The sequence below is a fragment of the Euleptes europaea genome, chromosome 5 (assembly GCF_029931775.1).
Source record: "Euleptes europaea isolate rEulEur1 chromosome 5, rEulEur1.hap1, whole genome shotgun sequence".
NCBI lineage: Eukaryota > Metazoa > Chordata > Lepidosauria > Squamata > Sphaerodactylidae > Euleptes > Euleptes europaea.
The window spans coordinates 73,251,640-73,539,997 of NC_079316.1; the positions used below are offsets into that span (position 1 = coordinate 73,251,640).

Genomic DNA, 288,358 nt, shown 5'->3' on the forward strand with positions numbered 1-288,358 from the left:
AGTTCCAGGTGTAGGCCCCGACAGGCCCTAAAAAAGTCTGATAGGGATTGCTGACAGCATTGTAGCAGGTAAACCCTGCACTCAAGAAGGAGCTGAGCAAGCTGAGAACTAGAAGAAAGATAACCACGATGTTGAAACTCTTCACTGTGCCATTGTCCAGCAGGTCTGCAACTAAAAAATAATAATAACAATACTGCATGATTAATACTGAAGATACAGAGATTAATGTTTTACTGGCAAAAATGGTAGGGTTGCCAGGTACCTTATACCTCTTAGTTTGAGTGGCAAAGCGGCCCTTTACCTTTGAGTAATATAAGGCCCCTCGTGTGCACGTTTGCCCGCCGACCCTCAGGTGGTCGGCGGGCAGAGGGGCAAATTGCCAGGGGGGTTGCCCGCCACCACTGGGCATCTGGCAACCCTATACTTCAATGCCATAGAGTCCAATTGCCAAAGTGGCCATTTTCACCAGGAGAACTGATCTCTTATCGGCTGGAGATCAGTTGTAATAGCAGGAGATATCCAGCTAGTACCTGGAGGTTGGCAACCCTATTTCCGGTGTGCACTGAAGTGTCGTCATTGCGTTGCTGATGACCTGTGGGGATGCTCTGGAATCTTGGCGAAACTCTATGGTAGAAGCAGCTTTGCCCATAGAGTTTTGCCCAAATACCCGAGTGCCCCCACGGTAATCAGCAAAGCAATGACATAACTTCCAGGGCAAGCTGAAAATGTTGTCAACACATTGCAGATGCCAGAGGATTTAGCCTAAGTTTACTGCTGGTAAGTTCTCCTGCTGGCTGGCTGAATGGCAGGGGGTGGGCTGTGTGTCAAAGCGGGAGATTCCCTCGCTACCAGTGGGGGTCTGGCAACCCTTGAAAGTGGCCTTGTGTGAATTAAGTTCTAAGACAATGTTAGCTACAGCAAGCATGTTGCTGAGATTCAGCGCATTAGCATGAAGGCCTCCATTATATTCATTTGTAAAAAATGGGACCCCCTCTGCAGGGGCACTCTGGAATGCATTCAAATGCATAGTGACTCAATTTTATGCTTGATTTTTATATCCCCATAAATGTTGCGCTCATTTAATGTATCCTTAGGCCCTTATGATGATTTGTCAAACTTCTTTTTCATCCTTGATTTTTGCACATATTGAACACCATGGAATATAGGGAAGTAATCAGAGAATGGCACAAAGTATGGCTTCTTAAAGTATTTGGAATTAATGTCCTGAGATAGCACAATATCTAGAGGTACTAATACTAATATTTTACAATCTGTGAAGCTGCATGGTGGGTTTTTTTGAAAAGGGACAGACAATTGGTGCAGGATAAATATGGTTGCCAACCTCCAGGTGGGACCTGGAGATCTTCTGTTATTACAATTGATCTCCAGATAACAGTGATCAGTTCCCCTGGAGAAAATGGCTGTTTTGGAGGGTGGACTCTATGGAATTGTATCTTGCTGAGGTCCTTCCCTTCTCTAAACCCCACCCTCCCCAGGATTCACCCCGCAAATCTCCAAGCATTTCCCAAACCAGAGCTGGCAACCCTAACTATTCTCACTTGCTGATTATTTTACTGATCATGTCTTGATCTATAGTCATGGAAATGCTTGACTTAAAAGCAGAAACATGCCTAAGAATTAAATTTCAGATCTAAGCATGATATGACAAGCAATGAATTTAGGATTGCCAGCTCTGGATTGTGAAATTTCTGGAGATTTTGGGGTGGAGCCTGAGGAGGGTAGGTGTGGGGAGGAGAGAGACTCGGTGGGATATAATGCCACAGAGTCCACCTTCCAAAGCAGCCATTTTCTCCAGGGGAACTGATTTATTTTATCTGGAGACCCATCATAATTCCTGGTGATCTGCAGTCACCGGTGTGTTGTGTAGGGCTTGGAAATTTCTGGAGATTTGGGACTGGACCCTGGGAGGGCGAGGTTTGAGGAGTGGAGGGAAACCAACAAGGTATAATGCCATAGAGTCCACCATCCAAAGCAGCCATTTTCTCCAGCAGATCTTTGTAGTCTGAGATCAGCTGTGATTCCAGTAGATCTCCAGGCCCCATCTGGAGGGGTGGTTAAAGAAGTCTTCATTCTGATTTGAAGCTAACTGAGTGCTATTTTTCTGCCTAGTTTACCCCAAAGGGCTGTTGTGCAGATAAAAGCGAGGGGGGGGACTATCTATGTGACCTTGAGCTCTATGAAGGCAGAATGGTATTAAGATTATTCTCTGTAGTCTAGAGATGAGCTGTAATTCTAGATCAGTGGTCAGCAAACCGCGGCTCCCGAGCCGCATGCGTCTCTTTGGCCCCTTGAGTGTGGCTCCCCACCCCCTGTCCGTTGGCTGAGCGGCTCCTCCGCATCCCCGCGCCCAGCCAGGCAGAGGCGGCGCGCTCCCGCTGGGCTCCAGCAGGAGCCAGCAGGCGAGCGGGAGGCGGCGCCCCCTCCCCCGGCCTCCCCTCCTCTCTCTCTCTCTCTCTCTCTCTGGCGGGGAGGGATCAGAGGCTGCGGGGAGAGGCGGTGGCTGGCCGCCCAGGCTGCTGCTGCAAGGTGGGGGGAGAGGCAGGCTCTGCCTCGCGCTGGGCAGCAGCGGGCTGCGCGCCCCGTGCGCTCCCGCCGCCGCCTCGCCCAGCCAGCCCGGGAAGGAGGGAAGGGCGGCGGCAGTGGGGCATGGGGGGGGAATCCCTCCCAGAGTGCAGAGCATTGGGTGGGTTTGGGGGGAGATAGCGGCGGCAATGGGGTGCGATTTGCACGAGATCACTCCGGAGGCATAGAGTCGGTGGCTGCTGTGTAAAGGCTGAATGGGAGATACAGCATTTGTTGAGGGCAGGCAGACACTGGGGCTCCTTCCACCCCCTTCCCATTGCTAACCTAGTAGCAAAATCTCAGTTGCAGGATTTGGGCGACCCTAATGGTGTTATTTATGTTGATGGGACTTAATAAAAGCGAGCTGAAGGCTCCATAAATAACTGCAGGGTGGGGGAAATGATGGGGAAAGCAAGCTGATTTCCTGCCCCCTCTTTCTTCTCCCTTTATTTGTTTAGGTGGCTCTCAAAAGAAATCTCAATCGTTGTACTGTTGATATTTGGCTCTGTTGACTAATGAGTTTGCCGACCACTGTTCTAGACTAAAATAAGTCTAAAATAAGACTTTTAACAATGGTTAGAGGTAGGGTTGCCAGCTCTGGGTTGGGAAATACCTGGAGAATTTGGGGGTGGAGCCTGAGTAGGGTTGCCAACCTCCAAGTGGTGGCTGAAGATCTCCTGCTTTTACAACTGATCTCCAGCCAATAGAGATCAGTTCCCCTGGAGAAAATGGCAACTTTGGCAATTGGACTATATGGCATTGAAGTCCCTCCCGAAACCCCGTCCTCCTCAAGCTACAGCCCCAAAACGTCCCGCCGGTGGTGAAGAAGGACCTGACAACGCTAAGCCTGAGGAAGGTGGGGTTTGGGAAGGGGAGGGACTTCAACGCCATAGAGTCCAATTGCCAACGTGGCCATTTTCCTCAGGGGAACTGATCTCTGTTGCCTGGAGATCAGTTGTAATAGCAGGAGATCTCCAGCCACCACCTGAAGGTGAGTTGGTGCGTTCTGCCTCTCTTCTGAAAGTCCAAGAAGCTACCCTTGTGTGCTTTGCACTATATAAATGGTTAGTTGCAGCCTTTTAATGCTCTGCTACTTTGATTGAGCTTTATGCACTCTGCATTGTTAACTTAGAAAATATAAAACAGAAGATCAGATTTATTGTTCAGCAGAGCAGCAGTCACAATAAATTTGTGGGATAATATCTGAGGTCTTCGTCAGTTTGCAGTTAGGCTACTAATTAACTGACCTTTTAACGTACAAGCAAATTGCTCTTGCCAGCAAATTCCTTGCAGCCCCAGAGCAGCTTGGTAATGGCAAAAGTCACCGATCTCATTCGCACTGCAGTTTTACAGCACATTCAAGTGCCCGGTGGTGGTGGGCAAACCCCCACCAATCCACTTTGCTGCCCACTGACCAGCTGAGGGTCGGCGGGCAAATGTGCATGCACACCTGCGTACTGCGGGACGTACGCATACCGCGGGACATTTGCCCCTGGAAGCGCCGCATCATGAGGGGCCTTTTACTCCCAGTATGTGGTAAAAGGCCCCTCGTGATGTGGCACTTCCGGGTGTAAGCCGGAAGTGACGTGAGCGCATTGGTGCAGCCATATGCGCATGATCCCCTCAGCTCTGCCCCAAAAGCCTCCCACCAGAGGAGAGGGGGGACATTCTGCTCCTCTGCAGGAATTCTGTGTCCACAGAAGTTATGTTGTACAGTGACCAATGCTGTACAGATGTGTGTGTGTGGCATTGAGAAATGTGGTGGGTAATTTACAACTTTCTTAAAGCTTTTGTGTTGCGTACAAAAGTTAAATCATGCCACATTCGAATTGTCGTGCTGGATCGGACCCCTCTCGTCCAACATTTTGCTTTTGAACAGTGGCCAGCCAGATGTGTCTTTACCCTCATAACAGAGCAGGAAGAGAATGGCCTTCTCCTGTTTTGTCTTCCTAATGTGTAGAGTTACACTGCCCTTGACTTGGAGGCTCAACTTGGCGGTAATGGTTAATATCCATTCATAGACCCATGAAGTTCTTACCTTTTGGTATACTATGTATTAACAGTTCACTAGGCTTTGAAACTGTGTTGTTACTTTTAATCAGTACAGGTTGAGTATTCCTTATCCAGACTGCTTGGGACCAGAAGTGGTCCATATTTCAGATCTTTCTGTATTTTGGAATATTTTGTAATTTTTGCATATACATAATAAGATATCTTGGGGATAGGACCCAAGTCTAAACATGAAATTCATTTATGTTTTATATATATTGTACATATACTTTATACACATAGCCTGAATGTAATTTTAAACCATATTTTAAATAATTGTGTGTACATCAAACCATAAGTGGCACTGATGAGGACCTGTGAGTAATGCCTGCATGCCAGCTCAAAATGTCCGGTTTTCAAATCAGTCTAGATATCGGATGTCCGGTTAAGGGATACTCAACTTGCAGTTCCTTAGTGTTTACTTACACTGCAATCTCCACTGCAAATTTTTGAATACCTAGTACAGGGATGTCAAACTCAATTTTTATGAGGGCCGGATGTGACATAAATGTCACTTGTTGGGCCAGGCCATTCCTCGCCAGCCCAGATTCAGAGTGTGTGTGTGTGGGGGGCAGCTCTCTCGGCTGGCTTGGGGGCCGGATAAGAGTGCTGAAGGGGCCAGATCCGGCCCTCAGGCCTTATGTTTGACACCCCTGACCTAGTATTAAAGAATTACTTTCTTCATTGGGTGACTGGAACTCAGAGTTTACAAATGTAAGTTTGGGGGTCTGTAAAACTAGATTTGCATGGGGGTACTGAAATCTTGCTGAATGCCATATGAAGTCCTAAACTCCATTAAATCTGATGGTATGAATTTTAGGAATGTTCAGATTATTATAATGGGTAGGTAATTTGATAAAACTCTTCATAATATAAAGGTATAATATAATAGCAAGAGCTCTAACCACTTTTTCTAGCATCTGTTGGGTCAACGGTGGGCACACACATCTTGTTATTTGCCAGGGTCACCCCATTCAAGCCTGAACTGACCCTAGAAGCTAAAATGACTAAACTGAGGCTGTCGTATTTTGGTCACGTCATGAGACGACAAGAGTCACTGGAAAAGACCGTCATGTTAGGAAAAGTAGAGGGCAGCAGGAAAAGAGGAAGACCCAACAAGAGATGGATTGACTCAATAAAGGAAGCCACAGCCTTCAATTTGCAAGATCTGAGCAAGGCTGTCAAAGATAGGACATTTTGGAGGACTTTCATTCATAGGGTCGCCATGAGTCGGAAGCGACTTGACGGCACTTAACACACACACACCCCATTCACACAAGGGCAGAACAGCTCTGAAAACATGGGGTCTATACTATGTAGTGAATGGGGTTCTTGTTTACATTACATAATTTTGTATGTAACAGTGTATACTTGCTTCAAACAATTTATGGCATCTTCCACAAAGATACTGTTAAAATATAGGTTTCAACACAAAATGTTGCATTGTATCACTGCTTTATCAATAACTTGCTTCTGTTCAGAGCATAGCAATGATCATTTGAACTGTTGTTATACCATACAGTTCTCTCTCTCTCTCTCTCTCTCTCTCTCTCTCTCTCAGTTATTCACTTGGGTGCATTTAGTGTGCATCCATTCATGCTTGTAGAAGCTCTGCCCTTCAGAACTATGGAACGATGACCATGTGATCAATTCAGAGACGACTCCGTACAAATTTTCCATGGAGACAATAAACACAGAACCCCTGCTTTGATTTCACTGGGATTTTTGAAGCCTAAATATGCATTGAATGGCACACAGGAGAGGAGACAGAATTTTTAAAAAATCAAATGGTTACCCAGAGCCAGTTCTAACTAGCTCACACGCACAAATAACAGATCACACGATCGGTCTATTTGGATGAGCAACATCACACTGAAAGAATGAACTCATACAAGGCTGCAGCTCCTTTAAGAGAATGGGCAATCCTGCATGACTTTGCTTTTCTGTAGAAAAGAGCAAGAGTCCAGTAGCACCTTAAAGACTAACAAAATTTCTGGAAGGGTATGAGCTTGCGTGAGCTGCAGCTCACTTCTTCAGATACAGCTAGAATGTGATTCCATCTATCCTGAAGTAGAGAAGAGTGAATCAGACACACAAAGGCAATGTAAATGTCAAAAGCAAGTAAATATACTACTTATACTACAATACAGATTGCAGTGCAAACAAATAGCATAACATACCAAGATGAGGAGCAATATATAACAAAGGAAAATCCTTGTTAACAAGTATCCAAATGTATCTTTTACTTATAATACACTTTTTCTTCATACTACAGACAGCATTTCATCAGGTAAAGTAGAAAAGGCATGTAAACCACATCAGGCTGCCATATATTGTAGACAAACCAAGCAGTACTTCAACACGTATAGAATAGCATAATTGCTGACTACACAAAATTGCAAATGTCAATTCTTGCAAAAATCTTCATGACTTCTTGTTATATGAATAGACAGGTACGGGTGTCTGGAAACAGTCTGTTTCATATCAAAACTTCATCAGCTTGTTTTATAGCATTAGCTCAAATCTGAGGACCATAATTTTGGAGTCCTTCTAAGGTAAGCTGCTAGTTCATAACTTATCCTTATGGGGAGTTAAACTGCAGAACAAGCTGCTAGTACATGTTGAGTTATTATCACTGGTAATATTTGTGTGGGTTGCCTGAAACGTCACCTGTTTCATGTTCAGAATATGGAGAACATTATGACATTTCTTGAATTTCAAATAGAAGCATTTCTCAGTGAAGTGTCTGAATTTCAATAATGCGGTTACATGATGAAATACGACAGCAATCTCTGTTACTGATCTTCCTAAATTACCATTTTGCTTGCCCCATATACTAAAATGAATTAATGAGTTTGTTGATAATTTCTGAAGACCTGATGCTAAAACTTTGCTACTGTGTTTTTACTTTACAACTCTTTGCTTTCCAATGATAGTCTAGACTTCAATAAAAGTAACAATATAAACTAATTAAATCAGAATCAGTCTACATAAAATACATCAAGCCAAACCACTCCAATAAAACTGTTTACATTAACCATAGTAGTTAGTTACCTTGGAAACTGGACTCTGGTATAGAAATTCCATGAACCACAGTTGCTGACCAATGTCCTTCAAAAAGCCCATATGTGTACAACATTGTCATATTGGCCGTTCCAGAAGTAAAGCTAATCGTACTTGAAACCCAGTTTTTGGTTGCGAGAACAAGGCAAATGATCACAAAGGAGAAAATGCTGGTGAAAGAAGCAGAGGCAAACATCAGGGATTTTCTTTTGGATGGCATTTCAGAGATTCAAAGATTTTTTCTTTCGGTGAGAAATTCAGTGAGTGAAGAATTCACTTCTGCTCCTAGAGAATGGAAACGTTTATTGATGTCTCAGCTGGCATAGATTTATAACAATAAACTTTGAACTAACAGCAGCAGTAACAAAGTTGTAAAATAACTGAACTTTGGTCTCCAGTAAGGGGTTGCTATAGTGACAAAGAAAGTCACATCTGCTGTGAAGGACAAAGATCTGCAGGCTTTCCATAATCAAATAACTTATTGTTGAATTGTGTCTGGATAAGAAATCACACACAAAAAATTGTAATTTCCTAGAAACTTTTAATCTTACTCTGTATATCATTTCCCCTACCTTAAATGATCCCACAGATGCTATTTAGTCCATTAGGAAAACCTGGGGAGGACTTGGGATTCCCCGATAGGCTGAACATTGCCTCCATAGAAACCACTTCAGGTCAGCTCCATGATGTCACCTTCCCTCTGAACAAAAGGGAAGGAGCAAAGGAAATATTAAATATATGGAGGACTGTGCCATGTACGGGTCCTATGCCTACCACACTACTTGGATCTCTACAGATAGGATTCAGATCTTCTCCTGCAAATACATTCCATTATCACAGACAGATACATTGGGAAGAAAACATGGCCAGCCCAGATATATAACCCGGACATCTCCCTAGTTGACTTGGGAGATGAAAACCCTATGGGAGGTTAGCATCCTATTCCAGGTAAGGTTTCAGGTCCCAGGGGAAAAATTAGGCTCCTAGGTGTGGCTTCAAAATCCGACATGCTTCTGTAATAGTCAACTGTGGATACTCCCAAACTAGAGGCCAATTCAAGGGAGAAAGGCTGGGAAACTACTCATCTATTCTTTTCCTTGCCCCCTTCAATAGCCAGGATATTGGAAGCACATGGAAGTTTGCATAGTTCTGGTTGCCATAGCTGGAATATTTAAATACAGTTTGGCTTACATTGATACAAGTTTTTCATTTTTTTATTTTTATTTCTCTCCAATACACACTTTTGCTTCAAGAAACTACAGGTTGAGGGTTGGATCCCATTCAAGATTTTGGTGTGTGTAAAAGTGGAAGCACTAATAAGGATGAACAGATTTTTTTTTTAATGATTAATTTCAGATCTGAATTTGGGGAAGGCATGTTTTTTCCTTATCCCATATTTCTAGGAATCTCTTACCATTTTGGGATTTTTTTCAAGGATTTATTTTTTGATCAAGAACATTTGGATCATTTTAGCAAACCCCCCTCCATTTTCCTGCCCCCTAGAGGGCACCAGAATCAGGGCAGGACAATTTCAATGAACACATTTTTAAATTATTGCTACCATAAAACCTAATCTCAAACTATTCACAGTTACTTATTCAAGTTATGAAAAAAATATTGTTGCATATAAATAAACTTGGCCCTGGTTGTCATCACAACAAAAAATTAACCTCTAACCCTAATGTAACTTTTCATCAATTCTCATAATCTCATTATTGCTTTATAAAGCTTAGTTTAATTGAATATTTGAACACTAGTTTAGAAATGAAGAAGTAGGAACCAGCAAGGTCTGTGGGAGGCATCTCATTTTCCACTCCCACACTATTTCCTCTTTCCCTTTTCTGAAAGCCCCTATAGCCTCTCCCCTTTTCCTGCTTCCTTGTCTCCTTCCCACCCAAAAGCCAACCTACATTTATCTGCCCTCTGTCTTCAGTTTTTCCTCTCCCCTCCCTATCAGCCTCTACCCAGGAAAACTATGGCTGAGTTGTGTGGTACCAGTCACTGGGTAAGGGCCACTTGCATGGTAGGAAGCCCTCAAGGACTTGGGAAGGGCACCTCACTTCCCCCTGTATCCTGCTCCCTACACTATTTCATCTTTCCTTTCTCCTGGCAATCCCCATAACCTCTCCCCTTTCCCTGCCTCATTTCCCCCTTCTCAGCCATTCACAAACCCTACCTATGGCATTATATCTGGCAGAGGGCCCTCTGTTCCCCCAACCTGGCCTTCTCTAGATTCCACCCCAAAAGCTCCAGGAATTTCCTAACCTGGAGCTGGCAACCCTAGCCCCAGGCCTTGTCAGCATTTGTAGTTAGTTTAGTTGCCACCCCAGCTTCCAAGTGAATACAGCAGAGTCAGCACAGTTTATATTGGTGCTATTTATTTTGTACAGTGTCTTGCTGATTTTTTTATTGTTTTCTAATTTAATTACATATATTTCCATCATTCATTTAATGTAATTATACAATACATATGATATATATCTAATCAATGTGAATATTCTATCTATTCGACTCCCCCTCTCCCCTCCTCTATCCATTTAATATCTCTGTTCCTCCCTTTGTATCTAACTTCTAATTCATTATAGTAATTCATATGTACATTTAATCACATATCCCATCTAGGTTTTAACATTAGTATTACTTCTACTTTGGTCGATTGAATTAGATCAAAGCATAGCCTTTAACATACCCCAAGTTAAATTCATTAACACAATATGTTGTCCATGCCTCCCATTCTCCCACAAATTCCGCATTCTCCTTTTGATTTATTAATGCAGTGAGTTTGGCCATTTCTGCTAGTTCCAACATTTTATTAATCCAGTCAGTCTTATCCGGTATCTCAGGTAGTTTCCATTTTGCTGCATAAACCAATCTTGCGGAGGTGGTGGCATATATCAAAAAAGATCTCTGAATTATAATAGAGTCTGGTATAATACTTAACAACATCATTTTGGGTGTTTTAGGGATGTTTTGTTGTAATATCAATCGTAATTCATTATCAATCATATCCCAAAAGTTCTTGGCTTTTTCACAGGGCCACCAAGCATGATGAAAGGAACCAATCTCATCTTGACATTTCCAACAGTTTGGTGACATTGTTCTGTGCATCTTAGCTAATTTTTAGGAGTCAGATACCACCTATAGATCATCTTGTAAATATTTTCTCTTAACGATTGTGAGAGTATATTTTTCATGTCTCTTGACCAAAGTCTTTCCCATCTATTCAAAGGAATATTATATCCCAATGTCTGTGCCCAAGTTATCATCGTAGGTTTTATTTGTTCTTGCTCTGTATATAATATCAACAGAACCTTGTACATCTTTGAAATTAAATGCTCGTTATTCTCCAATAACATTTGTTGTAAAGTTGATTTATCTTTATTAAAACCTACTTTCATATCCTGTAGATATACAGATTTTATTTGATGATATTGAAACCAAGTCAAATGTTCTTTTAAATCGTCACGTTCTTTCAGGGCACATTTATTGTCTTGCCATGTCAAATGTTCTTGGTATGTTACCAACTGGGATGGTCTCAATGGACGTTAACATTTCTTGTGTAGAGATCCATAGAGGTGTTCTGGTTTCTAAAAGAAGCTTGTACCTTAACCAAGTTTTTATCAAAGCAGATTTTACAATATGATGTTGAAAAGCCATATGGTTTTTAAGTTGATCATACCATAAGTAACTGTGCCACCCAAATCTATTATCAAAACCTTCTAAATCCAATAAACGTGTGTTCTTTAGTTGTATCCAGTCCTTTAGCCATACCAAAGCTGATGCTTCCGCATACAGTTTAAAATTAGATAGAGCAAATCCTCCTCTTTCTTTGGAGTCAATCAGATATTTATAGGCTATTCTAGGTTTTTTCCCTTGCCATATAAAATTCAACAAGTCTTTCCTCTCCACATCAAAATATTTTGTTTGTATAACTATTGGTAAATTCTGAAACAAAAACAACAGTCTTGGTAAAATATTCATTTGTATTACTGAAATACGAACCAGAAAAGAAATACTATTATTGGACCACGATATCAAATCTTTTTTAACTAATTCCCATAGCTTAACATAATTGTTAACTAAGAGGTCTTTACTTTTATTTGTAATCCAAATACCTAGATATTTCACTTTATTTGTTTTCTCCCATCTTGAAATATTTATAAAGTCATTTTGTTCTTCTTTTGAAAGATTCTTAAACAGTATCTGAGTCTTATCCTGGTTAATCTTGAATCCTGAGACCATATTGCTTTAATACATCTAACAAATCCTTTATAGATTGATTCAGATCATTCAAGATAAGTAATAAATCATCTGCAAAAGCTCTCATTTTAAATTCTTGTTTGTTTACTTTAAGACTGTGAATTGCATCTGTATCACGTATCATACAACATAAAGTTTCCAGAGTCAGAATAAAAAGCAAAGGAGAAAGCAGGCATCCTTGTCTAGTTCCTTTTTGTATTTCACAATTATCTGATATGGATTCATTCACTAATATTTTAGCTTTTTGCTTACTATAAATAGCATCAATACCTGACCGAAATCGTACACCAAAATTCATTTTTTCCAAAACCTTTTTCATATAATCCCAAGAGACCATGTCAAAAGCTTTCTCAGCATCCAAAAAAATAAAAGCAGCTTTATATTGATTATTTTGTTCATAATATTCCATTGCATCTAATAGGATCCTCATGTTGTCTTTCATTTGTCTTCCAGGAACAAAGCCCGCTTGGTCTTCATAAATCAAACTTGTGATGATTTGCTTTAAATGATTCGATAATATAGAAGCATATATTTTGTAATCCACATTCAGTAAAGAAATTGGTCTATAATTGGTTACTTTTTCCGGGTCTTTCCCAGATTTATGTATTAAAGATATGAAAGCATGAGACCACGTCTCGGGAGAAAGTCCCGTATCTAAAATCGTATTACATACCTTCAAGAAGGGATTCTTTAAGTCATCTTTAAACAACTTAAAAAACAAAGCTGTAATTCCATCTGGGCCAGGTGTTTTATCTATCTTTTGTTTAGATATTGCTTCCTCTATTTCTGTTGTTGTAATTGAGGCATCCATAGCTTTATGTTGCTCGGAGGATAACTTGTTGACATTTACCATTTTCAAATATTTGTCCTTTTATTTCTGAGATGAGATCTTTATGGTACAGTCTAGTATAAAATGATACAAATTCTTTCTGTATGTCTGTTGTAGTGTAAACCGGTCCTTTGTCAGTCTGTATTTTGCTGATTATCTTCTTCTGCTTGGAGACTCTCAGTTGATTGGCCAAGAGTTTACCTGGGCGGTTTGCACGTTCAAAGTATCTTTGCTTCGCATACTTCATATTTTTGTTCATTTCTTCCATAACCACCAAGTTAAGTTGATGCTTAACAACCTTAATTTTTGTCAGAATATCTTTCCTTTGATCTTATTTAGAGTCCAAAATAAGTTGTTGTTCTAGATTTTGTAATTCCCAAAGTATGTCATTTGTTTGTTGTAGTTGTTTTTTCCTCCACGCAGGATTCTTCTGAATCATAAATCCTCTCAACACAGCTTTAAAAGCATCCCAAATTATATTTAAGCTGGTTTCTCCATTCACATTAATCTCAAAAAAGTCCTTAATAAGAGTATGGATTTTTTTTTTCATATTATCCTCTTGTAAAAGTTTATCATTTAATCTCCATCTGAATGCTTGTCTATTATTCCATTCAAAGGAAACCGGATTATTATCTGAGAAAGTTCTAGGTACTACTTGCACCTTACATAATTGTGTAAATATAGTTCTACTTGCCCATATCATATCAATGCGGGAGTGTGAATCGTGTCTTGCAAAATAGAAGGTATATTCTTTTCTTTTTTTTATAAATTTTTATTGATTTTTTAAAGCTATAAATTCTCCATAATTTTGACAACAGCGTAAAAATAATATCACAATCGCAATTATATTGATTGTTGTCTTAATTACCATTAAACATAAAAAATATGACAACTTCCCCATCACCTCCATCTACCTCTTAATAAAGTATTATTAGCCTTCGTTAACATATACTGATCCTAGCATTAATTTCATTCTAAAGTTTCATGTTTTATAAAGTTTTACATTCTGGATCAAAATAAAAAGTAGCCTTCCATTATTCCCAGATCTTGTACATTATCACAATGATTCCTTCAATACTCCCCTTTTCCCCAGTTTCTCCAACTCCACCAGTTCTAGCGTTAAAATGATTTAATCCCTTTATTCTGAAACCTTTGTCCCTTTCCATTTAACATAAATTTAAAATAGCCATGCCACCCGTCCACACTGTCAAAGCCTTCCAATCCAGCAATCATATTTAAGTCAATCCTTTAACCATGGTCTAATACTTCCTTCTGTAACTGAAATAAGTCAGTCAGGTATGGGAACAAGATTTCTTTGTTTTCTCTCATTTCCTCAGGCAAGGTGCATATCCAAAAATAATTCTTTCTGGGCTTAATCCCCATCGTGGCTTCAATCTGTGTTCCTTGATCTGCTCTCTTCTTCCTTGTATCCACACGTCCTTCCATGTCTTTTTTAAATGAAAAGTCCATTTCTTGTATGTCTGGTCTCTTTGTCACCGGCTGGTTACTTTCTTGAACTTCTGTCTTCTTCTTTATATCCTGATATTCTTCCGTGACTTTTTGGGCAGAAGAATCCATTGCTTGTATGTCCATATTTGTAGTCATCATTTGAATTTTCAAGACTTTTATGTCTTCTGTAACCAGATTCAACTTCTGATTACATACCAGTGATGATTGGTCAAGAGTCATCATCACTGAAATCAATTGAGCCATCTGTGTAGAAATCTGTTTTAATTGTTTAATTGTCGCCTCAGAATATTTAGCAAACATGTCCTGTACTTTTTTTTCCATGATTGAATTCAGTAGAATTCCCTTTGATTTCATAAGAGCAGGGCTATGTATTTAGCCAGATCAGGGAGAGGCTCCAGAGTATGTAACTTTATTAAAAATTTGATGGTCATCTAGCAGGAGTCCAGCATGTAGTTAATAGAGAATACTTTATTGTCCAACTTAATATCTTTTTCGGGTTGAAAAAATAAGTATTTAAACTTAAAAAAACTTTTTAAAGTTAAAAATACCAACGAGTTTTACCAGACGCTCTAGATCGGCTGAGCCAGGAAGTATTCCAGGGATTACCTAATCGTAGACCTTCTATCGTCTCTTCTCTATGGTTATTACCTTCAGGAGTGGTTTTGGTGTAACACGAGTAAGACGAATTTCCGGTCTTACGACCTTCTTCCTGTTAATTTGTAGAGCAGTGGAGAGGTAAAGCACAGAGTCTTCCGGTCAAAGGATCCTCTTTGTTGTACACGTGGCTGGAGGACCTTTTTTTCCTCATGTAACTTCTCAAAAGTTCCTCCCTCCCCTTCCTTTAAGAACGCGTCGGATTGGCAGATCTTACATCAATCATTCAAGCTCGTTGTTTTAATTTAAGTTGATCAGTTTGATAAGGCTCCTGCTGCTTTATCTGATGGATCTCATACAACAAAATCATCCAGTTCAATTAAGGGAGAAAAACGGTTACCAGGAATATTTTCTTCAACCCCCTGTTATTCGATGACGCCAGTGAAAGACGAAGGATTCTTATCTACTCACTTGGGCGCCCGGAGGTGAGGCTTTAATCTTAATGTAGTCCTTATGATGTTTATAGGGTGCTGGAGGGTAGAGTCTAAAGCCGAAGTTGCGCGCTGGCGATTTCAATCCCTTCGTGCCCACGGGACCAAACGTCTGAAACTCCGGGGGGCTTATTAAAGCTACCTCAGAGTATTCAGGAGGTCAAACCGCATATATGGCTGCAGGGAATTCCTGCCTCTCAGCCCACTTGCAAGGGCTGGGTTGGGGTGCAATAAAACACCCCAAATCACACGCAAACTTGGATACTCCCCAGGAGCCCCTGGGAAGACGCAGCACTCAGCCCAGCTCAGCACCGGAAGTTTTCAGAAGGTATATTCTTTCGATGACGTGTTCATTGTTCTCCAAATGTCTTGTATTTTAAATTCCTCAATAAGTTGAAAAAAAGTCTTAGGAAGGCAGCCTTCCTTGTCATCTTTGGCCTTTGATTTTTTGTCCATCGCACAATCTATAACTCCATTAAAATCACCCATTAATAGTATTTGTTCTTCAGCATGTTGCAATAGAATGTCATGAAGCTGCTTATAGAATTGTGCTTTACCTTCATTAGGTCCGTAGATCCCTACCACCAATGTTTTTTGGCCTAATATTTTAGCTCTGATTACAAGTATTCTGCTTCATCTTTATATACAAGTTCTGGGACAAATGAAGCATGTGTATAAATAGCTACTCCTTTAGTTTTTGTATTTGATGAAGAGATGAAGATTTGCCCCAGAGAATTTCATTCTAGGTACTTCTTATCTTTCCTGACAATGTGAGTTTCTTGCAAGCATATTAAAGAGTATTTTTGTTTTTGTAAAAATTTAAAAATCTGTCCTCTTTTCACCTTTTCATTTAGACCATTTACATTCCAGGAAATAACTTTAGCCATACTGTCAGAGTGTTAAAATATAAATTTTATAGTCCGCCCACTGCTCCTTTTTTGAATCATCATCTTCTTGACTTGAGTCTTGTTTCTGGTCTGGTGTAAGGCCTGTAAGTTCTTTTCTATATTTCCTCAGAAATTCCCCAACATCTTCCATTGTGGTGATAGTGTATTTCACTTCTTTAAAGGTGAATGTTAATCCTTGTGGTAACAGCCATCTGTATCTTATTCCACTTTTCCTCAAAGATGCTGTGAAGTCTTTAAACATGTTCCTTTTTGTCATCAGATGTCTTGGTATGTCCTTGAGTAGTATTAATGCATTACCTTCCAGAACAATTGGATCTTTGTAGTGTTGTTGCATTATTATATCTTTCATCCTGACATCATAAAAGGATATCATGACATCTCTTGCCTTTGCTCTCTTCAATTTAAGGGGCAAAGGCATTCTGTAAATTTTATTGATTGCATGGTCTAATTCTTGTTCTTCAATGTGGAATAGGTCAGCTAATGTCTTCACCAGTGGTTCTCTCGTTACACCACAATCTTCAGGTAGATTTCTCAGGCATAGGTTAGATTCTCTGACTTTCAAGTCCATCATAGCAAGTTGGTCTTTTGTGGTTTCCTCCTGTGTTTGCAGTTTTTCCAGTTGTTTTTCATGTCCTTCCACTTTTTTCCTCACTTCTTTATGATCTTCAGTCATTTTCTTTAAAGAGGCATCCATTGTCTTCATATCAGTCTGCAGTGAAGTAACCTGTGTCTTCACCTCCATCACTTTTTTTGTAACAGTATCCAGTTTTCCAGCTAACATTTCTGTTAGCTGGTTCATTTGCTTTTCTTGTTGTTTAGACATTTGTTCCATTTGTTTGGTAAAGGCATCAGTTTGTTTGGCTAAAAGATCTTGCATCTTTTTATCTTGTTTCTCCATTGTAGTATCTGTAGAAGGTTTTGGTATTGCAGGGCTATGCAGTGAACCAGAACATTGCCATGGAGCAGACATATAATCTAGCAGTAATCTCAGTAAAAAGGCAGGTCTCCAATCTTTTATTCCTTAAATATGCTAGTTCTAATAAAGTCTCCCAGCTAATTCGCCATATTTTCTTATATTTTGGCCTTCCAATTTAAGGTAAAAAGCAGATCTTAGATATTAAGGCACCATAGAGAATAAGGACACTCTAGGTCGGCTTCTAGGACAGCAAATAGGAAGTACCGTGGACTTTCTGTTGTCTCCTTTCTATGATCAGGCAGGATGATTTTACCTGTTACACAGGGAAATGCACTTCCAGTCCTACTGTGTCGCTTTGCAGCCGGTTTTTCTCTGTCCCCGCCAATTGCAGGGTGCCTCTATCTTGCAACGTATCCAAAAGTCTTTGCCTTGGAGGCCATTAATTGGAGGTGGGACTTCTTACACTTCCTCCTTCTTCCCCCGATATCCCAGCATTTTATTGGAGGTTAGTGTGTCATTTCAAAAGTTCGTTTGTTTAGTCTATGTCCAGATGATGTTGATAAGCTTCCTGCCGTTTTATTCAGTTGTTTTGACAAAGTCCAATATTATTATGTTTTAGGGTGGGAGACAAGGAATCCAAATCAGTTTGTTGCTTTAGTTCCGTTTATTTATTTTCAGAGATAAACAAAGGGATTCTTGGCATTCACTCAGATTTCGGAGGGTGAGGCTTTCGTTCCTTAGATGTTGTTGCTTGGATGGTATTGGGTAGGGGAGAGCGAAGCCTTAATCCGAAGAGACATCTGCGGTAGTGTAAATCCCCTCAATCCGGCGGGACAGCATCTGAATCTCTGGGAGTCTTAAAAAAGCACTCTCGGAGAATTCAGGAGTCAAAACGCTCTTCGTCGGCAGCAGGAGCAATCCTGTCACCCGTTCCACTATTTAGGAATCAGGGGGGGGCACAGGGCCCCCCGGTTATAGACGTTTCTTGGTTCTCCACTGGGAGCTCCCAGGAAGACACAGTGCTTCGGTCAGCAACCCTACCGGAAGTTCTATTTTGTACAGTGTCAAAGTGCTTCGACAGCACTCTCCTTTTTCATGACCCACACTGTATACAGGTCTCATACAGTTATATACATTTCTGGCTCAGACTACCAGCCAATCAACTGATAGCTGCCCAGTCACCAAGTCATACTTGTTCAGACCTGTTTTTCTGCTCAGTCATTGTCCTGTCATGTGACCATAGCTGTCACCTAGCTTATAGATTATTACAATCTGTTTACAGTCTGCAGTCTTATATATGCCAACAGGCCTAGCCCCAATAAGGTCTCCCTCAAAGGCCAAAACAGCCCATGGAAAGGGCCCTGTCCCCTCCCCCTGCCTTTTACTGGCATAAACTCCAAGCCTGGAGTGCTGTGGCTGGACTGAGGGGATCTGTTTCTTAAAGCCACAGGTACTCCTTTTATCATTTTGGGATTTTCCAAACCCCCTAATGTTTAGTTTTGGTTTTTTAGATTTCACATTTGGACTATATGGCCTGTATGGCCCCTTCCAACTCTATGATTCTATTAAATTAATAGTGAAAACCCTAGGGATCATCATCATGATGTTTATTGCTGTCAAATGACCAGTTCCATATAAAATTCCTAGGGATCAGAATTACATTTTTAGGGACTGTGGTGACCTAGCAGCTGAGATTTGTTGGGCCCTGTATTAAAATGTTGCATTACTGCAGCTGTTGTGCTACTGCTTGCACAATCAGGACTTTATTAAGTACATTTTCCTTTATGGTCATGCACTGCTGGATCCAACTCTCTGGATGATAACATTACAGGAATTCTATTATATTGAGGTATTTACTTTAAAAATATGTTTGGAAAGACTAATTGATGCTGAATACATGATTCTTAGACCATAGTTTTACAAGTCCTTTTGAAATCACTGTTGGTGCCTTTGCATATTTTACCACATTAATGCTTTAAAAGAATTTGACCTACTAGCATCAACGATAACACCTACTTACATGTGAAGAACAGAATAAAGCTATTTGTGCTATTTGCACTGCCTACTGTGAACCGTCTTTCCCTTCTGATTTATTATGTTAAATTAATTCCCAGTGTAAGTCACTTGAAGGCAATTGAGTTTCACTGGGGATAGAATTACTGCATCATTTGAATTGCTTAGTTGTTCAAGGGAATTATATCTAGCTGCTCTGATAAATAAGAAAAACCGAGACATGTTTATCCCAATGACCAAATGACACAACAGGCATCAACGAAATTAATGAGTGATTCTGAGGATTTATTAGGATCACAGCGAGAGAGAAAATTTCTGCTGTTAGTTTATATATGAAATCTTGCAGAATTGTGCAGCCTATAAAAACTAGTGCCACTGTATGGTGCTTTTAATATTTTGGTATTTCAAAGTGTGGAGACCAAAAGAGAAAAAGATGAAGAGAGAAGACTAAACAATGTGTCACATAATGCTTGTTGTGGTTCTATTTTAAAATTAGCTTTTTGTTGTATATGTGTTGTAAATGAAATTGCACAGTATTAATTAGCCACTATTTATATATTTATCTATGTGATTAATTAACTTAAGCTTATATCCTGCGCTCCCCAGCAAAACAGCTGGACTCAGGCAGCTCACACAAGTACAAATTGTACAATAAAACACAGTAAAATCAATAAAGCCATGATTAAAAACCTGCCCCATAAATCAATAAATAAAGAAGTATATTATATAACAGAGGGTGCATTTAATTTGTGATCTATCCGCCCTAGTAGGGCTGCCATATTCCAACCCCCATAAGATAACAATTTCGAGAAAGGGGGGTAGAGCAGGGTAGGGAGGACAGCATGTGATGGGAAAGGAACTGTAGCGGGCCTCAACCGTAGGCCTGGTGGAATAGCTGTGTCTTGCAGGCCCTGTGGAAACCCGTAAGGTCCCGCAGGGCCCTGGTCTCATTAGAGAGACTATTCCACCAGACAGGAGCCAGGGCAGAGAAAACCCTGACCCTGACTGAGGCCAGCCGGACACTCTTTGGGCTGGGAACCAGCAGTAGATTAGCATTTGACAATCTTAACGTTATCTGGGGAGCATACCAGGAAAGGCAGTCCCGCAGACACGAAGGTACCAGACCATGTCCAACACAAAGCTTAAACATGTTTTAAAAACTCACTTAAACCTGTCCTGTAAAGTAAGTCTGCATTATTATCCCCATATTGAAGATGGAAGGAGAAGGTTGGGGCTGAGAGAGATAGTGGCTTGCCTGGACCCATCTAGTAAATCCATGGCAGAGGGGTAAATTGCACAGTCATTTGGTTTTCAATCTTAGCCACTGCACTTACCCATAAAAACATCCGGCTATATGATAACAGCTAGAATTAATGGAGTACTGTTTCAAAGTATAATGCTATAAAGCTGCTGCATTTCTGTGATGCAGAAAAGAATGCCATATATATGCATACTAAGTAAGGCTGCTCACAGGATATGTGTGGGTGTGGACATCATGCATATGGAGAGAGGAATACCTTGCATTCTATCAAGATCTTATTGGCATGGCAACAAATGGTCTATTCAACTCATCCCACAGCCATCATAATAGAAAGTCATAAACACACCACATCATCACATATTCTATATATGACGTACTACTCATGAAAAACTGTTTGGGGAATGTCTTGAAATGTCCTGGGACACTGTCCGTCTTCTGCAACAGAACAATATATTTGCCTGTTGTTGTTAGACGTGTTGCTATTTGTTAACTATTATACAGAGAATGCCTGAAATGCTGTAGATGACACTGAAGTTTCATGTTCATAGAGGTATGAAGGAGCTAGAGGGAAAGAGCAAGAAATCATTGTAGCCCAGTGGTGGAGTAATTATTTGTGCAAATTAATTGTGTTGCTACAAGCTTTCTCATTTGTCAGAAGGATGATCCAGAGTAGTTGTTCTCTCCTCACCCCACTCGACCATACATACTTTACCCCTTCTGGCTGGCCCTGTTGCAGATGAAAGCAGGGGAAACTGTTTCATTTTAGGAAGGGCTGACATTTATGGTGATGAACTGGAGGGATGGAGACAGGTAGGTTGGGAAGGTCTTATTGGCCCCAGATCAATATGTTTTTGCATCCTGGGCCCGGAGTGAAAATAATGAATCCCTCTGAAGTAAGTAACATCAGTCTATTGGCTGTTTAATTTTGGCAGGATCCCTGAACCAGGATTCTAAAGCCCAGACCAACTAGGCACTTTCAACACAGCTGGAGAAGAGAAATGGAAAAGGAGCTGTTCTCTGCTTGTTTGTGTGATTGAGAAAGCTGGGGAGCTTCATCCACACACACACCCATTTGCTCTAGCCCATGATGATGGGGTGGAGGGAAAAGCAAATGCCAGGTAACTGCAGTTTTCAGCTTAGGTTAGAAATCATTCCCTGTTTTCCTTTATTTCTGAGAACTTGCACCCTAATTCCGGAGCTTGTATACTTTCAAGAGCTATTGATACTAGAATAAAGCTTTGTTTTCTTTAAGAAATAACAATTTTGCATTGATTCCTGCTAACGAGCCTTGCTGTGCCCATGTTACCAAACAGCCCTGATTGATGCTCCTCCTGGCATCAAACCGGTGAGAAGGCTTGACTGAGGAGGTGGTGGCAGCTTGCTGGCAGTTGCAGGTGCAGGGAGAGAGAGAGTAACCTGAGAGCAGCTGAGGCAGGATTGTTACAGGCCCAACCCCTCCTATTTGTGTTGCCCGTAATCTTTGCATGGACTGACCAAGTTCAAGCCCAGTGTGTACAATATGCATGACATAGGTAAAGTGATTACTTGTGAATATATCCTTGCCCATGCTAGGTTCTGTTTAAATGTTGGCTGGTTTGTATATGGCAAATTCAGCAATTGGTGGCCGAGGTGGACCGGCTGCTGGCTTGCCAGTACTGTAAGCCTGTATACTACTAGCACATATGGGAAGTGTGCTTAGGGAGCTGGAATATGCAACTGGACTGACATATATGGTAAATGCATTTGTTAATTATAGGGTGTATATGGAGAATTTACACTGGTGAGCGCTTCGACTGTGGCCCACATCACTTATAAACCAGGTCACAGAAACAGGATATAGATTTAATTGCATATCCAATGGATTAAGTCTCAAAGCTTCCCTACCCCTTAAAATGTTTTCTCCAGAAAGCTATACATTTTGTAGAAGTAACTAGGTTGCTTCCATCTTTTTCTTGAGCGTTCAAGACAAGAGGTTTATTTTTAAACTAGCAGATAATCGTCCTGGTACATTTTATGCACTGATAGACCTAATATGCTAATTTCTTTGAACATATTCAGCTGTCCTTTTTATATTGCTTGACTGAGCATCAATTTAAATTATGTAACGTCATTTGCAAGTGATTATACCTGTAAGGAGTGTTCTGAGTTGCTTGTGTTTATATGTGACTTGTACATATGTGTGTATAACACATTCAAATTAAATACTTGACTTATTTTTTTTACTGATATTTGTTGGCATAGTCTGGAATTGCGTGTTGTGTGATATATTTGTATCCAACTATTCAATCTAAAATTCCCAAGGCACCCTAAATTGGCGCCCCAAATAGTGTATATGGATAAAACATTTAATGCAAATGGCATTACATAAATACAAATGTTCCATTGGGAGGCAATTCTCAGCAAACCTGGATGCAGGTTCATGATGAAAGGTTATTCTGGTTAGCAACTAGTGCAATGTGTGTGCACTTTTCCAATGTTCCCCTTCTCCTACCAGTCCTTTTAGGTCCTTGCTAAGATGAAGGCTGGAGTCATGAGACCCACATATTAAAAAGCCATGTGGGTTGGGGGAGCTGAAATAAAGAGTGGGAATCAGAAAAAAATATTTTCCTTCCTTTTCCACTCATAGGCCTACACTTGCTTTTTGTCCATAAGGGTTGGACTATGGTAGGGTTGCCAACCTCCAGGTAGTAGATGGAGATCTCCAGCTATTACCACTGATCTTCAAACAATTGAGATCAGTTCACCTGGAGAAAATGGCCGCTTTGGCAATTGGACTCTATGGCATTAAGTCCCTCCCCAAACCCTGCCCTCCTCAGGCTCCACCCCAAAAACCTCCCACTGGTGGCAAAGACGGACCTGGCAACCCTAGACTATGGGGAGCCAGGGGTTGTGTGGCTCCCCTGGAATCCTAAATGTACTGATTTTTGAAAATGTACCTTGACACATCGCATACTAGCCAGCAAGAGATTTAGGGCACTTTCACACATGCCAAATAATGCATTTTCAATCCACTTTCAATGCACTTTGAAGCTGGTTTTTACTGTGTGAACTGGCAAAATCCACTTGCAAACGATCGTTAAAGTGTACTGAAAGTGGATTGAACACAGATTTTCTACACATGTGGTGGAGCTGCAGTAGAGCCCAAACATATTGGATGAAAGTGATTGAAATCATACCCAGTGGCCTTGAAATTGCTATTCCAGTAAGACCAGAAACAATTTTATTAAATTATTTTCCAGATAAACCAAAGATTACTCAAGTTATGTTTTTCCATACACTAACAGTTGCAAGAACAAATCTCGTGAGATATTGGAAAAGCAAAAAACTCCCTGATTTAAATAATTGGCTTGATAAGGTTAAAGAAACATATGCTTTATTTAAGTTGACATAATAATGACAAAAATACAGAAGAACTGGATGCTCGCTGAAATGTAACAATTTTCTGATATCCTTTGGTGGGTTGGTGGAATTCTTGATGAAGTTCTTTCTACAGATCTTTATTTGTAAGTAGGACTCTCCAATGTAATACAGCAAGTTAAACCTAATTGTGGAATGTTCCTCTTAATATACCATACTTCAAAGGAATGTTAAATGACTACACAAGATCAAGGCATAAAGCTAAAATGTATTCAAATGTGGTTCTTACAGGTTGAGAGGGAACTTTCATGTATATAATATATTGTGATCATGGAATCATTAGCATCCTTCAGTTATTTGACATTTTAAAAAATTCTATATGGACTATTTTGAATGTTAATGCCATTAAGATGTTGAAAGTTGAATTTAAATATCTGGACATAAAAACATACAAAGAGGATCAGGCTAAGACTGAATTCTTCAAGGGGAGCCAAAGCTCCTTAAGAGTCGGCATGACCCCACGCTGGCATAGATGCCACCTTATCACAGAATAAAGTAGTACCTATGCTGGAGAGGGGGCAAACACACTAGCATCGGGGAGCCCTGGAGCTGTCTCTTTTCTGTACAGGCACTACTAGTTCAGATCACATCAATGTATATATGGAGTAAATCATGTAGTCTAATAATACCTTTAAATTACCGTTTGCTTTAAATTTCTCCTTGTCTTATTCTTTTCAGTTGCTATAGAGTAAGCTCTGTCTGTGCTTCTTTATTTCTACCCTCCTTTTCCTCCCATATTTCATCCACTATTCCCCCCTTCCCAGACATCAGCTTTTCAATAGTAAGTTTGATGTTGTTTCATCTGTTGTAGTCCTTTAGCCACAGCAACTTACACTGATTTGGCTTGTACAGCTCTGCTTCCAATATTTTTGACAGCCCATCATAATTGCAAATATGATAGAACCTTTGTTACTTCCAACTATACTTATTTATTCACTGTGTATGTGGAATTTATAATGAACACTGTGTGCGCGTGTGTGTGCCATCAAGTCACAGCTGACCTATGGCGACCCCGTAGGGTTTTCAAGGTAAGAGACATTTATAGGTGGTTTGCCATTGCTAGCCTCTGTGTCATGACCTTGGTAGTCTTTGGAGGTCGCCCATCCAAATTGTAACCAGGGCTGACCCTGCTTAGCTTCTGATATCTGACAAGTTCAGGCTGTGTGTGTGAGTGTGTGTGTGAAGTGCCGTCAAGTCGCTTACGACTCATGGCGACCCTATGAATCAAAGTCCTTCAAAATGTCCTATCTTTGACAGCCTTGCTCAGGTCTTGCAAATTGAGGGCTGTGGCTTCCTTTACTGAGTCAATCCATCTCTTGTTGGGTCTTCCTCTTTTCCTGCTGCCCTCAACTTTTCCTAGCATGGCTGTCTTTTCTAGTGACTCTTGCCTTCTCATAATGTGACCAAAATACAATAGCCTCAGTTTAGTCATTTTAGCTTCTAGGGTCAGTTCAGGCTTGATTTGATCTATAACCCACTGATTTGTTGTGGTTTTTTGCAGTCCATGGTATCCGTAACACTCTCCTCAAACACAGGAATCTACTTTCTTCCTATCAGCTTTCTTCAATGTCCAGCTTTCATACCCATACATAGTAATAGGGAATACGATGGCATGAATTAACTTAATCTTGGTGGCCAGTGACACATCCTTACACTTCAGAATCTTTTCTAGCTCCTTCATGGCTGCCATGAAGGGCTATCCAGGTCAGAGCATAACAAGCACTAGATTTTATTTATTTATTTATAGTATGTGTTTCTCATTAAGATTTAAGGTGAATTTAAAAAATAGCAACGCAGTAGTACGGTATAAGACATATAATAAACATTGTAATAAGATTTCAAATACCAAGTTAGAAAACAATGCAATAAAATGTATAAGACATGACATAAGAAATTAGAAAAAATGCAGCAAAACCCAGAAATGCATACAATAAACAGTAAGATAAACTACAGCCGTTGTCCCCTATAACAATGTCCTCATGAACAATTCCATTTTACACATTATGTGGAATGACAGAAGTGTGGTGTGGGAGCCTTTTTGATTCCCTGAGGTAGGCCATTCTACAAACTGGAAACCATAACAGTGAACACATGGACATGGGCAGGATAAAAATGTGCTTGATTAATTTTTTTAAAAAATCCATACACAAAGAGGTACAGGAAAAAGGACCAAGTCTACAGTTAAAAATCCCATACTCTTCTAGCCAACTAAGATAGAGCTTAAAAATAAGGGGCATTTGCTGAAAATGTTATCTGGGATACTCCCCTCTCACCTGCATCTCTCTAAGATCATTTGGCTTCTTCCACCTCCAATGGTGGTGGGGGGGGAGACAAATTGACACACAGGAGTTACAACACGAACATTTTTAGGTGTAAAATGCTACTTTAAGGGCCATTTTATATGCTAACTTTCTTCTACATTGCAATATAGCGACAACCGTATGCAAAGGAATTGGGGTTGGGTGTGAGGCTGAAGGCAATTTTGACTTCCTACTGCATATACATATGCTGAAAACTCCCTGTTTGTGATAGCTACATGTTGCAATCTATAAGTGAACTTCCTACTACTTCCTACAGGAAGAATTTTGGGATGTTATGAAGCAGCCCTAATTGTTATGGCACTTGCAGCAAAAAAACACTTTCATCACTGCCTGCTGGCCTCCTTGTTCTTAGCTTTACTCATCCTTTCTTCTTTGCAGTTTCTCTCTCCTTCAGTCCCTGTGCTCCTGGGAAGAATCTGCATCCTTAGACCTTTGGTCTTCAACTGGTGGGTCACATTCCAAACTAAGAAAGGGCTGGTCTGATGCCATATAAAATATACACACACCATTTATTTATTTATATTATTTATAGTCCGCTTTTCTCACCGGAACTCAAGGCTGATTACACATAGTGAGTCAGTACAATCAACAAAATGAGACATCACTGCATTAGGATTGGAGTAGTCTGGAACCAACCAACATCACATTAAGTGGTGCAAAAATTACATACGTAATAGCACCCTACTTACAGTAATCTTAAGATTCTCAAGTGTGAGGATGTATCGCTAGTGACAAAGATCAGGGTAATTCATACCATAGTATTCCCCGTTACTATTTATGGGTGTGAAAGTTGGACATTGAAGAAAGCAGGCAGGAAGAAAGTTGCTTCATTTGCAATGTGGTATTGGAGGAGAGTTTATGGATACCATGGACCACCAAAAAGACAAATAAGTAGACAGATAAAATCAAGCCTGAACTCTCCCTAGAAGCTAAAATTACCAAACTGAGGCTATCATACTTTGGTCACATTAAGACAAGAGTCACTGGAAAAGGCAATTAATGCTAGGAGAAGTTGAAGGCAGCAGGAAAAGAGGAAGACTCAACATGAGATGGATAGACTCAAGGATGGCAAAGCTGCTAACGATAGGACATATTGGAGGACATTAATTCATAGGATTGCCATGGTTTGGAAGCGACTTGAGGGCACTTAACACACACACACATATAGAGGAGGACTAGGGTTGCCAGCTCTGGGTTGGGAAATACCTGGAGATTTTTGGGACGGAGTAGGGTTGGTTTTGCAAAGGGGAGGGACTTCAATGCCAGAGTCCAATTGCCAAAGCGGCCATTTTCTCCAGAACTTATTGGCCGGCGATCAGTTGGAATAGTGGGAGATCTCCAGCCATCACCTGGAGGCTGGCCACCCTAAGGAGGGCATTTCAGAATTGTCTTTTCCTCCCTCATTCCTACACCTGGTCATGACTCTCCATCTGGTAGCCACCTTTCAGAAAGAACCGGAAAAAAGGACATGTTCAGAAAAAAAATATCAATAGCGAGAGCCCCTGTTACAAGTGTAGGGTTGCCAACCTCTAGGTACTAGCTAGAGATCTCCCTCTTGGGGAGGTGTCATGGCTCAGTGGTAGAGCATCTGCTTGGCACGCAGAAGGTCCCAGGTTCAATCCCTGGCATCTCCAGTTAAAGGGACTAGGCAGGTAGGTGATGTGAAAGACCCCTGCGTGAGACCCTGGAGAGCCGCTGCTGGTCTGAGTAGACAATACTGACTTTGATGGACCGAGGGTCTGATTCAGTCGAAGGCTGCTTCGTGTGTTCTTGTGTATTACAACTGATCTCCAACTGACAGAGATCAGTTCCCCTGGAGAAAATGGCTGCTTTGGCGATTGGACTGTACGGCATTGGAGCCCCTCCCCTCGCCAAACCCCGCCCTCCTCAGGCTCTGCCCCCAAAACTTCCCGCTGGTGGTGAAGTAGAGCCTGGCAACCCTATGGGGCAGTGCCGGATTTACGTATAAGCTAAACAAGCTATAGCTTAGGGCCCCACTCTTTGGGCCCCCAAAATTTTTTTAAAGGAAAAACAAACTGGATGTACATTTCCAAAATATAAGATAAAAAACAAATAAAATAAAACCTACATACAGCAACAGTGTTTTGTGTTGTGTAGGCTCCTTTAGATACCTATTAGGTCCATAAATTACCATACAGCATATGTGTGTGTGTGTGTGTGCTGCCGTCAAGTCGCTTCCGACTCATGGCGACCCTATGAATGAAAGTCCTCCAAAATGTCCTATCTTTGACAGCCTTGTTCGGATCTTGCAAATGGAAGGCCGTGGCTTCCTTTATTGAGTCAATCCATCTCTTGTTGGGTCTTCCCCTTTTCCCGCTGCCCTCATCTTTTCCTAGCATGACTGTCTTTTCCAGCGACTCTTGCCGTCTCATGACGTGACCAAAATACGACAGCCTCACCAAGACCACGGTTACACAGCCCGGATCACCCACAAGAACCAGCGACAGCCTCCGTTTAGTCACTTTAGCTTCTAGGGTCAGTTCAGGCTTGACTTGATCTACAACCCACGGATCTGTTTTTTGGGGCAGCATATATTCAACACACCAACAGCGGCCCTTTGTGGTTGGCCAAGGACAGCTGGACAGAGAAAGGGCCCCGTGACCTTCAAGAGCTTAGGGCCTCGTCAGACCTCAATCCGGCCCTGCTGTGGGGGGGTGGGGGGTGGGGAGCTGAAGCCCGCCGCCTTTCCCGCCACCCCCTCGCCGGAGCAGGTGGGGTACCTGCAGCTGCCATTCCCCTGTCGGGCTGCAGGTGGCTCCCTCGCTCGGGCTGGCGGCGCCTCCTCCTCCTCCTCCGACGGACCGACGGAGCGGTGCCTGCCGCGCACGCAGGGCGAGGGGAGGCGGCGGAGGGGAGCGGCTGCCGGGCTGGGCTGGGCTGGGCTGGGCTGGGCTGCCCGCGACCCGGGTCCCTCGCCGCCGCCGCCGCCGCCGTGGGGTGCATGCCAGGGCGTCCCCGGCTCAGGGAGGGCATGAGGAGCCGGCGCGCCTGGAGGAGCCGAGCTGGGCGAGACCCCCGCAGGTAAGCCGGGCCGGCCGGGCGCGGGGAGGCGGCCGCTGCTTCAGTCCCCCCCTCGCTGCCCGGGGACCGAGGCGCGCGCGGGGCGGGCTTCCCCTGGGCGGCGAGGGGACCCCGGCTTGCTTTTTTTTGGGGAGGGGGGGAATCTCCCGCGAGAAAAAGAAAGGGCCGAGCAACGTCTGGAGGGAAGCTGCCCTCGCCCCCCCCCCCGTTGCCTTGGCTAGCGGTGGGGTGGCGAGAGGCGGAAATGGCACTTCCTTTTCCCCAAAGAGGGGAGGGTGGCGAGCCAGGCCGTTCCCCTGCAGGTGGCCATCGGGGGATGGGGGGGAGGGAGTCGTGTGCTGGAATGGAGTCCTATGCAAGGCTAATCCCGGTTGGGTGGCCAGCTGCCTGGAAAAGGGGGTGGGGATGTGTAGGTGGCCATGCTGGTCCCTTCCACTGCACTGGGCATAGGGCAGAAGCGGCAGGCTTGGTTCTGTACCACCCCTCCGCTTTCAGTGCACGTAAGAACATAAGGAAAGCCACGCTGGGTCAGACCGAGGCCCATCAAGTCCAGCAGGCTGTTCACACCGTGGCCAACCAGGGGCCCCTAGGAACCCCCCAAACAGGACGGCTGCAGCAGCATCTTGCCTGTGTTCCACAGCACCCACGATGATAGGGGTGCTCCTCTGTTCTTGGAGAGAATAGGTATGCATCATGACTAGTATCCATTTTAACTAGTAGCCATGAATACCCCTTTCCTCCCTGAATATGTCCACTCCCCTCTTAAAGCCTTCCAAGTTGGCAGCCGTCACCCCATTTTGGGGCAGGGAGTTCCACAGTTTGACTATGCGTTGTGTGAAAAAATACTTCCTTTTACCTCTTTTGAATACACACACTTAAGCATGCGGTTATGGGTGCTAGTGCCCTGACCTGGATGGCCCAGGCTAGCCTGATCTCCTCAGATCTCAGAAGCTAAGCAGGGTCAGCCCTGCTTAGTATTTGGATGGGAGGACCACCGAGGAATACCAGGGTTGCTGTGCAGAGGAAGGCACCGGCAAACCACCTCTGTTAGTGTTAGTCTCTTGCCATGAAAACCCCAAAAAGGGGTCGCCATAAGTCGGCTGCGACTTGATGGCACTTTACACACACACACATATGGGTCCTAGCAGGGTGTAACTCTGTTGAGGGCTGCTCTGGTAGTCCCTTTAAAATTGGGGGACCCTGCTAATTTCAGAAAGAACCTATTCACGTATAGGTCTGGTTACAGCTGGGGAGATTTTTTATTGGGGTGTGTGTGTGTGTTCGTTTTGCACTTGCTGCATTCAGGTCAAAAGCAGCATTGCGAAACAGTTTTGATACAATCTCACGCATTCCTCTTCTTACCAGCCTCTGCATCTGTAGCTATGAGATCAGGATTTTTTATTTTACAAAATACAGCCAAATTTGCATTCGGTATACGATTTTTTAAAAATATACATAACTGCAGCCAAGAACTCTTATTACTATATAGCATTCATATAGCATAGTCTTCCAGATACTTCACATACATTATTTCAGTAATCACTACAATAATCTTGTAAATGTGAGTATTGCCCCATAGTACAGAAGAGGGAGGAGAACATAAGAAAAGCCCTGCTGGATCAGACCAAGGTCCATCAAGTCCAGCAGTTTGTTCACATAGTGGCCAACCAGGCGCCTCTAGGAAGCCCACAAACAAGGAGACAGATTTAAGGCCACCTAGTAAGATATGAACCTGTGACTTCTGACTTAATGTTGACACTCATTAGCCCTATTTACATGCTTAAGTGTGTGTGTTGAAAGTGGAGGAGTGGTGCAGAATCATGCTTGCTGTCTCTGCCCTGTATGTATGTTAAGTTGAAGGTATCAGCATAGCCACATACACAGAAAGCTGTGCTCATAAACAGTAGAATCCTAAGCAGTCACACCCTTCTAAGACCATTGACTTCAAAGGATTTAGAAGGGTGTAACTCTGTTTAGGGCTGCTCTGGTAGTCCCTTTAAAACTGGGGAACTCTGCTTCTTTCAGGAAGAGCATATGCACATATAGGTCTGGTCACCGCTCTTTTCACAGATTTAGTGGACGCATGTTCCATTTATGGCAACTGCATATGTGCAGACTGTATGTTTATGCATGGAGAGCTATTCTCACAATCACACAGCCACTCGTTCAGTAGGTCAATATGACTTGGACCCTGTATTTTTCATTCTGCTGGTCCCCAGTTATATTCAGATATTTACACAAGCCAGTTGTGTGCTACACTAATGTAGAAGCCTACAGAGTGATGTTGAAGCACTTCAGCTGAGCCTGTGGGATTTAGGAATGGGGACGGTGAACACCCCTTAATCCTGAACAGACTGAATGTGTGAGTTAGTCACTACAGTACCCCAGCTTTAGATTTATGATCTAAAGAATCTGGCGTGAATGCCATCCCCAATGTGACATCTTTTTTAAAAAAAACACCTAGTATGTATATAGTGTTTTGCTGGAAGACTTCTTAATCCCTGGTGGTTTGATAAGAATAAAACAGTATCACAGCCATTTCATCAGATATTGGTCATGGTAGCATCTTTTGCTAAGTGGAAGGGGTGGATTTAGAAAACTAATTAATCAAAGAGATCTGTAGAAAGGCTTTTTGGTGCATTCTTTCCAGCAGTAAGTTTTTAAAAATTTTTAAACTGATTAACTTAGTTATACATCTTTTACATAGCAAGAGGCTTTGTTATGTAAATTATGTGGAGTTTGGTTGTGGCTGTGATAGGGTCTCCAATAAACAAGCGCATGGTATGCTTTCTCTCATTTTTGTTTTAGGTGATTTTGAGTGAAAAGGTGTCATGATCTTTGCATTGGTTGTGTAGAATAACAGCAGTGTTCTGTTGGCTGGTTTGAGAAACCTGAGGTGTAGGCGAGTGATGGCTGGAATGGGGATTTAGTACTGCATAGTGCGGCTAAATCTCTACTCATCCAGGGAGACAATCGTTTAAATCATTTACAATAGTTTAGTTGCTTTGGTGGGTCATTCCCCTCCCCCAGTGGTTTAGTATAGAATGTTAAAATGCATATTCTTTATATTTCTTATTTTCTTCATCTTGGAAGTAGTCCTCTAAACTTGGTCATCTTTGTTTAAAAATATTTATATCCTGTTTTTCCCCCCAATCGATGGAATTCAAAGCAGCTTACGTCATTACAACCAGCTAAAAGTTCACAGAAGTGCAGTACAAATAAAAAGATGAGAAAGACAATTTCCATGTTGGGAACTAATTGAGCATGGGAGTATCCCAAAACTAAGGCCAACTGGTAGGTTTGATTTCCAAGGTGGTGCTTAGACCTGTGGCTTCCACATCTATATCCAGTGCTGTCCTTAAGGCAGAACAAATTTGGTTTTTTAGCTTACCACATGAATGCAAAACTGATGTTTGGATCATTTTATTAATTTTCTGCCTTCAGATTCATGTGTATGGGGACTGCTAAGGCAGAACTGTATATTCTGTGTTTGTTACATAGAGCTTCTGTCAAAAATGGCATCTCTATGTTATTATCTCCTTCTACGCTGTATAGTAAAACTGATCCTGTGTCCTAATGTTATCCCATTATAAATCTTCTTGTTCTAGCAGCAGCTAGTTATGTGGAACTGAAGCACGGGTTATTACTACTCATTGGAATGGGGGACCGTTAGCATGGAGGGGCGCTCTTTTTTGCAGCAACCCTGTATTTCTCATAGAGCCTTTAGGGTTGTATCAGACATCAGTAAATTGCTTCACCTAGAGTGTCTCCAGGGTAGCAACTAGTAATTTTAAATCAAAATTTATCTAATGATTTCTGAGTCTGAAACGTGGAGTCGTATCAGTGAATGGTTTATGGGACTCTACTTTCTTTTTACATTCTTACATTGCAGAACAGAGTTAAGGCTATCGAGCTGGCTGGTGAATACAGAGATTGCTTGGTTTGGAATTCCATTGCTTTCTGGTGTTTAAGTAGCCTTAACTCTATACTTAATGATTCCCCCACCCTGTTGATCAGTATATGGCGTTTAGGGGCATCAAAGTGAAACATTAATTTAATTAAAGTCTTACAATATCCCTGCTGGGTTGATACAGTGCATGAGTAATTATTTGTTTTTATGGTCCAATAGGGTTGGCAAATTACTTTTTGTACACATGCGACTGGATTGTAGAAGGGCAAAATCTTGTCAAATAAATAGATTTGCACAGGTTCGCATAAGATTTTATATTCTTGGAAGTTTGTATCTTTCAATGAACCATTACCATGCAATTCAGCAATGAGGAGGCAAGGGGACTATTTCAGAATAAGTATACTGTAAGGCGGACTTAGAGAGGAGTCCATCTTCTCTTTGCAGTACTATTGTGCAGGATGAGAAGAAGATGTGATGGAGATTATGTGCAAAGAGAAGTCATCTTGAGAACATCTTGGTAGGAGGAGGACATTTAAAATCGCAGTCAGAAAATCTGGGGAATCTCTTAATATCAATTTCATAGCCCAGTCCTAATAAAAGCTTCCAGTCATAGTATTTGGTACTGTGACTACCACAGTTCTGTTTTGAATTTGTGGCAGTATTCCTGATCTTTGTGTAATGATTGTGTTATTTGTAATACTAACAATCTTGATCCCCTTCTTTGGAAAGTTTTTTAAAAAAAACTTTTAGGAGAAAGTTTAAGAAAACTAAAATATTTTTTGTAAATTTATAATTTATTTGGTATGAAAACATGCAGGTACTGATGAAAATCCATTTGCAACAACAATTTCCTGAATCTTTAGGAGGAACATCCCCATTTTTTGGAAAATAAATATTTTTTCTAGGCTGTATTTAAAAAGGTAAAGGTCCCCTGTGCAAACACCGGGTCATTCCTGACCCACGGGGTGACGTCCCATCCTGACGTTTACTAGGCAGACTTTGTTTGCGGGGTGGTTTGCCAGTGCCTTCCCCAGTCATCTCCGCTTTACCCCCAGCAAGCTGGGTACTCATTTTACCGACCTCGGAAGGATGGAAGGCTGAGTCAACCTTGAACCGGCTACCTGAAACCAACTTCCGTCGGGATCGAACTCAGGTCGTGATCAGAGCTTGGGACTGCAGTACTGCAGCTTATCACTCTGTGCCACGGGGCTCTAGGCTGTATTTACTGGATGCAAATTTAGGTAAAAATCCATGATGGATACCGGTAACAGCATTTGATCAAGGATTAGGAGGGAGGAAGACAGCATTTAGTTTCCTGAAAGTTAAAACTCCTTTTAAAAAATCCCATTATTAGCTTCTGGGGAAAAAACAACAGTGATTACCTTTGAACAGAAGGTGGTTAGAATATAGTATCATACGTAGAAAAAAGGACCAGTTGGGTAGCCATGTTAGTCTATAGCAACAAATTAAAATTGGCACCTTAGAGACTAACAGTGTATTCCAGCACAAGCTTTTGTAAGTCAGAGTTCATTTCATCCGATGAGGTGAGTTCTGACTTGTGGCTCTGTTGCCCCAGAACACTTGCATGGATTATCAGTCGTTTACAGCAGACTTGTGTGTACAACTTGTGATCTAGCAAGGTGGATGCAACCATGAATTGTGGCCCTCAGGTACTTGACAGGTTTCTGTTTTGTCCCAGGTGGGCAGAAAAAAAGAAAAGGTGGACTGCCATTCACGGTTTGTGTGCAGAGCTCAGTATGGTCAAAACTTGTACAGGCTTATTCTTAGGCTGGTACCCTAGAGCAGGAAGGTGACATGTCAACTAATGAAACACCAGTAGTATTTTATCCTCATTAGGTTCGATACTAGTGATAGATGATATTTTCTGCTTACTTGTGTTCTAGTGACACGTTTAATATTGTTCTTTTAAAGTCAAGGCTTTGTGGTCTATTGATTTGAATTATAATGACTCAAGTTAAAAGCATTGTGGGATATGGTGCTTGGCTCATATTTGTTTTGTGGTATGCTTGTTTGCGCTGCTTTGCATTTGAACATTTGTGTATGCGTCTTTCTCTTGTTACTTCTCCTTCACTGGATTACTCAGCTGATGCATATTTAAAATTTGCATGTTGTGTTGAATTTAGGAAGACAACAGTATTAAAATTATGCCTGTTTGTGCAGAAAGTATCCTGTAGACACTGCTCCAGATGAGGCTAGATGTATCTGATGTTGTCATTGTAATGGACAGGAGGCTGTTCTGCCCCTGAGAGGGGTCACTCAGCTGTTCTACACCTGAGCCTATGAGAGTGCTGTTGCAGCATCCAGCCACTTTTCATAGGGGTGTGTATGTGGGATCATAGAATTATAGAATGATAGAGTTGGAAGGGACCACCAGGGTCATCTAGTCCAACCCCCTGCACAATGCAGGAAACTCACAACTGCCTCCCCCACCCCACCCCCCAGTGACCCCCTACTCCATGCCCAGAAGATGGCCAAGATGCCCTCCCTCCCATGAACTACCCAAGGTCATAGAATCAGCATTGCTGACAGATGGCCTCTGCTTTAAAACCTCCAGGGAAGGAGCACTTAGCATCTCTCGAGGAAGTCTGTTCCACTGAGGAACCGCTCTGTTAGAAAATTCTTCCTAATGTCTAGACGGAAACTCTTTTGATTTAATTTCATCCCATTGTTTCTGGTCCGACCTTCTGGGGCAACAGAAAACAACTCGGCACCATCCTCCATATGACAGCCCTCCGAGTACTTGAAGATGGTTATCATATCCCCTCTCAGTCTTCTCCTCTCCAGGATAAACATACCCAGCTCCTTCAACCTTTCCTCATAGGACTTGGTCTCCAGACCCCTCACCATCTTTGTTACCCTCCACTGGACACGTTCCAGCTTGTCTACACCCTTCTTAAATTGTGGTGCCCCAAACTGAACACAGTACTCTAGGTGAGGTCTAACCAGAGCAGAGTAAAGTGATACTATCACTTAGTGTGATCTGGACACTATACTTCTGTTGATGCAGCCAAGATTGCATTTGCCTGTTTAGCTACTACATCACACTGTTGTAAGGGAAGCTCCGCAGCAGTCAGTTTTTAGATCTGCAACCTCATTCCAGCAGGACAAACAAAGATCTCTCTCAAAATCCTTTACAAACCCAGTAGAGAAGGACATTTTTTAAAATGTACGTCTCTGATTTTATACAGTTTTATCAAATTAAAAGAGTTATTGAAGGAGTCAATTGAGTACTTTGTTTGCCCAAACTTTTTCTGCCCTCTGTGTCCTCACCCTGTCAGTTCTACTTGTACAGTCTAGTTTTTACATATCCTTAATAAGTTGAAAAATGCAGAGAAAAAAGAACCTGATCTGTATTTAAGGCTGAGGCTTTTGTGATTCAAGTGCAATTAAAACAAACAAACAAACAAACAGGCATTTGCATTTAAAAGAATATGCTGAATTCCACTTACTCCGCATGTTTTAGTAGTAACTTATAGTTATGTGATCAGCAATTATAGTTTCTTGGCACCATCATAAGGTAACGCATATAAACATTACTGTACTTTGGCAGTTCCTTTGTCACACTTATTCTCAAGGCATCAGCTTTAGCTAACACAGGCATGCATAGTGCCCGGGGGAGCGGGCGGGGGGTGGGGGTGGGGAAGCTGCTGCCTTTATTGCATAGTGGGATCAGAAAATCCTGACTGTCTTGGCTTAAAACCAGATAGTTGGAGCATAAGAATACATGAATACAAGTATTGTGAGTATGTGTGTGTGTTTCCATATTTTCACAATGTGCAAATATACTAGCGAAGCGGCTAGCTCCAAGTGCTAGCAGTACAGGTGCAGCTGATGGTTTAGCATAGCATTAGGGACAAATTCACTGCAAATCAGCAACGGGAATGAGAAAGCAGACACTATGCCTGTGAAATGACTACTGTCTGCAGCTGGACAAAATGAGAATTGGTTCTTGTAGGTTATCCGGGCTGTGTAACCGTGGTCTTGGAATTTTCTTTCCTGACGTTTCGCCAGCAGCTGTGGCAGGCATCTTTAGAGTAGTAACACTGAAGGACAGTGTCTCTCAGTGTCAAGTGTGTAGGAAGATATAGTCAGAAAGGGGTTGGGTTTGAGCTGAGTCATTGTCCTGCAAAAGTAATGTGCTAATCATTGTCCTGTAAGTATCAAGATAATGTGCTAATGACGGTGTGGTATGTTAATATGGAATCATTGTATCCTGAAGTGATCTGTTAATGTGTGAAGTCCAAAGCTAATCTCCATGGCTATTGTTGACTATTATCTTGAAACTTACAGGACAATGATTAGCACATTACTTTTGCAGGACAATGACTCAGCTCAAACCCAACCCCTTTCTGACTATATCTTCCTACACACTTGACACTAAGAGACACTGTCCTTCAGTGTTACTCCTCTGAAGATGCCTGCCACAGCTGCTGGCGAAACGTCAGGAAAGAAAATTCCAAGACCACGGTTACACAGCCCGGATAACCTACAAGAACCAATCAACTCTGACCGTGAAAGCCTTCGACAATAAAATGAGAATTGGTTCATAAATTGGTAGCGTTGCTTGAAGGAGTATCCTTTGAGAAATAAATATGGGGGGGGGAGTTTAAAATCTATTGTGTTGAAGTATTTAACAATTATATGTCTTCTCAATTCACTACCCACACTGGCTACATATTGACACGAGACAGCTTGCTTATGGATTCTTACACTGACTGTAAAATATGGCCTGTGAGGAATATGGCTGTTGCATATGCCTGTAGGTTGTTGTTCTAGTACACAAAGGGCCTTTTGAGGAACAACTGTAGCTAAATGTGAAATGTGTTCCTTGGTCACAGTTCTGCTATTGAGTTTGAAAATCATTTCTTCATCCTGGACTGAAATTGTCTACCCCTTTAGTCTAAAGCCTCATAAATGAAAGATACTATTTAAAAGCACAGTTTTACATTCTTTGTATAATAGAAGTGGGTTTTTTTTTGGTATAAGGATAGTTTTATTGTGCTTGTTGTCTTTCTGGGTTAAGCTGATTTTTCTGTGGCAAAATGCAATGAATGTGAAATGACCCAGTTTGTCTACTTGTAATAAGAATGCCTTTTTAGCTCATTTTAAATGAAACGTTATTAACCTGTTGTCCCCATATCTTATATGAAGGATGTATTAGGCTGTATTTGCTGTAAAATCTAATTGCTGCAAAATACATTCTGCAGAGAAAAAATATGAAACAACAGACTGAAACATATGGTAGCTTTTGTTCCTGGAAAAACAACAAAAATGTTGCAAATAAAGATTAAAATATGATGATGTGAATTATGGGACAAAACACAATGGTTGCATTTTACTGATAAAACAGTGCAAACTTGTTCATCCTTTAGAAGGGTTCGTTTTGTTTGCAGTATTGAAATACTGAAATGCACATAAAATAGACAAACCTGGGGACTCCTCAGGTTTGCAGGGGGGGGGGGATGAAAACTTATAAAAAGAAGAGGGCTCCCTCCAAACAGAGGAACCTGGCCTGGCAACATTCACCCTCAGTTGTGTGGGAGACATTGGAGGAGGAGGGGAAGCAGCAGATTGAGCAGCTGATTCCAGAAGAGAAATGCCCGCTGAGATCTCAGTGGCTATTTGAAAGGCTGCTAGGCACCCACAACAATATTGTTCAGCTTTCTAAGCCTTGTTTTCTGTAACTTGGAGGTCAGAAGATCTATGGAAAAGGTTCTGTCTCCCTCTCATGTCTTAATGGAAGTGGACTTGCTGGGGACAGGCATGGTGGCAGCTACCAGAGACTCACTATTGACATAGCTGGGACTGGCCTGCTGGTGGCTATTCAACTCAGCCACTCTTTTCCCAAGGAGAGGCTGCCAGGGGGAGGGGAGGAGGGAAAGCTGAAGATGGGGGGCAGATAAAGGTAGTGTGGCAAGTGGATGGGAAGGAGAGAAAAACCAGGGAAAGGGGACAGATTATGGGTGTTACCAGAAGAAGGAAGAGAGAAGAAGTGAGGGAGGGGGATTTAGGGGGAGTTAGATGTTTTTCCCAAAAGCCCTTGTGGGTCTCTGCTTTATGTAAAGTTTGTCTCCTAACTATAAGTGTTCTTAGATTGTAGTACAGATGCTCATGGGGCATGAATTAAGTGGCACAAGATAGCAGTATTGTATTTTGCGGCATCTCATTGTTTCAGTGGGAAGCTAATGGTCAGGGCATTGTAGACACAAAACCAAAAGGAAGAAGTACATTGGATTATGAAGTATCTCGCAGTTTCATTAAAAATATTGTTTCTGACAACCAGAATGCTGTTAAATTAAAACATCTGTCACTGTAAAGTGAACAGACTTTATAAGCATACAAATGCATTTTTGACACCATAACAGGCCTCAGTCCCCTGCCATTGCTTGATAGGGTGGTGGTAGGGAAAAGGGGGGCAAAATGGCATCTGGCATCACCATGATGTCACTTCTGGCTGCATGACCAGAAATGGCGTCACTGTGTTGTGTGGTGCTCTAGAATCCCTCTGAAACTGTAGGGCTTGTACCACAGAGTTTGGGGGGAGGTTCTAGACTCTAAAGTGTCCTGCATTAGTGTGACGTCATATCTGGTCGTGCAGCCGGAAGTGTCTTCATGACGTCCCAGGATACCATTTTGGTAAGTTTCTGCCTCCCCCAGTCCCTACACCTTGATGTAATGGTTAATGTGTCACACTAGAATGGGTTTATATCCCCACTCAGCCATGAAACGCCCTGTGTGATTGGGGTCACTCATTTTCTCTCGGCCTAACTCATCTCATTATAGTGGGGGTAACATGGCGAAAAAGAGCTGTGTATGCTGGCTGGCATGAGGTTCTTGGGGGAAGAGTGCCATAAAAATATAATAGAATTTTGGAAATGATTGTAGCTATTTCGCATTGAGAAGCAATCTTTTTTTACCTGTTCTTGACACTTTCCCAGGAAGTGATTTGGACCGCTGTTTTTTGTTTTATCTTCCTTTCTTATTATTGAATAATACTGCCTTTGTGTTTAAAACCATGCTTAGTGTTTTTGGAAGAAAGGTATGTTTGACCTTATATCGGAAATTGGTTGAAGAAATTGCCCACTCAGGGACCGACTGTCGTTAAATAAAATCATTTCTGGTAATACAATGTGTTTGAAGGAATATGAAAGTAATCATAGGGAAGATGAGAATAATCTTCATGTCTGACTGTATTCAAGATGTCAGTTTTGTTGAGAGCAGATATGTGAGGGACAAAAGAATCATGAGTGAGGGGCTAGTAATTTGTATGCAAATGTAATGGCAATTTAAAAAAATGGTCTTCAAGGCCTGCAAAATGTTTTGTGCCATTATTTGTCCTTTGTTTGCCATTGTTTGTTCTTATGTCAACTGCTATGCTTAAAATATAATCCCCACTCACCTCCTTGAAAAGTAAGTTTTTAGAGCTGCAGTCCACTAGCATTTATTTTACTTAGGGCCAATGAACATCCGCATTGTTAAAATAATGATTTGAATGAATTCATTCGTGTCTTACCGAAACAATTAATTTCTGTTTCTGATGCTGCATTTAAATATCATGACAAGCCACAATCAAATTCCAGTCAGTCAGGAACACAGTTTGTTGCAGATTTTTAAAAATATTGCTTTGGCAGCGGCTGCCACCACAGCACACGGATCTTCACTACGTCACGTGATAAAATTGAATTAGAAAATCATTAAAATCAATACACCTCCCAAACATGTATCATTAAAACAATTTTTAAAAGAGTTAAAATACATACAAAATAGTTAACACCCATGCAAAACATACAAACATTGGTTGGGAAGGGGGGGTTATTGAGGGAATTGTGGTGGTAGGCTTTATTCTCAACCTCAAATCTCCAATAGTTTCTCAGCAACCTTGCTGGGCAAAAGCCTACCTGGCCCCACCTACTTTCTAAACACAGTGCAGGTACCAGGAAAGGTGTTGGCAAGCACCATGGTGCTCACAAGCAACACATTGAGGACCCCTGGACTATCCAGTTGTATGTGCATAGATGTGCACACCTTTATTTGAATGCATAAAGGTTAATGAGTGTGGACAGTGGCAATAGTCCCATTCTGTGGGGTGAGTAGGGCTACTGTAAATGTGTTGGTTTCATGTTGTATTGTGTGTATTGAGTGTATTATATGGAATAACAATAGGCATAATTACTGTATATTGCATATACCTCTGTTGTAATATCTTTTAGAACATTCCGTAAAAAGGCAAGATATAAAACTGATATTCTAACTATTTGAATACTATATTCTTGTTTTTATCACCAACTGGTAAGTCTGTCTTGTTGCTGGACCTTTCCCCAAGTGGCCAGTTGGTAAAACAGTTGAGCTGGCTTCTTGGACAAAAACCTAATGCCTAATAAGTCATTAATCTGAGTTATTTCACATTACCCTCTCGTTCTGAGTGTTGCGGTTTTTTTAAAGTCATTTAAACTAGAAATACATCAAGACATTGAGAGTTAAGATTTTCTCGATTCCTTTAATACAGTGGTTCCCAGAGTGGGCAGTATCACCCCCTGGGGGCAGTGGGATTACCTAGAGGGGCACTAAGAGGTAAGGGGGCAGCAGGGGGACACTAGAGATGGGCCCCTTCAACTGTGTTGTTGGATAGGGTAGGGGGCGCTGAGGTTGAGTTTGTGGAACCAAGGGGGCGAAGGCCCAAAAAGTTTGGGAACCACTGCTTTAATAGAATTCGGGAAAGTATCTCTTCACTCATTGAAACTGCAGTGTTTTTATTCCTGTTTTATAATTTGCATATTTTACCCTTTGCATTGCTATATAGTTTGCTTCTATAATCCTTTGGAAATTTCTTTTGGGAAACCATTTGGAATAGAGCTGTATAAGGGAAAAAGAATGTGATCCTATGGGAAACACTTATCCTTCCAACACAGGAGACTAGCCTTATGTTTAATGAGATCTGTGTCTTTGGGAAGTTTATTATGGCTAAGTTTGATACACTTCCAGTTAGAGCATATAATGTCACTGCTCAAATCACCTGTAGGTGGGTGGTCTTAACAATGCTAAAAAATTTTAATCACTGTTATATAGAGGAATCAGTTTTAAATTAAGTTGCCATTTATATGCAGCTTTAAAATTATCATGAATAACATCTGACTTGCTTTTAGTTCCAGATTTCTTTTCAGAATTTCATGTATGAAGATGAAAATCATATCTGAACACTGTGAATATAATGCTTCAGGCTAAGCATGTGACCTTTTCTCACTTTAAAAACAGTTTTCAAGCATTGCCATAGAAATTGGAGTGAGGGAGAGATAGAGATTTGTGTAATTTAAAAGTCCTATTTTCCTGTCCAAAAGTAGATGTGATGGCCCTGTTCTTTTATCAGTTGTATTGCTCATAGTATGAATTTTTAAAATCTCCTTTCTGTGGTTCTTTTGCAAACTTCTGTTCTGAGTGAAAGCTTTTTCATGCTGTTAATATGAAATATTCAGCAAATACTCAATTTAAACTACTGGGGATGGGAAAAGGTTGTTTCTTCCAATAGTAGAAGTATTTGCTCCTGGGCAACTGGTATCCTTACACCTACGTAGTTTTTCAATGTGCAAAGGGTTTATAATAATGATTTCATTTATTCCTGCCCTGTAGGATGGGATATTAATTTTACATATGTACTCTGAGAACCCCGTGGTGCAGTGGTAAGCTGCAGTCCAAGCTCTGCTCACGACCTGAGTTCGTTCCCGACGGAAGTCGGTTTCAGGTAGCCAGCTCAGGGTTGACTCAGCCTTCCATCCTTCCGAGGTCGGTGAAATGAGTACCCAGCTTGCTGGGGGTAAAGGGAAGATGACCGAGAAGGCACTGGCAAACCACCTTGTAAACAAAGTGTGCCTAGTCAGTGTCGGGATGTGACATCACCCCATGGGGCAGGAATGACCCGGTGCTTGCACAGGGGACCTTTACTCTGAGAGAACCTGGTTTTTCAAGTTCACAGGAGTACAGGTTTCTGCAGGGACTTGGATGTAGGGGCCATTCCAACACTTGGTTCACTACATCACATGGACTACAATGCAGCCAATGGAGGAAGGAAGAATAATTATACTTTTAAGTAGAAAAGAGCAAGAGTCCAATAGCACCTTGAAGACTAACAAAATTCCTAGTGTATGAGCTTTTGTGGGCCATAGCTCACTTCTTCAGAACTTTTAAGCTAATTTTAGCAGAAACAGAAACATTAGAAGAACATTCTGACGAAGGGTGCTTTGATGCTCAACAGCTCATACTCCAAAAACCTTGTTGGTCTCTAAGCTGCTACTGTACTCGAATCTAGGTTTACTTCCATCAGATCACTAGAAAGAATAAGGGGAAAATGAAAGGCACTTCTGTTAAGTGCAGTGGAAGCTTAGTTTTCTGATAGGGGCTTGTATCATGAGCCGTTCTAATGGAGAAGTCATACACAGTTTCTGCCCATTGTTTTCATTTGGTTTAGCCTGGAATAACTCTGCATAGGATTGCACTGTAAGCGACGTGTAAGGAATTGGCCAACCCTGGCAAATTGCCTGCAGTTCTACCAGAACCTTATCCTGGTCAAGTTGGCTGGGCTTAGAATTAGGGGCTCAGATCCTATACCTTTGTTCCACGTGCACTTTTCTGTGTCTCACTGGCTACTGAAACTACTGTTTTGTTTAAAGGAGAGTGATTCTGGACTGCTGTATGTGCAGCATCCTCAATGTTTCTGTTAGGTGAATGTCTGAACAGCCAGATGGCTGTTTCATTGAATTCAAAAGCAGCATTTCTATTTACTTCTGTGGCAAAAGTTGAAAGATGTTACATCTTAATTTCAGCTTCATTATATTTTACTTAGTGAACATTCATGCTGACGAATTAACATATAAATTAAATGCATATTCAGACTGTAGTTCTTCAGCCGAAATTACTATTCATAATAATCAGAATGGAACATTGATAATCAGACGGGATACTTGTGTGAATAGATTCATCAATCTTATGCATATGCGGCTGATTAAAACTGCTGTAAAGACTATGGAACCGTTATCTTTTACTTAGCGTCACTTTAAATTAAGAAACCTGATATGCCAGCATTATACAAAATTTATTGTAGAGAGTGACATGACCAACTTTAATATTGATTAGGGAAATTTTAAAAACTGGGAGAAACTGAATTACTTTTCTCCACATTTAAAGTGTCAACAGAAAAATCACACATTATGGAATATTTTCTAGTTGTTACACTATTTTCCTATACACCGGGGATATTGATCTTTTGGGACTACCTGCAGCATGAAATTGTATGACATAGAAAAACCTATACTGCTTGATATAGCTGATTGTATGAAGTGGCCCCGTTTTTGTTCTCTGTAAAGTACATTATTGGGCGAAAACGCACGGTCGCTTTATCCCCCTTTAATCCCTGTTTCAGCCAGGATTCGTCCAGGATCAAACCCATGCGTTTCGCCTAATGTGCGTTCGATCCTGGCTAAAACAGGGATTAAAGGAGGATAAAGCGACCATGCGTTCTCGCCCAAAGTTTCTCTATTTATGCTCGTTTCCTGGACTTATGCCCCCTTGTAAGGCGTTAACCCCTTATGACAGCTGGGAAGCTAAAACAGACCTGGAAAAAAAAGCACCAAGGAGGTCTATGTACTCGTGATCAGGTTGAAGGAAGTAACTGGCTTGAATCCTGCAACCTTTTCTATAACAGCATTTTCATAGATGCAGCAGTGACTCGAGAGGAGGCCTGCACCTTCTCTCAATGTCTGATGCCTTGGATCCATCCAAAATGGGCTGCAGAGGATGACATCCCACCTTGGATCTTGCTGGGGAGGTGGCTTGGGAGGGCTGTGGTCAGTGCGGCTCAGAGGACTTGAAGCAACCATGCGGAGTCCACGCTTCTCTAGCCATCCAAGTTCTCTAATGCAGCGGTTCCCAAACCTTTTAAATCATGGGGCACTTTTCAGAAGAAAAATTCATCACGGAGCACTAATTTTCACCTAGCACCTATATACTAAACTGAATGACGTTAGTATTTATTGGGTTTTATATATTTGGTGACTGTGGCAGGGGATAGAAGGTAGTCCCCAGGTTCAGTCAAAGAGGAACATCCCATTCAAGAGCTAACAACAAATTTAGAGTAAATTAGTGCGCGCCCCCCAATGTCTAGGCATGCTGAGTCACTCTTAACATTCCCTCTCAACTCTGTATGCCGTTGAAGTTCACAACATTCCGGTTGTCACGCAGGCCTTGGTACTTGTCTCTTGGTAGCAGTTTGGTAAATATGTCCGCTATCATTTTCTCAGTGGGAAAGTAGTGTAGCTTGACGACCCCTTGTCCCTGCAAGGCCCTTACGTACTGGTTCTTTATTCCAAAATGCTTTGTTCGTGCACTGTTCTTTTCTGAAAGAGAGAGGGTTATATGACTCTGATTTATTTTCTAGCATTTGAACTGGCAAAGGTTCTTTAATTCCAAAGTCCTCCAGTAACAATATAAGCCACTCTAATTGTCTGCACGCTTCAGAAGCGAATACAGATTCGGCTTCAGTAGATGAGAGGGCAACAATTTCTTGTTTACAACTTGCCCAACTAATGGCATCACCCACATAGAAAAATACACAGCCACTAGTAGATCTTAGGTCTGATCTTTCTCCAGCCCAGTCTGCATCAGCATATCCCAATAGTGTGGGGTTATTAGTTGCTGGCAGCCTCAGTTTAAAGTGTGCAGTACCCGTTAAGTGCCTCATCACCCTTTTAACTGCAGTCCAAAAAAGATTTTATTTTCCTTATAGATAACAAAAACATTTAAAAGAAACATATAACAACATAATACATCAAAAGAGAATAAAAATAAAGTATATATTGATATGATGAACAGTAAGTGATAAAATAATAGTAATAGATCTAAGCATAAATTTCTACAAATAGTTTTCAAATACTGGGGGATGAATCCATATATAGTTGTCACTTACCTATTCATACAGATGGTTTCTCCTGCTCCTTAAGCGGAAGTGCAATCCCACCAGGATTGGCTGAGTTACTGACTATGTAAAACCTGGGGAGGCCCCCAACTTGTCTGCAGATGGACATCTTTTATTGCTTTATTGATAGTCACGGAACCATGAAGTTCTCTATGAAAACAAATGGGCATTTCTTGAGAAATCATGTGTGTGTGTGTGTGTTGAATGCTGTCACCATGTGGGGAAAACTAGTCACTGTCTTGTCCTCCTTTTTCGCCGCCAGCACCCTGGGTAAAAATTTAGCCCCCCTATGTCATCCCTCTCTCTTGTGAGGTCACCCAAGGCCAATGCCACGGGGGTGTATTATTTTGGCATGCCAAGTGTCAAGGTGGATAGGTAAGGAAATGTGCACACTCTAATTAAACAACTTTATTTCTACAAGGCACAAACTCAGGATACTACAAGACAGATCTAGGTGTACTATGCAAAATAAACATAAGGAAAGTTACTAACAAGGTACTTACAATTCATGGCATATCTGGTCTTTGTTATTACATGATGCCTTCTCCCTAGGCACATATGCAAAGTTTATTAGCATCATTCCACCCTGTCATCTTTCGTGACAAAATGCACACAGGAGAGGCAGCCCCCCAAAAGGACCAACCAACAACTCCCTCAAAACAAAGGGATAGCTCCCCTTTTCGGACGCCTCCCCACATGGACTCCCGGTGCCTTAGCCAATCTGGCAGGTGGCAGGTGCTGGTGCTCAAGCCCGCCAGAGCATGGAGGTTTTAACACATCAAAGAGCTTGTGTGTTTCCCTGTCAGAAGTAAAGGATGGTCTGTATCCAGAGAAGAGCACCTTTCCCACATTCTCCCAGTTACAGAGACACCAGTGTGCCTCTCCATCACTATAACTGCCACAGCATCTCTTGCCCATCTGCCTCTCATCCACAAAAGGGGTTATCCTCCTATCATTCTCTTCCATCCCGTTCTCACTTCTGCCGTCATCCTTCTCCATCTTGAGTTGGGAAGAGACCTTGGTATCCATCCAGATTGCTTGTAGCACCCACCTAGTATTTTAACAGATTTGGTAAGAAACTATGAATTAATTTTTGCAAGTAAAAGGATGTTTTAAGTTGTGATTTTAACATTAATACCATTATAATGGTAAATACCAAAAGTTGCAATCTGCTTTTTGTTTCTTCTAAATTACACAGAAGTCCGGTGGGACCTTTCATAACTAACAGAATTTATTCCAGCATGAGCTTGCATGGTTCAGAATTAGTTTCTTTAGATCAGTGGTTCCCAACCTTTTTTTGACCAGGGACCACTAGGACTTTTTTTTGTTCGGTGCAGGGACCCCAAGGTTCAAAATAAAAATTCAGAGATTTTGAAAATAAACTTTAATCATAACTGTTAAACATTAAACTTAGAATAATATTTGAATATGTTTTTTATAATAGAGAACTTTTAATTGAAAAGATTAATTTATTATGGTTTTATAACTTTGTTCGCGGACCTTAATTTAGTTCTCGCGGACCCCTGGGGGTCCGTGGACCCCAGGTTGGGAACCAGTGCTTTAGATGGTACAGTATTTTCTAGAGTGTTGTAGAATAAAAGTGATCCATTCATTTTAATTATAAGAGAAATATAAATTGGGTTACACCTGTTACTTGCTCTGTGTTCTTTGGAGGAACCCTGTTGTGATTATGCAGCCTGTATCATGCTCTGTGATGCCGTAAAAATATGTCATTGACCTGACACCTATATTGAGCATCTGTACCTCCCACACAAAGCAATAAGAAGATGGCATCTCTGAAATTAGACCATATATCTTGAGGATTTGTTCTTCATCTAGATGAAATAGCTTTTGTAGTCTTAAGAACTGATCTATTTTCCAGTGATCCAGGCAGAATGCGTTTCAGGACATAAGGAAACAAACACTTTAGGCTAATTGGTTCTTGTAGGTTATCCGGGCTGTGTAACCGTGTAACAGCCCGGATAACCTACAAGAACCAATGAACTCTGACCGTGAAAGCCTTCGACAATACTTTAGGCTAAGTTTAGATTTTAAGGAAGGTGGTTCATAGCACAGCAGAGTACTGTTTTGTTTTTTAAATTATCCTGTTAAGGGATGCTGCTGATTTCCTCCTTAAAGATGAACTTTGAGTATAATGGGTATTTATATATTCATATATATTCATATTGGAGATTGTGTGGAGCAGTGATAGGAATTATGAAAGTGAATGTGAGAGATATAGGCTCAAATCTTCAATGAGCTCAGGTCTTGCAAACAGAGGGCTGTGGCTTCCTTGATTGAGGCAATCCATCTCATATTGGATCTTCCTGTTTCCCTGCTGTCTTCAGCTTTTCCTAGCACAACTGTAGAAAAATAATAGTTGAGCAATATATCTGTGCCCTCACCTGGCTGGCAACCCTAATAATGTCGCAAGTCATTCTGAGTTCCCAAGAAAAGCAGGCTGCAAGTATCAAAATGAATGAATGAAGCAGATGTTCCAAAGAGCAAGCATTCATTACTGGTGCTGGAGCAATTGCATGCTTTGTATGACAAAACAAGGAGCAACAAGTAAAAAAGGACAAAACCCTGAGGCTATGGTGGCTGATCTCTATAGGCTGGAGATCAGTTGTAGTCTCCCAGATCCTAGGCTTACTCTCTAAGCGTTATACCATGCTGCCTGTCTTTTTGTTATGTGTACTTAGTCATGTTCACTGGAACAGCTATTCATTTTAGTTGTTTCACTTCAGTTCAGCCAGTCGCTGTGTATACCTTTTGTTTTGATGTTTCTAGTATTTTGATCACTTGATCTGCTTCTGTATTTATGTTGGTCTTTTGTTCATTCAGAGGCTGCCATGCTCATGTGCTCTAGCATTAAAAATGCTCCCTGGCTGGTTTTGGGTGTGAAGAAAGTAAATAGAGGCTATTTTTTCCTCCCTAAAGGCAAATAGAAGCAGTTGGTGTTTCCTGTACACACTGGAACTGTTTAACATCACCCGTCTATCATTACAAAAATGATAACACAGAACAGGAGCCTGATAACAGTTGGCCAGATATTGTCGAAGGCTTTCACGGTCAGAGTTCATTGATGGTTGTAGGTTATCCAGGCTGTGTAACCGTGGTCTTTTCTTTCCTGACGTTTCGCCAGCAGCTGTGGCAGGCATCTTCAGAGGAGTCCTTCAGTGTTACTACTCTGAAGATGCCTGCCACAGCTGCTGGTGAAACGTCAGGAAAGAAAATACCAAGACCACAGTTACACAGCCCGGATAACCTACAAGAACCAATATGGCCAGTTGTTTCATAAATAAAATATGTTTGCTTTTTAAGCACGTAGTGTGACAAAAGTAATTCGCAAAGCTTCCTATTTCAATATAAAAGACCAATAGTGTGCTTGCAGTGTATTACCTAGTAAATTTTAGCTTTGCATATACACTGTACTTCTGCCTGGAAAACCTGAATATGTCCAAAGAATTTGGCTGTTGGCATAAGAGTTCTCTTAAAATTTGCTTGCACCAATTTATGTTCATGCTGAATCATGTTCATTTCACTCAAGATTAATTGCTTCATTCTTTTGTACAGCTAAGTGGTTTAAGAATTCAAAGTGGATGGGTCGAAATTAGTTCCTCCGAACCTTAACATCACAAAAGCATTTGTTATATTGCAATAGCTTATTTGATGGTGAGAGTGGCTTTCTTCAATAAAATGAAACTGCTCCTACTCTGTGCTGTGATTAGATCTATATTATTACTTCCTTGCAGGTATGTTCTTGTGTCAGGTTCCAAGAAAATGCAGTTCAGTATACTGGGAATAACTACTATTTCTTTTCTAATTTTTGCAAAGGAACTGGATTAGAATCAGTGGTTCTCAACCTTTTTCCAACCATGGCCCCCTTCCGACCTTGTTTCCTTCCTGTGGCCCCCCTGTCCTACCGGTAGAAAGGTAGCTATTTAAATGTTTTGTTTGTAAATAGCCAAGGAACAAAGAAGCATAAACAACCACACAAAATGCACACAGCAATTTTCACCTGTGGCCCCCTTGGAATATCCTGGGGCCCCCCGGGGGGCCATATAGCCCCAGGTTGAGAACCACTGGATTAGATGATCTCTGCTAGTATTGATACGTCAGCCCTGTGAGTAAACAAGCTCTGTGTGAAGACAGGAAAGGGATAAAATCTATACGAGTACCTAGTGTAGAAGCTGAAATCCAAAGGAGATGTTTTTGTTGGATTTTTTTTTAAGGCCTCCATGGAGGAAAGAGGAGCTAAGATGGTTACCTTCATTATCACGGCTACTGGTATTATAGAGTTGTTTCATCACGCCTGGCTTTGTTAATTCACTGTTTGTTTGTTTGTTTGTTTGTTTATTTATTACAACTTTTATCCTGCCATCAATCCCCGGCCGAAGCCAGACTCAGGACGGCAAACAACACAATATTATTGTGCTATAATGTCAGAACACATTTTCATCCCTCTCCAATCTCATAAAGTGGGGAGTTTTTATACTTTTGCAGAAATATGGTTCAAGGCCTGAACTTCGCCTTTAGATTTAGTGCGCCTCAGTAACATGGATGAGAAATGGTAATATCTATTGTCAGCTTTGTGTGCTACTGGAGATTGTTTACTTTCCTTAGGTACTAAAGTTATAATGACATCAGGTATTGGCACTGTTAGGTATTGGCACTCCAGTTACCTATGGGACACAAAATGGCTAAATAGAAAAAATTGTCATGGAAAGCTATTGGAGGGAGAAAGCCTGTATTGTACATAGGCAACATGATACAAAATAAGGTGGATCTCAGGCATCGGAGAGATGCTTTTACAATTAGCAAGCTAATTTTATATTTATTCCTTGAATTTTTGTTCTGTAGTTAAGACTTTGTCTTTTGTTTATTCATTTAATCAAATTACTAGTTATGGTCTGTTTTAGGTATTTAAAATATTTGAGTTGCCTTTCCAATTGGAAGTTGGTATGGAAGATGACATGTAACAAAAAGGTTTGTGTAGTGAAACAAATAACCTAAATTGAAGAAATTAGAACAAAAAAGCTAGACTATCCATTTTGAAAATACAGCCTGGGTGAGTTTTAAACCCTAGAGAAAATGAGTCAGTAATAGAAATGCTGATAAAATTAACCTGTCTTAGCATGGATGGCATCTCTATTATAAGAAGTCAATATCATCCTGCATTGATGCTTCTAATGAACTTGCAGTTATCTATAGATGTGTAATTAGTTTAAGAATTAGATAATTAATGTTATGATATGCTATTTCACGAATTTCACACGCTGAGACCAAGGGCATCTGGAAGGCACTCTTTCAATTTAGATCTCCCCTGGTTATTTGCAACCTGTCATTTCTACCCATCAGAACTATCATGTCTTCCCATCTCTTGCTGTTTTTAAAGCTTGATAAAAAAAAAAAACCCACTTCGATTCTCAGTGTAATGAGAGAAATCAGGCTACAGACTACCTGAACTAAAAACATGGACAAAGGAATCCATGAAGAATACATCAATACTAATTTTTTATGAGGGTAAGGCAAGGATGCTCGTAATTGAGAGGTTAAGTAAATTTAAGTAAATTTATTAATACGGTTGACTGACCAATCACGTGCCAAGACATCAAAAATTCTAGACTCAATAGTTTTGCACCACAGAATCACAGACTGCCTGCACATATAAAGGTATAAGATCAATAAAAGCAACCCCTGGTTAAAATTATCATCTTAAAATTTATAAAATTGTAAAATATTCTAACAATCATTTTCTAATAAAGTTCTGCTTATTTTAATAGCAAAGGTGCAGAACTTGGCAGTTTGGACCATGAGCTGAGGGTCTTCTAATAGGAGCTTCTTTGCCAAAAGCTCAATTGACTCTTCAGGGAATTTGCCAAGTAGGGGGGAAATAAGCTTTGATCAAACTTCATGGTAGAATGGGCAACATATCAGTGCATGTTCGATGGTTTCAATGTCCCCTGTTCCACATGGAAATAACCTCTCTGATCTAGGGATCTTCTTATATTTCCCTTCTTAAACAACCGATGGTAGGGCCTGGCATCTGGCAAGATAATTGAGAGGTTTATTTCAATTTAAATAGAATCTTGCATTGTTCGAGGATATTAGCAGGACATGGTAGGTGAGAAATCAGTGTATTTGTGTAATTGATGACAATGTGATACCTGGAGAATCAGAGTCATCAGTTACAGAAATATTGTAGAGAGTATAGAAAATGTATGTGATCAATCCCCTTTTGGCTGTTTGGTTTACTAAACAACTCACAAATGCTCGAGAAGAAGCTTGACATTGAAATATTTAGAAGTGTAAAAAACTGCTTTGTTCAAAGGCAATTATAAAAAGAAATTGTGAAGAAAACTTGCATGATTATTTCACCAAGAAGCAGAAGGATGTGCTCTGTGATGGTAGTGTGCTGTGCTGATGCAACCCTCCTTCTCCATTGCAAGCAACCAAGCCCTTGTATTATATATTGCTTATATTACAGGAAGGCTGCAGTTGAACTGAAAGCGAATCTTTTGGCAAGGTGTCCCAAGTCAACCAAATATGAGAAAGTATTATACTTGCGTGAATTAGAGTATGTTTTCATCCTGGACCCTGGATGTGGTTTTGCTTCCAGCCTACTAAACTAGGGAGCAGATTCCAAGGACCTTCATGGAACAAAAGCTGAACGTGGGACTGCAAGTCTGACTCTATGCTACGGCCAGGTCCGAGACCCCTGGTATGTCATACATTACAGTGTGTCTGGTGCTAAAGGTTGACCTTCTGTGTGCTATTGCCTTTGAATTGGGAGTTGCAGGACAATCCAGCACAGGTGATAAATACAATAGGTGCAATCTTTGAACTTATTGAGTTGGTAAAGTCGAAGCTTCACTGAATGTAGAAAGTAAACAAATTCGGTATGCTGTCAGGTTTTTTTATAAGAAGCAAAATCAGGCACCCTCCTGCCATTTAGTATTGTTTTTAAACTGAGGTTTTAAAATACTATATTATTGTGGTAGTTTCATTTCATATAATACCAACATTTGGGGGTAAGCATCGGTTTGCCCCACATGGAGGTTTTACTCTGGTTTGGCATCTAAAATAAAATGGGTTTTTTTTGGGGGGGTGCATCCCCAAGACATTGTCACCTAATCATCCACCATCTGGTGGGGGGTTTCCCCTCTATTTTATTCTGATCTTTCCTAAGCCTGGCTTGATATGATCTTAAGAGAAAGATTGCAATGTGTCAGGACCCCTCCTGAGTCAGACTTGGACTCAGGAACAGACACCTCAGAGGATGAACAGGAGGAGCTAGGGACCACTCTGAATGAAGATCAGGGGGCTCAGATGATGTCCAGCATCACAGGACTGGACCTAGAAGCCCTGGACTCTGAGGTGTCTTCTCCCAAACTTCAGCTTAAAAAGAAGATGCCAACTCGCTAGACCCTGGAGCTGCTGCACCTCTTCCCTGTAGGGCTAGACCCCAGACCACCAGTCCTCCAGGTTCTCCACCCACCTGTCAGGAATGGCAAAGTCACTGGGGTGTGAAGAGGCACAACAGTGGTGAAGAAGTGCCAGGTTTGCGGCCTATGCTCCTGCAACGGAGACTGATCACTGCTCTGGTGTATGTAGTTCCTTCCTGGATTGGTTCTCAAGGCAGCTCCAGCTCCCTTTCATGGTATTTGAGCCCTAAGTGGATAAGAGGGCCTTGCTGGTTCAACCAGTCCATGGAGACCAGGGTGTCCCTGTTTAACTGCAAACCTGGACCTAGTAAACCCCAGATCATGACCTAGACCAGGGGTGGGGATCGTCAGGCCCGGGGGCCGTTTAAGGCCCATGAAATCATTTGGTCTGGCCCTTTGTGGGTCCTGGCAGATCTCTAGCTCAGAAGGATCTAAGGCTGGTGATCCTCCCCGTCCCGTGGACAGGAATAGCCTCTATTCAAGGCAGATGTGAGTTTGTTTTGCCAAGAAAAGGAACCTTTTTCCCCCCTTGCAGAAGAGTTGTTAGCTATGGAGCTGCTAGGACTGCCCAAGAAACTGTGTTAACCCTTTCCCACCAGGGCCATGGACAAACGTATTGGTCAGCTAATTTTTAAGTTGATAATTTTGTATGGCCCGCAAATCATGTTATAAATATCTAACTGGCCCTTGGCAGAAAAAAGGTTGCCCACTCCTGACCTAGACCTTAGCGCTGCCCTGAAGGGCAGACCACAGCCTCATGCTACTAAGTAGGTCCATGCTCTGGAGGAGATCTTAGCCAGCTTGAGGACCCAGCTGCTAAGACAGAACACATTTGGATTCTATGTGTCGGAGAATGTTCACGTTTTTGCAGGTCCCATCCACATCAGTGCCATTTTCTTTTCTGCAGCCCCTTGTAGCTGCCATTCTCCCCCCGCCCCCCCACATACGCACACCAAAAGAGAGTTTTTTTCCAGGTTTTAAAAAATAAATAATTGTTTTATTGCTATAGTGTGTTGACACTATCACGATTTTTAACAACTCCCAAAAGCCCTCTGGTGGTATGGATGGGGGAACAGTGGCTTTGGGGGCTGAGTCAAGGAACAAACTCGGGGAAACTGTGTGGACACCCGGTTGTGCGTCTTCTGCACTGAGTTATGTGAGCTGCACAGAGAATTATTGCCATGTTGAAGCAGCCATGATGGGAATTAATTTGCATGATGTTTCCTGGGTCCAGCAATTTATTTAGCAGTGTGATGGTTTCTCTTAAGTGTTGCAAAGTTTGAGCATGAGGTTGCAGGAAGAACTCTGTAATATCACGCTGGATGACCCAACCACTTTGTTACAGGTTGAAAAAGCAGGAAAGTAACAGTTTTGAAAAACAGAAGGGCATATCCTCTGGAAACTATCTTCAGTGTTGACAAAGAACAACTGTAATTTCTGTTTCTTAAGACTGTGCAAGAAAGCTCACAGGGGTGCCAGAAATATAGGCCATTTATGCAGGGGAAAGTTGTACTGGGTTTGCTGCTCTGCAGACGCAGTTTTCTGATCTGCTTTTCAAAACTCTGTGCATGGGGGCTTTTTGCCTCGAAGATATTCTTGGAGTACCTTGCACTCATTTATTCACCCCCAGCAAAATACGGATCTCCCAAGATCTTCCCTTTAAAAATGCTGCTTTGTTGCAGTTTATTTTTGAAATACATCACTAGCCCTGCCAGCCCAGCAGTGGGATTCTTGCATTTTAACTGAGCCAAGTGGCCGCAGTGTCTGTATACTCCTGCTGTGAATCTGACCAAGAAGAGGGGGGGAGGGGGAGCATTTTACCACCAGCCACGGATATCCTGCTCCCGCAGTGCTTACTCCCAAGTAAGCATGCACAGAATTGCAATGTCAGAAAGCACCCCCACCTTTTTGGGGGGTTCAATAGTGGAATTTTAGCAATAAAATGCTAAATTAGAAAATATAAATGAAGAGTATCTGAGAGAAAGACTTAGCACTCCCCCAAACAGGTGATTTACCAACAAATAGACCGAATGCTGGGGAGCAGGGAACACGGAGTCTTCCCCTCGGCTTCTCTTCATGTATATTTGCTAATTCAGCATTTTATCTCTGAAATCCCACTGAAAAACAAAAAAAGGTGGGGGGGATAGGGATCCCTGGGTCACCAGCCCCCGGCACCCCTGCCGTGGGATTCTTTAATTTGATTTGCACCTACTGGCCATTTTTCAGCCAAAGCGGAGAACCACATTCACAAGCACCTGGGTAGATGGAGTGCAGCCTACCAAGAACACACAGCCTGATCAGCCGGGGAGAGGCCACAGGGCTGGCCCAGGAGGGGAGGGAGGCAGGCGAGGCCAGAGGGGAAGGTACGGCATTCCAGCTGCACTTGACCCCCACTGCCTTGAGTTGGAATGGAGGGAGGAAAGGGCTATTTATTAGTATACTCCTGAAACTCACCCAAATGGTGTCTAGGGAAGAGGCTGGATGAGGGAGTGACAAGTGAGAATGGGCAGGCGAAGAGAAACCCGAACTCAGACTATTCACAGAAATTGCCCTGATTAGCTTCACATTGGGATCCAGGCAAAATTTAAATTAGTGATAAAACAGGTTCCTGAAAACCCAAAGTGACTTCTGAAGGTCGGAAAAATCATGAAAATCCAAACAACGCCCCGAAGCAGTCCCGCAGGGATTGCAAGGCTAAGTAACCAATCATAAATGTCCATAGAGTTCTATCCAATCTACCACAAACTTAAATGGGTAAAAGAGGAAAACCTCATTTGCAGGTTTTTACCATTTCTGTGGTGTCCCTTTATGAGGGAAGAATGTAAATCTGCTCTTCCTGAACATGGTTTTCACTGACTGTTTGCATGCCTATGTATGTTTAATAGTTTTGTTAACTAAAGTTTGCTTTGTCTGTTTAGCTAGTTCCCACCTCAGGGCTAATTCCGGCTCACAACACATTGCTGCGGTCTCTTCCTTAGTTTGCAGTAATATGCCATCCTGGTAATGTTAGTGTATTGCATAGGACTCTGGGACTGAGAAAGAAACTAATTAAAAGGAAACTCTTTTAGAGATGCATGAGAGAACAATGCAAGAAGTTTTTGACCTTTCTAGATAGCCTAAACAGCATGCCTTCCAGTTTTAACATTAGCCTTTTGTTGGCCTGATAACACTCCAGAATGGAGAGTAGCATATTTTGCTACAGTGCTGTTTTTGTTTTATAAATGAATACAGCTATGTTATTTTGTGTGGAGGAAGTATTCATGATGAGTTCACAGAACTTTCTAAGAAGACAACAGGCTGTGGCAGGGTGTGTGTGGGGGAATAGATGCTTATATTGAGCTGCTGACATGAAAATAAAGTTATTTGGGCTTTGGAACTTGTGCTGCTTCCAGAGGCACTTGGATATCGAGAGAAGTTTTTTTTTATCACTAAAAAACCCCCAAAACATCATTGTTAAAGTATACTTCTAGCCATACTTTTAAGACCATGTAAAATGATTTTAAGAATCAAAGCAAAATTGAAGTTCAAATGTAATAATCAAAAGTTATCCAGTATTTTTATATAAAATAGATATAAATTAGATCACAAATTATCTTACTTAATTTGGATCAGATGGCTTCCATTATCATGTATGTCATTTTCACAGATGATGTTTAAACTGATTCTTGCATTATCTAACTGCATCTGTTATTTTGAATGTAGAGCTAGTAGTAGGGTTGCCAGGTTCCTCTTTGCCACCAGCGAGAGGTTTTTGGAGCGGAGCCTGAGGAGGGTGGGTTTTGGGGAGGGACTTCAATGCCACAGAGTCCAATTGCCAAAGCAGCCATTTTCTCCAGGTGAACTGATCTCTATCGGTTGGAGATCAATTGTAATAGGAGATCTCCAGCTAGTACCTGGAGGTTGTTAACCATAGCTAGTAGTGTAAGCTATTAGCTGGCAGTTGGTGCCTACGAGTTTAGAGATTTGTATGTCCACAGAGCTGCATTAGAATCCCAGAACCCTGGGGCTGTGCCTGTGTCAAAAACCACAGGGACAAATTATTCCTTCTATAGTTCTGTAATAAGTGAGTGTTGCTTAATGACTGGCAACATGGTTGTGTTTCAGCATGTTCCTATGGTTTTGCACTAGGTATATTTTGTGTTTTTATTTATGAAATGTTATGTTCAATACTAGACTGATGTTGCTGGAGTTTCTGGTGTTTCTCCAAACCGGGCAAACTAGAATGCTGTTCCTTTTTGTTTCTTTTCTTCCTCTTCTGTGCAAAAAAGCTTTTCAAAACAAAGTGGTTTTGCCATTTGATTTTGCTTCCTCTCAAACCTCCTCTATGCCAATAGAATCTAGACTAGCTTTTGCAGTCTTTGTATTCAAAGACATATGTTTCCTGATTTCCTTGTCTTCTCATCCAGCGCCTGAAGATGCACTGAAAAAGTACTTCTGGACTAATCCACTCCGAGTTAATATTGTTGGGCTTATGCTTCTTAGGGCCTTTCTCATAGTAAGATAACAAGCAGGGTACCAGCAAGGCCTTGTGTAGGTCATCTCATTTTCATCTCCCCCACTATTTTCTCTTCCTCTTTCCTGAAAGCCCCCATAAAAGCCTCTCATTTTCCTGCTTGTCACTAGAAGCTCTCTAATGTGCATTGTTTATATGGTCACTTATTAATGAGGTTATAAAAGTGAAAGAATTGTTAAGTCAATACCAAATTGTTATCCTTTTTGGTGTGATGTAATTTTGGGGAGAAAGGTGGGATACAATCAGATTGATGAGTTTGTTCATTGTGCCTACCACGCATGCCATGGCTGGTAGTTGACTCCATTGGAAGGCACTGCATTTGTAATGATGATGGATATGAAAATTATATAGTGTTATGTCTGTGAAGACTTATTCACATGTGTAAGATATCATTTGCCCTGACCTGGATGCCCCAGGCTAGCCTGATCTCGTCAGATTTCAGATGCTAAGCAGGGTCAGCCCTGGTTAGTATTTGGATGGGAGACCACCAAGGAATACCAGGGTTGCTGTGCAGAGGAAGGCACTGGCAAACCACGTCTGTTAGTCTCTTGCCATGAAAACCCCGACAAAGGGGTCGCCATAAGTCGGCTGTGACTTGACGGCACTTTACACACACACAAAATATCATTTGAGTTGGAACCCTGCTGGAACAGAGTGAAGGTCCAGCTAGTTCACCTTTCTGTTTCCAGTAAAGCCAGCTGGATGCTTCTGGGAAACATCTCTTCATCTTGCTGAACTGTTGGCTCAGCCTTGCATGGTCTGCTGGGGAACAGATTAATAGAAGTTGATCAAGCGAATCACTTTTCAGCCCCAGTTCTCCTTCTGCAAAATGGAAGTATAAATTACCCACATCACAGATGAGTTATAAAGATGAATGATAAGTGTTTTGATATACTTTTACACAGTTACAAGTGTGTTATAGGATTACTGTTTATAAACATGTAGACAATTAAAATAGATTTTAATAGGCATAGGCAGAGAACTATTTCCTGTTAATAAAAATGTTCAGCACAGATTGAATTGTGTTAAACTGCCATGCCTTTCTTTCTTCAAGCTATGTACTTGAAAATTTATTTTTTTCCTCAACAGTGTATTATTATCTGTAGAAATAAAATGTTCACTCCTACTGGGATATTGCAATATTTATTTTGTATAGTTAATTGATACGAATGAAATGTTCAATAGGTGTTTTAAAGAGTTGATATTCTAAAGTGAAAACCTTTTCATCTGAATAGCTTGAATACTGTTAGTTTGTAGTGTTTTTACTGAACTATACAGCCATTTCAAGTACAATGTTAATGTTCTGGAAAAAAGGGAGGGAGGGATAGGCATGGGTGTCATTCCACCAGCCTATTTATCTGCAGAGAGAACTACACTATCTTTGTGTTTCACAAGCCTTTGCTTGCCATTTGCATGGAATCCAGCATGTACCAATTACTGCACAGATGCCAAAAAAATGACAGCATCTACTTTGGTCACAAGATACTCCAGATGTGTTTATCCCCGCAGCTCGATTTCTGCTGCCTGAGCTTCTTCCAGACAAATCAAATGTAGGCTTCAGTCCCATGAACTTGGGAGGAAGTCTCATTGAACTCAACAAGAGGTGCTTACAAGGGTCAGACTGCTAATGCTTTTGAGAAACTAAACATCAAAAAGCAGAAACTGAATCAAATTTAGCAAGGTAGTTACAGACTCTTGTTAGCTTAGTATCACTACAACGTGTGATTCTAGGACAATGGTTCCCAAACTTTTGGAAATGGGACCCATTTCTAAACTTACTGGACCCTCTAGCAAAGTAACTGTTGCACTATTTTCTTATTCCATAACATAAAATGTAGGAATCTCACATCAGTTAACTTTGAACAGATTCATTTTATTTTTCATGTAGATATATAGCATTACCGAGCAACAGGCTGTATTTCATCGCCATTTTGCATATTATGCAGAGGTGAACCCAAATTTGCTATTGAAACTCACTTTGCTTGTTTAATAATTCTTCAAATCCGACTCAGTTTATGTATTTATATATTTGGAAAAATGCTTTTTCTATATTGGATGATTTCCTTTCCCTCCTTCCCTTTTTTCTGTATCCCCTCGTTAAAATAAAAAATATATTTAAAAAAAGAAAATAAAAAGAAACTCACAGAGCCTCATATCCCAGTTCACTCTGGTTCTGGAAGACAGTACATTTACGACTGAAGAACAGTTATTCAAGTTTCCTGATCCCAGAGCTGACTATTTTAGGAGTGGATACACCAACACCACTGCCTGTTTCAAGGCTGGGGTAACCATCACCTCTGTCAAGGAGGCATTTACTGCTTCCCAGACCCAGTCCCCCCCCCCAAGCAAAATTAAGGAACCAAGAGGGTCGTACAAGCAGGTGGTAGTTCTCATACGTCCAAGAATCCTTTCCCCATTCTCATAATGAATAAACTGAAAAGGATCCCGCACAACTGGACCAGCCAGCATCATGGCATCGTTGACCTTATTGCTGCTAATGCAGAGTCCAAATGGGTAAAGACACAAAGCGTTGGACAAACTGGTCACAGTGGATTGCCAAGCAGTCCACCTCCTCCCACAGGCCAGATCTCAGCAGGCCCCTGAGCACCAGAAACTGAATCTACTGCATTTTGCTTGTTCAGAAAATCAAGGAACACATTATATTAATGTTTGCATTATCTTAACCTTAATAATTGTTATAAAGCAACCCAAGAAAGGGCCTTGGTCATGGCACCAAAACTGTGGTATTCCCTTCTTGCTCTATCCTAATCTTCCGCTAGCAGATGAAGACCTTTTTGTTTTGTTTGGCAAAACTGAGCTTCCCTTCTGCTTGTTTTTAAGTGTTTTATGCATACATACATGTGTGTATGTTGTTTTTAAAGCTGGTCTTCAATGTTTTTTTTAACTGTTCACCACCTTTAGGACCCTAATTGGGTAGAGAGGCAGAATAAAAACGTTTAAAATAAATAATATGTATTTGGGATTTACCCAAGTGTTTCTTATGGTGAATAGCAAATAATCTGGAAACTACCAATATCTGACTATGCTATGCAAGGTAATTGAGAAACAGGTTAAAGGGGAAATGGCAATGAGGGAGTGCTAAAGGCAAACTTTGAAGTTGGAGAAAAGTAACAAGTAAAGTTTGCCAAGGGCCTTTTCAAACTTTTTTGAAGTGGCTTTGGAAAGTGAAGTAGGTATACACGGAAATGGTCAAAGGCCAGGATTTAAAGAACTATTTTTGCATGTCCATGTAGGCATCATGTTTGTTAAAGAACAGTTGCAGTGTCCCATTCTGCAAGGACAAGCCCTTTTGTGACTAAAGTTCTCACGTTGAGTCTCCTCAAAGGCTGTGTCTGATATGGCTTGTGGGCTTGGGGCATAAAGTTCTATAATAGTAATGCTAATAGATACTGCAAAAACAAGAATGTGTGCATGGAAGTCCTTGAATATGTCTAAAGTAGGGCTTTGGATTCTGGCCCAATTTCGGGTGCACTGCAAATATAGAGAACAATTTATGCATTAGGGACAGCAGGTTGGATAACCTGATAAACAGAAGTAATAAGAATGAAATTCAGCAGTATGGAGTATATAAAGTCAAACATTTATGTATGAGTAACAAACATTTTGGGAGTTCTCCTCTGAAGATGCCGGCCACAGCTGTGGGCGAAACGTCAGGAAAGAAAATACCAAGACCACAGTTACACAGCCCGGATAACCTACGAGAACCAATTTTGGGAGTTGTTTTTTACTGACCATATGGAAACAACAGATGTGGAAAGATCTCAGATCGTGGGTTGTTTGTATGATACATATGAGTTGCTAAAGTGATGTACATTATTGAAAATGTAAGTCTCCGATCTGTTCGGGAAAACGTCTAGTAGGAACAGGGAAGAGTCATCTCTGCATGGGGCACAAGTGAATCCACAGCATATGTGAAGAATCAGTGATGTTCAAAAAGAATGAATTAATCTGCGCAAATAAGAGCATTGAAATGTTTACAGTGAGAGTTTTCTTTCAACAGAATAGAAGAGGTTGATTTGCTATCTTGTCCAAAAAGAGGATTGAGAATATAGCAAAAGTTAATCAAAAAATACTACTCCTTGTGTGCGTGGTGGCATTCCTCATCCCCTAGATCTAGGGGTGTCAAGTGTTTCAGTTTCCTTGTTAAAGGGTATTAGCAAAATTTCAGTCATAATGATTGCCAGGAAAATGAGAGGATCCTTATGTTGTAGAACATCTACAATATATAAATCAAACAAGTACTCTTGTGATTGGTAATCCGGGTGTTGAAATCTTTTCTTCAAATTAGTATTGCCTCGTATTTTGCTGAGGAGACATAAACGAATCTCACTGTGCAACGCATAACATTGGTACAAGAATTTTCCTTCCTTTTCTCCCTTCTACAGAACTTCCTCCCCTGACTCTTGAATAAAATGTAAGCACTTAAGAGAACTGGATGTCAAACAGGGAACTGTAGCATTTTGGCATGGTCTCTAGGTTCAGAGGTGAACGGAGCCCCACGAGATCATTTTTGTTTATATTTCTTCCCCCCCCCCCCATAACTGCGTGGGAGAAAAATGTGATTGCCCTTTGCTGCAAGAGTAAGCAGTAATCATAAGAGGAAGAAAAAGCATGCAACACTTTTGAAAGGATGGAGCTCTTCTCTTGAGGGAAAAGCAGTGTATTCTGAATGGGTCTACAACCCCCCTTTTTTTGGCCTCTTAAGATATGGCACAGTGATGAAGACCATTTTCTTTTGGTGCAGCCTGTACGGGGACGGTGGGGGGTTGATGCAATTTCAGATGGTCTGCATGAGTGGTTATAGCTAGCTTCTGGTTAACCACAGTTTAAGGTCAAAAGGTGGTTGAGTTGAACTGTGCTAGCAGTCTTTGTTAAGGTCAGGAGGCTATGTGCACTGATGCTCACTTATAAATCACTTTAGTCACTGGAAACATTTTCTATACATTTTTTCAAGTAATCCTCCAACAGCCCTATGAAAGAGGTAAGTACTGTTGTCCCCACACATTGCAGATTGTGATGGGGGGAGGAGGAATTGAGGAGCTTTTCTAAGGAACCTACTGAATTTGTGACAGAGATTAAAGTTTCACTGAGAGCTTTCATAATTAAGTCTTTTAGTGACTATTGTATACTAGCTTCGAGAGTGCTAGGTTATAGCAATCTGAAAGCCTTGGTGGAGTCATTTGAAAGCGAAGAGGAATTAGCTGGAGGAGGCACCCGCCCATTCTCTTTTTACTGTATTTATTAAAACATTTCTATGCTACCTTTCCACCCTACTCAGGGTTCCCAATGTGGTGAACGTTCCAAGCATTAAAACAGCATTTAACATACAAATATATATAAATATTTAAAACAAATAAAACATATAAACGCACAAATAGGGAGGAGGGCTAATAGAAATTAGTGAGGAAACACCTCACATGTTTTGGAATATCATTAGTAGTAAGAAAGCTAGGAAATTGGTATTAGAAGAAGAGTTAGTTTTCATACCCTGCTTTTCTCTGCCTTTAAGGAGTTTCAGAGTGGTTTACCTTCCCTTCCTCTCCCCACAACAGACATCTTGTGAGGTAGGTGAGGCTGAGAGAGGTCGGAGAGAACAGTGACTAGCCCAAGGTCACCCGGCAGGCTTCATGTATAGGAGTGGGGAAACAAACCCGGTTCACCAGATTAGAGTCCACTGCTCCTAACCACTCTACCATGCTGGCTCTCAACGCCATGCGGGCTCTCAGGGATTAGATTAATCCCACTTCCCCATACAATTATGGTCCTGATCAATTATTTTTTGTCACAGGGTAGAGAAGTAAGTGAATTGTTAGATTCTCAAGCCCATATATAGGGATTTAAGAACAGTCAAGTGGACAACGGAATTCCCACCAGCTAATTAAAGGGGTGTGCATACACACACATTGTAAAACTTTGATCGTACTAAAGGATTATGGATTCAAAATTATCTTTTGGCTGTTAAATAGAATGTTGGACACAGTTGAAATGTAAAATGTTATGTTATTGAACCCTGGTTTAATCAAAAAGCTACTTCAGACTTCAAATATTTTGTTCATTCATTGTAACTGGAAGCATTAAGTCATTTATGCATAATATGTACTTCTGGATTTGATCCTTACAACAAAATGTACTGATACCCATGCTTTCCATTCTTTCATAATAGAATGGTATCCCAAGGAATCCTAGCAGCTAATTCATAAGAGTTGCATCCTAACAGTGTAAGCCAAACAGGGGCAAAACTGGAGGGAAAAGGGCCCTGGGAAAAGGCCCCACTTGCCTGCCCAGACCCTACCCCCACAAAGGAGGGAGGGTGAAGGAGCCAGCCAATGGCAGCTCTTCTGGGCCCTGCACCAGGTTCGCCCAGCTTGTGGGGCTTCCTTTCCTGGTCCCTGCACCTGGCTCATCTGACCCAGCAAGGCTGTTCTGCTCTGGGCTGGACTGGCCCTAATGGAGTGGGCAGGTTATCAGCCCACCAGGAAATTCCTTGGTGGCTATAATGGCCAGTCTGCCCCCGTATACTAGTAAGAATTGCATCCTTATAAATCCACTGAAGTTGGTAGGCTTAGAACTGTGTAAATCTGATCAAGCTTGCGTTGTAGGTATCATTGGGAAATAATTCACAGAGATCATATTTTAAAATTACACTTTGGCTATAATATGCTGTGGTTTTCTTATTATATTATATGTTCATTTCTGTGAGAACACCTGGACAGTGTGATGCTAGCTGTGCTCTGCTTCCTTAGTTTATAGCTATCATACTTCATGCTCATTGCAGAAAATTGCTGGTATGTTTCTTTCTGAAACTCTGATTCATTTCCCCTTTGCCTTTAGCAGTAAACTATATTAGTATTGGTAAGCAGGTTTGCTTTTCATAAAGCTTAAAAGGTAGTATTCTTTTGACAGACAGGATGTTGATTGGCTGGTATTGGGAAGTGCTGAGCTACTTCAATTTAAAGTTTCTGCTGTTTCAGCATGCCCAATCAAGATGCATCAGATGATATTAGGCACAACAATATTGTGTTTGGAATTTTGAGATGCTTTGAGGATGTCATTTGTTGTAGATCTTGGATGGCAAACTACGGACCAGCAGTCGCAGAGCAGTTTTATTTGATGTTTGTTGCCCAACAGATTTTAAACAGTGTTGTAAAAGTTTCATTCATAAGGAAAAGAAAGTCAGTTTTTTAAATTTAGATATTTAACTTGGCTGTTTATAACCTGCTTTTCTGTTCAAAGGGAACCCAATATGAGTTGTTTTTTTTGCTGTCAAATCACAGCTGATTTGTGGTGACCCCACAGGGTTTTCAAGGCATCACTGTCTTTTCCTCCATTTTCTTTGCACACTAACAACCCTGTGAGGCAGCTTTGGCTGAGGGGGCGACTGGCCCACGGTCATTCAGTGAGTTTCCATAGCAGAGTGGGTATTCAGACTTAGTCCGACACTCTAAAACTACTATGCAATGCTTAATGATTTTATTTTAATATCCTGTTTTTTGCTCTAATAGGGGCCCAAACCAGTTTACAATACAGAAAGATTCAATTTAAAATTGTCACCGCTCAATGTCGTTAAGGGGTCTACACTCCTAGAATGTACCACTTACTAAGAAGTGGAGCTATCTATTCAGCGAGACCTCACAGACAGGAGTCAATGATAATTCCTTATACTACTGTAGGCTTTCTATTGAAAAGTGCCAGAAAATTTATGAACAAGGGACTTCCTTTAAATAACATTTATTTCACATAAAATATATATGCATGTGAATATTTACACACACTCAAAACATGTCATAAAATACAAACATTTATGGTTTTCTTACATGTTCAGTTATGTTAATATATGCAAGCAGTTTCATACAATTTTTTAAAGCAATTTCTCTATGTAAGGTTTTCCAACCTTAAACCTGTAATGCATTTCTCTCTATAAGATTTTAACTTGTATCTCTAGATTCATTTAGAATACTAGTTACAGAATCTTGTAAAAACATGGTTAGTAATTCTTACAGAATAAAAATATGATTAATACAATGGGAGAGAAGATATGATTAATAAATACATCTTAAAATCATATCAGATATCATAGCAATATTTCAGGACAAAAGACATGCTTTTACCTTGCCATGTCATCTGTAAATCATCTTAACTTTATAGGTACTGAATTTATATTCAGGATATTTATATATCTCAATATGTGTTAGCTTACCCAATGCTGTGTGCAGAGGAGTGTAAGCTTAAGGCTGTATTAGTGTTCTTATGGAAGACTCAGTTATTCTCTGGCTTTGCCAATCTCAGAGAATATGTTTACTTGATTAAGAGTCTCCATGAATAAGCCTGATAGGTTTTGTATATGTTTTATGTAAGCATTGCTTTATATGTGCCTTAAGCTTCATTACAGAGAACAGAGATTCTCCTTTCCCCCAGGAACATCTCTGGCCTCTTACCCTGAGTGTAGAAGCTTCCCCTGTTATGTTGGGGAAACATCTGACTCTTTACCCTGAGAGAGTTCTCTGGTTGCTTAGAGAAATCTCTAAGAGCATCTAAGAATCCTGTTTCTGGTTCTGAGAACTGAAGAGACCAGTTCTGTAACTTGGGTTTCACAATTTCCATGTTTCTCAAGGAAAGCCAAGTCAGACTATTCAGATCATTCAGTGAGAACCCATCAATTCCTGCTAGAATTAATGAGATGTCAGTGTTTCCAAATATGGAACTGATCCAATACTCTTAGACCCCACAATAAGGTTAGTAGGAATTCTAAGAGCCTCCATTATATGGAATAGTCTGCAAGCATTCATTCCAGACATTCAGCCTTAGCAGATCATCTGGATATGAATCCCTCTCAGAGTCTTTCCCATTCTCACAAAGAGCTTGTGAAATGGTATAGTTTCATATCACGCAAGATATGAAATAATAGAATAAAATAATAGAAATGAGTTATGGCCAGACAGACTTGCTGCCCTCTCTGTAACTCATTTCTTGTGTCTCATGCAAGAGACAAGGAAAGCTTAGTTTTACATCTTTGCAGATGTTTTGGGAGAGTGAGGTCAGTTTAGCATAAGCCAACTTCCATCAACCCTCTGCCTTCTGGCTGTTTGATGCTTCCTTTTATTCTCTCAGAACAGTGGTCAGCTGAGCTGAGAGGCAAGAAGCTTCTTGCCCTGTGTCTCTGGCTATATCCCTGCAACTGGTCACTCTTGGTAGTGGCATTGTCTGTCATTGTCACTTGGTCTGTGAATAAAACATTACCATGTTCTTGGCATTAAGTCACAGTTCACAAGTGCAAGGTCACCATCTGTTATGCTGCTTGGAGACTAGGTTTAAATCAGTGTATGGCAGCATTACCGTATTTCTTCTTTACTTAGCTGCTATCTGAGAGGCTAAACTTCCAGGCTGAAAATGACCTTGTTGTTAGTGTCGAGAAAAGCACCTCGGATAAGTGTCAGGAAAAGCACCTCGGATGCTGACATCATTTTAGACTCAACCATCAAGCATTACTTATCTTAACCTTGTAGCCGTACAAGTTTATTTAACTTAAAACAGCTTTAGCCAGCATGAACTTTACCCCACTTTATTTCTGTTGCAGAGAAGCCTCATTCTATATGCTATTACTCTTATAGATTCATAGGAAAACCATATGTTCAGGCTAACCATTGCTCAAGCCTGTGACAAAATACAATAGATACAAACAGGAGGGGGGCTTTAAAAACACCTTTTTAGTGTTTTTAGGAGGTGGGCAGGGCCAAATGGGGCTTTTGCTCAGCAAGCCTTCTGATTAACCATTGGAGATTTGATTGGCTGTGCAGATTTTTAATTTTTAATTTTTTTTGCTTTGGCAGCAGTTGCTACCACACCACATGGATATGCACTATGTTACTGAAGTTAAGACGTGGCAATTGTTTTTTGGTTGGCTCTGCTTCCTGCAGCAGCCATTTTGTCACTGAGCCCACCATGCCATGTCAGAATTCTGCAGGATCAAAAAGGTTGGGGAGCTCCGTCCTTGCATTTTTCAAAATATGAGTCAGCAACCCCTAGCATGCATATTCTCCAATTTTAATAGTTTGTTACCACCTTTGAACTGAAACCGTGGTAACAAAAAGTTACCACGCTATGGTATGGGGGAATATTAAATAATATTTTTTAAATTATTGGGAATATGTTATTGAAGTCTTATAATGGACTTAATTGCATTTGTAGAGGCTTCTAATCCCAGTATTGGCCTGTAGTTTAAAACTCAGTGTGACCTTTTATGCAGGGACGTTTTCCCGCGGTCACCCCTGGCAACAGCTTTGGGACTTCCTTTTGATTATTCATACCTTTTCCGCCCATCAGAGGTCACCTCGCTCTACCTGCGTGTTTTGCCTGCATTTTCCAGATTCTGGCTAAAACAGCATTTGGAAAATGTGGTCAAACGCGCGGGGAGAGCGAGGCAACCTCTTGACGGGCAGAAAAGGCATGCATAATCAAAAGGAAGCCCCAAAGCAGTTGGCAGGGGTGATCGCGGGGAAACGTTCCACCATAAAAGTCTCTCTCGTTCTCTTATATTACTGTCTTTGTGGACAAAGCCTTCATTGTCTCTTTTACTGGAAAGTGTGGCATTATCATGTCTTAGAAAATTATTCTAAAGATTGCTTTAAATGGTACAGTGGCACCTGTGGAGATGATTATCCTTAGTGATGCTTCAAGTGCCAGGCTGAACCTTTTAAAACCAGCTGTCCCTGTGTGCCAGTGTAAGTGCAAATGGCATTTTAATGCCAGTGGGCTGCCAGACAGAACACTCCCCTCCCCTCAAGGCTTTAGTGTTTGAATTGGCCCCAAATGTGATGATGATAAATGCTGTTAACTGTGTGGGGAACCAATATAGATTAATATACAGAGCTGCAATCTTACTTGAGCTAAATGATTGAACAAAGTGGGGAAGGAGTTGTCTGCAAGGGCATTCTGTAGATACTTGACCACTAGGTTAAATGTCACCACTTTTTCTATATAGCTGCTTACTGTGCCATTGTGACTCACTGAACATTACCTTTCCAGGAAACATCTGTTAGGAACCAGGAAATTCAGTCATGGCTTCCTTCATTTCTTTCTGTTTTTTTTTTGTGTGTGTGTGTGTAAGAGAGAGTGATCCTAGACTTTAAAATGTGAATCCTTGGAAGATAATGCACTTAGCACTTTAGGATTCTCATCTGCAATGAAAAAGGTTTTAGGAATCTCACTACTGAAACTTTGCTACTGAAACTTTACAATGGCATTTCCTTTTCAGTTCCAATTTAAATCAATATATGTTATAGAAAATAGTACGGAGATATTTTCGTATATTAAGTTTTTATATCGGCTGTAATTGTATGAGTGCACCTAAATGGTATGGGCCTGCATAATTGTCTGCAAAATTGCTTCTGTAATTGTTTACATTGGCAGTTTACACCTCCAGATTGAAGGTCAGTGACTGGGGGATTTGATAAAGCAGGGGAGGGGGCAGTACTGGGAGTTAGGGGAGCATAGTAGGTAATGAGGGCAGCTGTGTCATTGTGTAAAGGAAAAACTAATTAGTTTTATTGAATTCACTTGGTTAGTGGAACTATTTGCAGCTTGTTAATCTTCATAACGCAGAATGACTATTAAATCAGTTTCCGTTTACTGGCTTTTGGTGTGCAGCATAATCAACTGAAATGTTTGACTTAGAAGCTGCACAGTACAGATCCTCCAAGATGCATGAAATCTCGCTAGGACAAAATAAGTAGATAGCTTCAGATTATGAAATAACTGTGTTACTGCCTGAGTTCATAGCTCTATCTCTGCAGTGCTTTGTGACCTAATTTCTTGTTCTATTTTTTTGTTATTGGCTGCCTGCAAACAAGAACTGACACAATTTGATTTGATTTTTAAGAGTTCTTGCCATATATATATATAATACTGTAACTGCAAAAGTGAATGTCTTTCCAAGATTGGTGCTACTCACATTGAAACTGATTGAAATTAATGTAATATATTTAATATGGTGTAAGCAGGAAACTAATATTTTTGTTGCTTATTGAAAAGGTTCAAAACTGGACAGAGAGATAAAGGACTAGGGTTGCCAGGTCCCTCTTTGTCACCGGCGGGAGGTTTTTGGGGTGGAGCCTGAGGAGGGTGGAGTTTGACTTCAATGCCATAGAGTCCACCTTCCAAAGCATCCATTTTCTCCAGGGGAACTGATCTTTATCAGCTGGAGATCAGTTGTAATAGCGGGAGATCTCCAGCTAGTATCTGGAGATTGGCAACCCTATAAAGGACACCCAAGGAGCAATGTCTACAAAGTAGAAATAAATCCTTGGAACACAGTCAAATTTCCCATTCCTGCAGGTTCAACTTGAAAATTCCCATTTTGATTTCACGTCTCTGACTTGAATCATAAGTCTTCATTTGCATGCCATTTTCTGTTTCCTCATGCTGAGTTGTTTTTTCATTAAAATGAATGAATTTTCAATTTTGTTTTTGTGATTGGATTGCATGTATATGATGTACAGGTTGAATATCCCTTATCCGAACTGCTTGAGACCAGAAGCGGTCCGTATTTTGGAATATTTTGGCATTTTTGCATATACATAATGAGATATCTTGGGGATGGGACCCAAGTATAAACACAAAATTCATTGATGTTTTATATATATATTATATATACTTTATACACATAGCCTGAATGTAATTTTAAACAATATTTTAAATAATTTTGTGTACATTGAACCTTCAATGGCGCTGCTGAGGGCCTGTGAGTAATGCCTTCATGCCGGTTCAAAATGTTCGGTTTTGGGATCAGTCTGGATATTGGATGTCCGGATAAGGGATACTCAACCTGTATAATGCAAAAAAAAAAAAAAGGTATCAAGATGGTGTCAAATACCAGCAATGAAAATGAGTGGAAAGAGAAGGCTCTCCACCACATAGGCATATTGGTACATCCCTAGTATGAATAGTTAACACAAATTGAGTTACTGAGTACTTGCAATGCTGTAAATGTGTAGAGAAATGGTTCCCAAAATACCACCCCTGGGGGGGTTACCTAGGGGGGCACTAAGAGGCAAGGGGGCAGTGGGGGGTGCTAGAGGTGGGCCCCTTCAACTGTGTTGTTCACTAATTTACAATAGATCAAGCTATGACACCATGATGGCAAATTTGGTGGAAACTATCAGAATTTTTTTCCAGGCTTTGAAGAGCTGGTACTAACTAACTAACAAGTCACAGGGACCAGACAGTATTCATCCTAGAGTTCTTCAAGAACTCAAATGGGAAATTGTTGAACTTCTAACAAAGATATGTAATATGTCCCTTCGATCAGCCTCTGTACCAGAGGACTGGAGAATGGCCAATGTAACACCCATTTATAAAAAAGTTTCCAGGGGGGATCCAGGAAATTACAGGCCAGTTAGCTTAACGTCTGTTCCGGGTAAATTGCTGGAAAGCATTATTAAAGATAGAATTGTCAAGCATACAGAAGGGCAAGGTCTGCTCGGCAAAACCCAACATGGCTTCTGTAAGGGTAGGTCCTGTTTCACTAACCTATTAGAGCTTTTTGAAAGCGTCAGTAAGCATGTGGACAGGATTGAGCCTGTGGATATTGTGTATTTGGATTTCCAAAAAGCTTTTGACAAAGTCCCCCACCAAAGACTGCTAAGCAAACTTCATAGTCACGGGATAAGAGGACAAGTCCTGTTATAGATTGAGAGCTGGCTGAAAAATAGGAAGCAGAGATTAGGAATCAATGGTCAGTTCTCACAATGGCGGGATGTGAGCAGTGGGGTGCCTCAGGGATCTGTGTTGGGACCGGTGCTTTTCAGCCTGTTCATCAATGACCTAGAGTTGGGGTTAAACAGTAAAGTAGCCAGGTTTGCAGATGACACCAAATTATTTAGGGTGGTTAAAACAAAATCGGACTGTGAAGAGCTCCAGAAGGATCTCTACATACTGGAAGAATGGGCATTAAAATGGCAAATGAGTTTCATTGTGAGTAAGTGTAAAGTGATGCATATTGGGGCAAAAAATCCCAACTTCACATGTACACTGATGGGATCTGTGCTGGCAGCGACAGACCAAGGAAGGGATCTTGGGGTGGTAGTGGATAGTTCAATGAAGATGTCAACCCAGTGTGCGGCTGCTGTAAAAAAGGCAAATTCCAGGCTGGCCACAATTAGATGAGGAATTGAGAATAAAACTGCTGATATCATACTGCCTTGTACAAATCTATGGTGAGACCACACTTGGAATACTGTGTACAGTTCTGGTCACCACACCTAAAAAAGGATATTACAGAGCTTGAGAAGGTGCAGAAAAGAGCAACCAAATTGATTATGGGACTAGAGCAACTGTCCTATTGGGAGCGGTTAGGACGCTTAGGGCTGTTTAAAAGAAGGCGGCTAAGGGGAGACATGATAGAGGTTTATAAAATTATGCATGGTTTGGAGAGAGTGGACAAGGAGAAGTTTTTCTCCCTCTCCCATAATACTAAAACACGGGGTCATCTGCTAAAGCTGGAGGGTGAGAGATTCAAAACAGATAAAAGGAAGTATTTTTTCACACAACGCATAGTTAAATTGTGGAACTCACTGCCCCAGGATGTGGTGATGGCTGCCAGCTTAGAGGGCTTTAAGAGGGGAGTGGACATGTTCATGGAGGAAAGGGGTATTCATGGCTATTAGTTGGAATGGATGCTGGTCATGCTGCATACCTGTTCTCTCTAGTATCAGAGGAGCATGCCTATTATTTTGGGTGCAGTGGAACACAGGCAGAATGGTGCTGCTGCAGTCACCTTGTTTGTGGGCTTCCTAGAGGCACCTGGTTGGCCGCTGTGTGAACAGACTGCTGGACTTGATGGGCCTTGGTCTGATCCAGGAGGGCCTTTCTTATGTTCTTATGTTCTTATGTTACCACTGGATCAAGTTCATCAGTTTTTTAGAATAAATTTCAACTAAAAAGTTTTAATTTGATTTTGAATAGATGTGCAATTAATTGTTACTGTTTTGAAATTTTATTGTTATTATCTTCTTTGGTGAGTCATGCAAACTCATATGAATAATGCTTTTTATAGGATAGGGTAGAGGGCGCTGGTGTTGAGTTTGTGGAACCAAGGGGGCGGTGGCCCAAAAGGTTTGGGAGCCACTGATGTAGAGGCTGGGTGTGTGTGTGCGGGGGGGGGGGAGTAGGAGCAATCCCAGTGTATCTCCCTCCCCATGTATTCTTGTCTAGCTGGAATAAAAGGCTAGACCAGGGTTTCAGTTGATACATGCAAATGAATATGTTCAAGTTGGTTATTAATTCTTGCCTTGTACAACAGGGGCAAAATAATTTACATTTCTTAGTACTGTCCTTGGAGGCCTTGAAGCAGAAAGTGGGAGATGCCACTTCTGCCACTTTCTTACAAGTACTGTATTTGGCCTGTATCCCTGTTGTACATCTTCCTATTCCACAGTTAAATGACTCTATGAGCATTCCTTACAATATTATTTCACCTAAGTGGTTAGAGATAAAGACTTGCATGTAAAATGTAGCAGATATGTATAATCAATGTGAAGTGATGTTTTTAAAAGTAATGCTAATTCTTTCTTTCTTTTTTCCTTATAGCCTATAGCATCTTCTATCACTAGGTGAGTATACTGCATAATGTAACTATTTGTCATCTACCATTTTAAAATAAAATACTGTTTGTTTTTAAAGAAACCTCAGATGAAGCTAATGGCTTGAGATGGTATTTAGTATTGCAATCATATATTTAATTTTGTAAGATAGTATTGCAATAATATGTTTAATTTTGTAGGTTAGAATGTGCGGAGGTCATTCTGAATTACATTACACTTTGGTTCAGGTGTGAATGCTCAGAATATCTTCATTAGTTTGTAGTCTTGAAAAGAAGGTGCTGGCTTGTCTTCAAAACATGAATTTGATGTCCATTAGGGATAGGGTTGCCAACCTCCAGGTAGTAGCTGGAGATTTCCCGCTATTGTGACTGCTCTCCAGCCGATAGAGATCGGTTCACCTGGAGAAAATGGCCGCTTTGGCAATTAGACTCTATGGCATTGAAGTCCCTCCCCAAACCCTGCCCTCCTCAGGCTCCGCCCCCAAAACCTCCAGCCCATGGCGAAGAGTGACTGGGCAACCCTGATTAGGGAACACAGTGTCAGATAATCATGCTGGATCACAACTGTTTCACTGGGCTTCTTGTAGGAAAAAACGATGGGAAAGAATTATTGTAAGTTATAATATCTACATAACTGTTCCGCTTTTAATACAACTGCATGTATTGCATGAATTACTCGAAACAGAACATGGTTCAAAAGGAAGAAACAGAATTGGTAGAATGAAATTTTGAAAGCATATCTGCCTTGGTATTTCAGGTAGTACCCAGGCTTCTTAAGGGCACGTTAACTTTAAAAAAAAAATGCATGCAAAGGGAGGGAATTTTTTTCCTCTTGGGAATGAATATATGACTGAAGAAATAAATTGTGCTCAAGGATCTACATGCTAAATGTATAAATTGCCTGAGTTATGTTAAACCATTGAGCTGTATATATTTTCACTTCAGTGATACTTAAACTTTATAACATAGCAGAAGCATGATATATAGTACAGTAATTAAAAATCTTGATGAAGCTGTTAGAAGGAGTATTCAGGAGGATGCTGGTGCTGTACCTCCCAATATAGTAGATACACCCATTCTGGGGCTAGCAGGAAAAGGTGGTGCATTTTATGTACATTTCATTCTTTGTGAAATAAAACTCTTGTTTCTGCAATATTCACAGATCAGTTTTTGCCGCCTGAGAGTCAGAGAAAAAAATCTAAATTGAGAATAAAACACACATGTTGTAGTAACGAAACATTGTATATGTCTATGGGATACCTAAGAATTACATTTATTTAATGCTGTAGATCTTATATAAAATAATAATATATTTTGAATGAAAAGCATTTCTCTCATTTCAAAAGAGAAAACATTTCATAGTCGATTTTCCAATATTCTGAACAATTCCAATTGTTCATCAATTCTGTCTCCTTTCATCTGAGAAAATTTTAGTGTCATACTCACTGTGCTCCTAACTCATTTATTAGAAGGCTGAAACAATTATTTTTCTCTGAAAACTGTTTTTCCCTTGCTATGTGGCAGATGATGTAACACAAACTACTGCCTATTAATATGGCTCCTTTGTAGAGTTGCAGTACTAGGGTTGCCATTCTTGGGGGGGGGGATCTCTCAGAATTACAACTGATCTCCACACGTATCAGTTCTCGTGGAGAAAATCGCTGCCTTGGAGGGTGGACTCTGTGGCACTATAGCCTGCTGAAGTCCTTCCCCTCCTGAGGTTCAACTCCTAACAGTGATTCCTGAGGCTGGGGGCCAAATTGCCTTAGGAGGCTATGTGGCCCATACACCGGCGTCAGTGCCACCTGCACTGTGCAAACTGGCGCGGATGCCGGCATAGTACCACTTGTGCCAGCCCTCCTGGACAGCTGCAGCAGCACGGCCCTCGGATGCCAGCTCAGCCTCTAGCCAGCATCCTACCAGCGCAACTCCTCACGCCGGCGTCCCGGAGGTGTTCCTGGGGTGTTTTGGGGAGTGGAGCTGCCGGCAGGCCACTTCGTAACCCCTTTCAGCCCGGGAACACCCCTTTTAACAACAGTAGTGCTGCGCCAGCTTTTTTTGGGCGTAGCATCGCTGTTTTCAATGGGGCTTTCCACTCTTTTCTAAATTTTACTTTTTAAAAAGCCCCTTTTACCCCTTGCTGCAGTGTCCACACCTCTTTGGAGGTGCTGCAGCGTCGCCATGGCCATGCTGTCCCCGGCTGCTGCAGTTCTCAGGCTGTAAATCTTCAGGAATTCCCCAACCCAGAATTGGCAGCCTTAAGTTTACTCCATCAGCCAAGGCTTGGAGTTTGGATACCAAGCTCTGATGGCAGGTAGGAGTGTTAGACTAGAATTTCTATAGTAATGGATATTGACAAAGCTGTCTCATTTTCTAGGGAATGCTGTGGACTGCCCTTACCACAGCAGATTAAAATGTAGATATTTGATTTGTCTTTTCTGGGTTTTTTTCCCATTAACATTTTTCTTTATACTTTAAAGAAGAATAGTAGCCTCAGGAAATTCTAGCTGCATGGAACAGATTGTTCATTTGCGTAATGGTAATTCCTTAATCATTGATCAGAATGAATGTTTCCTATTCCAGTCAGGCACAACAGTAACAGGAGGAAACCTTTACACTGTTAAATGGAGTAGCCCTTTGTCAGAGCATCCCGTGACTCTGAGCTCTTTGTCTATATATCACATGGCAAAACCACTTGTGCGATGTTCAGAAGTCAAGGTTTCCATTTAACAGAGTGTGGGTGTGGTGAAGGGAATGTAGGCAATGTATCTGTCTGTTAAAAGGAACTGTACTGCTGCCACGATTTCCTGAAACAAGAATTTTCTGGTAAAGAGCTACTTCCATTTGATTAGAAAAATGGATTCCATGCTACTTGACTGGTTGTCTAATGGATCAGTTCTGAATGGAAAAGAGGTAAAGGAGCATATTGGTTTGATTATTTAAATTTTTAATGTAAGGAGAAAATGTAGTATATATAACTAAATTCACAGTGTCATAAGTGTTAAATAGTGTGTGTGTGTGTGGGGGGGGGGGGTTGCATTAACTTGAAGTACAAAATCCCAAGAGTATATATACAATTAAAATCCTTGTAGAACTGATTTGTTCCAATACGACATCTGAACTGATTCTGTGCACACTTACTAGGGAAATAAGTCTCACTGATATAATTTATGCATCCTTTGTGGTAAATGTGCCTAGAATTGGAACTTTAATAGGGGGATATTGTCAAAATGTTGAGTAATTGCAAGAGCCAACTGAAATAAGTGCATCAATCTTTCTGTCTACAGGTTGTTCAAACATATAATGCATAGGTGGGAGTGGGTGAGAGAATCATGTTTTTGTATGCTGCCCCTTCTCCCTAACTTCTTCCACACTTTTAGTTGAATTTCTGAATATAGCCCTTTGTGTAAACATTCCTATGCATAACTGGTGCACAGAAGCCTACATTCTTGCAGTTGCATGGGATGGAGGCCACTGGCACAATTTTTATCTCCCCCCCTTTTCATGGTTCAACGAGTATATGAATACAGTCTTTTTTTCTGTACAGTTTTTGGTACATACAGGCATCATTCTTAAACTAAAGATTTTATGGCAACATCAAAATTAAAGGTATGATCATTTTTTTTCACATATGGAAGAGCCAGAAATATCATTCCATGCAATTCCTAGTTGTTTAAATCTGAGGAAAACTCCAAAGAGCAATACACACACACACACACACAAATCATAATTAGGATAATTATGTTCTACTTAATGATCTGAGCAAGGCAGTTAATGATAGGATGTTTTCGAGGACATTGATTCATTGGGTTACCATGAGTCGGAAGCAACCTAACGGCACTTAACACACACACATAATCACATAGTTTAATCTCCTACAGCAGGAGTCTCCAATGTGCTGCCCATGGCCACCATGGCACCCACAGACACCTTTCCTGGCGCTCACGAAGTGTTTTTAGCAAGTGGGTGGGGCCAGATAGGTCTTTTGCCCAGCAGGATTTCAGATTGGCCAGGGAGATCTGATTGGCTGTGTAGAATTTTTTTTTTTTAAAGTATGCAAGAATGTGCGTATGCAAGAATGTTTAAAGCATTATGTTCATTTTAAAAGGCATCCGGTAAAACAGAGCTTCTGCCTGAAATGATTGGCTCCACCTCTTTTGGCAGCTGTTTTGTGGTAGTACCCAGCACCCTGTGTCAGAATTCCAAAGGTGCCTGCAGGCTGAAAAAGGTTGGGGACGCCTGTCTTAAAACAAGTAAACATATTTTTTCTGCCTCTGATACAGAGCCTGGTGGGGGGGTCTTTAAACTCCTCCACGCTGCCATCCCAGACAGCACAGAGCAGTTTAAATACCCTCCCGCGCCCGGCTTCCAGGGACTCCCTGGAAGCCAGGCGGGGGGGGGGTCTTGAAAGTGCTCTGTGCTGTCTGGGATGGCAGCGTGGAGGAGTTTAAAGACCCCCCCGCCAGGCTTCCAGGGAGTCCCTAGAAGCCGGGCGGGGGGGGGGGTCTTGAAAGTTCTCTGTGCTGCCTGGGATGGCAGCGTGGAGGAGTTTAACCCCCCCCCCCGCTGGGCTTTCAGGGAGTCCCTAGAAGCCGGGCGGGGGGGGGGGGGGTCTTGAAAGTGCTCTGCGCTGCCTGGGATGGCAGCTCGGAGGAGTTTAAAGACCCCCCACCCGGCTTCCAGGGACTCTGCTTTAAAGCCTCCTCTAAAAACTTGTTTCCCTCCTCTAAAAACTAGGTGCGTCTTATGGTCAGGTGCGTCTTATGGAGCGAAAAATACGGTACCCGTTGACTGAGGGCTAAATTACATGCGTTTTGCCAGACTCTGAACCAAAGAAACAAGGGTGTTTAAATTTGCTTAGGCATGATTATAATGTGGTAAATCTCGTGTATACAGTTTCATTGCAAAGCTCATGTAAATGTATGCAAAACTGAATGAAGCTGGCCTGTTTTAAGGACTGATGCTATTAATACACATACTTTATGAATACTTAATGTTAGTAAAAAAAAATCTTCATAGATAAAAACATTCTTAGGTACAAAAGATTTACATTTTGCCTTCTGTGTCCCAGACCAGGAGGCCTACGGGCCCATAACCATAGTTGCTGTTCATGCTTTAACTGTCTTTTAAGAAGTATTTCATGCCTTTTTGTGGATTTTTAGATTATTGGGGGAAATGTAATAAAAATGGAGTCTCCAACTTTAAAAAGATAAAAGGGCAGTGTTTATCAGTCTGTCTCCATGTTTTATCTGTAAGGCCATGAGCAGCAGAAAAATAAAGTGACCCTGACATTTTTGAAACTGGAAAAAAAATCATAGAATCATAGAGTTGGAAGGGATCACCAGGATCATCTAGTTCAACCCCCTGCACAATGCAGGAAATTCACAACTACCTCCCCACCACACACACCCAGTGACCCCTACTCCGTACCCAGAAGATGCCCAAGATGCCCTCCCTCTCATGATCTACCTAAGGTCATAGAATCAGCATTGCTGACAGATGGCCATCTAGCCTCTGCTTAAAAACCTCCAGGGAAGGAGAGCTTACCACCTCCCAAGGAAGACTGTTCCACTGAGGAATTTCTCTGTTAGAAAATATTAGATGGTATACTAGCAAGTGAAAAGGAACCACATCCTGTGGCAGTACCTGGAGGTAGGGGTTGCCAGCTGGCCTCTTCGCTCCAGTGGGAGCAAAAAGGGGGATGTGTTTGAGCAATGTCATGACATCATGACACTCGGGGAATTCTATAATCCCTTTGATGAACCAGTAATATAGTCAGGGTTTGGCAAGGAAACTGTGAGAGTAATCCCTGGGATTTTGTTAACTGGTTGATGTGAAGGATTGATACCGTCATCTGAGTTTTGGAGTCCATTCTTTAATTGTTTGTGCAGAGAAACTCTTAGATAAATAAATAAATTTTATTTGTGGTTAATATGCCAGATAAAACAGAAACTGACCATACAGAGTAGATGTTTACAACCAAGGCCAACAAAATTAGGAATCTCTTAATTTTACACTTCCACAGATTAGGGAACATTGAGGCAACATAGCTTCATTGCTACGGCACAATATTTTGCAACCTGGGTGGTGATTGGTGAGCTGTCTCCCTTTTGGCCTATTCACCCTCATCAACAGAGCCCATTTCCCTAATTAAAGGGTCAATAATATTGAAGTGGGCTGACTTGTAGAGGGGACATCTAAAAAATACATGTTCAATGGTTTCCAGCTCCCCTGTGTTACACGTGCAGTCTCTCCACCGTGGGGATCTTCTTAAATCTCCCTTCTAATATGGCAGATGGTAGGGCTGCACATCTGGCCAGTGTATAGGCCCTCCTTTGTGTGTTCCTTTCCAGGGAGTATAAATATGCAGCTGGTGCTAGAATATACCTGGAATGTCGAGGTGCTATAAATGCAGGGGATCTCAAGAGATCCGTTTGACGCTCAATATCTTTGACTCTTTCATTTATAGTTAGTCTAGCTTGGTCCATACCCATTTGCAAAAGTGCTGATGGAGCAAGTCCCAAACTATTTAGTTTATCCCCTATAGCAATGATCCATCTTGACGTAAAGGAGTCACTCAGTACCAGTGGCAAAAGACCCTAGGATTAAGATTAATCCTAAACCATACATAGAGAGAGGATAAGCAAACCTTTGCCTCTACCCTCATCATACCAGTTTCCAATCGGATCCATGTCCTCCTAGAATAGTTAGTCTGTGTCACCTCCAATTGTTGGTCGCTTCAGAACCTCAGTTCTGAATATATTTACTTAGGATTCCCATTGGTTTTAGTGGAACATTTTCAATTACCCTTAGCCAAACACATATGCAGTGGTGTGGTTTACTATCTTGATATGTTACCCTTGTCTTTCCTGGTCTTTATTGCCTTTCTGTGGCTCCAATTTCAGAGTATAAGTTTCTTTCGCTTAGCTCAATAAAGTAGCTCATATTGATGGTATTGTATAAGCAATAAAACGAATCATGGTGGTGTTGATAGTAATGACACTGTTAATGATTTTTGTGTGTATTATTTTCCTTTAAAACTTGCTTAGATACTTCTGTAGAGAAGACAATTCTAGTCTTGCTGTGAACAAAACCATTGAAAGATATGATCCATGTAATAATCTGTTCTAGAGAATCATTGTTTCAGAGAAACATCTGTTTTAAAAACTCATACTCATAGCCAGTGTGTGTTCTGCAATTAACTAAAATGAGAACTAGAAAAGTCTTGCCGAAAGCTGTTTTTCAAAAGAATATAAATGAAGTGTAAAAAATGTTTAGACAGTTCAAAAAATAGCTGCAATGGCCAAAAAGATAAGGCTAAAACTGCAGACATAAAACATTTCACGGCATTTTGCAGGCATAACTCGACACCTGCAAAAAGGGGTGTTCTTGGGGCAAAGCATTTTGGGCAGTTCTGCCCCTGGGAACGCCCCCCTCCCCAGACGCCAGCGCAGGCACTTGCGCCAGAAAAACGCTGCCAGGGAGACAGTGCTGCAGCGCTCCCTGGAGCCAGCATAAGTTGACTTGCGCCAGCATCCATGCCACTTGGGACGGTGCAAGTGGCACCAATGCTGGCACTGGGGTCACGCCGGCTCCTAAGCAGCTGCACCTACCCCCCTTCAGGATTGCACAGTTAAAGAATTATGCATTTGTTAGTGAGTTTTCTGTTTATTTCTGTTACAATTCAGTCCTGCCAGTGTTCCTTTTATATTGTTGAAGAAATATTTCTGATCTCAAGGTCAGAGTGTGGAAATCTGTTGAAGATCTATAGTTAAGCTTCCTGGACTTTCAGTATTCACTTCTTAGGAATACATCTTTCTTAAAAGCTCACGTGAGTCAAGAATCCAAACATATTAGAATTCGTGGAGAAGTTGTGTATGAATTTGGTAATTCTTCTGTTTAGAGAATTTCTTCTTTGAGCTAGGGAATGACCTAATCCGTTGTTGCCTAAAGTTAGGATTGATACTCATACCCTAAATTTAAGTTCTCACTTAAAATAAGTCTAAAATCTTTTACTTTATACTTGAAATCTTGAGTGCTTTTTTCAAATGACATTTTTTCCTTCCAAATGTCTGCAGGAAATTTGTTTCTTATTCCCAAGGCAGCAGAGTTTAATAAAAAGTATTTTGTCCAGATCTATAAGGAGAATGTCAAGATGTTCTACCAGTTATTTCTGGGTCATAAAATGGAGCCTCTAGAGTTGTTAAATATCATTGTATTTTGACTGGAGAGGTTTTTCACACTAGATGTAAGAGAAACCACTGAAGTGCACTTACTATATTAGTTGTGCAGTTGTAGAGACAAAGGTTATATTGGTTTGATTAGGAAACTGGAGACAGAAGTCAGGTTGTTAAATTCATTGAGTATGTTAAAACAGCATTTTTATACAGACCTGCTGCTTTGCCTGATTGCTTTACTCTGTTATTTTTGCTTGAAATCCACTTTATTGGTTTATTGATTAAGAATGTTTGCTCTCTGCTGCACAACTGGAGAAGATAAAGCTGTGTAGCCTGCTGATTAGAAAAGACAGTACATGCTTTGCACTACAGTGGGAGATTGGAGATGATGACGGTTTGTATACAGAGCTCTCACTTGCTTTGTCAACAGCTGAGGTAACAGAAGCCCTTATTTGATAGTTCATTCATTGATTTAGATCTCCCCCCCCCCCCGTCTCCCAGACAAAGACTTCCAAGGTGATTTTTCACAATCAACTGCTAATCAACCTCACAATGCCGCTTTGAGACTTCTTAAGATAGAGAAAAAGCAGGGGTATAAAAAACAACTCTTCTTCTTCTACAAACAATTTAACAAATAATCAAAATAACAACAAGTAAAAAAATAAATAGTTCAGTCTATAAAAAAAACTGCACAAAAACTACAAAAAAAGCCCAACCCCACTGTACACAGCCAACAAAGCAACCAAAAGCCTGGGTAAACAAAAAACAAAGAGCCCTAAATAGCTAGATGGTAGTTGTGAGAAGGGAGTTTGACAAATGAGGTACTTCTTCTGAAAAGGTCACAGACCCAGCCAGTCTCTTCACTCTATTGGAAACCCAAAGGAGGGGGGCAGGGCAATGTTGCAACGTCCCTTCCAGTTGTACCTGGAAATGATGTTGCAGTGCTCTGGGAATTCCCCGATCTCTGTGATAAAAACCACAGAGATTTGGGGGATTTCTAAAGCATCGTGACATCACTTCCAGATACCACTAGAAGTGATGGCACAAAGTCACACAACATTGCTCCTGCCCCCCCCATTTTTGTTCCCACTGGAGTGAATAGTGGTGGGGGAGCCAATGACAGCAGATTGGCTGCTGTGGTGGACAGCCTGGTAAGCGTGGTCACAAGTTCAATTCCTGGTATTTCCCGGAATTGAAAGGATGAGGCAATAGGCAAGGTAAAATATCCGTGCCTGAGACTCTGGAGAGACTCTGCTAGTTAGAGTAGACAGTACTGATCTTGATAAGACAAATGATCTGACACAGAATAAGGAAGCTTCATGTGCTCAGATAGTATAAGAACATCCGAGACCAGCATCTCCATTTGCCATCTCAGCAAGTTAGGTCAGAAGGATACCATGGTCAGCGATACTGAAGGCCTCCAAGATTGTTGGGAGTGTCTTCTCACTTAAGAAGGTATTAACTACCCCGGACATAGCTGGGCAACCCTCTCTGGCAGGCTAGGTTTAACTACCCATGGTGGGCAAGGGTTGAGTGTGGATGTGGTAGCCTTTCTCTGGCGATCTGCCTACATTTTCTGGCTGCAGTAACTGAACTTCAACCAAGCAACAGCAATTGAGACAATTAACACTGGATGAGAAAATGAGAGTGACTGTGTGAATTCAGATTTAAGCTTGCTATTTAACTCTGGGCGATGTTTTTGACTCTGCATTTGATATTAATGTCAACAAATTACAGCTGGCCAGAGTATGATTTCTCCCTGGCTACCTCAATTATGACAGTAGACCAGATGCTTAAAGTGTGTCTTAGATACTGCTGGCATAACAACTCAAGGACTCCTAGCCCAGTCCTTTTTTTTTTTTTTTACGCTCTCATGATTACTGAATAAGAATCTACTATCAAATGCTCGAAAGAGGAGGGGATTTTTTTCTGTCTTTTTTTAAAAAAAGATTGTTGTTAAAATATAATGAGAATTTTCACGTAGGCCACGGATTCTTTTTACTAAACAACAAGTTCAGGCTCTGTACTGCATACGCCAGGACTGAATTAACGTCTGTATCTTGCAGAATCTTTTGGCTGCAGCAAAGCTATCATGATTGGTAATTGGTAAACTCACTGAGAATGACCTGGAATACACAGGTTTCATTGGAATAAGTGAGAAAGGGCGAAAACGCATGGTCGCTTTAGCCTCCTTTATTCCCTGTTTCAGCCAGGATTCAGACAGGCTCATTCTGGAATCACTGAGCGAACGTACAACTTTCTTGGGTTGAGCTTCGCCCCACCTTTTCCTAACCCCTCTTCAAGGCAGCATGCTGATAGCCAAACAGGGGAAGCACAGAAGATTGGCTTCTCTCACAGCCAATCACGAAGCAGTGTGTAAAGAGGCAGGGATTCAAGCGCTTCCAGCTTCCTGCTACCTCGGAGCTCTTTCTGAGCAAAAGAAAGGCTTTTTTTAAAACGAGGCTTGGATTTCTCTCCTCACCCTTCTTTCAGATTGCTCCGTTTTTTGTTTTTGTTCCTAAAATACTTTTTTATGCGGCAGTTGGGTTTAGGGGGTTTAGTTGGGTTTAATTCTCTCGCCAATTACAGAGCAGCATTTAAAGGGGTGGGACTTGATTTGAACTTGGGAGACTGCTTTTCTGTATTCATGCCTCCATTAGCACACCGTTTCAGCCCTGATCATTCCAGCCAATGTAAACAGTTTCCCCCAACCCGGGTTACTGTGGTCCTGGCTGAAATGGGGAATAAAGGAGGTTAAAGCGACCATGCATAAATGACCGATGCTTATTTAACATGTCCATACTAATACAGTGACACCTCTCATGTGGAGCCTGAGCTATGGATGTCCTTCCCGAGGCCCAAAGTACACCTTAGATGATTGCCACAGGGACTTGCAACCACACTGCAAGTTCCGTATCACAACAGCCACAACAAAGCCTCTTCAAGTCAGTGATAGCTAAGTACCCCTCTGTTTGGATCACAGTTTGTTCAAAAATTACAAAAATCTCAGACTATATAGCACATGTTTTCACACGGTTCACACTGTTGTCTGAGAACTGTAATTTAATCTAGTCAGTTCTAAATATGTTGGCAGTGCAAATACCACGACCAACGAATGACAGCAACTGCACAGGCACAAAGGCAGCACATATACACTGAGCTAGCTGGTTCACCGTGGTAACTTAGTTCTAAAGCTCTGCAGGGACGAAATTTGGATAGGGACAGCAGAGTGTGTGTGTTTGTGTGTGTGGGGGAGAAAGCTCCATCCTCCTCTCCTGTACTGCTTTCCTGATGCAAAATAGCCCTTAGGGGAGTCATCATTTGGGGAATGCTTGCATGTTCATCGGACAAAGAACATCCCTGGAATGGGATATTTCGGTTTCAGAAAATGCTGCATGGCGCTGGAACCCCTTCTTCCCTCATGCCACAGCCCCAATCTAGAGCAGAGTTCCTCCATTTTGTATAGTGAGTTCCCTCTAGGGTTCTCGTTTAGCAGTGCCACAGGGACGCTATTCTGTTTGGGACCACCATCACACAGACGAAAGAAGGGCTCCTGCCTTATTCCCTGTGCTATTTTTTTCTGATCTGAAAGGGCCCTGGGGCTGTTATTTATTGCCATGATCCCCAGCACCATTTTGAGTTGGAACAACAGAGCAAGGGGAAGCAGGAGGCCTCCTGTCCCCACGTGGTGTCCCAACTGGAACTGGGCCCTGGCAGCACTAGGCTTAACAAATTGCCCACTATAGCAGTCTTCTGGCCTAAGCTTCCAGCTCCAATGGGAGCAAAAATGGGGAGTGGAGAGCAATGTTACAAGGCTCTAGAATTTCCCCAGATCTCTATGGTTTTTTCCATAGAATTCCTAGAGCATCGTGACATCACTGTGCTCCCCCCCTGCTGGAGCAAAGAGGCCTGCTGGCAACCCTTTGCACTGCTGTCGAAAGGAATTCCCTGGTGAGAACTCTAGAAAACGGAGGTGCACCCCACCGTTTCATCTAGTTTGACCCTTAGTTCCCCTATCTGGAACACTTCAAATGCATCTGTGCCAGTGTCAAAACACTTTTAATTTCCTTCCATCTTGCACCTGGGGCAATTAATTTTTCTTTGTTAGGACCAAGGTGTTAACGTGTGGCCTGGAAGAAGCTGGGGTTTATCCTCATGAATCTCTACACAAGAAGAAAAGAGATCCACATCGCAGATCTTACCCACTTTCACCTCGTCCCCCATCAGTGCTAGGAAATGTAATTCCTGGAGTCACTGGTCCGATGTATACTTAATACTCACATGAGCAGTGCTGAGGGAAATGCAAGGGAGCAAAATTGCCCTCTTCCAACAACACAGCTTTGTTGGCAAAAGATGCAGGAAAGGCCGCTTTGTCACTTTCCCCTCCCCACTACAAATCTCTTACCTGTTTGACTATTAATTAATGTGGGTTCCACAACAAAAGGGGACAAACTTTTCTTGGTTCAGGGGGTACTGCAGGGCCAAGGGGGAAAATGTGAAAGATCTGTACGCCTTTCGTTTTGCCCTGCAGAATCAGCCCTTTCTGTCCTGATTTTCCTGAATCTTCCCTTAACCGGTCTGGCCTTTTGATACCTTGCAGGTATGGCAAAATATGAATCTTTTTGTGGAGAAAACCCTACGTATTAAAGCTTTGATCATTTAGTATGCCTTCCAGCTGAGTATTTGCAAGAGTGTCTAAAAATAAAGCTTTCTGAAGGCAAAATTCAGATTCTTGCCATTTCAGCATTTTACATAGCTTAAAACGTGTAAAAGATTTGAAACATATAAATCAGTTGTTACTCTCTAGTGCAATCTAAACATTTGTAAACCAACCATGATATTTTCAGCCCAGTTTCTTATTCCACTGTGAATATTTGTGTTCTTTAAACATCAATTTTCTTCGTTTATGAAGCAATATTTTCCTTAAATTGAACTGATGAGTAATGTTAATGTTTAATTCTCTTTTAAAGTGCCTTCATAACTCTCTCTAGTCCCTGGAGAGTGTGGTTGAAGGCCTTGATTAATAAACAAAAGCTTTTGCACAGAATCAGCACTAGATATCAGCAATATTCTCCCAACAGAAGAAAGTGAAAAATGTATTTTCATGCCTCTATTGCCTTTACTGGGTTTGTTGTACCTTTGTAGTATTTTTCTGTCCCCCCCCCCATCGTAATCAGAGAGCGGGTGCAGGGGTGTGATTATAGTGGACTAGGTTCTGGGACACCCAGGTTTGAATCCCCACTCTGCCATGGAAGAAGAGTTGGTTTTATATGCCGACTTTCTCTACCACTTAAGGAAGAATTAAACCCGTTTACAATCCCCTTCCCTTCCCCTCCCCACAACAGACACCCTGTGAGGTAGGTGGGGTGGAGAGAGTGTGACTAGCTCAAGGTCACCCAGCTGGTTTCATGTGTAGGAGTGGGGAAACAAAAACAGTTCACCAGATTAGCCTCCACCGCTCAAGTGGAGGAGTGGGGAATCGAACCCGTTTCTCCAGATCAGAGTCCACCGCTCCAAACCACTGCTTTTAACCACTACACCACGCTGGCTGGAAGCTTGCTGAGTAACATTGGCCAGACACATGCTTTCCATCTAACTAACTCATGGGGTTGTAAGGATACAATGGAGAGCAGCGTAAGATGCTTTGGGTCACCATTGGGGAGAAACGTGGGGTATAAATAAAGTAAATTTAAAAAATCATATGTGAAACAGTTAATTGCATAGGTTAAACATGGCCAGCTTTATTCCTTCCCAGGGAACAAACTTTTCTTCTTAGGGTTGCCAGGTTCCTCTTCGCCTCCGGCGGGAGGTTTTTGGGGCAGAGCCTGAGGAGGGTGGGGTTTGGGGAGGGGAGGGACCTCAGTGGCATAGAGTCCAATTGCCAAAGCGGCCATTTTCTCCAGGTGAACTGATCTCTATCAGCTGGAGATCAGTTGTAATAGCAGGAGATCTCCAGCTAGTACTTGGAGGTTGGCACCCTACTTCTGCTTTCATGACTGGAGAGTCTTGTACTCACAAGGCCGTAACATGGGGTGTGTGGCTAAAAATGAAGGAGTTTGCAAGCATGCTTTTATTGTGCCTTTGCTCGATGTCAGAGTTTCCATTTCACCACATGTAGACCTCAGCATTATTGGTGAGTGACAAGATTCAACATTACAGTAAGCACGAGCATTTCACTGACCTGTGCACAAGCTGCTCTTAAAAAAAAAAATGTATTTGTGGCTTCATGAGTAGGAATATAAAGAAATATAAGCTTCTTGATCATTGATAACTTTTTAAAATCTGAGCAAACATTGTTAGTTTTAAGATGCAGAGTTGCAATTTTGTCTTCTAGTTGAAAAAAAGAAGAAGAACATAACAAAAATCCTACTGGTACGATTCTGAGTAGACTGGCTGGTTCACATCAGAACACAAAATCTTAGTCACTTTTGTGATGTTTTGGTTGATCTTAATCAAAGCTATTGTATGACTTCTGTTTTTGAAAATTTTCTACTGGTGAGTTTAATTGAAGTTGCTGGGAACCTACTTGGTAGGTTCAGTGGCAAGACCAGGCAGAACAAAAGCAAAAACACTTCTTGTTAGGGTTGCCAGCTGTGGGTGGGGAAATACCTGGAGATTTTTGGGGTGGAGACTGGAAAGGGCAGGGTTTGGGGAAGAGAGGGACACAATGCCATAGAGTCTACCCTCCACAGCAGTATTTTTCTCCAGTGGAACTGATTTCTGTCATCTGGAGATCAATTGTAATAGCAAGAGTTTGCTAGGACCCACCAAGAGGTTGGCAGTAGGGATGCTAGCCTCCAGGTGGAACCTGGGCATCCTACTGAATTACAGTTTATCTCCAGACTACACAGATCAGTTCCCCTGAAGAAAATGGATGCTTTGGAGGGTGGACTCTATGGCATTGTACCCTGCTGAGGTCCCTGGCCTCTCCAGGCTCCATCCCCAAATCTTCAGGAGTTTCCTAACCTGTATCTGCCAGCCCTACCCTCCCATCCCCTGCCAGCGGCCAGGGAGGACCTGGCAACCCTAGTTGGCAACTCTTATAGCAAATTTTAATTACCATATTTATATACCAGATCAAATGTATAATGTCTGCTCTGAATATGTACAAAATTAATATACTACATCATTTGATTAGTCCAGCATATTCAAATTACTTTAGAATCAGAGGGCTGCATTTTCACTATTGACCCTATGTTTGTTTTTAGTAGCCAATAAACTAAAATGATCAATTAGCTGCCCCTAAGATTTAAAAAATCTTGTAATTTACAAAGATAAATGTGATCATCAGAATGCAGGGTCATCTGCTGAAGCTGGAGGGTGAGAGATGCAAAACAGATAAAAGAAAGTATTTCTTCACACAATGCATAGTTAAATTGTGGAACTCCCTGCCCCAGGATGAGGTGATGGCTGCCCACTTGGAAGGCTTTAAGAGGGGAGTGGACATGTTCATGGAGAGGGCTATCCATGGCTACTAGTAAAAATGGATACTAGTCATGATGCAGACCTGTTCTCTCCAGGATCAGAGGAGCATGCCTATTATATTAGGTCCTGTGGAACACAGGCAGGGTGGTGCTGCTGCACTCGTCTTGTTTGTGGCTTCCTAGAGGCACCTGGTTGGCCATTGTGTGAACAGACTGCTGGACTTGATAGGTCTTGGTCTGATCCAGCATGGCCGTTCTTATGTTCCTATTGTATGTCCTAAGCAAACAAGTCCTACGTAAGAGCTCTTCTGTGTATAATTTCTTTTTCACTGTCTCTTATAGGTTAACGTTGGGTATACATAGTCTTTTGTATTGTGAACTTGCATGTTTCACATAAACATTCACCAGGTGCTGCTTCTGTGTAAGTTTGTAGTTGTACTTGTCTGTGCTAAGATGGGCATGATTCAGTCAAATGATTTACTAGGGTATGTACTTAATAAATAAAGTAATATGATACAGAAAATTTGGTTTTTGAATGTAACAATGAATAACACTACTTCACACTTTATTGTATGGGGAACTGCAGAGGAATGCTAAAGGCAACTCTCATGATTACAGTAGTGTATCACACCTGACTTAAATTAAATAAAACAGCATTTTTGGATAATGAGGTCATCCTGACTTTTGTTTTTATATTTTGAGAGGTTTCATTTCCTCTGACATCAGTGTGTCTCTATGTACTTATATAAGAGCTGTGTTTTGACTAATGTTTTGAACTTAAATTCCATTTCAAAATAAAGCGTAAAGGAGATTTAGTAAGATTAGCAAGAATTTACTGAGCTTAGATGATCACTTATGACTAGGTCAGGTCATGTAAATATTTTTGTATGAGAGTATCTTCAATAATCAGACTACTCCTAGTGGCGAGAATGAAGGCTTGCACATAGCAAAATGTCCAAGAGAGAAGCATTATTTATTAAAGCCTCTTCTTTATTAAGAAACTGCTCTGAATTTTGGATATGACTGATTGACAACGAAGATATTGACGAAGAACTCATTGACAAAGAAGATATTGATATCTCAACTAACCAAGTATCAGAAATAATGTCACTGTTGCAAATGGAAGAATAATGGGAAGAGAAAGAGAAGACGAAAGAGAAGGCTGAGAAGGAGGCTGTAGAAGAGAAGAATTAGGTCCCGCTCTGATCCCGAGCTTGGAATTGAATGGGATTAACTGAACCTGAATAGTTTTGCTTTGTATTTCCCTGAGAGCTAGTGCTTTGGGTACCAGTGTATTAGGAGACTCAAGTCGTTTTTCTGAGATACTGAGATGTAAACAAACATATAAAATGGCACATATAAAATGGGAGGGGCAGAATAAAGACAAGTCAGACTGTTCTTCAGAAGGATAGTATAATTTTTAGTTTATCGATTCCTTTTATGGGTAGTTATGTTGATGTGTGTAAAACAATCCTTACCCATGGTAAGACACTCACAGTGCAGAGTTATAGCCTTCTCTGTGTGTAAAGTGCTGTAGAACCTGTAGACTGACCCGCTGAGAAGGCAGTCTTCCAGCGCAGTACTGGAGCAATAACAAAATAAACTTATAACCAACCTGGTAGCACCTCTGCAGTCTAGCACACAGGGAAGAGAAATAGATTGTACTAAGTGAAGCCAAAAACAGTCTTTTAAAAACAAGGTTTATTGTAAAAGAGACAGAAAAAGGGAAAGGGTGGGTTGGATTCAAAGAGGAGTAGGAAAAGGCAAAACCAAATACAGGAGAAAGTGCACAGCAACAACAACACAGAGATATTCAAACGAAAAGCAAGACAGTTGTGCTGATTAAACATGCTACCTGTGGTGTAGCTGGTTCCTCAGAGCCTGTGCAGAGTTCCTTGAGATAACAAGAAGTCGAAAGAGTCAACCCCTAGCCAACTTCCTGTGGACCCAGTTTTCACTGAAGTCTGAAAACTGAACATCCTTCTGAGTCTACTGAAGTCAGAGGGCTTAGAGGGGTGTAACTCTGTTTAGGATTGCACGGTACATAGTACTGTTCCTGGATTAAGTAAGTAGAGCAGCGCTCCATGCAGACAAGATTTGTACAGTACTGGGAGAATGTATTGGAACTTGGCATATCTGTAGTTGCGGGAAGATTAATCACATCTGGCAAACATTTTAATTGCCTAATTGTAGGACAAATAGACGTTGAAAGGAGATACTAAGGAAACGGTAAGCCATAGATCGAAATTCAATAGATGAATGATTTTCATGTTTCTCAGCTAAAAGACTTCACAGATATTTTGGCAGATTGTATCATGTATTAAAGTCTGCCCCTTCAAAAAAGGAAAACACAGATTGCGTTTATGTATAGGTCAAATGCAAAACAAACCCCAAACCCTCTTTCTGTATAACATAAAATGATGCTAAAGCAAAGCATGCAATGAGATTCTGTCTCTATCTTGTTAAAAATCTGTCCTGCATAAGAAGAGATGCTGTGATAGTCCACTGAGAAATGCACTTCATTAAAATGACTGAACATATTTATATTAATATAAGCTATCTGAAGAATTCCTAAAACTGATATTTTCCAAACTGGCTTACTAGGCAGACAGCATTTAAGGCTTGGCTAAAATTAATTTTGTTGGCAGGACATGTGTTGTAATGGCAAGTTTATTTATTTGTATCCTTCCTCTCAAAATAACACTCAGTGTGGCCAGCAAATATGGAATATAATATTATAATACAGACATAATAAACTGTTAATTCACAGACCAGTACTAGCTTTCAAGTTTGTTTGTTCCTTTTACAGGAAGGCAGCTAGTGGTGGGACTAGGGTTGCCAGGTCCCTCTTCGCCACCAGCGGGAGGTTTTTGGGGCACAGCCTGAGGAGGGCGGGGTTTGGGGAGGGGAGAGACTTCAAATGCCATAGAGTCCAGTGGCCCACGTGGCCATTTTCTCCAGGTGAGCTGATCTCTATTGGCTGGAGATCAGTTGTAATAGCAGGAGATTTTCAGCTGGTACCAGGAGGTTGGCAACCCTAGGTGGGGCTGGGAAAGTAGAAAAGCTCAGTCTAGAAGGCAGGTCTCCCCAAGCAAAAAGCAGCGCCTCCAGGTTGCAGCGCCCTCCTTTTAAAGGCATCAGCAGTCATGGGGTAGGGCTGAGCAGGTGGGAAAGCTCAGCCTAGAGTACAAAAGTCTTCCCAAGCTATGGGGGAAAATGAAATAGCTACGGTGAGAGCAAAAACAGAAAAGGAGCCTTGTGGCACCTAAAGACAAATATTTATTGTGGCATGAGCTTTTGCAGACTGGATCTTATTGGCATCAGAAGCATAAAGTATGAGCCACACTATACTAAGCAGGTGGGATGCAAACCTTGTGGTTGCATTCAGCTTGTTCTGCATCGCAGGGTTCGGTCCTCTGCTGTGGCCTGTTTTCCTCCAGAGCTGGGACATTCAGCTAATGCGAGACCGGTGTCTTTTGGTCACCCAAAAAGCACTGTACAAACAACTGCTTCCGTGACTGACAAAGAGGGTTGCAAAATGTAAGCAAGCTTTAGGATCCAAGCCCTAGATTGCAATTCAGTCATAAGGACGTTATGATTGTCCGACAATGCGATTAAATTTGTTTATAAATAAAGATGGCAAATACAGCCTGCTTTCCTCTGCCATCATACATTGAAAACATTTCCAGGCCAGCCTGTCTCTGAGCTTTTGAGGTCATTGTTTATTTTGATTAGGCTTGGATTTCAGTCTGTTGTCCTGTTTGTTTCCGTTGAGAACAACCCAGATTTTATATAGCAATCAGAGGAAAGTCTAAAATATTTGGGATTTTTTTTTTTTTAGCTTTAGTTAGAAGATTAGTGATAGCAGATTATAGTGGTTTCTAACACGGGATATCAGTCCATAGACCAGGAGACCTCTGTTGATTATGATACCTTGTGAGCCCTACATGAAGGCTGTTTCAAATGGAGGCAGCTTGATTACTAGGGTTGCCAACCTCCAGGTACTGGCTGGAGATCTCCTGCTATTTCAACTGATCACCAGTCGATAGAGATCAGTTCCCCTGGAGAAAATGGCCGCTTTGGCCATTGAACTCAATGGCATTGGAGTCCCTCCTCTCCAAAACCCCTGCCGTCCTCAGGCTCCGCCCCAAAAATCTCCCACTGGTGGCGAAGAGGTACCTGGCAACCCTATTGATTGCCTTGAGATCATTAGTTATGTTGCCATTTACTTAACTCAGTATAGGCTTCCCTTTAAAACCACCATAGAAATTAAATGAATATATTAAAGAAACAGTTATTTCTGAATTTACTCTTGTACCATCTTTAGAAACATTATTTATAACCTAATAACACAACTGTTGCTAAGCAATGAAAAAGAATTGCATTTGGTGGTAGATTTTTTTTTCTTATAAATTTTAACAAGTTTATTTAACTCATTTAATCATAATTAAACTTAATTTTTTTTTCTCAGTAAATTATTTATCTCAGCTGGCTGTAATTGTACTTCAGTGATCTCAGCTTGCTCTGAATGAGCAAAGGATCTATCTATCTATCTATCTATCTATCCATCCATCCATCCATCCATCCATCCATCCATCCATCCATCCATCCATCCATCCATCCATCCATCCATCCATCCATCCAGAGTATATGTAGTCAGTTGCCTTCCCGGCAGATCAATAATTGAAATTTAAAAAAACAATAAATTTTAAAATAAAAAATGATATGTTTGTTACAGAGAGCAGTAAACAATTCTTAATTCCATGCACTTGAAGTGGAGGTCATAGGAGAGCTTGTTATGCTTTAAAAAAAATAAGCTTATATATTCCATATTTGAATTATTTCTAAAATGCCCTATAAATAAAATATGCATTTTTTTATTTCATTGTATTCTTCCCCACATTTCAAATCGGGATATTTAGCACTGAGCAGGCGATCTCTCCAGAGAGTTTTCTGCTCTAGTGCAAAATCAGCAATTCTTGATTACATCAGGATGGAATCATCAGCTTTGTTTGGATAGCTGATTTGGTATGGTGTTTGGGGTGCTGTTTGCTCAGCCAGTCCTAATCAGATACAACACTGGCTAAGGTTTGGGGCTAAAATAGAGGCACTGGTGGTGAAGGTAGCTGAAATATATTTAATGTTGCTTCTCTGACAAATGTTAGTATTTCAGTCACTTGGACGCTGTGGTTTAAGGCGTTTCAGTGTACGTGCAACTGCTGTTTCTGAAGTTCAGCTCCTAGGCTTCTGTACCTAACCCAAATAAGAACTATCCTAATGCACGTTGCAAGATATTTTAAGTGTGTGGAACTATTCTGTGTTCTTAATCAGGTCATTGCCTTCGGAAGGCACATTTTTCTGTCCTCATTTTTCTCACTTGGGGCAGAAAGACCAGTTGCATTAGTATAGGGCCAGAGTTAGTGAAACTAACTGAAATGTAGTATCATTCTTTCACTTAGTAAACTTGATTGCTCTTGATGGGTTAATTGAACTGGGAATAATACACTATTTAGCATGATTTAGGAGACTAGTGTGGTGTAGTGGTTAGAGTAGCAAGGATAAACAGAGTTCTGCATCTGGGAAACAAAATGAGAAACATTGATGGGGGATATGCTTCTCGGTAGCAGTGTGCATGGACAAGATCTTGGGGTACAGGTGAACTGTAAGCTAAATATGAGCAGTCAGTGTGATGCAGCAGCAAAAAAGGCTAATGCAATCTTGGGGTGTATCAACAGAGGCATAACATCCAAATCACAAGATGTCATAGACCCGCTGAACACTCAATTGGTCAGGCTGCACCTGGAATACTGTGTGCTGTTCTGGAGGCCTCACTTCAAAAAGGATGTGGACAGAATGGAATGGGTGCAGAGGAGAGTGATGAGGATGATCAAAAGCCTGGAGATCAAGCCCTACGAGTAAAGTCTAAGGGACTTGGGAATGTTCAGTCTGAAGAAGAGGAAGTTGAGAGGGGACATAATTGCCCTCTAAGTATTTAAAAGGGTTTCCCTTAGAGTAGAGCAGGGAGCTGTTCCTGTTGGCAGCAGAAGGTAGGGCTCGTAAGAATGGGTCTAAATTACAGGCGGAAAGCAACTGGCTGGATATTAGATTATTTTTTTACAGTAAGAGTAGTTCAGCAGTGGAATCAGCTGCCTAGGGAGGTGGTGAGCTCCCCTTCAGTGGCAGCCTTCAAGCATCAATTGGACAAACACTTGTCGGGGATGCTTTAGGCTGATCCCTCATTGAACAGGGGGTTGGACTAGATGGCCTGTATGGCCCCTCCCAACTCTATGATTCTATAAAAAAAAAACTATAAGGGAAATGTTTTGGGAAAGAACAAGGGTTGACTGGAAAACCCTTAAATTGTGCTGGTTGCTGCCGCCCATCTGGAGATCAGCATTGGCTCAAGTTCCTGCCCATGTACGTCACTGGACGAACCTTAATGTGTTCTATCACTGACGGTTCCATTATATCAGGGGAGCTCTCTATGGTTCACATGTTGGATTTGCTTCCATTAATGAATGCTACAAAAACCTTGTGTAATGCCTTCCCAGTTGCAAGGATACAGTGTTCAGTAGTCTGGCGCCAGCATTGCCGTCCGCCAGCATTGCCCCAGCATATCTCCCCACGCCAACACCCTGGGAGGTGTTCTCGGGGTGTTCCTGGGGCCGGAGCTGCCTTCAGACAGCCTCCTAACCCCTTTCGGCATGGCAACGCCCCTTCACGCTGCGGCGTTGTTAGGCCAGCTATTTTGCTGGTGTAGCCCCGTTAAGCACTATGGGGTATTTTTGCGGATTCTCTGTTTTTGTTTTTCTTATTTATTTCTTTTGTGGCAGGGAAGCCTCTGAGGAGGCGGGCACGGCTGTGCCATTCCCAGCCGCCACATATCCACCCATCCCTTAGGAATGGGCTGCCTGTCTTTTGTCTGGAGAAATAAGAACAACAGAGAGATGAAATATTTGTGTCAAAGCTAGAAGCTTATTTTCAAGGGAGATATTCGTGTATCTTTATAGGGTTTTGTTGCAAAGCAGATTGGCATTTCTGGCATGCGAGAGCTAATAGCTTAGGTTGCTGCTATTTTATTACTGTGTTTTATTGGTGCTCTGTTGGTCTTTTGCTGGTTTCTGTGTACTTTTTAAAGGCCTTTTGGTTGTTACAGATTTTTTAAAACTTAACTGTTCTGATTTTTTAATCTCATTGTTATCTAGCTTGATATCTAAACAGAAATGTATGTTATCCCTGAGAGAGCTTTTCCATTTTCTCTTCTTCCTGTTCTTGTTTTACTGAATATCCTAATGAAGAATTCTTGGGAGCTTGAAAGTTTGCTTGTTACCTCATGGACTTTTAGTTGTTCATAATAAAAGATAATATACTACTGTTGCTTTTGGATTTTTTAATTGACCTACACATGAACACATGAATGCATGAAGCTGCCTTATACTGAATCAGACCCTTGGTCCATCAAAGTCAGTATTGTCTACTCAGACCAGCAGCGGCTCTCCAGGGTCTCAGGCAGAGGTCTTTCATATCACCTCCTTGCCTATTCCCTTTAATTGGAGGTGCCAGTGATTGAACCTGGGACCTTCTGCATGCCAAGCAGATGCTCTACCACTGAGCTACGGCCCCTCCCCAATGAACTGCAATTTTTTTTTCCAATAATGGCTTACCGTATATATTGTGTGATCTTCTTTTTGAGCAGTCCTTCTGAATTGCATTTTAGATGAAGATGTCGGGGTTAAAATTAGAAGTATGGATGTCCATTGACTGTAATGATTACTTCCATATAGTCTGGAAACACAAGATATTGTATATTCAATATTAATACTGTTTATCCTGGTGAATAAAGCCTAGGGTGCTATCAGAGAATTCAATTTAATTAGGCATGTAGTTAGATCTAGCTAATCCAATCTGAGAAAGCCAAATGTCAGCAGCATTTTTCAGAACCACAGGGATCTGTTAGTGGCTTGCCTAGATAAAGCCTAATTTTCAAAGTCATGACAGGAAAGCATACTACTGGTACAGACTAGTGTGCAGTGAGATGTCTATCTGACTTTTAACAAAAAAAAAACAACCCCAGAAATAAGTGCGCTATCTTTGAACATTAAGAACCTCTTTATATTGAGATGTGTCTGAGTTCTATAACAAGGACAAAGTCATTAGATGCAAGATTTCTTTTACTCTTCTCTGCTTTACCATACTGGCATTGTACTTTTTTCAAGCCACTATTCAAAACTGTGCTTTAACTTCTCATAAGCAGTGCATCTACCAATTAAGCAATAGGTTTGAGAGTCAATGTCATTTAGTGGGGCCAGTTAGATGGCGTCTGAGGACAGGGCTTTTCTGAAACATCTGCAGGTAGTGCTTTGTAGGAGACAGTGCAGGCTATAGTGAAGAACGTACTAGTGTTTTTGAACTGTGACAGGTGGTATTCCACAATAAGAGTTGGAACAGCTGCCTAATAGATGTGCAGGAAAAGAAGGAAAGTAGTATAGCGTATCCCCCATCCCACCCATGTTTTGGCTTAAAAAAATCATAGCAATCTATCAGTAAGGGAAAGTGTACCTTTGAAATTTCTATAGTTTCATACAGGTTTCAGAAAAATGGCTTCATTAGAGCAAGGTGGAATGTTCATCCATTGGAACAGATGGATACTGTTACATCAGTGCTGAACTGACCGCCCATTTGCCACTATTGCTAAGGTTTGTAACAAGTTCATGTTACTGCCGCCAGTTTTTTTGTTTAAATAGCAAAATGTCATTTTGGCTGACAGAAATGCAGTCAGGCTTAGCGTTTGGTGGAGTCTGTCACTAAGGCAACAGGAAACTGGTCAGTCAGAGGGCAATTCTCTCTTCCCTGAAATTCCCAGTTAAAGGGATGGGCCCAGTGTCTGTGTTACATAGTATTCATTAGTCCATATCAGCAGGGGGTGGGCACCTTTATGAATTTTGAAGTTTTTTTTTAAAGGGTGGGGAACGACCCATTGCAAATAGCGACCCATTGCAAAAAGCCACACCACAGCTCGAGGGGGCGTTCCCGGGGCAAAAGGGGTTTGGAAGCTGACTAACATCAGCTCCTCCCCTGCAATGCCCCAAGAATGTCCCCCACACACACCAGAGCCTGCTGCCTTTTCCAGGATTTCGCTTCTGGCATGGCTGCGCTGGCGGCAGAGGCTGGCACAGCTCTGGCTCCCAGGCGCCAACGTGTGTTCCAGCCAGGGCAGCATAAGTGCCCATTAAATGGGTTAAATGGGCACTTATGCTGGCACAGGGTCACACCAGCTCCTATGCTGATTCCCCATCCCCCAGGAATGCACAATAAGTAACCAGCATCTCAGTCCTGTGCAGCATTACCTTAGAGCTACTGTGGTGTAGTGGTTAGAGCAGTAGTTCCCAAACATTTTGGGCCACCGGCCCCTTGGTTCCACAAACTCAACCCCAGTGCCCCCTAGGCCCTATCCTATAAAAAGCCTTATTCAAAATAGGGGTTTGCAAGACTCACTAAAGAAAATAACAACAAAATTTCAAGACAGTAACAAATAATTGCACATCTATTCAAAATCAAATTGAAACTTTTTAGTTGAATTTTTTTCCAACAAAACTGATGAACTTGATCCAGTGGTACCAGCTCTTCAAAGTCTGGGGGGGGAAATTGATAGTTTTCACCAAATTTGCCAGCATGGTGCCATAGCTTGATCTATTGTAGATCAAGGGATCATAGCTTGATCCCTTGCCTCTTAGTGCCCCCCTAGGTAATACCACCGCCCCCAGGGGGTGGTACTACCCACTTTGGGAATCACTGGGTTAGAGTGTCAGATTAGGATCTGGGAGACCCAGGTCTGCATCCCTGCTCAGCAATGGAAGCTTGCTGGATGACTTAGGCTGAGAGTATATGACTGGCCGAACCTACCTCACAGGGCTGCTGAGGATAAAATGGTGGAGAGGAGACTGATGTAACCTGCTTTGGGTCCCCTTGGGGAGAAAGGTGGAGTGTAGTAAATAAGTAATAAATACTTTCAGTGTAAATAAATTAGTAATTGCAATGGGTTTAGACTTGAGTCATTCTGTGATTTGATACTACAAGTCCTATGTGCCTTCATCTTTACACCACCACTAGAGGAAAAAAAGGGTTTTACCCAGCCTTAGGCATACCTACTTTATATTTGAAGTCCAAGTAATTCTAATTTCCTAATTTATAAACCCATTTTATCAGCTGTACAAGTATGTTCCTGGGTTTATATCCTTCGTTTCTATAATATTTAATTATTTCGTATTACTGATAAACAGATATTTAACTAGAGAGCTAAATAGAAACCTATTGGGGGTGCTGAGGCATGGTTCTGGAACATCTGAATGGAAATTAAAGCATGCTGACACGGCGTGAAACGTTGGCTAGCTAACTTCCTCTACTTAAACCACTACAGGAACTGACTAACAGTGCCAGTTGAGGAAGTTAGTTTCTGATGCCAGGGTTATTCACGGCGGCAGTGTGCTTTAACATCTATACAGATGTTCTAGAACTATGCAGTACTTGTCTCAGATGGTTGGATGGCTTCAAAAAGAAAATGATCTGCTGAGAGCACCCTTTCCTGTATCCATTAATGTTTATACCACAATAAATCTGTTAGATGTTAAGGTGCCTGAAGCTGGGGTTGTTTTTGGTTTTTTTGCTGCAACACATTTAGCATGGTTAGCTCTTTGGAATCGATTTAAATGTAAGTTACAGCCTCTGTTCTCAGAAGTTGTTGTTTGAGCAGAAACATGCTTGTATTTATAGCAGGGAGGTGCACACTACATATCTCATGGCAATTGTTTTTGATCATTGTCAGAGATAATGCAGTTTCTGTACATAGTTATAGGTGGAGTGCAGGACTGTAGTCAAAAGAGGCGCTGATTTTTCTGTTACTTTCTGATTAGGATGTACCATTTATCCATCTTATTGTTTCATTCACTTACAATTATAAAAACAGTTTATTGACCATTTCCCTAGCGTTATATTATGTTTCTGTCATTTTTAATTTTTATTCTGTACATTGCAATTGGGGTTCACTATGACGCTTAAGAAATCAGTGCACTAGTTACATTTCCCCAGATTTCCCACCCTTTCTGTTATAGTTCTATTGGAAAACGAGATATAATTATATCCCATTGAACTTAATTACTGCAGCTGCATCTTTTTGCTGTCATTTGACGAGATTTATTGTAACCCTTCCCCACTTGATAGAGTGCAGCATCACAGATCTTTTATTCATGCTGTCTTAGGGCAGGTTTACATATTGTGTATTGTAGAGCAGCAGTTTTAGGGCAGTTTTATGCAATGTGTATTGTAGAGCAGCAGTTTCCAAGGCCATCTCAATTACAGGAATTACTGCTGATTAAAGTCAAATCCAAACTACTAAACTAGATTTGCAAAAGCTTGTGCATGTCTATTGGAATCTGATTTTTGTTTTAAAAAAATGCAGATCTCACCTGCTCAATCATATTGCAGACTTTAAAGTCATGCAATTCAGTATGATGAACCATTTCATACATTGCTTTTCATCTGAGCATATAATCAGAGAAGGCTGAGTACCCGTTGAGAAAAACTGTATTGTGTGAACTGGGCTTTAGAAAGGATATTGTGAAATAATATAATATCTGTAATTAAAAAGGGGGAAACTGCACATTAAGTGACATTCCATGATCCTGTTTTGCAGTTGTTGTTTCCCCCCGCTAAATTTCAAAATGTAGCTACATAGGTAGACATTTAAAGGGAAGACCAGCTCCTGGTTTCGTATACTTTATTCCTCTTTGCTGTTCCCTCAGTGAGAGCTGCTGCCACCCCAAGCTTTTTTTTTAACCCCCACGTGGGAAACTGTACATTTACCTGAATGTTTTTCCACAGTGAGGTAAAAGAAGCGTGTGGGTAGATCTACACCTAACATGTCTTCCTTTATTTTATTTTTTGAGAGCTAGATTGAGCTCTGCTTTTTTGGATCATAATGAAGGGTCTTCTGTGAGAGCATTTCATAATCTGATCTGCACCAGGATATTCCTAATGAAATTCCGTGCTGTATTCTTACCCGCTTTCAACTATGCTATGCAGATGTATGGGGAGGGGGTTTACAGAAGTGTGAAGTGGACTTTGTGTTGCCATTTGCCATTTTAGAGCATTATTTAATCACTGTACATTATTCTACTTAGCTATGTTAGAAATACTCTGTTTTATCCTAAAATTTCACTTATCTCAATTTTTGTTGCTTGCTTTTTAAGTTGCTGTGTGTGTCTGAGATTTTCCTCATTTTCTTATGTTTCAGAAGTGCAGTAGGGCTAGCAGGGTATTAATACTTGTTTTCACTTGAGTCTCTAGTCTAGTACAGACGTAGCGCCCTCTGCTGGACAATTGTACATAGTCGCCCAATATTGTCTAATTGGATTGAAAATATCTTACCATGTTGCCTGAGAAAGTTTCCCTTTTTCTTTTTTAAAAAAATCATTGAGTGACTATTGTTGTAGAAGTACTGCTACATAACTTGTAACTGTCCAATCTGTTCTTTCTTAACAAACAAACAAACAAACAAACAAACAAACAAACAAACTTGTATTTTAGCAAGCACCAGCCTTTCTCTTAGGGAAATAATTAACTATTACATCGTTTCAAAATGGTCCTGTCTGTTAGGGCGAAAACGCATGGTCTCTTTAGCCTCCTTTATTCCCTGTTTCAACCAGGATTCAGCCAGGATTGAACACATGCATTTTTGCCGAATGTGCGTTCGATTGTGGCTGAATCCTGGCTGAAACAGGGAATAAAGGAGGCTAAAGCAACCATTCGTTTTCGCCCTTTGTATCATCTAATTAACCAGCCTTGGCACTGGCTGGTGTAGAACCCAACAAAAGACAACTTTTGATATTTGTAATTTATAGAATCTAACATAGTCAGTTTGTAGCCAGGGGAAGCTGCTGTTTGCCCCACTGGAGAAATTTACATGTAGCCTCCAATATATCCCTCCAAGGGAGTCAGGGTGACATATCTCCCTATATTCTCAGAACAGTCTTGTAGGGCTGGTAAGCCTGAGAAAGAGTAACCCAGCAAGCTCTGTGGCTAAGCTGGACAACTGAGGGCCTACAAAATGAAGGCTGATTACTGACCTGATTTAGAGCCGTAACTTGGGAAAATTAATGCCTTCCATCTCAGTTTTAACAGTTGCTATATTTTTCACATTATCTTTCAAAACTGCAAAGGCTTCTGAAGTCGTTTTATAGCCATTTTACAGTATATTTTGTAGCTGGTTTATATTTTGTATATTGCTTCAGGTTCTGCTAGGGGTATAAAATGTTGCCTGAGAAATTAATACCAACTTAAATTCGCCTGTAAGATCTAAGAACCCAGTGATGCAGTAGGAATTCTCAGTTATTTAATTTAGACTTTCTTACTCTTTCAGTAGCACCTACTGAACTTATACTCTTCATTTAAAAACCACTGCAAGGGTAACAGATTCCCATGAAGAAGCCTCTTTGGTGAAACCCTTAGGGAATTTTATCTGAGTAATAAAAGATATTTTACCTATTCTGCAAAATCGACCGTGGCCTTATTTTTAATCTTCTGTGACTGGTGTGGCCTGTTTATTTCTCTTTATATTTTTAAACAGAAAATACCCTAATTTCTCTTGAGTATTGCAGACTTCCGGAGACAAGTAGGGTAGATTTACAATGAAAGATGCAGACGATATAAGAAATTTCTAGATTATTGGGATTTTTGTATCAGTATTTTATCACACATCACTCTCCTGAATTTCTTGGTGACGGTACATGCAAACAGCACTCTTCTTGTTAACTGCATTGATGCAAATTTTTCTATATTATTCTTCACTGCTGCCAACTGTAACTTTACTACTTGCTGAGCATGCTGCATGCACGTGTACAATCCGCCATATACCCAGTCAAACCATTGATCCAGTATTGTGACTGGCAGTGCCCCTTGGGTGCAAAAAAAGGCTTTCCCAGTCACAGATACCTGAGATCCTTTTAATTGCAGATGCCAAGGATTGTCTGGCTTTCTGCATGTGCCTTATTTATTTATAAATTTACAAGACAGCTCAAGGCAGCTAACAGATATAAAACATCCCAGTGCAATACAGGTATCATATAGTTAGTTAACCATCTCATTAACAGTATGAGACCATTCTGGTTTATTTGTACGCAAGCAAGTGGAAAGGCTCATCCTTGTTCAGGTTCTCCCCTGTCCCCCGACTGTATTCACAGTGCCATCCTAAGGTGAGTTACAGTTGAAGTCAATAGGCTTAGAAGAATGTAACACTACTTAGGATGGCCCTGTGAATCATGGCATCTTCCAAACATGGAAAGATCTGTCTGTGTCAGTATAACTGCCTAAGTGCAGTAGTTAATTCAGTGCTTTGTAATAATATGTCTAAAAAAAGACCAGCTCGGAATCAAACAATTTTTGGATTGTAGTTAATCCTGTAATTAGTATGGTTGCTGGTGAATGAAGCTGCCTGGTGCTAAAAAAACAAGAACAAAGCCTTGTTTTTATCGAAGATGTTTGTATAGTACTTTAGGAAAGTCTGATGGCGTAATTGCTATTATTAAACTGCAGACCCAGTTGTACCTGTTGATAAGTTGCTTCCTGATTTGATTGTCTCGTTGCTGAGTACTGGTACATTTTGATAAAATGGGGGGGGGGTAAACCTAAGTACTTTTAAGGTTCTCTTTACATCTGTACTAGCCAAAGGAAATGTTAACGGAGCTGACAGGTTTTGTGTTTACTATATTTTTTAAAAAAACAAGTATTTTTGAACCATTTAGAGAAAAGGGGTATTTTTTTGAGGCATTTTAATCTCTTTGTAGCAAAAGATGTAAGCTGGTGCCTTCCTGAATTGCCCACTCATATAAGTTAATTGTGAATGGAATAACTATGTTAAAACACACACAGAGACACACTATAATGGACTCAGTCTAACCCACTAAAAACACAGGAATTTCATTTAGAAGTATCCCTATATAACACAGCCATGTCACTCTCCCCTTCCTCACAGTGAGCTCACATGTCTGGTTGTTGAAGAGAATAAGAGGGCCTTCTTCCCATACTTCTACCTGGCCTTCCCATCACTCCCCTTGATCAAGGGGTCATATCCCCACAGGGAATGGGAATAAATGGACTCTAATATAGGAAGTGGCTATGGGTATCTCATTCCCTGTAGGGGCCTGTATAAAAAAAAAAACTGGAGGAAATGGGGGGTGGATTTTCCCCACCGGAGAATCCCCCCCCAGTGTTTTTAGTGGAAAAAATTGAAATGTTGGGGAGTTATGAAGAAAATTCGTATGAGTTCTAGAATGAGTAAAATGCTTTTTTTAAGGACCGCAAGTTACACAAAATGTGCAATATGAAGATAGTTATGTAAGGAAAGCTATAATATACAAGCAAAATGTGTGTAGCTCTCAGATACCAGTCTTCTGTTGCAATTTCTGCAAAATATTAGAAGCAACTCTGATCTCTAAGTTTCCTCTTCATATGTACATAAGGTACTCCTTTCAGATTCACTTTAATTATCCAGGCTTGGTAGAATTGTGGAACTAGCAGGTACGAGGTAAGAATAAGTTCTAAATGACTTCAGACTTTGGACTCAACAAAGTAGTAATTACTAAATGAGATTTTTAAAAAAGCTTTTAAAATATCCACTGTAGTTAAGAGGTTAATGTAATGTTAACATGACTTTGAGCAGTTTTTTGGAGGCTGGGTCTTATGCTTTTGTTATTGCTTTACAGGTCCATGATGGAATATGCCAGTTCTGTCTTGCTTGCATCTATTAGTTTTCAATACATTGCAGCATTTCATGACAATGGGACTGCATCATCTAATGGTACAACAACAAGTAAGGAAACAGTGAATTCTTTGGAGTAAATTATGAATATTTGAAATACTGCTGATTAAACTGTTTTGATGGCCGCATGCCAGAAATCTGAAGAAATACTGATTCAATCTGCAAATCTGTGCTTGTGGATTCTTATATGCCGTATGCTGTCTACAATACATATGAGTAATTGACCATGTATAGGTCTTTTCCCATTGACAATTCCTATGAGTGTTACTTTACCCAAAAGTGAAAGAAAAATTGGACGACAGTATTATTATCTTGTAAAGCCCCTGTAACTAACCCGTGTATGTACTTGTGTTTATATGTCTCAGATAACTGAATTAGCCAGTGTGGTGTAGTGGTTAAGAGCAGTGGTTTGCAGCGGTGGACTCTGATCTAGAAAACCGGGTTCGATTCCCCACTCCTCCACATGAGCGGCGGAGGCTAATCTGGTGAACTGGATTTGTTTCCCCACTCCTCCACAAGAAGCCAGCTGGGTCACCTTGGGTTAGTCGCACTCTCTCAGCCCCATCTACCTCCCAGGGTGTCTGTTGTAGGGAGGGTAAGGGAAGCTGATTGTAAGCCGGTTTGATTCTCCCTTTAGTGTCAGAGAAAGTTGGCATATAAAAACCAACTCTTCTTCCTCCTCCTCCTCGTCCTCCTGTTGTGGTACAAATTTGTGGAAAATCCAAAAAAGAAAAATAAGGCTACACCTAGCAACGTGCCAGAAAATCAAAAAAGGGGAAAAAAGGTGGTAGCTTTATTGTCATGTGAAACCCCTACGCGTTTTGCTGTATAAGCTTTGTTAGGGGGATCAGAGTATATGCTATAGAACGAAATAGGGGTTTTACAAGACAATAAAGCTGTCACCTGGCATCCTTTTTTTCCTTTTTGTTATTCTACCCCTTACAGGTTTTATCTACAGCTTTTCTTCTCTTTGGATTCAGGCTGGCTGCCAGTTTTCTCTGTCAATCAACAAATAGTTTACCATCATATTATTGCCTCTTGTTTTTATTGCCTCTGGTTGCTTCTTTTGTATCCAGTGTGGTTTCGGTTGAGCAATAAAACGAAACTAGAATTTTGATGGCTCTTACATCACAGCAATTCAGCCAATGATAAGGAAAAGGCTAAAAGATGAACAGATAACAGCTAGTCTGTATTCCCAATTTTTAAATTTTTGAGGCTATTTTGGACAAATTTGACAATACTACATTGTAGCAATTGTGGGCTTTTAAGTTGCCATCTGTTCAAATTCTGCCACCATAAAAAGCATCCTAAAACATTCCATATTGTTGTGGACAGAGTCTCAAAATAATGTAGCTACCAAGCCACTGCTGATATGTAACTTGTTCCAAAAGTGAAATGAATTAATTCTTGCTCTTTGATGACATCTCCTTGTTTCTACTCCTACTAAATGAGCCTGCAGAAGGTGGGGTCCCCAAAAGCTCCTTTATGGCATTGTACATCCCTGAAACATAGAGTATGAGGAATAATTGAATCTGTAGTGTAGTTAAGGGAATATCTTTATCATTAACTACGTAATTGCAATGGACTGGCCCATAGTTAAGTAGTACTTTTGTAAGCTACTTGAAATGTAAGCCTAATTGCAGGTGTTTTTTTTTAAAGAACAACAACCATAACAGTATTTTGATACAGTCTTTTCATTAAAAGCCCAAACCTGAAGGGGGGGCAGATCCACAGTGGCTGGGAGTGGCGCGGCTGCGCCACCTCCTCAAAGACTTCCCAGGCGCCGCAGAGGCAAAAAAAAAGTTTCAAAAATAAAAAAGGGGGGAAATCCTTCATTGCCTCCAATGGGGCTACTGCTGCAGTGTGAGGGGGCGTTCCCAGGGCAAAAGGGGTGAGGAAGAAGAAGAAGAGTTGGTTTTTATACGTCGACTTTCTCTACCACTTAAGCGAGACTCAAAACCGGCTTGCAATCCCCTTCCCTTCCCCTCCCCACAACAGACACCCTGTGAGGTAGGTGAGGCTGAGAGAGCTCTAACAGAGCTGTGACTTGGCATATCAGCATATTCACAACAGAGTCCATACGCAGCCCTCAGCCCTTGCAGATTTGGGGGGCTCATAACTTTCATACATTCCAAACGATTGATACTTTTCCTCCTCTGCCATCCTCAGAGAGGCTATATATGTTTGGTAACACTAAATGCTAGAAGGGCAAGGATCAAACTGCTTTTATTGCTGCCGCAAACCCTTGATGGCTTTTAAAGCTTTTAATTTAACTGAATTTAGTCTAATGCATAAAACAGTAATAGCTGACTTAATGTTTTCCTCTTTATGAGATGGTGTGTGTGTGTGAATTAAGTTTCCTTCCTTTATCTTGGTCAGAGAGGTACATCACGTAGGCAGGGGTCACTCACAACTCCACCCTTTGCTGCCTTATGTGATGCAGGATTAGGAAAGAAGGGCTATAAATAGAAAGCATCAATTCATTCGTTTCAAAGCCCCACAAGAAAGGGAAGATCTTCTGGCAGTGCTAACTCTAAGACAGACTGAAAGACGAGGTGGATCACAGGAGCCTGCGGTGTACTCCTATGGTCAGGGAAGCAAAGTTCACACAAGACAAATGGGTCATGGTGGAGACAGATGTAATGGAAGAGAGTTCACAGTTATCCGAGGAGTAAGCTTGAAATGCATGCCAAAGAATTTATTTTACTTTGCAGCCTTGTCCCTCTTGTTTCAGGCAGGCTGCCTTTTTTAAATTTTTAAATAAAAAAATATAAGTGCCATTTGAACCTTTTTTGTGTTTAACCGTTCATCACTTTATTAACATTTTAAAAAGAAAACTTTAAAAAACAAGTGCAAAATTCTTCTAAAGATTGATGGTGGAGAGGAGTTTGTCAGTAACATCACAGAAGGCCAGCTATGGAACATCACAGTACACCATGCTACAAACTTGCAGGAACAGTGTTTTCCCTGGAAAGAAATAGGCATATTGGATGGACATAATAAGAACACTTCCAGATTGGCCCACAGGTTATGTCTGTTTTCTCTCTCATACATCCTTTTGGTTCTTTGGTGGACGTGTGTACTCTTTATCGTAGTCAGAAAGTCAAGAAAAATAAATGGGTACATGAGACAGATGGAACAGGTTGTTTTCCAGTAGTACCTTGGCTGAATGACATGTTATGAAGTCCACATGTCCTCTGCGTGGACTTTCAGCGGACGGGTTCTACGAGTTCTCTGTTGGGAACTTAATCCCCAGACATGTGAGGCCTGATTCAGAACAGGTATGTGGAAAGGAGGACTCACCTCTGACCTTAAATAGACCCAGAATTTCCTCTTGGGGAAACTTACATGTACTGACGGCTACATATATCTTTCCCCCACAGGGCTAATAGCTATTTCAGGTCAGGAAAACAGCAGGGGAAGAAGAGGCATAAGCCCCTCCTCCCCTCCCACCAATCTGAATTGGGCCCCTTCTTGTGTTCTCCTAAGTGTGTCTGCTTTGTTTGAATGCCTGTAATTACTGGATGTTATATTTAATCAAAGACTTTCTGCTCAGGCACAAAGCTGATGTATAGTTTAGACAAAAAACATGCATTACCCAAGGGAACTCTTCTATAGTGGCTGAAAGTAAACAGTATAGTAGCTGTTTGTGTTGTGTTTAGGCAGATCAATCACATGTGATATTTATGACATACTAGCTTCATGTTTTCTTTTCCACTATAACAGAAAAAGCAGGCAGTGTAATAATATGTTGAGAAATAGTATTGCCTACATATAATAATGTCCCAGCATCCAAACAAGGACAGTGTGATATAATTTTCTAGAATTAACGGTATGAAAGGTAGAGAGGGCGAATCATGTATGAAGAGCAGGATAAAAAAGTAAAGTGGTAGTGTGGACAGAAACTAATTTTTACTCTTTTTCTTGTTATACTGTTACTGAGATCCATCATCCGTGGTATGTTAATTCACTTTGGAGAGAATGATGTGGGGCAGATGACAGGCTTGTCCTTAAACATACAGGCAGGAAACGAGTTCCAGAAATCACAGTTATATGGTTCACGTTGTTCCAATGTAGTGTTCGGAGGGGGACGATGAACCATAGGAAGACAGGGTGAAGCAATAGCAGTCAGTACAATATTTTCATGATTAGGAATAATATATGCATTCCAACAACACAGATATTAAAACGTTATAGAGGTTGTTAAATTACCAGCCTGAAAAGTGGGGAGAATAACCTGTGCCGCTCTGAGTTCCTCGGTTCATCTGAGCCAACTCCCTTTTGTATTAAGTGCTAAAAAGCCTTTCTTTCCTCCCTCTGCTTTGTCAGAAAACCTGTTTACTGATATGTAAAATGTGTTGTTTCCTGTGTCTGACACTTTCATCAGCCCTTTTGTTAAAGCAGCTGGAAAGTTGCAGATGGTGAATAAATAGATGGGCAGCCTTTTATAGGTGCTTAATTTAGATTTACTCATTGTGATTGGCTGTCAGCTTTTTCTCATTAGCGGAAAAAAAAGGCTAGCCAATATAAATAGGTTTCAATTACCTGGATTGTTTAAACTTGGCATTCTTTTTGTTTCTTCTTTGGGGGAGATGGGATGCGTGAGGGTGAACAGGCTGTCATGTTATTGGAAATGGATGTGCTTCCTGCTGTTACTTCGCTGGAGGAGATCGCATGGTCTGACGCCATCTTGGAAATGACTGAAGACAAAAGGGACTATTCCTGAAACTTTTATCGGCTAGGGATCTTTCTGGATTTTCATCTGGCCCCAGACAGTGCCTGAATGTTTTGCATTTTCCCCCTTTTGTTACCTTTTGATTTTTTTAAATCTGCTTTTCAAAGTCGATGTCTTTTAGTCAGATGCTAGTTCTGATTGTCATTTGGTAAGATCTTCTAATTATAAAACTGGGCCTGTGGTAGGCTTACCAAGTTGCCCACTGCGGCTGCTGCCAGCTCTCCTCCACTCTTGCAGCAGAGGGAAATGTATGTGTGCTATATCACAGATGCAGCAACATCTGGTTGCCGTATCTACAGGGCAGTTTCCCCAGTCTCTCCAATAAAGACCATAGAGAAATTCCTAGAACGGTGTGTGTGGGGAAGGTCATCAGTTTAGGTGATCCCTAGGAAGTGATTTAGCTGCGTCGGTGATGCCCCTGTCCCTACTCTCTGCCCTCCAGAAGCTTTGAGGGTTGCTGGTGGAGGGCTGGTAACTAGGGTTGCCAGGTCCCTCTTTGCCACCAGCAGGAGGTTTTTGGGGCAGAGCCTGAGGAGGGCAGGGTTTGGGGAGAGGAAGGACTTCAGTGCCATAGAGTCCAATTGCCAAAGTGGCCATTTTCTCCAGGGGAACTGATCTCTATTGGCTGGAGATCAGTTGCAATAGCAGAAGATCGCCAGCTAGAACCTGGAGGTTGGCAACCCTACTGGTAACCCTGCTGTGGATTAACCTTCTGCCTACCTATGTGAAGGTTGTGCTCTAGTTATGTTATCAAGGGTCATTTCTTGCTAATATTTTGGGGTTTTTTTGCTCTTTGTATGAAAGTATGCTGGATGCCTAAAACGAACCAGTTGTCTGAAGAAGGTTTTAAAAGGTGTTTTTAGGAAACCAAAAAGAACTAGCCTGGTAATGGAGAGGCTGGGATACTGCTTCCTTTTCACTCAAGGCCCTGAGTCACATCCAGTGCTCTTAAGAATTTAGTGCTTGCACTAGTTAGTGCAAGCACTAAATTCTAAAAATAGAACCAATTAATGCTGCTTTTTGTAGATTTATTGGAGAAGCCATTTTTTTAACTCTGTGACTCCACCCCCTTTACCTTCCTTCTTCCTCTCTCCCAAGCCCTACCCCCTTCACCTTTAGTGTTCACCCTCCTCCCGAGTAGGGTTGCCAACCTCATGGTGGTGGCTGGAGATCTTCCGCTATTACAACTGATCTCCAGCCGATAGAGATCAGTTCACCTGGAGAAAATGGCCACTTTGGCAATTGGACTGTATGGTGTTGAAGTCCCTCCCCTCCCCAAACTCAACCCTCCTCAGCCTCCAGCCCCAAAACCTCCCCTGGTGGCGAAGAGGAACTGGCATCCCGACTCCCAAGTAGCAACCCCAGTCTTTCCCTTGGCCGAGGTTTGGCCCTACCTGTGTTACTCCACCTGCTCGTGAGGCAGGGTGTAGGTTGGGTAGCCACACCCAGCTCTTCCTGCAGGTGTAGTCTCGCTGCATCTGATGTGGTGTTCCACTGCCAGCTGGTTTCCCCTCCAGTCAGCCTGTCTCTTACCTGGGCTGCTGGAGGGTGGGATTCTGAGTTGGCCGGCACTGTCTACAGTGCAGAGAGCTGGGGCCTGCCCTCTCCAATGGGGGCTTCTGATTGCAGCTTCATTGCTCCAGGTAAAATGCTGGCCGGTGTGGGGGCTCTGGGGCTGGGAAAGTCTGGGGCCAAGCCGCACCAGGCAGCTTCTGCCTGCTCCGGCCCCAGACAGTCCTTGTCCTTTTATTTTTTGAGTTATGGTGATAAACCAAACACATATCTCTAAAAAAGAGAACATAATAAAGTGGTTCTTGTAGGTTATCCGGGCTGTGTGACCGTGGTCTTGGTATTTTCTTTCCTGACGTTTCGCCAGCAGCTGTGGCAGGCATCTTCAGAGGAGTAACACTGAAGGACAGTGTCTCTCAGTGTCAAGTGTGTAGGAAGAGTAATATATAGTCAGAAAGGGGTTGGGTTTGAGCTGAATCATTGTCCTGCACATTACCTTTGATACTTTTTGCAGGACAATGATTCAGCTCAAACCCAACCCCTTTCTGTCTATATATTAATCTTCCTACACACTTGACACTGAGAGACACTGTCCTTCAGTGTTACTCCTCTGAAGATGCCTGCCACAGCTGCTGGCGAAACGTCAGGAAATAAAATACCAAGACCACGGTCACACAGCCCGGATAGCCTACAAGAACCGATGAACTCTGACCGTGAATGTCTTAGACAATATAATAAGGTGGATTGTTTAAATCAGGGGTGGGGAACCTTTTTTTTTGCCAAGGGCCATATAGATATTTATAACATCATTCGCAGGCCATACAAAATTATCAACTTAAAAATTAGCCGACCAAGCCCCAAGCAGGCAGCTGCCCCAGATCACCCCCCTCAGTGCGGGCAAGCCGACAGGCATCCAACCGGTGGCGCACAAACCAACCTGGTTGCATAGGATGGTCTGTTGCACCAACCGTTAGCCGTCCAGCCGCACGCAGGAGACTTTTATTGGGCTATCACAAGTAAATTGTTACAGTATCTTATTGAACTGCCTAAAATTGTCATCTCATTCTGATGAGCAGGAACGCTATTGTTTTACTTTTCTTTGGTATTCTTGGTTAGGACAATAAAGTTATTCTCTTCAGCATCTGTTTCCCTGTCTCTCTCATTCACCTCTGAAGTGATGTTGAACTCGGCCCAGAGATGTGTATACACAGACTGTAAACGTCCCCTAGAACCCATATTCAGCTTCTACATGTGTGGAAATGCTCGTATGTGCATACCCTCACACGGGTACTCCTTTTGGGATCACAATCTATACGGAATACAGAGTTGGGTCCACAGACAAATAGAGTTCGTTGTAACCCCTGAACCTAGATTAAAAACCGATATGTATGCACTGTCTCAATATTACTTGGCCTGACCTCAGCCATCTGCTTTCTCTTTCACCTACACACTGTCTGTTTTTGATTCTGCCATTTGAGAATACAGGCACTTTGCGCAGAATACATTGGTCTCTGTGTTTTTGCTCTTGGATCTTAATGTCTGTTCCAGTCTCTATGATTGTTTTTACCCTCTTCTTCAGTTAAAACCTCCTATCTTTTGACCTGGAATTGTTCCTTGGCCAGAATCACAAATGCCCCCTTAATTGTGATGCAACTCTTTGCACTTTGTTTAGATCAGGGGTGTCAGACATAAGGCCCGGGGGCCAGATCCAGCCCCCTGAGAGCTCTTACCTGGCCCCCATGGCAGACAATACAGCTACCCCTCCCCACTCTCGGTCTGGGCTGGTGAGGCATGGCCTGGCCTAACCAAGTGACATTTATGTCATATCCGGCCCTTGTAGCAATTGAGTTTGACACCCCTGGTTTAGATATTGGCTTAGGCCAAAAGCTACACTTTTTGTCTGTTTCAGACCACCTAAAACTCATTTGATTTGTAGCTATTCCATTCATGAGTATCTTGACAAAAAAGGGAAAAAAAACAGAGCTTTGCAAGAGGTGTGGGTGTAGGGAACTCTGTTTGCCAAGATTGTTTTCTCTTGAAATCAGGAAATGGATGGAACAGTGTCATCCTTAAAGACCTTGTGAGACAGGATATGTATCAACAATAGGGTTTCCCAATATTTTTACATGCAAGTGCCCTCTAACTGAACAATAATATTTTTTAAAAACCCTAGCATAATCTTGGGGAATGTTTATCATACTTATTTATATTCTTCCCTGTGGTTTCCTATGCCCTGTTGGTACAGGCCAATGCTGCATTTTTAACTGTGGCCTTGAGTTCACTCTCTAGTTTATTCATACACTGATGTCACACACAAACATATCTTGAAATCAGATGTGCATTTTAATTGTAAATTCTGTATGGCTGTCAATTAATTCAAAAACCCAGGACATGCATTTTCAACTATTGTTCATTTATTTATGAAATGTATGAGCCACCTCTTCTGACAACTAAGCCTGTGTTCATCACACATGCCCCAAGATTTTTGGGGAATGAGCTTTTGAAGCTCCATTCATCAGATACCAGATACATTTATAGCTTGAGACTCAAGGAGAATTAAAAAATATGAAAACAATTCAGTCAAACAACACAAATCTCTAATAAACAAAAACATTACAGTGTGGCTAGGATTACAGACCTGGAAAAGGATGCCAGCAGATACTGTCTAAGAAGATAACAAAACTGTCAATGCAGGAAAGAAAACTCTATCTAAGGTGTAGATGATATCTCAAGAAATAAATTCTGCTTTCCAAGAATGTGCCATCATTCCAGCTTAAAAAAACCAAATAACTATTCTTTTTGTATGTAACTTTAAGTAATAATTATTGAAGTGGATGGTAATGGAACGCCCTTGCTTTAGATGTGTATTTCAATATGAAAGGGGGTATATGACATAAATTATTGTTTAAGCAGTCTAGCTAATTTATCCATGCTTTCATGTGAATAATGAGGAGAACATAGCCTAATTGGTATTTGGATGTAAGTAGGGGAGGATTTGGTAGAGTTTCGCAGAAAGCTTGAAGGACACTTTGCTCTACAGTGTTTCATTTAGGTGGAACAACATTTTTGAGCTTTTGGCATGAAGTGGCATTGACAGTCAGATGCACCAAGCAAAAACTTTTAAAAAATATATTGGGGGCTATTTGGGAGGGGGAGATCGAAGAGAGACACACATTTTGCTTTGCAGAGCAAATCCTGCGACCTCCTGTGGGACCTCTGCACTCATGTTACAGGACCATTTTGAAAGGTGTCCCATATATTTCATGTGGGTCACATGAGGACATGTTTCCTGAGTAGTTTGCAGATTTCTACACACACATGATTTCCACCTGCAATATGAAGGTTGTAGTTGAAACTGAATATTTGGATCTTGTCTGGCACTTAAATAACCACGTCATTGTACCTGTCCTACAAGGTTGCTGTTTTGGTACATTACTAAAAAGATGAATATCTAGACAGAATGGAAGTAGGACCATGTCTCGAAGGGAGCATCTGAATCAAATTTGAAAGATCAAAAGCTAGTGTAGTAGTTGGACTAGGATGGAGTATTGGACTAGGATCTGAGAGACCCAGGTTTGAATTCCTGCTCTACCATAGTGGTAAGCTCTCCTTCCCTGAAGGTTTTTAAGCAGAGGTTAGATGGCCATCTGTCAGTAATGCTGATTCTATGACCTTAGGCAGATCATGAGAGGGAGGGCATCTTGGCCATCTTCTGGGCATGGAGTATGGGTCCCTGGGTGTGTGTGTGGGGAGGTAGTTGTGAATTTCCTGCATTGTGCAGGGGGTTGGACTAGTTCAGGGATTCTTAAACTTTTCCCACTAGCGACCCCTTTTCGTTCGAGAATTTTTTATGCGACCCCAGGTATATAGGTATATAAAATAGGTAAACAAATCAAACATTTACTGATAATAAATCATAAAGAAATTTATTTTAAAACAATTCTTTGGTATACATATAATTTTACCATTTACTGTTGCCAAATTTTTCGCGATCCCCACATTCAGTTAAGCGACCCCATATGGGGTCGCGACCCAGTTTAAGAAGCTTTGGACTGGATGACCCTGGCGGTCTTTTCTAACTCTATGATTCTTTGGAAGCTTGCTGGGTGACCTGGGGCCAGCCACACTCTCAGCCTTACCTACCTTATAGGGTTGTCATGAGGATAAAATAGAGGAAATAAAAATGAAGTGAGCTGCTTTGGGTGCCCACTGGATAGAAAGGCAGGGCTTAAATGAAGCAAATAAATAAATAAAACACCAGAAAGGAAATGTAAGGAAATCCAGAGGCTAAAAATGCCTCTTCATTATCATTTTTCACATGTGTGCCAAATCAGGGAATAATAATAATTTTATTTATATCCCACCCTCCTCCAGCAAGCCGGGCTCAGGGCGGCTAACATCATGATATTAAATACATTTCATGGTACAAACAGATATTGCAACAATTTAAAACATTCTAAAATTATGCAGAATAATAAATTCTCTGTAATCAATCAATGGCACCATATTTGTTATGGTGTTACAACGGCGACCACCATCCAGCTAGATGTCATACCTCAGGGGAGAGGAGATGGATAAAAAAAACTAACACTAAAGGACGACACAAATAAAGGGAGGGAAACGTGGGAATTTGCAGGTTAAAAAAAGGAGAAGGGGAAAGGGAAGCAGAAGGGGGAGAGGAGGCCAGCTTCTAAATGATACCATTGCTGCCCTCAACCATAAAGCCTGGCGGAACATCTCTATCTTGCAAGCCCTGTGGAACTCAGCTAGATCCTGCAGGGCATGGGTCTCATTGGACAGAGAATTCCACCAGGCAGGGGCCAAGGCTGAAAAGGCTTTGGCCCTGGTCAAGGACAGCTGGACAAACTTTGGGCCAGGGACTTCTAATAAATTGTTATTAACTGATCGTAAGGCTCTCTGGGGGGGTATATAGGGCAAGGCGGTTTCTAAGCTCACTTCTACCAAAGAACAGCAGCAGTTTTAGAAAACAGCTTGTCATGAAGCTTAACAGAGCTGTAACTTAGCAAATACCAAGTCATACATGTTCATACATATATGTATGTTGGGGCAGGGTTTTTAAAAATGGGAGAAACTATGATTAAAAACATATAAAGAAAAGCATTTACTGTTAATTGAAGTACCAGGAGTCTGTTTAGATGCCTATTGGAAAATATAAATTGGTAGGGTTTGCATATGGCCTGGCAAGTAAGACACACAAATTATTTGCCACCCTTCTAATTCTGTCATCGTATCATATAAAAAGTAAACAATTTTTGGACTGTACCCCAGAAGTTATATCATTTCTGATTTTCAGTCCATAAAAAAGTTTACTCTTCCTTTAAGGAATTAATGTAGATTATTTCAGATTGTACAATGCTCAAATGTTCTTTTCATCTGTATTTTAGAAAAGTTATGTGTAATCTAGTTACCTTTTTGTTTGTTTTTTGACTGAAGATGGCACTTTATGGAAAGGGCAATATTGCATTATAAAACCAAGTTTTTTGATAATAATGTATACTTCAAATGCGAGACTGCAGCCTGAGCTTGTGAGCTTCTTCTCCGAAGCCCTGCTGGCATGACATTGTTTAATATTTTGCAAAGTTATTTTCTGGAAAACCCATAAATATGTTTCTTTTTGTACTTATCTGCCATCCCTCTGAGTATTGTTGTGAAAACCATGTTAAAAATATCTGGTTGTGTTATATCTGTATACTCCTTTATCTCCTTTATCTCATGGTCCATCCTTTCTCTCGTCTCTCTCCTACGTACCAAGTTGATAGTTTCCCTCAACATTATTACTCACAATATTTTTATACGTCTAATGTCAACACTCATTTGTCTTCTGTGTTCATAGATGACCCCCCTAATTTGAATTTTGTGTTTATGACCTTCACCATCATTTGTTTGGAAAAAAATAAAACATTTTTTTTTAGGACTGGGTCATCAGAAAACAACATGTTCATTGTGTTATTGATTTTTGGTGGAGACACTCAGCAGCCAGATAATCCTTTCATATTTAGCTATCATGATTGTCCTCCGCACCCTCCACCATCTTTCTTGGGAGCATGCTAAGGCACTTACAGTGCAGTCCTAAACTGACTTACACCCTACCAAGAAGAAGAAGAAGAGGTTGGTTTTTATATGCTGACTTTCTCTTCCACTTAAGGAAGAATCAAACCGGTTTACAATCATCTTCCCTTACCCTCCCTACAACAGACACCCTGGGAGGTAGATGGGGCTGACAGAGCTCTAAGAGAGCTGTGACTAGCCCAAGGTCACCCAGCTGGCTTCATGTGTAGGAGCGGGGAAGCCAATCCGGTTCACAGATTAGCATCCGCCTCTCATGTGGAGGAGTGGGGAATCAAACCCAGTTCTCCAGATTAGAGTCCACCACTCCAAACCACCACTCTTAACCACTACACCATGCTGGCTCTCTGGCTCGCTGGCTCCAAGCTGTTGACTTGAATTAACTTAAAAGGGTATAACTCTGTTTTGGATTGCACCATTAAGGCCTGAACCCAGCAAATACAATAATACATTTTTTTTAACCAACTATGAACTGATAAAGTGATCAAGTGCTGTTTTAGACTGTGAGAACACATTGTATGAACCAGCACTGGCCAGAGGGCCTTATTAACTGTAACTACAGGGGGAAATGTTTTGATTGGAGCACAGGATTTGCTTAATACGTTTTGTTAATCATTTTAATAAAGTAGATGTTTAGGGCATTAGTTCATTAAAACACTGTAAAGAGGGAAATATTCCTAATGTGGTTTTCTTCTCTGAAATAAGATCTCCTAGCATTCTTTACAGTGTTTACAGCAGTGCTACAATACTGAGCATTGGGGCTGCAGAAAATGGAAAAAGAAATGTTGATACTGCACTACCGGTCAAATAGAAATATAGTCCTACAAATAGGGTTGCCAGATCTGAGCCCACAACCCCCAGAATTTGGGGCCAGTCCAGGGGATAGTAGCATTTGACCTGGAACCGATGTTTTCTTCCAGACAATGATCAAGGGCCTTCCTAATACATCTATGATAAAACCTATAGAGATTTGGGGGGGGGGGGTTTCCTAGATCATATCCTGAAGAATGCATCACTTCCTGGTCAGGTGCTTTCCCCCCCCCTTCTTTTTCTCCAAATCCAAAAATAAATGGTGGAACCAATGCAAGCATGGCAGCAGGGGATGACATTATGGAATTGGGCACTTGGTAAGCCTACATGCCAGTGGTACATGAGAGGCGCAGTTATAGCTATGATTTGGGTTATGCTTTTGGGGTGGTAAGGGGGGAAAGCTGTCAAATGTAATCTTCTAGCTTGTTTCTTTAAAATAATCAGCATGATCATATTAAAATCTCCTTTCTTAAGATTTGGTAGCGCCAGAAAACTGTTACTTTAAGGAATATTTAAAGTTTCATAAGACTAATTTTATGTACTTTTGCCTTTGTATGTATTAGCAGCCCGTGCTGAATTTTATTTAGCAGTTAATTATATAGTGTTATATTACAAGCATTTAAAATATCTATCTGTGATCCATAGGTCCTCCGGAAGATACCGATCCATCACAGCACCTATTGACTTCAATGCTGATCCTGATTCTGGTGTTCATAATTTTAATTCTTCTAGCCGGCTATTTCTTCAGGTAGGCATTAATCAAGCTCTCTGCCTAGAACTAGTTAAGTCTTGTTTCCATGTGATCTAATAAGGAAATGAAAGCATGTATTACAGGCAGCTGTGGTAGCTGTAAACTCACACTTTAGTTAGAGCAGTAAGAGGATGTTGCACAGTTTTCCTCTACACTAAGCAAGTGATTTACGATCAGAAGATGTTTAAAAGGAGTTTTTCCAGAGTTACATGGTTTGTAAAACAGAATCTGCAGTAATATCATACATTAATAGCAACTGATTTATTCATATGGAATCTTATTTTTTTCTAAATGTATCCCATGTTTGTTAAGGTTCAGGAAACACAGAAAAGCAGTTGTGAACTCTAGTGATAAAAAAATGCCAAATGGAATCTTAGAAGAACAAGGTAATTATGAACTTTATTTGCTTCATACTGAACATTTTCAAACTCTGCTGCTTTTTACTGTATTTGAGATATGTGGGTTTCTATCTTAAAATGTCTTTCAATATTTTATAATAATTTGTTGCTTAGATCTTTACAAGTGGCTATTGGTTTATGATTTTCCAGAGAAAACTGAATGTTTGATTTTTGCTTTAAGCAAAGTCTTAATGTTAGGCTCTGGCCATTTCACATGTGTTTTTAAGTATACAACTAAGATCTTTTCGGCATAGACAGAAACTTTGTGTGTGAGACACTAACAGGGATCTGAAATGCATGTCTCCTGCAAGTACTCTTATTGGGAAGCTGAAATTGGCTACTGCAGTCTATTACGTGGTGGTTAATCTGAAATAGCCTTTTAAAGCAAAGTGTGGTGATATAATACAGCACTTAATAGTGCTGCTTAAGCATATTTTATCTTAAGCACATTTTATCAGTATAGTAAAATAGTAGTAATATAATAGTAATATTTAACAATTATGTATTATATTTCAGGTGGTCAAAGCACTTTTCATACATCATCTCAGTAGTCCTTACAAACAGCCCTGTAAGGTAGATGAGAAGTGTTGTCCCCATTGTATAGTCTCAGGGGCTGAGACTAAAAGAAAATAGCTTGCCTCGTTATCCAGTAAGCTCATGTCCAAGGTCAACTCACTTTATGCACTCTTAACCACCAGCACCAACTTTTATGTATATCTTTATAAGAATATTTGTACAGGCTTGAATCCTATATCTTGGTTTTTGCTTGTGCTCCTCTTTATCCACTGTGGAGGCAATCCTCTGTTTCGCTAGGTGCTTTTCAGCTCCTTGAGAGACATGGGCCCTGGGTGCATAGAAGTGCCTAGAGCCAGAGGAATGTGTGCTTCACAGCAGGAGACATCCTCAGAAACAGACAAAGACTGGCAAGCAGAATGAGGGTATAGGATCCAAGTCATCATGAATACAATAGCATGTATTAACCAATAACAAGTCACACATACAGTAAAGCAGTGTATAACAGAAGCAGTAATAAAGCAAAACTAGGGAACAAGTTGTGAGAAATGAATGCATGACTCATCCTTCTGAAAGCGTGGTTAACTCATTTTTCAAATGAGTATGAATAGGCATGGATATAGTCACACCTCCAAGTTACAGTAAATTTCCTGTTTTAACACTACGTTTGTGAAACCTCTCTGAAGTGTTTAATACTCAGCCTTTGTGCTGTGCCAGAAGTTAGATTTCATTTTCAGTGGAATCAGTTAAAAAAATGAATGAAGCAATAGACAGGGTTCGTCAGATGTATCAGAAGAAATGAGGTTGTGCATTGTGGGAAAGGGTTTTCCCTTAAGTAGTTGTGAAAATGAGCTGTCAGCTATGTTTTTAAAATTATTCGCTGAATTTTTTTTAAAATAATGTAGCTATTTATTCCTTTCTTTATTTTATGCATGTGAAATACAATGCCTTCGTGGAACTTAAAGTTGCTTGCTTGCTCGCTTGCTTATTTATTTATTCGATTCATTTGTATTGTGCCTTTCTCCCCAAAGGGACCCAAACCAGCTTACAGCGTTCTCCCCACTGTTTTATAATCACAACAACCCTGTGAGGTAGGTTAGGCCGTGTAGTATTCCCAGGAGGAATCCCAGCCAGCTGCTGAACTGTAGCAAGGTTGCGGCATCGTGGACCTTCTACCCAGTAATGTGCCTTGGAGAATTGACTCGATTGACCTCAGTTCTAAAAACACAGGCTGGAATCTGAATTCTGCTGGATCTTTCTCGTGCTGCTCCATTACATATTGATAGGTTCAGTTAGTCTGCTTTACCTGAAAGTAGTGAAAATGAACTGGTATATACACCATGCTGTCCCCTGCTTTGAGCAGAAAGACAATAATGAATATGAGCTTTCTCAGATGAGAAATATGAGCCTTGGGAATATGAGCTTTCTTCCTGTAGCCCTTGAAGCGCATCCACAGCCACCACCTACCCTCGGTCAGTGGTTAAGTAGTTCCTTGACAGTCACTGAACCGAAATTCACTGTAATTAAGGCTAATAATTGTTTACACTTAACCCAATATCTCAAACAAACTTTTAAAGTGCAATTAAGTAGAGAGCCAAAGGGGATTGCCTCCAGGAAGGGACTGAATGTTTCCAAAGCTGGCTTCACATTTGCTAGCCGTAGTCCTCCAAGGAAACGGAATTATGTCCACTTTGGCCCCGTTGCACCTGCTAGGTCACCTCTTCAAAGAGCATATTTACACTGCAATGGGAACAGGGTTCATTGTCTTGTTACCAACGTTCATTGATGTTTAATATTGCTTATTTCAATGCTGCATTTCAAGTTAAAGAAAGACATTGCACAAATCCAGATTATAAGCCCTCTGAGAAAGGGGGCAAATGCTGTCAGGTGCCTACTGCTCTTCTAAAGGTCCTCCTGACTGTGGCCCGTTTTGACGAATTAATGTTTTAATGCCTGAACCCTCTGTTCTTTCAGGGATGATGATGATGAATGTTATCGATAGACAGAGTAGTTCATCTATCCCTAGGGGTAATGGGAAATTGATAAGGAATGCTTCCCTCTTTAATCTATTTTGGGATCAGGCATAGTTGTTTCATAATATCAGAGGGAAGAAGCAATATCAAAGACAGTCTAGTCCTGCTAAAGTCACGTTATTGCTACTTGTAAATGAAACCCAGTAAAGGCATCATGTGTTGTCTCTAAAACATCTAAGCTGCAGAAGTGGTCCAGTAATGACTGTTTTACTCCTTGGCCATTGTTATACCTAAGATTTTTTTCTCCCTTGAAATCTGATGTTTCTGCAAGTTTACCTCATTGCTTCTTGGCCTTTCCTCACTGACCTTATTCATACCTTGTTTTCCTCTTTTAGATATTTGGTTATTATTTACTTAGTTACTTATGTTTTCTGGACTGTAGCTTTTATGAACTGCTGTTGATTGCCAGCTAGGTATGATCCGGCCAGCTGGTTTCATTAATTAGTGCTAGGACCCCTGGTACTGGTTTCATCTAGTCCCCCATGCAGTTTAAACCTCTGGGAAAGGGGATCTGGAGTTAGGTGTCATGCTGGTGATACTGAGCTCTGTTCCTCCTTTATAGCTGAGTCAGGTGAGACAGTGGGTGCTCTGAACCAGTATTTGGAAACGGTAATGAGCTGGATGAGGGCTAACAAAATGACGCTGAGTCCCAATAAGAACTGAGGTAGTGTTGGTCAATAATATTGTTAACCAAGAATTAAGTAATCAGCACCATCTGTCATCTGGGCAGTTATATTCACCTGAAGGAACAAGTTCACAGTTTTGAGTGTGCTGTGAGATTTGTTTCTGCAGATAGAAGAAGAAGAAGAGTTGGTGTTTATATGCCGACTTTCTCTACCACTTAAGGGAGAATTCCCCTCCCCACAACAGACACTCTGTCAGGTAGGTGGGGCTGAGAGAGAGAGACTTGCCCAAGGTCACCCAGCTGGCTTCATGTGTAAGAGTGGGAAATCAAACCTGGTTCTCCAGATCATAGTCCACCGCTCCAAACCACCAGATTAGCCTCTGCCGCTCATGTGGAGGAGTGGGGAATCAAACCAAACTAATGGACAGAGGCTCAGAAATTACTTCTTCGAGTTCTTTTAATATCCTTGGATGCAATTCATATGGCCCTGAGGACTTAAGAACATAACATAAGAACATAAGAAAGGCCCTGCTGGATCAGACCAAGGCCCATCAAGTCCAGCAGTCTGTTCACACAGTGGCCAACCAGGTGCCTCTAGGAAGCCACAAATGACTTACCGTATTTTTCGCTCCATAGCACGCACCTGACCATAACACCACCACCCCAGCTGGCCGTCAGGGTGGGGAAAGCCGGCTCGCTCTGGAACAACGCAAGCTGGCTCTGTGCGCCCAACCCACCTCCCAGCTGGCTCGCTGTTCCAGTGCGCCCAGCCGGCTCTGTGCACCCAGGGCGCACAGAGCCGGCTGGGCGCGCTGTAACGACGCAAGCCTGCTCTGTTAGCCCCGGCCGCCTCCCAGCTGGGAGGTGGGCAGGGAAAGCCGGCTGGCTGTTCCAGCATGCCCAGCCGGCTCTGCCCGCCCCGCCCCCCTCCCAGCTGGGAGGCAGGCGGGGCGCACAGAGCCGGCTGGGCGCGCTGGAACAGGGCGCACAGAGCCGGCTCACGTCGTTCCAGCGCGCCCAGCCGGCTCTGTGCGCACATTCGCTCCATAACACGCACAGACATTTCCCCTCACTTTTGAGGAGGAAAAAAGTGCGTGTTATGGAGTGAAAAATACGGAAGTTTCATTTAAAGAAACTAGGGGTTTATGTACTACCCCTATGCTGACCCTAGGCTGCAACTCCCTTCCCTCATCATTTGTTTTGTTTTTGCCATGTTGAGCAATGTTTCCCTTGCAAGAGAAGACTGAGAAAAGTAGAAATTGAGCAGTTCTGCCCTCTCTTCATCTCTTCATCACTGTCCTCACAATGGGCCTACCATGTCCTTGCCCTTTTTCTTACTCTGAACATAACAAAAGAACCCTTTTTTGTTGTGTTTAGCTTTTCTAACACTCTCCCTACAAGCACTAGTTATTTGTTTATATTTATCCTTGGTTATAAGGCCCTCCTTCCGTTTCTTAAATGAGTCTTTTTTTTATTTCTCAGATTTTTAGAAAGCTGTTTATGGAGCCATGCTGCTTCTTTAGGCCCCTCCCATTTTCCTTCTCATAGGAATCATTTGTGATTGTGCCTGCAATATTTTGCTTTTAAGAAACTTCCACCCCTCTTGAACTCCCTTCTCCTTAAGTATTTCTTTTTTTATATAATTTTTTATTATTTTCCTTTATTTAATACATCCATGTAAAAATCAACATTTAACACTAAAATGTGATAAAAATAATAAAAATCTATAGAATAGCTATAATAAACATATAATGACTTTCCCCCCACCCTCTTCCACCTACAAATAAAGTGTACCTGCTTTTGCTATTTAATCCCCATATTGATTAATGAATATATATAAATATTTACTTATCAGATATGATTCTTTGATTATTCTTTAAATGGTGCCATTAAAAAATAATTTTCGCAATAATTTCTCCACGCCTCCCATTCCCCCCAAAATTGTACATTGTCATTCTGATTTATCAAAGCCGTACGTTTCGCCATCTGTCAATTCCAGCATTTTATTTATCCAGTCTTTTCTGGTCGGTATCTCTTCCGTCTTCCATTTAGCTGCATATATCACCCGTGCAACTCCTTAAGTATTTCTGACCATGAGATTCTACCCAGCATAATTTTAAGTTTGTTAAAATTTGCTTTCAACAAACTTAACTAGTTGTATGTGGAGAGAATTTGTGTGTGTGTGTGTGTGTTTAGAAGCATCTAGCTATGTGAATCCCATTTGTAGTTTGGCACACCAACGCCTTACAGACATTGACCTGCAGACCGAAACAGCTTTTCTCCCAGATTTCTATAGGCCCCTAAAGTCATGGGCAGGAATCTCTTTGGCTCCGTATCTGTCCTCTGTTACTCTATCTAAGTTGCGGTGGGCCTTTTCTAGAGCTCGGTTCAATGCCTTCCCCTTGGCCCTTCTATCAGGAAGGTTCCAAGCGCAACCTTTGGACAGGCGTTTGTGCTCCTGCCCTGACATGGTTGTCAATGGAACATATTCTCCTGCACTGTGAATTTTACAGGGAAGCCAGAATGCACTTAATATGGCCCCTCATTCAACTCAAGTACCCTGGCTGCGACAGTCATTCTAATCCTTTCAAAGGCAAAATGGTAAAATTTTTGCTGGAAGACAGGAACCTGACTGTTTCCCTCACGGTCGCAAAATTCTGCCACGCAGTAATTAGAAAGAAGGGAGTCTGATAGCCTCAAAACCAATAGAATTAATTGGGTATTACTTCCTCTGTGACAGAAATTTTAACCACGGCTCTCTGAATAATACTCAGCGATTAGGTTCATGGTTAGACCAAGTAATTTGCAAATGATATTGAAACGTACTAATACCCTGTCTAACCTCTTTTTAGCTATGATTGTATTGCATTGCATTGTATTGTACTGTGTATTTTACAGCCTATGGCTGTAAGAATAAACATCTCTCTCTCCCATTTAAGTTACGAGCGGAGCAGTCCAAAGACCTAGGTTTAACAACCCAGTGAGAATTAGGCCTTAAAATCATGGGTATTACATGATGGCTGTTAGGAAGATCTACCAGTTTCGATTTATGTCTTTTCTAAATTTATTTGTTACTGCAATGCCTGGCCTATTCATTGTGTCTCTAAAAAAAAACACCTTAATTAAGCGTCAAGATATGGATGAAAGTCAAACCAAGTAATGAAGTTGGTTCTTATCATGAAAATATAAATTGGTATGAGTATTTGTGGTGCTATAAATAAGATTATACTCTCATTAATGGAAGAGTTACTGCCATTGTTAATTGGGTTTCTAGTATGTTAGGCCCATTTGGCCAATGTTGGGTCATAACCCAGAATCTGCAGCTATGCTTCCAGTTCCTACAGTTCCGCGATCTGTGTTGGAAGATGTTACTTTGGCATCTTTTTGCTTTCATTGAGCTTATTCAATTGACCAGCAATGTTTTTGAGCATCCAAAGCAAAAAAATCTGTGTTCTAAATGCTCTAAACAGTTTGAATAACATTTTGACAATGCATATAACATTTTTGCTGTCCTGTTTTAACAGAGCAGCAAAGAGTGATGCTTCTTGGAAGATCTCCCTCTGGCCCAAAGAAGTATTTTCCAATTCCAGTGGAGCACCTGGAAGAGGAAATACGGATAAGAGCAGCTGATGATGGGAAGTTATTTCGGGAGGAATTTAATGTAAGTCTGGATATTTTTGTTTTTCCAGTGAAAATGAAATGGCAAATACAAATAAGGGTGAGAGTACACAGTACATGTTTAAGGAGACAGGTTGGAGTTCCCCAATGCAACATGCTTTCCCTGGAGCCACACACAAGCTGTGAGGAACTTCTCCAGTTGCTGCAGGGTCCGATTCAGATTGAGACTGCAGCACTGGGGGAGGAAGAGCCTTGCCCCCCCCCACATGACTTTTTCCTAGCCAAGACAGTCTGGAGGATATTGTTTGACCCAATTCAGGGCTGAGCATGCATTGAATACTATGGGGGGGGGGACCTAACTTGTTAAGAAAAGTATCATGTAGTTTTGACCTAATAAACTGTATATAATAGGAAGAATGGGTATTGGTACAAACTTTTATTTATCTGGCATTTGGTTTAGCTCACAGTATGAATCTTGTCGAGTCCTCGCCTGTACTTTGTAACAGCCCTTGGTGATCTTTCTTAATATGGGGGCCAGGGATAGGGTGTCATCAAGCTCTGTTCGCTGTGAGGACTCAGCCTGACCTCAAAGGTGCTCCTTGTCATCTGTATGTCTGATTCCCACATGTGCCCCCTGCCTGCGGATAGCTAAATCCGCAGATAGGGGGCACACTTCCCCCCAACAGGTTTTTCTGTAAATTTGGGAGGCTGCCTCGGTCTCCAGAAAAATCCAAATCCCCCCCCCCCATAAGAAAGTTTCTCTATACAACCATGGAGAATGCACTTATCTCAGGCTGTTGCCGGCGGCTGTGGCCCAACCTGGGAGCTATGCTGGACCAAAAAGCAGCTCCTGACATGAGAGAGGGAGAGAAAGAGAGAGAGAGAGGTGGCTCCCAGCAGGTGCCTCGGCATGCCCACCAGCCAATCAGAGAGAAGGAGAGAGAAGGAACGGGAGAGAGAGGGAAACATGGCTCCTGGCAAGGGGCTTGGTGCCCCACTGACCAAGAGGCCTCCACATGCCTGCTGACCGAGAGGGAGAGAGGAAGGGAGTGGGGAGACAGCTCCTGGCAGGGAGTTCGGCATGCCCATCTCCTGAGAGAGAAAAGGAGGGGAGGAAGGCAGCTCTACTGCAGCAGCGGCACCTGGGAGCCACTGGGAGGTCCATCCAGCTGCAGCTGGGCTGGAAGTTGTGCAGGGGGAGGGGGAGATAGGATTTCCCCCCTCCCATGAGTTTCACGGCCTCTACTTGTAAGCTCCTATTTCTCGCTAAGTTTCTTCATCACTTTGACCCCTCAGGTGGACAACAGTAAATAGCCCATTAGAGGAGAGGGGCTGTGGCTCAGTGGTAGAGCATCTGCTTGGCATGCAGAAGGTCCTAGGCTCAATCCCCGGCATCTCCAGTTAAAGGGACTAGGCAAGTAGGGGATGTGAAAGACCTCTATGTGAGACCTTGGAGAGCCGCTGCCAGTCTGAGTAGACAATACTGACTTTGATGGACAAAGGGTCTGATTCAGTATAAGGTAGCTTCATGTGTTCACATGCTCCCATAGTTATGTTGTATCTGGTTATTTCTAGGCGTTTGCTTTTGATTCCAAGCAGCATCTTTCCTGGGACCCAAGTGTGAGGTCCCAGGCCTTGTTTTTTTGTATGAGCGGGTTGCTCAGCTGCCACTCCAGGCTCTGCCACTCCTGTGTGGTACCTCCGTGTGGTATCTCCACATTCGGTACTGCGTTAACCGTGGAAGGACCTGACTCTCCTTTCCTGCAGTAATGCAGAATAGATGGGGAAGCAGCTTAAATTTCAGTGGCCCATTATATGAGGATGGTGATTTTCATATTGTCAATCCTGAGGAATTTTGTATCCAGTGCACGCAGAAGACTGTGACACTCTGTTCCAGGTGCCAGCACTTAACATGCTTCAAGATAAAAATCTTGCCCAACCAATAATTATGTCCTATATTTAAGAATCCCTGCATTTTCCCATACCATAATGACTAATTTTAAGGGACGGGGGGGAGGGATTTGATTATCTTTAGCAAGAGGTTTAGATTATAAACTATATGGAGCCATTCTTGTATTTTTATAATGCTGGTCAAATGACCGTAATAAATCGAATTGAAATTGAAAACTATATGGATAGAGAAATGATCATCAGCCTAACACAAACCAACCTCCACTGTTCCTTGGATAGTGTGTTAGCATGTAGGTGCGTGCAGCAAACAGGCAGATCTGGCCTGTGGCTGCGGTGCGCACCCTTATGCTCCTCTGCAGGGCCTCGCTTGCAGTATATATAGGAATAAGAAGTGACAGAGCCGGTGTCCCCCTTTCTGACCTTCCTCTTTACGAAGAAGCATACTGACAGTTTTGAGGAAGCAGCAGCATGTATGGTAGTTAAAATCTCTCAGGTTGCCCTTAGATTAAGTTGCTGTTCAGGGCCTTCTCCCAAGCGTGTTTGCTGCCCCTTAGTGATACTCCCCTGAGTGCTGTTTTTATTGGCTTTAAAGGTTTCTTATAAATGGTGTCCTCACTTCAGTCAGAAAAGGGGGAGCTTGTTCTTCGCTTCCTGCTGATTTGTGGTTGCATTGATGGTTTTCTTGGTATGTCGCTCGCTGAGCTGCAGAAGGCAACAGGCTGTGCTGGCTTGCTCTCTGTGCTCACGGTCACTTGCACAACTTTTCTGTCCGCTTCTTGCTCCTGTTGACGTCTCCTGAATGTTCACAGTACAAAAAGTAGTGGAGGAGCTGCCCCATTTTAAATTTGAGTTCATCAAAGTTCTAAAAAGCAAATGCCAATTACACTGTCTCGAATATGGGTTATGCTCTTCCAGGCTATAATATAGTGTGAAGTGAGCACTGTAATTGGCACTGCTGCGTGTCAGCTATTTGTACTGTGATTATATGGTTAAAGCATGCCATACATTAAATGTTTATCTTTGCGTATCTATTTAAAAGCCAGAAATTTAATTAAATTTGACCTGATGACCTGGCAGCGTGCGGAAACTGAATTCAAAATGTATTTCAGATTAATCTTTTTTTCCTTTTGCTTTAGTACTTATATTTCTTGCATTTTAATTTTGTACACTTTCCCCATGCTCCAGATGACGAGTATTCCTGTCCTATGTTCAGTAATTCACTGCTTCTAAATATGTAGGGCAAAATGTTAAAAACAGAAATCCTGCCCCAGAGGTTCTACTTACAAAGTGTATGGGGCTGTTGTGTATAGTAAACCATACTATTGTGTTCCGTATGTATTATCCAGCTCCCTCTGGGTTGCTTTGTACTTATTTAATACCATTTTCTGTATTGTGTAATGTATTATGTCTCATATTTGATGCTTAGTTTTCAGATTTCTGTAATCCTATTCCTATTACGTTGTGTATTAGATGTCTTGAGAGCATGGTGTAGTGGTTAAAGTGTCGGGACTAGGATCTGGAAAACCCAGGTTTGAATCCGTACTCTGCCATGGAAGTTTGCTGGGTGACCTTTGGCCACTCACACATTCTCAGCCTCGACCCTGGCAAGTATTTGGATGGGAGACCTCCAAGGAATACCAGGAGCATGACACAGAGGCAGGCAATGGCAAACCACCTCCAAATGTCTCTTGCCTTAAAAACCCTGACTTGACGGGGGGGGGGGGAGGGGAATCTGATTACATTGTCTATTAGATGTCTCATCCTATTGAATGTATTGGCTTACACTGTGTAGTCTGCCTTACATCTTAGAGCAAAAGGCAGACTATAACTAAATAAATAAATGCAACAGATGGGACAGGGTTGCATGTATGTATGCAAGGTATATTGGGTACATATTGCTATGCAGATGTCCACCCAGCAACACACAAGAATTTATTCTGAAAAGCGTGGTTCTGTGTGCTTTTCTCTACTGCAAGCTATCAAACTTGTGCTCTGGCTTATAAGCATATTGATGGTCAAATAAAATGTTATGTATCTGTTATAAATTTTTAAGAGTGGTAAACAATGCCTCCATGTGCGAGCACAGCTGGAAACTGAGCTGGTGATTGTAGTAGCTTGTAAAAGAGACACACCAAGTTAAGGATCTACACTGAAAGTTTCTTAATCACAGAATTGGTATTGTTGTTGAAAATTCATCCTTCCTATATGTGAGAAGCAGCTGAACTTGCACAATGGTACTCTTGAAGGAGCTGATTAAAAACAAATACAACTCTGCTATAAGAATATTACTAAAATAGTAGTAGGTCTCTGGAGAAGGGGAGAGTCGTTCTAAGTATTGCTAGTGAAGTGCAATTATTGGGTCCCTTTTTTGTCCCACACCTATTTCTTTACAGTGTTGTAATGGATCAATAGATAACATGGTTATAAAAGAGTCATGAAGGTGTCAAGATCAGCTGATGACGGAGGAAGCTGTGGACTGTTACCCCAGAATTTTGACCATTTGTCTGAAAAAGCTACCCTTCAAACATACATATGTAAATCCTTCATGGGACAGCTCCAGTTTCATTTCACAATCAGCTTTTCTGGGGGAGTTTCTGAAACAGGAATAAGTCTAACAATGCAATCCTAAACAGAGCTGTGGCCTTCTAATCCCATTAACTTCAACTGATGTAACTCTGTGTTGGATTGCACTGAAAACTCCCTTACCTCACTTTTTTCTGGGTTTTTTCCCCCAAAACAGGAAGTTTAGTTTTCCACTTTTACGCAGTTCTTTTGACCAATATGCAAAAAGCCATGTCAAACAGTAGAGTTTTAAAACAAAACTCGAACATTTTACATTTTTAAAAATATATATATTTGAAGAGAAATCAGGACCAGACTAAGAAGTTCGTTACAATAATCTACACTGTTCCTTTTAATGTAGAAAAAAAAAAGTTGCAAGCATGAGACGAACTAGAGGCAAAGCAAGCCTGGACAGTAAAACCACAAACATAAGTAACTTATTCATGTTGTGGCAACAAAAAGCAACATGCAGAATGACTTCCTTTATCATCCTATAAACCATATTTAATCCCACCTAGCTTGTTTTCACCGTGGTTTTAAAGGGAAATGCCATTCAGTAGCATACCTGCAAACAGACTAACACGGCTACCCACTCTGAATTATGAAGAGAGCGTCATGGCACCTTAAAGGTTGCCAAACCTTTTGTGAGCCAAAGTCCACCTCGTCGGATAAATGTCCTCTGCTTCATGAAATAATACTCCAGAATACATTCATTAGTCTTTAAGGAGCCACTAGGCCAGGGGTGGGGAACCTTTTTTCCGCCAAGGGCCATTTGGATATTTATAACATAATTCACGGGCCATACAAAAGTATCAACTTAAAAATTAGCCGAACAAGCCCCAAGCAGGCAGCTGCCCCAGATGACCCCCCGCCCCCGGCCACACGGGCAAGCAGGCAGGCATCCAACCAGTGGCGCACTCGGCCACCTGGTGGCACAGGATGGTCTGTTGCACCTGCCGGGCGTAGCCGTCCAGCCACACGCTGGAGTGGCTCCTGCTCCGATTGGTCGGGCCTGATTCTACGGCCGGCTCCTGCTACCTCCGCCTGCAGGGATGAAATGAGGACACACTGGCTAAGAACTCCCCCACCCCCCGCGCATTCTGGCCCTGCCCCCTTTAACCCCTCCATTGTCACCACTTCCACCCCCAGCCCTCTTGCAGTACAGAGGGAATACGTTTCTCCATGGCCCGGGTGGGAAAGGGTTAACACAGTTTCTTGGGTGGTCCTAGCAGCTTCATAGCTAACGGTTCTTCTGCAAAAGGGAAAAAAGGTTCCTTTTCTTGGCAAAAGAAACTCACATCTGCCTTGAATAGAGGCTAATCCTGTCGGCGAGAGGGGGTGGATCACCAGACTTAGATCCTTCTGAGCTAGAGATCTGCCAGGACCCACGAAGGGCCAGGCCAAATGATTCCGCGGGCCTTAAATGGCCCCCGGGCCTGACGTTCCCCACCCCTGCACTAGGCTCTTTACTTATTTGAAACAGATTCTTGTTCTCTTTTTCCTTTAAATGGGCTTACCAGGCATTATCTCATCTGGGAAGAAATCTGTATTTTTAGCATGTCTTTCCAAAGAACATTTATAATTTCGTAGGTTTGCAATGGATATGTGATTTCACTGTTGGACTGGTGTGGGTTTTTCAAATGATAGTAATCTCAATTTTGCCCTGGAATTGCATGTTCACTCATTATTAGTCATTGCTTCATCAAGCCTGCATTGAACATATATATTTCTTATTTTGGATTTGAACTGCTAGGATTTTTAGGGCTACGCTCACAGCTTCAGCAGTGTTTGTCCTTCAGTTATTAATGGGATCGCAGTATTGTCATACGAGTCTTGTTGAGATTGGTGGTCTGCTAACCAGTTGAAACAATTTGCGAAAGAACAAGACCTTGCTCCAGAGGTAGACTTTAGAGCTTTCCTGGTCTGATGCTTTCAGTGCATTGTGAGATGGATATGTGAAATATCAAACCATTATTCAGTTAGTAATAATATAACCTTATTCTATTAGGTATAAAGTTAATTTAACCATCAGGCCTGGTTTGGTTATGCTTTTTTATAGGATGTTGTTTTGATTTTACAAAGCTTACTTTCTCTGTAGTCACTACCACCTGGATACATGCAAGGAACCCTTGAGAATGCAAATAAAGAGGAAAACAGAGAAAAAAACAGATATCCCAACATACTACCTTGTAAGTCTTAAGTCATTATTGTTTTAAGTGTCTGGACTATATCAGGAAGTACTAAATCTGAATTCTCCAATAACTGTTATTGGTACTCAATGTATGCTGTTAACATTTGTCAAATCACCCTCCCCTCACCAAAAAAAAGATGCTTAGAAAAATCTCACTCAGCATCAAAGCCATGTAGCCTGCAGCAGTTCTCCATGGTGAAAGCTACAGCAGCATGGAAAACAGAGTGTGAATGAAGCGAATGCTTGTGTTATTTGCCTTTGGCTTGAGATGTGTGCTAGTTAACAAGAGAGAAATACACTTGCAATGTATCACCTCAAGAGCCATGTAAAGTTTTCTTGGGATTTGTCATGTCTTGAGAGGTCAGCTCAGTAAAATCTTCGTTATCCAGCACTTGAGATGATTGATAACATCCAGTTAATGGCATTGCCCAGAGGGCAGGCTCCTCCCCCTCAGTCTCCATACCCTTGGTGTCTTTGGGCACGCATGTGCCCACCTCATGCCTCTCCAGCCAGCCAGTTGATGCCTCCGGCAGGTGCTAGGCTTCCGACAGCTGGCACTGACAGCTGATATTATCCCTGGGTGCCTCCTTCCCCCTCAGCCTACCCCCTCAGCCTATATCGAGCTGTCAGGAACCAGCTTGGCTGGAGGGCCTCCCAGGCAGCTGGCCGGCTTGTCTGCCTGCTATGTAGGATAAGTCTTTACGTGACTTGGGGGAAAGGGTGTTCCCAAGGGGGTGCTGTTTGATCACTGAGGATTCCCCTGGGGGAAGAGCAATAAGTTGGAATATCCAGCATGTTTGATTTAACCAGGAACCCCTGCTTCCCAGGAATGCTGAATAACAAAACTTCTGCTGTACAACATTTCAAACAGATGTCAATAGTGTATTGATAGTTTCTGTAAAAATTATCTATGTTCTTTCTTCTCAGATGATCATTCCAGAGTAACTTTGACGCAGATAGATGGAGTTCAATGTTCAGATTACATTAATGCTTCATATATAGATGTAAGTGAATAGCTGTTTAAAATGAATTTCAAAAGAGTTTCCATCACATTAGGAAGAATTTTCTAACCGTTAGAGTTGTTCCTCAGTGGAACAGGCTTCCTCAGGAGGTGGTGAGCGCCAGGAGGTGGTTAGATGGCCATCTGTCAGCAATGCTGATTCTATTATCTTAGGCAGATGATGAGAGGGAGGGCATCTTGGCCATTTTGTGGACATGGAGTGGGGGTCACTGGGGGTGTAGGGGGGAGGTGGTTGTGGGTTTCCTGCATTGTGCAGGGGGTTGGACTAGATGACCCTGGTGGTCCCTTCCAACTCTATGATTCTATGACTAATGTGCAAAAAATTGGTTGAGTGACTGATTTTAAATTTGTTTTAATCTATTTCCTATTTTTTTAAAAACCTATTCACTTATTTCCCCCCCTCCAGGGTTACAAGGAAAAGAATAAATTCATAGCAGCTCAAGGTATTTTCCAGTCTCAATTACTGCTCTGAGGCTGTGAAGACATTCAAAAGCAGGTACAATGTGCATGTGTCTAACGGAGCAGTATCAGAACTGCTGGCCCCAACTTCCCAATATCTGCACTTTAGCCGAACACCTGTAGATAACTCAACTTGTGAACAAGAATATTCACACAGACTCTTCTACTACTTGGGTCTCTGCTTTTTCGCTGTCATCGTGATCACTTGGAAGAACATGTTAAGAGTAGCTCTTCTCTCTACATGCCTACACTGTAAACACTTTTGAATGTTTTCACAGCCCTGCTATTTTAAAAGTATCTTTTAAAATATTTTTCTCTTTGTGTATCTGCATGTTCAGAAGAATTTTAAAAATGTATACTTTCATTGTCTCCTATGATGGCTGTAATCAGTACTTGGACACCCCAAATTGGGTTATGATGGTTTCTGACTTATAACTTACTATACCATTACCAAATGCAGTATAATATTTCTGGGATTCTTAAATGGCCCACTGCAACTCCCTGGAAGTACCTGTGTTAGAAGTATTGCCAATGCTGCCTTTTGGTTTTATCCTAAGACGTGTTAATTTCCTTTTCTGTATTTGCTTATCCTTCCCTATTCTTCTTGTTTTAACTCTTATGAGGAAATAGTATCCCTATAATGTTGCCATAGCTGTAGGTAGAATAAAGATATGAGCCTATTCTCCATCTTTTTGATATGGTCGGTATCTGGCATATGAAGCTCATATGTGCACATCTGACGGTGTTGGTGGAAGGTGTTATCAAGTCACAGACCAGCATGGCGACCCCATAGGGTATTTCAAGGAAAGAGACTTCACATGAACACATGGAGCTGCCGTATGCTGAACCAGACCCTTTGTCCATCAAAGTCAGTATTGTCTACTCAGACTGGCAGCGGCTCTCCAGGGTCACAGGCAGGGGTCTTTCACATCACCTACTTGCCTAGTCCCTTTAACTGGTGATGCCGGGGATTGAACCTGGGACCTTCTGCATGCCAAGCAGATGCTCTACCACTGAGCTACGGCCCTTCCCCTTCAAAAGTGGTTTGCCATTGCACGCTGCTGCGTAGCAACCTTGGACTTCCTTGGTGGTCTCCCATTCAAGTACTAACCAAGGTCAACCTTGCTTAGCTTAAATGCGCCTACAGCAATAACAAATCACTAGTTTGGCAGAACAAGATTATGCAGAATTCAAAACTGCCCACTGATCCACAGATCAAGGGGAAATCATTAAGAAGGAAGGAGCTCAGCTTGGTATAGGGTTTGTTTCATTTTGAAGCAGAGTGCCTTGGAGATTCATGGTATTGTTTTTATTTATTTATTTATTCATCATGTAAGTGAAAAATTCACAGTCTGAAAATCTCATTCCAGTGTTCCGTGAAAGTACCTCTTTTTTTTAAAGTTTTTTTCCTGTTGCATCTCTTGCTAATGTCCCAGTTGCCAAAGGAATTAGCATCTTGAAGCACCTCAAGCCATTACAAACGTTAAATAGGATAACATGCTCTGTTAATAAATCCCAAATGTACTTCATTTGTGTGAATACATTTATTTCTGTGAATTGTGTAAAGTACGTAGCTGTGTTTGAAACAGGCATTCGTTATTACATGCACGTAGGTGTTTTTTTAAAAAAAATCCATCTGTTTTCATAAGGCTGTAACTCTAGTTCTGTGGAAAGAGGTGTGAATTTGCTACTATATTGCTTGCTTGTATACAGTATCACTTGCTTCCTGTCTGGCTTTTGACTGAACATATATATTCCTTGTGTAGGTCCTAAGCAAGACACATTAAATGATTTCTGGAGGATGGTGTGGGAACAGAAGTCTGCAACTATTGTCATGTTGACAAATGTGAAAGAGAGAAAAGAAGTAAGCTAGCTTTTAATTTTCTTTTCCCTTGGCCTGTTATTAGACGTCTTGTACCCGATATGGCTGTTAGTAATATGACCACTTCCTATTCCAGCTTCTTAGGTGTCAGTATGTGACAAAATTAGTGCAGTGTGGGGGACTGAACAAAGATGTTTGGCTGTGGAAATAGTTTCAGGTGACTAACTGAGGAAATTAATCTTCTGTTTGTCAGCCTTTAGTCATGTTCATACCGTACTACTGGATTTGTATAAACAAAATGTTTAATAAATGTACATGATATTTTTGCTGAATTGTTCTGTACTAGTTTCTCATCTGGGAATTTATATAGGAATGGTAATTGATGGTAATAATTTTAAATGGTAATTTTAAAATGGTAATTGATGGTAATAATGCAATTAATAGTAAAAGGCTGAGGAAGCTAAATTATTCAGAATTATTTTATTGTATTTTTTCCTTCATAACTCGCTGGAATTTTTCATCTGCCAAAGTTTGCTATATCCTAACCTCTAGAACGCTGTGTTCAGCCTTGAGTCCCGTCTAGCAAATGTTATTACTTTCTAGAATAAAGTTTATAACATTCAAGGTGAAAGGTAAACTTTCCCGCATGTCTGCAGCAGTAGAAATGACGACTGTTGTGTGTGCTTGTTTGTGTAACTTTCCTGTTCATGCTTTTTAGGTAGCTTAATTAAAACTGAGCATACTGTCTTTGGAAACTAGGAATGTAGTAGAGAAAATAAAATATTCTAGTAGTTAAGAAGCACGGGCTTTTTTGTTACTCAAGGATGACCTCTGCTGGTATGTAAAGAGAAATGCGGACAGAATTATCAGTCATTCTCAATGTTTATGCAGCATAGATCTATCTCTTGCCTCTGTTCCTACAAGAAGCTCCAGCCTGAAATTAGCAGGCATCTTCCATCCCATAACCAGCCCCAAACTTGGGAAAAGCCATAGTGAGATGCAGAAAGGGAAGATACTCTACCACCTCAACAGATTTTCAGGGAGTAGGGGCTGTGGCTTGTGAGTAGTGCACATTCTTTGCATTCAGAAAGCCCCCAGGTTCAATCATGGTATCTCCATCCTAAATTAATCTCAGTTAACAGATATCGAACGAGTTGTCTCTGTCTAAGAGCTTGGGGAGCTGCTGCCAGTCAAAGTAGATGGGAATGAGCTAGATGGACCTATATTCAGACTCTGCACATCAGCTTTATGCATTCGTGTTTGTGGTTTACTAGTTATACAGATGTCAGATATGAGTTCTGAAGTTGTTTTGTTTCCAGTTCTGGCTGACTTCCTGTGTGTTCGTACTTAATGTTGCCGTAGGATAAATGTTTCCAGTACTGGCCTGATCAAGGATGCTGGACTTACGGAAGCATCCGAGTCTCTGTGGAGGACTGCATAGTTCTTGTGGATTACACCATTCGGAAGTTTTGTATCCAGTCAGTAAGTAAAAATCTGTTTACTGCTAACTCAGTATTGTAAAAAAAAAAAAAATCCTGGTTGCTGTTTTCCTTAAAACAAATAATACCCAGAATTGTATACATGTAGGCATTGAACTTTGCCTTGGATTTACTTAATACCATGGTACAAAGCCACAGGAAGATCTTATTCAGAATTTCATACACAATATTGGTCCCCTTGTTTTTATGCAGTAGTCCTGACTTGGCCAGCTCTTTCTAGTCTGGGCAGATGGGAAAGGCATAGAGGTGTCTTCAGTTCTGAAGTGAAGTGTGAATCATTCCTCAGCCACTTGTGTGGAGGAATACAATTGAATATTGCTTCTAAGTCAGGGCTCCCCAACATGGCACCCACGGGCCTCATGGTGCCTATTGATACCTTTCCTGGAGACTTCCAAGTGTTTTTAGAAAGTAGGTGGAGTTTTTGCCCAGCAGGGCTTCTGATTGGCTGTACAGATTTTTCTTAAAGTTGCTTTGACAGCAGATGCCACCACAGCACATGGATTTTCAATGACCGTAGGGGTGGGGCTGTGGCTCAGTGGTGGAGCATCTGCTTGGATGCAGAAGGTCCCAGGTTCAATCCCTGGCATCTCCAGTTAAAGGGTCTAGGCAAGTAGGTGATGTGAAAGACCTCTGCCTGAGATCCTGGAGAGCCGCTGCTGGTTTAAGTAGACAATACTGACTTTGATGGACCGAGGGTCTGGTTCAGTATAAGGCAGCTTCATGCGATGCGTGAATGAAAAAATATTTTAAACAATATGTTTATGTTAAACGGCATCCTGTTAAACAGAGATTCTGCTTGAAATGTTGAAGAGTTCCTATTAGGGTTATGCATGACCTCCCTGCTGGACATTTTGTAGCTGGCTCCACTCCTTGTGGTAGTTGCACATGTCACCATGTGTCAGAATTCCAAAGGTTGCCCACAGGCTTGAAATGTTCAGGGAAACCCTGTTCTAGGATAAGGGGACCCAAAGCCAGTCTCCACAGTAGGCTGTTGTAAGGAAAGTGGGGAAAAAAATACCAAAAAAGAGAACAATAAATCCAGACAAAACAGATGAGCAAATGTTCTTATTCAAACAGCAAATGCTCTTCATCTGCTATACATTATAGAATACTCTGAGTCAGTCTGCGTTGTCAGAATTATTACGACTGCATTACTTCAGACTGTATTGAGATACTGTATTGAGGAAAGGAAGTTTTATATGAGAAAGCAGTGTTAGTGGTGTTTGGAAGGGAGGGAGGATCAAAGGGAAGTAATCTGTAGCTCTTCCTTCCAGGCCTTCTCTGCTTCCCTTCTCAGTAATCTCCCTATAATGGCCATTTATCCACCTTGCAGAAAACCTTCCGGAGGAGGGGGGGTGTTTGTTTTGCTACTGTTGAGAGTATTGAAGGATTTTTTTTTTCCCCCGGGACCCTAGCAGGTTGCTGATGGCTGCAAAGCTCCAAGGCTTGTAACACAGCTTCATTTCACCAGCTGGCCTGATTTCGGAGTGCCTTTCACACCTATTGGAATGCTCAAGTTCCTAAAGAAAGTAAAAACATTGAATCCTATGCATGCCGGGCCGATTGTGGTTCACTGTAGGTATGTATATGCACGCATGTGCTCACCAGTCCCTTGAGAGCTGGTTTTGGGAGTGGTCTTAACCATTTTTGTAAAAGGATTTTTTTTTTTGCATGTTCAAACTACTAATCTCTCTCTTTAGATTCCTTTGAGCGATTTTCAGTCTCTGCTTTCTGAAAAACTGAAGACTAGCAAAGGGTGGTAGCAGTCATCAGAACTTCTGTTTGGAGATATTTATATTCCAAGTTCATTGTTACCAATTTCTTAAAAATCTTTGGCATAAGCAAACTCCTTGCTTTTTAAGCAATAAAAAATAAAATAACAACAGCAACGAACACAACCTTGCAAAACCTGTCAGCCATAAAGGGTCTGAAGGAATTAGTATCAATATTATAATGCATATACATAGAATTAAAAAATAGAGGCTACATTTGCTGAAATAATTACAAGTTTTATCATCTGTGATATGAATCACTTCTGTTAATTCAGCAGTTTTAGCTATAGTCTACAAGTTTACCCTCAAAAATAGAAAGTAAAGAAAAATGATTCCCATGTAGATTAAACAACATTTCCAAAGAGACCAAGGAGCAAATTGAAGTTGTTGCTATTGCTATTATTATCATTATATTCTATAAACATACATACCAAAATAAACCAAACACTTTCTATATCTGAAAATAGAATGATACAAGGAGAAAAGATACAAAAAAGAGTTGAACATCTTTCTATACAGTATATGCCTACCATAACAATTAACAAATTAAAAAGTTAAATACGTTCCAAGGTTTTTCTTTTTAATCATATACAATGGATTATACAAATTCCACATTTTATAAAAGGGGCACATTGAGGTCCGTATTTCAGTTATAATTTCCCCCCTAATATTTCTGGTAGCTGGGCTTTTCAATCACCTATGTTAAAAAAGTCCCCTTTAATTTCATCACACCTCCTGCAAGCATCATTACTGGTGTGATAGATTCCTAGTAATATGGGAACATGCAAGAGGTCAACAATAAAGCAGCTTCTAAAAGTTTCTGTTCAGACTGACCCAGGCCAAGAGGCTGTACCATTAACAAACAGCACACTCCATACAGAGTTGGACATATTTCCAGAGAAACAGGTTTATAACAAAGGCTGCAATTCTGAAGAGGGGGCAAAGCTCCTTAGGAGTCGGCGTGACACCATGCCAGCATAAGTGCCCATTTAACCCAGGATTATGCTTTCTTACCAGTGTAAGAGCCTGACAGTATAAGAGTCTGTCCCAGGGGCAAACACAGTGCCACTGGGGAGCCACGGAGCTGCACCAGCCCCCGCCGCCAACGCAACCACACCAGCAGGGAATTCTTGGAAGGGAAAGCCCATGCCGGCGTGGGGGAGGGCTTGTTCCCAGGGCATTCCTGTGGGGGGATCTGCCTTTAGGCAGCTTCCTAACTCCTTTCGCCCCAGGAATGCCCCCTCACGCCACGGCATTGCTGAGCCACCTTTTTTGGTGGCATAGTCTCACTTTGTTCTATGGGGGTATTTTCCCGTGTTACTTTTTTTTAAGCTTTTTATTTTCTTTGTGGCGGCCAGGAAGCCTCTGTGGCGGTGGTGCAGCTGTGTGACTCCCGGCCGCCGTGGATCTCCCTTAGGAATGGGTTGAAAGCAATGAGTGTTGTGACACCTTAAAGACTAAACAACTTGCTGTGGCTTAAACCTTCTTGAGGCAGAGGCCATGTATCTGAGGAGGTGGACTTTGGCTCACAAAAGTCACGCCACAATAAATTGGTTAGTCTTTAAGGTGTCACAAGACTTAGTTACCGTATTTTTCGCTCCATAAGATGCACTTTTTTCCTCCTCAAAAGTGAGGGGAAATGTCTGTGCGTCTTATGGAGTGAATGCCGGCTGGGCGCGTGCGTGTCGGGACAGCGCGAGCTGGCATACCCCACCCCGACGGCCAGCTGGGAGGCGAGCGGGGTCGCACAGAGCCGGCTGGGTGCGTGAGCGTCGGGACGGCGCGAGCTGGCGTTCCCTGCCCGGGCGGCCAGCCGGCTCCTCCCCTGGAACGCCCCCCTGCTCCAGCATGGCGTCTCCACGCCGTTGCCGGCGCCATGGAGAGGCCGTGCCGGTGGAGGGGGGAGGCGTGGTCCCGGCCTCGCCCCCGGCATGAATGTGTAAACGCGTAATTACACGCATTTACGCCGGCGGCAAGGTGACGGCGCCTCCTAAAAACTTTTGGCCCCATTCTCAGGAATAGACTGTAAGCTGAATAAAATGCTAGAATACAAGAGAAAAGTTTATGCCTAGCACTGGATGCCATGCCCTTTTCCTCTGAAGGAAAATCAGATGTGGTGATAATTTTGATTACTAAATCTAGCAACTGGGTTCCCTCTAGTGGCTGTTGTATCTATCACATCTAATATTTAATACAATAATAGTAGAGGGGTATTCATGGCTACCAAATGGATAAAAATGGATACTAGTCATGATGCATACCTGTTCTCTCCAGTATCAGAGGAGCATGCCTGTTAGATTAGGTGCTGCAGAACACAGGCAGGATAATGCTGCTGCAGTCAACTTGTTTGTGGGCTTCCTAGAGGCACCTGGTTGGCCACTGTGTGAACTGACTGCTGGACTTGATGGACCTTGGTCTGATCCAGCATGGCCTTCCTTATGTTTTTATGTGTAGACCGAACTCTATTTTAATACGTTATTAGCTTTTGTGTCTTGAGTAATTTGGAAGTGATATGGTACTGTATATTCTAAACCTTGAGTTCAGGATATTTATCTGTTGATATTCATCTGTATCATTCTAGTCAAGCTAAAAGCGAGCCTGTGACTGAAACTACACGTAACTGTAGCAGACCCATCCTGTTAACATTTGTCTGCCCTAACCATGTATAATATGAAGGTGTGATTTGAAGTGCAAACCTGTGGGAGGGGAGAGCTGCACCTTCCTTGGTCCATCCCCCTGTCAAGTTCTGATAGGCTCACTGGGAGAAAAAAAGGCTATGGGGAGAGATTATGGATGCCCATCCATAAGCCTTTTGCACTTTAAATTGTGCCACTTTATACAGACTTGTATGTGAAGAGGGACTGTGATTCAGCAGAAGAGTTATCTTCTTTACATGCAGAAGGTCCCAAGTTCAATCTCTGGTATCATCAGTAAAGGGATCAGGAAGTAAGTGATCATAAAGACCTCTACCTCAGACTCTGGAGAGCTCTTGCCAGTTAGGGTAGACAGAACTGGCCTTAATAATCAATGTTCTGACTCAGTAAAAGGCAGCTTCATATGTTCAAGACATATTTGCTGGCATCGTGTGTACTTTGACCCCAAGTAACAGGAAGAACGTTTTTTTTTTTTTAAGGGAGGAAGGAACACTGGTTAGGTGAATGTTCTATGGCAGGGGTGTCCAACGTAAGGCTTCGAGGGCCGGATCCAGTCCCTTGAAGAGTTCTTCTCCGGCCAGCGAGCCACTGAGGCAGCCACACACACACACACCCGATCTGGGCTGATGAGGCATGGCCCAGCCCGACCAAGTGACATTTATGTCATATCTTGCCCTCGTAACAATTGAAGATGAAGAAGAGTTGGTTTTTATATGCCGACTTTCTCTACCTTTTAAGGAGAATCAAACCAGCTTACATAGTGTTACATAGAGTACATACAATGTTCCTTTGCCAGATTTGCTCATTAACACAATTAAGGGAGATGCAAGCCCAGTGTTCAAGGGCATAAAAGAAACCACCTAGCTCAACATGCAATAGGTTTTGGTTTGACCACAGGAAAAAGTGACTCTGGACACTCCTCTTGGCTGTTCAGATGGTCTCCAGAAAATGACAGACACCAAATGTCACTGCATGGGGGTAGTGCATTCAAAAGACAGATTAGCCTGCAGACAATGATGAGGTAAAGAATTCTCCCAACAATTGCCGTATCATAAATAGACAAGAACAGACAAGAACATGATGCCTTAAAGTGTAAGCACAAATTCATTTGCTTTGATTAGTACATTAGACTTAGAAGAGTTGGTTTTTATATGCCGACTTTCTCTACCTTTTAAGGCAAATCAAACCAGCTTACAATCTCCTTCCCTTCCTCTTCCCACAACAGACACCTTGTTAGGTAGGTGAGGCTCAGAGAGTTCTGAGAGAACTGTGACTAGCCCAAGGTCGCCCAGCAGGCTTCATGTGGAGGAGTGGGGAAACCAACCCGGTTCACCAGATTAGACTCCGCTGCTCATGTGGAGGAGTGGGGAATCAAACCTGGTTCTCCAGATTAGAGTCTACCTGTCCTAACCACTATACCACACTGGCAGTTTGACACCCTTGTTCTATGGGGTTGTTTTTTGGACTTGCAAGGTTGAGATTGAGATGGATATCCCAATTTAGACATGAACGTATTTGTGTGCCTGGCTAACAATGGTCTGCATGACACAGGGGATGCTGCCGTCATAACACATTTAGTGCAAATTGTGCGATAGGTGCTGTTTGTGAGTGATCCCTGTGACACAGATTGCAGTTTAAGTTAGAAGAATGAGAAAGACTGGGAGAAAATAGCGACAGTAAGAATTCTTTGGCAGAGGAGGCCAAATACAAACCAACAAAACCCTTCTGTATGCTTTGACTCAGGCTGCGTGTTTCTTTTCTTCCAAAGTGCTGGCGTGGGTCGGACGGGCACGTTCATAGTAATAGATGCCATGATGGACATGATGCACGCAGAACAGAAGGTTGACATTTTTGAGTTTGTAGCAAGAATTCGCAATCAGCGCCCACAAATGGTTCAGACCGATGTAAGTAAATAAATCCATTTGATATTACTACGGTTATCTATGACTACTGCCATGTTTACACTCCAGTTAATTTGCCCCCCTTTTTTCTGATAAGGGCAGCTCATTCCTGGGGGGGATCCTCAGAGGCTTCCCAGCTGCTGTGGAGAATTAAAAAAGCCTTTTTTTTTAATAAAAAAGGCAAAAATGTGGAAAATGTCCCCACTGAGAACAGTGGGGCTGCGACACCAAAAAAGGTGTCATAGCGCCGTCACAGCAGCAAGGGGCATTCCTGGGCTGGAAGGGGTTAGGAAGATGATTAAAGTTAGTTACGCTCCTGGGAATGCCCTGGGACCATTTTCTGTTCTCTTCTGGGATTTAGTTCCCGGAGAGGCTACACCAGCAGGGAAGCCCCGCACAGCTCCACAGCACCCAGGCACCGATGGGAATGCCCCTTGAGCCAGCATAAGTGCCCCTTATACCTTGATAAGTGGGCACTTACGCTGGCATGGGGTCACACTGCCTCCAATTGACTCCCCCCCCCCCCCAGGGATGTGCTCTAAAAGTATGGGTTGTTTGTTTATTTTTTTAGCAAATACAAGTAGAAGGCTATTAAACTGGAAAAGAATATGCCAGATGCAATTATTTGAATTGTCTTTAACTAAAAGCAGTTGCAAATATCCTGTTTAATAAACGTGTTTGCTTGCCTCTTTTCAGATGCAGTATTCCTTCATTTATCAAGCCTTACTTGAATACTACCTCTATGGTGACACTGAATTAGATGTGTCCTCTTTGGAAAAGCACCTGCAGCCATCACACAATGCAACGCCAAACCTAGTCAAAATTGGTCTAGAAGAAGAGTTTAAAGTAAGCATTAAATATTTATTTTTCAGATATTTCAAACTAAAACAGTAACAGACTGAGAATAGTTTTTTAATTAGTTAAAAATATGTCCTTTGAGGTTTTTTTTTTTTAAACAAACAAACCCAAATACCAGATTTTGATTATAAGTGAAATGGGCCAGGCTATCCATTCATGAAATCTGGATGCTTGGAGTACTGTGAAAATCTATTCTAAAACTAGTTCAGGTTATGATTTTTGACTGACAGTGCCTTTTAGTGCATTCCTGGATGGGGTGGGGGATGCTCTTAGGAGCCAGCGTGACCCTTACGCCAGTGTCTGTGCCACTGGATGCCGGCGTAGTGCCACTTATGCCAGCCCCTCTGGACCACGGCGGCAGTGCGGGGCTCAAGACACTGGTGGGGCCTCCTGCCAGTGTTCTCCTGGCACAAGTCCCTGCGCCGGCATCCCAGGAGGCAATCCCGGGGCATTCTGGGAGGCGGAGCTGCCGTTAGGCAGCTTCCAAACCCCTTTCGCCCTGGGAACTCCTCCTGGGATGGCGGCAGTCCTGTGTCACATTTTTATGTGGCGCAGGCCTACTTTCCCCTATGGGGGAGAAAGCCTTTTTTCATGATCTTATTTTGGAAAAAGTGCTTTTTTCCCTCTGCGGTGGACGGGAAGCCTCTGAGGAGGCTTCTCAGCTGCGCCATCCCGGCTGCGTGGTTTCCCCCTTGAGGAATGCACTGTTTCTCTATCCTTATGCATTTTGACTGCTGCTGAAGCTGCAGTGAGCTTAACACGAGCAAAAGTAATTTTCCCTCACATCTTTAAGAATTTCCACTATGGAATGTGGCAATTGCCAAGTTTTAGGGAAGTGTTCAAGTACACACGTTTGTATTGATGGTCAGGGACAATGGGCCAGTGTTGTATACCAACACTAATTGATGTTAGTGGGCAAAGTATAGAGAATAGTGCTGTCAATTTCCCATCTCTGCAGAACACTTTTTGTAGTAATCTCCACTGGCTAACCGAAGCACAGGAGTTGGTGGTTAAGTATATGGTTCAAGAATCCAACACTTGTTAATATCTGTAGGCATATAATGAGGAGAGCTGGTGCAAAGGTTGAATTGTTTGTGATGAAATGTATCAACTAGAAATCATTCCGAAGATTACTATGAAAAGGAATTTGCAGCTGTTTAGCATTCTGGAATATTCATTTTTAGTATGTACTTTTTGTTGTAGAAATTAACAAATGTTAGAATAATGAAAGAAAACATGAGAACCGGCAATCTGCCAGCAAATATGAAGAAAGCCAGAGTTATCCAAATCATCCCATGTAAGTTATTAATTTCCCATTTCACAGTTATTAATTTTCCATTTTAGTTATACAAATTGCCTAATTGGGCACAGTGATATTGTACATTCAACAGCAGGTGGCACTGCTAGACTGAAATACAGATGCATTTTTTTGTAAATTTGATTCTGCAAATTTGCACAGTATTATTGAACATAAAATGTTAGGTATTCCAAGAAATCTAATATGTGATGGTTTTTGTACTTTAGATGACTTTAACAGAGTGATTCTTTCAATGAAACGAGGTCAGGAGTATACAGACTATATCAATGCTTCCTTCATAGATGTAAGTACTTTAGTATGGATGAAATGCACTTAACATTGATTTAAAAGTTTTCAATAATCAACTTTGTTTAGAACTAGAAAGAAACATTGTTGCATATGTGTATGTGGGCGTGTGTTCTACCATTATTGTATGATCTGTTAAGTTTTGTTAACTAACTTCTTGTTCAAAAAATAAATCAAATTGCCATTGTAAAGAAACATGGATTACAGTGGTCTTTTATGCATGGCTGTTTCAATCGCCATCACCCCTCTGACAACGTCGAGTCTTTGCGTTGATTATGCATGCCGTTTCAGACCATCAGAGGTTCTCCCCCTGCGTTTCCCGCACTTTGCCTGCGTTTTCAAATTCGTGTCTGAAAACACAGGGAAATGCAGGGGAAGAGCAAGGCGACCTCTGATGGTCGGAAACGGCATGCATAATCGGAGATGATATATAACGAAATAAGACTGATTTTACAACAAAATATTATTAAAACACCTGAAATGCTGTTAGGTGTAATACCGGACACTATTATACCCATAGACTTTTGATATATGTTACCACGGCTGCACGTTTAATATATGCAGCTAAATGGAAGACTGATGAGATACCGACAAAAAAAGACTGGATAAGTAAGATGCTGGAACTGACGGAGATGGCGAAGCTTACAGCTTTGGTTAATCAAAATGATAATGTACAATTTTGGGGGGAATGGGAGGCGTGGAGAATTTACTGTGAAAATCAGTTTATGATGGGACCTTTTAAAGGATATTCATTGATTTAATCCCTTATAAATATTTGTCAATAAGATAAAATTAAGGCATTGATTGAAAATGGTAAGATTAGATAATATGAGAATCTGCTAATTGAAATATAAGAGGATTAGTATTGTTAGCAAAGGTATACATAATTTATTTTAAGATAGAAGAGAGTGAGGGGGAAGTCAAATTTTTCTTTTCTTTTTGTTATTATTAATAATATTACATGTTTTTTAACTGTTTTATAATAATCTTAGTATTACTTGCTTACTTACATGTTATTATATTAAATGAAAAACAATAAAAAATTATTTTTAAAAAACCAAAACGACATGCATAATCAAAACAAAGACCCAAAGTCGTCAGAGGGGTGATGGCGAGAGAAACAGTCATGCATAAAAGACCAATGTCAAAAGAGAAGCAAACCTCCTTGCTGTGGGGAGAGGTGTGTCTTGCATTCTTAGGAGCTCAGCTTCAACTGGCAGTACTTCCTTTCTCTTTCACCCACTACTTAAAGGCAAACAGAAATATAGATCCCCACCAAAAGTGCAGCTCTTACATTGCAATCAAATAAGAAGTACCCTTCTCTCTACTAATATGAAATGCACTTTGCCACAATAGAGAGTGTGCTCCTTTATGGCCTCAGTAGTGACGTTCATTTCTGTTTTTCAGATCTTACCCTTTTCTCTTCATCCTTAATTTTCTGCATTTCCAATTATTTAACAACAGGCATCATTATGCTTAGGGGGGATTCTGACTTAGAGACATTGTCATAATCTCACAGATGGTACTTTTGCTCCATTGGCTTCTTAACCAAGCACCTACACATACACCAAATTTCCAATTATTTAAGCCAGTTCTAGAAAAAAAAGGTAGTAATTCCATTAAAGCGTACATTGCCCTGCCATTGCTGCCTCATTTCATTTTCAGACACAAGAACGAGTTGCAGGATTATTCTTTTGTTTTTCTAAACTGAGTACCAAAGATCATGGTATTTTCTATATCATTATCCATCCTGACTATGTTTTCCATCCTTCTCTTTTGAGTTGTTAATAATCAGATAAAATGCCAGCCCTTCGGATGTCAATGGGAATGGTACCAGGTATCAGCTATTGACCTCTATTTGGTTGTGTCAGTTGACATAATCTACATGCCCCAAAGTCAGAAGCTCATGTTTCCTTATCGGGAAGCTGTGTGAGTCATTTGGAACAAAAACAAAAAAGAGTTTTGTGGCACTGGAAAAAGACATAGGTTTTTTTAAAGCATAAGCTTTCTTGGGCTAGAGCTCACAATCTTCAAATGCAAGAAGTGAAATCTTAGTCAGCAAAGATATATGCAGTGAAGGGAAGGCAGTGACAGTGAATTTTGCAACTTCTCATTGAGAGAAGAAGAAGAGTTGGTTTTTATATGCCGACTTTCTCTACCACTTAAGGGAGACACAAACTGACTTACAATCACCTTCCCTTCCCCTCCCCACAACAGACACCCTGTGAGGTAGGTGGGACTAAGAGAATGTGACTTGCCCAAGGTCACCCAGCTGGCTTCGTGTGTAGGAGTGGGGAAACGAATCCCGTTCACCAGATTAGCCTCTGCCGCTCATGTGGAGGAGTGGGGAATCAAACCCGGTTCTTCAGATCAGAGTCCACCGCTCCAAACTGCCACTCTTAACCACTACACCACGCAAGAAGTACTTCCTTTTTTCAATCCTGAATTAATTGCCCATAAACTTCATTGGGTACCCCCCCCCCCCGAGTTCTAGTGTAAAAGAAGAGGGGATCATAATTAAGTTCAGGTACCTTTATTGGCATAACGAGAGGGGATCATAATTGGTGATGACAAGTTAATCTACTGTGATTAAGCAAGGTAACACTTATGCAGGGCAATCCTAAAAACACTTTCCTGAGAATGAGCCCCCTTGAATAGCCCTGAGTAGGATTCTGAGTAGACCTACTTAGAATTGCTCCCCTACTGTCTAAGAAAAATGCTAACACTGCAGTGGGAAGTTCTTAGTTAAATAAGCTTAATTAGTACTCCTCCTTAATGACTCCATGGGTTGGTATGAAAGTTATTTAAAATAATGGATGGTAGCTTTAAAAACGTTGTTTCTAAAAAAATCTATTCTAATACTTCTCGGTCATTTAGGATTACTTTGAAGGGAGAGGTAAGAATTTAAATTTGAAGCCTCCAAGGTATCAAATAATGTTTGCGCTTCTTTTTTGTTTTGTTGGAAGGGCTATCGCCAAAAGGATTACTTCATTGCAACTCAAGGACCACTTCCTCATACTGTAGAAGATTTCTGGCGAATGGTGTGGGAGTGGAAATGCCACACAATTGTTATGCTTACCGAAGTTTTGGAAAGGGAGCAAGTATGATCAGTTTTGGCCAAAGTTTTTATATACTGCTTTATTAACACTTGTTGAGTTGGCTGAGGGGTAAGAAGTTTCTTCAGTACACTTCAACGAAGTGTATTAACAATCCACAAAAATCCCCTACTGTGTATTCTCCTCATTCCAAGGCACTAGTATATTTGGAGGCAGAGAATTATGTGACCACCATGAGCAGGGTTCTTGCTTTTGGCCGGCAGATTTTGCAATTCCTCCAACAAGCCACAAAATTGGCCTAGCACAGGACAGTGTTGGCTGTGGTTGTGTGTCTCCTGAATTGCGCAATGTTGAACACTGAGGTATGCCTGGTGTTAGCCAGGGCTTGACTGAATCTAACCTGGCTTGATCTTCCTTAACGCTGAAAATGCTGAGTCAGTTGTCACAGCCCGTAGAAGTACCACATAATCAAATTCCATAGAAATCAATGGGAATTAAGTGTGCTCAGTTGAGAGCTCAGATGTCAGAGGGCTTAATAGTACTTAGCTTTTTCTAGATTGCACTTGATATCTGCAGCTTCATGATGGCAAGAGACCTGTTTATTTAGAATAGCTTCCACCTATGCTTGGATATCACTAGTCTTCAAATACAAGAACATGACAATGTGTGGCTACTAAAATTTAAGAATAGTAAAGCATGCAATTTCAGAAATGTTGACGTTCTAATTCTTACTCTAATTATGTATAATGTATAATAATTATTAGAAAAGCCACCACTGAAGTATCCTGAAATGTTCAGGAAAGCACAGGTTCAGGTATCAATAGCAATTGCATATAATATACAAATTAGTTCACCCTTAGGCTAATCCACTAGACTTACAAAAAGGGAATTTAATTAGGAAATAGAGATCTCAATTCCTTATGTTTGCATCAAACGTAGCATGTCTAACTCAGGTAGTTAAAAATGTTAATTAAAGGGGAGAAAATAATATATATTTCTAAGAGAAAATGTTACCTTCCTATTCCCCCTGGGGAAATATGGGGGGATCGGATGCTGAACGTGTTTCCTTGCAGGCTGTAAGTCATCTGTGAAGAAAGTGCTCCATGGTGAAGGCGGTTCCTTTTTCAGATACTCCCTTGGCAAAACTGCTGAGCTGCTGAAGCTCTATTAATTGAGATTCAAAGACATTTCAAACACTTTCCTTATGCCAGGACAAGATGATCCCATTGAAAGAAGAACGCCAATTCTTCATCTGACTCTTGGCTTTTTATAGTCTCTTCAGAGTTGAAGAGGGGGCTTGCCCCATTGCTAATTGCGTCATGCCCAAATGAGTTGCTCAGAAGATGGTGATACCATATTACCAACTCCCATGAATGACAGAGAAGCTGTCTTAGGAAGAAATTGTCCTGCCCTTAATATTAGTTCTATAGTCCACCTCTATTTTAAGTTAAAATACACAGTGCATTTTTGTTGTTTTCTGAATGTCTTTGGCATATTTGGTTTGGAAAGATACTACCAGGCTTGAACTTATCCCTAGTTCAGGTTCCCACAACCTGTAGGAAGCACTAAATGTGCCAAAGGGGGTAACCAGTACTGAAAATATGCAGCAGAGAAGACGTATTACCCATAACAGCATTGCTACAGTTGGTGGATAAAACGTTTAGCAAACAAAAGGGAAGCTTCTGCTGTTAAGTAAAGTTAAGTAAACAGATCTCTCTAAAGTACTGTGGGTATGAGAGATGGGGGACAAGAAACAGGGCAAAGCTTCAGGTAATATTTATAAAGGAGGTGGGTCTATACTTCAGGGAAGAGGAGGTTGATAGAAGAAAAGCAAGTATAAAATAAACCATGTAAAATTCACATTCTTGAGTAAATTCTTGGTGGAGGTTGTAATGTCATAAAGGAAATACATTTAACAACAATAATAATGTATATTCCACCCTCCCCCACCAAGGTGGGCTCAGGGCCTATCACAACAAGAATAATATACATAACAATCAGACAACATCACATTACAAATATAATCATAGCCTTAAAATAATAGCTCCAATCAACAACTCACTGGCAGTCTTTAAGCAGAGGCTGGACAAACACTTGTCAGGGATGCTCTAGGCTGATCCTGCATTAAGTTGGACTAGATGGCCTGTATGGCCCCTTCGAAATCTACAATTCTATGATTTTATGTTGTGCCTTAATTGTTGTTTAATTATTTTATGTTGTGGCTATCGTATCTGTCAACTGAAAGTTCAGGAAGCAATATCTGGACCTTTCCCCTCTATGTTGCAGGAAAAGTGTTTTCAGTATTGGCCATCAGAGGGTTCCGTTACTTATGGAGCAATTACTATAGAGATAAAGAGTGATGCACTCGCTGATGCTATCAGCATAAGGGACTTTTTGATTACACACAGTCAGGTATTGTTGGTTACTTTTCTATTTACTTGGAGTCCAAGCTAGTTTTTTGATCTTTAGTTTAAATGATGTTTAAACAAAATTCTATATAATGTATTTTGGAAGCTTTGTGAAAATAATGTTATGACCCTCTGTCTACTGATGATCTACAACGTAATTCATTTATTATATGCCCACATAAGGAAGGGGCTGTGGCTCAGTGGTAGAGCCTCTGCTTGGCATGCAGAAGGTCCCAGGTTCAATCCCCGGCATCTCTAGTTAAAGGGACTAGGCAGGTAGGTGATGTGAAAGACCTCTGCCTGAGATCCTGGAGAGCCGCTGCCGGTCTGAGTAGACAATACTGACTTTGATGGACCAAGGGTCTGATTCAATATAAGACAGCTGCATGTATTCATGTGTTCAAATGGCCCTGTATATAGCAGGTTGCATGGTTGGAGTCCAAAGAATAAAGGACTTTCATCCTGTTCTTACATCTGTGCTTTTCTTGCTTTTGAATAATCAGGAAAAGCAGGGCAGGGTTGTCCGACAGTTTCATTTCCATGGATGGCCTGAAATTGGAATTCCCTCTGAAGGCAAAGGAATGATTGACCTCATTGCAGCTGTCCAAAAACAGCAACAGCAGACGGGAAACCATCCCATTACGGTGCACTGCAGGTAAAATATCTGTACTTTATTTGGTTGCATGATCATCTCTTGATATTAGGGCAAGTATAAACTACAACCTGCCCTCACATGGCTGTTCAGAGTCTTCTGTTCAGTAAACTTAATGCGCCTGCTTTTGATAGAGCATTCAGTAGACTCTACCTGGGCAGAGTAATTGTAAACTCCAGATGTTGGCATATTGCCAGTGCTAGTGCAGCACTAGCATAGATAGTTAGTAGAATGGTGCTTTAATGCTATTTCAGTTGCTTTAATGCTATTTCCGTTATCTGAGACATATAAATGCAGTTACATGGCTTAAATTGAGTTAATTTTCCTTCCAGTTACTGGGATACTAAGCCAGGATTGAAACATGATTTGTGGGAGGGAAACTAGGTAAGCCACACACTTGCATTCATATAATAGAGTTACAGCTCATTCCTGAGCCCTGCAGAAGCCAGGGACAGCGTGGCCACGGCACTGCCATGGCTCCTCCGAGGAGGTTTCATGGCCGCTGCAGGGGGAAAAGGGGACATTTTTAAGTAAAATTTTAAAAGGCGGGGAAAGCCCCATATGCTGTGCCAGCAAAAACCTGGTGTAGCAGCACTGAAGCGTAAGGAAGCGTTCCCAGCCTGAAAAGGGTTAGGGGTCTGCCTACTGGCAGCTCCTCCCCCAGAATGCCCTGGGAACGCCTCCTGAAACGTTGGCACGAGCCGTTGTAGCAACAGGACGCCAGCAGGAAGCCTAGCCAGCGTCCAAGGGCTGCTCTGCCGTGGCAGTCCTTGGGGGGCCGGTGCAAGTGGCACTATACCGGCGTCCATGCCAGTTTGCTTGGCGCAAGTGGCACGAACACCGGCGTTGGGGTCTGGGCACCACCTGAGCCCATTTGGCCTCCAGGCTCAGGAATGTACTGTTACAGTGCATTGCTAAGGAGAGTTACTCCAGTCTAAGCCCATTCATTTCAGTGGGCTTAGATTGGAGTAATTCTCTTTAGGAATGCACTGTTAGTCTGAAATCACCATTGCTTTCACTGTGCTCTCCATGATAAGGGGGGGGGCAGAGCCTCAGGTGTGCAGTGCAAGGTAGATTCTTGCATATTTTATTTAACCATGGCCAGATTGGATGTCTGAATGGAGCCTTCTCAGCTGGAGATCATGGAGAGCAGCTGCCTGTCAGAGTGGACAGCACTGAGCTAGATGGATTAATCTCTGGTCTCAAGATGAAGCACTTTCATGTGTTCAAGTCACTTGCATTGGCAGTGGCTGTATTACGAATATAATGCCAGATATATTTTATTGCACTGTATATGACAGTGATGGCGAACCTTTTAGAGACCGAGGGCCCAAACTGCAACCCCAAACCCACTTATTTATTGCAAAGTGCCAACATGGCAATTTAACCTGAATACTGAGGTTTTAGTTTAGAAAAAAATAACTCATACATTAACATCTTTTGTCTTAAAAGAAAAACACAATAACAGAGCTTTCAATGATACAAACAACTTTTTATTGAAAGGTAAAAGTTTGCATTTGGCATGCTTTTGAACAATTAATGTGATTAATTTTTTGGGTGTTCAAGACTTGGAGTCTACAAAAACACAAAATTAAAAAAAAATGAAGCACCCAATACAAATCTATTCCTATACCAAAAATAGCTAACACAATAGTGTTAACACTAAAGAAATGGATATTCCCTGAATCAACAATCTACGGCAGTGATTCTCAACTGGGGTTCCTTTTGAATTTGCAGACCTTTTGGCCTGCTCTGAAAAAGGCATCTGAGTGCATTTCCTACCTTTGATTCACCTCTGCTGTTCATGCGTTGGACCTATCTAGTCCAGCTCCTGTATCTCACAGTGGCCCACATCTATAATAAGGAGGTAGCACATACCCATCAGGGCTAGTAACCCGTGATGGACTTTTCCTCCAGAAATTTGTCCAATCCCCTCTTAAAGGCATCTAGGCTAGATGCCATCACCACATCCTGTGGCAAGGAGTTCCACAGGTTAATTACATGCTGGGTAAGTGGCTGTTCCTCTTTTAGTAGGGGATTTCACTGAAAGGTGGGAGGCGCCGCAAAGCCCGCGCTGTGGCCTGAGCTCTCTGCTCCCCTCCAGCTATGCCACGCTGTGAGCTATGCTCCCCTCCAACCTAGCTCCTCTCCAACCCCACCACGGGAATCACCTTCGCCACAGACTCAACAGGCTGCCGTCCACGCTGCACCCTCACGCCACATGTGAGCTGCCTGGCATGTGAGCCGCCCTGCCACATGTGACAGGGGAGGGAGGAAAGCGCTCCCATTGGGCTGCTGGGCAGAGGGGCGGGTGATGTGTGAAATGCTCTCAGGCGCGTGTTGAGAGGGGGAGGGGAGCAGCCCAGCCCCGGGTCCCTCTGGCTTTCTAGTAATGAACTCAGGCAAACTCTGTGCTGGGGCGACTGCGCGCGTGCCCACAGAGATGGCTCTGAGTGCCCCCTTCTGGCACGCGTGCCATAGGTTTGCCATCACTGGTATATGAGTTTGGCATGAAGCAAAGAAATGTATTTGTCTTGTAGTGCTGGAGCTGGAAGAACAGGAACGTTCATAGCACTCAGCAATATTCTGGAGCGAGTAAAAGCTGAGGGGCTTTTAGATGTATTTCAAGCTGTGAAGAGTTTACGGCTGCAGAGACCACATATGGTGCAAACACTGGTATGTTACTGAATGACAAAATCGTTGACAAAAAGTAAGGGGGTACTGGTACCTCAAGTGAGGCAAACAAAACTTTTCTACTCTTAAGTGAATATAATGGAGCTTCTTTTAATGAAGTGTGTAAATCAGTACTTTGGAATTATTATTTTCTGTGTTTGTTGCTTGCCAAACCCAGGGTTATACTACCTAGAAAAAAGCAGAATTCTACACTAAGGTTATCCAAATCCCACACAAGAAAAAAAAAATACAAATTAAGCATTTGTTCTTTTCTGCATGATTTATTCTGCTTCTCCTAAACCTTGGGAGGAGGTAAGTATTCTATCCTGGTTAACAATCCTGACTTTGGAGCGGAAGACTTACAAATCCAGTGTGCGGTTAAATTGGAGTAAGTGACAAGTAACAGGAGAGTTAGTCGTAAACCATGATTCCTTCATTTCGCTCCATATGAAAAGGGAGCTTCTCTGACCTTTTGCAGAGTATCAGCAAATTCATATCATTTCTTTGACAGTTTTGGCTCTGCTGTTTTAGACAAAACATTAAGAAGTTTTGCTGTTCAAAAACTGTTAGTTCAAATTCTAATAATTATCCATAAATGATATGCAGGGGAGCAAGAATCCTAGGGAGGAGTCATTTGATTGGAGGGCACTTGCCAGTCTTAGAAGACACATGCACTGGACCAATACCACCCACACCAGATTCCTTCAATAACAGTGGAGGACTTTACCCCTTGTGAATTATATGCAGGCAATTACTCGTAATCAGTAGCATATCTAATTCTCAACATGGCTCTGTCTGTGGATACTTAAATCCAGAGATTGGGGCCATGGACAGACAAGACAGATCCTTGTACATATCCAACAAAAGCCCCAGATTTGCAGAAAAATCTGAAACCTTAAAAAAAATGATAAAAAAATGCTTGCAGGTATACTGCTCTCTGTTGCTAGGAATATTCCTAACAGAGTACATACACATCTCTCATTCCTTCACTTCGCTCCATATGAGAAGGGAGCTTCTCTTTGCTTTTTTGGCATATCAGCATATTCACAACAGAGTCCGTACGCAGCCCTCAGCCCTTGCAGATTTGGGGGGAAGGCTCATAACTTTCATACATTCCAAATGATTGATACTTTTCCTCCTCTGCCATCCTCAGAGAGGCTATATATGGTAATCCTCTGCCACCACTCTGGTTTTGGAGCCGGTGAGCGAAAGGAGCTAGTGAGCTTTGGTTCAAAAATAAAACACTGAAGAAGAAGAGTTGGTTTTTATATGCCGACTTTCTCTACAACTTAAGGAAGACTCAAACCAGCTTACAATCACCTTCCCCTCCCTACAACAGACACCTTGTGAGGTAGGTGGGGTTGAGAGAGCTCAGAGCTGTGACTAGCCCAAGGTCACCCAGCTGGCTTCATGTATAGGAGTGGAGAAACAAACCCGGTTCACCAGATTAGAGCCCACCACTCCGAACCACTGCTCTTAACCACTACACCACGCTGGCTCTCAAAATGGGCAACAAAAGGAAACCAGGCAAAGGAAAATAACAGAGAATTCCTTAACGCATCTAAAACTGAACTGATGCCCTGTGCACTGACAAATTTCCTGATCCAGTCTTTGGATCCATTTGGTCCGACTCATGTCCTCCTGTGAGAAGGCACGGATTGCATTGCCAGCAGCGCACCACTGATAAGCAAGCCCAGGAAATATACACTTGAGCCTCCTTGGAAGGGCAGCATTTATCGATTTACCTCAGGGCCTTGTGCAAGACTGGGGTCACTTTGCTGCTTGGGTGATTAAGGAGCCAATTCCGAGGCTCAAATTTGACTTGGGTCATTAAAGTCAGGAACAGAAGGGATTTAATAAATTCCTGCTAAATGTTAGGGTCAAACCTAATGTGACATCGGTGAATGAATATCCTACATTTCCCCCCTCAGCTGTAATAGCAGCTGCATAGGTGTTCTGGGCAGGATGGCAGTTTTGGAGAGGAACACTTCAGCTATGTTTCTCAAGGCCTCAATCACATACATACCTCCCCAGAACTGCTGTGCGTCCTAAGGGAGAAAAAATATACTTATGGGGTATATATGTGGCAATGAAGCAGGTTTTGTAAAGGGATAATATTAGATGATTTGCTGCATTATATGATAAAGTGTGTGCATTTTTTTATAAGTTAAGTGTTGAAGTTAAGTGTACTTCACTGGGAATATTCTAATTTAGAGATAATTATTTCAAAGTAAGTGTAATCTGTTTTTGTTCTTTTTTTCAGGAACAGTATGAATTCTGCTACAAAGTGGTACAAGATTTCATTGATATATTTTCTGATTATGCTAATTTCAAGTGAAGATTCCTGCCTTATTTTTTATTTGATCATTTGTACAGAGATTTGTAAATCATGTTAATTTATTTATATTGATTTTTAACTCTAAATGTACATATTACCCTGTTTTGTTTTGCTCTGAATGTCTCAGATGTACTTAAATAGATTTTTTGCCTTGATTCAAACGAATATGCGTAGACCCCTTTCAGAAATAATCAAAACTCTCCACTCAGTTTTTTGATGATTAAGAAGGGGTGAAAAGCTGAGTTACATAACTTTAAGTTTTTAAGTATAGTTCCACTCATGAAATAGCACCTTCAGCACCCATTTGCGAATGTGGCTGTCTATCCAGTTGGGGGATATGTGTGCAAAGCCTGTTTCCAGAAGGTTCAGAGCATTTAACAGTGCAATCCTATACAGAATTATTCCAGTCTAAACCCACTGAAATCAGGGGACTTAGACAAGAGTAACTTTGCATAGCACTGTACCATAAGTAGTTTCACCTAACAGATGACCATGTTCAAATATCTCAGAGAAGAGAATGTTAAACATATTATTATACCTGTCTTGTTGAAATTAATGGGACTTGCTTACCTTTTTATTGGATCACGTCTTTATTATCCCTAACCACCTGCAACATAGTCACCTTTTATTACAAATGCTTACCTCTCACTAACTCATAAAATAACCCCTGAAGTTTATAAAGCAGATGAATTGCATTAAATATGCTAAAGCCAAAATGCACACTTTTATCAACATATAGTTATTTCATTTGAAGCCAGTTCCACTTAGTGGTCAGAGTGGTTCATTTCAGATTTCACATGAAATCATGGTTTAATACTAACTTTGGTGAATGTGTGGCTCTGCTATTGTATGTTTTGCTTAGATAGTGGGGTCGAGGTAGGGTGCTTAACTGACTGACTTCAACTTCCCACCTACCTCTACTTCCTATACTGCTGCCACCACTTTGAGTATGCAATGTCAGCTTTACTCAGACTTATTGTAAAGTCCTAATTTAAGGCCAAATCACTTTGTTCACAGTCCGTTGGTACAATGGGGAATAGATACGGAAGTTTAGCAAGATATGCTTCATCGGTTTCATTGAAAAGAAGCTCTTAGGATTTTAAAAAATGCAAAAGTCATACTTATATTACTACTAAAATCTGTTTTAGCAATCTGAACAAGTAGATGGATTTTTTATATCTTGCACTAGGGTGCTGGATTAAAAAAAAAATGAAACTATCGTATGTTCTCCATACATTCCTCTCGGCTACCTAAATTAAATGTACCAGATTTTGATAACTAAATATGTTAAACTACTAACTGTAACTCTCTATTCAGTACTATTCATTTTTACAGTTAAACCTTTAATTGTCACCGAAGATTTCATTACTCCTCGGCCTTAGGCAGCCATTTTCCTTATCATTTTTCCAACTGTCAGCTGACATTCTTTAACCACATCTCCTGCTTTTCCTTCCTCAAGATTATAAAAGGGATCTCCTGTCTACTCATATCCCCGTTCTTTTCTAACCAATAAACTCCCATCTTATTTCACTAGCAGAACTCTATATTCATTAAAAATGTACGCATCAAAAAGCTAAAACAGGCATTTAAAATGTATACAAGACTGTAAGGTAAAGTTAATCCCAGAGTTTCCTCTAAACACGGGCCTTTTAGGGTACATCAAACCAGGAGCTGAAACCATTGTGTAAAGTTGCAAAGTTGCTTTACCAACTACAGATAATCAATGATGGCTTTATGTGGCATATGAACATGGACATCTGGGTAGAATCCTGGCTTGTTCCCTGGTGCCGCCCTTGTCACAATGTAGGCCAGGATACAAAATGGGTCTTTGTGGGGGAAGTGAGCAAAAGAACAAAGGCAGTGAAACTAGCATTTATCGGGGGAGGGGGGGCTGTGGTTCAGTGGTAGAGCATCTGCTTGACATGCAGAAGGTCCCAGGTTCAATCCCCGGCATCTCCAGTTAAAGGGACCAGGCAAGTAGGTGATGTGAAACACTTCTACCTGAGACCCTGGAGAGCCGCTGCCAGTCTGAGTAGACAATCCTGGCTTCGATGGACCAAGGTCTGATTCAGTATAAGGCAGCTTCATGTGTTCAAGGCAAACCAGGATTTGAATTATCTGCAGGTTGAATCCTGGTTTCACTAACAACCATATGTAAAATAAACCATGATTTCATGTTATGCCTGAACCAGTCCAATGTATTAGGAAATTCTGTGCAAAGCATGAAATTAAATGATTGTAGGCAGCCTGTGTTCATATATCTACTTTTATGAAAGCTAAATTTATTCCCCTAATGTTTGTGAAGAAAGTCCTGGTGGACTGTCTGGTTGTGTTTTATTTTGATGCTCTTATGTTCAGAAGCACTTTGTCCCATGGATAAACTCTGCGGAGACCAATGGCAACTACAGACTGGGGAAGACAGCAAATTTGTTCCAAAAGCACCCTTCCATGTGTGGAAGGAACTTTAGTTCGTGGAAGGGCTCTTTTACATCTTGCACTAGGGTGTTGGGTAACAAAAGTAAAACTAAATCCAAAGATGTTCTTCTACTTGCACAAGAGTTGGGCATAAGCTCCTGTGCAAGCATGGGAACTGCTCTAGAGCCTAACTGTTATAGCACTGTGTTATAGCACTCTGTTGAAGTGTGTGGAAGCTCTTGCCATAAATAGTTGCAGAACAGCACTGGCATCTGTTTTCTTTACATTCATGGTTTTTGGATCCAACCCAGTATGCAGAGAATGCTAGATTTTGATATGCTGTAGCTATATGTCTTAATCTTAACTTTAGGCACACGTGTACTAATTTGTTATTAACTACTAACATGCCTACAGTTGAGCACAACTCTTGAGTGGCTCAGTAGACCAGTGTGTGTAATCCTCCATAAGCAACAACATGAGTTTTAATTTCAGTTTTTAAAAGTGTACCTTTTTATCGAGCTAGGCATCCCTGTTTAATGAACAACTGTCAGTTAGCATCACAGTATAAATGCAGAGTTGGCGGAATTTAGTTAAGCAGTTTAAAAGTCATTTTAAGTTATATCTGTGCAATGCTTTCAAAAGCATTTTAACGCAAAGTCTAATTTAATTTATAAGTGCATTTAGAAATATTTTGGAACTTTTTTGTATTTTCAAAAGATATTTTTTCCTTGGTTCTTGTAGGTTATCCGGGCTGTGTGACCGTGGTCTTGGTATTTTCTTTCCTGACGTTTCGCCAGCAGCTGTGGCAGGCATCTTCAGAGGAGTAACACTGAAGGACAGTGTCTCTGAAGGAGTAACACTGAAGGACAGTGTCAGGTAAGAAAATACCAAGACCACGGTCACACAGCCCGGATAACCTACAAGAACCAATGACCTCTGACCGTGAAAGCCTTCGACAATATATTTTTTCCTGTTTGTCACAAATAGAGTTAAAGCCTGATACAAAATGATATCTATAAAGAAAAATGTTCTTTGAGTTTAAACACACTAGCCCCAATCCATCTAAAGTTAATTGTGACTAAGTACCACTGAAAGCAATGGGGCAAGTTAGTGGTGACTTGAGTCCCAACTGATTTTAGCAGGGTCAGCCACTAGGTGGAAAGAACATCCTCTGAAATGAATGTCATATACTTCCCAGCAAATGTGTGCACATGGGCTGCCCCAGTATTCGAGTCCACGAGAAAGCCCTTGCATGGCAGGAGCTCCAGATGCACATGAGGAGCACCTACAGAACAAGGTGTGCAATCTTGGTTACGCACTTTTAGAGCACAAAACTAGCACAGTGGATTGCCTATTTGGTTTTTACTCTGATGACTGCAACAACACAAACAAACCCAAAATGTCTTTATAATTTTGGGAAAGGGTATAAAACATAAATTCTTGTTAGTATGAAGAAAATGTCATTTAAAATATATTTCTTAAAATAAGATATAACAATCCAAACAGGATTCACTAGAGAAAGAGAAAAACCAACATACTGTACATTTTATAACTATTTTCCCATTTCCCAAGTGCATATTTAAAAGAGCACAAAGACAAATATTTAATTTATATAAATGTTTATTATGCAATAGTTCTGGCTTATCCTTAAAAGCCTTATTGAAAACTAAATGGACTTTAACCTGATCACTTTACATCCTGCACTGCTTTATTCCATTTTCATTCAGTGTCTGGTATGTGGGGGAGTGGATACTTATAATAGTGTAGAAAATTAAAAGGTTTCCACATTGACTTATTTAATTTAATTGAAGCAGTTCGGGTTAGTCTTTAAGCACACTGTTTTTTAAAGCACTGCCATCTACTGCTTTTGTCTTCCCAGTAATGCATTTCTCTAAATGTATATGTATTTGTACAGTCGTTATGCACTTATTGAATAGAATTTATTGATGTTAAATTCTCTAACCCCCAAAGCAAACACTATTATTTGGCTAAGAGCTGAATGTCAAGTACACTTTCTAGCCTAGTCTTTTGAAACTCTATAATGTGTTATGGCTCCCATCCACTGAACCTCCAAACATATCAAAGCAGGATCATGCATGCACCATAAAACTTTTCAGTTTCTTGTTAAACAGTAGTTTCCACACGTGCTGCTTTGAATGCTGCTTCTGACAGCAAAGGGTGTGTAAAAAAACACTCTCCAATGCATTGAGTTCCCTGACCTGGATGGTCCAGGCTAGCCCAGTCTCACCAGATCTTTAAAACTAAGCAGGGTTGACCCTAGTTAGTACTTAGATGGGAGACTACCAAGGACGTCCAGTGTTGCTATGCAGAGGCTCACAGTGGCAAACCACCCCTGTTTGAGAGCCGGCTTGGTGTAGTGGTTAAGAACAGTGGTTTGGAGCGGTGGACTCTAATCTGGAGAACCGGGTTTGATTCCCCACTCCTCCACATGAGTGGCGGATGCTAATCTGGTGAACCGGGTTGGTTTCCCCACTCCTACCCATGAAGCCAGCTGGGTGACCTTGGGCTAGTCACAGCTTTCTTAGAGCTCTCTCAGCCCCACCTACCTCACAGGGTGTCTGTTGTGGGGAGGGGAAGGGAAGGTGATTGTAAGCTGGTTTGATTCTTCCTTAAGTGGTAGAGAAAGTCAGCATGTAAAAACCAGTTCTTCTTCTTTGTCTCTTGCCTAGAGAACCCCTACAGGGTTGCTATAAGTCATCGGTGACTTGACAGCACTTTCTACCACCAATGCATTGCGCAAGGCAACTATTTAGTAATAAATACCTTCGTCGTGGCTAATTAATAACAACATAGTATTCCTAATACAAATATTTCTTCTGTTGAGCCCTCAACACTGCATAAACCAGTCCTGCAGAAGGACAACTAGCATTGATTGTGTAATGACCAGAAATCAGGAATGGCCTTAAGCATTTTGGTGTCCTGGGTGAGGAGAAAAAAACACCTCACCATTCGTGGATCCTGGGTTAGTGGCCACTTCTCACTTATTGAGCTGGTTCTGTGGCTTATTAGTCAAAACAGTTGTTCTTCTATCCTCTGTTCTCATAGCCTTGCAAAAGTTTTCTTATTATGATATTCATCCTTGGCCACAAAACTAGTAAGAAAAAAAGTCAGTCCAAACTGAAATGTTTTGGCTTTGCAAAAAGTCAGTGATAATAAACATGGAGTTAAATCAGCAGATTTCTCTGTGCATAGAATAACATTTTATTGCTGCCAATTTTTCAGAAAGATTGTGTTTTTTGAAGTGGTCCAAAGCACACAACTTCCATGGGACCACCTGAAGAGCTTAAAGCTGTCCTGTCTGTGAATTCTAGATTCTCCCATGTGATAACTATAATAGCTGTTACTCATGTAGAAAATGTTGGTCTGAATCCAACCAAATTACCTTAAATCCCACATAATCAGTTTGTAAGATACAAATCTAGAAAGCTTATTTGTCGGTTCAGATTTTTTAGTCAAATAAGGCTGCTATATTTCATTCAGCAGAGTAACAAGAGTTTTCTCACTTAATTTTTTTTTTTTTACACTGCATGGGATTGCATTAATAAATGCCAAATGGTGATTAGAAATTATACATTCTGATCTGTGAAACTAGTCACTATGTGACTCAATTTATTGTCTCGTGTGACAGTGGACACTGATTGCCAGTGCTCTTAAGTATATGTTTAGCTTGGAACCAGTGCACAAGAAGTTGTACTAAAGAAGGGGTTTTCAAGTTATGTTGTTAAAAAACCTGGGTTCCTTGGAAGTTGTTCAGCTATTTAAAGATTGACTAATGTGGTCAACCAACGGAAGTTGATTTCAGGTAGCCGGCTCAAGGTTGACTCAGCCTTCCATCCTTCTGAGGTTGGTAAAATGAGTACCCAGCTTGCTGGGGGTAAAGGGAAGATGACTGGGGAAGGCAATGGCAAACCACCCCGCAAAACAAAGTCTGTCTAGTAAACGTCAGGATGTGACGTCACCCCATGGGTCAGGAATGACCCAGTGCTTGCACAGGGGACCTTTACCTTACTGTGGTCAAGCTGCCTAAAAAGACATCATTCCTGATCATCTCCCACAATGTACAGCAGCAGAGAAATGTTGGGTTGACCTGACATCAAAAATCAGCAAATTCAGGCCCTTTATGCATGGCTGTTTCCTTCGCTGTCACCCCTCCAAGGACTTCTGGCCTTTGTTTTGATTATGCATGCCGTTTCCAGCCGTCAGAGGTTGCCTCGCTCTCCCCCCTGCGTTTCCCCACGTATCCAGAGACCTGTTTTACCTCAAATTTGAAAACACGGGGAAACATAGGGGGTGAGCAAGGTGACCTCTTACCGTCAGAAACGGCAGGCATGATCCAAACAAAGAGCTGAAGTCGTCAGATTGTGACCGAGAAGGAAACAGCCATACAGAAAAGGTCTGTAGCATCAGTTCCTGAAGCCCCACAAGTTCTCACCTTATTTTTAAAAATTTAATTATTCTTGAATAAGTGTGCAAACACCTGCATGTTATAATGCAGCCAAATGGGGAGGGGGCAGAAGGATCTGGGCCTAGGCTATTTACAGTCCAGTTCATGCCTATGCAGTTTGGACAGCCAAACCACCTCCTTTTTGCTTCCTTACAAATTTCCCTGATCACCCTTGCTGTAGAAGCTTAGCTTCAGCAGTTAGGCTTAGCATGGGCCCTGCTAAGCATGGGCTTAGCATTAGGCTTAGCATGGGCCCTGCCCATGCTCCCTGGTAATGAAGATTGTAACAAGCAGCTCAGACTCCAGGTAGGCTTCCTTGATCTCCCTAGCAGTTGCAAGATCAGTTTAGTTAAGTCAGACAGTTATCCAATGTGTGTTTCACTAGCCTGCTAGCCCATGCACAGTTAAGCAAGAAATTGGGCCCAGTATTTCATATGTGAGAGGAAGAGAACACATGCATGCATTGGGTTTTGCCCTTTCTTTGAATGTTTCTGTATGCCTCTTGTGTTGCACTATATATGTGCGAGACAGATGTTTGTCTTTTTATGTATGTTGGTGTCCGTTACTGAACAAAAGAGGGAGTTGTGTTCATTTCCTTTGATGCGCCACGTATTAGGGTGTGCTAGAGACTTAAGATTCACAAAGAAACGGCTGGCCTATTTTTTGCTTCACATCGGAGACTTCTAGGATCATCGTACCTGTGGATGCACTGTGAAGACTGAAGTTGCACTCTAGAACACAATAGGCTTCTGCAATGTAATATAATTTCTTGGCCAACCAAAGGATTCTTTGGTGGTAGCTTGTTTGAAATCCACTCTACTAAGGCATATACTTAACGGCTTGGTTTAATCAAGCCCACAAGAAGAATAGCTACTGTATTGGATAGTGTTTTTAAAAGGACTTTTATGAATCCATTTTTATGAGTCAGAACACCTTTGTTTCCAACATTTTGAAGTGCTTCCTTTCTGCAGTATCATTTTTAATGTATCGCTACTCAACCTTTTTCTGTATATGCAAAGCTGTGTTTAATTTATGTCAAAATCTTTATAATATATGTATGTACGTATACAGTGATATTTTCTTTTATTACATTTATAATTTGATCTTGCTGTATTTATAACGCCAGTGAATGTTGCTGAATTATTTGTATATGCAAATTGCAAGATCTAATCATTCTGATGCAAGAACAAGGCTTGGGTTTTGTATGTTCAGCCTGAATTTCTTTTCTGAAATCTCTTAATTTCATTCATCTGCTACTTGCTCATTTAAACTATATTGCAAGGACACAAAATTCCCCACTTAAATTACTTTGCACTGAACCAAATGCATAATTATAGGATGAGGGAGACTTGTCAGTAGTATGAGCAAAAAGGATTTAGGGGTCTTAGTAGACCATGCACTGAACATGAGTCAGCAGTGTGATGCAGTAGCTAAAAAAGCAAATGCAATTTTGGGCTGCAGCAGCAGAAGTTCTGCAAACCTGGGGCCCTTTTCAGGTCTGCAGAAAGATCCGTCTTGCCTGTTCACAAATCCTGTCACTGGATTTAAGTATCCAAAGATTTGCCCAAGTGCTCTATTAGAATATACGATGGAACTTCTGACAGATTGGTGCTCTGAGTGACGGTGGGAGAACTTTTTTTAAAAAAAACCATGTGGTGTACACTGCTGCATCACTTCCAGGGAAACTCAGAAGTAGTTCTAGTAATCATCTGAAAGGTTTTCATGATTTTTAGAACTATCAGTGTAATGTAGTGGTTAAGAGCGGCGGAGAACCAGGTTGATTCCTTGCTCCTCAACATGAGCAGCGGACTCTAATCTGGAGGAACCAGATTAGATTCCCCACTCCTCCACATACAGCCTGCTGGGTACCTTGGGCTAGTCACAGTTCTCTCAGAACTCTCTCAGCCTTATTTATTTCACAAGGTGCCTGTTGTGGAGGAGGGGGGAAGGTGATTGTAAGCCACTTTGAGACTCCTTTCAGTAGAGAAAAGTGGGGTATAAAAGCCAGCTCTTCTTCTACCCTATGTCACAGGTTTCCCTGGAAGTGATGCAGTGCACATGATACCATGCCCCCCATGCCCCCACCAGGGAGGCACCCGCCAGTTGCCAGGCATGGCATGGCAACTTTGGTTTTCTTATAAATTGCAGAAAGCGCCCAGTAAATCAGGTTCCAATCATCCAACATCAGTGGGTAATTTTTCCCATCAGAGATGTCTGGCTCGCAGGTGTCATAGGCACAATCAGAATGGGTAGAAAGACCAGGTTCCTTGCTATGATCATTTTGTGAATTGGTATCTTCCTTTGGACCTGATTCAATCTCCAACCATTGTATGGGTTCCTTGTCCCTTATCAGTACATGATAGCAAAGAACACAGACTGGAAGGTGCCTCATGGCTCTTTCCTTCCAAGTAACAGTGTGTGGAAAGCAATGTGAGATCCATGGAGCAGTCAGACAGATACACTGACTACAGAAGCTAGTCTGAATGGATGAGAAGTGACCTTGGACTCTCGCTCTGTTAAGGGTACATGGTCCAGAATATAAAGTTTCATACAAATCTGTTGCTGCTTCAGACATTTGGCTCTTCACTTTGCTCGTTTCCTGTTTCAGTGTAGTCATAAAACAGACATCGAAGAGTTCATCGTCAAAGCGCTCTCATTCCACAAGAAGGCTTTGGGTGACGGTCAAAAGCAAAACACAAGATTGGGGAATGAATCCTCGCTGCCCAGGATAATAAGCCACCACCAGCCCCTTTAAGCTAACCCTCAGCTGAGAGACTGAAGGACCAAGTCTCCAGCCCTACTGGAGTCAGCCTTGCAAGGTAGGACACTGTAAGTTGAGTTCCACAAACAGTTACTTTGGCAGCTATAGCAAAAATAGGCCAAGGTACTGGGTACTGTCCTTCAGTGTTACTCCTCTGAAGATGCCTGCCACAGCTGCTGGCGAAACGTCAGGAAAGAAAATACCAAGACCACGGTTACACAGCCCGGATAACCCACAAGAACCAATGTACTGGGTTTAGTTTGAAAACCCAAATAACACCACAGGAATATGATTAATAAAGTTTATTTTAAAAAGTGTGCAAAAGTATAGAATTATAGAAGCTGTGGAAACGAGAAGACAATAATAAATCTAAATATCTATCCTAGAATACTTATGACCCAGATGTTACGGGGTCAGACTGAAGGAATAGGATCCAGATAGGACTCCAGTCCAAAATCCAAGGAGCAGGCAGGTGTCCCGGCCACACAAGGCCCAACCTAGTAAAAAGGATGGCAAGATGAAAGCCTGGAACAAAGGGAAGAAGAGCTAAAAAGGATCAAACTAGAATGAATGTTCCTGCTTTATGCCAGACTGCCTGACCCTGTCAGCTGACCATGATGTTTGGCCCATCAGGTGTGTTGCATGTACTCACAGTCAAGCAGCTTACCCATGCCAGGATTCCTTGTGCTAATGAGATGGAATGTGAGTGCGAAACTCCCTCTGTCTCTCTAGCCTTGAAGCACCCAGGCCCATGACCTCACCTGTACCTGTGTCTGGCTCCATCTCATCCCTCATCTCTCTGAAAACTGCAAGTCAGCATGATTTTAACCCCCCAGACAGAATAATTTTCAGCAACTTGACTAGGCCCAAATGCCTGAACCAAAGTTTGAAAGGCCAAGAAACGACTAGACAAGGCCAGTTTCTTGACTCTCTCGCCATTTAAAATATTCATATCCCTGCTTTCTCAGGGTCAAACTAGATGTTACAGCAGCCACAGTTGAACCCGTAGCTGCTGCCACTTTCGGGAAGAATTTAACCATTTTAAAAATGTTGAGAGGTAAGGGCCCAATTGGGCCTGCAGTGTGGGGGAATCAGGTGATCTTGTTTCCCACCTGTGCCTTTTCAAGAACCGAAATAGCTTCCAAATCTTTCTACAAGTTTCCCTGAGAAGGCAGTATAGCCTGTAACTATGCATAGTCACTAGAAGCAAATCAAGGAAGACAACACACAGGTAAGGCACATTGTTAAACAGTAGTGTATCTATTTCCAGCTATTTCTGCACTGACATCATCATTAGCTATGCGTGATGTTTATACATTAAGTATAAGTACAATTTCTATGGTACAAAACTGCAAAATGTTATTGCATGTGAGCTGCAGCATATATTGTTTTCACCATAAAAGTATGCGCACGCTGATCTGCTTCGTAAGTGCATCTAAATGTTATGGTAGGATGTGTGCACGTGAACTTGCCACCAAGCTATTTGCCAAGTTGCCCCATGTTCCAATTGTATGTTTCTGTATGTGTTTTATCTCTCGTTTTGTTTTGATTATGTGTTTGTTGTTGGTTCTATTGGTTTTTAAGATGTGGTGTTTACTGTGCATATTTTAATTCTTTCCCTGCCTTGATGGCCCTTATGAGGGTAGAAAGGTGGGGTGTACTTTTGTTTCAAAACATTTTGGTAGCATGTCTGTGGTGAGGACAACCTGTGCAGTGGCTTTAATTCAGAGTCCATTGCTTGAGATTTTTTTGCAGCATCCAGCATGAAGAACATCCTGAGCCAGGTTGCCAAATTTTCAATTATATTCAAGGGCTTTCTTTAACAAGAAATCTCTCTGTTTGATCAATGAGATAATACATAACTGCAGGGTATCTCATATGACTGAAATCACCATAGTAGAAATGTATAATTCCATCCAGTTCTTTCTTTTTGGCAGATTGTGGTTTGTACTCCAAACTGCTCGCCAGTTTGAAGAACAATGTATATACGCCCACTAGGTATGCTTAGTATTGGTTAATAAAATGCATTAATGGTTGATGCATCACCTTACTTTGTCCACCTGGTCTCAAATTATATCAGTGCAGAAATAGCTGGGGATAGATAAACTACAGGTTGAGTATCCCTTATCCAGACTGCTTGGGACCAGAAGTGGTCCGTATTTCGGATCTTTCTGTATTTTGGAACATTTTGGAATTTTTATCATAATGAGATATCTTGGGGATGGGACCCAAATTCATTTATGTTTTATATACACTTTATACACATAGCCTGAATGTAATTTTAAACAATATTTTTCATAACTGTGTACATTGGACCATCAGAAAGGTGTAACTATCTCACCAGAATACCTGTATCAGTTGTTAAACAAGAGCAACAGCAAACAACAAACTAACTAACAACGGCAGGCTTTCAGTCTCCACCTATGATGCAGTGTACATTATATTTTATTTTTTTAGGTGAGAGGAAACATTGAAAGCAGGCAGCACGGATCTGTTTGCATGCCAGCTTGAAGGGTCCAGCTTTCGGATTAGTCTGGATATTGGATGTCCGGAGAAGGGATACTCTACCTGTATTACCAAATCCCCTTAGGGCACCCTCTTGAATTCAGAAAAGAGCCAGTCTGGTGCAAACATTTCTCAAGTACCTGTGAGAGAAATCTATTACGGGTATTCAGTCATACCACCTTCATTCATACTAATCCTTGCTGAAGTAATTAGAGGAAGACTGCATTTGTCTTGGAGGTCAGTGCTATTTTTATGGCTTGCAAATGAAAAACTGAAGCATATTATTCAACTTTTAATTATCATACATTGAATAAAATATTTCATGACAGAAGTTCTTGCATTTGTTCTTTTTAAAGATTATTCATTATGGCCCTACACAAGAATAGTTTATGCCTAATATGAATCATAATCTGTGGAAATGAGAACAAATTTAATTAAGCAGTTGTTCTTTAAAATATTTATTAAAATTAGCAGTAACTACAGTAGTACAATGTGTAGAAGTTAACAGAATTATCTAAGTGGATATATATGTCAAATCCAAGTAAAACCTACTTTAATATAGACAAACCCCAACTCATGTGGGAATTTCCAAGCAATTACAGTTCATTTTCACTTTACGTATGAGAGGATTGTGTTGTTACGCGAGGCAGTATGTTAGTAACAGCCCATTCTGTGCAACTTCTTTCTGATCAACAACATAATTCTCTTACCGTTGGAAACCAAACCGCTTCCAATCAATTCACCTGACCACAATCAGTTTAAGTCAAAGTGTTTTTAATAAGACTTGCAGCTCAAGGTCTTTTGTTTCAAAGGAATAGTCTGCCCATCTGGAACAGCAGCAGCATGATGAGGAAAGGTGTACCCAAGGTGCAGGATTACAAGCTATATGTTTGCCCCCAAACTTTGACTTGTTATTCTTCATTTCATGTGGGGCTGGAAAAATCACACCATTAGTAAAACGAATATAACCTCTACTGCCATTTTAAATCTAGCATGGAGCATGTGCTTATGGGTTGTTTCTCAGTTATCTTAATTTTAAAGCTGGACCCCAAGAGAGCACCAATCCATCCATTCCGCGTAGCTGTCAGATTTACTGCCAAATTCAATTAGCATAACTGCATTTGTTGGTTGATTTCACAGTTGTCTGGAATCTACCACGAGACTGTTTTCATGGTTTTAACAGCAAACAATTATTTTAATGTTGACGGTCTATGAGAAATGCAGATATTGACTATGAAATTAGCAAATTGCCTTAGGGGAAAAATTGTTCTATTGATGACTTTTTAAAGTGTTTCTCACCATAGTCATAAACAGAAACAAAAACCCACTCTGTATCACTACTTTCTGGTCAACAATGTAATTCACACCTCACAAGACTAGGAGCACAATCCAGCAAAATTTGGCCTGACCAAATTCCATTGAAACCAGTGATGTAAGTGGTCACAACCAATTAAAGTCCCATTGATTTCAATGGTGTTTATACCATAATGTGTGTGTGTGTGGGGAGTTTCCTGTTAAGCATTCATAACCTTCTATCATATACAAACAAAAACAGTGACCTCCAGACGATATATTTTTGAGGCTGAAGTAGTAGACTTCCTTATGATTTTTGTGGTCTGCTTTCTAAATATTCTCTGCTGCTTTAATAACAGCATCGAAACTAAATTATCTTTGATTTCATAAAACACAGAACTCTTGGGATTTGCTTTAGTTAAAAAAGAAAATCAAACCCCCAACAACTTGTTACTGTTTTTACATCATATAAAGCCTCTTGATGTTTTGCAATTTCTGTTTCCCCAGGTAATTTGCTACACTGCACTTTTATCATGAGTGAAGACAAACAGATTAATTACTTTAAATGACATTAAATGTGAATTTAATATGAAACTTTTATAAAACATATTCATAAATGTACTCAGATACTGCTATCCACGAACAAGTAGATATAGACCTTTTTGAGCTTCTACTTTTATAAATAAAAAGTTACCAATATTTTGGATGCAGTTTTGGAAAGCAAGTTATACGTAAACCATACTTCCCTGTTCTGTTGACATTTAAATCAACCAGCAATGTTCTGAGAAGAAAGAGAAATTAGCCATTTATAACATTACTAGTTTGGTAGGAGCCCTGTGGCGCAGAGTGGTAAGCTGCAGTACTGCAGTCAAAAGCTCTGCTCACAACCTGAGTTCGATCCCAACGGAAGTCGGTTTCAGGTAGCCAGCTCAAGGTCGACTTAGCCTTCCATCCTTCTGAGGTCGGTAAAATGAGTACCCAGCTTGCTGGGGCTAAAAGGGAAGATGACTGGGGAAGGCAATGGCAAACCACCCCATAAACAAAGTCTGCCTAGTAAACGTCAGGATGAGACATCACCCCATGGGTCAGGAATGACCTGGTGCTTGCACAGGGGACCTTTAACTGTTCTGAATTGGAGGGCAAGGGGGATACTTCCTGTTGGGATGACAACTGATACTGAACAGCATGCAGGTAGCTGTATTGGTCTGTAGAAAAAACTCCAAAAGCAACAGCAGGGCAATAACTTTACTAGGACTAACTGATTTGCAGTATTTTAGATGGCATTAATCAAAATGTTGTTTGAGATTGTCTGTCTAAGTAAGCATGGTGCCAGCGTGGTGTAGTGGTTAAGAGCGGTGGTTTGGAGCGGTGGACTCTAAGCTGGTGAACCGGGTTTGATTCCCCACTCCTCCACATGGGCAGCGGACGCTAATCTGGTGAACCGGGTTGGTTTCCCCGCTCCTATACATGAAGTCAGCTGGGTGACCTTGGGCTAGTCAGAGCTCTCTCAGCCCCACCTACCTCACAGGGTGAGTGTTGTGGGGAGGGGAAAGGAAGGAGATTGTAAGCCGGTTTGATTCTTCCTTAAGTGGTAGAGAAAGTCGGCATATAAAAACCAACTCTTCTTCTTCTAAGTCTAATGTACTAATCAAAGCACATGAATATCCAGATTCACTTTTTCCTGTGGTCAGATCAAAACCTATTGCATGTTGTGCTAGGTGGTCTCTTTTATGCCCTTGAACGCTGAGCTATTTCTGCATCTCCCTGAAGTGTGTTAAAGAGGAAAATGTGCAAAGGAACATTGTATGTACACTATGTAACAAGTTTGTCCTGTACAATCACATACTGGTTATTTTGACTGGTTATCCCAACTGAACTACACAAAATAACTGTGTAGTTTAATTGGGATATTATCTGTGTAGTTTAATGTCTTTCTGTGTAGTTTCTTTCACATCAAGAAACCTTTAGATAGAACTCTCAACTTTTATTTAGGGAGTTCTTCTGAATTGAAAGAGAGGTTATAAATCAAATAAATAATTATTGGGACACATAGGTACTGAGGTACAGATTGCACAAACCATTTGTGATCTCCCAGACACATGAAAACCAGCTAGTCTGAACATAACAAACGGAATGAACCAAGCCTAGGAGGAGACCCGGATGCATTGTGGGCCAAAGCATTTTTTTTGGGTTGCAAGAACAGGCATGCTGCCTAGAAAGTAATTATTCCAAAAGGAATATTGGGATGAAAATCTTTTTGAACAACTGTCCTCTAATAAATACATTTTACAAGCTCAGAAAGCCAAGTTTCTAGGTGAGGATCGCTGAAACTGGCTCTCATGAGGCATACCTTTTGTCCTTGGCTTCAATTATTTCTAGATAACTTCCTCATAACTCAGATTTAGGCCTGTGGAATTTGTTGCCAGGAAACCACAAATATACTCCACATATCTGACCAACCAAGAATACTGGTGTGCCTCTTACATAAATGGCCACTTAATGTACATTAATTGATTAGTTGTCGTCTTCTATATAAACATCCAGCTCCAAAAAGAATCTACTAATCATGGCAGAATTAGTCTGGTCATAAAAAGTAGTACTATCAATGGACTTTTTGTTCTATATCTGTACAGCCTGAGTAAATGGATAATCCTTTCCAAGTGTGCTCGGTCATTTGAAAGTCCAATAATGAAACTGTGGCCTGGATGTGAGGGCAAACTGGCTGCGATATCTGTCACCCCATTGATCGCCAGGGTTGATTCGGCTGATCTGGCTGGCTAGGCGGGTGTCCCCTACCTCCCTCACCGCTCCATGTGCGTCCCTCCCGAAACTGTGCGCTCGGTGGAAGAGGACGACCATCCCAGATAGATGGAGTGTACCGTTCTTCGGTCAACGAAACTGTGGCCAATGAAAATTGTCTGCTATTTTGGCAAAGATAATTGTTGTTCTCTATATGCATGATGGGTACCTTTGCCAAAACATCTTGCAATTTTCATTGGTCACAATTTTCTAGTGATTCCATTTTGTAAAATAATTATTGAACAAACAGCACAATCCTAAGGGGGGGCATAATAGAGGTCCCAGTGACAGTGCATCCGGGCCACATCCTGAGTGGCTTGCTGCCTCGGCAGAGCAAGCTGAAAATGTAATTTTAAGAAACCCCTGTGAAATTGCTCCATGAAGTTTAAGGGGGTTCCACGAAGTTAAAAAGGCCTCCCTTTTTGCCAGCACAAGTTTGCACCGGCAAAAGGGGTCGTTCCTGGGGCAAAAGAGCTCAGGGAGCTGACTAAAGTCAGCCCTGCCCCTGGGAATGCTTCCCTTTGGTGCTGGCACGGAAATGCTGCTGCGATGCTGGGAAGACGCTGCTGTGGTGGCTGCACCGGTGCCCATGCATGGCACTGCCACCCAGCTCCCCAACGCCAGCGTAAGTGGCCCTGAGCCAATTTAGCTGGCACAAGTGGCACTAACAGGGTGCAGGGGTCATGCCGGCTACAAACCCCTCTTCAGGATTGCTCTGTCCGTTGACTATCCTGACACACTCTGCAGATGGTAATTCGCTTATAATTTACTAGACCAAACTAAATTGGCTCATGTCAATGCTTTACCACTTCAGAGTAGTTTAATTCCAGAGTGAAACCAACAGTAACAAAGCTGTCTACATTTCACTGCTTCACATCTGAAGCCTCTTATCATCATAGCCACATAACAATGGCAAATGACATAACTGCAAAAAAAATTTTCAAAAGCATAGTAGTAATATCAAGAGGTTTTACTTTCTGAAAGCTCTAAATATTATAAATTTATGCCCTGCAGCAGAATAGAATGTATGACCTTGCTGGGGTTTGCTCTCTTTGCATATATATTCAAGTAAAAAAAAAATACTTTATTAACTTCATGTTAGAGTGTATATTCTACAATGCTAGTAAAAACACAGGCTATGCATGCATCCTATTAATTTTCAGCACAAATTACTTTTACCACATATAATTTATATATCACCACCCCCTTCTAAATCATCAAATCTACAAACTGAACTCCAGAAATGAAGATTCATCACGCTGTAGCTTTGCGTTCCCACAAATTTCCATCTTACCTTTTGTTATATCTTAGCTACATTTAATTTCCTTGTTGGTGTTTGGAATGTGTTACTTTGAAGTTTCTATAGTCTAGGCCTAATGATTAGGTATCAAAAACTGTCCTAGAATAAGCCACCAAATAGTCTTTCTGTAACAGCTAAGCGGAACTCAATTTGCAGAAGTCAAAAATTAATCACACGACCTAACAATGAAAGCTGACCACAAGCAGGACAATTCCCCTTCCTGTTGTCCTCATCTATCTCCTACCACTGTTGTTATCTTTTCGGTCACAAGCATCTAGTATGTGGCTCTCACATACATACAGCCACCTTAATAGTAATTCCATAGATACCTTATCATGACTGTATTTATGTAGTTCCCATTTCCTGAGGATGAGAAATTGAAAGGTAATGCTGACAGGTTTTGATTTCCTTTGTATGAGAAACCACTGGAGACTTACACTGTCCTTTTTCTTTACAAAGGCATATGTAGAGCCCATTGGAATCAAGCAGACTTCTCAAAGTAGGCAGCAAAATTGTGGGTCCTAAATAATATTTTAGTACCACAAAGATGTGTCTGAATTTTTTCTACAGCTGCAATTTTTCCCATTATGGTCATTCAAAATCCAAGGCTGCAATCCTGAAGGGGGCGGGGCTGAAGCTCTTGAGGAGCCTTATCATGGAATAAAGTGGCACCTATGCCAGCACGGGGGCAAACATGCTGGCGCCATGAAGCCAAGCCACTGTGTGGGGCTACACCGTCAGCCACGCTGGCAGTGAAATCCCGGGAGCGGAAGCCCACGTTGGCATGGGGGGATGTTCCCGGGGCATTCCTGGGAGCAGAGCTGCCTTTAACCCCTTTTGACCCGAGAACACCCCCTTGAGCTGCGGCGTGGCTACATCACCTTTTTTGGTGGTGTGGCCTCGCTTTGCTCTATTATTTTCAGCTGCTGTGGATCTCCCCCCCCCCCGCTCCCAGGAATGGGCTACAAATGCCCCAAAAGTGCAACACCACCACTTTGCTGTTCCTTCCTCTAGCTGAAGGATGTTACTTAGAAAGAAATTTCCAGTCTCCAGCTACCATTCTGGAAATCTTAACCAATCATCCCTTGAACTATTAGCAAGCCTTCAGATTTAACAAAGGAATGTCTCCCAGTTGTCATAACAATGTGGTAAACTCGGGTATTATTAAATAAAGTTGTAGTTTTGTATTCTGATGCATTCTTCCAAAGAGCTCAGGGTGGCAATTACATTTCCCGCTTCCTTCGTTTTATCCTCACACCATTGCTGTGAGTTGGTTTGGATGAAGGAGTATATGACTGACCCACGCACACCTACTGAGGTTGACTGCTGAGTGGGGATTTGAACCAGTGTCTTCCAGTCCTTATCTACTTATCTACCATGCAGACAAATCATATAAATACAATTACCATTTCATGTAAAACGATGTACACAAAATAGCCATGCTGCTGCAGTTGTGCTATGTCATTGTATAGCCGTGTTGGCGAACCTATGGCACACGTGCCACTTCCGGCACGCGTTGCCCTCTCTGCCGGCACGCACGGTTCCTCCCAGCCGCTGGCCTTTACGGCTCTGCCCCGACCCGGATGGGGGAGGCTGTAGGCACGCGGCCGCCCAGCTGGGCCGCAGGAGCTTTGAATTGCTCGCCCCCCCCTTTCCTGGACTCTGGGAGGCGGGGGCTGATTTCTCTGCTCCAGCCTCAGTCTCGATCCCCCCCTGCCCGGAGCCGAGGGGGGGCGGACAACCCCCCCTCCCCACGGCCTCCCGCACCACCCCGGGCCTGGCTGGGGGGGAGAAATCCCTGCGGGGGGTGCGCGCATGCGCATCGGGGCCTCCCGCTGCTCCCTCCCCGGTCGTTGAGCTGGGCCTCCTCACCTCTCGCCGCCCAGAAGAGGGGAGCCCATCGCCGCTTCTGCTCACTGACCCTGTCCCGCCTCCTTCGGTGTCTGGCGCCCCCCACCCCCCCGGAGGGTGTTCCACCCCGCAGCCCTTCTCACTCCTGCCGGCCGGCCCCCACAGCCTCTGGAGGGGCCCATGCGGAGGAGTGGGCAGGGGCACGTGCACACACACACACGTGTGTCGGGGGGGCCTGGACTCCCGGCCCGCCAGAAGCCCCCCCCCCCGCCCCTCTTCGGTTGGGCCGGTTCAGGGGCGTCTGCCCTTCTTGCCTTTGGGGAACCTGCGGGGGAAAGGTAGGTTGTGGGGGTCGGCTCCTGCCTGGGGGTGTCATCAGCGCTTCACCCCCCTCTCCCCGGCCAGGTGCCCGACCACGGAGATTTGTCGGAGGGCAGAGGGAGGGACGGGTGGGAGGGGCTTTTATCCTGACGTCCTGACCCCTTTTCTCCCACCGCGAGTGTGGGGGCTAGCCCCCGCCGGTGTCTGGGAAGTCCCAAGGTGGCCCGGGGAGGCCTGGGCTCGGGACGGGTTATTGGCCATTTGTGAATGGGAGGTTTTGCCTTGGATTTGCCACTCAGATGCACATTTTCCCCATCCAGATTCTCAAAACTCTGCATGGGGGGTTATTGGCCATTTATGAATGGGAGGTTTTGCCTTGGATTTGCCACTCAGATGCACAACTCAACAATAAGTCCCCCTGCACAGTTTTGAGAATGCAGATGGGGAAAATGTACAGCGTTTGTCAGTCATTGTCATGATTTAATTTTATGGACAGGGAGGGGGAAATGGCAGGGACTTACAATTTAATTTTTATCAATAAAAAAGATCATTATTAAATATGATATCAAGTTTTATTCAGTGTACCTACCTATATAGTTTAAGAAATTTGGCTCTCAAAAAAATCTCAATCATTGTACTGTTGATATTTGGCTCTGTTGACTAATGAGTTTGCTGACCACTGGCCTAGGGCTGTGCCGTGTTGCCGTGTTGCGCATTGGCACTCGGCGATAAATAAGTGGGTTTTGGGTTGCAGTTTGGGCACTCAGTCTCTAAAAGGTTCGCCATCACTGTTGTATAGGAACGATTTGCACTATAGAGTATGGGTATAGATTGCAATGGGTAGCCATGTTAGTCTGTCTGTAGTAGTAGAAAAGAGCAAGAGTCCTAGCAGCACCGTAAAGACTAACAAAATTTCTGGCAGGGTATGAGATTTTGTGAGTGTGTGACAGTCAGGATACCAGGAATCCAAAGGATAGCAGGGTAACAAGGCCGGTACACAAGGAGGTTGGTGACAAGTTGCTTGCACAACAGCCAAGCCTAACGGATGGCTTAAATCCCTTCCCCTGCTGCTGTAGCAGAGCCAGCTGATGCTGATGAGGCTGAGTTCACAGGTGGTGCTTCAGCCCTGCTCTTCCTCATCACTGCTACTGGGGAGGTTCCTCTGTAAAGCCTTCAGTCTAGCACTCTGCCATCTCTGCTGCATTGCCAGACGGACCTGTTTTCTTCTCTGCTCCAGTGGCCTTGGCGAGGCCTCTGGAGACACTGCATGTTGCAAGGTGTCAGGTCCAACTGGAGTCCTTGAGCTGGCAGGCTGCAGGCATGGTGAGTCCTCTCTTTGGCTGATCCTCTATTCTGGCAGGCTGTAGGCCCTGTGGTTGTTCCTGTGGGACTTCTGCCTGAGGATGTCCCTCTGTTCTGGCTTCTATTTCCTTTTCGTCAGAGGAGGTCTCTGCAGGCCAACTCATGACAGTGACTCACGAAAGCTCATACCCTGCCAGAAATTTTGTTAGTCTTTACGGTGCTACTGGACTGTTGCTCTTTTCTACTGCTATAGATTATGGGTGCGTACACCGTTTCTTTCTTTAAAAACAACAACCCTATTGATTTGTGAATAGATCAGGAACAACCAACTGTAACTTTGTTGTTGTTGTTGTTGTTGCAAGGATGGCTCTAAACAGCATTTTTTCTGGACCAAGATCAACCAAAGATCTTTATTGCTGAGCAGGGATTTGTACCTGTCCCCCAGTTTTGGCCTGATACTCTAACACTATGTCCAAACTCTCTCCACATCAGCTCATCTACTGAATGTGCTGAGGTGACACTGTGGCATTACTTCAGGCTCACACGTAGCCACACATTACAATACTAGCATGTAAATCCTCAGTGCAGCTTGTCCACCATAACCGGTCTTCTCTTTAAGACAGGGGTGGGGAACCTTTTTCCTGCCAAGGGCCATTTGCACATTTATGACATCATTCAGGGGCCATACCAGGTGTAGATCTCCCGGTGTGTGAGAAGGCCTGCAGGGCGCCCCCGCTCCCCCCTCCCAGGTGGGAGGGCAGCCAGAGGTGGACCCCAGAAAATGAGGCGCCAGGGGGGTGCAGCCCACAGTCGATTGGCAAGGGAGGAAGGATAACAGAGAAAGAGGAAAAAGGAGGGAGGGAGAAAGAGAGAGAAAGGGAGAAAGAAATGGAGAGAGGGGGAGAAAGAAAGAAAAGGACGGAGGGAGACAAAGAAAGAGTGACAGAAAAAGAGGGAGAAAAGAGAGAAAAGCCTCCCCCACACACACACCCGCGCATTCTGGCCTGCGCGACCGGGCCCCAGCCTCCCCACCTCCCCCGCTCACACACACACCCGGCGGCGCACGGAGCCCCAAGCAACCAGGCCCCAGTCTCCATGCCCTCCCCCCCAGAGTCCATAAAAGCCCCCCCCCAGCCCAATCGGCTCCCGTATGCATGCTCTGCTGCCGGGAGCCGCCGGCCTCTCCCCCCCCTCCGCTGCTCAACAGTCGACATGCAGCGAGAGGGGCTTACAATACGCCGCAGCTGTAGGGGGCAGCCTTGGGGGAAGCGTCCCTCCCCCTCCCCTCTCGCCGACCAACAACCGACAGTCGGTGAGAGGAGGTCCAAAGGGCGCTACAAGGGCACTGTAAGCTGTGGCCCCAGGAACACCCTCGGGGAGGGCTGCCCTGCGCCCCGCCTCCGAGGCAGGGTTCCCAGAGCTCCCGAGGGCCACAAAAAATGTCCTCGGGGGCCGCATACGGCCCCCGGGCCTGAGGTTCCCCACCCCTGGTTTAGCCCCTTTTGCTGTGAAGACGTCTTCTAACCATTTTTTTTAGCCATGGCATCCAAAAACCCTTTTAAAGCGATGTTTTTTATAACATTTTCAAACTCTTAATACATCGCTGGGAATACCTAGTGCGGTAACTGCCACAGTCCATCAGCTCCCGCTACCCATTGCAGAGATCAGGGCACCAAATACAATTGAATGGGTTGAAATGCGCGAAAACGGGGCTGTAGATGGAGCAAGGGGGACGAATACCAGGGCAGCCACGGGGTTGCCTTGAATCAGCTGGGAGCGCATGTCGGGGAGTCTCCCATTTCTCACAAGGGGCATGCGTCTCAAAAGGCTTTCCCTTCCCAGCCCATTTTAATTCAGTCGCAACAACACAGCGCTTAATTTTAGGGCACTTTATTTTGTAAAGGAACTTTAGAACAGGATAATTCACAGTGGGTAGCCGTGTTAAGTCTGTCTGCAGTAGTAGAAAAGGGCAGGAGTCCAGTAGCACCTTAAAGACTAACAAAAATATTTTCTGGCAGGGTTATGAGCTTTCATGAGCCACAGCTCACTTCTTCAGATACAGCTAGAATGTGAACCCATCTGTCTTTAAGTAGAGGAGAGTGAATTCAGACAAGCATTAGTATGTAAATGTTAACAGTATGTAAAAGTGAATAGCAGGTGATGGGATTAGGTGTGGCCTGCAGAAGAGTCTGTAATGTCCAGGGGAGAGATGGGTGTGGAGAAATCAGCACTGGCAATGAGCCATGAATGCAAGGTCTTTATTCAGCCCAGGTAAATGCATTGACTTTAGTTTGAATACCAACTGCAATTCAGCAGTTTCTCTTTCCAATCTCCCTTTGAAATTCCTTTGCAAGAGAACTGCTACTCTTAAATCTGCGAACCACAGAAATAAAGCACACCTGTGCTAGTACCATAAGGTTAGAAAATCAGCCCAGAGATATCAGTACAAAGTGGACACGGTGTGATAGTGTTTAAACATGTAATAAAATTAAGTGCAGTGATACATACAAGAAACACATACAACTATATATACAGATATACAATTCTTTTTCTGATGCAGTCTTTATGCAAAGAGGTTTTCTTGTGTGATAGTAATTGTAGAATTCTTTAAAACAGTCCATAAGGTTTTTTTTTAAAGAATTCTACAATTGCTATCACGCAAGAAAACCTCTTTGCATAAAGACTGCATCAGAAAAAGAATTGTATATCTGTATATATCAGTGGTTCCCAACCTTTTTTTGACCAGGGACCACTACGACTTTTTTGTTCGGTGCAGGGACCCCAAGGTTCAAAATAAAAATTCTGAGAATTTGAAAATAACTTTAATCACAACTGTTAGTTAAACATTAAACTTAGAATAATATTTGAATATATATTTTTATAATAGAGAACTTTTAATTGAAAATATTAATTTATTATGGGTTTATAACTTTGTTTCGCGGACCTTAATTTAGTTCTCGCGGACCCCTGGGGGTCCGCGGACCCCTGGTTGGGAACCAGTGGTATATATAGTTGTATGTGTTTCTTGTATGTATCACTGCACTTAGTTTTATTACATGTTTAAACACTATCACACTGTGTCCACTTTGTACTGATATCTCTGTGCTGATTTTCTACTCTTAAATCTGCAGCAGAACGTCCTGGAAGGTTGAAATCTTCTCCCACTGTTTTTTGAATATTTAGAACAGGAGTTTGAGATGAGGGCGACGTTTAAGGCGGGCAAACGCCCCGCCCGGGGAGCGACAAGGCGAGAGGCGACTTCCCGCCTCCTGGGCTGGAGCCGGGGAAGAAAGAACCGCGGAGGGCGTTTCGAGTTGGTGTCAGTTAAAAAAAAAAATCGAACGTTCCCACCGGCTTTCCGATTGGGTCGTTTTTCTTAACGCGTCATCTAACGTCCACCAATCAGAGGACTCCGCGCCTATTTTTTAAAAAGCCCAGCCGTCACGAAAACAAAACCGGTCCCTGCTCTTGAAGGACCCAAAGTAGTCCCTGTAGTCTAATCTAACCGGGTGTGTTGTTTTTTTTCCCCCTTTGTTGGCGAGAGCTGGTTTTATTCAGCAGAGAAACTTTTTTTTTTTATTTGTTGCGGTTTGTACTTTAGAAACACAGCTCGGGGAGTTTTAACGCGGCGCAGGGATACCGAGCGGCGCCGCTGCGGTGCTCCGCCGGGACACGCGCGGACGGAGCGGCGATTTCGATTGGGGAGTCGAAGCCCCGCCCCCCCGCGCGCGCGCGGTTCAAAGCTTGGCCAAGGTCGCGCCGGAGTCAGGGGCAGGTATCCTGCGCGCCTCGGCGGAGTGGACAGGTAAAGCGTGGACAGGTAAGGGGAAATCAGCCTGCGTCGTGAGGAGAGAGCCGCTACGTGGTGGGCGGCTGCAGAGTCTGTTTAGGGGGAAAGTTATCCAGGCGAAACGCCTCGTGGGAAGGCTTTCTTTCTTTCGGAAGTCATGTGGAGAAAAACAAAGGCGAGGGTTGTCTGAAAGGGGAGCTGTGGGGGGAAGCGGGGTAATTAATCTGGCCGTTTAGGCCTGGGAGGTTTTGCCTTGGGGTTGCCGCTCTCTGGCTGCACCCCTCATCCGGATCCTCGAAACTCTGCGCGGTGGTTGAGTTTTAGAGCATTTGGGTTGGGGGGAAAATGTGCATCTTGGAAAACCCAAGGCAAAACCTCCCGTGCGTGGAAACAGGCGCCTAAAGGGAAAGGCAGATGCCATTTATGCATGGGAGGTTTCGCCTTGGGGTTGCCACTCTCCAGGTGGACCTTTCCCCCCATCCGGATTCTCAAAGCTCTGCATGGGGGCTGATGGTTGAGTTTTAGAGCATTTGGGTCGGGGAAATGTGCATCTAGAGAGCAGCAGATCCAAGGCAAAACTTCCCATGCATAAATGGCCAGAGTGTGGTTTGTCTGGGAAGATCTGATGGGCTTCTCCAAAGGGTATTGTTTCCCCCGGAGTAGCCAAGTTAGTCTGGGCAGCAAAGACAAACAAGAGCCCTGTGGCCCCTTGAAAACTCACTGAATTTGCTTACAGGACGCGCTTTCGTGGAGTGGACGGAGCTTGCTTCGTTGGTTGCGTGAATGGCTGGTTCTGTAGATGGTGGTGAACACGGGCTTTGGGCTAGAAGGGGGAATGGATGAATGAGTTGGGAAACCTCAGTGGTGTCACTTTTTCGATGTCAAAGTTAGGTCAGAGTGGAATTGTATGCATGTCTACTGAAAAATAAGTTTCATTTGAACTCGGGCCTCGCTTCTGTGCAAGTGTGTATTCCAATTGTATTCCACTCCTTGTCGATCTGTAAGAGTTGTTTTAAATTCGATGTTCTCTCCATATGGCGAACACTAATGGGTAAGGGGGAAATGTGTAAACTGCTTCATTGTCATTCCTGGTGTGGCAACATGTGTCCATACTGTATTGTGTGTAGTTGTCACGTGTTTCGTTTCTTTCATGAATCCTGTGTTTCTTCTCATATAAAGTCAAGGTAAGATGGAGTTAATGCCAGTTGGTAAGACTGATTTCTTATAAGGGAATAATTTGCTTACCCCTGGGTGTGTTAAAGTTGGGTCTTTTATGTTATGTAAAGAGGTTAAGGTGCTCCTGGATCCAGCCTTGGTTGACAGACAGATTGGTGGTGTTGCTAGGAGCAGGTGTAAAGCCATCATATTTGAAAGTGTATTTCACTCATGCTTTAGAATTCTTTTTCTAATGATGAAGTTACATTACTTAGTAGACTGGTTTAGGTATATATTATTGTTCTGTCTTTAAATCGTTGGATTTAAAATGTTATTGTTTATTTCATTTACATCCCGCTCTCTCACCACCAGGGCTGGGATCAGAGTGACTATCAACAAGTTAACAATATGCAAGTGGGAACCCGCAAGGACAGGAGGCTTCTCATTTCTCCCTCCCCCACTATTTCATCTTTCCTTTTCCTGAAAAGCCCCCATAGCGCCTCCCATTTTCCTCCTTCATGGTCTCCTTCTAGGGCTGCCAACATCCAGGTGGGGTCTGGAGATTTCTTGGTATCACAACAGATCTTCCAACTATAGACATCAGATCCCTTTAGATGACAAAAGGAGCACCTGTAGCTTTAAGCAGTGGATTCCCTCAGTGGCTGTTGCTAGGCAAACACAGCCTTCTGAGGCTTGGTTCTGTAATTAAAAGCAAGGGGGAAGGGAGAAACCTATTTTTGGCCTTTGAGGGAGGACTTATTGGGGCCAGCCCTGGGAAGGTGAGGTTTGGGGAGGGAAGTGACCTCATCAGGGTATAATGCCTGCAAAGCAGCCGTTTTCTCTAGGGGAACTGATCTCTGTCATCTGGAGATTAGTTGTAATTCTAGGTGATCTCCAGCCTCCACCTGGAGGTTATCAACCCTAGTTTCCTTGGAAGAAATGGCTGCTTTAGAGAGTGGAGTGTTTGGCATTATGCCCCTGAAAGGTCTCTCCCCTCCTCAAACCCCACCCTCCCCAGGCTCTGCCCTCCAAATCTCCAGGTATTTTCTAACCTGGAGTTGACAACCCCATCATCTCCTTCCCACCAATTATTACCAGTAATGATTGAAACATATCAAAATAAAACTTAAATCTCCTCTGCTGCTCATATCCCATCAAAAGCCCTGTCAAACAAGCTTTACTATCTTCAACAAGGAGGCTCCCAACATCTCTTCAGGGAGCCCATTCCACAGAACAAGGGCTGTAATGAAAAAGGCCCAGACTGCCAATGCCAGGTGGGTCACCCTAAGTGGGGGAACAGCCAGCAGATGGCAGCATGAAGACCTTAGTTGGCACATGGGAACATATGGGAGTAGCTAGTCCTAAAAGTCATAGCCAGCACTATGATTTGAACTTGGAAACAAACTAGTAGCCAGTGTAGGTGTTTCCAAGTGGGCAATATGTGGTCCCATCAGCTAGCCCCTAAAAATAATTGGTCTGCCACATTCTGGACCAGCCTTAGCCACCTCCCCACACTCCCAAATCACCAGTTTACTCAACATACTTATACTTTGCATTACTATTTATTTATTTTTACATTTATAGTCCACCTTGCTTACAGGGACTCAAGGCGGGTCACACATCGTGAGTCAATAGGGTTAGTAAAGGAGTAAAGTTGTGAACACATTAATATTATGAAATGAGCGACACATATGTACATTTATATACTAGTTTCTGTGATTTTTTTTTCATTTTCAAGAAGTTGTAACCCTTGACTTATTGCCTAAAAGATTTTCCATAGTGAATAGATGACGTTGTGTTCAGATCTTCACTCTGATCCTTCCTCACAGGTAATAGCTCCAAATGTGAAGATGCCACTTTTTGGAAAAATTGTTGTTATTAAAAGGAATGGGACTGATGGAACTCATTTCCCACTGACTGTAAATTCTTGTACATTTGGAAGGTAAGACTTATTGGTGTTAGGAATATAATTTGTTATGCTGGTATTTCATTGAAAACATTGTTACTTATTTTTGCACCTTTTGTGAACAGCAGAAGTTTAGAGAATTATGTTGTAACAAATTCCGGAGCAGTTCCCCAACCCACCTCCTGTCACAACTCTGGTTTTTCACATTGCTGAACACTGGAGTTTCTTGCAAGCTGGCAGGAATCAACTTTATAGTTGTTACATGTATCTTCCATTCTCCCCCCCCCCCAAAAATGTTTGAAACCCTGTATTAAAATACATGTTTTATATTTTTGAGGGATGCAGGTATTGCTTTGAATTAGTATATCTCTTCTGCAAATATTTATGTGAAGAGATAGTAACTGTCAAGTGTTGTGAGGACATGTAAAAGACATTGGTGATTGAGTTAAACTTCCAGTGAATTTGAGAGGCTGAAATTGTTGCAGGAATATAATTTATGATGTTGTCTCTTGAGTTTCTATGGCATTTATTTATTTATAGTATGCAATTATTTACAGTTTGCCTGTCTCACTGATATTCAAGACAGGTAACACAGTATAAACAATATAATCAGACAGCATAAGATGTCCAGTTAAAAAAGCAGTAAGACTAGGGTTACTTATGATATACCTTTTTTGCATTATTTTTCATATCTTGACATGATATATCATTAAACAATGCAGAAAATGGAAACAGAAAAGTAGAGGACAATACAATAAGAGCAGAAAAGCCATATAATGAGCATTGCAATAAGCTACAGTTAAAGGGACTAGGCAAGTAGGTGATGTGAAAGACCTCTGCCTGAGACCTTGGAGAGCTGCTGCTGCTCTGAGTAGACCATACTGACTTTGATGAACCATGGGTCTGATTCAGTATAAGGCAGCTTCAGGTGTTCATGTGCATCTTCCATACAAGACAAAGAGCAACCTTCAACAAAGCTGTTGATTCACAGTTAATTCACTTACTGATTGTTCATTCACTTATTGGGGAGGGGCTGTGGCTCAGTGGTAGAGCATTTGCTTGGCATGCAGAAGGTCCCAGGTTCAATCCCCGGCATCTCCAGTTAAAGGGACTAGGCAAGTAGGTAATGTGAAAGACCTCCACCTGAGACCCTGGCGAGCTGCTGCCGGTCTGAGTAGACAATACTGACTTTGAAGGACCGAGGGTCTGATTCAGTATAAGGCAGCTTCATGTGTTCATGTGTATTCCCTTTATAAGAATGCCTTCCTGAAGAATTTGGTTACAAGCAGTCTGTGGAATGATAGAAGTGTGGGGCCTTTCCTGGCCTCCTGAGGCAGGCCATTGCACAAGGTGGGAGCTGCAGCAGAGAGTGCAAGTATACAGGTCACGCGTTGAACTTAGCCATTTCCATGGTGGCACCTTTAGAAGGGTTTACTCAAATGAGTGCAGCTGTCATGGTAGAACATAGCAGAAGAAGCAGTCCTGCAGTTATATGGGTCCAAGGCCATGCAAGAGTTTGTAGGAGACAACCAACGATCCTGTAGGGTTTTCAAGGCGAGAGGTGTTCGGAGGAGGTTTGCCATTGCCTGCCTCCATGTCATGACCATGGTATTCCTTGGTGGTCTCTCTTCCAAATACTGATCAGGGCCGATCACGTTTGGATTCTGATATCTGACAAGATCGGGCTAGCCTGGGCTATCCAGGTCAGGGCAATAACCAATTCTAGGAATTAAACCAAGTAACTTGTTATTGCCTTTGCTGAGCATATGTGGGGAGTGCTGCTAGGTGGGAATTGTTTTTAACTAAAGAACTGTCTAATTAAGCACTAACCTTCATATGAAATTCTCTCATTTCACACCCCCCCCCCCAACAAACGCACACTAGAAGTAGGTCCACTGTGGTGTAGTGGTGTTATACCAGAATCTGGGAGGCCCAGGTTCAAATCCCCACTCTGCCATGAAAGCTTGCTGGGTGACCTAGAGCAGTCACACACACTCAGCTTAATCTACCTCACAGGGTTGTTGTGAGAATAGAACGGGGGAGAGGAGAATATTGTAAACTACTTTGAATGCTAATTTGGGAGAAAGATGAAGGAAGTAATATAGTGGGGTTTTTTCCTGGATGCTCATTTCAGATATTTAAGTGACTAAGTGCCTGAAATATCTGTCCCACAGATCTGTGCATAAATATCAAATATAAATAGTGAGCTTGAACTGGAAAGTTTATCAAGAGATGTTAGTGAGAAGAAAGGGGAATGCTGGTCTTGTTACTCTTTGGATGCCAGAAGCAAATAAAGATTGTCTGGATATGTTGTATTAATGAAGTTTGTATTTGAATATCAGCAACCCAATATATTTTAGGTTGGATCCAGCAGTAATTTTCTGCTACTGAGGGATGTGTGTGATTTTGACAGATTTCCTGTCCTCCCAGCTTGCCTCTCGTGGCATTCCTGGTGGTTTCCTAATCCACAACATTGTAGGGACCTCAGAAGGCTTTAGCTGCAGTAGGAAGGCAAGACAGGAATGTTCCATTCCACTGATGTGTCTTTTCTTAGTGAAAAATTATCACTGCATCGATCCCTTTAAGAGGTATTGCTTATATAACCTGCAAATTTAATTCTGAAGTTGTGTGCTTATATTTACAGGAAAAAAGAGTGTGACATTCGAATCCAGTTGCCTCAAGTTTCCAAAGAACACTGTAAAATTGAAATCAATGAGAATGAGGAGGTATGCATTCATTTTATTTACTTTATTTATATCCCACAGCATAAGATATTCAATAAATAATGCAATAGGCCAGAACTTTGATACATTTTCTTTAGCTATAGGAGCCAACACATACTCATTTTTAAGGTTTTATATTTTAATGACAGTATTTTCTAATGATTATGCCATAGAACCTAATCCTAAACTTTTCACTATTTCTCTTAATTTTAACCAAGCTATGACAAAAGTGCTGTGGTATATAAATATAGGGGTAACCTTGTTGGTCATCGCAACAAAGGACTAACTTCTTATTTTCTCATAATTTCATTATTGCTTTAGGAAGTTCCACTTAATTGAATATTAGAGCCAGTGCAGAAAGCAGCTGTTAATTAACCTACCACCAATGAATGTTGTAAAGTTAGTATACAAATAGGCAATGATGAGAACTTTATGTACATGCATTTTTATGTTATAGACAAAATGTTCTCTTGTGAAACAATAGATAAGATTTGTACTATCTGAGAATTGCCAAGAGACAGTACAGTAAAATAATTGCTGAAAATACTAAGTGGGATGGCAATCTGGTGCCTGGGATTTGTCAAGTCCTCCTATAGGACTAGGTTTATAAAGTTAGAAAATAATGGAAATAAAAAACAGTATGACATGAACTGCGCTGAAAAAGACAATGCAGTAAAGGTAAGGTAATGCATACAATACACATTGGAATAGACTACATTCCTGTTCCCTTTATAAATGCACCCTTGTGATCTGTTTCCTTATACTCTGTTTCTTTTTAAAAATGCCCTCCTGAACTGTTTTACACAGTCACTGAAATGATAGAAGTGTCCTGATCAGATGCAGACCATTCCACAAGGTGGGAGCCCCAGCACAGAATGCACATCTATGGGAAGCTGTCTAAAATTTGCAGGGTGATAACCTTCAGCATTCTTCGCTCAGATGGGCAAAGCTGTCAGAGGTGGTCCAGCAGATGTGTTGCCATGAAGGGGTTTTGGTTTTTGATTTATCTGTCTTTTAACAGTTCTTATTAATTGACTGAGATATTTTTGATCCGTTTTTAGGCGATATTGATTAACTTAAGTGCTGTGAATCCAACACAGCTGAATGGGAGTGACTTTCAACAACCTATATACTTAAAACATGGGGATGTACTGACTATCATTGATCGTTCTTTCAGGTAGGTGAAAGTGACACAAACAACTATGAGTCTATTTGTAGTAAAGAGACTTTCCCATTATGTTCCATGGATTGGGCCAACTTGCTAGGGGTATTAATATATGCGGTGGGCACATCCATGAAATCATTAAACCTTTCCACAAAAAGAGGGATAGTTCAGACATTAGGGTTGCCATTGACTCGATTCCCTCTGATCTTTTTATTTAACATTTAACCAGTCTTCACAGCTGAAGCTTCTTTTTTCTCTTTCTACTCCAGCAATCAGTTTCTTTCCACAGTAACAGCCAATAATATTAGCTGGTGGTGTTATGTAAGGGACCAATAAACAATAATAAAGCAACTTGACTGTATAAACAAAACACCAAATAAAGCACTCATGCTCAGAATTATATTGATTTTTGAAAGGGTTTTAAGATACTTGGGTTGTATAATTTTAGCTGTCTTAGAAGAAATCTTTCTCCAACTTACGATCGTTAAGCAAATTTTGACATTTCAGCTTGATGTGAGTTAAGAAGCAAGTGACACTTTAGATAACAACACTGCTGGAGTTGGAATCAAGAAGTAAAAAAAATTATAGGATTTGGGCACTCAAATGTCTTTGTTGCAACAATTTTGTTTTGCTAATCTAAATTTAGGATGATCCAAGCTTTCCTTCTTGTATTTTAACAGGTTTGAATATCCACCTGCACCACTTACAAGGAAAAAGATTGCCAGATCCGAAGAAAAGGAAACTTTGCAGGTGATTCTATGCTAATAGCCACTGCCTACACATCTTGTTGATGGGCTTTGGGAAATAAGGGATTGCTACAGTGGCAATTGCATATTTGTTCATCAGTGGTTCTCAGTCTTTTGCTTGATTTAATTGCAAAAGTGTGTTTAGTTTGGGGGATAGCCAAAGTATATTTCTCACTTCGTGCTGGGCTGAGGAGAGAAACAACATGCAACGTAAACAGCTTTCTGCTTTTCCAGTGCCTGGTGTGAAGGATACTCTGGTCGCTGATCAAGCAAGGGCTATAGTTCAAAGTAAAAGAGGATAGGTTAGAATGTCTTCCCGCAGAAGCATTTTGGCAATTCATTCCGTGTGTGTATGGCAGCAGCACTCACTGAATCATTGTTAATGCTAGTGTGCTCAGAAGTAATGTTACTTGGCATAGACGTTTTACTGGGATGTTTAGGTATAAGATATTTGTAAAATTTAATTAGGCTTGTGAATTGTTAGGAGTCTAGGGAAATTTTGTTGTGGATAGTTCACTGCATTGGAGGGTCAAATTATTCCAAAGAGGAACTGATGGACACTTGTTTTGTAAGAATACCTTTACAACATTTTAACAAGACAGAATTTCGAAACCTGTATTAAATGCTCTGCTGTAATGCTGTTTCAAATTTTCAGGTCCTTCATGTTCAGCAGGTGGAACAAGAGGAGCTGCACCCTCAGAATTCAGAATGTAAAAATCTTCAAATTTTTGTTTGGTAGCTTTTTTAGTTTGATATTTATGCAGCTATCGTTGTGTTAGGACTTAGCTAATAATAAAGACATAGCAAACTTTAAATAAAAACTAAAGTCTTGCTTGTGTGAGTGGAAGGCACTTTGCTTATGTGGAAGGATGTTCTTTGTGCCCCCTCCAGCTGTAATTCCCTATAGCATGACATTCCTGAGGATCCCCTGATCTTTAGGAACAGCTTTGCCAATTTGATTACACGGGAGCCAATGCGTTTTTATCATCTGTAATATCTGTTTGATTACATAAAAACATAACTATAGTATAGATGTGGCTTGTTTAGCTAGTCTGTTGACAGAAGAATTTTCAAAATCTGACAGTATAATACCCTACCCAGACCACAATCCTCTACTCAGTTGTCAAAATTCATTCTGTGCAGCAATTCCAAATTGCAGTTCTTTATCACATACACATCCTGCCTTACTCTTGTATGTCTGACCTCGATGCCTGACTTTTTTTCTCTTCTGACAACGTTCTTACTACTTGAGTGACTTAAGTATTCATGTTAATAAGTGCTCTGAGACAGTGGCTTCCTCTTTCTTGTCTCTGACCCACCGCCTTCAATCTCTGCACCCACACTCTGTCTTGGACACTTTTCATCTTGCCTTCGCCAAGAACTGTGATACCCTATTGTTATCTCCTACAATGTTTGCATTCCACTTTCCCAACTCTGCCTTTTGTTTCCTTTTTCTGTGAACTGCAGTCTAGGTTGATTAAGGCACTTCTTAGGAGCTGTCACCTCGTGTTATTTCTGCCACTGCTCACTCCTGAGATACCTCTTTCTCCTTGCTTTTTAAAACTGTCCTTAGCTCTTGACTTATTCCCATCAATTTCCCAATGAAATTCATCCTTCTCATATCCAGCCCAGACTTATAGCCTCTATTTGTTCTGTCTCCATGCTGTTGTACAGCGAAAATATATGGAGTAGAACGGAAAAGGTGGCTGATTCCCTGCCAATTCAATTTTTTCTCCTCATCTGCCATCTTCATATCTGTTATACAGTCCAGGGGCAAAAAGCCCAGACCCAGTGCAAATGAGTTAACAAAAGGGTGATCAGACCTCTGTCTAAATCACTCTGATCCAGCAGGATTTTTCCTCGTAAGTGAAAAGGTGAGAGACATAGAAGTAATATTTATTAAGCTCACCATGAATATTCAAAAGCACCTCACTGTATTACGCTCATATGTATTCCACCCATACTTAGGCTGGCCTTAGATACAGCTGATTCAATTCAAATTGGCAAATTCAGACAGGTGGTAAAGGAAGTTCTGCCCCATTTATATGCCTTTGTGTCTCAGTCCTTGCATGGTTTGTGCCCTCCTTTCTAGGAGTGGGGTGGGAAGAAGACAGATCCTGGTGGATGGTGCTACTGTTTTCTTGAGAAAACGGCTTTTGTTTGGATAGCCTGGTGAAAGTTTCTCCTTTCCCTCTTATCAGAAGGTTGTAGTTGGCTGATTCTGGAGACTTGGTAAGACCTGATCCAGGGCCATCTTTAGTATCTTGGCCAAAGTTTACCTAGCACAGTAGCCAAGATGACACTAGAAAGGGCTGAGGTGGGGGAGGCCCACCTGCACAATTGAGTTCCTTGCAAACTGCAAGTATATCTTCTGCTCTTTTGTAACTAGTGCTTGCTGCAAATAACGGAACAGACTTGTGCTTGTGGTAGCTTGACTTCACGCAGCCTTCAGCTGGACACAATTGCACCCAGACACATCCACATGTTTATGCTTTCAGCCTAGAATTCCATAAAACAAAGATCAGCTAAGAAACACTAGCGTTGCATGTTGATGAAAACAAAGCATAATTAAAGCAGGCATAAATAATTTTAAAAAGGCATACATTCAGTAAGCCCTCAGTTCAATTTTTTTTCTAGTTTTTCAGTGTAGGGATCCTAAGCACCTCTTCTCCACCTCTGCTTCCTACTAAGACTAGCCCCACTTTCTCCCTGCTTGTTGCTTTCTACCGGAGACTTTGCCTCCTATTTTATGACCTGTCTACTTCTCTCGCAGTTTTTCTTTTGCTTACCTCTTTCTAAACTTCTTTCAATCATTTCCTTTTCCCCTCCTGTTACTTCTCCTGTTGGCCTTGTTCAACCAGTTAACTTGGCATCTTGATCCTCTCTTTTTTTTTTATACTTCTGGCCGTCATCTTTTTCAACATGCAGCTTTCTTTCTTCCACATAGAACTTATCCCTTTACTCTGGTTCCCTTCCTATTGCATTAAAATATGCCAGTAGTTTCCCTGGGATGACATCAAACCTGATGGCATTCAGTGCCACCTTTATACTGATACCAAATCTCACCTTCATCTGGTGAGGGGTCTGAAGACCACGTTCTATGAGGAAAGGCTGAAGGAGCTGGGTATGTTTAGCCTGAAGAGGAGAAGACTGAGAGGTGATATGATAACCATCTTCAAGTACTTGAAGGGCTGTCATATAGAGGATGGCGCCGAGTTGTTTTCTGTTGCCCCAGAAGGTCGGACCAGAACCAACGGGTTGAAATTAAATCAAGAGTTTCCAACAGTTAGAGCGGTTCCTCAGTGGAACAGGCTTCCTCGGGAGGTGGTAAGCTCTCCTTTCCTGGAGGTTTTTAAGAGTTTAGATGGCCATCTGTCAGCAATGCTGATTCTATGACCTTAGGCAGATGATGAGAGGGAGGGCATCTTGGCCATCTTCTGGGCATGAAGTAGGGGTCACTGGGGGTGTTGGGGGGAGGTAGTTGTGATTTTCCTGCATTGTGCAGGGGGTTGGACTAGATTACCTTGGTGGTCCCTTCCAACTCTGATTCTATGAACTTTCTTGGTCCATCCAATGCCGCTTTTTAGTTTGGCTGTTTTCCCATGAATGTCTCATTGCCATTTCAAACTCAAACTGAACATACCCACCTTCCCAGCTGTCATACACTGTCCATATTTACGTAGTCAACACCCACTATGCTGAACAGGCATGAAGGCTTTATTTCTGTATTCAGTCTGTCATCAAGTTGTGATACTTTCCTCTTTGTAACTCTGAGTCACTGAGCATCTCTTGCTTTGACTTGCAGCCTCCTCCTCTCTGGTTGCCTGCCATTGGACCATCAGCCTTGCACTTCTATCCAGCATTCTGTGACCAAAACCATTCCCATTTTCATTCTGACCATATGTATTTCCTTTTTAAATCTGTACACTGGCTTCCTGTCTGTTCCTATATCCTGCACAAACTTCTCCCTCTTTCCTTCCAAGCCCTCTGATCGTCCACTTTATATTCCCACTGTCATATCGCTGTACAGCTCTGCTTGTTTTTTGTGCTGTGCTTGAATGCCCCCTACCACCTCAAACAACTGCCCCTTCTCTCTTGTTGTCCCTTATGCCTGAAACTCTGTGCACTCAGTGCCAACTCTTGTTTCAAATGTACTTCAAAAGCTACCCTTTCCTTTGGCACAATCATTTAGTCCTCCTCCTCTTCTAACACCAAGTACACGTAAATAGAATTAACACACATTTCTTTCCTGTTTATCCCTGCCTCTGTTTTCATTCCTTTATTGTTTCCCTTGTTCACATTGATGCCACTTTAAATAATATTTCAGCATTTTCTTTTTGCCTTTGTTTGTAGTATATGGACATATGTCACTTTTTCTTCTCTAGAAGAGACTAAGAATTATACCTCTACTGCTAGTGCCTCTACTGTTGTTTTTTTAACAAATGTCAGGATTGAAAAAAATGTGTGCGCTTCTGTATCTGTCTCTTCATAGATGAGGAACTCGAGTGCGAAGGTCAGAAAACCAATGGAAGTCATGAGCGAAGAACTCATGACAATACTACCAGCCAAAATGGCACAAATGAGCCTACATGTAAAATACACCGATCAGGCAGAAAAAGTATGTCTCCTTTTAGCACACTTTATGAATTCATGAAACATAAAGTTGAGACAAAATTAACAGAAGAAAGCTTCAGCGATAAGATCGCCATACAGCAAAGAGTGGACTGTTCACCCAGAAAAGGCAGCATTGATACTGTTGTTTCTCAGACTCTGCATAGGATATCTGCATCTGGTCAAACCGTTCAGACCAAGGAGACTGAAACTATAGCTTTGGAGAATTTTGAAGAGTCTACAAGTACTGAAAATCAAGGAATAAACCTGGTAGTATCTCATCCAATGTTTGTCAGTGAGAACAATTCCAGAAGATCACCTCGAGTTCTTCAAACCTGTGCTGCAAATGAGAGTCAAGACAGTGAAGAGACAAATCTATTACATATTCAGAATGTTAAGGAAAATGAACATTCTGAAGTAATTAGAAGAAGTCACTTTGATGAAAACAGACCAAGTTCAGGATGTTCATTTACATCATGTAGCATTGTAGAATTGGAATATTCAGAAAAAGCAAGCTGTTATGAAAGATCAGTAAATCTGTCAACAGAGACAGTCAATGTAGAAGTAAAAACTAACGTAAATACTTCCGGCTCCGAAGAAAGTGTTTTACCCAGGTCAAAAGCTGGGGGAGAGAGTCTTGAAACTTTTTCTGGTCCTTGTTCAAGACGGGCCAGTGATATGCTACAGACAGAATTGGATCCCTTGTTGGGACTGAAGAACACTGCAGAAATTTCTACTGAAATTGAGGGGGACATAATGCCTGTAACAACTAGAGAAGAAGAAGAATCTGGTGTTTTGATTGGAAATAAATATTTGAAAACAAACGGGGATAATGAATTGTTAGACACAGAACAGCCTTTAGATGCACAAAATTTAGAAGAAACAAAAATGGAAAGTGATGGACTACAAGACGGACATTTTGAAACAATTGCTTGCTTGGTTCACCACAGTAACAGTAAAAGTCCTAGAAGAAGTACTAGACAAAGAAGAAAAATTTCAAATGCAGGTTCCATGATCATGGAAGACTCATTAGTAACAGTTAGAGATGTGTCACCTTTTAAAGGGGCACCTGAAGAAAGCAAGATGAAATGCTGGCTCCAGGAGAATGATGGTAACATAGAGGAAAGGCCAACCATAAAAAGCCCTGAAAATAATTTTGGAGTGAAAAATACAGCAGGATCTTCCTACTTATCTGCAAGTTGTCATAAAAGCCTTGTCCGAATGCCAGCTGAGGATGTTGTTCAGGAAATGAACATGTCAAACCAGTGTAGTATAAAGAAAAAGCCAGGTAAACAGTTTAAGTCATTCCTAGATCATCACTTCTTCGATTGCTTTAGAACTATATGTAGTGTATCCCTTCCACACACACCTTGAGGAATCTAGCTTTTCTCTTTCACAGACATTTTCAGTAACTGTTAGCTGCACTTTGATAATAAAAGTTAAGTGATGCAGGGGAATGAAAAGGATGCTAAAGAGATTCCAAGTAGTTTAATTTATTAGCTCCCACCCTTTTCTTTCAAGTCAGGTAATGGTTTACTGAACACAGCAGCAAGCAGGTACAATTATGCAGGAAGGATATCCGTATACCTCAGAATTCAGAGTAACCATTTTTGGTTGCTGCTTTAGTTTAAAATCAATGATATTTTTGTATCACATGTTGTTTGCATAGCAACTTTTTAATCAGCTGCCTTCTCTTCTAGCAGTTCAGAAATCACCTCAAAAACGTAAAAGTGGAGAACTTGACTTATCCATTCAGCTTCTTGGAAAAAGAAAGAGAGTGTCCTTTGGTGGTCACCTGAGCCCCGAACTGTTTGATAAACGTTTACCTCCAAACTCACCACTCAAAAGAGGTGCAATTCCAGCAAGATTTAGTTTGCCATTTGGAAACTCGCCTCGAGCAGTTTTGAAAAAAGCTTCAGGGTTTAAACAATGTGGAACCAAGGTAAAGAAGTTCCTACTTTTTCAAAAACCTTAAGTGTGTTCAAGTCCTCACTGTGCCAGTACTAAAAGCTATTGTTTTAAAACGTTTCTCCTAATCTGGGATTGAAAACTTTGGTCTTTAAGCTTTATTAAGCTTTTTTTCTCACCTTTGCACACCATGTGCAAATGTTGCCGTATATATCAAATACATTTGTGGAATAAGGAAAAAAAGAACATGTTTTGAAAAAGATAGTGAAATAATTGGGTTCCATTCTTATGAAAGAACCAGCTTAATTTTTTGCCCAGAAGTTACAAGAGGTCTATACCAATTGTGTAGCTGCATGGATTACTAGAGTGAGGTGTAAGTTTTAGCCTAAGGAAAATGCATCTGACGTGTAACCTAGTCAGTTTCCAGGTCATGTGATTACAAAATGAACCACACTCCCATCTTGCATACTTTGTTGTCCAACACAAGGATGTATAGATAGTTAGTCAAAATCCCATAAATCTCCAACCTGCCTGTTTCACATGAATAGCATAGTAACTGCAGTTGATCAAAGTAGTATGTATGTGAAAAAGAGCCATCGGCTTACTGGACCAGCTATTGGTATGTGACCATGGATTATTTTATTTGTCACTTATTTAGCCTGTCTTCCTTGTCCTAATGTTGATATGAATCATGAGTTGGAAGGGACCACCAGGGTAATCTAATCCAACCCCCTGCACAATGCAGGAAATTTACAACTAACTTCCTCCCCACATCCCCAGTGACCCCTACTCCATGCTCAGAAGATGGCAAAAAAAATAAAACCTTCCAGAATCCCTGGCCAATGTGGCCAGGAGGAAAATTGCTTCCTGATCCCAGTGGCAGTCGGCATTTCCTTGGGCATGTAAGAGAGGGCCACAAGAGCCACACACTGATGCAACCCTTCCTGCCCTCCCTTCTCATGATCTGCCTAAGATCATAGAATCAGCATTGCTAACAGATGGCCATCTAGCCTCTGCTTAAAAACCTCCAAATAGGGAGAGCCCACCAACTCCCGAGGAGGATCCACTTTGTCAGTTACAAGTCAGTTACATGTTTACAAGTAAACTTGTCAATTCTTTTAAAACTCTTTGGTCCATTTCAGAATTTCTTTTAAGTTGACTTGAGGTTCTTACATTAATACTTGGATCGATTTTTTTTTCTTGCAGGGTTTCTCTGGAAAAGATCAACAGGAGACTACATTGTCGAGAAAGAGGTCCCCGGCGGCCTCTTCCCCGGCCCGCAGGTCCCCGGCGGCCTCTTCCCCGGCCCGCAGGTCCCCGGCGGCCTCTTCCCCGGCCCGCAGGTCCCCGGCGGCCTCTTCCCCGGCCCGCAGGTCCCCGGCGGCCTCTTCCCCGGCCCGCAGGTCCCCGGCGGCCTCTTCCCCGGCCCGCAGGTCCCCGGCGGCCTCTTCCCCGGCCCGCAGGTCCCCGGCGGCCTCTTCCCCAGCCCGCAGGTCCCCGGCGGCCTCTTCCCCGGCCCGCAGGTCCCCGGCGGCCTCTTCCCCGGCCCGCAGGTCCCCGGCGGCCTCTTCCCCGGCCCGCAGGTCCCCGGCGGCCTCTCCTTGCAGCTTGCCCCAAGTAAGAGGGCGGTTCTCTGTTTCTCGTGTTGATGTCCCATCTCTTAGTTCAGTAGAACAGAATGTTCATGAAAGAGAAATGGATGTAAATAAAGAAGTAAAAACCCCTGAACCTTCTCACCAAGAATCCAAAACTGTTCAGTCCACGAGGAGAAGCAACAAGTTTGCTCCAAAGAGAACTTCCTTGCATAGGAGGAGTGGTGCCATGGATGCTATTCGTGCTAAAAGACAAAGCGGTGCTTCTGAAGCCAATTTGATAGGTTTGTTGTAATTGTTCAGTTCCAATATTTCTGAAACAACAGTATACAGTAACTTTATAAAGGACCAGTAAATAACTTCAACATTGTACATAAAAATACAGCTTTTTAACATTTCATTGTACTATTTTGGGGGAATGGGACTGTGCAGTATGCTTTTACACATGGAAGTTCTTAATGTGGCACATCTGGATCAATTGTCTTTGCAGTTTCAAGGTCTTGGGCTGATATCGTGAAACAGGGTGTTCCGAAATCGCAACAAAGGACTACTTCTAAATGTGGCCTTAAAAGACCAGCCAAGAAAATTCTTACAAAAGCACCAAAGGTACTCTTCAAAAATCAGGCCTAGTACTACTTCCATCATTCAATAGGTAGCCTGTAGTTCAGTTACTGAAGAGAAGCACTAGATAGTAGATGATGTAAAAGACCTCACCTGTGGCTCTGGAAATAATAGTAGTAATAATAATTTATTGGATTTTTAGGCTACTCTATCCCAGCAAGCTGGGCTCAGAGAAGCTTACAACATTATAAAGTTAAAAACCAATACAGTATAACATCAGTTGGAATCAACAGCGCCGTTCGTTTCTAATATCCTAGCAGTAACTGAGAAGAGGAGAAGGGAGGCCAGCATGATGTAGTGGTTAAGAGCAGTGGACTCTGGAGAGCCAGGTTTGATTCCCCACTCCAAGTGAGCAGCAGAGGCTACTCTGGTGAACTAGATTTGTTTCCCCAATCCTACGCATGAAGCCAGCTGGGTGACCCTGTGCTAATCACACTCTCTGCTTAACCTACCTCACAGGGTGTCTGTTGTGGGGAAGGTGACTGTGAACTGGTTTGATTCTCCCTTAAATAGTAGAGAAAGTCGGCATATAAAAATCAACTCTTCTTCAAGATGAAAAACGATTGCTGTCCTCAACCATAAGCTGCTGTCAGTCGGAGCAGACAGTGCTGACGCTGATAGACCAATAGCCTGACTCAGTATGAGACAGCTTCCTGTGGAGAGATTCTGTCATGTATGGGATGTGATAGACAGATGTGGGGCTGAAGTAAAGCCCGCTCCTCTGCATGCATATGTTAAAGGTACTAAGAACATTATCCTTGCAACATTGTAGCCACTGTTGCAGTTGAAGCAACTGGATCACCTTTGAGGGCAGTCTCCTAGTTACAGTTCTACTCAGTATTGGCTATGGTACTCCACTCTGGATGTTACCAAACCATATACAACTGACTAAGGCTACCTTCCTCAAAAACGGAGTTGACAAACTAGCCTATACTTGTACAGGGCACCCCTAAGTAATAACAAATAACTGCATTAAAATACCGTATTTTTTGCTCCATAAGACGCACTTTTTTCCTCCTCAAAAGTGAGTGCGTCTTATGGAGCTCATGGCTCCTATCTCTGGATTTAAGTATCCGCAGATGGATCGTCCTGGTGGTGGGATCCGGCCTCGCTCTCCGCCCACCCTGCCCGGCCTCCATGCAGCGAGTGGGGGGGGGAGGCGGAGGCCTGGCAGCGCCGGGCTCGCCTGGGCCAGGGGCGGGTGGAAGTGGAGGCGGCCCGCGGGGACTGAACTGGGGGCCTCCTGCTATGCCCAAGCAGAGGCTCTGCCAGAGCCACGGGCCCCTCCTTGTGAAGCTGCCTTATGCTGAACCAGACCAAGCAGGCAGGCATCCATCCAGTGGCGCGCTCGCCTATCTGGTGGCACAGGATGGTCTGTTGCACCAGGTGGGCATAGCCATCCAGCCGCACGCTCCTGCTCCTCATGGTTGGGGCCGGATTCTACAGCCGGCTTTTGCTACCTCTGCCTGCAGGGATGAAATGAGGACACACTGGCTAAGAACCCCCCCGGCCGTGCATTCTGGCCCTGCCCCCTTTAACCCCTCAATTGTCGCCACTTCCGCCCCCAGCCCTCTTGTAGTACAGAGGGAATACGTTTCTCCATGGCCTGGATGGGAAAGGGTTAACACAGTTTCTTGGGTGGTCCTAGCAGCTCCATAGCTAATGACTCTTCTGTAAGGGGGGGAAAAGGTTCCTTTTCACGGCAAAACAAACTCACATCCGCCTTGAATAGAGGCTATTCCTGTCTGCAGGAGGGGGCGGATCGCCAGTCTTAGATCCTTCTGAGCTAGAGATCTGCCAGGACCCACAAAGGGCCAGACCAAATGATTTTGAGGGCCTTAAACGGCCCCCGGGCCTGACGTTCCCCACCCCTGGTATACACAGTGCATTACAGAATATGAGGAGAAACAGAAAGCCCCCTACAGTGAGAGGTTTACCACCTAGAACCTTTGGTATGACATAGCCCCCCTCCCACCCAAAGTCGCAATTTTTCTCAAGGGGAACTGCTCTCTGTACTCTAGAGATCAGTTGTAATACTGGGAGAACTGTGGGAGTTATTTACATAACTTTGGAGTATGAACCAAGAAACCAACCAATGAACCAAGAAATCATCCACTTCTAACGTCCATCCAAATATCAGCTTATCTATCAAGACTTCAGCCAGCTGATATCTTTCAGCCTCTTCATCTATAATAGGGGAATAATGATATTTACCTTACATTAAAATCTGGGTGGCTTCAATGGTTGAAATAAAGCATCTGAAGAAGTTTGTACTTAGCAAATACCAGCTGGTATTCTCAAAATAATCTGATAATGGAATACATTATGTTCCATAATCGCAAAAGTTTGAGTAGTTTTAGTTTGTACGTTTCCATGCAATTGCTTATTCTCTAAGAACGATTTAAGAAGTTGTTGGCTTGGTCATGGATAGATAGCATATGAAGTTACTTAAGGTGTACACTGGGTAATTAGCGCCTTATTCCCAGAGAGACGGTATGGTATGACAGTGAAGGTTGGGGCAAAGAAACTGCATTGTTTTGGATAGATATAAATGTACACAAGCAGTGTTTTCTAAATCTTTCTGAATCTTTTGAACTTGCTCTAAACCAGCCCATCACCAATAATCTGTTCCGCAGGAGAGAGTAGAGATTGTTACATGGTTATATGCAGCATGCTTTTACTGTGTATAAGGATCTGTGGAATGGTGGTACTGATCAAATACTGGTGTTAGAAGTGGAACATCGTAGGGCATATCTGCCCTTCTCCGGGGGCCCCAGCCACACACAGAAAGTTTCTGAACAAAGCAGAAACTCTTCTTGTGTCCGGTTGAGAGATATGGGGATAGAGTCATCCCAGTAAATCTGATGTGGATGAATGACTGTTCTTTGTCTTAGGATCCTGTCTCTCCTTGCAACTTCACACCCCAAAAAGAGCATACCCCACAGTATGAGTACTATGTAGTCTGTTCTGCCAGCAGATTTCTACTTCTACTGCAGTGCCTTGTGCTCCCCAAAATGCTACTTGTACTTGTCTTAGACTTCTGGGAACATTTTGTGGGGCCTGCAGGGAGTCTGCAGTGGGGGTTATAGAGATTCTGTGTCAGCAGAAGTGCCCCTTGCATGAGCAGAACAAGGCATAGGATCCAGCCCATAATGTTTAGTTTAGCATTGCTGTGCATTCAGGAATTGTATGCACAGTTCTTACCAGTATTGAAGTAAATGTGGATGCCCCTGCCTGCACTAAAGTTTTGTACGCTTACTGGAACAGTTTGGCTTTTGATGAGACCACAAAGGTTTTTTGTGTATGTTTATTTTCAGACCAATGTTTCTTCTTTAAAAACACCAACCAGAAAAGTCAAGGGTTACTTCACTACAGGCCATGCAAATTCTCCTGCTCCAATTGTTGTTGGAAAGGCGCATAGTAGCATAGTAAAGACAACTGTTCAAGTCCCTAAAGTGATGTTCAACTATTCTTTGAAGAAACAGCAAGACCCAAATGAAAGTTTTACAGGTAAACTGATGTTTTGATTAAATGGCATTTTGCTTATTATAGAATACTTTCATTTAAAATTAATGGCTGATGGGTTCACCTTTTTTCCTATGAAAAGTGTAAAACTGGTCATAGAGAGAGCTTGACTGATTGTAGAATGGTTTTGGTTATTATTTTTGTTGCAGAGTTAAAATACTTGTAAATGTAGTAGAAAATATGCAATATAAAATGTAAAATATAAAATCTGTTTTGTGGAGCGGCAATGTTTAGTTGATTAGAAGTTTGATCAAGCATTAAAAAAATTAAAAGGTACTTGTTCCAACTACAAAATGTCAGGGAGTGATGTTGTGCATAATTCTGAAAATACCCTGGACCAAAGAACAGTATACTCCTTCTATCTGGGATGGTCGTCCTTTTCCTTGAGAACCAGCATGGTGTAGTGGATAAAAGTGGTGGTTTGGAGCGGTGGAGTCTGATCTGGAGAACTGGGTTTGATTTCCCACTCCTACACATGAGTGGGGGAGGCTAATCTGGTTAATTGGATTTGTTTCCCCACTCCTACACACAAAGCCAGCTGGGTGACCTTGGGCTAGTCATGCTCTCAGCCTCACCTAGTTCACAGGGAGTCTGTTGTGGGGAGGGAAAGGGAAGGTGATTGTAAGCCGGTTTGATTGTCCCTTAAGTGGCTGAGAAAGTTGGCATATAAAAACCAACTCTTCTTTTTCTTCCCTCGAGTGCGCAGCTTCTGGAGGGACTCACATGGAGCGGTGAGGGAGGTAGGGGACACCCAACTAGCCAGGCAGATCACCCAAATCAACCTTGGCGATCAATGGGGTGACAGATGTTGCAGCCAGATCACCCTCACATCCATTCTGAAAATAGCTCTTCAGCGTTTCAGACATAAGCTCTATTTATAACAGGATGCCTTTTAAAATTAATATACTGTTTAAAAACATTTTCTTGTATATAAACAAATAAGTATAGCTAAGAAACCCTTATCTGGCTGTATCTGTCTTCATTTTGCTGGCATCTAACACACGCAAAAGGGAAAAATGCTTCTGCCCACTTCTTAACCTGAGATGAGCCCTTCTCTCATGAGCTGACATTTTCAGCCTGCACAGTTTCTTTTAAAACTTGCAGTTGCTGCTGAAGGGATGGTCAGAGCTCATTGCATATGTGATTTGTATAGCAAAGGAGAGATTCTGGTCAGATTTTAATAGAAACAAATGATTTTTGAAGAGTTACCAAAATATGTATTACACAGTATTACCAACGCTCAAAATATATTGCTTGAAATAAACATGAACAAAATATAAAAGGACCACAATAAAGACCCACATAGTCTTTAACAGCACAAAGCCCCAAATAAATAAAGTTGAAATAAATAAGAATAGTCTTAATTTGCTTGTAAATCTAAGGAGAATTGTAGGTAGATCTTTTTATAGATCCCCCCTTTTTCTCTCCATTATAATCTCATTATAATATCAACTGTGTGATTTTCCTCCCTCACATACCCCTCACTCAAAAAAGCCGCAAAACCTTCAGCCCTGTTGCGGTGCTCAGGACGAGTGAGGAGAAGAACTTTATACACACCATTCAGGACAGCCAGCCATCTTTCCTCCTAGGTGTTGGAGAATGGCTTTACTCCCTCTCCCCCAACCAAGCTAGCCTATGTGCTTTCGTCCCAGGCGCTTAGGCAGGGTTGGCCCTGGCTACTATTTGGGTGGGAGACCTCCAAGGAATACCAGAGGTCATGGCGCGGAGGCAGGCAATGGCAAACAACCTCTGAACATCTCTTGCCTTGAAAACCCCACCAGGGGAAATGCCATAAGTCAGATGTGACTTGACGGCAAAAAAAGAAGTTGTAGTTAAACAATTAAGTTTTAATAGGTGTTTGGGCTATCGGTTCAAGTTTTCTGAAACTTGTTCTTTTCCCACTTTACTGTGTAATGAATCATTGAGAAGGAATGCTTGATACTTAAGCACAGTTTATTCTGTCTGATAGGTGCCATTTGTAGGTTTGTTTATTTAGAAAATGAGGTGGTTTTGTGGCAGTAAACTGCCAGGAGCATCAGTCCTTAGAAGGCTATTGTGATATTGTAGACTGGGACTGCACTGAATATAAGACAGTTCTTTTGGGAAGCAGTAAAGCCAAGAGTGAATTCGTAATAGTTACACTGTCTTCTTGCTCTTAGTTGCATACAAACAAAATGAGTGTTAACTGAACTTTTAATACGATTTGTAGGGATGACTGAGATGTTCCACACTCCACCGAACTGGCAGCAAGGAAGCTCTCTATCTTCTGTGCAAACGTCAAATATGTCAACACCAGAAGAAGCCTCAGAAATTTGCACTCCAGAGGAATCTGGTATGCATCTTTTGTAACATACCTAGTGATAAACCTCATGTGTTTTTCTTTTTATGAAATTGTGATACTGTACTGCTAAAAATCACAAACGATGTTGTAAATAGCGCTTCTAAGAGCTTTCTCTGATATGACTACTCAGATGACTTTTCACAATTGGAAGGAAGGGAAAAGATCCCTAATCATGGTTAGTTCCATGGGCAGTGCAATCTTAATGTGGGGGGGGGATAGTTTCGCTGCAGAAGGCACAGCTGGGCTGCCTCCTGAGCAGTGTGCTGTGCCAAGGCGAGCAAGCCTCATAGGATAATTTCCGAAGCCCCATGGAACTGCTGTATGCCATAAGTTTATGTCAGTAAAAATGGACGTTCCTGGGGCAAAAGGGCTTAGGAGCTGCCTAAAGTCAGCTCCGCCCATGGGAGCACGCCCCCTTTTGCGCCAGCGCAAGCCCCTGTGTTGGAGGAGCACTACCGCTGAGGCTGCCCCGGTACCCATGGCTCACTGCTGCACTGTTCTCCGGCACTGGCATAAGTGGCCAGGCACTGGCATTAGCGCCCATTTGGACAGCGCAAGTGGCACAGTGGTCGTGCTGCCTCCAAAAGCCTTTTGCCTCCCATTTTAGGATTGCGCTGTTAAGAGATTTTTCTATGCACTGTCTGTTTGAGAACCTTCAATAAAGTTTCAGGAAGGCTTATGTTTTCATACAGTATTTTGTTGGTTTTATAAGCTAGATTAGGAAAAATATGTTTGAAGTAAGTCCTTGGGGTGGGGGTGAGGAATAGGAAAAAAAAACCTTTGTTTTCCCTGAATTCCCCCCCCCCCCCGGGCCTTCATATCTCTTAAGTGATTTTGTAATGTCATGGCTGCTTTTATTGGGCTACTTTTGGAGCTGGTTTCCTTGGCTTATGATGTGTATATTGAGTTTTAACTGTGATTGATTTAAGATTTGTTATGTAAGCCACTTTGAGTCCATTTCCTGGGGAAAGGGAGAACAATATTTTAAATAAAATCTGAGTACGTGAGAATCTTTTCTCCTAGAAGATATTATTAGTTCAAGGAGTCTGGTTGTTATCAGGAGAGGGACCTATTCACTGCCCTTTTCCCCTTAGTAAAAACAGTAAGTAACAATTAAGTATCATAACTTTTTTAAAATTTAAAGACCTCCTTCACAACCAGTCTACTGAAAGATTTCTTTCATTTTGTATTTCTAATAGGGGAGATGACAGTGTCTCCTTTACATCTACCGATACAGCAAATATATGACAATCAAAATATTGAATCCCCCATCCTGATGAAAGTATCTCAGATTTCTACTGTTGATCAACATGAACTAAAGGTTCCCAGAGGTGGCAATTCTACATTAGACAAGGTTGCAGGGGGAAATAGCTCACTAGTAACAAGTGAAACTGTGGGAATGGAAGAAATAACAAAATATCCAACAGAAAAATCAGATTGCATTGAGGCACATTCAGGAACCAAGAGAATTATGAGAACACCTAAGGAAAAGCCCGAACTGGTCAAAACCCTATCAGGAGTTACAGGGATGCTCGGGACCCCCAAGCAAGAACCAGAGATGGTTGAGGCACTCTCAGAAGTCAAGAGGCTATTCAGGACCCCCAAAGAAAAACCAGAGCCGGTCGAGGCTCTTTCAGGGGTTAAGAGGCTGCTCAGGACCCCCAAGAAAAAGCCAAAACCGGTCGAGGCTCTTTCAGGGGTTAAGAGGCTGCTCAGGACCCCCAAGGAAAAGCCAGAGCCTGTGGAGGCTCTTTCAGGTGTCAAGAGGCTGCTCAGGACCCCCAAGGAAAAGCCAGAGCCAGTCGAGGCTCTTTCAGGAGTCAAGAGGCTGCTCAGGACCCCCAAGCAAAAGCCAGAGCCAGTCGAGGCTCTTTCAGGGGTCAAGAGGCTGCTCAGGACCCCCATTGAAAAGCCAGAGCCAGTCGAGGCGCTTTCAGGAGTCAAGAGACTGCTCAGGACACCTAATCACAAAGAGGAGCCTGTCAAGGATGACATTTGCTCCACACTTTTGAATAGTCCAGAAGGATTGTTTGGTCTTAATCATGTTACAAAAGAACAAATGGAAAAAATGGGGGTCGTGGAAAATGTGGAAGAAATTCAAAGGCAATTGAGAACACCCAAGCAAAAAATTGGACCAGTGGAAGATATGATTGGTATTTCCAGAATACCAAAGACACCAAGGCAAAAGTTTATGCCAGTTGATGACTATTTGGGATTGCAAAAACTTATGGCTGAACCTAAGCAGAATTCTCTCAGTGCTGAAATAGACTACACTGGTGTTCAAGAACTGCTGGGCCCTGTAGATGGATATCTGGTAAGTTGGTCATTCCTGTTTCCAACCATAGCATATTCCACAAATCATCTCTGCATAGTCCTACAGTATGTTAATGCCATTTGCTGCACACTAGTTGTGTGTGTGTGTAAAAATGAAGGTATATTGCATAACTCAAAAGTTTGTTCTTAGTTATCTCTGTAAAGCTTTTGGCATGTTTTCTTTTATTGAAAATTTGTGATATACTTGTTTGACATGCACAGTACATACTGTGAATTGCATGCACAGTATGGGTGTAATTGTGATATTGAGCTGATTCTGTAGTATAAAATATTGTAGGATCTCTTGTATTCAGTGCTTGAAAGTATATACAGTGGGCATACTATATTCTGGATCAGGCCTGTCAGCATATGATTCTACTAAGCATCATTACAAGCTGTGATGTAAGCAAGTGTGTGTGTGTGTGTGTGTGTGTGTGTGCACGAGCATGCGCAGAAGAGCTTGTTATGTAGCCTAATACCGCTATAATTCTTTCAGGTCAATTTATCAGAATCTGTGAATGAACTACAAGAGAATTCCAGCAGTGAATTTGGTGGGTATAAATATATTTTGATAAAATCTATATAATTTGTAGTACAAATTTACGACACGTTTACTACAAATGCTACATTTTGTACTATATATTATAATATATTTGTACTATAGTCTGGTAAAAAAATCCATAATTTGTAGAACAAATGTATAACTTGCAGTACTTTCAAAGAAGGATAAGTGACTTGATCTGTGGGTTTATCTTAAACTTTTCCCAGCAGCTTTAGAGCTATCTGCTTGAGAGCTGTCATTACGTTCTGCATCAGTGATACTCACTGGCTCAGGAACCACATGTGGCTCTTTTAAATGCCACCTGTGTAACACCTGTTTTCTTGCCCCAGGAAGGAGAGCAAGCCATTGCCCTGTCGGGCTTATGGTTGGCAGGTTACTCCCACCTTGAACCAGCCAGGGATGGAAGTAAAGGGCCCATTCTTTTCAACCACTCCCCCACCCTTCACCACAGCCTTTGCACTCTCAGTGCTGGGTAGCTGTTACGAGGAGAATAGGCTAGCCACAGAGAAGAGAGAATAAGGTGGTGGTAGTTTTTCTTCTCTTTCTCCAAGGCCAGTTGGCTTTCCTCCAAGGAGCATAAACAGTCTCTCTGTATCGCCTGAACTTCTTTTCCTGATGCTGAGAGAGCAAGAAGGCCAAGAGAGAAGCCCCTCTTCATCTTCCATCTTCAGTGCAGCCCCACATTGGGGACTGTGCCTGCATTGCAGGCCTGCCACCAGTAGAATTTTCTAACCTCCAAGCTACAGAGGGAGCGCCCCTCCCCTCTGGAGAGTACAGACCGGTTTAAATGCCGAAACCCCCTTCTCCCTCAATTCCTAAAGCAGGGTCTGACAAGGCCTTCAGGCTAAAGTTTGCTCTATGGACTAAGGCTCTTGTCTCCACGTCCCCCTCCACGGGGCTACGAGGCACCTCATCTGATCAGGCTGGTACTGCTGTCTGATTGATGCGTGTGCATTTGACTTAATGTTCCTACATGCATTGGGCTCTCACTGAGACCTCAGTGCATATGGGTTTCCAGTGCTGACTTAATCTGCCAGCACATGTAGAATCTCACGATTATCTAAGAACCACAAGTTGGTTTAACTTGGAAACTGCGTTTTCCCATGTGGAAGGAAATCCTGTATTCCAGCAAGCAATATGTTTAGTAACATTAAAGAAGGTACAATCCAATTATATTTTCTAAGTCCCAATAGAATCAGTGAAAATAAAAACTCATTTGGATAGTCCCCAGAACTAAGAGAAGTCATAGGCAGAAGAACCTACAGAAAAGTTATAAATAGTAGATGAGGCAAAAACCAGATATAGTCTGTTAAATATAATTGCTGTGATACTTGGACTTTGATACCCCAAAAGGAAATGTATAGAAATACAGAAATTTGCCATGGCAAAAGTAAGCTTCAGTCAGCTATTACATAGATTGTATATTCTGTAGTCTTCTGTAAAAAGTCCTGTGTAATGACCACAGAGCTATGCATAGGGGAGAGAGCCAGCATGGTGTAGTGGTTAAAGTATTGGATTAGGATCTGGGAAACCCAGGTTCAAATCCCCATTTATGCCATGGAAACCTGCTGGGTGACCTTGGGCCAGTCACACACTTTCAGCCTCCACCCTGGCAAGTATTTGGATGGGGGACCTCCAAGGAATTCCAGGGCATGACACGAAGGCAGCAATGGCAAATCACCTTGGAACATCAATTGGCTTGAAAACCCTATGGGGTTGTTGGCATACATCAGCTGTGACTTGCCAGCAAACAAAAAAAATGGCATAGGGGATTCTGGAGAAGATTTGGGAAACAACTGTAAAAAAGACATTGTTTGTATGTGCCGTCAAGTCACAGCTGACTTATGGTAACCCCATAGGGTTTTCAAGGCAAGAGACTTCAGGGGTGGCTTGCCATTGCCTGCCTCTGCATGTGTGAAGAGAGTTATGAGAGAACTGTGGCTGGCCCAGGGTCACCCTGCAGGCTTCGTGTGGAGGAGTGCAGAATTGATCCTGGTTCTCCAGATTAGATTCTGCCGCTCTTAACCACTACACCATGTGGAGGAAGGCAATGGTAAACCACCTCTGAACATCTGTTGCCTTGAAAACCCCACCAGGGGTCGCCATAATTCAGATGTGACTTGTCGGCAAAAAAATGGGCATTACTTGCATATTATCTGTAGCTTTTGTAGCCTATTGTGAAAATAATGATTCCTAGTATTAAATGACTTAGCATTGATGTTTATCCAAAACAAAATAATGAAGCCACACAAACCTCTGTAGAATTCTGTGGTTAATAAAAACTGTTTTATTACTTTACACGGACATTGCATTCTCAGAAATAACTTTGATTATGCTTGCTACAAAATATTGTTTTTCCCTTTCTGAATATTCATTTTAGGGTGCAAAGGACATGTTCCTGAAAGAGAAGAATCTTGGCAACAAGGAGGACTGGAAGATTCATTTGGAAAAAAATCTCCAAATGCCATGCCAAGGAGGCCTGATGATGGTCACGATCAATTACAAGATTCCTTGGGACCCGCTTCATGTAGCTCACATAATGATGTAACAGGGGCACATGCAGAAAGTATTGAGACAGTCCAGTTCGTACAAGAACAGTACAAGTCAGATGGATTGGATTTCCAAAGTGGAACTATTATTAATATTATCGAAGAATCATTTGCAAGGCAGGGAGATTCAATGGAAAGAAATGCAGAAATACCTGAATCATTGGCTTCAGCTAAAAAACCCAGAGAAGGGAAAGTTGCTGAATCCAGTTTCACAGAAAAACAGGATACAACTAAGGCACCGAGGCAGACAAGAAACAGCAGTAGAGCCAGATTAGCTAGCTGTAAGCAAACAAATGAAAACTTTGATCAGAACACTCCTGAAGCAAGTCCAGCAAAAGAATCTGAAAGCAGCTCCCCAGCACTTGAAACTGAGACATCAGAAAGATTAAGAGAAAAATCTAGAAAACATTCCATTGAAACAAATAGGAGTATGGACCTGGATAACATCAGACATACTCAAGAACTATTGGGACTTTCAAAGGAAAAGTCAATCAAAACACAGGTATCTGTTAACAGGAAAAGGGTGGCAGCTAAACTAAATAGGCAAGCTGAAGAAAGCTTACATTTAGAAGAAAATGCAGCAAACCAAGAGTATCAGAAAAATAAAGATGAACCAAAGTCAGAATTTACAAAAACAAATTCCCAAGAAAAAATGCAGAGCCCAAATCTTGAAACTATAAAGAGAAACTCTGGAAATCAGCTACGTAAAAAAAATACAAGGAAAAGAAAGGCCGCCCCAGTAGAAATGGAAACAGTTGATGGTGAGAAACACATATCACCTAAAATATGTAAACTGGAAACTTTGGAAAATCATCCAACAGAAGTGAAGGAAGGTGCAGAAAAGAGAAAGAGGCGAAAGGTTCATTTTCTGCTTGAGAAAAATACTTCTGAAACCCTTGAAGAAAAATGTGTGTTTGGAGGCAAGGGTGGTACTCAACAAGAACAATACAATGCATTTTTTGAAAGACTCACTCCTGCTGTACAAGAGAATACAGAAAAGAACACAAGGAAAGCAGCTTCTGTTGTATCACCATCACTTTGCATTCCGTTTTCTTCAGAGAAGCCTGCATTAGCAGAGATCTCAAAAGACAGGGAAGAAAACTTTACTCTGACAAATGAAAACCAAGCCAGTTTTGCTCAAGGAGAGTGTTTACAAAAAATTAATTGTGACAAATATGCAAATGAAACCCAAATGGTACCCTCGGAAAATATGCAAATATCTGTTGAGCATAGTGCACCAAAAAAACAAAAGGTTGCAGTAGCAAAAAAGAACCCACCTAGAAGAGGTAGAAGCAGAGCAGCTTCTCAGGAGCCATCCACCGAGAATGGCAGTAAAGTGACTCCTGAAACTGAAAAACAGCCTACAAGTGTTGAAGATGCTATTTCTTCAAAAGAGAATCAATCAAAAAGGGGTAGAGGGAGAAAGGTTGCCCCTGTATCTCGAACACTGGGAACACTTACTATTCCTAACCTGGACACATCAACTGGCAGCTCTGGTTTTGCTCCAGGAGATTTGCAAGATACACAAAATGAAAAGAATTCTGATGAAGTCCAGAAAGTATGCTTGGACAGTATTCAGGCGACTACAGAACACATTCTACCAAAGAGACAAAAGGTTGCAAGAGGGAATCGCCTGCCTCAGAATGGCAGAAGTAAGCAAGCAATTTCTCATGAACCAGCCGCAGAAAATAATAATAAAGAGCATCCTGATGTTGAAAACCAAGATATGGTTTCTGAAGATGCTTTTACTGCAAAAGAGAATCCACCAAGAAGAGGTAGAAGGAAAAAGGTGGTTAACCCTGTATCCCAAACACTGGGAACAGTTACTGTTCCTAAAGAGGACCCATTGACTGGTAGCTGTGGTTTTGCCCAAGTTGATCTGCAAGATGCACAAAATGAAGAGAATTCTAACGAAGTCCAGAAAGTAGGCTTGGACAATTCTCGGGCGACTGCAGAGCACATTCTACTAAAGAGACAAAAGATAGCGAGAGGGAATCGCCTGCCTCAAAATGGCAGAAGTAGGCAAGTGGTTTCTCATGAACCAGCTGCAGAAGATGATAATAAAGAGCATCCTGATGTTGAAAACCAAGATATGGTTGTTGAAGATGCTTTCAGTGCAAAAGAGAATCAACCAAAAAGGGGTAGAGGGAGAAGAGTTGCCCCTGTATCTCAAACACTGGGAACACCTATTATTCCTAAAAAAGACCCATCAACTGGCTGCTCTGGTTTTGCACAAGGAGATTTGCAAAATGAAAAGAATTCTAATGAAGTCCAGAAAGTATGCTTGGACAATATTCAGGCTACTGCAGAACACATTCTACCAAAGAGACAAAAGGTAGAAAGAAGGAATCGCCTGCCTCAGCAAGAGGTTTCTCATGAACCAGCTGCAGAAAAGGATAATAAAAAGCATCCTGATGTTGAAAACCAAGATATGGTTGTTGAAGATGCTTTCAATGCAAAAGAGAATCAACCAAAAAGGGGTAGAAGGAGAAAGGTTGCCCCTGTATCCCAAACACACGAAAACCTTACTGTTCCTGAAGAGGGCGCATCAACTGGTAGGCCCAGTTTTGCTCAAGAAAAGTGTTTGCGAGATACTCAGGATGAAGCCTTGGACAACATTGAGTCTTCTGTAGAACACATTCTCCCAGAAAGGCAAAAGGTGGCAAGAGGGAATCTGCCTCGGAGGGGTAGAAATAAGCAAGTAGTTTCTCATGAACCACCCACAGAAAATAACGATGCTGAAAATCAAGATAAGGTTGTAAAAAATGCTTTTACTGTAGAAGAGAATCTGCCAAAAAAGGGTAGAGGAAGAAAAGTTGCCGCTGTACCCCAAATACTTGAAAGTGACAGTTTCCCACTATCAAGCAAAGACAAAAATGCAGCAGAAGAGCAAGATGAAGCTTTGGAAATGGTGACTACTGCAAATAAGAATCCATCCCGTAGGGGCAGAAGTAGAAAAACGCTTGTAACAAGTTCGGTTCCTGCCAGTAAAAAGCCTAGAGTGGTCGATAATGTTAACCAGGACGAAACGGCCAGTGTTTTAAAAGACATGACAAAAGAAAACGTATCCAAAAGAGGAAGAACAAAGCCACCTGCTTATGAAGCCTCAACCGAAATGAATAGCCAACGAAGAGCTCCCGGTGGCAAGCCAACACCTGTAAAAGGCAAAAAGGTGCCTGCAGATTCTGTCTTGGAAAACCAGTCAAAGAGGAGTCGAGGGAAAAATATTGTTCTGGCATTCCAAGCTCCTAGCTCTCCTGCCCTCAAAATAAGCATCACTTTGCCTTCATCACCATCAGACAAAAATGAAACTGCCAGTGAAAATCAAAACTTGCTTATAGAAAATAATGTTACTGGAAAAGAGAATTTAGCAGGAAATGGCAGAAGAAATAAAAAAGTAGTGCCTTGTTCCAAATCTGTCAGAAGAAAATGCAAGCTTCCGGAAGAGGAGGGTGAGTGTCAGGAAAAACAAAGTGCAAATAAAGAAAAGATAGGTGTCTCAAATGGCAAACAGAGCAGAAGAGCAGTGAGAAAAGTTGATGCCTCTGAAACAACCTTTCTCAAAGAAAAATATGGGTTGCCTGAAAGCAGTGATGGTATTCTTAAGGATCAACAAGTGATTATGATCAATCCTGCGGAAGATGCCTCCCAGGGTAGGAGTAGAAGAGTTCTTAAAGGGAAGAACTTGCCAAAACACAGTGACCAAAAGAACAATAACCAAAAGAATGATCTGGAGATCACTCTTCCCCAGGGAAAAGAGAATGCATCTAAACGGGGAAGACGGAAACAGGTCAGCACTGAGCCAGAGATGCATGGCACCGTTACTGGCATGAAGAAAAGCTTCTTTGCAGGAAATATAGCAGCAGCGCCTGAAGCAGGTATTGTGATCATTTTCCTCTTTCTGTTTTAGAGAGTTGTGTTCTTAAAGGATGACATATTAAGTTCTCCTTGATTCAAAATACTTAAGGCAGACATTACTGTCTTGATGAAAGGGAGAGACTGGTGATACACTTCAAACACACACAGCCAATGTCATTTAAAACTGGTTTATGGCTAGAGGTCTTTTCAGTAAATTGCAAGAGTTGTAAGACTCTTGGTATGCTGTTTGTGACTAATGATATGCAGCAAAGTTCTAGTGTGAGATCTCTTGCACTCTACTCTTGCTGAATTTGTTTATGTGATGAATTTATGTACCAAGAAAATCCTCACAGAATTCACTTGTGTAGATTTGAATTTCTGCACTAATGGTCCTTTCCTCTGAGCCTTATTGAAAAGTAGAATTGAAGTGTGAACCTATATGGACTAAAATCTTATTAGTTTGAATTTATTTTCAGCATTGCTTTCTAGGGTTGGAGTACCAAAGATACTAGTTCATGCATGTTGAAAGTCTTTTTACAGTGTAAATCATATACATGATAATATAAGCTTAATAAACATACAAGTGGGGAGGTTGCATCCCTTCTCTAAAAATCGTCCCCCTCTTTTTCATACCCTTCTCTTCTATCTTCCCCACCTTTCTCCCCCTTCTTTCTCCCCTTCCCTTTATCTGTCAACCTACTCTTCTTTCGCCCCCTCACCCCTTCTCCACCAATTCCCCTCCTCTGTCAATCTACCCCCACTCTATCTCTGCTCCTTCACCTTCTTTAACAATCCCTCTTTTTAACCCCCTCCCTGTTTTAATATTTCTCCCCATCTCTTTTTCTCCCCCCTCCTTATCTTACCGGCCACAGCAGCTACGTGTTCAGTGTGTCACCCCCAGGTATTTAAACAATCTGACTTGCTCAGAACTATTCCCGTCAATTAGCCATTTACTCCTTTCCTGCTGATTTCCAAATGCTAGCACTTTGGTTTTATTATAATTTTTAGAGAGTGCTTCAGCGTTACAAAAATTAGCCAATTTACCCATCGCTCTTTTCATGCCAATCTGGGTTCTAGATAAAATCACCAGCTCATCCGCATAAAGTAATAGCGGGAATTTATGCTGTTCTATTGTCGGGGGGTGCAAGTCCTCTGAACTTAAATACTCTGCAATATTATTGATAGAAAATGAAGCAGGAGCAAGAAGACAACCCTGTCTGACACCTTTAGCTGAAGGAATAGGCTCAGTAAGACTTCCATTTCTGTTACATCTTACTCTAATAGATGTGTGCCTATGCAGCGCCTGAATAAGGTATAGAAGCCTCCTATCTATGGAGGATTTTTCAAGTTTACTCCATAGACAGGTCCTGGAAGCTGAGTCGAAGGCCGCTTTAAAATCAACAAAAGTGGCATAGCGGGAGGTAGCGCGCGTTGAGCTATATTTCTCTATGAGATGTTGTAGAATTAAGCAATGCTCCCCTGTGCCTCTGCCTTCTCTCAACCCTGCTTAAAGGTAAAGGTCCTCTGTGCAAGCACCGGGTCATTCCTGACCCATGGGGTGATGTCACATCCCGAAGTTTCCAAGGCAGACTTTGTTTATGGGGTGGTTTGCCAGTGCCTTCCCCAGTCATCTTCCCTTTACCCCCAGCAAGCTGGGTACTCATTTTACCGACCTCGGAAGAATGGAAGGCTGAGTCAACCTTGAGCCGGTTACCTGAAACCAACTTCTGTTGGGATTGAACTCAGGTCTTGAGCAGAGCTTGGATTGCAGTACTGCAGCTTACCACTCTGCCATGGGGCTCTTAAAACAGCATCTAATCAGGGCCAAATTCAATTTTTGGTTTAGAAGTTTGAGTTTTTGAAATGTTCCCTGTTTTGTTTGCCAATAGAGAACACTGGAAAGGCATTACAGAGAGGAAGAAGAAAGAAAACAGAAGAGCATACCTCAGCTACCACTGAGTACGCGGTAGAAACCCGAACCAAGATGAAAGCAAGCAGAACAACAAAAAAAGTATTGTAGTCTTTGATAGTGGGCTGTGTAATTTTTCTTCAGAGTAAATGGGTGTGCTTCAAAAAATTTTTTTTAATGCAGGCTTGTAAAGTGTATACCTTGGCTTTCATTGGAATACATTCTACTTTATGTACCTCACTTATTGGCTAATTGTTGACTTTGAAAGTGTCATGCAAAGTTATGTAAATTAATTTTTAAATGATTTTTAGAAACAAGCAGCAAGGATGAAAAAATTTCTAAGTGCTCTGGTATTGTCTTAAATTTAAATTTTTGTTAATGTTTTATATTTGAGTTTGACATTAAACAATACAGTGACATAATAAAGTGTATTTTTAATTTGCCTTTTTATGATACAAAGTTGATGGCTTCCAGAAGTCAGACTGCACTCTGTAGTCACTCAAAAGCTACTCCGCACAAGTCTGTTAAAGAGCAAAGAAGAACAGCAGTAGCCAGGTCTGTAGTACTTAGCAACTGCACAGCTTCCCTGTCCAACATCCACCTACCATGCCCAAAGAAAGTACAAATCTATATATAGCAGCTTTGGGAAGCTGATGACATCCTGTCCTTTCTCCATTACCTCTCAAATATAAAGAATGAGGATGTGAAACCTGTTAACTCCTTCCATAAGACATGCATTTGAGTTATATATGTGAGTAGGCTATCATTCCTCCTTTTCAGTATTCTGATATACTGTTTGAATGTTTTATGGCTGATTTTTGGTGACCCCCATAGGCAAGAGACGTTCAGAGGTGGTTTGCCATTGCCTGCCTCCGCATCATACCCCTAGTATTCCTTGGAGGTCTCCCATCCAAATATTTACCAGGGTGGAGGCTGAGAGTGTAGTCACCCAGCAAATTTCCATGGGAGAGTGAGGATTCAAATCTGGGTTTCCCCAAAACTTAGTCTGACAGCTTAACCACTACACCACGCTACCTCTTCTCACCACGATTCAATCCTTAGTGTATCATTTAAGGTGTCCTAGTGGGTAGACCTTTCTTTGTAACACAATCACACACACACCCAGTTTATTCCAAGCTGCTCAATGTTCATTGCTACTATGTGCATGTTCAGGTCAGCAGCACCCAGTTGCCATGATGCAAAGGAGGAGTACCCATTCCCCTCAGTTCTCTTTTCACTGCCAGGAAGAAGAGGGCTTATCAATTTCATTTTGTTGTTGTTGTTGTTGTTGTTGTAGAATCAAACTGGCTCAAAAATCTCTCTAAGAAGTATGAGCAGTGTGGCACTAAAATGACCCATACTGCCGACACCACATCCAAAGAATAATGGTAGGCTTATGCACACAGCTCCATTTGTAGTGCTAGCAATGGGAAATTCAAAGGGATGTTTTTAACTACAGATGATATAAACTTGAAAGTCGCTTTGGAAATAGTCTACATTGGCTCTACATGTGGTGGTTTGTGGACTTTGGACTAAATGGGGAGACCACAACTAATCCCATAATGGGGCATCTTCAGTGTAGTTGAAAAGGTTCTGGAGTTTTTGGACCACCTGTGTAATCCTAGTCTAGCTATCTGCTAATACATTTCTTTCTCACAATGATCAGTATAACTTGCATGTAAACCTGCCCTGAACAACAGGAAATCCTGGCATTTCAGAAGTGCTTCCTGGTGTCCCGTGGATATGAATCAGAGGAAACCTCAAAATCTATACTTGGAAAGGGAAAATGATGAAATTAAATTAAAAAGGTGAAGGTTCCCTGTGCAAACACCGGGTCATTCCTGACCCATGGGGGGACATCACATCCCGACATGTACTAGGCAGACTTTGTTTATAGGGTGATTTGCCAGTGCCTTCCCCAGTCATCTTCCCTTTACCCTCCAGCAAGCTGGGTACTCATTTTACCGACCTCGGAAGGATGGAAAGCTGAGTCAACCTTGAGCCGGCTCCCTGAAACCAACTTCCGTTGGGATCGAACTCAGGTCGTGATCAGAGCTTGGACTGCAGTACTGCAGCTTACCACTCTGCGCCATGGGACTCCTGAAATTAAATTAGTAAGAGCAAAACAATAGGCCCAAAGCATCTTATGATGGGCTCTGCTCAAGTAGGTGAAATGCAACTCATAAAAAGGAATTGTTGGCTACTGGTTTGTATAATAGCTAGTAAGACTGCCTCTTCCCAAACCCAGGTATGTCAGAACTTACCGGGAAATGCCATAAGTCTCCTAAGTAAACACATTTTCCCTAGCATCCTTCCATCTCTGTTGTGGAATCTGCCAAAAGTGGTTGCTGCATGTAAACCTTGCTCTGATGTGGAATAGATATCCCTGTGAACCACAGCGATACCAGTCTGTTTGAAGAAGTATTGCTCATGGTCCAAAAATATTAAATTGATCCAAATCCGCCATTTAGCATACATCTTGAGGTCCTTGTGGGTGGAGAAGTATTGGCCCAACAAGAAGTAACTGAAAATCTTAAAGTGGAGAAATAGATATTTAGAATACAACTTTTTGTTTGTAGTATAGGAATTGTATATTAAATCTAGGTACATGGTATACAAAGTAGTTGATAGCTTTGGCTCACTGTGACTGCTAAGGTTACAAAGATTTTCACTCTGGGACTCTTAGATCTATTACACATGTGAAATGCATCTTTGCCTTCTTTCAACATTAGCTTTATGGGTTTGCAGGCCTAATTAAATCTTAGTAGACACAGCATTTATTGACTGTTCTATTCATACATGGTATGAATTTGGCCCTTGACTTCAAGTACATAAGTGCAATTATCCTTGCAAAAATGTGTGTGTGTCTGGTTTAATTCTGAAGCCATCACTAAATCAGTTAAGAGCTAGCTGAATGAATTGTTTCAGAGCAATTGTTTAGCGTACAGCAGCTTAATACATGTACACTATTCTGTATGCTGCTATTCAGTTTTGAAAGAAATCACTTTAGATTTTTATTTAAAAAATAATTGAATTCCAAAATGTGGCCGAAAATTCTGTAGATACAAAAGAGGGATGCTGCCTAGAGCTAAGGGAAAGGCAGGGTGCAAACATTTTATTAAATATGATAAACTAATTACACAGCCATTTACACTATTAAAAGTTTGCTGTTTGAACATTAACCTCATAGTCTGCTTTTCATGAAGTGATTTCAGGCATGAATCCTTTTCTTGCATGCTTCACCTTCAGGAATACTCATGTATATGACAGGGAAAAGACCACCCTATACCTGAAGTGTGTGGGGGTGAGCCTCAGAGGCTCTTGGCCTAATGCCTTGTTTTGGGCCAGTCTTCTTTCTAGGGGGACCAGCATTTACATTGGGCAGGTACATTCTCTGGATATTTGGGAACTGCCTTCTTGCACATCAGCAGGGATGGTGATGAAGAAGAGTTGGTTTTTATATGCTGACTTTCTCTACCACATAAGGGAGACTCAAACCGGCTCACAATCACCTTCTCCTTCCAACAACAGACACCCTGTGCGGTATGTGGGGCTGAGAATTCTAACAGAGCTGTGACTTGCCCAAGGTCACCCAGCTGGCTTCGTATGTAGGAGTGGAGAAACAAATCCAGTTCACCAGATTACTGTAGTGTCCACTGCTTATGTGGAGGAGTGGGGAAGAAGCAGCATTGGCTTTTATATGCCAACTTTCTCTACCACTTAAGGAAGAATCAAACCGGCTTACAATCACTTTCCCCTCCCCACAACAGACACCCTGTGAGGTAGGTGGGGCTGAGAGAGCTCTTAAGAGCTGTGACTAGCCCAAGGTCACCCAGTGTCAGGTTCTAGGACTCCGTTGCCTCTCAGGAATCATCCACTTTACTCCAGACGTTAGCAGAGAGTTTAAAGTAGAATTTATTTGAAAGGAAGGGTACAGTAACCTATGAAACACAACGTTACAATGGCGCCAAATCATTTGGAGGGTATTCTTATAGTGTACACAAGCTAGCATGTTTACAAGTAACATCTTTGAAATGCAAAACATCAGAGGTTCCCCAATACCAAGAGAGAGAATTCACACCTTAAGATCAGAGCAGGATTACAATCAGGAAGTCACTTTGAAGTGGAGATCTCTCGAGCCTTTTGGCTGTTGCCTCTTCCTTCCCACGGGAAGGAGAGATGAAACGAAAGTCACCTCGCTATCCAGGGTCCGATTGCATGCCCTCGCTGACACTCCGCCTCCCCAAAGGCCCCCCCTCCAGATTTCCTGGTTTGTCCGGGTAATGGCGATGGAAATCCGCTACAAGGGTTGGAGCCTGTACGTGAACAGCGGACACCCACTCATCGTGACTGGAATTTAAATGTTTCCAACGCACAAGATATTCCAGTCGGCCCCTGCGCCTCCGAGAATCGAGCACCTTGGAGATTTCAAAGTGCCGTTCGCCCTGTACCATGATGGGAGTTGCCGCTTCGGGTTCGGGGTGCCATTCTGGTGCTTGTAGAAAGGGCTTTAGTAGACTCACGTGAAACACCGGGTGCACCCCTTGTAAGGATTTGGGTAGCTCCAGCTCTACCGTAACCTCATTGATAACTCTGGAGATAGAAAATGGGCCCACAAACCGTTGGCTCAATTTTTTACACGGGCGTAAAGACCTGAGGTTCTTAGTGGAAAGATACACCTTTTCTCCGACCCTCAATTCCCACTGAGGTGTTCTGTGTTTGTCTGCTTGTAGTTTGTACCTGTCTTTAGCCTGTTCCAGGTTTTTTACAAGCCAGGGCCAAGTGTTCCTCACTGTGTGAGCCCATTTAGACACCTCGGGGGGATCGCCTTCTGGTGGGGTAGGTACAGCCCCTAATGGTCCAAAATCCATTCCATAAACTGCTTTGAATGGGCTCACCCCGGTTGCAGAGTGCACCGAGTTATTGTAGGCATATTCTGCCAGTGGCAGCAGATCAACCCAATTGTCTTGGTGATAATTAACAAAACAACGCAAATAACATTCCATCACCGCATTAACCCTTTCGGTCTACCCATCCGTCTGGGGGTGATAGGCAGATGACAAACCCAACTGCACACCTACAATTCCTAAGAACGCTTTCCAGAACTTGGACACAAACACGGAGCCCCTGTCACTCAGGACCTTCCGTGGAAATCCGTGCAATTTGAATATGCAGTGCACAAACAAGCGAGCCAGTTTATGTGCAGATGGCATCCCTTCACACGGCACGAGATGAACTTGCTTAGAGAAAAGATCCGTGATTACCCACAGGACAGTCTTCCCCTGACTGGATGGGAGGTCTGTTATGAAATCCATCCCAATCACTTGCCAGGGTGCCTCGGGAGTTTCTAGGGGCTTTAATAATCCCGGGGGTTTTCCCATCAAACGTTTACTAGTTGCGCACACAGGGCAGGATTTGATAAATACTTCGATGTCTTGGCGCATCCCAGGCCACCAAAACTGTCTTCTTATTAGGTGTAAGGATTTAGCAAACCCAAAATGTCCCCCTATTGTTGAACTGTGGCTCCGTTCCAATATCTCCCGCCTCAGTTCCCTGGGCACGTAATGTTTGTTCTTACAGATACCGTTTTGGTCCGTCACCTGGGATGGGATAGATTCTTCCTCCCGCTCCCGTTGAAGAGCCTCCCCCCACCTTTTCTTGACTGCCTCCGGGAGGCTTTCTGGAACTGCCCAGAGGCGGGGAATGGCAACATCCGACCCCGGCAAGGAGATGGGTATCGGCCCTTCAGCCTGGTCCCTTCGCTCTATTTGGGAGCTTTCCCCCCCCTCCCCAGCGGTTGTGGTTGAAAGTTCTCCGGGGACTGCTGGGGATGAGGAGGTGGGAGCGACCACATCTCGAGGGAGACTCGAACTCGAGTCTTGTGCCGCCGCGCGGCTTTGTGCTCTGGTCAGAACTCCTGCACTATTCCCCTCTGGAGTCAAACCCAGGTGTTCCCGTGTGAAGAGAGAACCCACCGGCCGCTCAACCTGACACTCATATTGCGGCATGCGAGACAGTCCGTCTGCTAAGCAATTTTCTTTCCCAGGCATATGTTTGATGGTAAAGTTAAACTTAGAGAAAAAACTCGACCAACGTACTTGTTTGGCGGACAGCTTCCGCTGACCCAAAATCGATTCGAGATTCCGATGATCTGTACAAACCACAAAGGGCTCGGCCGCTCCCTCCAGGAACTGTCGCCAAACCATGAGCGCATGTTTAATTGCCATGGCTTCCTTTTCCCCAATCGGCCAGTTTAGTTCAGGACCAGAGAACTTCTTAGAAAAATATGCGCAGGGTCTAAGCCTCCCTTGATCATCCCTCTGAAGGAGTGCGCCTCCCATCGCCTTGTCCGAGGCATCTACCTGTAAAGTGAATGGCCTGGAGCAATCTGGGTGCGCCAGAATGGGTTCAGAGGTAAAGCGCTCCTTAAGAGTTTCAAAAGCCGCCTGACACCTGGCGGTCCAAGGTACCTGGTATTGTGCAAAAGTGGCCCCTTGCCCCTTCCCTTTGGTTTTAAGCAAATCAGTAATAGGCAAAGCTATTTGAGCGAAATCCTGAATAAAATTTCTATAAAAGTTCGCAAACCCCAAAAACTGCTGAACCTGTTTGCGAGTTCTGGGAGGTTCCCATTCTAACACTGCCCGCACCTTCTCCGGATCCATGCTTAACCCTTGTGGCGAGATCACATAACCCAAAAACGACAATTGGTCCTGGTTGAATGCACATTTTGATAACTTAGCATACAAATGATTGTCCCTTAGACGACGCAACACCTCCCGCACCAATTCCCTGTGCTCTGCGGGATCCTTGGAGTAAATGAGCAAATCGTCTAAAAAGACTACCACACCTTTAAATAGGAGATCGTGTAGAATCTCATTAATTAATTGCATGAAGCACGAGGGCCCCCCAGACAGACCGAACGGCATGACTAAAAATTCAAACAACCCATAACAACAAGAAAAGGCTGTCTTAGCTTCATCCCCCTCCTTGATCCGGACCCGGTAGTAGGCTTCCGCCAGGTCAATTTTCGAGAAAATACAACCCTCCTGTAACACACTCAGGAGGTCTGGGATTAAGGGAAGGGGGTAGGCATTAGTTTCAGTAATCGCGTTAAGCCCCCTATAGTCTACACACAGTCTGAGATCAGATGTACCTTTCTTCTTCACAAAGAAGCAGGGAGAAGAAAATGCAGCTTTGGACGGTCGTATGAAGCCCCGCTCCAAGTTCTTGTCCAGAAATTCTCGCAGCACTGCTTTCTCTTGAGGACTCATGGCATAAACTCGGGCCTTGGACGGTTTAACGTCCTTAATCAGTTCGATGGCACAATCCGTAGTGCGATGAGGAGGCAATAAGTCACAGTCCGTCCCCTCAAATACATCTGCGAAATCACTATATTCTGGGGGCAACGTGGGTTCCTCCAAGGCAGCGGCGCTTCCCCCTTCGCCTCCGGGTAAATCATCCCGGCTGTGTTTTTCGCACTGAGGAGCTCCAAACACCACCCGCCTTTGTTCCCAGTCAATGCTCGGGTTATGTCCCACCAACCAATTAACGCCGAGGACCACCGGGTAGGAAATCTTAGGCACTACCGTGAAGTGGATCTGTTCCCAGTGGTTTCCCACCCCCAGCCACATCTTGCGAGTGTGCAAATGAACCGGCCCCTCCCGCAGGTCACTCCCATCCATTTGATGGAAATGTAAGGGTTGATCCAGTTCTCGAGTCCCAATTTTCAGACGTTCTACCACCGCCTGATCAATTAGGGTCCGGGAGCACCCGGAGTCCACGATAGCCACAACGGCCACCGGTTCCCCCCCTTGGGGATTTCGTAATACAACAGGTATCAGCAATGTCTCTCCCTGGTCACTCACCCTACATGGAGCCGGTTTGGTTTCTTCCAAGGGTGCCCTCTGTGCCGGTTCCCTCACAGAAGGCCGTCCTCGTTTTTTGCCGGTGAGGGGCTTCGGAAGCTATCTCGGGTACCACGGTTGTGGAGATCCGATGAGGTTTCCGCTTGCAGGGCCGCCGCCCCCCGGCGACCGTTCGTCCCCTCCGCTCTCCTGTGCTCCAGGTTCCGAGGTGGTGTCGCCTCCCGCTCTTGTGTCGCCCTGTTGCTCGTCCCTTCTGACGGCGTGTTGGTACATCTTGCTGCAAAATGACCCATCTTCCCACACTGAAGGCAAGCTCCCTCCCTGAACCGACGTGCCCTGTCGAGACTGTAGACTCCTCGATGTCTTCCCTCTCGCCGGGGACCTGCTGCGCTGTCCCCTCTCGTGGGCGGGATAGGGATCGTCTTCGAAGGACGATCCTTGGAGAACTGGAGGGTAAGCTTGCGGTTCTCCACTAGAGCTGCCAAATTTACCCACTCTTCCACTGACTCTGGATCTCCCAAAGTCAAACAGCCATCCAGCACTTCCCACCGCAACCCTTCGCGGAAATGCTGGACCTTTGTGGCCTCACTCCACTCCCTTATCTTGCACGACAAAGATAAAAAGTCCTGTGCATACTCACTTACTGAGCGGGTTCCCTGCTTCAAACGACGCATGGCAATCTTTGCTTTTTCCCCCCGGTGGGGGTCTTCGAACCGGCGTCGTAGAGCGCACAAGAACTCATCCAGGGATGCCAAAACTCGGGGCATAGTTTCTGCCGCCGTCACTGCCCACTCCACTGCCTCCTTCTCCAGCAGGCTGATCACATACCTGACCCGAGCTTCTTCCGAGGCAAAGGTCTCCCCCTGGTCCTTCATAAAGCCGGAGATTTGGAGTAAGAAGTGAGACAACTGTGAGCTGGACCCGTCGAAAGATACCTTCAGGTCTCTGGCCGTAGGGCGTCTGGGCGTGGGAGCCTCCCCAACAACGAGCGGTCCTGTAGTCGGCCGTGAACCCGTTTGGGATTGTTGCACGGGCTGTCCAAGCCCCCTCACTGCCCCTAGAACGGCTGCCAGGTCTCGCTGCAAGGTATCTAGCTGAGTCTGCAGGTCCCGATTCTGCAGAACGAGCATCTGATTCTGTCCGCGTATCAGAGTGGCCGCTTCTGCAGTGAGGGTCGGGGTGTGAGCGAGCGTGGGGTCCTTCCACCCTTCCCCTTCTCCATACCAAGCGGCCAGCGGTCCCCGGTAGAAGTCGCCTCCTGGTTCTGACGCTGCTCTCTGCCGCTGCCCGGTCTCCGAGAATCGGGGGGTCCACGTCGGCCTCCCAGGGACATCGGTAGGCCCGGGTGGGCGCTGCTCCGGGGTCGCTGCTCCTTGACCAACCTCAGTATCAGCGGGAGTCTGCCGAAGCTCCTCTCCCGCGTTGAGCGGGACCGAGGGTGGTGCCGACATCCTAATACTACTTCTAACCCGAAAACAAAAAAGGTTGGGATTGTAACGTACTGTCAGGTTCTAGGACTCCGTTGCCTCTCAGGAATCATCCACTTTACTCCAGACGTTAGCAGAGAGTTTAAAGTAGAATTTATTTGAAAGGAAGGGTACAGTAACCTATGAAACACAACGTTACAATGGCGCCAAATCATTTGGAGGGTATTCTTATAGTGTACACAAGCTAGCATGTTTACAAGTAACATCTTTGAAATGCAAAACATCAGAGGTTCCCCAATACCAAGAGAGAGAATTCACACCTTAAGATCAGAGCAGGATTACAATCAGGAAGTCACTTTGAAGTGGAGATCTCTCGAGCCTTTTGGCTGTTGCCTCTTCCTTCCCACGGGAAGGAGAGATGAAACGAAAGTCACCTCGCTATCCAGGGTCCGATTGCATGCCCTCGCTGACACCCAGCTGGCTTCATGTGTAGGAGTGGGGAATCAAACCCAGTTCTCCAGATTAGCATCCACCTCTCCAAACCTCCGCTCTTAACCACTACACCAAGCTGGCTCTCCCATCGACCATCCACTCCACCAGCTCCATCTGTGTATTTGCACCAATGTGAGCCTCTGACCAACTGCTCCTCAAAATCACTTCAGCCCTGAAATATTTACAGCAATACATTAACAGTAAACATTCTTATTTTTGTTTTACATGTTTAATGTTTTACATTCCTAGTAGCAAATGAGGCTGAGGGCATGAAATCTAAGGACAAAAAAAAATATTGATTCAATTCATCGCATTTATTTCTAGTTTTTAACTTTTTTTGGTTGAGCTGCAGACTTGGTTCCATCTATTTCTTTCCTTGAACGCATGAAGCTGCCTTATACTGAATCAGACCCTCGGTCCATCAAAGTCAGTATTGTCTCCTCAGACTGGAAGTGGCCCTCCAGGGTCTCAGGCTGAGGTCTTTCACATCACCTACTTGCCTAGTCCCTTTAACTGGAGATGCCGGGGATTGAACCTGGGACCTTCTGCATGCCAAGCAGTTGCTCTACAAACTGAGCCACAACCCCTCTCCATTGGCATATGTAGATTTCTATTGTTAGTGGAAAGATTTCTTATCTCTGTAGGAAAATGTTCACTTTTCCTAGTCTAGGTATTGTAAGTAAGTTCTGCAGTCAAGTTGAACCTGCAGCATGCTCTTTTACCATCCTGCTAGTTTCAAACATAAAAGAAGTAGTAAAACTTTTTTGGAGTGTAACAGCTTAGTTCCTGTAAGTGACTGTACATCTGAATATTCTTTCTGGTCTCTAAGCAGGCTCTGCTGGCACACATTTTTACTATGGGAAAAGGAATATTTAACCAGCTTCCCAGGTCTCAAGCCACTGACCATATGAGGAAAGAGTTCACACCTCCAGCGTTTCCCCCATACAGCTTTTATCACAGGATTCCCCTGCTGCAATAGATTACTCTCTGCTGCCACCCACAGGTCAATAAATCTGGTGAACTGAAACCAGACTGTTCCAAGTAATCTACTGCATCCAACCTGAAAGAAGGGAAACCTTAGCATCTCAAGTGAATGAATGAATTCATTTACAGCAATAGCCAGCACAACTCATCCAATTACAAACTATAAAACAGTAAGATATCTCTTGTTTAAAATTATTGGAATTTAAAAAACAATTAAAACCAATAAATTACCAGTTAAAATTAACCAACCCCAATGTTAACCTTAATAGTCTTTCTCATACAAATCTTAATTGCCGCAGAGTAGAATCTGGCAACTTGAGAGAGACAACAAGCGTCCCTGCCCCAAAGTAGAAATTTCATTTCAACTTCCTCCAAGCCAGATTCCATTAAATTAATAATAATAATAATAATAATAAGAGTTGGCTTTTATATGCCGACTTTCTCTACCACTTAAGGAAGAATCAAACCGGCTTACAATCACCTTCCCCTCCCCACAACAGACACCCTGTGAGGTTGGTGGGGCTGAGAGAATGTGACTAGCCCAAGGTCACCCAACTATGATTAGCACATTACTATGATTAGCACATTACCTTTGATACTTTTTGCAGGACAATGATTCAGCTCAAACCCAACCCCTTTCTGACTATATATTACTCTTCCTACACACTTGACACTGAGAGACACTGTCCTTCAGTGTTACTCCTCTGAAGATGCCTGCCACAGCTGCTGGCGAAACATCAGGAAAGAAAATACCAAGACCACGGTCACACAGCCCGGATAACCTACAAGAACCTAGAGATGAACTGAGCAGGCCAGCAACTGGGCCCAGTTGTATGGGGGGGAAACCCTCAAAGACTTGTGGAGGGCCCCTCACTTTCTCCTGTATCCACTTCCCCATGCTATTTCCTCTTTTCAGACTCTTGGCAGCCACCATATCCTCCCCTTCCCCAGCTTTCTTTTCTCCTTTCCACCCACCATCCATCTACCTTTTATCTGCCCCTCTCCTTCAGCTATATTTACTATTTATTTACTCCATCTATACCCCACCTTTATCCAGAATGGGGATGCTAAGCAGCTTACTTCATTCTCTTTTCTTCCATTTTATTTTCATGAACTCTGAGGGTCGGTTAGGCTGAGACTGTGCGGCTTGCTCAAAGTCACCTGTTCAGGCGGAACTGAAGCATGGGGCGCTGGACCATTGACCCATGTGTCCGTTGGAGTGGGAAATGGTTGCAACAGGCTGCGTCCAGCTCCCACTAGAGTTCAAAAGCTAGAACACCATCCAAGGCAGGCCTGCACATGTACGCTCTCAATGTGTGTCTGCACAGAAGACACTCGATGAACATCAGTTACAGGTAAGTGCAACCCTGTTTTCTCTCTGAACATCAAAAATCCCTGGAAAAGTCCCTGACCCCCCCCCCTATTTTTTACTGACAGAAACCATGGCTTGAGGCTGGGAATGCTTTTGGGGTTGCCTGGCAACAGCCACTGAAAGGGCATTCATTTCTTAAAGCCATAGGCACCGCTTCTGTTATTGGGGGTAACCCCTCTTGTTTAAGATTTCAGATTTCTGTGCAAATCTGGGGCTTTTTTCAGGTTTGTAGAAAAGCCTGCTCATGGCTCCTATCTCTGGATTTAAGTATCCGCAGATGGGGCCCTGTTGAGAATTAGATATTTTGATTTTCATTTTCGATCTGTGCAGTCCTACATCAGGATCAGGCCTATGTTGGAGCCGTTGCAAGCTAAAAAAAACCACTGGGGGGGTGGGGCTGTGCGCTGAAGCTGAAGGGAGCTTTTCCCAACCAGCCATCACATGCTCCAGCACACGCTCGCCTCTTCCCTCGGTTCCTTTTTCACAGCCAATTCTGATCCGATCTAGGTGGACTATAGTAATCTCCCCACACAGCGAAGTTCATTAGGGGCATTAAAAATGGGTAAGGTGGCCAAGGCATAGATGGCTGTGCCTGTGACCACAGAACCGACGGTGCCATTTTGGGTCCAGTCAGAGCTGGAATCAATGACAGTTCTCATTCCATTCCTAACTCACCCTTAGAGAATGAGAACTGAGGCAAACCTGGCGTAGGCAATGGTGTTTTGGGCAGTGTGACCCCTATGCTGGTGCCCATGCCAATTGTGCTATGCAAATGGGCTCAGATGCCAGAGTAGGGCAACTTATGCCAGCCACTCTGGACCGTGGTGGCAGCATTGCTCTCGGACGCCGGTGCAGACTCCCGGTGTCCTGGGGGGCATTCCGGTGTGTGCCTTTAGGCAGCTTCCTAATCCCTTTCGGACTTAAAATGTGCCGTTTTGCAGGCATCAAAATACGCCTGCAAAATTCATGGCACAGCCTCATAGAACTCTATGGGGAGTTTCGCTGGGCTTTAAAAAAATCTTTTTAAAAGCCTTTTCCGGCTTGCTGTGCTGGCGGCGGCACAGTTCAGCCGCCTCTGGCTCCACGGAAACCCCCCCCCTTTGAGGATTACATGGTTAATTGAGTCAGTAAGGGTCAACTGAACCCCTTCAAAAGTGGGACGCGCAATAACCTCCAAGAGCTCAGCCTTCCCAACCAGTGTTACCGCTGTCTTATCAGGAATCAGTTTCAGCTTGCTTGTCTTTAGGCACTTAACCACAAGCATCGGCTCAGGACTTCTACATCCGTACTGGGCAGTTTGGACAAAGAAATAGAGGGGTGTCATCAGCATATCGATAACACCCAATTCCAAAACCAGTTAAGTTCTGAGGATTTCTTGCAGCATCAGAACTTGGGAAAGTTTTAACCTCAATTTTATTTAACCCTATCCATTAGAGTTAAAAACTTTCGTAGACGTTTTAAAAAGAAAGCCCAGCTTTCTTTGTATTTTTGGGACAGTTAGTAAAAAAGCCTTACTGAACGATTCTTTGAGGGATGAGGTCTCGTTGGTTGTATAAGGTGGTGTCAGGGGATTTGGGGGGTTAGGTTTTGGTTTGGTTTTCAATCTGCCAGACAGATTTTTTTCCCCTTTCTTTGCTGCTGCTGACTTGTTGATTTGTTGTTCATATATGCAATTTAATTTGATACTGGTTTATATTGGCTTTACTATTGTTTTATACCATGTTGTTTGCTACCCTGAGGGCTCTTTGGAGCTATGTTTGGCAGGGCACAAATCTTAAAATAAATAAATTAAATTCTAGGCATTGTAGCCACCCATTCTTTCTGCCTCAATGCACTTTAAACCCCTGCTGTGCACTAATGCTACCCCGCTGTAAATCTCTTCCTGTGCTATTGGTTTACATGGTCAGTTATGCCAAAGTGAGAGCTGAAGTAGGAAAAGAACTTGTTATCGTCCACCTCAGAATTTAACACTTGTTTGTGTTAATAAATAGAGATCGAAATGAATTAGCCATCTTTGCTTTTTCGAGAGGATAAATGATCATGTAAATAAACTCTAAGATTATCCATCACGTCACCTCATAATACGTAATCTATTTTATTTTTGGGTTGCGTTAAAAAATACATAGCAGCTGAAAGCTTAACCAAAAGTTAGCCACATCGGTAATGCCAATAACTAAACATGTTCTTATAACGTTAACGGAATGCAAACTTCTATTGACATTACCGGTCAAGTGTATCCGGCAACAACAGCAGCACAAAAGTAGTCCGATGAAAGCGAGCTCTAATCATCTGACCAATAAGACGGTTAAAAAAAAAGGACAATATCAATGTAATACCATTTCATATTGAAAAATTTCTTGCTGTCTGAGTACTGAATTTACTCTGGGCTTTATGATGAAGATTTTATCATCGATGGTGCAGCTGACAAAGTCTCTAAACCACAATTACAGCCCAGGTGTGTTGCTAACGGAACCCAAACTATTAACCTTAATACAAATTTTAAACAATTATTAAGCTAATCAGATGCAAATTAAACAAAATGAACCTATAAATATATGTGTTTTTCAAATTAGTAATTGGATTTTTTTGATGATCTTTGGCTTGACATTGATAAGCTGCTTCTCATAACCGTCTAATTAGGCAATATGTAAACTTTGGCATTCGGTTCTGTCCTAGTGGCTTTTCCAAATGATGTTTGTAAAATTTGCAATTTCATATTACAGATTAAAAATTAAAAACTGCAGGAGGCTAACATTAAAATGAGAATTCATTTCAGGGAAAGCCCTGTAGACAAAATTCACCCTAATAGAATTGTGCATAAGGGGCTGCAAATCATGATCTCCTGTTACACAGGGGAAGGCTTGTCAAAACCAGTATTGTTGGCCTGTAGTTCTATTCACTGTATTAAACCCATCAGTGAAGTCACTTTGGGGAAAATGTGAACATTATCAAAGAACAGTAAATTAGCAAGAAATTAAAGCATATACCCTTGCATTTCCAAAACAAAAGATCCCTTCATTAAAAACCTTTCATCAGTGGTTTAATATTCATAGCAGTAATTTGCATAACTAAATCAGTTTTCACTGATGAGAGACGACCAAAGTTTTTTCACTAATTTCTTTTTTGAATGAGCTCTCTCTGTTTTTTTTTTTTTAATTATTATTATTAAAATTTTAAACTGGTAGTTGAGCAAACCTGAATACGGGCTGTATTTTTTTTTTTAGACCTGCATTTGCAGGTTATCATTTGTTTTCTCAAGTATCAGATGAAATGTTGCATTTGTGAAGAAAATGGCATTACTCAAATAGCTTTGTTTGCCTTGACTCTGCATATTTCCCCCCCTGACTTTGTAGTAAATCTTTGTAACAAAGAGCCATTACAGAGCAGGGTTGGTGGCAGATATTGGACTCATAGGTTTTCACCCCCTCTTTTACCTGTGTGTAGAGAAGGAACGACTGTATCCCTGACAACATCGTAATTAAAAGGACTCTTTGGTCTTGGTACTTTCCAATATCACTGAAAGGGGCGTCATTTCCCACGTTAATTGTTCCATTTTGCAAAGGTTGGCTCCCTGATGAAAAGTGTGTGTGTGTGTTAGAGGGGAGAGATGGAGTTGATAAAGGTTCCTCTGAATACCACATATTTCTAGTCCGTTCTAGCCATCTTTGCTCTATCCACCAACTAGAAACAATCTCTAAATAGTGCAAGCGGTAGTTTTTACAGTATTTTCAGTGCAAACATGGCAGCTTTTAACCTTTTAACCTTTTTAATAAGCGACAAAACAATCAGCTGAACGAGATAACGGGGGTGGGGGGGAGACAGACTTTATTTTAGTAATATGATTTCAGACGGATATTTTTGTGCTCACTTAAGATGGATTTCCCAACACCAGGTGATTGATATGTTGGGGAAGAAACTTTCTTGATTGACCAACATGGAGCTGGGCCTTTAAAATCTAGAAAGCGGTGGCAAACGGGAAAGCAAGATTCTTTTGACAGTTGCCCAAAGAAATAAATCACAATACTAAATGCAAGTGGATAAAATCCTTTCATTTCCCTTGTAAATTCAGTTTCTTGCTAGGTACAGAAAAGGATAGGCTTTAGCAGTGATGTTTTTAATCATCCTTGCTTTAAAATACCACTGCCTATTTCATTTTAAAGCATGGGTAGAAATACATATTGTTACAGTGACTAATACTGATCAGGTCCATGAGGATCAAATGTCTAATAATGTTATCGTAAGAATACTTTCCCAGGAGCAAGTCATTGAATAGAATTCAGAATAAACTTGTTTAGACTTGTTCTCTGAGATATTTAAATTGCATTGTCATTCCTAATCAATAGATGAAACAAGGTTTTTTCCCTTAATATTTTTTTAGTGCCAGATTTATGGGCAGGTGTGTGCTGATACCTGGACATGAGGCATTCTCAGCAGTCAGGCTGTGTATCTATTTGCCTCTGCCCCTATTCAAATGAAGCAAAAGGGGAAAATTGGGTGGCTGGAAGGAAGCACAATTTGAGTAGTACTTTAGAAAGCCTTGCCCCCCCCCCCTTTCAGCAGGCTTTTCCCACTTGCTTCTGACCTGCTCTCCTTTGCTTGGAATATCGTGGGACTGGCTACCGGTAGTTGCCAGTTAGGGGGCCAAGCAGGAATTTTTTTGGTACCCCCGATTGGCTGTGGGAGTGTCTTTTTTGACTGCTTTGCAATGTCCTGGGGTGTTAATACATAATAAATAAATAAATAAATAAATAAATAAATAAATAAATAGTCCAGGTCTTTGACTGTTTAAGTTTGGCAGGAATTGGGCAGATTGCTCCTAATAGGCAAGGATGATCGATAGAGTTGCCAATCTCCAGGTACTAGCTGGAGATCTCCTGCTATTACAACTGATCTCCAGCCGATACAGATCAGTTCACCTGGAGAAAATGGCTGCTTTGGCAATTGGACAACATGGCACTGAAGTCCCTCCCTTCCCCAAACCCCACCCTCCTCAGGCTCTGCCCCCAAAACCTCCCACCGATGGTGAAGAGGGACCTGGCAACCCTAATGATCAGCAAGCACCCTGAGGCATAGTGGATGGAGGGAATGTCTGGACCAGTCCATCACAGGATTTATGGCGGGATAGGGCTTGGGGAAGGAGCAGCCCTTGGTGCTAAGCAATATCTTGCTAAACCTGGGAGTTGGCCTCTTGGCGCATCAGTCCAGGTGTTTGGAGCTTGGTACCCCTCGGCTCATGGTGTGCAGGTGAGGATAAGCAAGGCCAGTGGAAGTCTGCTGGCTGAGTTTGGGGCTAGGGTGGGTCTGCCAAGTTAGGCAGCTATTGGAATGAAGAATAAATGGCCGGCTGCCTTAGCGCAACCTACCCTATTTAAATATTCAGCATATTATTGCCAGTGTGCCTAAAATATATAGAATCATAGTTGTATGGGACCACCAGGGTCATCTAGTCTAACCCCCTGCACAATGCAGGAAATTCACAACTACCTCCCCCCACTCCCCCAGTGACTCCCTACTCCACGCCCAGAAGATGCTCAAGATGCCCTACCTCTCATGATCTGCCTAAAGACAAAGAATCAGCAATGCTGACAGATGGTCATCTAGCCTCTGCTTAAAAAGCCTGACATCTATTTAAAAATATATAAAATGTGGTCAGTAATAATTTTTTTGCTGGCAAGTCACAGCTGGTTTATGGCAGCCCCTAGTGGGGTTTTCGAGGCAATACATGCTCAGAGGTGGTTTGCCATTGCCTGCCTCCACATCACACCCCTGGTATTCCTTGGAGGTCTCCCATCCAATAGCTGTGATTAAGTTAAAGGTTTGTTACAATATTCTTTGAAATCAAATATTCAAGCATTTTATCTCATACAACATCACAGCAATCCTACCAACACTTTTGTGAAGAAGAATCCTATTATTATCCCCTTACTGAAGAGATGTATATTGGTGTGCAAATATGCATGCATACTACGGCTGGGAAATCACTGTTTGCCACAGTGAATTTCTGGCTAAGGTGAGATTTGAACTAGGGACTTATCCTTAGCTGGTGTTCTGTACTAGATATTATCTAATGATGAGTAGACTTATGAGTGCTGTTTTTTCTGAGGTTTTTTGTTTGTTTGGGGTGGGATTTCCCCCCATTAACAAGAAATGTAGTTCTTAAGAATTTCAGCTCATACATCACTTTATTACTATAATGATTATAAAGTGGTAAGTGCTTTACTGTGTCCTGAATTTTCATGGAGGCAGTCTGTTTCATCAAAGGCACAAATAAGATAATAGGATCCAATAGGTCCGTTCCACTAATGGTGGCACCTTCTGGCACAGTAAGTTGTTGCCATTGATGGAATGCATCCATGTGATTTAACCCCATGTAGAGAAAGTTCAGATCTATCTACCTATCTGACTTTGAAATAGACACAGAAGTGGCATGTGTCAGTGATGTAAACCACTCTGAGACTGTGTGTTGCAAAGAACATAAGAAAAGCCATGTTGGATCAGACCAAGGCCCATCAAGTCCAGCAGTCTGTTCACACAGTGGCCAACCAGGGGCATCTAGGAAGCCCACAAACAAGACGACTGCAGCAGCATCCTGCCTGTGTTCAACAGCACCTAATATAATAGGCATGCTTCTCTGATATTAGAGAGGATAGGTATGCATCATGACTAGTATTCATTTTGACTAGTAGCCATGGATAGCTCTTTCCTCCATGAACATGTCCACTCCCTTCTTAAAGCCTTTCAAGCTGGCAACCATCACCACATCCTGGGGCAGAGAGTTCCACGAAAAGTGGCATAAAAATTGTTAAAGGGAAAATAGTAAAAATACATAAACACATTGGCTAACAGACACCAATAGTCAAACTACGTTATCTCTCAGTAAAGTTGGGAAAACAGAAAATGTAATGGAGAACAGGTATGTATTAATTTCCAATTGCTACTCAACCCCATTCTTGGGCATGTAGCAACTGGAGCTTTGAAGAACACAATAGAAAACAGCAGACATGCAAGAAAATCAGTAGCCAAGATTAAGTTTTTTAAAACCTCTCATCTTCATTAACTGCAGCAAGTTAAGCAGTTTTGAAGCAACGTACCTCATTTTATTATTCTGAACATCCTTATGAGGACGGTTAGGCTGACAGACAATGGATGCCCAAGGCCACAAGCCAAAATTAATGAATGAGAAGCAATCTGAACCTAGCATTCCATTTCCAAACCCTGCTATGATTTCTCTATCACCTCATGATGGATCATGAGACACACAGTCATATCTCATACCCTCATCACCAACTGGCATTTGCTCTTACATCAGAATCTTTGTACTGTCAGTTTCGGAACTTGGACAGTGTATGAAATATAAAAGTAAAGCTACTTCTCAATCACCTCCACTGGGTGATGCGGTTCTAGTAGTATTCAAGAATGAGAGTTTCGCCTTCCCCTCCTTTCATAAATTTATTAACCTCTATATTGTCTCCCCCAGTAGCTTGCTTCCCCCCCCCCCCAAAAAAAAACACCTAGAAAGATGCAGTCTCTTTCCATGCAGCAATGGTGCTTCAACTTTGTACTCTTCAAGTATTTCAGGTTTTTGTACCTTCTCCATATCTATATCAGCTGTGGGGTTGTTTTTTTTAAAGATACTTTATTACTTCTAGTAATTTGGCTTCATGTTGTGATCTGGTAAAAAGGATCCATTGTTGGATCTAGCACACATAACAAAGGGTTCCTCTGGAAGCTACATGTTTCCATCTGTTTGTCTCAGTGGAGTAAAATAAGAGAAGTAAAAATACCTGGGTGAAATTAAATTAGGAACAGTTATCCAAATATAAAGTGGGCTTGAAGGCTGCCTCCAAAAATCAATCCCCCTTCTGCTGGCAGAAAATTTGGTTTGGATCCTAAACGTGCTTCTGCTTACTCTGCATTTTCGGGGAGGTCCTCCACTCTAGTGGGCGGACAGAGCCAGTGTAGTGTAGTGGTTAAGAGTGGTGGACTCTAATCTGGAGAACCGGGTTTGATACCCCACTCCACCACATGAAGCCTGCTGAGTGACCTTGGGCCAGTCACAGTTCTTTCAGAACTCTCTCAGCCCCACCTACTTCACAAGGTGCCTGTTGTGGGGAGAGGAAGGGATTGCGACTGTAAACTGCCTTGAGTCTCCTTAAGGTAGAGAAAAGCAGGGTATAAAAACCAGCTCTTCTTCTTCTTCTTCTTCTTCTTCTTCTTCTTCTTCTTCTTCTTCTTCTTCTTCTTCTTCTTCTTCTTCTTCTTCTTCTTCGCTTAGAGCTGCCACTCATTCAAGACCAGTGGCTTCCAACGAGTTTAAAAACACCTGTCAACAGTGTTGCAACTCCACAATGGTCAGAGGGGCACAAACTGATCCAAACCGCTCTTTTGACAATTTGGACATCACAACAAACTATGGTTGGTTCTCAACCAGAAGACTTTAATGTCGAAACCGCACATGAAGGGAGTGTGTGGCTACTTCTTATAACACACACACATGGGAAAAATGTTTTGTACAGCCTTTCAGTAATACTTCCACGATGGGAAATTACAAAATGAAAAGCAGAAAACTGCACTTATTCAACACAGAGATAATGGTGTTCAATGTGTTTGTTTCTATATGGTGTGCTTGCTTCGAGTTTTAATACCATTCCAACTTTTACAGTCTAAATTTGACCTCTTTTTTCCTGTGTCTGCCCTTGTCTAGATTTCAGATGAAACCTTGCTGCTGTTGCCATGACCTAACTGTACATCAAGTGCGGTGCCCCTATGGCCCTGCCCTATTTATGGAAATGTCTAACGACTTCAGTTCAAACCGTGGCTCAGATTAAAATTGAAATGAGCTTCAGGTCTTATTCTAGCCTCCATTTGTTCGCTCTGAAAACCACAACACAATTTCCCATGATTCTTGAACAGTTACTGCCAGAGGGCAGAAGCTTAGAGAGCTAGAATGTGAAGGGGCAGAATTTTAGCAGATTAACAAAATTGGGCAGAAACAGCTAAGCAGTATAACAATTTTCATAGCTAATAAGTGTCACAGGAATTTATTTTATTAATTAAAATAAGAGTAATTAACATTTTAAAATAGCAATTTTTTTGTTAGGGTTTCTGCATAAATTTACGTTGAACTATCAAACTTATTAATTTGGTCCTTATCCTTACATACTGTAAGACAGTGATGGTGAACCTTTTAGAGACCGAGTGCCCAAACTGCAACCCAAAACCCACATATTTATCGCCAAGTGCCAATGCGGCAATTTAACCTGAATACTGAGGTTTTAGTTTAGAAAAAACAACTTATACATTCACAACTTTTGCCTTAAAAGAAAAACACAATAACAGAGCTTTCAATGATACAAACAACTTTTTATTGAAAGGTAAAAGTTTGCATTTGGCATGCATCTCTCCAGGACTTGTCCTCTGCTCAGCCTGAACCTCCTCAAGAAATGCTTGAAACTGTCGACAATTCAGAGCACGAGCCATGATGTAATTCACCATTTTTGTGACATCTGAGGACATCGTCAATTTTTTTGAACAATTAATGTGATTTTTGCTGTTGTGTGCATGCTGATAATTTGTCTAACCTTGGCTCATACTTTGTAAGTTTGAGAGCAACACATGCAGCACTCAGGTAATCTGTTAGCCTGTTTCTGGTGTCAGATTTTATATAATTCAAAGCTGAAAACAGCTGCCCGCAAGCATAAGATGATCCAAACAAAGTAAGGAAAGCAATCCCAAGTGCTTTCGTTGACTTAAAATTATTTGGCAGAGAATTCCACACTTTAAGGATTTTATTTTCAGAACTAACTGTGCTGTCCTTTGTCATCCCTTCTATCTTCTCAAGTGTTTCACGCAGGTCATATAATTTATTTTTCCAGATAGAGCTTTCTTGAAATTCTATTAGCTCTATTTCCAGATTTTCTAAATCTAACCAGTGTAGGCAGGAAAGATCAAGTTCTTCAAATTTGGCTTTATCTGGAGAAGAAAGAAAACACAGGGTTGTCTCCATCTTACGGAACTGTAAAAATCTGTTACTAAAATTCACCTTTTTGCAGCTGCTACAATGCTAGAAAATTCCTTGTAGATTTCCTGATGGCTTGTAGGATTGTCTGCAAATGTTGTAAAATTTTCTAAATGCATTTTTAGATTTGGAAAATATTTCAGCTGCAGTTTTTTTCTCAAATGTTTTGATATCACAAAACATTCTTTCTGCTGTTTTCCCTACACCTTGTAGTTGTTTGTTCAGTGCATTGAAGTGTTGTGCAAAATCTGTAAAAAACATGAGGTTGGTAAGCCAGGCCATATCAGTGAGCTGCGGAGATTCTTGCCCTTTTTCATTCATAAACAGCCTAATTTCATCCAAGCAGGCTACAAATCTCTCCAGGACTCGTCCTCTGCTCAGCCACCGCCCTGGAAGAGCAGGGCAGAGCCTAGAGGCAAGCGCACGCCCAGGAAGAGCTGAGCCAAGGCTGCAGCTCAGCAGAGAGAGGGAGGGGCCCAGACGCAGCCTTTTGGAGCCCTGGAAGAGCGGGACAGAGCCGGAGAGGCGAGCGTGCACCCAGGAACAGCTGAGCCGCGGCCGCAGCTCAGCTGAGAGAGGGAGGGGCCCAGACGCAGACCCGGGAGGCCTTTGAAGGACGGGAGGCTCGGGAGGGGGCGGACGCTGCTGCCGTGCGCCTGGCCCTCTCACGCAACCACAGCGAGCCATTTACCTGCGCATGCCCACAGAGATGGCTACACATGCTGGAGTCGGCACGAGTGCCATAGGTTCGCCAACACGGCTGTAAGAGATCACTCCTTACCTATGTCTGGTTGAGATCTTCAGTCAGTGAACAGCAGGCTGTTGGGTCTTTTATGCATGGCTGTTTCCCTCGTGGTCACTCCTCTGACGACTTCGGGTCTTTGGATTATGCATGCCATTTCCGACCATCAGAGGTCACCTCGCTCTCCCCCTGCGTTCCCCTGCATTTTGCCCGCGTTTTCAAATTTGAGATAAAACAGGTCCTTCAAAATGCAGGCAAAAACGCAGGGAAACGCAGAGGGGAAGAGAGGCAACCTCTGACGGTTGGAAACGGCATGCGTAATCCAAACAAAGTCCCGAAGTTGCTGGAGGGGTGACTGCGAGTGAAACTGCCATGTATAAAAGACCTTGGTTTAGTTCCCTGCATGGCTAATTGATACAGCAAGGACATGTGGCAAGGAACACATTTATTACATTTATGGTGTGGTTGCTTATTCATGCCTGACACCCACACACTGAATGAGTAACATAAGAATGATTGCATCCTATGGGAAGTCCTTCTTGATCAGATGGGCACTTTTCTCCCCTCCATTGGGATTGCTGATGGGGAAGCAGTCATGTGACTCTCTAGGGGTGTTCCAACTAGATACTAGATAAAGCCAACAAGCTGTGAATGGTAACCATCGTTTCTTATGATCGGTATTCAAACAATTTGTACAAAATTCCCAGCAGCAATTCCTGAAATAAATTTCAGACAGATCTATATTGTAATCTACAGTAGCGATTTAAGAATGTAATAAATAATTAACTCGATCTTAGCATATAATTGTTTCATTCCACAAGCTGAACCAGGTAAAAATATAAGCATTTTGTTGCTTTGCAAAGGAGAATGTATGGAACTTGTTTTCTTGCTTCAAAATCTTTTTCCAGGGGCTTTGTAATATGACAATATCTTTTCTACCTTGGAATGTTGCTGACAGTACCAGCCTATGATGCAGTTTAGGTCCTTAGTGTATTCCTAAAAATAATTTTGAACGCTCAAATCACAACTCTGTGGCTCGGGTGCAGAGGGAGTTATAATAGATTATCCAAGATGTAATGAGTTTAATGGGCATAGTTTATATATCATTGAGGTGTCTCTACAGATTAAAGCATCTCCAAAACATACTTGATCATAATAGATTGAAGTTACTCAGTCTTGCTGGTTAATTCAATGGTGTCTGAACAGTTTCCAAGCGCATATGTGTATAAATCACTGCATTTAATGCTTATACTAAAACAGGGGCATTTTTTAAAAAAAAAGGAGAATTCTGGTCCCAAGTACAGGCGGCTATAATAGCTTTTTACAAACTATGTTTCCTGAAATATCAACATGCTTTATTCACGAACGATTGCAGTGATGAAAAGCATCAAGCTGAAAATGCATGGTTTAGTCAGCCTGTACTCCAAAAATGATTCCATTATGCATATCTGATATCTGAAAATCAGGCCAAATGATGTTGTTAAAAGTTTCTTCATCAATTAGGCTGAAACTCAGAATGAGATGTTTGGGTCCAAATGGACATTTGTTTAGAAAAATCAGACAGTCTACAAGCAAAAGTTCCCATTTAAATGCTATTTCCCATGTGCTGGGAATGCAGCTGCAAATGTTGGGTGGGAAAAAAAAGCAGGGAGATAAGGAGTTTGTAAAAGATGTGATGGTATTAAACCTGAATGTTCCCAGCACCAGGTTCGTCAGCTCTTGCGATTTTATTATCCCACATAATTTGTTTTTGTTAAAGTCTTCAACAGCCTGATCTTTAGTGAGTTTATTATTGGATGCTATATAGGCTGCTAACGTAGATATAAAGAGAAACCTTGTTCTGTTCTTGTGGCACCAGAATGCACTACAATCTGATTCCTTGAGCCAGGGTATCAACAACCTGCTGGAGAAAAACATACATACTTATTTTTTATTTTATTTTATTAAGTTTCTAGTACAGAAGTTCCATGAAAAGGCCTGAAGACCAAGCCCTATGAGGAAAGGCTGAGGGAGTTGGGAATGTTTAATCTGGAGAAGAGGGTTGCCAACCTCCAGGTAATAGCTGGAGATCTCCTGCTATTACAACTAAACTCCAGCCAATCACGATCAATTCACCTGGAGAAAATGACCGCTTTGGCAATTGGACTTTATGGCATTGAAGTCCCTGCCCTCCTCAAACACCACCCTTCTCAGGCTCCACCTCAAAAACCTCCTGCCGGTGGTGAAGCCCTCTTCACCTGGCAACCCTAGAGAAGGTTGAGGGGAGACATGATTGCTATCTTCAAGTATTTGAAGGGCTGTCACTTAGAGGAGGGCAGGGAGCTGTTTCTGTTGGCAGCAGAGGATAGGACTCACAATAATGGGTTTAAATTGAGGGCAGAAAGGTACCGGCTGGATATTAGGATTTTTTTTTCCCAGTAAGAGTTGTTCGACAGTGGAATCAGCTACCTCAGGAGGTGGTGAGCTCCCTCTCTCTGGCAGTCTTTAAGCAGAGGCTGGACAAACACTTGTCAGGGATGCTCTAGGTTGATCCTGCATTAAGCAGGGGGTTGGACTAGATGGCCTGTATGGCCACTTCCAACTCTACGATTCTATGATTCTATGCCTTGGTTAGGATAGGAGAATCATAATGACTTTGGGATGGTGTGAAATTGTTAACTGGTTGGACCAAACTCATGTTCTTGAAATACCTCCCCGCCTGCGATAACCTGAAGACAGGCCCCATGAATCAAAAAGTGGATCTAGAGGAGCAGTCCTGTTGTTTTGTTTGGTCTGGAGGTGAAAGCCAGCATCAAAGCTTTTTGACTGTCTTTGGTTTACAACATTAAAAAAATTTAGCTGAAAGAGAAAATAATGGTCTCGCCTCTTGCTTTTTGACAACCAATTCAAAAAAGTACTGCTTTTTCTGGTCAATAGGCTATCCTGTGTGTGATAGATTATACACAGGAGATTGGGAAGTGCCCAGAGAGTATAGAGGGTAGGGGATGAAAAAGAAGAGCTGGTTTTTATATGCTGACTTTCTCTACCCTTTAAGGAGAATCAAACCAGTTTACAATCTCCCTCTCCTTCCCTTCCTCTCCCCACAACAGACACCTAGTGAGGTAGGTGGGGCTGAGAGAGCTCTAAGAGAGTTGTGACTATCCCAAGCTGGCTTCATGTGGAGGAGTGGGGAAACCAACCCGGTTCACCAGATTAGAGTCTGCCGCTGATGTGGGGAATCAAACCTGGTTCTCCAGATTAGGGTCCACCGCTCCTAATCACCGCTCTTAACCACTACACCATGCTAGCTCTCTGAACTGGGCTACAGAGACTTGGGGTGGAGATAGGTGAAACACATCTGGAGACAATGAGGGTCACAAGAGTGTCACAGGTGGAAAGAAATATGCTACAGATGTTCAAATCTTAGGCTATTCTTTACTGCATATTTGGGCTTTTTATCATGACCACAAACACTGATCTCACTCTCTCCTACCTTTTCATTTTCTTTAACATGCTGCCTGAAGAACAGTTTGGGTGCAAGCTTTCTCATTCTTGCTTTCCTTGCTGAAAATAAAGCCATTATACTACTGTTGCTGTGTGAGGCAGGTACAAAAGTGGAAGAACTTGATGTATTGTCTCTTTAGTTTCGTTTCACAAGTGGCTTGTCTTGTTTTCTTGTTTTATTTATTTTGCTGCTGTGTGCCAGGGCAATTTTAGAGGCAGAAAATAGTCATGCCTCTGCCCTCAAGGACTATGTGATAGGGGACAACACAGGGACAGGTAGAAAAGGGGGTAGCATATTTTCCCCTACCTACAAGGGATGGATGCAAGAAAATGCAATTACACACTATCTAACTATGTTATAGCTGGGAATGAGGATGGATGAGGTATGCTCAAGGCTGTATGGAAAGATGGATTTTGAGGAAAGAAATGTGTGTCATTTCCCCACTCCTCCACATGAAGCCTGCTGGGTGTCCTTGGCCTAGGTTTGCCAGCTCCAGGTTGAGAAATACCTGGAGATTTTGGGGGTGGAGACAGAGCAGAGGGGAGGGACTTCAATGCCATAAGCGTCCAATTGCCAAAGTGGCCATTTTCTTCAGGGGAACTGATCTCTGTTGCCTGGAGATCAGTTGTAATAGCGGGAGATCTCCAGCCACCACCTGGAGGTTGGCAACCCTACCTTGGCCCAGCTGCAGAGACAGGCAATGGCAAACCACCTCTGAACGGCTCTTGCCTTGAAAACCCTACAGGGTCACCATAAGTCGGATGCAACATGATGGCACTTCACGCACGCACACGCACACGCACACACACGTTTCTCCATGTGTTAAAGCAGCATTAATATTACATCTTCTGAAATTGTGCATGCATACAACAGGAAACGGAAGAAAAAATTCCTGTGCAGCCTTTTTCTCAATATTGAATTGTACCTTAGGAATGACAAACATGCTCACAGATGCATCTTTTCCCCTCCCCCTTCTTCCTCTCCTGGAGCCAGTGCCACGGAGAGTCACCACAGAGAAGGACTCCCTCTGGGGCCCCCTCAGAAGCAGCCAGCCCAGTGCAAACATCACATGAAAACAAGTCACATGACTTGCTGTTAGCCTGAATAGGTGATTCACTATATCTTCCTAGAAGGTTTATGTAGTGTACATAGGGTTGCTAACCTCCAGGTAATAGCTGGAGATCTCCTGCTATTACAACTGATCTCCAGCCGATAGAGATCAGTTCACCTGGAGAAAATGGCTGCTTTGCCAATTGGACTCTATGACATTGAAGTCCCTCCCCAAACCCCGCCCTCCTCAGGCTCCGCCCAAAAACCTCCTGCCTGTGGTGTAGAGGGACCTGGTAACCCTAAGTGTACATGGGTCCATTCCCTATATTAACCTTGTGAGGTAGGTTAAAAAGGTAAAGGTCCCCTGTGCAAGCACCGGGTCATTCCTGACTAATGGGGTGACGTCACATCCCGACGTTTCCTAGGCAGACTTTGTTTGCGGAGTGGTTTGCCAGGGCCTTCCCCAGTCATCTTCCTTTTACCCCCAGCAAGCTGGGTACTCATTTGACCGACCTCCAGAAGGATGGACCGCTGAGTCAACCTTGAGCCGGCTACCTGAAACCAACGTCTGTTGGGATCAAACTCAGGTCGTGAGCAGAGCTTGGACTACAATACTGCAATTTACCATTCTGCGCCACGGGGCTCTTGTGAGGTAGGTTGGACTGGCCCAAAGCCACATTTCCAGCTAAGCTTCAATAAAGGGACTGCCGACTTTAGAGCTGCACATCCTAGGTTCCGGGCATTTTGTCCCCTAGTTCCCATGGTGAAACTATTAAGACGACAAGTGTTTTCCATTTGTGTGTGGCTGAGAATGAATACTTCTGCATCTAGTTAGGTTAGTGTCCCTAAGGGATTTTGTTTAAGTTTTCCTTTCAGTTGGACAGTAACCGCAAGCGAAAGTAGAGGGCAAACATACCAACAATTCGATGAGAACAATTTTATTACTGGTGGAGAATAGCTTGTCCCAACTCTAAGAAGAACAATGTGGTGGAGTAGAATGCTAACCTCAGCGCCCCCCGCCCTTAGTCCAAAACAAACTCTCCTTTTGACGTTAGGTAATCATTTTTAAAATCTTATCTTTTTGCTTCTGATGATGAAATCCAGCTAAAGGGAAACCATTCAGTCGTGAATTTAATAACGGTGTGGGAGAATGGCGTGAAGTGGGGATTCCTTTCCCACCTAATGATTCTTTGTGCTTAACCCCCCCCTCCCCAAAAGGCACCCCCATTAGATTTCTGTTTCCGTTTGTGCGCGCTCATCGTCAGACCCAAATCACAGGGGCTCATCGCGCACATCATCCCCACTTAATGTAGCTGGAGCAGCTTGGTGTCCTATAGCAAAGCAGCCTGGGCATTAATCAAACTGCTCATTATATAGCTGCTTTATTATTGCGAGGAGAGCAACAGCATAGGTTCCTGGCAGCACCCCGTCCTAGGTTTTGTGCGGCATAATTATAGAACCGCTATGAATTTGCATACTGCCAGGATGCTTTTTATCCCTTTAGCTAATGTTTTTGAAAGATGCTTCCGGGGTTGGGGTGGTGGTGGTGGGAGGAAACAAAAAGATCATATCTGTATCTTGTTTTTTAATTTATTTTCACCTTTTTGTCTCCTTTGGAACCCCCCCAGTGTATCGTCACTTTGTTTACCCCAAATTAAACCTTCGCTGATTGTTTACCAGTCGGAAGACCTCATGTGCATTCCTCCAGCGCTCTTCCCTCCTCCTCCTCCTCCTTTTTTTTTTTTTTAATAATCGCAACCTGGGATTCGTTTGCAAGAGGCCCTAATCTGCATGAGAATTATACAATTAACTTTTGATTAACCACCTAGTTCTTTCAGAAACCGCAGTGTATAGGATCCTCTGCATTTAAATAATTTCCCTTAAATTGGGAGCAGGCCTTTCATTAAGCTGGCGAGTTTGACTAAACAACAACATTTGGAGATAATCAGGGTCAAAACAATAGGCAAGGCTGCAAGGCTAGAATGTCATCTTTAAATATAACAGCTGAGATAAAGGCACCCAGATTGTGCCTTATCAAAACACAAAAAAATCAAAGCTGTCTCTTGTCTGTGGCAAAATACCAGGCCCTGGTGTTCAGGGCTACTATTGTCTGGGCCTAGAAGTGCTGCCGGATTTGCATTCAGAGAGCCCGGTTCTGACACACATTACATCACGTAGGGTACTTATCTTGGAGTCTGACAATAATTATCGGGAAGAATATACTCAGAATGACTTTTTTGTGATTTTTATGCATCCCCAACACAAGGAAGGGGAGATAACAGTATTATGAAAAAGGGGAGAGTCTCAAAAGACTCTCCCTGGAGCTGCGTTCTTCGATTAAATTTGCTATGCCACTCTGGTGTGCTGAACAAGTGGAAAGAAAGACTATGAGGCTTTTATATAGGGCAATAATAGTCCTGAACACAGCCCTTACCAAAAGATAAGATCCATTGTCGAAACAAACAAAAGGAGCGGTATTAAACACCACTCCAAGAATATATATGAGGAAAGTTTTAAATCCTTTGGTTTTCCTTTTTTTAAACCTTGAACCTGGTTCTCTCCAGCAGTCACATTTTTTAAGCAGGGATTCCTAGAAGTGGCTCGTGTAAAAGTATAACCCATTTAAAGGTATCTTTCTTCGTCATCATGGCATCCTGATTTAAAAAAAAAGGTTACTCTTTAAAAATAATAATCCTTCTGACCACTAGAAAGGTGAGAAGGGAAGGAAAAAAACTAAATTGAATGTACATTCCTATGCTCTTGTGCCATATCATATTCCCCCTCCCCCCATAAAGACAAAGATCCAAAGACCTGCTGAGGCTTCCTCAAGGGGCTTGTGCTAGCTCAATTGAATATTTAATTCCCCTCTTCCCCTGTGGACTGTTGACTCTCTAACACCATATTATCAACTGTTTTCGAAAAACAGCTTGCCATTAAGCATGGAGAGGGATGGGTTGATACACAAGGAGAAATAAAGCTGACACTCAACTCTTAAATAGGTTTGTTCTGAAGTAAGTATCAAAATCAAGATGGAGTGAGTCCCAGAGAGTTTAATGGCACTTATCTCTGTCAGCCAGCAGTCTAAAGTTTATATGGCCTCTTGAGGTAAGTTTCATTTTTGGGGATCCTGGTCAGTATCTTATTTTAAATCTTGCTTCATATGAAAGGCCTCAATGGTCACGACTTCCTAAATTTAACAGATTGGTACGCAAATCCTCATACATTGCCTTCACATTGCTACAGAAGATAAATTGAGCTTGCTCATCTGGAGAACAAAACACGAGGTGGGGGTATACAGGGGATGAAAAGTGGGGAAGAAGATGAAAAAGTCGAAGGAACGCCATTCTACAAAGCAAACAAGGAATTTCTACAAGGGGATATGCCAGCAAGTACATTTAGATGTCCTCGGTGTTGACCCTTCTGTAGCCACTCACAGTCAAACTAAACATTAGCATTTTCAGAATTTCAAAATCAGTTCATGCTGGACAGAGGTTCATGTAAACACAGAAGGGGATGTAAAAGCATGTTTTAAACCTGGAGCCGTCTAGCAAACTACTAAAAGATTCTGGGGGGGGGGGGGAAGCATTTGGATTGAATTTCTGTGAGCACTGCTTTTTTTCCTTGAGGCTGCAGTTGGGAATCTGGTCTGGTCTTGGGTGGGATCCACTAGATCATTTCCAACCTCCCCAACTGAGTTACTCCCCAAAATCCCCCTTGAAATGCTGCTTCTGGAGGATAGGAGATACCCAGGAATAGTATATTGGGAGGTGTTTGGGGCTGCAGCAGGCAGGGAAGGTAAGAAAGTCACTTCGCACAGCTGGAAATCTGTGGAAATGTTCTGTTAGATCCAAGTCCATGTCCATGAATTCATTTTTGTTAAGCCCGCATATTTGTAAATCAGCAGTTCATGAATTCACACTCAATGCCTGATTTCTCTCTCTCTCTCTCTCTCAAACTAAAATGGGCTGTCACTACCTTTCCACTGCTTAGAAAGAAGGGAATGCAAAAATACAACATTAGGAAATCCAAGCACTTGATATAGCCAAGAGCATTCTGATAGATAAGCTGCATTGTTTTCTGAACATTTATCACCCGTGTATCATGTTAATTGTCCAAAACCCCAGTTGCTTCCGAGCAATTTGGCTGAATCCTGCTTTCTTGCTGAGTTGCTTTCATTGGCAAGAATTTCAGTGTCCAAGTACATCCCAGGATCACCATTTGGTTGATGTTCATTCCTTTGCCTCAAATCTGCGGTTGTCGAACAGAATAATAGTTTGTACAGAGGACATTTGTTTTCACTCTCATTTCCCTAAAGAAGCCCTTCTTCCCTTCTGGCCTCCACAGGCCTTCTTCCTAGATTTGGTATGCTCTGCCTTTCTCTTTTGCTATGAGTCACACACAACATCCAAGCCAGCAAGAATCCAGGAATGGTTCTTCCATCTCAGACTGTATCTGCGCTGTCAACGCTGCACTTTACTGCTGTCCTTAACTACACACAAGTGGCTGCTTTTGGAAAAGATGAGAGCCAACTCCATGGATCAGCTAGTGGGGATGCTGAGACAGCAACATTGGCAGCTTCCTTGCGGGAAGACTGAATGCATCACCTAAGAGACATGCTAAGTAAGTGTCCACTGGCCTGGGGCCGAGGATCCCATGTCTACTCTCAAATTCCTCTTTAACTGTGTATGCAGTGCACTGCCAAATCTCAATTAGATTGTCAGGGATACAGTTGGCTTTGGATAGCAAACTGGAAAACCAAATCAAAGGACGCTTTTGAATGAGAGTCCCTGACGAATGAGTTCAGCGAACCACGAACACTTTACTACATGCTTGTGGCTAATAACATTCGGTACTATACCCTTAGACAATATTGCCAAAATGGCTATACAAGGCATGGAATCTAATACGACAGGAAAAAACATGATCCAGAGAATCAAATGGGATATAATGAAGAAGAAAACAGATGTCTGGGTTATTTGTTTTTTGTTTAGGAGTAAGACTTCAGTGTACTCAAAGAGCATAACTTATTAGTTCTTCTGGATTGCTGGTGGCCGTTGCTAATCATTATTGATAATACTAGTACATCACATGAACACATGAAGCTGCCTCATAGTGAATCAGACCCTTGGTCCATCAAAGCCAGTATTGTCTATTCAGACCGGCAGTGGTTCTCCAGGGTCTCAGGCAGAGGTCTTTCACATCACCAGCTTGCCTAGCCCCTTTAACTGGGGATGCCGGGGATTGAACCTGGGACCTTCTGCATGCTAAGCAGATGCTCTACCACTGAGCCACAGCCCCTCCCCAACATCAGTGTTGCATGGTGGGTTTCATTTTTTAGCTCAAAGCAAGAATAAAATCCATGCCAAACATTTTATTGTGTGTGTAAAGTGCCGTCATATCACAGCTGACTTCTGGTGACCCCATAGGGTTTTCAAGGCAAGGGACTTACAGAGGTGGTTCGCCATTGCCTTTCTCTGTGTAGCAACCCTGGTATTCCTTGGTGGTCTCCCATCCAAATACATACCAGGGTCAAGCCTGCTTAGCTTCTGAGATCTGATGAGATTGGGCTAGCCTGGTCCATCGAGGTCAGGGCAAAACATTTTATTAGGACCAACCAAATTGTCACAAAAACATGTTTTGTGTCACTTTGGTTGGCCCTAATAGTTTAAATCATTTATGTTGTTTGAAGTCCACCTTTCTCCCTGAGATAATAATGAAATAATAAAAGGTATTGCCTGGATTTTACTCTTGGTTTTGGATTTTGTGTGAACCAGTATGGCATTTGTCGTTTATACCTGCCATTTATGTTAGGGCAGGTTTAAGGATCCGATGCTCTGTTCCAGTTAGTCCATGCAATACCCAACCATTGTAAAACACTGGAATGTTGTATATTTGGAAATGTAACAAATTTTAGATAGTGTCATGCCAAGTTATTTAGAGAGGAATACCGCATGTGTCCTTAACCTGCATACAAACTGTCTTCCAGACAGTGACTGACAGCCATGGCTAAGAGGGTCATATGGATGGGCCTTTCCTTTGCAAATTTCAGATCCCATTCACAAGCTGGGCTTTCAGGCCATAAACAAGATATTCAAGGAGGGGCTGAGAATTATAGTCACCTAACATTTTCTGCATCAACCTCCATAGGCTTATTTAAATGCTCCAGATCAAATAACTTCCCCTCCCCCATTTTTCTCCCAACTGTTTCCCACGGCATACCTAAAGCCACTTAATTTGGAGGCTTTTGTAATTATTTCTGTATTTCCCCTTTACATAACCCAGAGCAGCAATGTGTTGATTATTTCTAGCAAACTGAATGGATTACATTCATGTGTTGGGGAAAATGCAAGTCAATAGATTTCCCAGACGTTTCCTGCCAGTTTGCGGTATCAGTCAATTTGACCCATGTCGCAAAGGAGAACACTGAAAGCATCTTCCTTTGAGCCAGTAACAGATGGTTCCTTGTGGGGCGTGAGGGTAGAACCATTTAGTCATCTCTGAATAGGCAGCTTTGGGATGAACTACTGCTTACTTCAGGAATTCTAACTTTTCCATATCACTGACATATGGTGAAGAACAACTTTAGTTATATTCCAGGAGGGGACATTTTCATTGCTGCCAAATCAAAGGTCTCTACTACAGCCCCCTGTCCTGTTTAACATCTCTACTTAGGGTTGCCAGATCCCTCTTCACCATCGGCAGGAGGTTTTTGGGGCGGTGCCTGAGGAGGGTGGGGTTTGGGGAGGGGAGGGACTTCAATGCCACAGAGTTCAATTTCCAAAGCGGCCCTTTTCTCCAGGTGAACTGATTTCTATTGCCTGGAGATCAGTTGTAATAGCAGGAGATCTCCAGCTATTACCTGGAGGTTGGCAACCCTATCTCTACTGCTTTTGATACAGTTGGGCTCTTTCTCTTTGGCCCCTGTGTTTCTGTGACTGTGTTGTTAGCTGATTCCCTTCCTGTTGCACTAATCATTCAAAACCTATTCTTCCGCTTTCTCATTTTGCGTGAATCCGATGTTTGCTTTCTTCTGTTCTTTCTATAAACATTTTCCCTGAGTGATCTCAAGTCTAAAGGGGTTCTGAACCTCTGTCACGGGTCAGTGCGTTTCAGTGCCTATGCTCTTAGAATCGACCCCTTCCTGAGAAGGAGTATGTTATCTTATTCAGATAGACACCTAATAAGCAGGACTCAACTGCTTCTTACCAAAGTAAGCTTTCTCTTGAAGTGCGCCAATAAATTATGAAAAGGGACATAAATGTATGTACAATTTATTTTACATAATGCAGTATATGCATGTAGATGGTTACAAAGTATTAAAATGTTTCACAAGTTCAGACATTATGAGTCTTGTTCATCTTTAACAATCTCTATGCCTCTATATGAGAGTATCAAACCTTAAAACAGTAATAATATTTCATTCAGAATATAAGTTACAGAAATCTTGTAAAAATGGTTAGTTCAGAACATAAAATCTGATTTAGCTAACAGTATCTTAATTCATATCTAGAATATCATAATAATAAGCAGGCATACTTTACCCAATCATGTCAGTTGTGAACTTCCCCAGTACAGCAGGACTAGAGAGATCTGAAAAATTCCTAATCCATTTTAAAAATGAATAGACCTTTAAGGTCTTCTGTGTGTTATTTCAGCCTTTAAGTATCTTTGGTGTATGCACAGGTTAGAGAAATATCTAAGTGTTCTCAGCCTATGAAAGGCCTCTGATCTATGCTGAGATCAGGGAGATTTGTGTGTGAGTGCAAAGCTATAGTAAAAGCTGAAGTCAGTCAGCTATCTGTTGCTATGTGAAAGCTTAAAGCTGTGTAAATGTTAAGGAGTTCTGTGTAAGAACTGAGTTCAGAAGCCTCTCTGGTTGTTAGAGAGATTTCTGACTCCATGCAAAGAACAAGAAACTCCAAGTATCCCCAGGCCAGCTCATAGAAGAACTGGAGAGACTCGTGAGTCCATGTCTGTAAGGACTGAAATGCCTATGCAAAGGCTAGATAGATCTTAGTGAACACTTCTCAATACATGCCAGCATTAAGAAGTGCCTCCATACAAAGGATGGAAAGATCTAAGCTCTTAGAATCCATACTAAGGTTGATGGTTTCTAAGAGTCTCCATCTTACTTAAAAGATGGAGAAGTTTGTAGGTATTCAGCCCAGACACCCAGTCCTAGCAAGGGCTGGTCATCTGAAAAGAATCCCCCATTTAGAGAGTTCTCCAGTCTCACAGGAACGGGACCTTTTTAGGCAAGAAAGTCCTAACCCATATGGAAGGTCTGAGAGCCTTAATCCACGCAAGAATCAAAGTCTCAGAGCCCACATCCCACGCAAGGGATGGAGAGATCCATGCAGGCCAGTGGGTACTAACCTGTCAGAGACTCTCTCCCTTTTGGCCAGAAGGGCCTCTCCTTTTATATGTTTTTGGAGACCCGGTTTCTCCAGATTTGTTCTTATTTTGCCTACAACTACAGCCCCCTTTCCGGATTCGGCAGTTATATGCACTATTGTGTGGATTCCACATGGACACCATGTTAGGAGATCCTCTTCCTGGTCCATATAAGGAAATCCTATTCCTGGTCACCTGTTGATCAAAGCCTCACAGCTTGTTCATGGCCGTATTTTACAATTTATGCTGTATCTTGCTCGTGTCGTATCCTTCAGTATCCTGCTTAATCAGGCAGGCTATTGTTTGGATTCCAGGAGTAGTTCACCGAGTGCTCTTGCCTGTATTTTAAACAGGGTCAAATGGTCAGACATATCTAGGCTTGCCAGGTTCCTACTGTGAGGATTGTAACAGAGGAAATCTTACCCAAAGCCTAGTATTTTAAAGAAGAAATAATTTCTGTTGCTATTACAAACAAATTATATACTATATGATTTAGGCCCAACATTCTTAACTGAGTATTCTATTATTGCATTTAAACTTTAAATAGTGAAAGTCTGCAAGATACATGTGCTTCTATTAGCCTAATTGTCTCATAAATGCCAAAGCCCATAACACCTCCTGCAGACTGAAGACATCAGTTCGGAACTCTGAACGTTCTCCTTCCCTCCAGTTCTGCATCTCCAGTTGACTGATATATGCCTTTTGTATGTCTCATTGCCATCTCAAATTCTGTTTCCCCACTCCTCCACATGAAGCCAGCTGGGTGACCTTGGGCTAGTCACAGTTCTCTCCGATCTCTCTCAGCCGCACCTACCTCACAAGGTGCCTGTTGTGGGGAGAGGAAGGCATTATGATTGTAAACTGCTTTGAAGACACCAGAGTCACATAGGGCGAAAACGCACGGTCGCTTTAGCCTCCTTTATTCCCTGTTTCAGCCAGGATTCAGCCAGGATCAAACGCATGCGTTTCGCCGAACATGTGTTCGATCCTGGCTGAATCCTGGCTGAAACAGGGAATAAAGGAGGCTGAAGCGATCATGCATTTTCACCCATACTCTTTCCTGTTCTCTGCCTTCCCTGCACCCCTAGTGGCTTCAATGATAACTGTATTAGGATTTTTAAAAAAATGCACTCAGTGAATACAACATGATGCTGGCTTCAGGGGCCCTGCACGACTTGCTCCCCCCCCACCAAATTTTGTCCCCCTCTCAGTCGCCCTGCCTGTTGATCCACTAATGAGACTCTTCTCTTATCTTGAAGAAACATTGTAGAAGAAACCCATCATCAAGAGATGGTTTTGAATATGCGAAAACCTTTGAAGCAAAGAATTGGTGACAAACAATCCTCTGACATTAAGCAGCTGGTTAAGAGTGCCAGCTCCTTACATCCTTCTAAACCCATTGTCTTCAAGGAACTTAGAAGGGTTCATTGATTAGGGCTGTACTATAAAATGTAGAAAATAGTTGAAATGGTTAAAAGAACAGAATATGTGCATTTAAAGGATAAGATGTGCAGTGATTTATTATCCACAGTTTGGCTGCTGTTTACAAAATGTGCTATAATTCAGATGGTGAGATTTGTGAAATTTTATTTCTGATATTCTAATTGTTGTATTGTCCTAGATATATTTATTCAATCTAGTGTATTATAGTTACGATATTCTATTATATACGAAAAAGTGCAACAAATAAAATAACAATCCACCAGGAATTTCTGTTGGGCAAACCCCTCTGAGATAAATGAAGATTTGTTCAAGGAGCACAACTATACATATTATTATCGACACTTGACAATATAATGCAATGGGAAGGTCTTCTGAATAAGCTGTGTTATAATAAATAGTACCTAAGCAAGGGTTTTGGCATACCTCTCAGTGGGTTGGATGGATCTAAAGGTGTCCTATGTATGGAAAGTGCCTTCTTTTCATGAAATGGCTGTGTCCACAAAGACTGTGAAATTAAATCTGTCTGCTTGTGCAATCTCTGCCAGAACAGAAACATGCTTTGGAGAGGAACCATAGCTCAATGTTTTGTATTCTACAGGTGACAGGTTCAGTCACAGCTAAAGAATCTTAGGCAGCAAGCAAGTACTGGGGAAGACCCTTTTCCGAATCTCTGGAAAGATGACAACCAGAGTTGACTCTACCAAGATAAAAGAACCAATGATCAAACTTCATAGAAGGCAGCTTGATAGATTTATTTATGTTCAGCAAGAGAACGGCTATAGAATTAGTAATACACAAGCATTTGTGGAACAATTCCAGTGGATATTTTCCTTCCATTCATGGTAATTTGACTCCAAACACTGATTTTCAGTAGTACTTGCTCAGGAGAACTTCCTTGTGGGTTGGACCTAGCACATATTGCCATGACAGACATATAGTTTTTCTTCATCTAAAGATATAATGACCTGAGTTTGATCCCAACAGAAGTTGGTTTCAGGTAGCCGGCTCAAGGTTGACTCAGCCTTCCATTCTTCTGAGGTCAGTAAAATGAGTACCTAGCTTGCTGGGGGTAAAGTGTAGATGACTGGGGAAGGCAATGACAAACCACCCCGTAAACATAGTCTGCCTAGTAAACGTCATGATATGACATCACTCCATGGGTCAGTAATGACCTGGTGCTTGCAAAGAGGACTACCTTTATGTTTAAAAATATTAGTGGCCTAGTTCTAGGATTTAACAGTAACTAGAATATGATGCCTCCCCTGACCTGGATGGCCCAGGATATCCCGATCTCATCAGATCTTGGAAGGTAAGCAGGGTCAGCCCTGGTTAGTATTTGGATGGGAGACCATCAAGGAATACCAGGGTTGTGATGCAGAGGCAGGCAATGGCGAACTACCTCAGAACGTCTCTTGCCTTGAAAACCCTACAGGGTCGCCATCAGTCGGCTCTGACTTGACAGCACTTTCTACCACCACTAAAATAGGGTGCACAGCTATTGTTACAATTGAGCAGCATCACAAGCGATGTTATACTTGCATGTTAGGGCTGTTATATTGGCACATCAAACTGATATGATGTTGTAAAAATGTAAGACTGGAGTGTGCATGTACTCTGACCTTCAATTAAAAAAAAAGAAAAGAAAAATGTTAGATAAACACCATCATGTCAGAAGCAGAATGCTCACGTATTTTCTAACAGAATAGGGAAATCCTTTTGGGGATCTTGAAAGCCTCTATTGCCAGAAGGCATGTGTGAGGTGCATCAGGAGGACGATAACTTGTAGCTTCTCCACCTGACAGACTCTGGCCATGTAAGTCAATAATTATTATGTTTTCTAAAATGGTGGGAGCAAGTGTGATGCAGTAAACCTTCCGCCAGAAACGAGATAGCAGCTTACGCGAGAAATGCTCGCGAAAATAACTTTGCTAGGTGAGCTTGGGTGAGGGAGTCGCCGATCGTCCTTTAGAAGTGTTTCGACTGCCGATGCTGGGAGCGTTCGTTTCTAAACTCCAGTTTATCTTTCTGCCAGGAAAGTCATCTCTTGTTTTCACTGATTTCCGTTGGAGACACTGAAATGCTGCTCTCTGGAGGCTGCTGTCACTTCCTTCGGCGTGTGCTATTTCTGACAGGCTTACAAGACATGCATCCATAAACAAATATAGACCCCATGGATGTTAAGTAAAGCGAATGCATATTTTGTTTTATGAGGTATTTTCAAGGCTTTCCAGCTCCTTCTTCCTGGCAGAGAGAGTTCCTTCCATAACCTATGATTTGCAGTTGCACTCAGTGGGGCCGCAAATCTGCCACCTGAGTCCCATAAACAAGATGGTGATATACTAGATATTTGATCAAACCTATCTGTCTTACCTTATTCTTTATACCTTGGTGATCAGTGTTGTGTAGGAGAACCTTGGTCATACGCTGTGGGGAGGGGCCCAGGCAGTCTTGAACACTACTGAAATATGGTGGCGTGAGAGAAAAAGGCAGATGTTTTGTGTCAAGTCCTTTAAGACATGATTCTGGACTCTGAGGAACCGCCGCTTGCCAAAATTGAGGTGTTCAAATGGCGGCAAAATGGGGGGTGCTTCTAATTTGCTGGGATTTGTTATTTCAAGCCTTTGAGAGAGGTCGAAAGAACAGACAGCTCTGTGCGTGCATAGCGGGAGTGTGCTTGGATTGCTTGGGGAGGGGTAGCTAAGGAGTGGCCACCACTGAATCTCACCGTGCTTTCCTGCTGCTTCTCAGAGAAAGGTAGGTGTTAGGAGTCATGGTGCCTTTGCTGCCTGTGCATCCGCGCTAGCATCATTTCATTCCAGGTGGCCGAGAGCCAGCATGGTGTAGTGGTTAAGAGCGGTGGACTGTAATCTGGAGAACCGGGTTTGATTCCCCACTCCTCCACATGAGTGGCGGACTCTAAACTGGTGAAGTGGGTTGGTCCTACCCCTGCTTCTACAGGATAAGTTCCAGTCAACATGGCTAAAGATGGTCCTTGATAAAATGGCCTGCCTGGGCCTTTCTCCACCTACCCTGTTAGCCATGGGAGTAGTCCAAACATCACGTTTCTCGAAGCAAAGGGTGGAAGACATTGAACGCCAGACAGACCTTGGAAAATCACCGATTTCCCTAGTACCTGATAAATCTAGATACTTGGTCTCACCTGCAGCTTATTTTTATCATCTTGAGTCTATTAATTATAATTATAATTTACAATTGCCAGATGCCAGGCCCTACCATCGGCTGTTTTAGAAGGGAAATATAAGAAGATCCCTAGATCAGAGAGGTTATGTCCGTGTGGAACAGGGGATGTTGAAACCATCGAACATGCACTGATATGTTGCCCATTCTACCACCAAGTTGGATCAAAGCTTATTTCCCCCCTACTTGGTAAATTCCCTGAAGAGTCAGCTGAGCTTTTGGCAAAGAAGCTCCTATTAGGAGAAGACCCTCAGCTTATGCTCCAAACTGCTAAATTCTGCGCTGTTGCTATTAAAATATGCAGAGCTTTACTAGAGAATGATTGTTAGAATATTTTACAATTTTATCAATTTTAATGTGATAATTTTAACCAGGGGTTGCTTTTATTGACCTTACACCTTTATATGTATGGGCAGTCTGTGATTCTGCGGTGCAAAACTATTGTGTCTGGAAATGTTGATGTGTTAGCAAGTGATTGGTCAGTCGATCATATTAATAAACTTGACTTGAAGTAGGTTGGTTTCCCCACTCCTACACATGATGCCAGCTAGGTGAACTTGGGCTAGTCACAGTTCTCTTTGAACTCTCTCAGCCTCACCTACCTCACAAGCGGTCTGGTGTGGGGAGAGGAAGGGAAGGAGATTGTAAGCTGATTTGATTCTCCTTAAAAGGGTAGAGAAAATCGGCATATAAAAACCAGCTCTTCTTCTTCTTCTTTTTCATCCCCTACCCTCTAGGACTAGCGGTTGTCCTTATGTTGACAATACGAAACATACCTGTTTGTGCTCTTCCTTTAATAATATCAATGATACGAAGTTATGTGTACATGGTATTTAGGTCATAAATCCAAACAGATCTTTGGTTTTATATGAATAAATGATCTGCTTATTTAAACAGGAAAATATCAGAATTATGACTGCAGTCTTATGCACACTGCTAGGAAATAAACCCATAAAACTCAATGGCTCTGCCCAGCATGATTTAGACTGAGGTATATACACATATACATCAAAGCATGTTAAAAATATTAGTTTTGTTGTTGTTGAATTAAGAAACCGTGTGTGTTTAATTTTCAAATTACATTTGCCACAGAAAGGGCATTGCTAAATTAAATTAACACATTTGGGATTTGTTTTGTTCAAGTCCTGTGCTAATGCCTTTCAATCTTTGAAAGGCTCTGTTTGTTTGTTTTCTAAACGGACTTTCTTATCTGAAAAGGTTTAGCATGTCTTCATGCAAGTAGTTGTAACGCTTTGGGAGGAAAAAAAAAACCCAAGCAGCAAAAAGTCAGAATTGTCAGTTCAGAAGACACCGCTTTTTCCACTGGGTAAAGACTGAGAAAGCAGCTCTGGCAAATGATCTTTAGAAAGGTGGATTGGGGGGGGGAGTGAAAAAGAGAGTAAAATGGCAGCAGAATGAAGATAAAAAGAGTTGCCGGCTTTATTCTCCTTGAAGGTTGGCAACAGGAAATCTGTTGGCGGAGAAGTAGAAGAAGAATATCTGATAGGTCATCTGTTGTGTAATGAAGAAGAGAAGACAGAAGGCAGGTGAAGAGAAACAAGGTGATTCCAAACCTCGGAGGGGGAAGATCTTACACGAGAAAACATGAAAGCAACACCTTCATAAACTGACCACATTTAATATTGCAGCACCGAAGCGGACAAAACTAGTTTCTGACAGGATAGGTGAACCCGAAAAAAAGACATGCATTTTCTTCCGGCAGAGTTATTCTGTTATGTTTTGAATCCCGCTTCTTCCATGCAGTTCTTCTCATTTAAAAATTATTTGTAATTTGTCAAGTATTTCCCCGGGCGCAGGAACAATTCCCTGTCTTATTGGGGTTATTTTTAGCCAAGGCCACGCTTCTGAATAACAAAGACAACCGACATAATCTCCTTAATTTCTTATTGCTTCAGTTTTGAACTCTGTTGCTGTGATTCCCCCTGCCCCTTAAGGGAGTGTCCTAAGCACAGGTGACCCCTCCTAAACCCACTGATTTCAGGGGATTAACAAGAGTGTAATTCTGTTTGGGATGACAGTGTAAAATGCTAATCTCAATCCTTCTAGCACTCAGTCTCTGAATCAGTAAGCAAGAGGAATAGATTGGTGATAAGGAGAAATAAGGCACATTTCTAAAAAATTATGGTTAATGTATTGATGTGCTGGGATATCAAAGCAGATGTGAAAGCTGCACAGAGCTACAGTGCTTTGCACAATGGTAGTAATAGCATTTGATATGCACATCATACTGTTGGACTGCTTTAAATATTTATCCTTTTCTGTGTTCTGTCGTACCCAGAGCTGAAAGCAAAAGCAGCACAGGCTAAGCATGCAGCACAAGGTAAGAGTCGTGACTTATTAGTAAACCATTTGTAAACCATTTAATTTAGTCAGATGAATTTATACCCTAGTTTACTAAGGGGTTTAACACATGGCCAATTTGTCTCGCCTTTGTGCCTTAAAAGTAGCGAATTCCCGTGGTCTAAATGCATGACTGTCTGAGGGCAGCGCATCGGACCCACCTTAGGCGTGATTTAAACAAAAAACAAACAAACAAACAAAACGGGTTAAGCAATCCCTGGTTTTTAGCTATCTTTTCTGTGCTAAATTGCTACTTTTTAAAATGTTTGCTACATTACCGGAACACTGGCGGGCATGTAATCACACCACTAGCCTGCTACTAACCTCCTTTTGTTCAAGCTCCCAGCCCCGACAAACAGCTGATCTGCGGGTGAGCACGGGCGGGGCAGGTGCGAGTCGCGCTGCTGACTAGGAAGGGAAGTGATGCGATGGGGAAGGAGAGCTCCTTTTATGGACTTCTTTGGGGAGGGCAGAGGGTGGAAGGGGCGGAGGTTCTCTGGCCTGAAGAGTATAAAAGGCCAGAGGAGAGCTGTAGCCAGGGAGGAAGCAGGCTGTGACCCAGGCTGGCTGAGCATAGAGCCACCCGGGTAGCCTCCGAGGGAGAGGAAAGCTCAGACTCTCCCTCGGACTGGTCTGAGGCTGAAGAGGCGCCTCAAGCCCCGACCCTCTCCAGGCCAGACAGACGCCCCCCCCGACCAGCCCTGTAGGGGGGTGCTTCACACCATCACAATGGTATACCAGAACGCTGGTGTCCCAAGAAAAAAAGGGGGAGAATCGGCCTTTGATTGGATAACCCCTCAGACAATCCTTGGGCAATGACACGGCAGTCACTCCCCTACTATCTCACATTATATAAAAGGCTCAAACGCATGGGGAGCCTCCAGCAGCTACTTGCTTCGGACTTATAGTGGGATGGACTAGCGTCATGCGTTTGACTATCCTGTCTCGGAATAAAATATTGTGAGATAAGGGAGGAGCGAACCAAGAACATTCTGCCCATGCGTTAATCCTTTTAGTTAGATAAACCAGCAGACCTATTAGTAAACCATTTAATTTAGTTAGATAAATTTATACCCTACTTTTCTCCCCAATGGGGACCCAAAGGGGCTTACAGCATAGTTCTCATCTCCGCTGATATATCCTCACAACTACCTGTGAGGTAGGTAGGGTTGCCAGGTCCCACTTCGCCACCGGCAGGAGGTTTTTGGGGTAGAGCCTGAGGAGGGCGGGGTTGTGGAGGGGAAGGACTTCAATGCCATAGAGTCCAATTGCCAAAGCGGCCATTTTCTCCAGGTGAACTGATTTCTATCAGCTGGAGATCAGTTGTTATAGCAGGAGATCTCCAGCTAGTACCCGGAGGTTGGCAACCCTAGAGGTAGGTTAGGCTGAGAGAGAGTGACTTACCAGAGGTCAGATTCTAGTCTCTTGATCTGACCACTGTACCTTGCTGGTTCTGTACAGTGGCGAGGAAGCCCTTTTCTGTTGTTGGAAATCTCTTCCACTAGTGATTACTACTAGATCTAAGTCACTATCACAAGAATAATAACCTTTTTTAAAAAAAATTGAGGGTTTTAAAATGTTTGGTATTGTATGCTAGTCATATCTTAATCGCTTGACTATAAAATGTACCCAATTTCTGTCTAGATGTAGATGAAAGACCTGTCTTGTGATGAAAAACAATGATTATTGGCTAATTGAATCTTTAAATTGGGCATCCTGTCAAATGCAGCTTCCGTATGAGCCACACTGTAGCATGAAATACCCATGGGTCTAGGGTTGCCAGCTCCAGGTTGGAAAATACCTGGAGATTTTTGGGGTGGAGCCTGAGGAGGGTGGGGTTTGGGAGGGGAGGGATTTCAATGCCATAGAGCCCAGTTGCCAAAGTGGCCATTTTCTCCAGGTGAACTGATCTCTACCAGCTGGAGATCAGTTGTAATAGTGGGAGATCTTCAGCTAGTATCTGGAGGTTGGCAACCCTACATGGGCTGCTGAAGTGCAATGGAACCTCTGAGCATATTTTGGGCCTGGAACAATGAGGGTATGGTGATCCTCTTCTGGAAGGGGCTTGTGAACCATTCATTTGTTATCTGCAGGAAATGGTAGAACAGGTGTAAATCTATATAGTGTGGCTTATCCATTTTGGTTCCTGCTTTTCCAACATTTTACTGTTCATTTTTTTCATTGTAAAATATTTAGTACTAGCAACAGCAGCAACAGTGGCTGCAGCAGTGACCTAGGGTTAAAATCGGCATTTAAATTGCTAATTTGAACACTTAAGGTACTTGACCTCTGGGCCACTATACAAGAGGAATAGACTTGTGATGAGAAATTTTGAAGGGAATTTTTCTAAGAGTTGGGGATAATATATTCACAAGTCGGGACGTCAAAGCTGTATACAGCTAGGGATCTTTGCATGAGAGTAATGGTGTTTGATATGCACTACATAGTGTTGGAATGTTTTACATATTTAGCATTCGCTTTTGGCCTGTGAATTCTATTCCATGATGAGCTAATTCAAGTAATTACACAAGAGAATTTCATTCGTTGTGTATTGTATTACCTGAATGGGTGGGTATTCCTTTAGAATACAATCCTAAACAGAGTTATATCTTTCTAAGAGATATGGTGTAGTGGTTAAGAGCGGTGGATTCTGATCTGGAGAACCAGGTTTGATTCCTCAGTACTCCTCCACATGAGCAGCCAGAGGCTAATCTGGTGAACTGGATTTGTTTACCCACTCCTCCACATGAAGCCAGCTGGGTGACCTTGGGCTAGTCACAACTCTCTTAGAGCTCTCTCAGCCCCACCTACCTCACAGGGTGTCTGTTGTGGGGATTGGAAGGGAAGGTGATTGTAAGCCGGTTTGATTCTTCCTTAAGCGGTAGAGAAAGTCGGCATATAAAAACAAACTCTTCTTCTCGTTCTTTTCCTTCTTCAATTTTTTTTAAAGTTTTTTTTAATTTAAGTTCAGGATACAGAAAGGGAAAAAAAGGGAGGGAATGAGGGGAATCCGTCTGATGTAGACAAACACATTTTTTGGTCTGATAAGTTCGAAAACAATTTACATTTTCAGAGTATAGTTACCAAACATTTTCATTAGTCTAATATATTTACATTTAACTAATTATATTTTTTGGTTACTTATAATATATTTATCTGTTAGTTCGCTAACATATAAGTGTAAAATGGTTGCCATTTCTCGTTAAACTGTTCTACTGACTCATCGTGGGTAGGGTTCATCATAAAATTCATTCTGGCCATATTTGCATAGTCGAGCATTTTGTCTTTCCATTCTTCTATGTCAGGTGTAGACGCTTGCTTCCAGGTTCTTGCCAACACAGTTCTTGTGGCCGTTGTAGCATCTTTGAACAGATCTCTGAATCTCATAGGTAAATCAGGTGGTATTATACTTAGTAAAAAGTATTTGGGGTCCAATCTTATTTTTATTTTAATTATGTTCTGTAGTTCACATTGGATCTTCTTCCAGTAGATTTGTAGCCTCGGACAAGTCCACCAAACATGAAAGTAAGAGCCATCTGTCTGTTGGCATTTCCAACACGCCCCTTTCTTTCCCTTCGAAGTGGTCATCTGAGCAATCATGTTGGCCGTCATGTACCACCTGTAAAACGTTTTATACCAATTTTGCTTCACTTCTTGACTTGCGGTGTATTTTAGTTCAAGTGTGCATAGTTTTTCCCATGTTTCCATCGTGACTATCTCACCAAAGTTTTGCATCCATTTAATCATGTTTATCTGAACTTGTTCTTCTTCTGAATCCTACTTCAGAAGTAGTTTATAGATTTTTCCTAGCAAATGATCATCCTTCTTCGTTATAATTGTCTCAAATTCTGTTAGTTCTCGGAATGACCAAGATTTTAAACAGTCTCTTTTTAAGTTGGATCTCAGTTCTTCTCTTTTTGAAGTCAATGAGCTTAGGGTTACCCCTGCTTAGGGTGATGCTGCTCCTTATTTATAAGAGGTACACCCTGCCCATCTACTTAAAATGCACTCAGGGCAGCTAAATAGGAAACCCCCACCATGGATTCTTGGGGAGGGGGTATAATACTATGTTTCTTTTAGCAGAGGTGGGTTTTCATATTATATTGGCAGTTGCCAAGGTTCCCCCCCAGTTGATTAAGATTAAAAATATTAATTCTCAATTGTTTTTGTGCAGCCACGCTGGCAGGGCTTTCCCAGAAGGGAAAGCCTACACTGGCATGGGGGGCATTCCCAGGGGCAGCTTCCACAGCCTAGGGAATGCCCCCTTGAGTAGCCACCACCTTTTTGGTTCAGAGCCGAATTGGCTATATGAGCAGTAATATTAAAGTAAGTTATGTTACATATATTACCCTCTTGCTTTCCTTCCTTCCTCATCTCCCAGATCGTATCCTCTTGTAACTCAACTCAGCAACAGCTTGAATTTGATGCTTTTTGAACAAATTCGGTACATTACCTTGTTATATGTGAAACAGCAGTTTCTAACTGTTCTCCATAGAACCTCGAGATGGTTAAATTGTGGAACTCCCTGCCCCAGGATGTGGTGATGGCTGCCACCTTGGATGCCTTTAAGAGGGGAGTGGACATGTTCATGGAGGATAGGGCTATCCATGGCTACTAGTCAAATGATACTAGTCTCTTTAGTATCAGAGGAGCATGCCTATTATATTAGGTCCTGTGGAATACAGGCAGGATGCTGCTGCAGTCATCTTGTTTGTGAGCTTCTTAGAGGCGCCTGACTGGCCACTGTGTGAACAGACTGCTGGACTTGATGGGCCTTGGTCTGATCCAGCATGGCTTTTCTTATGTTCTTATGACTTGTTAGGGGTGAAATTATCAGTAATGGCTGACAAATGTTCCAGAGAGAAATTGGTTGCCTTCACCAATTTTTTGGAGTGTTTTGGGCATTCTAGGACATATGGGCACTCTCTCAGTTTGCATAGGACAACGGTAAAGCCCTGTTGGGCATGGCTGATATCCAACATGAAGGCAAGCACATTCCAAAATGTTCTACAGTATGGCAGATACCATGGTTCCATGTGCAGAGGTTCTTTCTCAATTTTGAAAGGGTTCCCTAGACCTTGGAAACTTAAAATCACACACACGGATATATCTGAAATATTGTTACATCAATACAATAAGTTGCATCTCTAACATGATAAAAGAAAGCAACAATGAAGTGTTTGTCAAAGGCTCAGTAACTCAAGTAATAGGAGAATTAATATATACTTGTATTGGCCTTGCATTACAATATGAAATGTACTCAAAGTGAATTGTAAAATCAATTTTTGTTTCACACTTCAATGAAATATAGGATTTTCTCTTTTAGCATGAAGAAGATCATGGTGTTTGAATATGTACATTTTAAAAAAAAACTTATTGGATTTCTTGCACTTAAAGAAGATCTGGGATGGTGAACTTCTCACCTCCTGTGCAAATTAAAGATGAATTTTCCGATCAACAAACAACAAACGCTTCTTATTCTTTGATCACATTGTATAGGCTGGACTGATACAAGTGCTAAGGAAAGTAAAAAGGCTGATATAAATGCTCTACCGAAACAAGAATTAGAACTTTCAGCAAACAGCTAACACACTACTCCTGCTGTGACAGGAAAGAAAACATACCCCTCATCTCCATAATGACTGCATGTTACGTGCCCAACAACTGTGTATTTATGCATTGCGTCTGGGTCACGCTGATTATTTCCCAGGTGCTTGTAAAACAGCCAGAGAAGTTCACCTGTGGGGTACCCTTCATCAGCGCTATCCTCTTATATTATTCCTCCAAAAGCTCATGAGTAGCTTTTCCATCCCAAAATTCCATTGGGCAATGAATTAAAAATGACATCTCAATATATGGCGAAAACAAGAGAAATAAAATATACAAAACATTTCTAATAACCGGGTCTTGAAAAATTTACTAGCTAGCTAGTTTGCAGGGAGCTAAACTCATTAGCAGATCTTGCGAGAGATCGGGTCTTCCTGGGTCTTCTAGAGCAGGGCCTCAAATTAGCATTAAAATAATCCGGTTACTGTAAGACTTTGGTAGTAGTTGCTAACAAGCCTCTTCCCCCCCCACCACAAAAAAGATATTAACAGAGAATCACAGCATCTGACTAACCAACCATCTTGATGCTGTGGTTCCCTGGGGAATGATCATCTCATGAGGGGTGGGGTGGGAGTCTTGATGACTTGCTAATGATAGAGATGTGCTTTCACCCAAGTCCTTCACTGTAGGGCTCCCTTAAATGCTCCAGTCTTCCAACTGCTGTGTGACTCTGCACGTATCCTCTCTTTCCCAACGGAGTTACTGGATTGTTATAAAACCTGGGCTTGCTGTAAATTGATACCGGCCGTCATGACAGTGCCAAGCTCCCTGTCATCACTCAATAAATTGTAATAATTAATAGTGTCTGGATGACCTCATTGGGTGACTGAACGATACAGGTTACACTGGATGACAGCGTCTCTCCAGTCCACTAAATTAACTGAGCTGGGTATACACTATGTACGGTGCATGAATAGTGACACCTTGTAGAAACAGAGAATTGTTTCACACTTCATTTGCAAACGAGGAGACAGGAAATGAATTAAACTTCATGCAAACACTCAGGAGGTTTAGAAAGAGTCCTATCTCTAAGTCGTCTGTATTATTCATCCGAAGGAATTCAGTATCAAAGTAATTATTAATGATAATTCCAAAGTAGTTGTGCCGCTTCAGGATTTTTATGATTAAGAATGAAATGAATTAGTAATAAAAATCCTAATGCATAGTTATCCTTAAATATAATTTCCTATCTAGTTTTGAATCTCCTTGTGTTTTGATTATGGCTGAAACTTTTTTACAGTAACATAACTTTTAAAAGGATATGATATTACTAAAAGTGGCTGTACTAACTTTTTGTGTCTTTTTAACAATAGATTAAGATACCATTTCTACATAAAGCCCACAAGGGATTATATTGTTTTAAAATAGGATAACATATTGATACAGCGACCACACATGACAATATGACTAGGGTTGCCAGCCTCCAGTTGGTGGCTGGAGATCTCCCGCTATTACAACTGATCTCCAGGCGACAGATCAATTCTCCTAGAGAAAATGGCTGCTTTGGCAATTGAACTTTATGGCATTGAAATCCTTCCCCTCTCCAAACCCTGCCCTTCTCAGGCTCCACCCCCAAAATCTCCAGGTATTTCCCAACCCGGACCTGGCAACCCACAAAGCTGCCTTGTTCTGATAGACGAGGGGTCTGCAAACTGTGGCTCCCGAGCCGCATGCGGCTCTTTGGCCCGTTGAGTGCGGCTCTCCGAACTTGGTTTGGAGCCCCTGCTCTTGCGCCTGCTCACGCCGGCAGCCGGGCTGCGGAGCCGGTGCACCTGAGAGAGAAAGCGGGCAAGCGGGCGCGCTGTCTCTCCCCCCCCTGCCATGGAGAATGGCCGGGACCCCCTTTCCCTCCCCTCTAGCCGCGCGATTGCTGGGTGGGCGGCTCGGCGGCTCCTGCCCCCCCACCTATCAGCTGTTGGGCAGGGCGGGCTTCCTTTGGTAGACCTGGCCTCCGGCTGAGTCCCATTGGGAGGCCATGTCTACCCACTTGCTTTCTTGGCGGTAGACCTGGACTCCGAGGAGGGGGAAAAAGTCCCCCTTCAGAGGCCAGGTCTACCTATTGGCTTCTATAGGCCTCAGGAGGCCAGGTCTACTGCCAAGAAAGCCAATGGGTAGACCTGGCCTCCCAATGGGACTCAGCCGGAGGCCAGGTCTACCAATAGGCTTTTATGGCGGTAGACCAGGCCTCCAGACGAGGACTCTGGACAGGGAGGGGGAAATGGCAGGGACTTACGATTTAATTTTTATCAATAAATAAGATCACTATTAAGTATGATATCAAGTTTTATTCAGTGTACCTATAGTTTAATTAAGACTTAAAACTTTAATTAAAGTTCATTAAGTTAATAAACAGTGTACCTACCTATATAGTTTAAGTTTAAGAAATTTGGCTCTCAAAAGAAATCTCAATCGTTGTACTGTTGATATTTGGCTCTTTTGACTAATGAGTTTGCCGACCCCTGTGATAGACCATTGGTCTGTCAAGGTCAGTATTGTCTACTCAGATTGGAAGCAGCTCTTCAGGGTCTAGGGTGCAAGTCTTTTACATCACCTGCTTCCTGATCATTACCTGGGACTTCCTGCATGTCCAGCAAATGCTTTACCACTGAGCCATGGCCTCTTCACTAAGAGGCCATGACAGACCTCAAGGTGGGCCCACAGAACTCTAGTATTTTGCTTTGAAGACCATGCAGCAGCCGCTGTTGTTGGAAACGGACAGGCTAACCCATGACTATGGTTTCTCCTGCCCTTACTCTGTGTCCCTATTGCAAAGAAGAGAAAATACATCAAGGTAAGACATCTTCGTAATAGCAGCCAGAGAGACAAAGATTACCTCAGTTTGCCTGTTGAGAGCAGTGATATCTCAGAATCAGTAACAGAGGCATAGTTGAACTCAACTTCACAGACGCTCTAGCTGCAAAGACTGGAGAACCTCTAATATTCCATAGATATGAGCATGCTTTGATATGGACTTTGTATTTTAACTCTGTATGCGCAGGGTTGCCAGGTCCCTCTTCGCCAATGCCAGGAGGTTTTTGGGGCAGAGCCTAAGGAGGCCGGGGTTTGGACAGGGGAGGGATTTCAATGCCATAGAGTCCAATTGCCAAAGCGGCCATTTTCTCCAGGTGAACTGATCTCTATTGGCTGGAGATCGGTTGTAATAGCAGGAGATCTCCAGCTAGTACCTGGATGTTGGCAACCCTATGTATGCGTAAAGCCATCTTGATGGTATGAATAGTCACCTACTTATACTCAGTTTCTATTGTTCCCGTATGGCAGGGATCCCCAACCTTGTTGAGCCTACGGACACCTTTGCAATTCTGACACAGAATGGTGGGTGCAGCCACAAAATGGCTGCTGCAGGACATGGAGTCAGCCACAAAATGATTGACACAGCTTACCTTCAGTCACACCATGAAGATCCTTGTGCTGTGCTGGCCGCTGCTGCCAAACAATGTTTCAAAAAATCCACAAAGCCAATCAAATCTCCAGTGCCCAATCTGAAGCCTTAATGGGCAAAGCCCCACCTGGCTCCACCCACTTTCTAAAAATACTTGGCAGGCACCAGAAAAGTTATCTGTGGCGCCATGGCACCCACGGGTACTATGTTGGACACCCAGCCCTAGGGTAAATTTTCTCTCTCAAATAGTGTCCTGATAGGTTCTGAAGGGAGGTGGAGGTGAAAAGAAATATTAACAGAAATTGATGTAAAATGTTTCTATCACTGGTGGAGGTACCATTTTATCCTGTCCTAGCTTCGTTCCCTATGAAATGGAAAAACCAGTCTCTCTGCAGTTAACTGCTGGCGTGGTTATACCAAAGGTGTCTTAAAATTCAAGAAAATCAAGAATTTATGTAAGTTCAAGAATTTTGCGGGTAATTTAATTATTGCCTTCCTTTCTTTTGCACAGCAGCACCTATCCTTTCCCCGGGAAAATGTCCTGTGAATACTATAGCATATGAACAATCGACAAGCTATTTTAAGTGATTCATGTGCAATCATTTATGTCTATGCTATCTGACTCCCTAGACCAACTTTGTTGGCACAGTACTATTTTAGTAAATTGAAAGTGAAATATGGCATGCAGCATATGCTTTCTTAACTGTTGAGAAACACCTTAATACCTGAAGGTATTTTACCTTAAATAGTTTAAATATCAGGGATGGGAGATGCATGAAATACCATGGAAGGGGTGCTTGCTTTGCTCGGGACCCTACTATAAATTCTTTATCACTTAATGTAAACCGAGTGTAGCTGTTTTCTTCTATCAAATGTCGGAGGTGTAGGGTTGTTTGCTCTTAATTGCTCCTCTTTATTGGCTTTCCATTCACTCTCAAAGTACTTTCCCACCTCTTGAACCAAGCGATCCCTTCCACTCCCAACCCTACCCTTTTTATTTGTTCCCTTTGTATCCCATTAAGTTTCTGTGACACCACACATCTGTGTCTCAGCAGGCGTTTTCTGCAGACCAGTGAGTCATTAGAAAAGATGAGATGAGTCCCAGATGTTGAAGAAACATGGTAGCACTCCGTGTTTTACAACAGGGACAAATAAAAGCCAAAGGGTTTAAGTTTATTGGGCACCACAAAGTAAAAAGAGTTCATTTTTGCTGTGAAGAAGGGGGTGACACTGACAACTTCACATATAGGGCCTAATTTTGTAAGGTGTGTTTGGAGAAAGCAAACTCTTTGTAAATTAAACAATTTCTTTACTTTCAAGGATTTATACCACACAGAACATTTATACATTTCCACACTGAGGACTGGTTCACACAATCATAACTGCTTTTGTGCTGTTATCTGTGATTGTCTCTAAAGCATCCACCTTCAGTCTGGAAGAAAGAAATGGCAGAGTAGACGGTGGCTGAGTGAAGTGATAGTGACCCAATGCTTAGGGTTGCCAACCTCCAGGTGGTGGCTGGAGATCTCCTGCTATTCCAACTGGTCTCCAGCCGATAGAGATCAGTTCACCTGGAGAAAATGGCTGCCTTGGCAATTGGACTCTATGACATTGAAGCCTCCCCCCTCCCCACTGGGAGGTTGGCAACCCTATTGCTGGCTACTGGCCTAGATCACCTTGTTGTCAGTCTTGCAAAGGTGCTGTGAGGAAGTCCATATATACTTTGCTCAGATGCTCGGAGTATGAGTGGGACATGAGTATAATAAATGGATCAATAAATATTAGGGCTGCCAGGTCCCTCTTTGCAACTGGCAGGAGGTTTTTTGGGCAGAGCCTGAGGAGGGCGAGGTTTGGGAAGGTGAGGGACTTCAACGCCATAGAGTCTAATTGCCAAAGCGACTGTTTTCTCCTGGTGAACTGATCTTTATCGTCTGTAGATCAGTTGTAATAGCTGGAGATCTCCAGCTAGTACCTGGAGGTTGGCAACCCTAATAAATATGCATATTCCCAGGATTTTGATGCTAGGGAAATGATAGCCTTAAATGGCACTGAAGAAGAGTAATCCTAGCATTGTAAACTGATACTAACACAGACGTTTAGTAACAGGATGTTCTATGGAAATCCTAATAGGAAGGGCTTTGCCAGTTTTATGTTCTTGGCAACACCTAGCACAGCCTCAATGCCAAAAAACTTCTCCTTCCTCCTCTTCCAGTTAATTGATTCCTGCACTTACTCACCATCACCTAATGGTGTTGTGTATTTCAGCACATTTAAAAAGTTATTTTAGCTGTAAAACAGATAAAGTGCTGGTAGGACTATCTGTGTAATAATGGCCTCGTTGAGTAACGCCAAGAGAGAAAATTAAGGAAACAATTATGAAAGTATTTTTCATAGTGTCTGTTTAATGATTTACTACTGCAATTTAAACCACTGTCCTGCTAAGAGGTAGCATTTAGAATTTACCCTTTAATACTCATTTTGTCCAAAAACTCTACAGTTTATTGAAGTTTTTTAATAAAACCCCCACACTTTTGCAATATTTAAGATACCAGAGTGGCTAAAGTAGAAAAAAAATAAATATTCTTGTTCCATAAATATACAGGTTCATGGCGAGTAAGGTTTCCCCCCCTCCATATCAGAACATCCCAGGATGGCTGATAAGAATTGAAGTTAGTTTTGTATACTGGTGCAACTGAAGCTCCAGTCTACCAAATGCTACCTTTTTATTAAAAGGTAAAAGGAGTCGCAAATATTTGCAGCCCAGAAAGATATATTTTTAATGTTCCTGTTTGCTGAGTTATTAGCATATGCATAGGTAGCGTGCCTCTGTTCCTTTCCATGGTTTGCAAACTCCAAAGGTTGCGTGTTGCTTTGCATGGTTTGCAAACTCCAAAAGGTCTATTCTATTCATTCCAATGAGCGGAGGGGGGGACTCCTTCCAGATCCCATAACTCGAGACCCCCTGACCCAATCTGCACCAAACTTGGGGGTTCTTGCAAGAAGGGTCCCCTCAAGCTACACTGAGAGTTTGGGACCTCTAACTCCAAAAGTGTTCCCCGGAGCCGCGGAAAGCCTCGAATGTGCTTTAAATGGCTTTATTCGGCCGAATTTATTTGGGAACGCCAGATGTCATGCCAAATTCCATGAATCCAAATAGGGGGAGTTTGGACTTTGGCATTTCCCAAATAAAAATGGGCCAAATTTTACCTAATTTTTTTTTCAACAGCCCTAAATAGCAGGAGATCTCTAGCTAATACCTGGAGGTTGGCAACCCTATGTATCATCCTCTCATTCAGGAAGGCAATGGGAACATTTTGTTTAATTCACTGACACTGAATCTATCCTGCAGAAAGTGTGTGGCATTCTCCTTATCTACTGGAAACTTGGATTTTATGGAATTTGATGGCTTAGTTGTGACTTTATCACACTTAGTTGGGTTCATAGTTAAATTAACTTTTTAAAAAGGTTAAAAAGGTTCTTTGTTTCCTGCCAGGCTAATACTGTCTGGGTGGCCATTCCTATATGGTGCAGGGTAAGAGTTTCATTCTTTATTTATTTACTTCATTTACGCTCTGTCTTTCTCCCCAGTGGAGAACTAAAGCTCCGTACATCGCTCTCCTCTCCTCCATTTTACCCTCACAACAACCCTGTGAGGTATGTTTGGCTGACAGTGTGTGACTGGCTTCTAGGTCATCCGGTAAGTTTCTATGGCAGAGTGTGGATTTGAACCTGGGTCTTACACTCTAACCACTACACCACACTGGTTCTCTAACCAAGGTTAACATTGAATACCAATTTTCACCCCTCCTCCACTGTCCTGCTTATGTTTTTAAGAAACATTAAAGACAGTAAGAGCTTTTATCTACCCATTAATGATGTCTTTTCTACTTTTCACCTTGTTTACCTCCTTTCTCTTTACCCGCCTTGTTATTTAACAATATTTTTAACCTTCTTACTCCCGATAAAACACTTAAGGCAGCTTGTAATATAGCATAAAAACACAAATTCGTATTACAATTAAAATAACCATAATTTACTCCCTTCCAAAACCCAGCATGTAGAAGCCATGCTATACTTTCTAAAAACAAAACAAACAGCAAATATAATAACAATCCCATGGTGTCAAAAATGGAGCAGAGTAATTTTAAAACAGATTGCTTTAAAACGGGGAATACAGATGTAACAATTTATGACATCAACAAAAAGTCAGCAAAAATAAACACTTTTGTTGTTGTAGTGTAAAACCTGATACCTGAAACTTAATAAGTCTGGCATCAGACTAACCACAACTGAGAAAGCCTTCTCAACCTACTTGCCTAGAATCGTGGGGACATCTGGGCAAGGATTCAAACAGGAGTAAGAGGACCTCCAGGTCCTCTGGTCCTAGGATTGCCAGGTCCTTCTTCACCACCGGCAGGAGGTTTTTTTGGGTGGAGCCTGAGGAGGGCGGGGTTTGGGGAGGGGAGGGACTTCAATACCATAGAGTCCATTTGCCAAAGTGGCCATTTTCCCCAGTTGAACCAATCTCTATCGGCAGGAGAGCAGTTGTAATAGCGGGAGATCTCCAGCCACCACCTGGAAATTGGCAAGCCTATGTAATCCTGGATTGTGTACGACTTTAAAAAGGTAAGAATCCAGCACTTTGAATCATGAATACAGAGGAACTGGCAGTCAGTATAATTCTCTGGTGAGGGGTGTTCTCTGTAATGTATGCCTGTCTGCCATCCCACTGAACCTGCTGCACTCTCCAAACAGTCTTCAAAGGCAGCCCTGTGTAGAATGTTTACTGTAATCTAACCTGGACTGTTTCCACACTGGGGTTTCCCCCCAGGTGGCACACAGCATGCCCCCGCTTTATTGGGAAGCTTCGGCCGTGCTGCTTGCTAGCACAGCTTGTGGGGCGGCTTTCCCTTTTAAGCTAGAGCTGCGGCTCAGTGGTAGAGCATCTGCTTGGCATGCAGAAGGTCCCAGGTTCAATCCCTGGCATCTCCAGTTAAAGGGATTAGGCAAGTAGGTGATGCGAAAGACCTCTGCCTGAGACCCTGGAGAGCCGCTGCCGGCCTGAGTAGACAATACTGACTTTGATGGATCCAGGGTCTGATTCAGTATAAGGCAGCTTCATGTGTTCATGTGTTCAAAACCGGCTGTAGGCAGCACCTCCATGGGAAAACTGGGCCCTCAGCTAAGGGGAGAGGAACAGCGCCCGCCTTCAAAATGATGCTTTCTTCTGGCATTCTCCACCCTCCAGCTCTTTAATGAGGCTGTGGTGTTGGAGGGATGTGTTTGCTGGACTGAGGGGAGGACTCTGTCCTTCTGCTCCTGGAACTAGCAGGTCAGAGGTGGGGAGGGTGGTGCTAGCAGAAAGTTGCACTGGGCTTGGGCTTGTGGACACTGCCCCCTCCCGAGCCTCCTTCCTGCTTGCTACTATTTCCTCAGTGTGTGTGGCTTTTCTCACCGCTGAGTGCATGCAGCCCTGGAAAAGAGCATGGATAACTGTGGCCAAATCTTGCTTTTCAAGACAAGGACACAACCTCTTGCTAGCCAAAATTGTTGAGTGGTGCTATATGCCACCGAAGGGATCTGACCTTCCACATGTAAGCCTGGATCTAATACCATCTCCATATTGCAAATTTACTCCTTGTGGGGGAATGCAAGTCATCCAGAACAGGCGGACGCTTTAAACCTCCCCCCCCCCCAAGCTGCTATTTGCAGATTTAAAGTCTTGTCTGGATTAAGGTGTTCTTTACTTTATTTTAATTATCATCTAAAAAAAGGACCTCGAGGTTAGCCTATGACAGTAAACAAACATGTCAGGTAAGGTATAAATGCCACTGTCAAAATGACTTTTAGACTTCAGAGGGTGTACAGAGTGTGATGTCCTTTTCTACTGACCTTTTTAAAACTAAAAAAAAAAAAAATTTGAGAGCCCCGCAGACAGTTGTTGCCACATTGTGTTTAATACCATGCCTGATGACACTAAAACGAGAGCTGAGAAAGCTTAAAGCAGACATGCAATCAAGAGACAGAAACAAACGAGGGGAACAATTACCTTGAACTTTGCCGAGTATGAATAAATTACTATTTTGATACTCTGGAAAAAGCTCAGTTAAGTGGGTGAAGCACTGCTAAAATATTGATTACTTGGCAACTTAAACCACCCCCCAAAGGAGAATGTCCTTTTGTCTTGGAAGAGTTCCTCAAAAAATTTTCTACTGACAGGACTTCTTAATAGTATTACCATGAAAAAGAATTGATGTTTGCTGAAAACGAGGATACTCTTTTATTCCATTCTTAACTTTGGCCTCAGGAGAACTAATTTAACAAGGCATACTTTCCCCCCTTGCATTTAAGGACACTGCAGTTCACACTTTATATTAGGCATTCTGATGTGTATTAATGATGACTCTGGTAAAATTTTCATATATGAATTTATTTTTCCTAGTGATTCACTTTTCAGTTCATATTAGGCATATTTAATACGAATAATAGTAGAGTCCCGTTTTCTCCGCACAGAAGAGGAAATGTAATCTATAGCAGAATTCCTTTTATTTTATTAGATTTTTATCCCGCCCTTTCCCTGCCAAACAGGGCTCAGGGCGGCTCACATCCAATATACATAGACAATAATCTATAAAATCAGCACCGTACAGTATACTATTAAGTATATATACTCTAATCTAAGGATTAAATAATTTAAAACCAAAAACCTAGGTCCAATCATTCCAATGATGCCTTCCATATCAGTAACAGTGGTGGTATTCAGGTGGGAGAATGGACAGGCATAAATAAGAATAAATCAAGTGATGGAACAAGATACGATAAAGATAGGATAGAATAGGGAGGGCAGCTAATGACGGAACCCTCGCTGTCCTCAACCAGAGGTCTGGCAGAACATCTCTTTCTTACAGGCCCTGCGGAATTGAACTGAGTCCCGCAGGTCCCTGGTCTCATTTGACAGAGAGTTCCACCAGGCCCGGGTCAGAGCTGAAAAAGCTCTGGCCCTGGTCGAAGACAGCTGGATACTGGATACCTGTCCACATTGGTCCGGGAAAGTCAGCTGAACTGGTCCCATACTGGACTGGAAGATGGCCAAGGGGCCTCCAGTTCACTAACTGCATCAACATTGACAGGGTGGTCCTGGTGGAGCGGCAAGATTTTATCTGTAAAATCACACAGCTAAGTGCCGAAATGACAACATTTTGAGATCCCTCTGAGAGGGCTGTAAGAGACCTAATTATTTTGAACTATGGTGCCAGCAAGAGATAGTGGATGCAATAGAGGCCGTGTAGTAACTTTTCTTCGTGGCCTTCACTGCCACCTCATAGGATTTTATAAACATCCTATAAGATATTCTTGTGGCTTCGTTATGAGTTCAACGCTAAATCCACTCTAGTCATCTAAGCTCCCACTTTTTTCACCATAGCACCGTGGTATACCATGGAGCTTGGTTTAGGTGGGGGCCAAGAGGATGTTGGGGAGTGATTTCATCAATAGCTTCAGACAGATGGCCATGCCAATGGTCCACCAGCTAAGGAATCACCACAGGGTATCGGGTCCCACAGAGCGTTCTGGAAACCAGTTGGATCTATAAGTCTCCATGGGCGAGCATAAATCTGCTAACCACCTAAGCAAGGAGGGGGCAGGAAACCCAGCCGGGCCTTGACGGCAAAGTGGTCTGACCATGGCACGCTATCTACAGATGTCAGACTCATATCTATCCCATACCAAAGATCAAATCTAGTGTGTGGCCTGCTTGATGTGTGGGACCCAATAGAACCTGGGAGAGTCCCAGTGTCACCATGGAAGACACTAGATCTGTAGCTTGTGATGATGATGAGGCCACATCGGCATGGACATTGAAGTCTCCCAGGACTATCAGCTGAGGGAACTCCAAGGCCCAACTCGATACAGCCTCCAACAGGCTTGAAAGGGTATCTGCTGGTGCCCTAGGCGGATGGTACACCAGCCAGATAGCCAGGCTCTCCTCAGTGTCCCACACCAGACCAAAACTATCTCTGCCAGAGGTCTTTGTGGCAGGGAGAAAAACTCCTGGATGAGCAGTGCCACCCCTCTTGCCCACTGACCGAGACTGATGAAGGACCGAGAAACATGGGAGACAGCACTTTCAGGGCAACAGACCCGCTCTCCCTCACCCAGGTCTCAGTCATGCACATCAGGTGCACTTCCTGCTCTGCAAAGTAGCTTTGAAGCATGGCGGTCTTATTATTAATGGACCTGGTGTTGCACAGCATCAGTGTCGGAGGTGGGTTTGGTTCCCTAATCCGACCACTGTTATATCTTGGGATGGGTTGCAGGTTGGAAGGGGACCGAGCATGCCTGTATCTCCACCTCCTCACATGATAATACCTGCTCCCACACCACACCTCCCATACCCCTCAATCACTGGGATCCCCGACCCATTGCTGGCCTCCCACACATAATCAGTACCCGCCTCTGTTCTTCCTTTAACAAGTGCATCAATATTTTTCCTGTAATCCTTAACGTTCAAATTATGGAATACATAGGAGAAGCAAAATAAAATGAAAGGGTACTTTTTTTGGTCATGGATTTACGTCACGATTGCAATGGTTGTGGAGATCTTGGGTTTCTCAACATGCTGTAAGGCTTCTCTCTTCTGCAAGAATGTCACTGCTATGTCCCCCAGCCTATGCTGGACTTAGTCTTCTGTGGTTAAGCTGCTGCACCTATGATTGGGCCTCCTATTCCAGGGTCACTAGTCATGGCCTTGCACTGCTGATCCTATGAATTTCCTGGCACTGGTTTATGAGACTGGGGAGGTATTCTATTAAGAAGCCGATATTTACTTTCAAAAGTCTGTATGCTAATAATCCACCTGAAGGTTCCTGTGCCAATACTTATTCAATTTGCCTCTGCTTAACTGAGGAGATTGTTGCAAGATTACTGTTCCTGTCCAGCTATATTATTATTTTTGTACAGAGGTATTTGCTTAACAGCCTTAATGTCTGAGCCCATTTAGCACAGAGCTCATTTTGTGTCTTGCAAAGTCCTATTTCCTACGGCATGGGGTCCTTTGCAGATGTTCAGTTCCTCATGGGACAGGCCATTTCCTTTATTGATTCTCTGTCCATTTGGAAATCCATCATGACCCCTATACATATTTAAGTTGACATAATCTGTAAGTGTGGTGTAAAACACAAAACCTAGCCTTGCTGTTCATTATTTGCAGATGCTCCGGTTCCTCCAAAGAAACAGCTCAGTGTCTTGCTTCATCTTGAAAAATGTTTAACATCTGCAGAAGCATGTTAAAATGTGATATATTTTGACTAACTTGAACCACATGTTCCACATATTTACTACATTATTTTATTTCACATACTGATGGATTGTTTTGCAGAGGGTTTTTTTTTTTGTTCATTGTAAGAAAACCTAAGAAGTGTCTGGTAACTTCAGCCAATTTGATTTACCCTACTCTGGACTTTCACTATTGTCCAGTCATGGGATCTATATTTATCTTTGTTGTCATTTCACCTTTTTGTTCCACCCAGTTGCAACTCACAAAATCGCTGCACTATCTGGTGTTTGCCCGTTTGCCGTAATGAAGACAACTGGACTCGTAATAGTCCATTAAATGGTCTATTAAATAATTTAGTTGCTGGAGGGTCCCTGGTAATATTGTAAGGGAAGGCAGGACAATAATTCTGTGATTCAGATGTTTCGCACATTTCCTTTCTATTACAGCTGTTTGAAACAGCTTTTGAAGAGATTTCATAAATCTTTCTACTTCTCAGTTTGCCTCAGGCCAACACAGAGCCATATTTTTTTTTATTAGAACCTTAGATACTCAGCAAATAAGGCAAGTTCTTTACTTTTAAATGTATTTGACCATTACTGAGTATAGCAGCAGCTATGCAAGATGGAAAATAGATTCTTCCCCGTTCAGGTACCTGCCTGTAGAATATCTATGTTTACAAATATGGTGTAAATATATAATGAGTTAACTAAGGAAAAATAGACGACTCCAGTTTGCATAAATGTGAATGGCAGTTTATTTGTGACCATGTCTTAGTATAGGAAACTTAATTGGATATTCTATTCTTCTTCAGCTAAGAGGGGTCATATTGCAACTTGTTGCATAGAATTTTACCATACAGTTTGGCAACAACTGCCCCATGGCGCAGTACTGCAGTCAAAGCTCTGCTCACGACTTTTCAATCCCGACAGAAGTTGGTTTCAGGTAGCCGGCTCAAGGTTGACTCAGCCATCCATCCTTCCGAGGTCTGTAAAATAAGTGCCCGGCTTGCTAGGGTTAAAGTGTGGATGTCTGGGGAAGGCAATGGCAAACCACCCTGTAAGTCAGTCTAGTAGATGTGATATTACCCCATGGGTCAGTACCCCCTTTTTTTTATTTTGGCAACAATATAATATAGCTAGTCAATAGTTTCCAGGCCCAATTCAAAGTGGTGATAAATTTACAACTTCTTGCTCCTGCACTGTTCCCTACCTACATGGATACGATGTATCAGATCTATGTGGAAACATTTTATATTTCTGAATAATGGCCTCCATACTAGGAACCTCCTCCCTACCAAAAGGAAACTTCTGAAACCTCAAACGTCATGATTTTTAGAACACGCTGCAAAGGTTTCTGCTTACCTCAACCTTTAGTGGTGTTTTATCTTATAGTTGCCTTGGACTCTTATAGCATTCTTTTTAAATGTAGATGTCTCCTTTTTTTGATGTAGGAATTAGGGTTGTGCAAAAAAAAAATTGGTAAATTTTGGGTTTATTGAGCCTGATTTTTTTTAGTAAACCCAGAATAAGCCAAATACACATACCGTGTTTCCCCGAAAATAAGACACTGTCTTATATTTATTTTTCCTCAAGAAGACACACTATGGCATATTTTCAGGGGATGTCTTATTTTTATTAAGTATGGTACAACAATCTACATTTATTCAAAGATAGTTAAGTCATCCGAATTCAGCCGAATAAAGCCATTAAAAACACAATCACGCCTTTCCGCGGCTCCGGGGGGGGGCATTTCTGGGGGTAGAGGTCCCAAACTTTCAGCGTAGCTTGAGGGGACCCTTTTTGCAAGAACCCCCAAGCTTTGTAAAGATTGGGTTGGGGGGGGGCTGAGATATGGGCCCCGAAAGGGGTCCCCCCTCCTTAATGTGCATCTCTGACAATGGGGGTTTGCAATTAGCAGTGCTTGCCACCCACGCCCAAAGCTCCCAGCCCCGACAAACAGCTGAGCTGCGGGGAGCAAGGGCAGGGCAGGTGCAAAGAAGTTTGCAAACCATGCAAAGCAACACATTTGCAGCCATGCAAACTATGCAAAGCAACACATTTGCAACCATACAAACCATGCAAAGCAACACCTGACACCTGGGAGTTTGCAAACCATGGAAAGGGACAGAGGCAGCTAGCTATGCATAAGGAGCAGGAGGGGGTGGAATTTCCCCTTTTGCATCGGACTCAGGACCAGGCAAATGCATTCTTTAAGTCACAATTTGAAAACCAGTTTTGAGCAAGCATCAAAATAGACCTAACCGATCTTATGAATGAGGGAAAACCTGAGGACACACAACTGAAGCCCCCCCTCAAACCAGAGAGAAGGAGACTCAGGGGGCATCCCCCTGCAGAACAGGCAAAAGCCCCCTTTGGCTCCCCTCCCAGCCACAGAAACTGCTCCCTCCCCACACACACACAGACTCTGCTCCCCCCCCCCCCACACACACAGGAGAAAAATTATAGAGAAAAGCCCCAAAATGGGTCTTACTGTGGATGTCTTCTGTTCCGGGAATGGGCATGGCAGGGGGAAACGGGCGGGGCTACAGGACGAGTGGTCTGAGGCCGAGGAAACTCTCCGGGAACAGCGAACTGGTGGGAAGTCTTGGTACGCTGCATAGCCACGGCTATCACTATGTCTTATTTTCAGGGTATGGCTTATATTGCGCAAATGCTTAAAAATCCTGCTATGGCTTATTTTATGGGTATGTCTTATTTTCGGGGAGACACGGTACCAGTAAATATCAGTATTCAGCTTATTTTTGGGTTTACCACAAAATTCGAGCCCATTATACTCTATGGGTTTTTTTTGAAGCTCATGTGGGGGCATTTTTTGAGGTAGAGTACCTGAATTTGCAGTGTGGCTGCAAGGGACTCTCATTAGATGGTCACTGAAGTTTGGTGAACTTTGGGACAGGGGGTCCGATTTTATGGGCCCGCAAAGGGGTTGCCCCCATCCTCCAGGCATTTGTGAGCTGAGCTGCCCATGGGTTTTCAGGTTCAGAAGTTTGGCATTGTCAAGGACTGGTGGAAAAAGCTGTATTGGCAGGCTGGTGCCTAAGAGTTTTGGGGCTCTGTTCATATCTGGGTCGCTTTGCATGATGTCCATGCAAATTAGCTTCCAAAATGAGGGAAATGGCTTAAATGTAAGAAAAATAAGGCATGGAAAACATTTCTTTTGGTGGGAAATGACATCCTGTGAACAATCCTTTATTATGGTCATCAAATATTTGATTTCAAGAGATGGTCATGGTGCGGGGAAATGAAGCCTCTACTCAGGGCAACCTTCAGTTTCAGAGCAGGTTTTCAGGGGTGGTGATGGTGATATCGGAGCCAGCCATTCGACCACGGGGGCTGTTTGAAAGAAGTTGCTCATCCACACAGGCAAGGAAGTCTCCTTCATAAGCCTGGTGGTAGCAGCAGTCGAAGCTAGCTCTTTTAAATTGGAGGGTCTATGCCTCCAGACGGGACTTGTGAGCCCTGTCTTTTAAACAATCCTTATGCTTTATCCAAATTAACCCACTGAATAGTGATGGATGGATGGTTGTGTGGTTGGATGGTTGGTCAGACCAAGCTGGCTCCGATTACACAACCCCACCTCAAAAGGGCCCCAACTATGGGGCCCTAACAAAACCAGTCAAAAAAAGATAGAAAAATGGGAGAAAACACAGAGCCGTGCACCTAGCAAAGGCAAATAGTTGAACCTGCAGCTTTTTCGGGAATTGTTTCTTTGGCTTCAGGGAGATCCCCAGGTTTTGGCGTTCGGTAAACCTGAAGCCTGAATATTGCCGAAACAGCTGATTTCGGGTTTATTTTCGGTTTGGGCTTAATTATATGCACAACCCTAGTAGGAATATATCCTTTTTTCATATCTTTTTGTTGTTGGAATCGTTTTGGTGTGTTTTCCTATGAGCCATTTTCATGTCTAGTGTGTCCAATTTCTTGGTTTCTTTTACACTATTATACCATTGATATAGAATACATCATTTTAAATCTATTTTAATGCCATTTTTATTACTTGATGCAAACCAGGCTAGAATGACTGAATTGTCCATTTTTTTTGCTTATAAGTTTCTACAAAGTTTGCAGAATTGACTGGGGTAAACATCCAGTGAATAAAATGAAATTGCAGTGTTGTGTACAGTTGCCATGAAACTTTGGCAAAGTTGGAAAAAAATTACATGTTTCTGATGGCTAATGTTTTTGGGTCACCGACTGATCATTATAATTCTGTTACCTACCTTTTTAAATTGCTGCATCGGTTTCTCTTCATCTAGCCTTTCCCACCTTGAACTAAATCCTATCCACTAAACTCAATCTTTAGTTATTGCGGTATAAGCTCCTAGTTACATGTCTATAACTTCCTATATAAACCCTTCACAGAATCTTTTTGCTGCTGCAAACTTTTCAGTGCTAGGGGTATGTATAACTTGTCTTCCTTTCTACACTTCCAAAGACTCCAGAGACCCCCAGGTGGAGATAGTCCACCTGTATTCACACAATCTCAAGACAGAATTATATGTTAGGTGTTCCTTCACAATTATTTTTCTTAAGTGCTTTGTTTTATCTGCTACAGCAGCTGTGCAGTGGCTTCAGACTGTGGCAGGTGAGGAGGGATGTTTCTGTGTTCCCCACAGTCCTGTATCCCACCTCTGGTCCAAAATGATTCCCTTAGATAATGTAACGCAGCAACAAGTGACCAATAGAGGAGGGAGCTGGGGAAAAAAAACCTATTTAACCCTTCCTTTTCTAGGCTCTGGTCCATTCAAAATCATTCTCTGAACCCTGTCCCAAGCAGCTTTTAAAGACACAGATCTTTGTGGTAACTTACACAGAGGTTATTTGCTTCCGCTTAGATGCTATTAGGAAGTACCCCCCCCCCCCGCATTTAACCACGGCATCATGGTTAGGGTTGCCAGGCCCCTCTTCGCCACCAGCGGGAGATTTTTGTGGCAGAGCCTGAGGAGGGCAAGGTTTTGGGAGGGGAGAGGCTTCAATGCCATAGACTGTGACAGTGGGAGGAGAACAAAGGGGACTTTTAACCCTTTCCTTCCCAGATATTTGTCTGCTCAAAATCAGCCCTCACATTTCTTTCCACCCCAAGAGAGGATCAACATCCACATAGGGACAGGCTTGTGTGATTTCCCTGTGGTCCTGCTGTGGCTGCAGATGCAATGCACTGGCAATGAGGCTTCTACACGACATATTTCCCTACATTTTCCCAGCCCCAGTCTTCTGGCAGAAGACTTCCTCTCCCTTCCTACATGATTGGGGACCTTTTAAGGGGTTTATTTTGTTTTAAATTGGCAATTGATGTTTCTTTATAGATCCAAGCTTTCCCTTCAATATTTCCCAAAATATCTCATAGAATCATAAAGTTGGAAGGGACCACCAGGGTCATCTAGTCCAACCCCCTGCACAATGCAGGACATTCACAACTACCTCCCCCACACTTCCCCAGTGACCATGCCCAGAAGATGGCCAAGATGCCCTCCCCCTCACGAACTGCCTAAGGTCATAGAATCAGCATTGCTGACAGAAGGCGATCTAGCCTCTGCTTAAAATCCTCCAGGGAAGGAGCACTTACCACCTCCTGAGAAAGTCTGTTCCACTGAGGAACCGCTCTAACTGTTAGAAAATTCTCCTAATGTCTAGACAGAAACTCTTTTGATTTAATTTCAACCCATTGGTTCTGGTCCGACCTTCTGGGGCAACAGCAAACAACTCCACACCATCCTCTATATGACAGCCGTTCAAGTACTTGAAGATGGTTATCATATCCCCTCTCAGTCTTCTCCTAAACATACCCAGCTCCTTCAACCTTTCCTCATAGGACTTCGTCTCCAGACCCCTCACCATCTTTGTTGCCCTCCTCTGGACATGTTCCAGCTTGTCTACATCCTTCTTAAATTGTGGTGCCCAAAATTGAACACAATACTCTAGGTGAGGTCTAACCAGAGCAGAGTAAACCAATACCTTTCCTTTCCTTTTATCCCTTAGAAGCTCCTTGATCAATTGATCTTGAGCAGCATATATCTAGTGTTGGAGGGATATAAGGACTGAAACAAATCTTGCCAATGACAATGTTGCCTTGGGGTCCCCATCGCTTAGTAAAAAAGGCATTATGTCAGTCACAGAGGCATTGGATTTGTATGTTAAAAGGGGGGAAATATAGTGCAATCGAAGTTCCTCGTAAAAGCGGCATTCCAAAAGGGCTTGAGCTAATGAGTCAATAGAGCCAGAAGAGCAAGGGCAGATCCTGGCTGAGTATGGTATATTCAGAATTCTGCCCTGCATTACCATAGAAAGGTTAGAATTCAATCTAGCCAAGCAAAAAGCTCTACAAAGACAAGGAGTTGTCAGATAATATGTATAGGCAGGCAGACCACGTGGAGGAGGTATTCCAAAGAACTGGGATGAACAGACACGACGAGCACGAAAAGTAGTACTGTTATAATCGAGCTCTTTAATGCGCTTTTTAATTTTGGTAAAAGCTTCAGTTTTCCCAAGATCTAATAACATATTCTGCGAGAAGCCCAACAACAACAGTTTCTCATCTAAGATTTTTTTGCCATGAGGATTTAAAAGGGTCATGCTTCAGAGAAGCTAGGAACCCCTCAGTGCTAAAGCACAGTTTAAGGTGTAGTTTAAAGGCGGCCAACCACGCCCTAGCTTCAAGTGACATTTGGCCAAACTCGGAACGAAGAGTAACTCCAGCAACACATCGAGGGGCATTTAGGAGTTTTCATAAGAACTGAAGCAGTGGACGATCTATAGATTCATTGATGACTGTAATCCAGATGGCAACACCAAAGAGGATAATTGGGGTAATTTTCAGATAAAAAACCTGAATAGCCCCTGGAATATATTTGCCACCTTTGGTGTGAAAAAAGTTGACAATAGCACCAACCCCAGGTTTAATTTTGTTGGACACTGCTTTTTGATGGGCATTCCAATTTAGGTTATGGGAAAAAAGAATGCGTAAAGCAATACCATCACTTTGCATGATCTGGAAACTATACTTCTGTTGATGCAGCCCAAGATCACATTTGCCTTTTTAGTCACACCGCTGACTCATGTTCAGTGTTTGGTCTACTAAGACTCCAAGATCCTTTTCGCACACACTACTGCTAAGACAAGTCTTCCCCATCCTATAATTATGCATTTGATTTTTCCTATCTAAATGCAGAACTTTACATTTATCTCTGTTGAAATGCATTTTATTGGTTTTAGCCCAATTCTCCAGCCTGTCAAGATCATCCTGTATCATGGCTCTGTCTTCTACCATATTTGCTACCGCTCCCAATTTGGTATCATCTGCAAATTTAATGAGTATCCCCTTTATTCCTTCATCCAAATAATTTATAAAGATATTGAACAACACAGGGCCCAGGACAGATCCCTGAGGCACTCCACTAGTCACTCCTCTCCAAGTGGATGAGGAACCATTAACAAGCACCCTTTGGGTGCGATCTGTCAATCAATTACAGATCCACCTAACAGTAACAGGATCTAAACCACATTTTCCCAATTTGTTAACAAGAATATTATGGGGAACCTTATCAAAAGCCTTACTGAAATCTAGATAAACTATGTCTATAACACTCCCCTGATCCAGCAGGGTAGTAATGTTCTAAAAAAAGGAGATAAGATTAGTCTGACCTGACTTGTTCTTGAGAAACCCATGCTGGCTGTTAGTAATCAGATCCATCCTTTCTAAATGCTCAAGGACTGACTGACTGATGATTTGTTCAAAAACTTTTCCCGGTATAGAAGTCAAGCTGATGGGTCGGTAGTTACCAGGATCCTCCTCTTTCCCCTTCTTGAAGATGGGGACAACATTTGCCCGCCTCCAGTCTTCTGGCACCTCACCTGTTCTCCAAGAATTCTCAAAAATAACAGTAAGAGGCTCAGAAATTACATCTGCAAGTTCTTTAAGTACCCTTGGATACAATTCATCTGGCCCTGAGGACTTTGTTTCATTTAAAGAAACTAGGTGTTTGTGCACTACCCCAATGCCAATCCTAGGCTGTAAATCCCTTACCTCACTGTGTTCTGTTTATGCCATGTTGAGCACCACTTCCCTTGCAGGAAAAGACTGAGGAAAAGTAGGAATTGAGGAGTTCAGCCCTCTTTTCAACTCCTGTTACAATTTCACTTTCCGGTCCCCGCAATGGGCTTATCTTGTCCTTGTTCTTATTCTTACTCTGTACATAGGAAAAGAACCCTTTTTTTGTTGTGTTTAGCATCTCTCGCTAGCTCATACTGAGCTTTAGATTTCCTATCACTCTCCCTACAAGCACCAGTTATTTGTTATATTCCTCTTTGGTTATAAGGCCCTCCTTCCACTTCCTAAATGAGTCTTTTTTATTTCTCAAATCTTTAAAAAGCTGTTTCTGGAGCCATCCTGACCACTTTAGGCTCCTCCCATTTTTCCTTCTCATAGGAAACTCTGCAAAACAGGTTTGGAAAAAATCACAAGAAAGACAGGGAAAATGTATGAGGTGCACAGATGCACCACGATTAGGGTTGCCAACCTCCAGGTACTAGCTGGAGATCTCCTCTAATTACCATTGATCTCCAGCCGATAGAGATCAGTTCACCTGGAGAAAATGGCCGCTTTGGCAATTGGACTCTATGGCATTGAAGCCTCTCCCCTCCCCAAACCCCGCCCTCCTCAGGCTCTTCCCCAAAAATCTCCCACTGGTGGCGAAGAGAGACCTGGCAACCCTAACCATGATGCTGTGGTTAATTGGGGGGAGAGGCTACTTCTCAATAGCATCCAAGTGGAAGCAAATAACCTCTGTGTAAGTTACCACAGAGACTGGTGTCTTTAAAATCTGCTTAGGACAGGGTTCAGAGAATGGTTTTGAATGGACCAGTGCCTAGAAAAGGAAGGGTTAAATAGCTCCCCCCCAGCTCCCTCCTCTGTTGGTCGCTTGTTGCTGCTTTACATTATCAAAGGGAATCATTTTGGACCAGAGGTGGGATACAGGACTGTGGGGAACACAGAAACATCCCTTCACCTACAACCATTATTTGACCATGGCCCAGATTGTTCTAATGTTTACAATCCTATTTAGCTGTGATACTTCTTGGGTATTGTCATATAATTTTTTTGGGGGGGGAGGGGGAGTCCCATACGTCTCCTGAAATACCTACAGCATGTCTGAGTTTTTAACTGGAAGTGACATCAATGCGTTGCACGGTGTCATTTTCGCCCATTGCCTTGGTAGGGTTGCCAGCTCTGGGTTGGGAATTACCTGGAGATGAGTTGTAATAGCAGGAAATGTCCAGCTAGTACCTGGAGGCTGGCAACCCTACTAAGTGAGGCAGGCGTGAGTTCTTCTTTCCAGGAAGCAAACAAGACCTGCCTCAGTTCAAGCAACAAGCTTGCAAGCTGGGTTGCTGACCTTGCAGTGAGGCAAAGGAACAGCCTCTGGATTGCCTCTTCATGTTCTCAGAAGGCTGGAGTCTAAAACACTCTTCCTTTCATGAGACAAAGAATGATAGTGGTGGCAAGGGAGAGATGACACCATCTCCATCAAATTGGGCCCAGGGAGGGGAAAGAGAACAGTATGGATGGCATGCAATGGGCATCTGGACAGGCAAGCTGGAGTGAGGACATTTCCATTAGCTGGAGAAGGAGGCAGCAGAGTAAGAGCAAGAGTGAGCAAGGTGCCAATGCAAAGTAAGCCATGCAAATGGAGGAAGGACTACTTTTGACTTCCCATCTTCCTCCTTCGTTTCTCCCCTCTTGATATCTGCTCACCTCCCCATCCAGCCAAAAAGTGACCCAAGTATAGAATCTTATTTACTTCTCCACAATGGGGACCCAAACAGCTTACATCATCCATCCCTTTCTTCTCCATGTTATCATCACAACAGCCCTGTGAGATACATTAGACTGGGAGTGTGTGACTGGCCCAAGGTCACACAGCTTGCTTCCATGAAGGGGTGGGGATTCAAACAATGGAGTGCAGGGAGCCGGGGGGGGTTAGACCTTCCCCCGCTGCACCATTTCCCCAACCTTAAATGGCTCTGGGTAGCTACTATATGCCCCTTCAGGGGCGTCATATGTACTGATGGCCTGCCCATTCTGTTTCCCAAATAGGGAAAGCAGCATCTCCCCAAGAGCCGTTTGGGGAAGGACTAAGACCCCTCTCCCTACATACCATGGCCCCACTCTGGCTGGAGAAGAAGAGTTGGTTTTTATATGCCGACTTTCTCTACCTCTTAAGGAAGAATCAAATCGGCTTACAATCACCTTCCCTTCCCCTCCCCACAACAGACACCCTGTGAGGTAGGTGAGGCTGAGAGAGCTGTGACTAGGCCAAGGTCACCCAGCTGGCTTCATGTGTAGGAGTGGGGAAACAAACCCGGTTCTCCAGATCAGAGTCTACCATTCCAAACCACCGCTCTTAACCACTACATTGTGCTGGCTCCTGAATCAGGCCAGCATGTGCTTGGGAAACATGGAACTCTGCTACACATCTCTTGACCCTAGTTTTGGATCTCAAACTTTTAATGAGGGGTTCTTCAAATTAATGTGGGCTGTGTTCGTGGCTGCACTGTTATGCACCAATGTAGATACAGCTCCCCCTCTTGAATTCCCTTCATTATTTAGCAATAATATAGAATGGCAGTAGCTATGTTCAAGATACACATGGCTCCACTTGTGAGCACTAGCTTACAATCAGGTACATGCTGGCTTGATACAGGAGCCAGCATGGTGTAGTGGTTAAGATCGGTGGTTTGAAGCAGTGGACTCTGATCTGGAGAACGAGGTTTGATTCCCCACTCCTCTACATGAGCGGCAGACACTAATCTGGTGAACTGGATTTGTTTCCCCACTCCTACACATGAAGCCAGCTGGGTGACCTTGGGCTAGTCACACTCTCTTAGCCCCACCTACCTCACAGGGTGTCTGTTGTGGAGAGGGGAAAGGAAGGTAATTCTTCCTTAAGTGGCAGAGAAAATCGGCATGTAAAAACCAACTCCTCCTCCTCCTCCTCTTCTTCTTTCCTGATAATCCTTTATGGTTCCACAACTTCTGCCTAGACTAGTGAAATGTACTTGGTGTCCAGCTGACGTAGAGAATTCTTTAGCAAGAATGTGGCAAACAATATATATGTGAGTCTAAATCACTCATATAATGCACAAGTGTTCCAGAAGCTTCCTTTGTTCTCTGCATTGATTCTGGGAATTAAAAAGAAAAAAGAAAACCTCTCTTCACCTGCAAATAGTATTTAGTTCCAAGTGCATGCGTAGAGGCATTCAATGGTGTTTTAATCTGAAAATTTGTTTTTATTTATGTGGAGATGGTTATGATTTTATATTGTTGAGCCTTGGGGCTGGGCTAGACACTACAATGAAACCCATCCCCACATTCCCACCCACTGCAT

The 288,358-nt window shown here is 42.3% G+C and overlaps 2 protein-coding genes and 1 non-coding gene across 4 annotated transcripts in view; 1 reads left to right on the top strand and 2 right to left on the bottom strand.

Annotated features, from left to right (window-relative positions):
* Positions 1-7,915, bottom strand: part of CLRN3 (clarin 3) — a 12,623-nt gene extending 4,708 nt beyond the window's left edge. Inside the window, exons 1-2 of the mRNA XM_056850338.1 lie at positions 7,687-7,915; positions 1-171 (exon numbers count right to left, since the gene is read on the bottom strand). The exon at positions 1-171 is cut by the window's left edge and continues 9 nt beyond it. Coding sequence (XP_056706316.1) covers positions 1-171; positions 7,687-7,915 — 400 coding nt within the window. The remainder of the gene's footprint in view (positions 172-7,686) is intronic.
* Positions 7,916-29,163: 21,248 nt separating this feature from the next.
* On the top strand, positions 29,164-157,620 carry PTPRE (protein tyrosine phosphatase receptor type E). Of its 2 annotated transcripts, XM_056849382.1 has the most exons (21): positions 29,164-29,217; positions 73,674-73,696; positions 105,043-105,149; positions 118,885-118,987; positions 119,303-119,376; positions 126,084-126,220; positions 132,749-132,839; positions 133,769-133,845; positions 134,269-134,305; positions 136,088-136,185; positions 137,506-137,625; positions 139,058-139,221; positions 143,837-143,972; positions 144,666-144,815; positions 146,031-146,124; positions 146,352-146,428; positions 149,397-149,531; positions 151,773-151,898; positions 152,398-152,549; positions 155,087-155,222; positions 157,483-157,620. In XM_056849382.1, exons 3-21 carry the CDS (start codon positions 105,047-105,049, stop codon positions 157,555-157,557), a joined length of 2,085 nt encoding a protein of 694 aa, XP_056705360.1. In that variant the 5' UTR covers positions 29,164-29,217; positions 73,674-73,696; positions 105,043-105,046; the 3' UTR covers positions 157,558-157,620. The 2 variants fall into 2 exon arrangements, with proteins under 2 accessions (XP_056705360.1, XP_056705359.1); XM_056849381.1 differs by lacking the exons at positions 29,164-29,217; positions 73,674-73,696; positions 105,043-105,149; positions 118,885-118,987 and adding an exon at positions 119,171-119,202.
* A 90,883-nt stretch (positions 157,621-248,503) lies between these two features.
* Positions 248,504-248,575, bottom strand: TRNAA-AGC (transfer RNA alanine (anticodon AGC)). Its single transcript has one exon. It is a non-coding gene; the product is annotated as a tRNA-Ala (tRNA).
* Between the last annotated feature and the right edge of the window lie 39,783 nt (positions 248,576-288,358).

What these genes read in the sequence shown, in the direction of transcription:
- PTPRE (XM_056849382.1), top strand. Translation starts at nt 105,047, where the DNA reads ATGATGGAATATGCCAGTTCTGTCTTGCTTGCATCTATTAGTTTTCAA. An exon ending in CCGATTGTGGTTCACTGTAG is followed by an intron (nt 139,222 to 143,836) that starts GTATGTATATGC and finishes TTTCTTCCAAAG; the next exon opens with TGCTGGCGTGGGTCGGACGG. An exon ending in AGTTATCCAAATCATCCCAT is followed by an intron (nt 146,125 to 146,351) that starts GTAAGTTATTAA and finishes TTTGTACTTTAG; the next exon opens with ATGACTTTAACAGAGTGATT.